Source organism: Balaenoptera physalus (genome assembly GCF_965194825.1).
Source record: "Balaenoptera physalus genome assembly, chromosome: 9".
Classification (NCBI taxonomy): domain Eukaryota; kingdom Metazoa; phylum Chordata; class Mammalia; order Artiodactyla; family Balaenopteridae; genus Balaenoptera; species Balaenoptera physalus.
In genome coordinates, this window is record NC_138888.1 from 49339626 (window position 1) to 49627983 (window position 288358).

Sequence of the window (288358 nt, forward strand, 5' to 3'; positions counted from 1 at the left end):
CATTAAGCAATCCAAAACTCACCATCTCCTCTACTTGAATAAAAATACATCAACTTGGTAGAGCACCCTTTAATGTTAAGTATCTGATATACTTTCTCCTCCAGCCTGGTTTGCTTAAAGAAAGGAAAAGAAGAAGATTCTGTCCTTAAGGGCAAAGAATCAAATATAAAGATGTTAACACTTACGGCTACTATTTGTCAGTCAGTTCTTATGTACTATAAATGTATTAACCCACTTAATCCTCACAATTACCCTATGAGGTAGGTACCATTATTTTCTCCATTTTAGAGACATGGAAATATCAAACAGCTAGCTATTAGATGATATCTGAATTAAAATCTAGACATGCCATAGGTCATGCATGAACCATCTCATTATGCATTACTCTTCTGGATGACTGATAAGTCTTCTGTGGTCTCTGGGGCCTGCACCCCACCTCCTCGGAGACCAGAAGCCAGTGATTTTCTCTGGCCAGGCCACTGATTTTAGGTGATGTATCAAGCATGTATTGTTTTTCAGGTACTTTTTTTTAAACCTCCTAATAAATAACCTAACCAGTTGATCTCTGCCTGACAGGTCACTGAAAAATGTTCCTCGAAGGTTACCAACGGACATCTCTGTTAAATCCAATAGATGTTTCAACAGCTGAAATGTGCTAAACTCTCACAACAGTGATCTAACAAATTTTAAGTGTCTACAAAACGTATGGCACTAAATCACGAATTCAACAAAACTGAACATCCTGTCCCTGAAGGTATAAATTTTTCCATCATTTTAAGATCCACACTGAAGCAGTAAAACAATTTCAGCTGATTAAAGTACAAAATCGGCTCTCAAACATTTAAAGAAAGCAAGTTGCCCATTTATAAGCCTTTCTCCTCCTTGATTCAGGGAACTCTTAACCAAAAATGCCCAAGCTTAAATTCTGGCATTTTTGCCCATGAACTCGGGGAGGAAACACTCCCTTCCCTTTATTAAGAACGTGTGCTTACAAATAAAGCTTCAACCCATTTAAAGAGCCAGAGCAGAAAATTTTGTTATTCATTTATAAGACTGTTCTTACTCATTAGTTCTTCCTGATAACATTTTCTAGATAATCCCATCACAATCGTTCTACCAAAGGCGTATTACCAACACCACGGAACTTTCCCATCTGTGAAATGGAGGAAATACTAAGCTTCCCCATATTTGTAAGTAACTGCTTCCTATAAACATAAAGTGCTTAGAGTAAAGGGCTATATTAAGACATTTTGAGTGTCGCACAAAGCTTGAAAAATGAAACCTGTCACACTTTAGCTAACGCGATGCTCTTCTACAGGAGATTCCTTCAACATAGACCGCCTTAAAGTCCCGGCAGCACGTGTCCGCCTGGATTCCCTTCTCCAGTTGCTTTTTGTCAGAGAAGGCGGCGAGCGCAGCCAACATTCCTGAAACGCCCATTGGCCCACACCCCGGGGCCAGGCTCCCGGTCGGGCCAACGAGCTCATTGGTCGTCGCCTCTCAATGAAGCGGCCGCGCCGGCTCCGCCGCCGCCGCACGGCCACTCTAGCTGCACTTGTGCGCGGAGGAGCCTAGAAAGCCGAGGGGTGCTTAGCGAGCCCAGCCGGGGGGAGCCGGCCCACCCACCTCCGGGGTCGCCTGCGCCCTAGTCTGCGATTGGATCAAGGCCACTACAAGACCTCTCCTTTTCTGCGCGATCGCCCAGCTCTCTCGCGTGACTGCCCGGGGTGGGAGGCTGGGGCCCCAGATTCCTTTGCTGGATTAGGCATTAAAGGTATTATGTCCGAGCTCGGACGGGCCTCTAGCCCGTGAATATAGGCAAGCCTCACTCTACCCCGCACCTCGCCCGGACCCCGCCGACTCGGTAACAGGTTACACAACCCAAGGTCAAGAGAGTCGGGAGCAAACCTCGGTGGGCTCCCCGGGCCGCCCCGAAAAGGCTTTGGTGCAGAGCACGTTAGGGCGGCGGTGGGGCCCAGCCACTGCGACACAGCTGCTCCCGCCCAATCCCCGCCGCCCGGGCGCCACATGCTGCCAGCGCCGACCGCGGGCGGGAGGCCTGCTCGTCAGCCCCTCGGCCCGGCCCCGGGTGGGCCCCCTCCTCCCGCCGCACGCGGAGAGAACGAGTCGGACTCCTGTCCCTCTCCCTCCCTCCTCCGTTCCCGAGGCAGACACGCCCGAATTAGCGCCTGACTAAGCCCGCCGAGCCACACCTGCTGGGAGGGAGCCCGCGCGGCCCCCACCCCCGGGCACCTCACCCGGGGCCCCGAACCGCCAACTCCCGCGGAGGGGGAGGTAAGTTGGGAGGCGAGGGCCGCCAAACCACCCCGAGCGGCGCCGCCCGCTGCCCCGCACGCCGCGCGGGGGACGTTACCTGAGCACGCGGCGGCGCCGGCCTTCTCCCCTCCCCCCGGGCAGCGCCCGGCCCTGCAACGGTGGCGGGAGAAGCCGGCTCGGGCCGCGCGTGGACCTGGCCGCTCCCGCCAGCGCGGGGCCGCCCTCCACGGCCGCCCAAACGACCCCCGCCCGCGAACCTGCCCTCACCTGAAGGCTGCGGGAACCCAGCCCCCGCCCCCCAGCCTGGGGCTGGTCCCTCCCAGGCGGCGACAGCCCCCAGACCCGACTGTGGGCGAGAGCCCCGAGCACCCACCTTGGGATGGTGCGAAGATCCCCAGATCCTTGGTTTGCGTCGGGTTGCTGCCTGGAGAACCAAACCTCCAGCAGCTTCTCGGTCCCTTCGAAAAAATGTGCAGCTTCCATCACCGTGAGACTAGCGAACAACCAACAACCACAGAAAATCAACTAAATTAAATCTCTTCTCCCGCCGCTGCCGCCGCCGCTGCGGATTGTTCCAGCTGTGTTACTAAAGTTCAGGTTCCTTTTTTGCTATAATTTTATATTAACTTTTTTTAAAAAAGGGTTAATAAAATTTTCCCGGCTTTTTTTTTTTTTTTTTTTTTTGTGAGCGAAAGTTGAACGTGAGTCTGTTGGAAATAGAGGCAGATACAGCTCAGTCTCTTGTAGTCCGCTGTTTCCCCGTTAGAGAGAGTAGAGCGAGCGCTAGCTAATGTCGCCGGCCATACTGTGGGAGCGAGGCCGCTGCGTGAGCACCGAAATTATATACCCCGTCTACCCGAAAGGCCAGGAAGTGACGCAGCGTCCCGCCCCTGCGGCTCATTGCTCCAGCCTCCTGTCAATCACCAACCACCCGGTTGCGGCTGGCTGGCCGCCCGCCTGCGAGGAGCGCGGGGAGCTGACTCCCTCGCTGCGGTGCGGGTTCGGGCTGGCAGCTGGGCGGGAGACGGCGGTCTGTTGTTCGGCTGGGGACTACAAACTTGGGGTCGAATGCGGAGTGGGTGGGAGAGCGGGGACGGAGTGAGGAAAGGCTGTGTAGCGCTGCGTAAAACAACTGGTTATCGGGGAACATGGGTGGGTCCTCTGGAGGGTTGGCGGGGTTCGGCGGGGGCGGTGGCCACTGCTGGGCTGGCGTGGGGGTTTTGATCCTGTGCACTTCGTCGCGATTGTCGAGGTACTCGGCCATTCTCTCAAGAAAGCTTTCCCAAGGCGAACGAAGCCAGGCATTAAAACTCAACATTGGTCCGTGACGCACATGTTGCCAAGGGTCGGATTAGAAGGCGCTTTAATTCTGCTCTCGTTTTAGCTGATGTGCGAATGAACGCAGTTCTCGACCGGTTTACACAATAGCCAGAAGCGTTGTCTCCCTATTCAAAAAGGGAGAAGCAACGTGGCGCCCAGCCTCGAAGGGCTCCGGCTCTACCTACCTCCCAGCATGTGGCTCGCCAAGCCTCCGAGTTGGCCCAGCGCTGTAGCTGCCGTGAAGCACTGGCAACTCCGCGCTCAATTAGGTCAACTGGTGGGACTTTATTCTGCAAAACTATTTCTAGAACCTGATTTATTAAGTATAATTTGAAAGTGGGACATAAAGGGGTAGGGGGGAAAGGGGGGGTTATTTTGGGATTGTATGAAATCATCTGTGTGAGACTTTTGAAAATTGTGAAGCACTACAGAATTTAAAGACTCCTTCATTCAATAAAAATGAGCCAAAAATAAATATAATCTGAAATTGTTTGCAGGGAAATGAACGTAACAGGGATTCAGAGCTATCACTAGTCGTGATTTAGTCTTGAATCTGTAATTTCAGTAATCAAGTAAACTGTAAAAGTTGTCGAGTCGTAGTCAAACAGTTTAACCTGAGGTGGCAAAATTGTGGTAACAAAGTTGTGACTTTTACTCAGAAATATGGGAGAAAAAACCCAACCTGACGTAAAAATCAGCACTGTCACAAAACAAAAGACTTTTCCTTATCATCCTTAGAGAAAGACTTACCTCAACTACAAGTGAAATAAGACAATGTTGTAAGCGTCAAAAACTTAATGAAGAAGACGTGCTTCGAGTTTGTACTCTAGATTCCCTGCAGGGTAGTAGTTGTCTTTACAGGAGCATGAATTTGTTCGCAATTCTATGTAAAACCTGTTGAAAGAAGCTATGTTGTGCACTAGGTACATATGCTACTCTTGCCTTGTTTTTAAAAGCATCCAACTCAAACTGGGGATTGGGACAAAAGATAATGAATGTTGCTTATTTTATTATAATAATAATTCAAAGAGAATGCGGTGGTTACACTTGGAATAAAGATAAAAGAAGTATTTATGTGTTTTACAAGCTATTCAATTATTTGATAGTTGCTTATTGAAATGAATAATCAGTGTACTAAACCACCTCAAACACTAATTTTGGTATAAACATAATTTGGCTTGTAATTGCTTATAATTAGTTGCTTTTCAACTACTGTTATGCTCTTTCCCAATGCAATTTAAGTGAATATAAAAGTGCCGAGAATCTTGGCAAGGTAGGTCCTTGTTAATTTGATATAGGATAATTTTTTTTTTTTTTGGCCATGCCTTGCAGCATGTGGGATCTTAGTTCCACTGGACCACCAGGGAAGTTCCTAGGATAATTTAAATGGTGTCTACCATTATATTTATATAATATATAAAAATATATTATTTTTCTTAAGGATCATTACTATCTTGAAGCTCAAAGTCTCTTGTACTAAGTTGGTCAGTTAATCTTATTTAAATATTTCACTGAACTTAATATGTCCAAAACATATCTGTCACTCCTTTATCATCTGCCCTATTTTTATCACTGATGATTTTTCCCACTTTACGAGTTTAAAAAAGAAATTCTTATTGAACATTATTTGCTTTGCACATAAAGTATTGCCTAAAGGACTTAAAGAATTCCCATCCCCTAGACCTTCTTAAGACACCTCTAACTGTACCCCTCATTCTCTTTAGTAATCCTTCCTATTGAAATCTTACCCAAATTTAAAACAATCCTTACTTGACCCCACTACTACCTTTAGCTAGCACCCAATTTTTCTGCTCTCCTTCAACAGCAAAACTCCCTAAAAGACATGTCTATACTTTTGGTCTTCACCTCTTCATCTCTTCTTCACCCTTGAAATGGATATTTCTTAAGGCCCACATCTTGTCAAAGCCAGTGGTTCAAAGAATGATGTCAGTCCTCATTTAACTGTCTTTCAATAACTTGACACAATTAACTACACCTTCCTTCTTGAAACAATTCTCCAGGCTTTTGTGACACCCCTCTTTTTTTTGGTTTTCCTTTGACATCTATATATTCTATCCAACACTGCAGTGCCCTTGGCTTCTCCTCCGCCCTCTTCTCCGTGTGCACTTTCTCCCTGAGTGACCTACTTCATCCAGTCCATGGCTTTACAACACATCCATATACTAGTGACTTTCAAATTGATATCTCTAACCCAGACATCTCCTTTGAATTCCAGACCTTTGGGACACTTGCTTACCTGACATTTCAGATTGAATGTCTAATAAGCATATTGAAGCTAAAGTGGCTAAGAGAGCTATTCCTTTTCACAGCAAAACTTGCCCCCTCCCCACAAAAACAAAAACAAAAAATCCAGCTGTCCTCAATTCAAGCTCCCTGGCTGACCTTTCTGCTCTGCTCTTGCATCCTTATGGTCCATCCTTCACGTAGCAACTATCTCATTAAATAGCAGTTGCTCAAGCTCAAAGTCATCCTTCATTCCACCCTTTCCTGCACTCCTCCTACCAATCCAATCTATCATTAGCCTTCTTGATGATACTTCTAAAACATTTCAAGGATTTATCCTCTATCTTCATTGCTACCTTAGTTCAGAGCACTAAAATTTGTTCCCCTGGACTACTGCAGTAGCTTTCTAAACAATCTCTCTGGAACTTCCCTGGCGGTCCAGTGGTTAAGAATCCGCCTTCCAATGCAGAAGACGAGGGTTCGATCCCTGGTTGGGGAACGAACATCCCTCTCACATGCCGCGGGGCAACTGCGCCTGTGCGCTCTGGAGCCCGCGCACTGCAACTAGAGAGAAGTCTGCGCAACGCAGTGAAAGATCCCGCGTGCCACAGCTAAGACCCAACACAGCCAAATAAATAAATAAAGATTTAAAAAAAAATCTCAGTGCCTTCACTTTGCCCCCTCAGATGACTTACCACGGAGCAGCCAGAGTGATTTTTTTTAAATCCAATTATGACACTTCTCTTATTTTAATATTTTAAAATTCTCGAATGGTTTTGCATAACATTTAAACTAAAAATTCCCTACCTTAGCCTTGAAACCCCTATGTGATCTGGTCCCAGTCTAATTCTCCAAGCTTATCTCTGCCATTCACTCCCTGTGCCCCAGCCATACCGACCTTTCTCCTTTTAGGTCCTTTTCATTTGTCTGAAATGCTCTTTCTCCTCTTCTTTGTATGGTGTGTTCATTCTTGTCACTTAGGTCTTAGCTTAAATGTTGCCTCTTCTGAGAGGTCACCTGTAGTAGCAGGGCATAGGCTCAGCACTATAACAAAGATGTCCCCAAATATAGTAACTCAAAAATATTAAAGTTTATTTCTCTCACATAACAGTCCAGAGGTAGGCAGTTGGTAAAGAGTGAGTGGGCAGCTCTGCTCCATGAAATCATTCAGGGACCCAGGTTACTTCTAGCCTGTTCTAGATTGTTCAGAAGGTTCAACCTTTGTTCACATGATTGAAGCTGGTCCACACCTGTCTACATTTCAGCCTGGAAAAGGGGGAAAAATAGAAAGTGGAGAAAAAACCAATTTCCATATGAAAACAAGATCTGGAAATTGTAACATCAGTCTTGCTCACTTAGTCACATGTTCACACCTAGCTGCAAGGGAGGCTGGGAAATATGGTTGCTACCTGGGTAGCAAGTTCCCTGGTCAAAACTTGGGGGATTCTGTTATTAGAAGGAAAGAGGGAAAAAATGGATGCAGGGGACAATCTACAGGCCTGCCACACCTTTTCTTACCACCTAATCTACAGTAGGCAGCTAGTCACTCCCTAACATGACATTCTGCTTTAATTCTCTGCATAATCCTTATTGTTCTCTTGTATTTACTTGTTTGTTGATTGCCAGCTCCCTCTTACCCGCAATTAGATTTTAAGCTCCATAAATCTTGTTTGTCTTTCCTCAATACTGTATAGCATTGCCCTCCAAAAGTATTTGGCATAAGGTTGGTATTAAATCATTATTAGTTGAATAAATGAATTTTTATTTTATTTTTATTTTAAAAAATTTATTTATATTTTTAATTTTTGTTTTCAGCCATGCCGCACAGCTTGAGGGCTCTTAGTTCCCTGACCAGGGATTGAACCCAGGCCCCAGCAGTGAAAGCACTGAGTCCTAACCACTGGACTGCCAGGGAATTCCCATAAATGAATTTTTAAGTGCCTTCTTAATAGACCCTACTCTTTCAAACTAAGCTTATCTTCCAACATTCCCTCAAAGCCCCCTCCAATCCCTGCACTATCAAAACTCATTAAAATTTAAATTTCTAATTCTACAATCCCACATAACATTCTCTAGGACAATACTCCAGCACACAATGACTATATTAGTTATCTATTGCTGCATAACAAATTACACAAACTTAGTGGCTTAAAACAACACACATTTATTATCTCGTTATTTGTGTGGGTCAGGAGTTTGCACATGGCTTAGCTGGTCTTCTGCTTCATGGTATCTCACAAGGCTGCAATCAAGGTATTGGTCCATGCTGCAGTCTCATCTCAAGTTCTAATAGGAAAGGATCTGCTTCCAAGCTCACATAGTTGTTGGCAGAATTCAGTTCCTTACAAGCTGTTGGACTGAGGACCTCAGTTCCTTGCCATGTGGGCCTCTCCATAGATCAGCTCACAACATAACAGCTTGCTTCATCAAAGCCAGAAACAGATAGAGTCTGCTAGTAAGACAAAACTTACAGTCTAACATAACATAATCACACAAATGGCATCCCATCACCTTGGCCATATTCTGTTGGTTAAGGAGGTTAGAAGAAAGTAACAAGTTCTGCCCACACTGAAGGGAGTGGATTCCACAAGGGCATAAGTACCATGAGTTGGACATCATTGACGGCCAGTTTAGAACCTGTCCATCAACTTGCTACCCTCTGAGAACTCCAAAAGCATTTGTAATTGAGACCACATATATTGATAATTTACCACTTCATTGTTGGTTTAATTCGCCAACTACATTGGCATATTCAATTTTTTTTTTTATTTTGATAATCCTAATCTCAAAACAAGGCACATATGCATGTATATGTTTCATGTACTTTGGATTCAATTTAAAGTGACTGTTGGTGTGCTGGAGCTCACCTCCTCTTGTTTGCAAGAGCCCTTTGTTAACTTTTCAAAACTTTTAGGAGCCAGTTGACATTACATAGGTAGCTTGACATTGGCCATGCTGGGAGCAGTCACTTCAAGGAAACTGGTAAACTCTACAAGCAGGGCTCTCCATATCCTCCAAGAGACAGTTGTTAAACATTTACCAGTATACCACTGGTTGTCACAAATCTGTCACTTTGATGGTGTTGAAAACATGGTTTTCTCTAATGTAAATGTGAGTTCTACCACCCATGGCTGTTGTGGGGCTTCACTGGCATTACAAGTAATAAAAGTGATTTGGAAACTGTAGATAAGGTATGGTATTATTACTACAAAATACAGAAGCAAAAGTACCGAAGAAAGGAACAATATTGCAATGCCTGAGATGTTTTACATTAAATCGTGAAACAAAAGTGCCCAGATGTAATCTGTCCCAAAAGCTATTTGACTTCTTGGGTGTGACTAACATGGATAAGAGGAGATATGCCAAAAGTCGAAAAGCAGTTTTGTTTGGAATGACTCCCCTTCATCTTCTGTATTGTATTCAACTTATCAGACACAGGGGAAAGACAAGTAATAGAAGAAAGTGAAACTACTAAGAGAGAATAAGAAACTCAGAATATAACAAATTTAGTGATGACGGTGTTTCCTAAGCCGAATTAAATATTTAACAGTAGATGTAAAGTTAAAAATAAGAAAAGATATACAATGACCTTAATGGAAAAGGACAAAGTCATTTATAAACAGTGTAGTTGACCAGTGTCCTGGCAAAATATGTTAACATAAGTTTCTTAGTCACTTTCATCAGTAATTAAATATTCAGTAAGCAAAGAATTTGTAATGTGCTGTTTGCAAATTTCATGTGGTTCATGAACACTTTCATTGTTTCAGTTTTTAAATATTCGAGCAGGTAGCCTCTTTGAAGGTTTTTTAATTTATTTTTCCTTTTGAGATTTTTTTTTTTTTTTTTTACTGTTTTTGAGCTCCACTCTTCTATCTTCTTTTTCTGTCATGATCTCAACTTGTACTCATTCTGTCATCCAAAGGATTAAAAAAGTGATTATTCTGAATGTGTATAAAATATAAATTAAAGTAAATGTAAAAAAAATCACAAATTAAAATTATTTTCAGATACCTCAAAAAGCTATTTTCCTACCAAACGTATAATTACCCGTTAAAATTAAAAACAATAAATATATGAATTTTATTTAATATTAACAACTCAAATTCACAATTATAAAGTTTTTAAATTTAATTTTTGAAAATTTAATGAAACCTTATTACATATTTTTATGAAAATCAAACTATCTGCAATTCTAGTATAACACGTCCATTTTCCTAATGTAGAGTTTGTATCACACTTCATGTATGCTATGTCTGCACCTACATACACACAATTTGAAGAATAATATAGAAGTGTTCAGTATTGTAAAATGTTCCTCAGCCACTATGTTCAACTGCTTGAAATTTTACCTTAATTTGTGAGTATCTCTGGTGTCCTGAGAGAAGCAAGAAAATGGATACTTGGCACTAGGGAAGATACTTCATTAGGCCAAAAGCTATTGCATTCACAATGAGAGGAAGAATTTGACAAGTTAATTATTTTGTCTTTTCTCTTATCTGTCTCTGCTACTCAAATCCTCCCCACATTCCAAAGCAAGTTCTTTCTCCTATGTCAACCGCACCATAAACCGTATTCCATGGTATTTGTATTCAGTTGCCTTTTGTATTGTAGACATAGGGCAAAAGATGTGGAGAATTATTTCCTTGGGGACTAAATGGTGTTATTTCCAGAAATGGATGTTTATGAGTCACAACTGTACCAGCAATATGCACTGGATTCCAAGTATCAGAGGTGCCTGTGTGTTATTTAATAAGTTCATTTTAGGTATGTTTGTGACATGTTGGGTCCAGGGCAGGGCTCTTCCACCTGGGTCTCAGGTACTGGTTCCAGAAAGTTCACAGAATTGTTATTTCTAGATTGCGGCTTCTAAAAGCCTTTTATAACTGTGGCTTAAAGCCCCCAACCCCCAGTTCTCTTCTAGTCTTCCAATGCCGCTGGCAAACATAAAGTTTTCTTAGAGTAGAGGTTTTTAATCTTTTGGGTCCCACTGCCCACTCCATCTTAAAAAACCTGTCAGATTGAAATTTAAAAGTCCGCATTTTCTAAGGACAAATATTTAGAGAAATTTAGTTATTGTGTCTATTGCTTATGGTAAATTTTTAAGTCAAGTACTACAGGAAGTAAGTTCTTTTGAGTATTTAATTTATAAATCTTACAGAAAATTAGCCCTATTCTCCCCCTCCCCCCAGTGCTAATGTTTAATATCAGAAACCAGAATCAAGTTTATATCCCAGAGTTTGGAGGCTTCTGCTCTGTAGAAACTGAGTAGCTCCAAATGAAAGAGCTCTATCTACATACTGACATTTGAGGCTCATTTCAATTTTAAAAAATGCAACCTGGTCTTCCTATGGTGAGGTCCAGAATCCAACAGCTTACAATCTGTTCTGTTGTGCTTCATGCTTAAATACTAATAGCCAAGTATCAGATTGAAGGAAGCCTTCAGTGTTTGAAGAGAGATCAAAGTAAATAGGAAAAAAAGGAAGCCAGAAAAAACAAATAATAATAGGAAGTAGAAGTAAACTTCTAAGAAAAAAAGACCATAATTATACTCCATAGGGATAAGAGAAGAGAGTCTATCCATAAAAACTAAACAAAACAAACAAAAATAGAATACTACATAAAATATATAAACAAGAAACGTTCAAAGAACAAGAAAGAGTACTTGGAAATTAAAAATAGGATAGCTGAGAGTGATTAAAAAAAAAAAAAGGTGGCAGATAAATTTAAAGAAATCCCTGAGAAAGCAGGGTAAGCCAGAGATGAAAGATAGAAAAGATAGGAAAATTAGTTGATCAGTCCAAGAGTCCCCATACCCAAATAATAAGAGAAAGAAAGAAGAGAGAGGAGGTGATTATCAAAAAAATATATAATAAAAAATTTCAGAACAGAAGGATATTGATTGAAAGGACTCACCCAGTACCCCACACAATGAAAGAAAGAAAGAAAAAAAAAAAAAGACCCAAAGCAAGGCATATAACTGTGAAATTTCAGAACACATTGGGTAAAGATTTTGAAAGCTTCCAAGTGTGGGGAAAAAAAAAAGGTCAAAATCAAAGGATAAAGAATCAGAGAGCACTGGACTTTTCAGCAGCAACACTGGAAGTTTAAAGACAAGGGAGCAATATCTTCAAAATTTTGAGGAAAAAAGTATTTTTACCTGAGAACTCTACACCTAGGCTTGCTCTCTTTCTTTCTTTCTTTCTTTCTTTCTTTCTTTCTTTCTTTCTTTGTCAATTATTTATTTTTTTGTTGAGGTATAATTGACATATAACATTATATTAGTTTCAGGTGTACAGTATAATGATTCGATATTTGTATACATTGCAAAATGATCACCACAATAAGTCCAGTTACCATTTGCTACCACAAATAGTTACAAAAATTTTTTTCTTTTTCTTTTTCTTGTGATCAGGACTTTTAAGATCTACTCTCTTAGCAACTTTCAAATATGGAACACAGTGTTATTAACTACAGTCACCATGCTGTACATTAGTACCTTGGTTTCTGGATAGGCACTGTGCTAAACTGAATGTATCATGTTCTATGCAAAGCACTAGTAAAAGCAAATTGTCACTACAACTTATTATAACCTATTAACAATTAATTAATAAAAGGAAGTGATCCCTCAAACTATTAAAAATCAGAAGTAAAATGTGATTTTTCTGTTTTCATCATACATACAATAGTATTAAAATTAGGGCAATGGAACCAAAATATTAAAGAATTAAGTTCTGTTCGTGGCTTATTCTCTTGTAATCTTCTTGTTTGAGAAAGTTAATTAAAGGAATAATTGGAACAATAAACTATCAGTATCAATATGTTATCTCTCTTAGGATGTCTTTTTAAAAAATTAATTAATTTATTTATTTATTCTTGGCCGTGTCGGGTCTTAATTGCGGCACATGGGATCTTTCCTTGCAGAGTGTGGGCTTCTCCCTAGTTGTGGCGCACAGGTTCCAGAGTGCATGGGCTCTGTAGTTTGTGGCATGTGGGCTCGCTAATTGAGGCAAACAGGCTCTCTAGTTGTGGCGTGTAGGCTCAGTAGTTGCGGCGCCCGGGCTTAGTTGCCCCGCGGTATGTGGGATCTTAGTTCCCCCACCAGGGATCAAACCGTCGTCCTCTGCATTGCAAGACGGATTGTTAACCGCTGGACCACGAGGGAGATGCCAGTCTCTTAGGATATCTTTATTTGGAGCTTTAGAACAAAAACTATTCTGGCATCTGGAAACAGGTTTTAGTTGGTTACTCAAAGCTTCCTCTCGACCTGGACACTAGAAAATTACTTGGGAAACCAGTAGCCTTAGTATACCCCTCTCCCTTTTTTTTGGCCACGTAGTGCTGGCATGTGGGATCTTATTTCCCCAGCCAGGGGTCAAACCCGTGCCCCCTGAAGTGGAAGCGCGGAATCTTAACCACTGGACCACCGGAGAAGTCCGTCCTCTCCCATTTTTAATAGACTAAGGTATACCTGCCACATACCAAAACCCTGCCTTTTTTTGAAATAAGGAGAATATGCTGATATTCTCTAAGGAGAATATGCTTCTGTCTTCCATAGCCTGAACTTCCAACAAAAAAGAAAGCAAGAAAAGAAAGAAAAAGGAAGGAAGGAAGGAAGAGGGAGGGAAGGAGGGAGGAAGAGGGGGAAGAAGGGGGGGAGGGAGGGAGGGAGGGAGAAACCAACTGAGAAAGTCCAACTTCAACATATCCTGTATCTGGGAACTTGAGATAGTAATTGTTTCATTCCCACCCACATGCCCTTCTCAGAGAATCTGCCCCACCCACAGTTCCTGGTAGCGGCAGCCCTACTGGCATTAGACTTTGCCTCCAGACCCACAGCTGATTGGACCAGGGGAGAAACCTAGCCCAATCAGATTCTTCTGTTTGATTATTTAACCAGAGACCTAGATACTGAGTCAGTAACTCCATAGAGGCTGTAGAGCTGTAAGGTCAGGTAGACTCAGGACAGGCGCCGTTTTTTGCTGTATGCATACAAATAAACTGAGAAAACCGTTCTTCAGAAATAAGCCATAACCTAGATGTGCTAAAGGAAGCAGGAATCATACAGCCCTAGTGAAAGATTGAGAGAACAGTGGTCTGATAGCTTTGACGATTCCTATACTTGTATTTGGGATCCATGAGATTTCCCTATGGATTTCTAACCTCATGCTTTTTACTTGAGTTAATTTGGATAGCTTCATTTTGCTTGTAACCAAAGAATCCTTGACTCAACAGTTTTTTAAAGTGCATTTTTGGGGGACTTCCCTGGTGGTACAGTGGATAAGACTCTGCACTCCCAATACAGGGGGTCCGGGTTCGGTCCCTAGTCAGGGAACTAGATCCCACATGCATGCCACAACTAAGAGTTCGAATGCCACAACTAAGGAGTCCTGGAGCCACAACTAAGGAGCTCACCTGCCACAACTAAGACCCTGTGCAACCAAATAAATAAATAAATGAAAAAGAAAGTGCATTTTTGGAACCCCACACTTCTACATTTTCATACCTCTCTTGTAATATATTTTATGTTGGTTGGGGGCAGGGAAATATCGGAGAGGAGAAGACATTTCCTTTGCAATGTCCTACAGAAGAGATGCCTGGATCCTTCTAGTCACAGGGATTCATAGGTGCTTAAAGGATCACCTTCTTCAAGACTCAGCCTGCTCTTCAGTAGTTCTGGTAGATGCTAGAAGAAACCAGATGATCAGCCACGGGATTAATAATCCATATAATTTGATGCCATTTATTAATTTATAATTATGTCAAACTGTAATTTATAAGTAAATGTTGTAATAAAGTTATTAAATTTATTATGGTTTGTAAAATAAAGCTATTAAATCTTAGTTGCAGGTTGCTACCACCAGTTTTTCTATAGATTTAATACATGTAGTTACAGTATTTTAAGTATACATGAACATTTTTAGAAATTTTTCGTTTATTTCCTTGATCTCAGGATTCTTAAAAATCTGAAAAAAAAAGGAATTTTGCAAAAACCGAAATGAATTTGATTAAACTATCAACCAAGATAGATTTTAACTGCTAGAGAGAGCGGATTCTAAAAAAATGGAGAAAGTTATTGTTTAAAATTATAACCTTAAGACATTCAGTAAATTAACGTCTAAAAACTCTCCTTTATACATTGACATAATTAATGGAACTGACAATGCTTTGCTGGACAAAAATACTCCCAGCTCCTCACCTCCAGACATTGAAAACACTGCTCCACATCAGTCAAGATAGTTACTTTTTAAAAAAATATTTATTTATTTATTTGGCTGTGCTGGGTCTTAGTTGTGGCATGTGGGATCTTTTAGTTGTGGCATGCCAACTCTTAGTTGCAGCATGTGGGATCTAGTTCCCTGACCAGGGATCAAACCTGGGCCCCCTGCATTGGGAGTGCAGAGTCTTAGCCACTGGACCACCAGGGAAGTCCCTTTTTTGTTGTTTTAAAAAAAGTAAAATTACATTTTGTGGGGGGGAATTCCCTGGCAGTGCAGTGGTTAGGACTCGGCTCTTTCACTGCCGAGGGCATGGGTTTGACTCCTGGTCAGGGAACTAAGATCCTGCAAGCCGCATGGTGTGGCCAAAAAATTAAAAAAATAAAATCACATTTTTTTTTTTTTTGGTGGGGATGCAGTTTCCTTCTTGGTTCCTTGTTGAAACTTTATTTTAACAAACTATGTGGTATTGATATCTCTATTTGAGAAAGCCTCTGCTGAGAAATTATCAATTTTCAGCCATGTATTCAGAGAATGTGGAGAGAACATTCTCTGATATTCGTGAACAAACCTAACCTTCATAATTTTTACAGAACCAGTTTGGTATTACACATTCAAAATCCACAACTGTAGTTTTCAACTTAGCAAAACTTTGTTTCGTCTCCTGTGTGCTTCGTACTATGTGAAAGCATAAGATCAGGACCCTTCAAAGGACTATACATAAAATGCATGAAACTAGGAATTTATACATTTCAGTATAAACTCAACTAATGAATTTTATTCCACACAGTGTAAGAATTACAAAAATTTGAAGTAGGGGAGATGCCACTGTTATGAGTAGTAAAGTGTGTAAAATATGTATGGGTAAACATCAGATAATTATGTATACTTTTGTATGGGGTCATATCACAAAGTATGAACTTTTAAAGCAGCTTCCTCTTTAAATGACTTTCAAATTCTGAGATAATAAAAACCATATGTTTATTTATAAATTGGTCACACTATTTACAGTCATTAAATTCTTATGACAGTAGGGAAGACCAAAAATGAAAATCATCATAATTTTGGATGAAAGGAAATAAGTTAATTTTATCCTTAGTTAATTAAAAATTAGAATATTTTACATGCTTAACTATATATGACAATTCTTATCTACTCTGAATAGTGAAGTCACGATACTGTTTATTTAGTTTCATACCTAAAGGAAACGTGAAACTTTCCCATTCACCTTGATATTTCTACAACCTACTTTATATCGAGCATTATTTTCACTTAACCTTAAAAAGGGTATAAGTGGGACTTCCCTAGTGGTGCAGTGGTTAAGAATCCACCTGCCAATGCAGGGGACATGGGTTCGAGCCCTGGTCCGGGAAGATCCCACATGCCATGGAGCACCTAAGCCCATGCGCCACAACTACTGAGCCTGTGCTCTTGAGCCTGTGAGCCACAACTACTGAAGCCCACGCACCTAGAGCCCGTGCTCCACAATGAGAGAAGCCACAACAATGAGAAGCCCGCACACTGCAACAAAGAGTAGCCCCCACTCACCACAACTAGAGAAAGCCCGTGCACAGCAAAGAAGACCCAACACAGCCAAAAATAAATAAATAAATAAATAAAGGATATAAGCTTTTCCTAAGAAAAACAATATTTAAGGAGGTCATCACTTCAATTCATCTAATTTTTTATTTTTTATTTTTATTTTATTTTTTAATTTTTTGGCCATGCCATGTGGCATGTGGGATCTTATTTCCCCGACCGGGGATGGAACCCACACCCCTTGCATTAGAAGGGCAGTCTTAACCACTGGACTGCCAGGGGAGTCCCGAATTTATCTAATTTTAAAAATTTAAGTATAGTTGATTCACAATATTATATTATTTTCAGGTGTACAACATAGTGATTCAATATTCAATTTACCTAATTATCACTTTAATTTTCCATTGGATATTTTAAAGCTTAATTTTTTTTAAAGAAAGCAATTATGTGAACAAAGTGTTGCAGTTATTCTATTCTTTCTATTCTATTCTATTCTATTTTTCGGAGCAGAGGAAGTTTTATTGCAGGGCCAAGCAAGGAGAATGGGTGGTTCATGCTCAAAGCCCCCAAACTCTCTTGCAGTAAATTTAGCCTAGCTTTGTCCAAATAGGTGGGTGTTGATGTACGGTTGACCCTTGAGCACTTGGCCCTCCATATCTGCAGTTCTGCATCCACAGATTCAGTCAACTGCAGATCACATAGTACTGAAGTGTGTACTTAGTGAAAACAGTCTGTGTATAAGTGGACCCATGCAGTTCAAACCTGTGTTGTTCAAGGGTCAACTGTATATAGTTTATCCACTCAGAATTCTAATTACACTCAAGGAATATTTACTTTATCCACTCAGATTTATACTTCTGTCTAAGGAGTTACATAAAAAGGAGTGATTCCTTTCTCCTTTGTACTCATTTATTTTCCTACATAAAAGTTAGTTGTCACTCAGCTACATGTAAAAGGATGAAATTAGAACACTCCTTAACACCATACACAAAAATAAACTCAAAATGGATTAAAGACCTAAATGTAAGACCAGACACTATAAAACTCTTAGAGGAAAACATAGGAAGAACACTCTTTGACATAAATCACAGCAAAATCTTTTTTGACCTACCTCCTACAGAAATGGAAATAAAAACAAAAATAAACAAATGGGACCTAATGAAACTTAAAAGCTTTTGCACAGCAAAGGAAACCATAAACAAGATGAAAAGACAACCCTCAGAATGGGAGAAAATATTTGCAAACGAATCAACGGACAAAGGATTAATCTCCAAAATATATAAACAGCTCATGCAGCTCAATATTAAAGAAACAAACAACCCAATCCAAAAATGGGCAGAAGACCTAAATAGATATTTCTCCAAAGAAGACATACAGATGGCCAAGAAGCACATGAAAAGCTGCTCAACATCACTAATTATTAGAGAAATGCAAATCAAAACTACAATGAGGTATCACCTCACACCAGTCAGAATGGGCATCATCAGAAGATCTACAAACAACAAATGCTGGAGAGGGTGTGGAGAAAAGGGAACCCTCTTGCACTGTTGGTGGGAATGTAAATTGATACAGCCACCATGGAGAACAGTATGGAGGTTCCTTAAAAAACTAAAAATAGACTTACCATATGATCCAGCAATCCCACTACTGGGCATATACCCAGAGAAAACCATAATTCAAAAAGACACATGCACCCCAATGTTCATTGCAGCACTATTTACAATAGCCAGGTCATGGAAGCAACCTAAATGCCCATCAACAGACGAATGGATAAAGAAGATGTGGTACATATATACAATGGAATATTACTCAGCCATAAAAAGGAACGAAATTGGGTCATTTGTTGAGACGTGTATGGATCTAGAAACTGTTATACAGAGTGAAGTAAGTCAGAAAGAGAAAAACAAATATCGTATATTAATGCATGTATGTGGAACCTAGAAAAATGGTACAGATGAACCGGTTTGCAGGGCAGAAGTTGAGACACAGATGTAGAGAACAAACGTATAGACACCAAGGGGGGAAAGCCGCGGGGGGTTGGGGATGGTGGTGTGCTGAATTGGGCGATTGGGATTGACATGTATACACTGATGTATATAAAATTGATGACTAATAAGAACCTGCTGTATAAAAAAATAAATAAAATAAAAATTAAAACAAACAAACAACAAAAAAGTTAGTTGTTACTTATTTCAATGCAAGTCTCCAATGTGAAGCAGGGTATTGCTTAACTCAACAGAGCTGTAACCCGAAGTGTGAGTAGGGGAGTGTCAGCGTTTCCCAACAGCAACGTCTTTAGCAATTAAGGCGTGGCACCACCGGTACTAAATAACCCAATTCCAGTCAAACATGTTCCTGCTCCTCATCTTCCACTGTGCAGTAAACTCTCTAATATATATGTTCTAATCCTTAAATAAAGGGAAAAAGCTAGAAAGAAAAAAGAAAAAACACCATCCAAAAACCAAAAGTCATCTATATCAGTTACTGGATTTTCCTGCATCCCTGCCAAGTTCCACAGCCTCCGAGCAGGTTTCCCAACAAGAGATGAGAGAGGAGGGGCAGGGAAATGTTGCTAAGTAACACATGGGGTACAGTTGTGTAGTGGGCCTATCAGATGACACAACCTTGAGCCTTCTGCTGGTTCACGATCTTTCCACAATATAATAAAAGAGCTGCAATATTATATAGATACAGAGAGGCAAAATAGAGAATTCCTAACCTCAGTTGTTAGTTCTAAAAGATCAGGTAGTTTAAGAATGATATGGTTACTTATACCTTTGAATTTTTCTTGTTAGTCTTATTTTTCCCTGGACACTTTCAGGGTTAGGTATCATCTTTTTGTATTCATGAACTCATGAATTAGTTCAATCTTTTATTCATTCAACAACGATCCATCCAGAACCTATTACGGCATTGTTACATCTTAAGTACTAAAACTGAGACTCATATTGATATCATGAGGTTTCCATCAGAAGTTTGTTATCAAAATGAAAAAGCATAAAGATCAAAATCAGCAATTCCTTGAAATATTTATTATCGTTGCAATAATATTTATTATTTATTTTTAAGATAAGGCTAGAATATATGCTTTTATTTGATATGACTATGGGTTACAAAACAGATATTTCCCAATTATTATGGAAGGTAGAGAGGAAATCCAAACACCAATAGCTACATAATACACATTGGAAAATATATTGTTACAGAAGAATTTACCAGAGTTCCCTTTTGAACAAGAAACTCTTGGTTTGACTTTAATTCAGTTTACACACATTTTTAAATAAAAGCATATTATTGTCTAAAGTGACCTGTGCTTGTTATTTACTTTTGCATATTCATCCCCTATTCTATGTCTAGGATAACTTTCCTTTTTTTTCTGGCACTGCTAATATTGAGCACCTAATTTATACAAGTTGGAGAGATGTTAATTTTGCATGCTTCATCTCCTTTACATTCTAAGAAGTAGATACTGTCATTATCGCCACTTTACAGATAGTAAAACTAAGGTTCAGTAAGCTATCCAAAGTCATACAGCTTCAACTACAGAATCAAATCTGAGCAGTCTGTCTCCAGGACCCTCCCCATTAATCATTATGCTATACAACTCCCCATGAGCTTCATTGCATTTCCTGATCAAAATTTCATATGGTAGGGACTTCCCTGGTGGCGCAGTGGTTAAGAATCCACCTGCCAATGCAGGGGACATGGGTTTGAGCCTTGGTCCGGGAAGTACCCACATGCCACGGAGCAACTAAGCCTGTGCTCCACAACTGCTGAGCCTGCGCTCTAGAGCCTGCGAACCACAGCTACTGAAGCCCAAGTGCACCCTAGAGCCCACGCACCACAACTACTGAAGCCCGCACTCTCTAGGGCCCATGCTCTGCAACAAGAGAAGCCACCGCAGTGAGAAGCCCCGCACCGTAACAAAGAGGGGGCTCGCTGCAACTAGAGAAAGCCCTCGTGCAGCAACGAAGACCCAATGCAGCTAAAAAAGAAAAAAATATATTTCATATGGTACATCAAGATGTTTCTAACACTTAAAAGTGGTGAACTAGAGACCTATAGTTTAGTAAATGTGGTTTGACTTCTCATTTATTGAGAATAAAATCCACCTGTATCCACAATGTGTTAATAACAGAGAAGTGCTTAAAAATAGTAGCCTAAAACCTTTTCTCTTATAGCATTTAGAAACAAAGCACCAAAATTTATAAAAATAAACTACATTACTTTTTAAGGGCAAAATTCATGAATTCATATATCAGGACATAAAAGAAAGTTTGTTTGTGTTTATTTGCCCTTGAAGCTATAACATGAAGTTTAATTTCAGCCTACATTTTATACACATTTTGTCTTTTTAAAAACATTTTAAAAATTTTATTTTATTTATTTATTTTTGGCTGCATTGGGTCTTTTTTGCTGCACGTGGACTTTCTCTGGTTGCGGTGAGCGGGCGGGGGCTACTCTTCACTGCGGTGCGCGGGCTTGTCATTGTCGTGGCTTCTCGTTGCGGAGCATGGGCTCTAGGCATGCGGGCTTTAGTAGTTGTGGCTCGTGGGCTCTAGAGTGCAGGCTCAGTAGTTGTGGCGCACGGGCTTAGTTGCTCCGTGGCATGTGGGATCTTCCCCCACCAGGGATCGAACCTGTGTCCCCTGTATTGGCAGACGGATTCTTAATCACTGCACCACCGGGGAAGCCCAAGCATTTTGTCTTAAAAACAAGAACACCCGAAAGATTTTTAAAAATCAACAAACTATGCTCTTTTTTTAACACGATGAATTTAAAGTAAATTAAACAGCATATTTCTCTTGTGAAATGGGAAATGTTTCCTTTTCTGTGAAGAGGGATTCGGTAGCCTAACAATCCAAGCTACTTTCCCCTATGCCTCTTAGCTAAGGTAAGTAATTTGATTAATGAATTTGGGGGAAGAAACCAGGTTTGTGTATCCCACTCAGTTCCATTCTCCTGAGAGCTGGCAGCCTCTAGGTGTATCCTGACTAATGTCATATGGGGAAAGGGGCTGGTCTCTTCAAGTGTAGCCTGTGGTTTTTCAGCATTACCTGTGACAAGACAGGCAAATATGCCTACATTGGAGTTCAGAATTAGGAAGCCCTCATGCCCACAGATGTAAGCCATATTCTCTAATATCCGCTTTTATTATTAATAAAGAGGATAACTTGGTTCTTCACATACCTACTCTGTCTTATCTCTCAATTCAGATCGCAGGTGGGGAAGAGGGGTAATGCTTACTGGGTTCCCTCAGACACAAACATGTGTGTGATCGATATTATTAAACAATATTAAAATGAACTGACATTATTTTTAATAATAGTTCTAAAGTATTTTATATTTAAAATCAGCTCTTCATCACGGACCATAATAAAATCGTGAAATAATTTTTTAAATTTCTAAGGAGTGATAAGATTACATATTTCTATGAAAGGGATAGTCAAAAAAATCATAAGCAAAGCTAAGGGCGATTAGGATTCAGGAGCCCATTTCCTCTATACTTTAGTTTCCCAAACATCCCTAGAATCTGGGCCACTTGTCAAATTTGCAGATTATCAGGTCTCTACCCTGGACATCCTGATTCATTGAGTCTTGACTGGGGCCCAGGAATCTGTTGCTAACAATGTCTTTGATATGCCTCACCATTTGGGGAACTTGGAAAAACATTGTCTTTCACCAGAAATAATGAAGAAAACATGTTTTATTATAGCTGTGCATGAAAATTTAGGATGAAATTTAGCTTTGTATTATGACATCCAATAAATAAATTTGGGCTTGGGGAATTCCCTGGCGGTCCAGTGGTTAGGACTCTGCACTCTCATTACCAGGCCCTGGGTTTGATCCCTGGTCAGGGAACTAAAATCCCCTCATGGCATGGCCAAAAAAAAAAGAAAAAGAAATTTGGGCTTGTTTTCCTAATACTTCCAAATAGATTACTTAAGAGAAATATTACAAAATTAAGCACAATATAAAATAAAGAAAAAAACTATCAAGACTTCTGGCTCACATAATTTGCTCACAAAATGATAGGTACTGTAGCATTTGAATTCAAATCCTAGCACTGCCACTTTCCAGGTAAGTGACCTCATGCGAGTTACTTAAGCTCTGTATTCCTCAGCTTTCTCATCTGTAAAATGGAGATTGTGTTAGTAGTAACTTCCTACAGAGTCGTTTTGAAGATTAAATGAAATAATTAAAGCCTTCACAGTATATAAAATGAATAATTATTTGTTGTACATCTTATTAAACCTTGTTTTAATTAATTGATACAGTTAATACATGTAAAGCCCTTAGAAGGGTGCCTGCACATAGTAAGTTATTATTACATAAAGTAATATTGAGATAATAATGACCTTTATTTCTATGATGATTTATGTTTTAAATCCATCTTCATATAAATATCCTTTCATTTGCTCCTTCCATTAATCCTGTGAGGTAGGTGTTATTAGCCCTTTTTTATTAAGGAGGAAATTGAGGCTTAGAGAGGTGAAAAATTTACTCAAAACTTCACAATGGGGACGTTTACCCTGGTGGTCCAGTGGTTAAGACTCTGCTCTGCCAATGCAGGGGGCATGGGTTTGATCCCTGGTCGGGGAAATAAGATACTGTGGCCAAAAAAAAAAAAAAAAAAGAAACTTCACAATGTATTAGTTGAGCCCTAATTAGAAGGCTGAATTTGCAGGATTTCATGAGGTGGATCTGTTTGTCATATGAAGGCCAGGACACAGGGAATATTTCATAACTGTTTGCAGGATACATCCTTTGTCAGATCTGTAACAGTTCCAAATCCAAATCAAAAATAAATCAAGTACAAACTCCTTTGAGCCTGTAATTTCATTGCCTTGCTTTGTCTTTTCTTACCTAATCTTATTCATCTGATACACCTTTATCTACTCCCTCTGCATAGTCAGATCATTATGTATCTAGTTTCTGAGGCCTAATTATGATAACCATATTCTCCAAATCTAAGCTTGAGACATTTGATTTGATTGATAGTCCAATAAGGGGGTAGAATATTGAAATCAGTTTCAGCTTAGAAAATTTAGGATGTAGAGTCCTTGTAGTGACGACACTGAAACAGGAGGGAAGGGGGCAGGGCACAACCTTTAAAAGAATGACATAGCCATAGGACATGACAAAAACTGGTTAGAACTAAGTCCAAGATGGCAGAATATTCGACTTCCAGTGCACCCTGAGCCTCATCATATGCTCATTATAATACATTAGCATGCTCAACGACACACCCGCCAGCGCCATGACAGTTCCGAGGCTAACCATAAAAGGCCAAAAAGTGGGTGGTGGCCCATTCCTGGAAATCTCTGCCCCTTCCCCCCAATAGTTGGAATAATCCTCCCACTCATCAGCCTATGAAATTACCCAGCCCATAAAAACTAACCACGCCATATTTCGGGACCTCTCTCCTTCTGAGATGGCCCAAACTCTGTGAAGTGTGTTTCTCTCTAAATAAATCCAACTTCTTACCTATCACTTTGTCCCTCACTGAATTCTCTCTGCGACAAGACATCAAGAACCTGAGCTTCATTAAGTCCTGAGACCAGGTGTGTGATCTCAATTAAAAGACCAGGTTCAAGTCCCTATCTGAGTTGCAGGGTTTCAACACTCCTTGCATTCTTTCCTGCATTCCTGGTAGTAATGTGATTTATTCCTACTCTCAGTCCTTAAAAAGTATGTCTTTATATTCACATACAGTATAAAAAAAGAATAAACATATTTACATACACATTAAAAAAAAAGATTTGGAAGATTCACACCAAACAGTTAACAGTGGTTACTTCTGGGGAATGAAATCTCCAGTCTGGGTACTAATTTTTTATATTAGATACCTTTTTACTAGATAAATGGTTTTACAATGATCATATGTTTCCTCTGCATTTCAAAAACTACTTTGAATATTTAAAAAATCAATCACAAATAGAACTTAAACCAGGATGTCTTCTTTTCAAATCACTGCTCAGTCTAGGTTTCAGTCAACTAATCAAGCAAGCTGTTAGTTGCTAATCAAGCAAACTAATCTCAGCTGCTCCGGTTTGAATGTTGAATTCAGACTCACAAGTCAGAACCTTTATATTGATAAATTTTGCCCAACTTGGTGTTATGTTCCATCTTCCTTGCTCTAAAACTCTTAGAATCCATTCCCACAAGTTTCCTAGTTTCCTATTAATACACATTTGCATATCTCTTCGGAACACTGTGCGCTTTCCCCCTTAAGGCATCCTGGGAGCTAACTGGCTTCTGGAGGCAGAAAGGAAGGTGGGGGTGGGTCTTCAGGAGATTAGGCATCCCCTAGAGCAGGGGTCCCCAACCCGCGGGCCACGGACCCATAGCAGTCCGTGGCCTGTTAGGAAATGGGCTGCACAGCAGGAGGTGAGTGGTGGACAAGCGATCGAAGCTTCATCTGTATTTACAGCTGCTCCCCATCGCTCTCATTACCTTCTGAGCTCTGCCTCCTGTCAGCATTATGGTGAGTTGTATAATTATTTCATTATATATTACAATGTAATAATAATAGAAATAAAGTGCGCAATAAATGTAATGCACCTGAATCATCCTGAAACCACCCCCCCCACCCCGTCCATGGAAAAACTGTCTTCCACGAAACCAGTCCCTGGTGCCAAAAAGGTTGGGGACTGCTGCCCTAGAGCAAGATTACTGCCTTAGGCAAGGTTTGATAGATCCTTAAACTCAGGCAGGGAAGGAGGTTCTGTCTTCACCTGCAAGGCAGGTGCAGGGAAATTTGAAGGTACAAGATTCCCAGTTTTGTCTGAGTCCATCCAAATATCCCCAACTCAAGTCTCAAGAATTTCCCTCCTTCCCAACTAATATCCTAATCTTAACATAAAAGACTTGGTGAGGTCGTGTATTCTGTTGTAATTCTATCTGCAAAATTAAATTTGGGGCCTTGTCTGCCAGGCAGTTGCGAGATCAATTCTTTTAAGGTTATCATAGAATTTCTCTGGTTCTCTACCTATTCCTTGAGCTCAGAGCTCAACACCCTGACATTTTCTTATTCTTACTGAATATTCTTTTTTATTTTTGGCTGTGTTGGGTCTTCGTTGCTGCACGCGGGCTTTCTTTAGTTGCGGCGAGCAGGGTCTACTCTTCGTTGCGGTGCTCGGGCTTCTTATTGCGGTGGCCTCTCTGGTTGCAAAACACAGGCTCGAGGCACATCGGCTTCAGTAGTTGCAGCACGCGGGCTCAGTAGTTGTGGCTCACGGGCTCTAGAGCGCAGGCTCAGTAGCTGTGGCACAGGGCTTAGTTGCCCTGCAGCATGTGGGATCTTCCTGGACCAGGGATCGAACCCATGTCCCCTGCATTCTTAACCACTGCGCCACCAGGGAAGTCCTGAATATTCTTTTATTCTCCAGTACAACTAAAACAAATCTCACCTTGTGGTCATCTTTATTACTATACTAGGCTAGCCCATACTTGAATTCTCAAAGCCTTGCTTTTTTTGGACCCTTCATCCTAAACAGATTACATTTTAAGGAATCATGTCATTGTCCCATCCTGTAATGCTTAGTTTTATGTGTTAGTTTGGCTAGGTTATAGCACCTAGTTATTCAATCAAACACTAACCCAGATGTTGCTATTAGGAATTTTGTAGGTGGGATGGGATTAATTTCTGTTGTCTTTGACTTTAAGGAGATTATCCTCTATTATTGTTATTAATTAGATGATTATTCTCATCCAGTCAGTTCAATGGCCTTAAGAAAACACCTAAGGAAGACATTCCATCTAATGGGCAGTAGCTTCAGTTTCTGCGTGAGTTCCTAGCTTGAGGGCCTGCCCTACAGACTTCAGTCTTGCCTAGCCAGCCCCCAAGATTGCTTAAGGTAACAATTCTTTGCAATATACATATATATATATATATATATATATATATATATATGTATGAGAGAAACAGTACATATATGTATATGTTATATATATGATGGGTTCTGTTTGTCTGGTAGAACCCTGACTGATACACATGCCATGGATTCAGGGCCAGCTACATAATTTGCTTGGCCCAGTACAAAATGAAAACATGAGAACCCTTGTTCAAAAAGCAGGAAACAAGTGCTATTAAAGGTACTAAAAGGGCTTCCCTGGTGGCGCAGTGGTTGAGAATCTGCCTGCCAATGCAGGGGACACGGATTCGAGCCCTGGTCTGGGAAGATCCCACATGCCACGGAGCAACTAGGCCCGTGAGCCACAACTACTGAGCCTGCGCGTCTGGAGCCTGTGCTCCGCAACAAGAGAGGCCACGATAGTGAGAGGCCCGCGCACCGCGATGAAGAGTGGCCCCCACTTGCCGCAACTGGAGAAAGCCCTCGCACAGAAACGAAGACCCAACACAGTCATAAATGAATAAATAAATAAATAAAAGAACGTGAATTTCTTAAAAAAAAAAAAAAAAGGTACTAAAATATAAAACTTTTTCCTTTAAAAATTTTTTATTATTTATAAAACATACAGAGGTGAGTCACAACATAAACTTACTAAAAACTGATTTTTGTGTCCTAATGTTTAATAAATAATACTTTATTAATGTGATATCTTGATTGATCATAAGATTTTTCTGGCTTGCTTGTCTGCAAATTCATTATGGTAGGCCATCATGATACTTTTAGCAACTTCATTTTCAATGTAATTGAAAGCTACACCAGGTGGTCTTGGTAAATGCCAGATGGCAAATAATTTTTGATAATTTTAAAATTTGAAAAGGACTTTTCTGCTGATGCAACTGTTACTGGAGCTATTAAGAGTATTTTATAGAAAAAAAGGCATTATACAGACTATGAAAACATTGGGCTAAGTTTCTGATAAATTATTTTGAAATATATCTTTTAATTTGTATAGAGCTAATAATTCAGATGGAATAATTTTTCTAAAAAGACAACTCTGCATATACATCAGTTTCATTTAAGCCTGAATTTCATTGTAAATGAAAATTTATGCAATGGAATTTTAATGTTTCCTCTGACATTTCCTGTAATTGTAACAGTCATAAGAAATTGAAAGTGGTTTTCTGATTTGTATAAATTCAAGATGGCTGTCTATGCATTCTATAATTGTCTTCAATTAAAAGGAAAAATTAATTTAAAATTGTCTTCTTTCTTAATAATTTGTTCACCTGAAGCTTTGTATGAAAACAGTATTCTTTTCTGTTAAATGTGACAATGTTTAAATTCAGTTTTTATTTGTAAACTCTTAGAATTGTTAAAAAAACAAAATTCAACTAAGTAAATTTAAAGATCTAACTGACTTTATTCAATAATTCATGAATTGGGCTGCATTCCATCTAGCAAATAGAAAGGAGCTCCCTCTGAAGAGCTGTACAAAATGAAAGGCTTTTATAGGCAGAAGGGGGTGGGAAAAGGAAGTTTCTAGCAAAGAGTGGATGTTTCATGCCAAGTCACCTTCCTATAGGGGATGGATGGGGTCTCTAGGGCAAATTACCTTACTAGTGCTGACCAGGTAATTTGAAAGGTTACATACCTGGGAGAGGCTGAAACTGCAGTTAGGTTAGGCATTAAATCTTGGTTTGCTCACATAGGACTTAGCACAAGTGACTCCATTTTGGGCCTGTGTTCTCTTTTTTAACAGAATCTAAACTCACTGAAGTGAGTTTAATAACTCTCATATATGTTTTATTACAATATCCATGTGTACACTTTCATTTTATAATAATTTGTAATAATTTGTTGACAGTGTTTATTGCCAGATCACTGGCAGTTTCTGTCTGGGTACTCAGGCCAGAGAGTTAGTATTTATGTAGATGCTGCCACCTCTGCTTTCTGTGCTGCTGCTACCACCATCACCAATACCAGTCTGGACCCAGACCCTGGCCCAGGCATAGGCAAGTGTGCTGGGCTGTCAGACCAATTGCTCAACACCCAGGCTGTCTGCTATGCCCACAGGTCTGAACCTGTGTCTGCATGTGCTGCCTCCTTTCTCCCCAAGTGTATCTCCCTTACCCAAAGGACTACTTTATTGTCCTGTTGAACTTCACTTACAAAACACAAGTTCAAAGATAAAATTAAGTATAAGGCCTTTCTGAGAGTGAGGCCCAGAGGCCCATGAAGCAGCCCTGCATGTTTTACTAGTGTTCTAATTTCACTTAATTTATGCTATGCTATTGCTAGGTAAGCAATCCAATCCCCAAATTCTCTTCTTGAGAGTCTGTTTACTGAAAAAGGAATATATGACCAGTGTTTGTGAAGACTGGGTCTTGTAGGAAATAGATGTCAAGAAGGAATTAGGAGCACAATAGATTTATTTAGGGCAATGTCTGTGAAAGATAAAAGGAGGGGGAACAGGAGTAGACAAGGAAAACCTTCAGACCCAGTGATTCCTTTAGAAATCAAGTAGCCTTAATCTAGATATTATAAAAATATTAAACTAAATTTTTTAAAAAAGCCCTTAATTAAAGAAAATTAAAATAAGGTTTTCTAATTTTTTTTTTTAATTTCAAAAGAACTTTCAGGCATAAATAGTCATGTTTCAATGTAAATTTATAAAATTCATTTCAGAACTTCTCATAAAACTTTAAAAAACATTTTAGGGGCTTCCCTGGTGGCGCAGTGGTTGAGAATCTGCCTGCCAATGCAGGGGACACGGGTTCGAGCCCTGGTCTGGGAAGATCCCACATGCCGCGGAGCAACTAGGCCCATGGGCCACAACTGCTGAGCCTGCACATATGGAGCCTGTGCCCTGCAACGAGAGGCCGTGACAGAGAGAGGCCCACGCACCGCGATGAAGAGTGGCCCCCGCTTGCCACAACTAGAGAAAGCCCTCGCATAGAAACGAAGACCCAACACAGTCAAAATAAATAAATTAATTAAAAAAAAAACATTTTAAGTTCAAATATAAAAGCAGATAGATAACTTATGAATTAAAAAAATACCTCTGCAAGAATATACAATGGAGAAAAGACAGTCTCTTCAGCAAGTAGTATTGGGAAAGCTGGACAGCCGATGTAAATCAAAGAAGTTAGAACACACCCTCACACCATACACAAAAATAAACTCAAAATGGCTTAAAAACTTAAGTATAAGACATGACACCATAAATCTTCTAGAAGAGAACATAGGCAAAACATTCTCTGATATGAATTGTACCAATGTTTTCTTAGGTCAGTCTCCCAAGGCAACAGAAATGAAAGCAAAAATAAACAAAATGGGACCTAATCAAACTTACAGGCTTTTGCACAGCAAAGGAAACCATAAACAAAAATGAAAAGATAACCTTCGGACTGGGAGAAAATATTTGCAAATGATGCAACTGACAAGGGTTTAATTTCCAAAATATATAAACAGATCATACAACTCAATAACAAAAAAAACACAACCCAATCAAAAAATGGGCAGAAGAAATAAAAAGATATTTGTCCAAAGAAGACATACAGATGGCCACAAGGCACATGAAAAGATGCTCAATATCACTAATAATTAGAGAAATGCAAATCAGAACTACAATGAGGTACCACTTCACACTGGTCAGAATGGCCATCATTAAAAAGTCTACAAATAAAATATGCTGGACAGGGTGTGGAGAAAAGGGAACCCTCCTACACTGTTGGTGGGGATGTAAATTGGTGCAGCCACTATGGAAAATATTATGGAAGTTCCTTAAAAATCTAAAAACAGAGTTGCCATATGATCCTGCAGTCCCACCCTTGGGCATGTATCTGGAGAAAACTCTAATTCGAAAAGATACATGCACCCCAATGTTCATAGTAGCACTATTTGCAATAGCCAAGACATGGAAGCAACCTAAATGTCCATCGACAGATGAATGGATAAAGAAGATGTGGTATAGCTTCTTCGCTCTAAAAATACCAAATGGTGGATGACGGCAGTGCTGCGGGAGGGCCCAGAGGCCCCGGGGCCCTGGAGTCGGAGGCCCCAGTGTCTTCCGCAGAGGCTTTGGTAGCAGCGTCTGGGCCCGGGGTTGTGGCCTGGGTCTCGGTGGGGGCAGAGACTGCAGAGCTCATGGAGGCAAGGCTGAGGACAAGGAGCCACAAGGAGTGGCTCACCGTCACCAAGCTGGGCTGCCTGGTCAAGGACATGAAGATCAAGTCCCTGAAGATCTATCTCTTCTCTCTGTCCATCAAGGAATCTGAGATCATTGACTTTTTCTTGGGGGCATCCCTCAAGGATGAGGTTTTGAAGATTATGCGTGTGCAAAATCACACCCGTGCTGGCTAGCGGACCAGGTTCAAGGTATTTGTCGCCATTGGGAATTACAATGGACATGTTGGTTTGGGTGTCAAGTGCTGTAAGGAGGTAGCCACTGCCACCCATGAGGCCATCATTCTGGCCAAGCTCTCCATCGTCCATGTGTGGCGATGCTACTGAGGGAACAAGATCAGCCAAGCCCCATACCGTCCCTTGCAGGGTCACTGGCCACTGTGGCTCTGTGCTGGTGCGCCTCATCCCTGCTCCCAGGGGCAGTGGCATCATCTCAGCCCCTGTGCGCAAGGAGCTACTGATGATGGCCAGAATTAATGACTGCTACACCTCTGCCAGGAGCTGCACCACCACACTAGGCAACTTCACCAAGGCCACTTTTTTTTTTTAATTTTTAAAAAATTTATTTATTTATTTATTTTTGGCCGCATTGGGTCTTTGCTGCTGTGTGCGGGCCTTCTCTATTTGCGGCTAGTGGGGGCCACCCTTCATTGCAGTGCACGGGCCTCTCATTGTGGTGGCTTCTCCTGCTGCAGAGCACAGGCCCCAGGCGCGAGGGCTCCAGCAGTTGTAGCATGTGGGCTCAGTAGTTGTGGCTCATGGGCCTAGTTGCTCCGCGGCATGTGGGATCTTCCCGGACCAGGGCTCGAACCCATGTCCCCTGCATTGGCAGGCAGACTCTCAACCACTGTGCCACGAGGGAAGCCCACCTTTTTTTTTTTTTTTAAACACTTACTTATTTGGCTGTGCTGGGTCTTTTAGTTGTGGCACGCGGGATCTTTTTTGCTGCAGTGCGTGGGATCTAGTTCCCTGACTAGGGATCGAACCCAGGCCCCCTGCATTGGGAGCGCAGAGTCTTAGCCACTGGAACACCAGGGAAGTGCCTCTCTCTTTCCTTTAAAGTGCTGAAATATATTATTGGACATGTACTAAGTACTAACACTTGCTGGGCTCTTTGGCAATTATGAACGCAATTCATAACTGTAAAATACTTACAATTCATAATGGCAATTATGGTTGATTTATGCATCTCTTTAGCAAAAACTTCTTGAATTCCCACTTGGTATTAGGCAAAGTACAAGCTACCAGGAATTCCATAGTAAATAAAGTATGCTCCTCGCCATTCCCCAAAGTACTTGCAATCTAGTGGGAGATACACACACTGGTCAGCAATAGTTACTTCCCCTTCAGCCCTTGCACCCAGAATGAGACAAGAAGAGCAAGCCTGAGCCCAATCTGCAGCCTGAAGCTTGATGCAGAGCTGAGGCAACCTAGATCAGCTAAACCATAGTGGGCCTGCAGACCAGTAAGCATGAGAATAAATGCTTATTGTTGGTAAATTTATGGTGTGGTTTATTATGCAGCATATTGTAGTAAAAGTCTGGCTAATGCATATTCTGCAGTTTCTTTTTTCATCATTCTTTCTTGCATCTCAGATCCATGTGTGCTTAATTTCAGCCTAGTGTGCCCTTTAGAAGATCTTGAGTGTCTTTGAGTGGAAAATTCTCTGAGTTTACACTTGGTTAGAGAATTGTTTATCACGTGTTCTTTTTTTTTTTTTTAGATTTATTTAAGAGTTCCTTCTCTTTCCCCCATAAAACACACACAAAACACTTCTGAAAATCAGCAAACAATCAAAGTCACCCGAAGGGTTTTTGTTTTTTGAATTTTATTTATTTATTTTTTATACAGCAGGTTCTTATTACTTATCTATTTTATACATATTAGTGTATATATGTCAATCCCAATCTCCCAATTCATCCCCCCCCATCACTTGTTCTTAAAATACAATTTTTGGGTAAATAAGTGTAAGTTGACTATTATTTGTTCTTAAAAGAATAAAGATATTCTTTTGTCTTTGACTTTAGTTGTTGCGTTAAGTCAACTATTAGTATAATTATTGTCCGCTTGTAGGAAATCTCTCTTCTCCCTAGCTATTTTCATATATTCTCTTTGTCTTTGGCATTCTGAAGTTTCATTATGACATGAATAAGTATGGATTTTGACTAGGCATAGATTCTTTTTATTCTACCTAAAATTTATTGGGATTCTTGGACATGTAGATTAATGTCTATGGTAGGCAGATTAATAAACCCTCAAAGATGTCCATGTCCTAATCTTCAGAACCTATGAATATGTTAGGTTACCTGACAAAGATGGATTAAGGTTGCAGATGAAAATAAGATTGCTAATTAGATGACTTTAAAATAGAGAGATGATCTTGGATTATCCAGGTGGGCCCAATATAATCACAAAGGTCCTTCATTATGGAAAAGGGAGGCAGAAAAGGAAGGGTCAGAAATGATGTGATATGAGAAAAACTTGACCTGCTGTTGCTGGTTTTGAAGATGGAGGAAGAGGGCCAGGAACCAAGGAATATAGGCAGCTTCTAGAAACTGCAAAGGTCAAGGAAACAGGTGTTCTACTAGAGACTCCAAAAAGGAACACAGACCTGCCAACATCTTGATTTTAGCCCAGTGAGACTTGAATTGGACTTCTCACCTACAGAATTGTAAGATAATAAATTTGTGTTGTCTTAAGCCATTAAGTTATGGTAACTTGTTACATTGTGGTAGGAAACTAACAGTTTCTTTCACCAATTCTGGAAAAATTTCAGCCATTATCACTTTAATATTGCCTCTTCATTCTTTTCTTCTGGAACTCTGATTCAACATATATCAACCCTTTTACTCAATCTTTCATGGCTTGTAATCTTGCTTTCATATTTGCTCTCTATTACATTCTGGGTAATTTCTTTAGATCTATTTCCCAGTGTACTAATTCTCTTTTCAGCTACATTTCTAATGATGTTCAACCCGTTCATTAAAATTTTCACTTCAACAATTATATATTTCATTTCTAGAGGTCTTATTTGGTTCCTTTGCAAATTGACTGGTCATTTTTTAACAACCTCTTGTTTCTTACTCAAATTTTCAACCTTATCTTTTATTTCTTTAAAGATGTTAAACATATTTATTTTATATTCTGTAACAATTCTAATATCTGAAGCTTTTCTGAAATTGCTTCTAATTCATCATACCTTTTTTTCTTGTGTTTTATAAATTGACTAAAAGCTCATGGTTCCTTTACATTATCTGTGGGAAATGTTTGAGGCCTGAGTTGAAGGGTGTTCTCTAGAGAGGATTTTCTTTTGCTTATACTAGCTGTCTATGGGTACTACCAACCTAGGACCAATTTAAAATAAAATTTCAGCATAAAGTGTTTGGGGCCACCTAGACATTAAGAACTGTGAAAGGTCTGAGATTTTACCTGCCACAGTTAGCCTGCCACAGTTGCATGGATTTTAGCAGAAGACATGCTACTCTTGTGACAGAGACTAAGGACAGATTATTACTCAAACCAATAACAGTAGCTAGAGTGTCAGCATTTGTGTTGGTTCCCCAAGTCCCAATTCCCACAGGGCACACAAAGCCGGCTAGGTGACATCTATATGTGCAGTAGATCTCACTACAGGAAAGGAACACAGAACTTACAGAACATGGATATTTTATAATGGGCAGTAAGCATGCCTGCCTTTTTTCCCAGAGATACATTATGGCTATCTTCCAAGGTTGTAAGCAAATCTGTCTCCAGAGGGAGGTGCCATCATTATCCTCCAAGACTGCTCACTATATAAACTGTTGAAAAGACAGTCAGTACCTCTGCTCACAAGATGTGCTGAAACTTGACAGAGTCATGAAGAATTATCTCCTAACAAGAGGTAGTTGAATTGGGCCACAAATCTTTGCTTGTATTTGCAAATTATTTGGGTAGCTTTTCCCTCCCTTCTATCTAGAGCCAAGGTCAAGACAGGTAAGGTGTCCTAGTTTGTTTGTGAGGATCTCCTATTAGACTCCCTACCTTGGCTGGGGTCTTGGCCTTGTTTCCTGTTCCCATATCCTTCATGGCCATTAGAACTCTAGTTCAAGGTCACCAGAATTTAGAAGATACCCTCCACCCCCCAGAAAATCTTCCTTTTGTGCTTGTTTTCCTCTCCAAATTCCTGCTTTCACTTGGCTTTTGGCCTCTGAATGTTCCTTAACTTTTTGCTAGCTCAGTAATGTATTTGAACAGATGTTTCTCATGTTCTATGCAGGTTTGTGTATGTGTGTGTGTGTGTGTGTGTGTGTGTGTGTGTGTGTGAGGGTTATTCTGTGTCTCTAATCTCCCATACTGCCAGGGTGGCTGAAATGGAGGGAAGATAATAATGATTGGAGCTTTGGGTATCATGAGTCATCTGTATGAATGCTGGAGTCATCTGTATGAATGCTGGAGTCATCCAGAAATCTGGCAGGCTTAGAAAAGAATATACTTAACCAACATGATTAGGAAATGAGGCTTTTTAGTTGACTAGATTTTTCCTCTAGTTATCTGAAGAATCGTCTGCTTTGGGAGTAATACCACCCCACTTAAGGCTGTTATACACAGGAAGCAAAGCCTCAGGATTCTCTAAGTTGTATATAGTCACTGCACACAGTTGTGAAACAGGAGGGAAGGGGGCAGGGCACTACCTTTAAAAGAATGACACAGCCATTGAGGATAAGACATAAACTGGTTAGAACTGATTTGGCCCAAGATGGCGGAAGATTTGACCTTCAGTAGACCTTGAGCCTCATTATATGCTCATTGTAATACATTAGCATGCTAAATGACACACCCACAGGTGCCATGACAGTTACAAGGCCGACCATAAAAGGCCAAAAAGTGGGCGGTGGCCCAATACCCACGGGGAAATCTCCGTGCCTTCTCCAAAATAGTTGGAATAATTCTCCCACTTGTTAGCCTATGAAATTACCCAGCCCATAAAAATGGCCCACACTCTTGTCTATGGAGTGTGTATCTCCCTGAATAAACCTGCTTTCCCACTTAGTTCTCAGGGAAGAGTCCCCTTGCCTGCCTGCTTGTATCCCTCACAAGTGTCCTATATTAATAAATCTACTTGCCTATCATTTTGCCTCTCACTGAATTCCTTCTGTGCTGAGACATAAAGAACCTGAGCTTCAGGACTTCCCTGGTGGCGCAGTGGTTAAGAATTCGCCCGCCAATGCAGGGGACATGGGTTCGAGCCCTGGTCTGGGAAGATCGCACATGCCATGGAACAACTAAGCCCGTGTGCCACACTACTGAGACTGCGCTCTAGAGCCTGCAAGCCACAACTACTGAGCCTATGTGCCACAACTACTGAAGCCCACGCGCCTACAGCCCAGGCTCCGCAACAAGAGAAGCCACCGCAATAAGAAGCATGTGCACCCCAACAAAGAGTAGCCCCCGCTCGCCACAACTAGAGAAAGCCTGTGCGCAGCAACGAAGACCCAACACAGCCAAAAAAAAAATATATATATATATATAAATTAAAAAAAAAAAAAAAAAAAAGAACCTGAGCTTCAGTAAGTCCGGACACCACGTGAAAAAAAAAAAAAAGACGTGGGCTTGAGTCCCAGCCCGTGGGCTCAAGTCCCAGTCTGACTTTTGGCTACGTTCGAATCCCATGTGAGAGGTGTGATTGGGTTTGAGTCCCATTGTGAGACTAAGTGTGAGGTTTCAGCTGCATTCGTTGATTATATTGTTGGCAATTTTAGAAATGCTGTGTCTGTTCAATTTCATACCTTTGCCATAGTAACTACTTAGATGGCTGTGGTGTTAACACACTCTGAGAATCTGCTACTCAGTGTGGCCCAGGATCAGCAGCAGCAGCATCAGCACCAACTGCGTGCAGTTAGAAATGCAGACGCTCAGGCCCTTCCCCAGCCCTACTGAATCCGAATCTGCATTTTAACCAGATCCTCAGGTGGTTCATCTGCACGTTAATGTTTGAGAAGTACTGCCCTAGAAAAATGCTTTCAAGGTGCAGTTGCTGATGACTCTAGCAGTAATAAAATTCAGAGCTGGTTATAATACAATGGAGAAAGCATGATTTAAAGAATCAGAATTGGAGGTCCACTCCTAAATAACAGTGTGACAGCAAATCACTTAACATATCTAAATGTAGGATCTTATTTCACAAGATTGTTAAAGGGATAAAAAGATAATGTATGTTAAAAAGTGCCTATGACAGTGCCTATCACATGGTAGGTATGCAGTAATGCTAGTTTATTTACTTTCCTTTTTCATGTCTTGCCTGGAGAGAATAAAATAACTTTTCCCTGTATCACTCAAGTGTGTAGGAGACACCATTTTTATAAATCCATGAGAAATGATAGGTATTAAAATAATGACCAGTTGTTCATGAATAGGTAAGATATAAATTATAAAAGTTTCCATAAAGAATGAAATAGTTAATGAGACACATACAGAAAAGTTTAAATTAAAACAAATTAGAATCAGTGAAAGAATAGGAAAACACCTACCACATAGCCTAATGCAGTTACTATAGGCGAGTTTGAAATATTAACACTGAGCTTCCTAATCACCAAATCAAAAAGGAAAACTCAGTAAATTACATAAGGAAATTATTCCAGAGACAATTTCTTTGGTATTAAGGTCCAAAAGGAATGTATCACATAGGTCCTTTTCCAAGGAGCATCAAACAATTTAATGGGATATATTTCAAGGGTGCAATTAGAAAGTAGTTGTTAGGATAATGAAAATGTGACTTTTAAGGGGTCTATGGTTCTTTATACTTGCAGACTAAATACAGATGGAATATAGACTGAGTTTTTTCTTCTTCCTTAATTACTAAAACCCAGCAGAGGCTGAAAAAAATTCTTAATAAGCTCTTTAGAAATGGATTATCTCTAATTCTTGGAAGACTTAATTTACACAATCAGAGGAATATTTTATGTATCAGTTACAGATAGGGATGTTAAAACTTCAGCCAGAATTCTTCTAATCTCTATAGAAGGCATGTAGACAACTGGAAGAAAATATTCTTTTGTACCTACCAATAGGGACCAACCCTTCATCAGCTTATAAATATTATTAACTTACTCTTCCCATGAGCTTCACTCTCAGTAAAATACATGAAGATGTATATAGATATTTAAAACCTCCGAACTTAAGCCAGTTGATATCTTATGTTTTATTATGATTTTAAAATGAAAATATTAGCATAGAATTCCTATGAATTCCCTAACAGTTTAAAACAAAAATGTATGATCAGAAATGTTTGGGAGATACCCTATATGAAAAATATTATGGCAAATTATCCATAGTCCATAAACTATTGTGAGGTTTTTTGTTTTTTTGTTGTTGTTTACTCCACACTATAAATGGATATCCCTTTTTATTAATACAAATTAGATCTATACCATTCTTTTAAATGGCTGCAGTGTAATCCACTGAAGGGATATGCTATTATTTATTTAACCATTATTTAAACGGTTTCTAACTTTTATCATAAAAACCATAGTCACGTTCATCTTTGTACATATAACTTTGCACACCTGCCTGATTCTTTTCTTTTTTTTCCAGTTAAGTTAGTGCTTTATTTCTTCATTCTCCGCAGAATACTGATTCTGTAACACTGAATACAGTCTGATATGTATCATTACAACAAAACTTTCTCTTTATGAAAGATTAGCAAAAATACATCAGCAAGGATATAACTAGTGCATTTACTAAAACATATCATAATCATAAAACCAAATGATCACACACAATAATCTTCACATATGACATACCATTGATATTGTTCCTGTTCAACAAATTTTGGATTTCATCCTTATTATGTTTCAGTACTCTTTTTGATTTATTTTAGGTTCAACTAATAAAGAAGTAACATTTCAGAAGCGTTAAGACTGATTAGTATCATTGCTTACGTATATTAATCACCTGCCAAAGACACTAGCTTGCCTGATTTTTTTTTAAATTGAAGTATAGTTGATTTAAATATTGTCTTAGTTTCAGGTGTACAGCACAGTGATTCAGTTTGCAGCCAAAGGGTGCAAAAAGGGGTAGTGACGTGACAGCATTGGAGAAGAGGAAGGAAAATACCAGAGGAAATGACAGAGCAAAATGAATGAAAAATACCCACACCCAGTCACATCCCTATGAAAGGTTATATCTTCAAGATTACAGAACAGATGCTAAACATTTCTATGGAAAAAATCGGACACTTAAAAAGGGGTAAAACAGTCTTATAACACATCTGAACCACTGAATGTTAGAAAGTAGTGGGGGTAATGCCTTCATGGTTCTGAGAAAAATTCATTTTTAACTTGGAATTGTATACGCAGACAAAAAAAATAATCAAATATAAGAATGTGGAAAGCAACCAATCTAATCCTTGCTCATTGAGGAGCTCATAGACTACCTGGGAAGAAAGACAGATAAACATGATATGCATAAGATAAGCAAAGTGCAGAGAGGTCACACAGGATGTTACCAGTATGGATGAGGGGCACCCAACCTAGTCTGGGGGAGGGAAGAAAAGACTTCCTGAAAGAGATGATCCTGAGTTGAGCCTTAAACCATGAGGAAACAACTTAGTAAATCTCTTCAATAAATTTCCTTGACTTAGATACGGCTGTTAAGAGAAATTTTATCCATATTCAAACTTGACTTCCACATAGCTTATAAACTGGTCATGACTAAGGGCATAAGCATTAAAAAAGTCATTACTTTGCCTACTAATCCCATCACATATGCAGTGTGATATGCAAGATTTGCAGCTCAGTGCTCCTCACGACTAACCCATTGGAAGCTGGGCGAACCGACCTTTCCTTTTTTTAAAAATAAATTTATTTATTTATTTATTTTTGGCTGCATTGGGTCTTCGTTGTTGCGTGTGGGTTTTCTCTGGTTGCGTCGAGCGGGGGCTACTCTTTGTTGTGGTGCGGGGGCTTCTTATTGCGGTGGCTTCTCTCGTTGCGGAGCACGGGCTCTAGGTGTGCGGGCTTCAGTAGTTGCAGCACGCGGGCTCAGTAGTTGTGGCTCGTGGGCTCTAGAGCACAGGCTCAGTCGTTGTGGCGCGCGGGTTTAGTTGCTCTGCAGCACATGGGATCTTCCCGGACCAGGGCTTGAACCCGTGTCCCCTACATTGGCAGGCGGATTCTTAACCACTGCACCACCAGGGAAATCCGACCTTTCCTTTTGACTTGAACAAACTGTTGAAACCATCACTTTATTCGTTCATTCTCTACCTATGTCAAATAAACTCATTTTTTAAATGTTTAGATCAAACTTTTCAAATTCCTTACTGGCATGTGATTAGGCCTTATTAATTTGTGGGTGGTTATCATTTATTTGTTTTTTTGTTTAACACCTAGGGCAGGCTGCATTCTGGTGTCAGGGAACAATTCATGCTATAGTGGGGCTAAGAAGTTTAAAGAATGAAAGGATAGGGACTTCCCTGGTGGCACAGTGGTTAAGAATCCGCCTGCCAATGCAGGGGACACGGGTTCAAGCCCTGGTCCGGGAAGATTCCCACGTGCCGCGGAGCAACTAAACCCGTGCGCCACAACTACTAAGCCTGTACTCTAGAGCCCACGAGCCACAACTATTGAAACCCGCGCACCTAGAGCCTGTGCTCTGCAGAGAAGCCACCGCAGTGAGAAGTCTGTGCACCGCAACGACGAGCAGCCCACGCTCGCTGCAATTAGAGAAAGCCCGCGTGCGGCAACAAAGACCCAACGCAGCCAAAATAAATAAATAAATTTTAAAAATCAAATTATTTAAAAGAAAATACACGTACCATAAAATTTATTAAAAAAAAACAAAAACAAAAAAGAAAGCCCAGTCTGGGGATCCCAAAGATTCTCTCTCATTCCCACTGAATGTGGTGTGGGTTAAGTGAAGGACCATTTTCTTCCCTTTTTCAGGATGGCCCCTCATTCAGAGACAGAGTCAAAGCTCAGGCACTATCCTGGGTTGAATAGCGTCCCCCCCAAATTCATGTCCACCTGGAATCTGAGTGTGATCTTATTTGGAAATAAGGTCTTTGTAGATGCATACAAGTTACAACAAGGACATACTGGATTAGGTTGGGGCCTAAATCCAATATGACTGATGTCCTTTTAGGAAGAGGGGGATTTGGACACGGACACAGATGAAAGAAGGCCATGTGAAGATAGAGCCAGATATTGGAGTTGTGCTGCCACAAGCCAAGGAATGTCAAGGCTTACGAGCAACCACCAGAATCTAATGGAGAGGCATGGAACAGATTTTCCCTTTGGGCCCCTAGAAGGAACCAACCCTCTGTATATCTTTTTTTTTTTTTTAATTAATTAATTAATTTTTAAAAATTTATTTATTTATTTATTTATTTATTTATTTTTGGCTGAGTCGGGTCTTTGTTGCTGGGCACGGGCTTTCTCTAGTTGTGGCGAGCGGGGGCTACTCTTTGTTGCGGTGGGCGGGCTTCTCACTGCTGTGGCTTCTCTTGTTGTGGAGCACGGGCTCTAGGCACACAGGCTTCAATAGTTGTGGCACACGGGCTCAGTAGTTGTGGCTCACGGGCTCTAGGCACACAGGCTTCAATAGTTGTGGCACACGGGCTCAGTAGTTGTGGCTCACGGGCTCTAGAGCGCAGGCTCAGTAGTTGTGGTGCCCGGGCTTAGTTCCTCTGTGGCATGTGGGACCTCCTCGAACCCGTGTCCCCTGCATTGGCAGGCGGATTCTTAACCACTGCGCCACCAGGGAAGCCCCTTCTGTACATCTTGATTTCAGACTTCTGGCCTCCAGAACTGTGAGAGAATAAATTTCTTCTGTTTTAAGACACTCAGTTTATGGTAATTTGTTACAACAGCGCTAGGAAACTGACACAGGCATCAACCTCTTCCTACACCCTATCAGCAGCAGGTGGGCATCCCTCCCTTAGTCTGGCCTGCATCCTCATCCAGTAGGGAGAGAGGTCTGATTCTTAATCCCATTGCCTCCCATTCCTCTTCTTCAGCTTCCCTGACATGACTCTGTACTGAAGAGACCAGAATCTGTTTCCCCAACAGCCTTTAAGCTTAGACCATCCTTATTAAAAGGAGCTTTATTCTCAGACTTTAAATCAATGTTTAAGTAAAATGAATATGCCTCCCAGAAGAATAGCAGGTATTTACATGTAAAATCAGATTGGCCAGAGAACTGTTGCTGGTTGAGTGGAAAGAGCAAAGGCAAGGAAGGCCTCTTATACATACTGAGACAATGAACATCTCAGTGGCAGTGGCAACTATAAATTTTCTGTATTTCAAAAGTCCTATGACTCTTCCATGAACTGAGAAGGGGGAACTAGTGACTGATATCAACCAAATATGAAGGGGAAAAAAGCAGAGGCGGTAATTTTAACATATAAAATAGAGTGTGACAAAGAGGATAAATGTCTCATTGGGATAATTTGATCTTGATAAATGACACTGATACTTGGCAGTGCAGTCTTTGTTCTCTATTGTCTTAGAGACTGGGGATTAAATCCTATCACTGACTGACTACACAAACTATCCTCCTGGAGCCTCAGTATTTTTATCTGTAAAATGGAGATAATGCATACCTTCCTCACATGGTGTTTATAAGGATTATATATTAGCTAGCTTATATAAAATGCCTAGGATTCAGTAAATGTTAGCTCTCATTCTCACTCCACTTACTTGCCAAAATCATCATTCCTTCTTCAAGCCCCCTGCCCTTACTCCCACCACTTTTTTTCCTCTGCATTTCATCGTGCTTCCCACGTCATATAGAAATGAAAAGTTATTACAGATCTTCCTTGATTTACGATGGGGTTATGTCCCATTAAGCCCATCGTTAAATGGAAAATATTGTTAAGTTGAAAATGCGTTTAATACACCTATCCTACTGAACATAATAGCTTAGCCTGGCCTACCTTAAATATGCTCAGAACACTTACATTTGCCTAGAGTTGGGCAAAATCATCTAATGCAAAGCCTATTTTAACAAAGTGTTCAATATCTCACGTAATTTATTGAACACTGTACTGAAGAGTATTGGTTTCATCTTTTCTTTTTCCACCAGCTCTTTTCCTTCAATATATGAAAAGTTCCTATAATGAGTATCACCTCACACTGGTCAGAATGGCCATCATCAAAAAATCTACAAACAATAAATGCTGGAAGGGTGTGGAGAAAAGGGAACCCTCTTGCACTGTTGGTGGGAATGTAAATTGATACAGCCACTATGGAGAACAGTATGGAGGTTCCTTAAAAAACTAAAAATAGAATTACCATATGATCCAGCAATCCCACTCCTGGGAATATACCTGGAGAAAACCATAATTCAAAAAGATACATGCACCACAATGTTCATTGCAGCTATTTACAATAGCCAGGACATGGAAGCAACCTTAATGTCCATCAACGGAGGAATGGATAAAGAAGTTGTGGTACATATATACAATGGAATACTACTCAGCCATAAAAAGGAATGAAATTTTGCCATTTGCAGAGATGTGGATGGACCTAGAGACTGTCATACAGAGTGAAGTAAGTCAGAAAGAGAAAAACAAATATTGTATATTAATGCTTATATGTGGAATCTAGAAAAATGGTATAGATGAACTTATTTGCAAAGTGGAAATAGAGACACAGATTTAGAGAACAAATGTATGGATACCAAGGGAGGAAGAGGGGGTGGTATGGATTGGGAGATTGGGATTGACATATATACACTACTATGTATAAAATAGATAACTCATGAGAACTGACTGTATAGCACAAGGAACTCTCCTCAATGCTCTGTTGTGACCTAAATGGGAAGGAAATCCAAAAAAGAGGGGATATATGTATACATATAGCTGATTCACTTTGCTGTATAGCAGAAACTAACACAACACTGTAAAGCAAATATATTCCAATAAAAAATATATATGAAAAGTTCCTTCCCCTTATTAAACACAAACTAATAACAAAACTCTGAACCTCCCTTGACCATGGTAGCTACAATCCTATCTATCTTTCTCCTTCCTTTTTAGCCAAGTTTCTACCCTTTTTTCATTTAAATTTTATTTACTTACCTTTTGAAAAGGCAGTATTTCATGGATCAAAATTCAGAAAGGTATACAGTACAAATTCTCCCTCCTACCTCCAATTCTCAAGCACAGTTTTCCTTCCCTGAGCAAACGGTTTCTTGTGGTCGTTCTACAGATAAGTCATGCATACACAAGAAAGTATGTATTTTTTCTTTTGTATAAAAATGTTAGCATATTATGGACACTCTTCTGATTCTTGCTTTTTTTTCCACTTAAAATTATATTGATATCTTGGAGGTCTTTCCATGTCAATACCTAAACAATTTCCTCATTGATCAGGTCTTCTGAAAAGTAGATGCCAAGATGGGATTAGACCTGTAAGACACTTACTGGAGGAAATGCCTGTGAGGAAGAGAAAGGAGGGAGCTGAAGGAGCTGTCAGATCATGATGCTAATCTGCCCCCGTGAAGGAGAGAGGGAAGGAAGGAGGGTTGGGTAGGCAGTGACTCAGACTGCAACAGAGTTCGAAGAAAGTGCCAGATAGGCTTATGCCTGGGGAGTCCTTAAGCTCAACTCACCTGTCAGAGGAACTCTGCATCTTGCAGGAATGGACCTGCCTATGCAGCACTCCCAGCATCCTGCTATGGTCAGTCATAGGCTAGGAGCAACCGTTGGGGACTGTGGCCTCATTGCAAATGCAGTAGTAGATCCAGAGCTTAGCAACTGGGGCTTTCTTGCAAGAAGGAGATCTGAGAGGCACATTTCTTAGCTTTTGCATTATTTTTAGGGCTGCATAATAATCCATTGGTGCATGTGCCATAATTTATTTATCCAGTCCTTTTCTAATGAACACTTTTGTTGTTTCCCAGTCCTTTCCTAGTAGAAACAATGCTCAATGAATAACCTTAAGTTATATCATCTTGCACACATGGGGAACTCCACAAACTGGGCTCCTGGGGAAGCAGACCTTGACATGGAGATTAACATGTAATCAGTTTATTACAGAATGTTGATGGGATCAATACTTGTGGAAGGAAAAGGAAGAAAGCAGGATGGGGGAGATTGAGAACATTCTCAGTGACGGCCTGAGTCAGCCCAACAGGGAGCTCTGAAGATAGGATCAGAGTTGTCCTGAAGTGGGGTGAGAGGTCTGGGCCTTTATATCCCTGCATTAATCAGTCATTGGATGTAAGGTGCTCCAGGAAAATGGTGAGGTGAGGTGAGATGAGGCGGCTCTTTAGACAAGGCAATTCCTGAAGAGGGCTGACAGCTGAAGGCTGTTTGCGGCAGCACTCCCAGCAGCTTGGGGGAATAGTACATCCCTTAGTCCTGAAGCGGGGTGTGTCTAGGAAGGCTTATCAGAGCATCCGCCACAAGGAGTATAATTGTAGGATACTATTATGTAATTTTGATAGATATTGCCAAACCAAAATCTAATGTATGTGTTGGTACATATTTTGTGAATATATACTTCCACTGGCAATGCAGGAGAATGTCTGTTTCCCCCATCCTTGGTAACAACGGTGTGGTCAAACTTTTTTTTTTTTTTAAAGATTTATTTCTATTTACTTTTGGCTGCCTCGGTCTTCGTTGGGGTGCGCGGGCTTTCTCTAGTTGTGGTGAGCGGAGACTACTCTTCCTTGCCGTGCGCAGGTTTCTCATTGCGGTGGCTTCTCTTGTTGCAGAGCACGGGCTCTAGGTGCGCAGGCTTCATAGTTGTGGCACGCATGCTCAGTAGTTGTGGCTCGTGGGCTCTAGACTGCAGGCTCAGTAGTTGTGGCACACATGCTTAGTTGCTCCGCGGCATGTGGGATCTTCCTGGACCAGGGATTGAACCCGTGTCCCCTGCATTGACGGGCGGATTCTTAACCACTGCGCCAGCAGGGAAGTCCAGAAGTATTTTTTTTTGAATATACAATATCGATTACTTCTTGGCTCAAAAGTCTTCAATGGCTTTTTATTGCCTATAGACTGAGGAAATCTAAAGCTTCTGCTTGATATATATAGGTCTTCATATTCTGACCTCTGCTTATCTCTCCAGTCTCTTCTTAGCCATCATCTATTTCCTGCCTTAATCTGTAATGTTCAAGCTATTTGCATTTGTCAGAATATATCAGGTTCTGTCAATGATATATACACATGCCATTCTGCCAGAAATAATTCTTTGCTACTTCCCCACGTGTCCTTCAAATAAGATTATTTAAATTTTGGCTGAAAACTACCCCCTTAATGACGCCTACCCTGACTCTTCTGGAAGTCCTCCTATTCTATTATTGCTCTTTGTACCCACATAGTTTTTAATTTGTTCGCATGTTTATTTTTTCAATACATTTTAGTCCCTGATGGAAAAGACCAATTTTCATCTGGTATCTCCAGCACTTATCATAGTGCCTGGAAATAACAGAAACTCGGATACTTCATGATTTACTTCAAGATCTGAGGAAGTTTCCCAGGAAACATTGTTGTAGTAAGTAAACAATTCCCCCCACCCCACCCCCACGCTTCTCTCTAGTTTTCCAGGTTTCTTCCAAAACCTAGCAGGCGGGTCACTACTATTAACTTTCCTTACCACTTCAGGTAGAATTGACTATTTCCTGCTCTATGCTCCCACTGAATGTGGTATGTAAGTCCCATCCCAGCACCAACCATGTTTAAGATTGCATCCCAAGCATTTGCTATGTTTTATGCACGCAATAATGAATCAACGTTCACCTTGATAAAGGAGACTTTCTTAAACATTCTAGGACAACGTCACCATTATGCATAAACCGTAAAAATTCCTTTACAATCCAACCCAAATGATTGTTTTCAAAACGCTGCGTTCCGCAGGCACCTTAATTGTCTTTAGACAGATGGCCAAAAGCTTGGCTGTGGGAATCACATATGGTAAGAGGAGACCATGACTAGAGCGCCAAGAAAAGGATGATTGGCTGACTAGGGCGCAGAAGTTACATGTTCTCTGGCCGATGCTAGAAGTAGGAAACCGCTGAATGTTCAGCTTTTGAAATACGGTTTTTGCATCGTAAAGAAAAAAGATTATCCTATCAGGAAGAACCTAGCACATGCAATTACCAATCAAGAGTCGGAAAGAAGCCAAAGCCTGGGGATACCCACGCACCAACGAGGACGTCATTCTCTCTTCTCCGCCAATGAGCGGCTGGATGGGGGCGGGGTAAGAGGCGGGACAATTGCTACAAAAAAACAAACAACAATCTTCAGTACAACTGCCCTAACCACAGTCCTTCCCTCGTAAACCGCTGGAGCAAACTGCTGGGCAAGGCGCTTGTTAAACACTTTCCACTCTCCTTCTCGCACGGGGGCAATTATAATAGAGTACCTTCCTTGCACCAGAAGAAGCGCCGTCTTTCCACCAGCTCCCACAGACTCGCAGAAAGCACACCGCAACTTTGAGCTTTCTACCTTCACAAGAACTGGTGGTAGTCCAACGCTACCTGAGGGGGGCGGTCTCAGTGCGCAGGCGTGCACGCCTTGTGAAGGTGGGGCTGTAGTGGCCCACGGCAGCCTGGGAGTTGTATTTCCTTCAGCCGCAAAACTCAAACCTTTCCTGAGGCCTGAGGAACTACATTTCCCAGGAGTCTCCGCGATCTCGGGGCGGGCGGGCTGGTTCGTTAATGAGCTCGAGGAAGCCGCGGCGCGGCCCACCAGGTTCCAAAACAAGGAAATGAAGGGGGGAGGCGGGACTGGGGGTTCCTGCGGGAGCCGCCGCCGCCGCTGCCGCGGAGGAGGAGGAGGTGGAGGAGGTGGTTGCCGCGGCCGCCGAGGAGTCCCTTGCTGAAGGCGGATCGCGGGGCGGCGGGCGACGCGCGCGCGCGCCCGAGAGGTGGCCCGAGAAGTGGAGCGGCGGTCGCGGGGGGAGGAGGAGGAGGGACTGAGCGGCGGCGGCCCCCGCGTTCCGGTGCCTCTATGGGGAAAGCAGACAATGGATTATGATTTCAAGACGAAGCTGGCGGCGGAGCGGGAGCGGGTGGAGGATTTGTTTGAGTACGAAGGGTGCAAAGTGGGACGCGGCACCTACGGGCACGTCTACAAGGCGAGGCGAAAAGATGGGTAAGAGCAGGGGCGGGGGGAGTAGGCTTGCTCGGGTCCTAGCTCTGCCCGAGACCGCGCGGGATGGGTGGGTCGGAGCCGGGTCGGGCCGTGCCCGGGGGGCGAAGCGGAGGTGGTCGCGGGGCCGCGTCCCGGGGCAGACTCTGAGGGACGTGGGTTCTGCTCGCCCCCCGCGCGGCCCCGTCGCACCCCTCGAACTCCCGCGGCGCAGCCCGGTCGGGGGGCGTAGGTCCGGTCCTGCGGGGCGCCCTCCGCGTGCATGGAGCTGGCGGCGGGACTCGAGTTGGGACCTCGGTGGGAGGTGGAGTTTGTGGGTGTCTGGTCTCCAGGGGAGACGCGGAGGGCTGGGAGAGCTCCGCCGAGGAGTTGCCGCTCCGGCCTTGGGCTGGTGACGGTCGTGGTGGAACTTCCAATCGGCTGAGCGCCTCCCGGGGGCGGCGGTTTGAAACCTAGCCGAGGAGTCCGTCGGACTGCCGTGCGTCTGGGTCGTCGCCAGCCTCACGGGTCTGAGCTGTTGGGCACCTTCGCCCTTGGGGCCAGCCAACCCGATGGCCCCTCCGCGCAGTCCCTCAATCCCAGTCGTATACCCGGCCACTTCTCCACGCCGCTTCGCCTGCCTCCGATTTCGATTTCTCATGTTCTCAATTCCGCACCTTTCCTCGAATGTAGGACCTTCTGAGAGATTAACCGCGTTTTGCTCGCAGAACTTCAGAGTTCGCTCTGGTAACTCATTTCCCCGCACCTTGGGTATTCTTAGGTCCTCCATTCCATCCTCTGCCAAATGACTGCGTGCTGAGGTTTATGGGGCACCTAGATTATCCAGAAAGGAATTCGAGTAACACAGAGCTGGGCCTGAACCTTTGTTTTCCTGGGAGTTGAGGGAGAATCGTAGGAACCCCTTAGGAAGCCCTTACTGATTGTTCTCGTAGGAGGAGAGCTGGACGTTGTATTGAGAATGCCTATCCTTCGTACTGGAGGGCACACGGCTCGTACTCCAGGACAGGTGGAACCAGTTCTCTGCCTGCGAAGGGTGGGTTAAAACCATTCGTCACCTCAGGGCCCATCCTGGCAGGAGTTCCCCTTCCCCGGAGTTGGGGAGCCCGGGAACATCTGCCTATCCCGCTTAAACTTTAAAGACGATCAAACTATGTGGATGAGAGTTTTTAGGATCGTAGCGAAACATTTCTGAATGAACTGAATATCAGCCACAGTGACATTAGTAAGACCTGAAGTGCTTCTTATCGTTCTGCACACTCTCTGGGTTGATTGATGAACTCTAGGATCAAAGCAGGTAGGGGGGTTTGTGTATGTGTGCGCGCGCGCGTGCGCGCGCTTGCTAATTTTATACAGGGAAGGAGCAAGCACAACTTTATAAACCTTTATCATAAAGTATGGTGAAAACTACAAGGTACTTTACAAGTGTAAAGGATTATTATTATTGCAAATAATTTTTTCTCTTGTAAGTGGACGGGCCCCATAGTACTCAGTTGTTTGTAAACTTTTCTCATAATTCCTTAGTTAATTGCCAGGTGTCCTTGGATGAGTGTCTTGGAATGTGAAGTACTGTAATTAACTTGTGTTTTGTTTTTGGAATATCCACTCTACTTGTTATACTGGTGTTCCTGTGAGAATCTTATCAGATATATTTGGGGAAAGCACATCTAGCTTTCCTATTTCGGCACTAGCATTACAAAACAAATCAGAGGTGCTGTTTTTCATACTCCTCATGCTAACTTTATAATATATTTGGACTGGAATTTTAAAAATGTATTTTAATTTTGTTTTTAAAAAAAGCTTTTTTTTTTTAGCAAGCAGCTTTTAAGAAAAGTTAAATTCTGCTTCTGAATTATATTTGAATAGCATGGGCTACAACAAAGAACAGATAATTTAATTCCCGCTTATATTTGTTCTTTTTGAATATTTTCCCCTCTAATAAAATTCTTGATTTGAATACACTTCCTTCTTGAGTGAAATTTGTTTAATTAGAATTAATAAAGCTTCTTTAGTAGAGTAAGATCAGTTTGTATATCTTCAAAATACATGCTTTTAAAAAAAACTTTCAGGATCTGAAAGCATTACTTTAAATCACTAAATTACATGTAAGAAAAATCGGTATAAAGGTTCTTTTTCTTGGACCAAGAGTCTAGTTGAGATTTAAGGCTTTATAGTAAACACCCACATTTCTTGTGGGTTGGTAGCAGGATTAGTTTTATGTTCATTGATACCGGCGATTTGAAAGAACAGAAAGTTTTTAGTGATGGTTCTAAGCTGATACAGATTCGCATAGTAAAGGATTTTACACTCTGATCATGGTAAATTACAGTATAGCTCTTTCCAGAATTTATTTTGGTTAACTCAGAAAGATGTATAATGCTATTTTAGGGAGCAAGAGAGAAATCACGTGAGTACCTTAAAGAGGAACTATTCTGGTGTATGTAATGTGGCATATAACCCCAAAATTGTTCAGGTCTCTAGAAGAAACACTGGAAGAAGTAATGTAACATAAAACATCATTAGAAAAGCCTCTGCTTATAGTTTAATACTATAGTTTACAGAACCTTAGAATGTTGTTTCCCTTGAAATATGACTTTAACTTAGGCTGTATTAATTATGCTACATAAATTTATAATGGACTGGAAATGCAAGATTTACATCTGGGTTTTTCACCTTTAATAAAAATGTTATTTGTTTTATCTTTTTGTTTTGAAGGAAGGGGGTCTTTTGACCCAACTATCCTTTTTTTTTTTTTAAAAAAAATCAGGCTTAGAAGTTATTTTTGAAGAGAAACCAGTTTAGAATATTTCTAGACTTTTTATGAGCAAGAATTTGTAATACAGTTTTCAGCATTAGGAAAAAGTCACATAACAGTATGGTTACAAACCTCAAGACCATATTTATCAAGTTTGAAACACTTCTTGTTTTGATTGATAAAGGAATATTGTTAAAAAGTTCTTTTGTGAATAAGAGGTTCAGGCAAACATGATTCCATAGACTAGTATTATGTCTGAAAACTGTTGTACCCAACAATACTACCATTGAACTTTGCAACATTCGTTTAGTCTTTTGAACCACTCCAATAAAAGAATGCTGCTTTTTGGAGTTATTTTGAAATATAGTAATTGAAAGTGAAATGGCTGACAGAGTTATCTTACTGAGTTTCAGTTTTGCCTTAGGGTTTCAGATGAGAAGTAGTTGGTAACTACGTCTTAATGTCTGTCATGAATCCTTCACAATAAATGTAGTATGTTTTTAACGGGTTTTTCACATTTTGTTCGTAGTTAAAATAGGTAATTGTATTTGCATCTTTTTGGAGATCTCCCAAAGATTAAAGATGTATCGCTATGATCATAGTATTTTAGAGCTTTCAAGAGTTTCAGATCATCTAGTCTAATTTCTTCTTTTTACAAATTAGAAAACCAGAGCTTTTAGAAGTCGTCATGCCCATAGTCTTGGCAAAGACAAGCCTGTAATCCAGATCTCTTGACTCTTGAGCTCTTGTATTTCCTAATGTGTTTTCCCTTCTAATACCTTGGGAGAAAAAACAAAAAAGACCACATTGCTTCCACTTTTGGCAATCTTATTGTATAAACTTCTTCCATGCAAAGGATACTACATCTGTACCGAAAAATATGGAAAAGGGAAAGTATCACATATGAGGGGCATTTTAAAAACGTAGGAGTTCAGGCCTGGAGATTCTACCACATGCAGTTGCTTCTCTTCATCTGGTTTCTCTTCATCTTCAGTCTCATTACTTTTGGCCATCATCTCTGATTTGCATAATAGCCGAATTGGTCTCTGCCATTAGTCTTGCCTCACTGTAGTCCAAGATCCAAGTTGCTGCCAGTGTTACAAAATAAAATCAATCATGTCATATCTCTTCTTGTAAAGCTGTAGATTCTCTGTGGCTCATACGGTTACATCAGATCTTAATTCCCTAGTTTGGCATGTAAAGCCATTTGCATTTGGATCTTAAAGTCTTTAGTCTTTACAGCCTTTACGCCTGCCACCACCTCCCTCCTTTTTTCCCAGTGTGTTCAAGCCATATGCTTCTGTAGCATTCAACTGCTCATTTTTTTCCTAAGATTTGCTAAGTCCTTTTCATGTCTCATTTTCTTTTTCTGCACTCAAACCAGAATGGTGTTGGTCTGCCATTCCTCTCTCTTCCTTCCCCCTCCCACAAACCTGGGAAACTCCTGCTCCCACTTCAATACCCAGTTCAGATAGCTTTTCTTCTAGAAGTCTTCCCTTAGTTACCCAGTGTACTCATTATCTGTGCTTCTGCCCTTCTTGGTCTTATGTGTATAATATCGCTGTGACACTAGTCTGCGCCATAAACTATTAACTACAAACGGATCATCATCATCCTGTTTCCAGCAACTTGTACAGGGTTGGGTATGTAAGCACACTCAAAAATTGTATTAAATTTTTAAAAAAATGCCCTAAATTGGAAAACATATATATATTTTTTCTGTTCTGGTAAACATACTTAACTGGTGTTTTCAGTAATTGTTTTGAAAGCCTGAAATATGGGGATGCTACATGAGATAAGCAGTTCAATGTAAATATGTAACATTAACTAGGTCTAGTGTAATTTTTTCTGTAAGAAATAATGTGCTGCTTTCCAAGACAGTTGATACATTTCTTTTAATAGTTTGATAAGTAACATGGGTAATTTTTTGAATTATTAAGCACTTTTTTTTCCTCTTAGGCCAGTTCTTCTAAAATTGCTAGACTGTAGTAATCTGTCTCTGTGCTCTTACTAGCGATGTTATAGAGATGCTTAGAAAACGTCAGCATTCAAACATATTTTAGGAAATTTTTTGGTATTATGGATTCATGTTAAAAAAACTAAATACTTTTATCACTTAGTAAATCAAGTGGACATCAGCTTGTTTAATTGGTTCTTTATGCACTGCAAGCCTTCAAAACTTTGTTTTTGGGGCCCAGGGGAATGTTCTTTTCAATGAAATCTGATTGTCTAGAGCACTGGCTGACAAACTTTTTCTGGAAAGAGGCAGAAACGAAATATTTAAGGTTTTGTGGGCCATACCTACCATCTATGTCACAATTACTTGAATCTGTCATAGTAGTGCCAAAGTATCCACAGACAATGTATAAATGAATACAAATTAGAATGTGTTCCAGGAGGAAAAAAAAAAAAAAAGGTGGTGGGCTGTATTTGGCTCACAGGCTTTAGTTTGCCAGCCCTTAGTCTAGAGCAGTGATGTCCAGTAGGACTTTCTGCAATGATGAAAATGCATCTGTGCTGTCCAGTATGGCAGCCACTAGCCACATGTGGCTCAAGAAATGCAGTTAGTGTGACCGAGAAACTGGCTAGTAGCTATGATATTGGACTTCTCAGGTTTAGAGTTTTTTGGAACAAGTGGCTTAGCAACACAATTCATAAATCCATGAAGTGACCTTTTAATAAAAATGTATAAATGATGGTGTGGACAAATGAAATAGGAAAGTTTGTATTTTTTCTTTCAAGTAATAGAAAATTTGAGGCTGAAATAGTTTGATAAAGCAAACTAATACTTGAACTGAAAAGCTATCAATTTGTGAATGGAATCAGTCAAGGATATTTGATTACTTTTGAAAAAAAAGTATTTCATTTTACAAAAAGAGCATATGTGTTTAGTAAGTAGTAAATGTGTGTGCATAAAAAAGCTTATATAATCTGGTTGCCACCCTCCATGTTTTGCGAAATCTGTAATTTGTGATACATTCAATGTGTTTGTTCCGAGTATTCTGATGCTTCAATAAATACTTCAATGGCAAAAAAAAAAAAAAAAGATTATACAATGTACTGTAAGCCTTCCCTTTCCCAGTCACCCTTTTCCCTTTCTAGAGGCAACCATTCTTGGTTTTCCTTTTTAGAGAGATTTTCTCAGGGGTGTGTGTGTTTAATGATAAATGGTAGTGTGCTGTACTGTTCCTGCTGTATATTTTTTAACCTTGTATATAACCTTGAAGATCATTACATATCTTATGTACAGAGATGCCTAGTTCCTTATAATAGTTTCATTATATTACATTGTATTGACTTACATAATTTATTTAACTATCCCTCTTGATGGACATTTAGGCTGTCTCCAGTCTTTTGCTAGTACACTGTGGTGAATATCCTTAGTAGGTACAGTATTTTGTGCATATTAGTATCGCTGTAAGTTAAGTTTCTAAAAGCTGCTTACTTTTGGAAGTAATGCCTTGAAATGATCTGCAAATATGGTGATGTACCCGATATAAATCTCTAAAGACTGGAGACAGGAGGGCTGAGAATAAGGAAGAGAAATGTAAGGCTTTAAAAATAATAATTATTAATACATACAAAATGAGTTCTAAATTATTAGTTTGCATAGGAAATGCAAGTTACTGTTTTAGCAGCATGGGAAAGACCATGTCAGTTTTAGATAGGAAAAAAGTAGATCAATGGAAAGCGTTTTTTTTTTTAGTACAATGGATGTCAATATTGATGAATTAAGAATTTTTACTTTTGTGTACTGTATTTTTGAACTGGATATACTGGATAAAAAGTTAATATGTGATGTTAAATTGTGTGTTTTGCAAAATTCTGAAGTAGTATAGGGTGGGTTAGACATCAATATAGAAGGCTTGAAGGCAATATATTGCAATTTGGAATTTTCTTGGTGGTAAATGATTAGACTAAGAGTATTCGACTAATGTGTTTTTAAAGATCACCTTGTTTGTTATCTTGTGATATTGTGACTATATAATTTAGTGCAGCTTTGGATTCCAAAATTAAAGGACACTTTGAACATTTTGAATTACCAGCATGACTATTTCCTTGAAAACAGGTCGTTTTTAAGGTCTAGAACCATAAAGAGGTAGCTAACAGAGCTATTTAAAGATTTTTGTCCATTTATAAATAGCTGATAGTCCAACACTTCCTGTAATAGCCATTTTGAGCATGCATTGTGCAGGATAAAAGAGAATCTCGAGAGAGAGGACAGGATGTAATTCAAGATACAAGCGTGCAGCAGTAGTTTTTTATTGAGGGTGTGAGTTCTTATACAGAAGTGGGTGATGGATCAAAGAGAAATAACCTGTAAAGTCCTCAAATAATTTATGTCCTTATAAAATATCTTTAATTTCTAATAGAGTCAGCCTTTCTAAAGGAAAAATATACCCTCCTTACAGAGGCTTTGAACTTGTATATTTTCTATTTAAAAATATTATTTCAGTGAGACTTTGTGGTTGATCTCAGTTACTAAGATGAATGTGGTCAGCATATGGATTTAATTACCAGGTAGGCCAGCTAACTTTGTTTTGTTCTGTGATCACAGACCAAAGCCCTGTCATGGCAAACTTTTGCAGATATCTATAGATATTTACATTTGGACAGAAAGGTAAGTCTATGGCTGCTGGAAAAATAAGGTAAAACTTTGGCTTCATAGGTGGGTTAGTTGCATCTTTCTGTAGAAAGGTTATTTCAGTTATGATTGTTAAATAAGCTCATTGGTGAGAGACCTAAGCAGTTTGAGGCACAAACTATTGTTGCTTTTTACAGAAGTTAGTTTCCTTTTCCCCTTTCCCTTTTACAATTATATTTGCATTTTTAAAAAATTAATTAAGTAACTTATTTTTGGCTGCATTGGGTCTTTGTTGCTGTGTGCGGGCTTTCTCTAGTTGCAGCGAGCGGGGGCTACTCTTCCTTGCGGTGCGTGGGCTTCTCACTGCGGTGGCTTCTCTTGTTGCAGAGCATGATTTCTAGGCATGCAGGCTTCAGTAGTTGTGACATGCGGGCTTAGTAGTTGTAGCTCGCGGGTTCTAGAGCGCAGGCTCAGTAGTTGTGGCACATGGGCTTAGTTGCTCCGCGGCATGTGGGATCTTCCCGGACCAGGGATTGAACCCGTGTCCCCTGTATTGGCAGGCGGATTCTTAACCACTGCGGCACCAGGGAAGTCCCTAATTATATTTGCATTTTAAGAGTGACTTGAACCTGAGTGAATCCTATTGTTTTGGATTTTGGTGCAAATTAAAAAACTGTTTGTGACCTTCCTTTCTTCTGGAAATTTATATGTAATTTGAGCTTGTGTAATTTAAAAAACCAAAGTTCTATTAACTAAGTTCTCAGCAATCTTTTCATCTTTATAGTATATTTGTATCAAAGTGGAACTATTTTTATTTTTATGCTATTAATATTTATCAAATTGGACTTCCCTGGTGGCACAGTGGTTAAGAATCCGCCTGCCAAGGCAGGGGACATAGGTTCGATCCCTGGTCTGGGAAGAGACCACATGCCGCAGAGCAACTAAGTCCGTGCGCTACAACTAATGAGCCTGCACTCTAGAGCCCGCGAGCCACAACTACTGAGCCATCGTGCCACAACTACTGAAGCCTGTGCTCCCAGAGCCCGTGCTCCGCCACAAGAGAAGCCACCGCAATGAAGAGTAGCCCCTGCTCGCCAAAACTAGAGAAAGCCTGCGTGCAGCAATGAAGACCCAATGCAGCCATAAATAAATAAATAGATAGATAGATAAATAAATAAATTAATAGTTGCACATGATTAAAAAACTCCCAACAGTATTTCCTTCTCACTGTCCACTCCCAAGCCGCCTTCACTTCTCAGAGATAACCAGTGTTAACTGTTTCCGTTTTAAGTTTTGCTGCTGCTTATCATTATAACTTTAAGTAGCATATGTATAATTCTGTCATGATTTATCAACTTTAGGCAGTTTCTGTTGTCTTTCCATCAGAAAAGCTGAGCAATTTTGTGAGATTTCACTATCCCCTGTTTTCCTTTTTCCCATCTCAACCTTCAAATTTATTACCTTTGTTATTTAAATTTTTTTGTGGTGAATACTTTTATGACTTTAAACTATAAACTTAAATTTCTTTTTCTTGGTTTGTCGATTCAGATATTATCTGTGGTCTTCCTCATGTGAATGTTAAGGGAAGTAACAAATTTTTTTCCTGTTCTTTTTCTCCATCTCCTGATTTTTAGAGTATAATTTTTATAGCTTTCTAGTTTATCCATAGCTTTTTGTCTATGGATTGATTTAAAAAAGTGAACAGTGGAAACCATTCAGCAGCTTTAAAATATTATGAGTATGAAATTACTTATTGCTGAATGAATTAGTATATTGAGACCCGTAGAGAAGGAAATGTAGGCTTGTGTACCAAATAAGTGCTGCTTGAAACAGTCCTCCAGGTATTAATGTCCAATGGATCTTCTTTATTTTGCCCTTTTTTCAAGTCTTCTGGGTCATACTCAGCTAGCAGTTTTTCTTTATATCCCATGGTTGGTTTTTCTTGGATTCTTTTTTGTTGCTGTTGGTTAGTTGAGGATATGTTGTTAAGTAGCTTTTTCATATGGGGTGTATAGATTTTCTGAGTTCTTGCATGTCTGATAGTGTTTTTTGTCCTCATACTTGATTGATAGTTGGGCTGAATATAGAATTCTATATTAAGAATATTTTTTTCTCAGAACCCAAAGCTGTTGCTTCATGGCTTCTGGCATTTCTTGTTGCTCATGGGAAGTTTCTTTCTGGAAACGTGTTTTTTTCCCTCTCTGGAACTCTTAGGAGTTTTCACTTGATCCATGCATTCTAAAGTTTCACCAAAGTCTGCCTTGAAAGTGTAAGTCTTTTTTTTTTTTTTTTCCCTTCATTTATCTAGCTTTGTTTCTTGTGTCTTTTACACACTATTTATTTTTTGAATAGATGATCTATGAACATAACTTCAACTTCAAAAGTTAAAAGGTGGTATTCAATAGCTTTAGTAGCATTCCTCCTACCTTCATGCCGTCACTTCCCTTTTCCAATCCTGCCAGTTTCTTATGGATCTTTTAAGTGGGCCCTTTCTTTTGTCTTTGGTTTAGGGCAATTTTTATCTCCTGTTATTTAGTTCTTCTTCTGTTGCCTCTTTTGTTCTCTTCTTCAGGTATGCTTATTAAGAAATGTTGACCTTTTATGCACTATATTCCCTGTCTCTTAAATTCATTCTCAGAATTTTCAACTCCTTCCCATCTACATTCTGGACGATTTCTTTTATTTAATTTTCTAGATTACCAATTTGGTCTTCAGTGGGGGTTGCTATTCTTTTATTCAGCACGAACTGGATTCAGGGGTCTGCCTGAATTCAACAAGGCATTGTTTTAATAAAATAAATAAATTCCCTGTTTATATTTAGGTTGTTTCTAACGTTTCACCATAATAAGCAGTTCTTCAGTGATTTTTTGGTTCTTTTTGCTATTTTTAGCTTTTCCTTCTTATTTTTCTTATAATCTGAGTGCTAGACCAAGACAATGGGAACATTTTCTGTTTTCACTCAGAGAAATTATATTTTACTTATCAATGTATAGGGAATTATAATCAATATAATAACTTATTGAATTCTACTTTGTGTCTGATGCTGTGCTAGCTGCAAATTTGAGGCCCCTGTGTTTATAATATAGTTGGAAGGATTGAAACAAAATCTCTGGTTCACATTTTCCTAAATTTGTAAAAGCTGGTTATAATTCTTTAAAAATTTTCTTACCCAAACAGCTATCAAGAAGGGCACAACAGAGGTCAGTCAGGATAGGCAGATGCACTAGTATAAGGGATTGCTGAAAGGGGAAAGGGACCATTAGAAATGTCAGTTAGCAAAGACTAACACTTTTTTTTCCCTTGGCCGTGCCTTGCGGCTTGTGGGATCTTAGTTCCCTGACCAGGGATTGAACCCAGGCCCTCAGCAGTGAAAGTGTGGAGTCCTAACCACTGGACCACCAGGGAATTCCCTCTTTGTTCCTTTTCTGACATTCTAGTCTTAGCTGAGGAGATCATTTACTTGCTGGTAGTGGCTGCAAACATGTATTTAAAACTTTTGAGAGAATACAGTGCTCCACAGAGACTACTATAGTTATTTATATAAGCAGGATAATTCCCAATGTCTGGAGTGTACTTCAGACCCATGGTCCCCAAGACCCAAACCAATCAGAATCAAGTAAGTCAAAGAAAGACTCTATTAAATAAGTAACTTTCTTAAGACAACTGGCTTGTTTAGTGATCTAATGTAGCTGGGTCTCAATTTTCCCGGAAGTGTCAATCCAAGTCCAGTAAGTGGTGTTTGGCCATGTCATAGATAGCTCCTTGCTCAGTTAAAAGATAATCAAGGGTTATTCTGTTATCAAGAACAACCTGGCCAGAGAGTCTAGAGATTTTTGTTGGGCAGCTGTTGCTTTAGCAGTAGTTTCTGCAGTATCTTTAACAGTTAAGGAGAGGTTCTTGATCGTAGCCTCATTTGCACTTACTCCTAGCCAAGGGAGAAGGGATCTGCCAAAGGAAGTGAATTTGAATCATGTATGCCTCCTGATAATTTAAAATTTAAGGTTTCTGTAGACCACACAGGCAGTTTTATTCTGGTTACCTTCCCTTGTGTCCCCTTCTTTGTAAAGAGCCTAAATACAGGTTTCCCTGTATTTAGGCTCTTTATAAAGGGGGGGTTAACCAGAGACAGGGAAATAGACCCCCAGATTTAGGGAGTATGACATGATAGAGGGGGACTGAGTATGTTCCAAGAAAGTGAGGCATTGGACGTCAGGGAGAATTTTGTGACAGGCAGAACTATAGGATCACCAGAATCATGGCAAATTCAACAGTCATTTGGAAGTTGGATTGCAGTGGCCTGGGGTATGTAGACAATGGCATTTTATTTCCAGTCCAGAGCATGGTGAAAAGTGTACAAAAGAATCATAAATACCTTCATAGTGTAAGAATTAGGAAAAGGATGGTCAGAGAGGGAAGGAGGAATGGAAAGAAACTTTCCTGATCTGACATTTTAGGAGGAAGCAGTCTACATAGATGTTGGCTACTTCATTCCCTAGTCATTTTGATTTCGAAGCCTCCAGCATTTGCACAGGACAAGGTGTCAGGTGGAACCTTCTTCAGTTGTAAAATATGTACCCAAGGTTTGACACCTTATAATTTACAGCGGTGTCAGTGGTAAAGAGTTCTTGGTAGGGTCTTTTCCATGAGTCTCACTTTTGCAAAAGCATCAGAGTAAAACAATAACTGTCTGTAAATGACAAAAGACTTTAAAATGTCCATTGCTGAAGATCTGATGAGAGTTCATTATTGACAAGGAAATTTGGTTATTTCTGTGACACAAAACATTTTAAGATTATAATTAGAACTATAATCTTACGACTAATACTATTCTACCAGGGCATATCAGGTTTCTAGGAATTTCATACAATTTCTAGAACACTTATATTGATACAAAGTTTAGCATTACTTCTTACTTGACAGTGCTTCCCATGTAATTTAACATATCAAGTAAGCCTAACTAGTTTAATATCTCTCTTTTTATGAGGAGAGAGAACAAATTTTTTTGAGATGATCCAGGGGCCCTCTGGAAAATCCCAAAGTCAGTTGGAGGTCAGAAAGACTTCATTTAGAATTCAATATTGGGAAGTTTGTCAAAATATCAAAAGGTTTTGAACACTTGACTAAAAAAGATCACAGATCATTATGAAACAATAATTAATTATCCATTTAATCAAAGTGACAATTAAGGATTTTAGGCAAATACAGAAGACTACATAGTTCTGAGAAAAACTTTAATATTGAGAAAACTGGGTTTTTTCAAGTAATCAAAGACCTGGTGATAAAGATAACACGAAGCACAGGAAATTATTTTGATAAAACACAAAATTGTTACTTTCTAGGCAGATTACTTAAAAACGGAAACCTTTCACAGTAGCTTATCAAGAGCAGAACATTAGTCCAATGAAGCTTTCTCTTTTTAGCAGATGAAAGAAAATTAAGTTTTAGTTTTAAATATAAGTACAGTATAGGTATTAAAGCTTATTTTTAAACTGTTATAATTCAATTTTTAGCCAGTTTGACCACACAAGATCCCTGTTCTCTCTCCCTCTTTGTCTGTCTCCCTCTCTCCTCAACTTTTTGTGTCCATTATTTGTCCCTTTTTCTTTTCTTTCCCATTCTGAAATAACCATCTATACTTTAGGACAACATTACCTTCTTTTAACCAAAATATATCTCCTTTTCTCATACATTTTCTTTTTGAAAGCACACATCCTACTTTCCTTGCATACAGAGATGTTTCCCTTATTATTTCTAGTCATTTTAATTACTTATATTAGAATTTTTAATCCTTAAAAACCTGATTTCCAGTGAAAATTAAGAAGTAAACAATTGTGAACTGTTACTGGCAAATTTATGAATACATTTCGTAATTTCTTAATTAAGCATATTCCTCCTCATATTAAATTTTACAGTGTGACACAAAACATTTTTAATAAAAGACCCAAATATTTTTAGTTCCTCTGTGAAAGGAAGCCCAAAGTTGGTAAACCTGTGTTCAGTAGCTAATGTTTTAGTATTTTATCTTATTTGGAAATAGTCTAGATATTCAATGAATATCCATCATTTAACTTATCTCAGTATATCTTTAAGGTTTCAAGTAACCAAAGAGATTTTTATTTATTTATTTATTTTTATTAATTTTTATTGAAGTATAGTTGCTTTACAATGTGTTAGTTACCGAAAAGATTTTGGAAACTATTTTTAAGTACATATACCATAAAGCACAATTATTGTTGAAGTTTATTTACAAACTTACATCTATTTATGTCACTTGTTCTTAACAATTAAGTTTAGATTACTCATGAGAATTTCATGAGACATTAACAGCTAACTATCATCTTAAGTTACCTTTCTTGCTGACAAATTCTGTAACAGATAACATGAGCTTGACTTTTGGTACCTTTGTAGAGTAAGTTTTATATTTAATGTTGATAACTCTAAGGACTTGCCTGTTTTAATTAAACCAACAAACTTACACTGGCTTTTATTTACTAAAGATTTATTCTAGATCACATGAACTTGAAAAAAGTGGGTTTTTAAATTTCTGAACGCATACTTGATTTACATAGCACTTGTTTGTTTTTAAGCCAATTAAATAGAGCTTTTTACAAATTAATTTTAGCAATATCATCTGAAGGTAGGAAAATATCACCCATCTATAACATACACGCATGGACATTCATAAACATTCAGACTGCAAGCAGATCTTGTAGCTTCCGTTCCAACATTTTAGCTATGAGATAGGTATGATAATGCAAAAATCAGTAGATTATAAAAGAACAGTTGGGTCCAAATTGTGTTTCTGGCAGATGGAATAAGTTAAGGTTACCTGCTCAGATGCTTAAATTTTTCACTAATATTTGTGGAGAAGACACTTAACGATTTTTCATTCGCCTAGTTTCCAGATAACATTTCACCCCCTTTTTTTCTTTCCTTCTGATAAGAACTACCTCCCTGAAGTTCGCATTTCAAAGACAGGGCCTTCAGTTTCTAGAGAAGACCAGGCAGAACATTTATATCTTGAAGGCACAGAGAAAGAATGAACGTTCCTCCTAGAAGGACTTTTGTTTCCTAAGGCCAGAATGTTAATAATACCTATAAACCTTTTGAGATGAATAGGGGAGGTTTTGGGATTGGTTAAAAAGGATAGGTAGGTTTTGAATTTCTTCTAGAGCTGCATTTATAAGATGAGGACAGTTATTTTTAATTTCTTGAAGAATTGAGTTGCAACCAAAATGACTTCAAAGGGCTGACCCTCCCATCTGACTGCATTATTTTCAGTTTGCTTCTTTATGTCAGGGAGAAGATCTTCAACTAAGATAGAAATCAAAAGATTCCTGTGTTCTAGATCTAGACCTATTTGTCTTTGGAGTAGTTTTCCCCACTCTGTGGACATAGTTTCCTTTCGTTTCAGCTTAGGGGAGAAGGCCTAAAAGAAAGTTCCTGTCAGGCTTTGAATATCAGCTTACAATTTGGCCAACTTCTGACCACAGAGCTACTTTAAAAAAATCCTTTCAAATATCTTATCAGGTTTCAATTGGGACTAACAGTAAATATTCCTGGCAGTGTTGGACAACCCCTTGGACTCAAGAGGCATCTCCAAAGAGGATGCAAAATATACTACCTTTTCAAGAGCCTGAGTCACTCTCAAAGATACCCAGAAGAAAGAAAGAAAGACTTAGACAATTCTCAGGACAAAAAAGAGACACACAAGAAGGCAATAGGTGTCTCTAGGAGAGAACGGATTAATAACCAGTGGGTGTGGATTTGGAAAGGAAGGGACAACATGAAATTTTACCTTTCTCTCTCTGGCACTACAAGCATATATTCAGGAGAGCTGACTCTGGTAAGATTCTCATCCTTTGCCAGGTTCTGACGATTTCCCCAGGATCCCATCTGCAGACTTCAGAGTGGGGGTTAAAGTAGAGAGTGTACCTTTGGTATCTACCAGAATTTGGCAAGGTTTTCCATTAATTTTAATTTTAGTTTCCCATTGGATGTTTAAAGGAATAACCAGAAAATCCCCCAGGATCTTGTCAACCCTGAGAGAGGCCCACATGGGGGCCCACCTTTGAGGGTAAATATGGGGGTGTCTGTAAGGCCACTAATGGGGAGACTTTTGTTTATGGTCTTGTAGTCTCTTCAGAGTGGAAAGATGATTCAGACAGAGGATTAGTAGAATGAGTGCTCAAGTAAAGTAGGATAGAGGGGAGTAGTAGGAGTCATGTAAGTCTTGTAGTCTTGTTTTAGGTACCTCTTGTGTCTTTAATTTTTCATTAGCATTTTACTGTAAGTCTTTCAATGAAGCTGTTTTACTTATTTATTTTAAAATATTTATTCATTTATGTATTTGTTTATTTGGCTGTGTCGGGTCTTAGTTGTGGCCTGCAGGATCTTTAGTTGCGGCACGTGGGATCTTTTAGTTGTGGCCTGCAAGCTCCTTAGTTGCGGCATGTGGGATCTAGTTCCCTGACCAGGGATTGAACCCGGGGCTTCCTGCATTGGGAGCATGGAGTCTTAGCCACTGGACCACCAGGGAAGTCCCCTCAATGAAGCTATTTTAGAATCTTGAAGCCCTTTGGAAGCTTCTGCATGTTAATTAAAATAGGTATCCCATTCTGTTCGTTTGCTTTGGAGTCCTTGCTTTCAACTGCACTTTTTAAATGATTGATCTTGTTTAGTTGGAATGTTCCCCTTAATGACCATTATAATTCTAGGTTGTCTTAGTAAGATTTTGCCATTTTTGTAGATATCAACAGCTTGCAGGACCATAGTTCTTAGAATTAAAATAAGCAGTTGTATCAGAAGGTGATGTGCTCAGTCCTTTGAAACTTGAGGATCCTATTTCTTTACCTATACTTTGGGTCTCTCGGAGCAAATTAATACCTAAGAGGGATGTGCTGCTTGGTTGGGGATTTTGTGATGTTTTACAGTGTATCTTGTTGCACAGAAATTTTCTTGAGGTTGGTGGGTGACCTAGTGTTAATCTAACCTGTTCCATGACCAACTTATTCTAGCATGGGTGTCTTAGAGCAGTGAGTACTCTTAACAACTTTTTTTTTTTTTTTTAATTTTTATTTATTTTTTTTATTTTTTTAAATGGAGAGGTATCTTTATTTATTTATTTTTGGATGTGTTGGGTCTTCGTTTCTGTGTGAGGGCTTTCTCTATTTGTGGCAAGCGGGGGCCACTCTTCATCGCGGTGCGTGGGCCTCTCACTATCGTGGCCTCTCTTGTTGCGGAGCGCAGGCTCAGTAGTTGTGGCTCACGGGCCTAGTTGCTCCACGGCATGTGGGATCCTTCCAGACCAGGGCTCGAACCCGTGTCCCCTGCATTAGCAGGCAGATTCTCAACCACTGCGCCACCAGGGAAGCCCTCTTAACAACTTTTAAGTACCTGACCTGTACCCATCAGTGTTGTCACTTTGGCTTCTGAGATTCCCATTCACAGTAGATCTATTATTCCTTTACCTCATGTGCATAGTAACAGAAACCAACAGTAACCAAGGAAATGGAACTGTGGACACCAGCAGTAACCAAATAGATGGTATTGTGGACTTGCCAAGAGAAGGCCTTAGATGTTCCTAAGTGCAACTGTCGGTAGTTCCTAAAGTAGAATTTTGGACTGAACCAGTAGATCCCAACAAATGGGCACTGTGGACTAACCAAGGGCTAGGGACTCGGGTTCCAGGTGGAACTGTCTGGCAGCTCAAGCTGACCCTCCAAGCCTTGGACTGGGAAGCCAATTAGATTGGGAGCTCAACACAAAGAGAAAAGAGCTCAGAACCAAGAGGAGCTTACCGATGGCTCTTGGAAAGACACAGAACTCAAAGGGTTCACAGTACCAATGCCTGTGTTTCTCATCCATGAAGTTATCAGAAGTCTCCTTTGGATCCCATCACTGCCACCAAACTTGTTTAAAAACAAAATTCAATTGTGTATATTTTAAAAATCTTATTGGATTTATTCAATGATTCATGAATTGGGCAGCATTCAATCTTAACAGAAAGGAGCTCTAAGGAGCTGTACAAAATGAAAGACTTCTATAAGCAGAAGGGAGCAGGAACAAGGACGTTATACTAGGCAAGTAAGCAGATTGGTTATGGCAGGGTCGCTTTCCTTTAGGGGATGGCAGGGGTCTCTCAGGCAGATTACCTAACTAGTGCTGATCAAGTGATTCCTGATTGACTAGTTTAAGATTCCATTTCTGGGTTGGGGGGGCAAAATTGTAATTAAGTCTCGGTTTGTTAGTGTGGGGCTTAGCATAAGTGCCTCTGTTTTGGGCCTTTTGTCTTATTTTTTACAAAACTTAGTTATTACCAAAGTGCTTAATGATAAATACAGTTAATGAAGTATCACTGTCTCTCACACTATGTAAAGACTTTACATAATTAACCAATACAAATTTTGTAGACCTTTAAATCCGTATAAATATAAAGGTTTAAAATTTAGATGGGTAAAGATGGGCTTTTAAATAAAGCCATATTGCATTATGGGGGTCCTTATCTTTTTTGTACAAATGAAAGGAAAACACAACAGAGAAATTTGGTGCTTGTAAGAGAACAGGAGTTAGACATATTAAATTTTACATATGACCCTTGCTCCACACCAACTGACTAAGCTTTTGGGTCCAGTTTATTGAGGTTGTAAATTCAGTGCCTTTATCAGAAAGACATTTTCCAGTCACAAAGGCCTTTAAATAAACAAAGTACTTTTGGGTTCAAATGATTTAAATAAAGTTTATTCCTTCTTAAAGAACCACTTGAATTTTCCTTTCTCAGAGAGGGATTTTTACTTCTGATTCTCAATTAAAGATAAAGATATAAAGATATAAAGATACAACTGTGGTATAAGGAAACCTTGGAATTGGAAACTCTTATTTCAAATCTGGGCTGATACTCTCTAGCTGTGGTATTTTGGTAAAATATATCTGAATCTCAGTTTCTCCACCTGTAAAATTTATATGATGATAAATTACCATCTCATGTGGTCGCTATGAGGAATATAAAAGTCCCCACCAAAGTATTGGTTTATTTTTTCTCCAAAAATATAAGGGGTTTTCCACAGTAAATTTCCCTGAGGCTTAAATTAGCAAATAAAAAGGGTAGGTATTGAGTAAAAATTATAGTCACCTTGTAGTTTTGAAAATGAGGATTAACCATATTAGGTTCAGCAGGAAGATAGAATTTTTTTCCCCCATCTACAATTAATTGTTATAAGAAACTTTATTACATTAGGAAAGAAAAATGGATTCCATGATGGGCTGTTTTACTTTTAAGCCTTCAAAATAAAGAAAATAAATGAAAGAGGAGAGTCTTATTTTTTTTTAATTAAAATTTTCTTCTTATAAATAGAACATGTTTAAGAAAAATTAAACAAAGATAAGTACACACACACAAATTGTTAACTCTGAGATGATGGATGTGTTAACTACCCTATTGTGATAATCAGTATATACACATAAATCATCACATTGTACACCTTAAATTTATATAAATTTATATAATTCTCAAAGCTGGAAAAAAATAAAGATAAGCAAAAGGATTCAAATAATTCATAGATGAACACTGAATGGTGTAGTATAAAAATACATGTTTTTCTGAGCAAATATATGCTTTTCTCAAGAATGTGATCATATTCTGCATGATTTTTGGTAACTTGTGTTTTCTGTTTAACGATATATAATGGATATTGTCTCAATTCATTAAATGTTCTTTTTCAGCAGTGGTTTTCTTTTCAAGAAAATCTATACCATTCCCATATACAAACCTTCCATCAATAATAGCATCAATTATATGCAGTTATTCTTGAGGGTTTGGGTTAAAAGTCTGTTTTCTGACCTTCTTTCCTCAGAAAGTCACTGTTCTACGTTTTAAATGACTTTCTCCATATAGATGTGCCATTATTTGTTTAACTAGTTTACTTTGTTGATTGATGCTTAGGTTGTAACTTCTTATTATTACAGGTAGCACTGTGATCAACAGATATTTAGTTAAAACTTTGTTTTTCTGAGAGAGGGAATTTCTTTTTTAAATTAATTAATCAATTTATTTTTGGCTGCATTGGGTCTTTGTTGCTATGCATGGGCTTTCTCTAGTTGTGAGAGCAGGGGCTACTCTTCATTGCAGTGTCCGGGCTTCTCATTGCGGTGGCTTCTGTTTGTTGCGGAGCACAGGCTCTAGGTGTGCAGGCTTCGGTAGTTGTGGCTCATAGGCTCAGTAGTTGTGGCACACGGGCTTAGTTGCTCTGTGGCATGTGGGATCTTCCCAGACCAGGGCTTGAACCCGTGTTCCCTGCATTGGCAGGAGGATTCTTAACCACTGCACCACCAGGGAAGTCCCTGAGAGAGGGAATTTCTAAAGTGAAAAATATAAAGTGAAAAGAGGAGAGAGTACATAAATCAAACTGTGCTCAACAACATTTGACTTTAAAGTGGTGATTATGATTAGGAACTTCAAAGTGAACTGGTGTTTCTTAGTGTTGCCTAGTATTACTATATTGATCTGCATAAAGTTGGTGTTTTAAGAACATAATTTAATTAAAAACTTAAAAAATCTCAAAAAAAAAAAATCTCTTTCCAGATGTACTTAAAGGTAGTGATTGCAGTTAAGACTCTGTGCTTCCAGTGCAGGGGGCGCAGGTTCAATCCCTGGTCGGGGAACTAAGATCCCACATGTTGCAGGGTCAAAAAAAAAAAAAAAATCATGGAATCTTATATCTTGTTAAATTGCTTGCCTTAAAAGAAGTCCAGAAACACTAAATACCTCCCTTAAGATCACATAGTATGTTTCAGTTTCTAATATATTGGTGTCCTTTTCTAATTCCTACCCCAACATTCTTACCTGTAACAAGATGTCTAATATAAATGTAATGAGAACTATTTGCCTGTGGAGCATCCATGATGATTACTGAAGAGATTGATGAAGGCAAATTACTTATTGTCAGTTGTCAGGGTGCACTTTTCCATAAACTTTCTAAGATACTGATTGATTGATTGATAAGTTACTGTATTTTTCATCAGTAAAATATTTATTTAGGTCCATCATAGCAGAGGCTTTTAATTTATTTTTTGACAACCTAGTGGTTTTAGTATATTCACAGAGTTGTGTAATCATTATCAGTATCTAATTTTAGAACATTTCATCACCCCCAAAAGAAGCCCTTTACCCATTAGCGATATTCCCTATTTCCCCATTCTCCTAGCTCCTGGCAGCCACTAATCTTCTTCTATCTCTACGGATTTGTCTAATCTGGACATTTCATATAATTGAAATCATACTATATGTGATTTATTTCTGACTTCTTTCACTTAGCATAATGTTTTCAAAGTTCATTCATGTTGTAGAATGTATGAGTACCTCACTCTTGTAAGTGGCCGAAGATTATCCCATTGTATGGATATACCATATTTTGTTTATGCATTCATCAGTTGATGGTTATTTGGGTTACTTCCACTTTTTGGCCATTGTAAATAATGCTGCTATGAACATTTATGTAGAAGTTTTTGTTTGACCATATGTTTTAAATTGTTGGGTCTATACCTAAGAGTGGAATTGCTAAGAGTGGAACCTAAGGTTGTATGTTAACTCTATATTTAACCTTTTGAGGAACTACCAGACTTTTGTAAAGCCGCTGCACCATCTTACATTCCCAAATGCAATGTGTGAGGGTTCCAGTTCCTTTGTTAACATTTGGTATTGTCTGTCTTTTCTATTTTAGCCATCCTAGTGAGTATGAAATGGTATCTCATTGTGGTTTTGATTTTTATTTCCCTAATAACTAATGATATTGAGCATCTTTTCATGTGCTTTTTGGCCATTTGTGTATAGTCTTTGGAGAAATGTCTGTTCAAATCCCTTTCCCATTTTTTTAATTGGGCTGTCTTTTTATTCTTTGTTGTTGTTGAGTTATAAGAGTTCTTTATATATTCTGGATGCTAGGCCCTTATCTGATTTATGATTAGCAAATATTTTCTCTCATTTTGTGGATTGCCTTTTCACTTTCTTGATCGTGTCCTTTGAAGCACAAAAGGTTTTAATTTTGATGATGTCCAATTTATGTCTTTTTTTCTTTTGTTGCTTGTACTAGGAAACTGCCGCTTGATCTAAGGTTGCAAAGATTTACTTTTTTGTTTTCTCCTAAGAGTTTTGTAGTTTTAGGTCTTATATTTAGGTCTGATAGTGTTTTTTTTTTTTCCAATTAAAAAAATTTTTTTAAAGCAAAGGGACATGTGACAAAGTTCCGTCCTTTAAGGATTTATAGTATATTGGGCTAAATTAAAAATATACAGTGAAAAAAGATAACATGCAATATCATTCACTCATTTATTTGACTCTTACTGAATAACCCTATGCAGGAATTAGGAGTGTAAGGATAGAAGACATAGTTCCTTTTCTTACAATCTAGCGAGAGAATGAAATAAATTACAATACAGGGCTATAAATTCTGTTTTACAGGTGTGCACAGGATGCTGTGGGGTTAACCAGGAGGGACACTGAACTGAACTGACCTAGGACTGTGCAGGTGATTTGGAAAGCTTCCAAGAGCAGGGAAAGCCTATGAGAGCTGAGTTTTGAAGGATGAAGAGTGAGCCAGACAGAGAAGTGATTTTTAGTTTAGTAGGATGAGTGGTAAATACATAGTGTAGAGGTGAAAGAAATAATAAACTCAGAGATCTGGAGGTGTTTGGGCAAGATAAATTCTAAACGTGTATAAAAAGTTTTTTTAATAGCTTGGGAAGAACTGGAAAGGATTAGGGTCTGAAAAGAGAAGTATGTAAAAATGGGGAATGAGTTGTGAGGAATAAAGGAGATGATGCTTTTATACTATCAAAAATGTATGTGTTAATCCTATTACCATTAATTTTTTAACATGAAATTTTGGTGATCATTGGCTATTTAGTATTTCTTTATTTCTGGAGTGTCATTAAGTCCTTAACAAATTGTTCTGAACTCCTTAATTAAATACACACTGCATGTTATAAATAAGGAAATAGTAATTATTGTTGAGCTGTAAACAAATATTTAAAATTGACTGTTTTTTAAAAATAATTATAAAAGTTATACAATCTGCAGAAGTAATTAGATAATAAGGAAAGAAATAAGGGAGGACGTAAGAAACACTCAAAATCCCACCATCTAGAGATAATTACTTAATATTTTGGTGCATTTCCTTCCTGACATCTTTTCATCCATTTGTGGTCTGTATACAAACAAACATACTCACCTTTAAAAAAAAAATTACAGAAGTAGGATCATCCTCCATATGTGGTTTTAATCTCTTCTTTTTAAATATCTAAATGCTATATGTTGGTATCTTTCTGTTAGTAACAGATTTATATAATCATTTTGAACTGCGTTATGGTATTCCATTGTCTGTATTTTTCTATTATTAATAAACATTTATGTTGTTTCTAGGTTTTTATTTTTGTTTTACTGTAGCAAATAATGTTTATTATGTTTGCCCACTTGTCTGATTATCCCTTTAGAATAAATTCTTAGAAGCAGAATTGTTGGATCACAGGGTATGCCCGTTTAGAATTTAGGAACATATTGCCACACTCTTTCTCCAAGTAGGTTGACTTTACTTACACGTCTATCAAAAGGGCACGGTGCTGCTTCTTTCTCCTTACTCTTGCCCACATTAGCTTTTTTCTGCTTATCTAAGCTGACAGGCAGATGATATTTTGCTTTCATTTATATTATTATTATTTTATTACCAGGGAGGTTGAATGTCTTCACTGTGTATTGGTTCTTTGTATTCATCTTTTGGTTATTTTGCATTTACTTCCTTTGTCCTTTTTTTCAACAGGCAGTGTTGTACGGTGATTACGATTGAGCTTTGAAGTTTTATCTGAATTCATAATCCCAGTGATACCATTAGCTGTGTGACTTGGGCAAATTAACTCTATGTCTTAGTTTCCTCATATGTAAAATGGGGAGAATAGTGGTCCTTACTTACCTCATAGGGTTGTTGTGAGGATTGCATGACATGTGAAGGGCCTGACAGATAACAAGCACTGCTACTAATCTTTTCACACTTGTGTATTTTTGTAGGATAGGTATAGGGTAGGAGTGTTTAAAATTAGATATCACCAAATTGCTGTCCTAAAAAGTTGCTCCTTTTGCACTAAAAACTGCATAACTCTTTTTAGTATCATATCAGTATTATGATTGTGTCCAAGCTCTCTTTTTCAATGATCTGTTTCTGTATTTGTCTGTATTCTGAAGAAATCAAAAGATTTGTGTATAAAAGTGTATGTATTTCCAACTTTCTATTGTAAAAAAATTCAAACATACAGAAAATGATCACCTGTATATCCACTGTCTACATAGGAGTTAGCAAAATATCTTCCGTAAAGGGCCAGATATTTTCTGTACTTATGTAAAGGCCAGTAAATATTTTAGGCTTTGGAGGCCATATGGTCTCTGTTACAACTATTAATTCTGGAGTTGTAGAGAGAAAGCAGCTGTAGACAACAGGTTAATGAAAGGGCATGGCAGTGTTCTAGTAAAAGTTTATTTACAAAAACAGGCTCAGCTGGATTTGGCTTGGGGTGTAGTTTGCCATTCTCAGGTCCAGCTTAAATAGTTAACAGATTGCTATATTTGCTTTGTCTGTAAATATGTTTGCACATACATATATATATTTTCTGAGACACTTGAAACTAAGTTGCAATCATCATGGCACTATAGCCTTTAATATTTCAGCATGCCTCTCCTAAAAATAAACACATTCTCCTGCATAACCATAATACCATTATTACAGGTAAGAACATTGTAATTTTGTTCTTTTAATAGAATGAAGATTATATAATGTAGCACAAAAAGTATGAAAATCCTTAGATTTGCTCCTCAGCCATTGTAACCTATTAAACTGTCCTTGTCCCCATCCCTTTTTCCCTATCTTTTTCTTTTTTCTTTTTTTATGAATTTATTTATTTATTTATGTTTGGCTGCATTGGGTTTTCGTTGCTGCGCGTGGGCTTTCTCTAGTTGCGGCGAGCAGGGGCTACTCTTTGTTGCGGTGTGCGGCCTTCTCATTGCAGTGGCTTCTCTTGTTGCAGAGCACGGGCTGTAGGTGCGTGGGCTTCAGTAGTTGTGGCTCGCGGGCTCTAGAGCATAGGCTTAGTAGTTGTGGCACACGGGCTTAGTTGCTCCGTGGCATGTGGGATCTTCCCAGACCAGGGCTCGAACCTGTGTCCCCTGCATTGGCAGGCGGATTCTTAACCACTGCGTCACCAGGGAAGCCCTATCTTTTTCTTGATGTATTTCTTTAGGTAGAAATCTGTATTGGGCAATGCAGTTTGCTGGTTTATTTTACCCAGTTACACAATCAAATGAAAGGAATGTTTTGACTTGTTTTCATGTGTTTGGTTTGTAGTTTCAAAGATCTTGGTTTTGTTTCTGTATTTAATGTGGTTTGAAAGAGAGAACTGTGTGTAATTTATAATCAGAAGAAGAGATTTCATTGTTACACATAGTCTCTGTAATTTCCATATGGTTGTTTGTACTTGTTTACGTAGTAGAAGAAACTGAAGGAAGGTGAAACCAATGATGTGCTTTGAAAAAGTGGCCAACTTTTGAGTTTTCATGCTAAAAGAAGGAGGGAAAGTAATATAAATATTCGTACTATTTTCCAATTTAACTTTATTATGCTTTTACTTGATGAAAATTTATAACACTTCAGATAAAGCTGTTCCACTCTGTGAAAAGTTGTGCTGCAAATTTATCCAGGGTACTTGCCCTATTTTTCTCTACTCTTCAATCCCCTACCCAAATTGAGCACTCTGCATTGTGCCTCTTCCCATATCATCTCTTTGGCTATGGATGCAGAGTGCCTTCTTAATTTATCCTTTTAAAAACACCAGTTTCTCCCTGGTTAGAAGGAAAGAATTTAGTATGTTGGTACAACTGTGGTACTGTGGGCTACAATTAGAAATAATGTGCTGCAAGATGAGATAAGTCTATTTTTCTTAGATTAATGACATCGCTATTAGTGGGAGGCAGGTTGCTTATTAGGAACAGACTCAAGATTATTGTTACATTTCTGTGTTCTACACAGAGGAAGCAAAATGTATAAAATTAGGATATCGATAGAAAGCCCAGAGATAAACCCACGCACATATAGTCACCTTATCTTTGATAAAGGAGGCAAGAATATACAACGGAGAAAAGACAGCTTCTTCAGTAAGGGGTGCTGGGAAAACTGGACAGCTACATGTAAAAAGAATGAAATTAGAACACTCCCTAACACCATACACAAAAATAAACTCAAAATGGATTAAAGACCTAAATGTAAGGCCAGACACTATAAAACTCTTAGAAGGGGGCTTCCCTGGTGGCGCAGTGGTTGAGAATCTGCCTGCCAATGCAGGGGACACGGGTTCGAGCCCTGGTCTGGGAAGATCCCACATGCTGCGGAGCAACTGGGCCCGTGAGCCACAACTACTGAGCCTGCGCGTCTGGAGCCTGTGCTCCGCAACAAGAGAGGCCACGACAGTGAGAGGCCCACGCACCGCGATGAAGAGTGGCCCCCACTCGCCGCAACTAGAGAAAGCCCTCGCACAGAAACGAAGACCCAACACAGCCATAAATAAATAAATTTATATTAAAAAAAGACCAAACTCTTAGAAGAAAACATGGGCAGAACACTCTATGACATAAATCACAGCAAGATCCTTTTTGACCCACCTCCTAGAGAAATGGAAATAAAAACAAAAATAAACAAATAGGACCTAATGAAACTTAAAAGCTTTTGCACAGCAAAGGAAACCATAAACAAGACAAAAAGACCACCCTCAGGATGGGAGAAAATATTTGCAAACGAAGCAACTGACAAAGGATTAATCTCTAAAATATACAAGCAGCTCATGCCGCTTAACATCTAAAAAACAAACAACTCTATCCAAAAAATGGACAGAAGACCTAAATAGACATTTCTCCAAAGAAGATACACAGATTGCCAACAAACACATGAAAGGATGCTCAACATCACTAATCATTAGAGAAATGCAAATCAAAACTACAATGAGGTATCACCTCATACAGGTCAGAATGGCCATCATCAGAAAATCTACAGACAATAAATGCTGGAGAGGGTGTGGAGAAAAGGGAACCATCTTGCACTGTTGGTGGGAATGTAAATTGATAGAGCCACTATGGAGAACAGTATGGAGGTTCCTTAAGAAGCTAAAAATAGAATTACTATATGATCCAGCAATCCCACTACTGGGCATATACTCAGCGAAAACCATGATTCAAAAAGATGCATGCACCCCAATGTTCATTGCAGCACTATTTACAATAGCCAGGACATGGAAACAACCTAAGTGTCCATCGACAGATGAATGGATGAAGAAGATGTGGCACATATATACAATGGAATATTACTCCGCCATAAAAAGAAACGAAATTGAGTTATTTGTAGTGAGGTGGATGAACCTAGAGTCTGTCATACAGAGTGAAGTAAGTCAGAAAGAGAAAAACAAATACTGTATGTAACATATATATAGAATCTAAAAAAAAAAATGGTTCTGAAGAACCTAGAGACAGGACAGGAATAAAGATGCAGATGTAGAGAATGGACTTGAGGACGTGGGGAGGGGGAAGGGTAAGCTGGGACGAAGTGAGAGAGTGGCATGGACATATATATACTACCAAATGTAAAATAGCTAGCTAGTGGGAAGCAGCCACATAGCACAGGGAGATCAGCTGGGTGCTTTGTGACCACCTAGAGGGGTGGGATAGGGAGGGTGGGAGGGAGGGAGATGCAAGAGGGAAGAGAGATGGGAACATATGTATATGTATAACTGATTTCACTTTGTTATAAAGCAGAAACTAACACACCATTGTAAAGCAATTATACTCCAATAAAGATGTTAAAAAAAAAAAAAAAAAAAAGGGATTTATAGGGCTTCCCTGGTGGCGCAGTGGTTAAGAATCCGCCTGCCAATGCAGGGGACACAGGTTTGAGCCCTGGTCTGGGAAGATTCCACATGCCGCGGAGCAACTAAGCCCGAGCGCCACAACTACTGAGCCTGCGCTTTAGAGCCCATGAGCCCAGAGCTCGTGTTCTGCAGCAAGAGAAGCCACTGCAATGAGAAGCCTGCGCACTGCAATGAAGAGTAGCCCCTACTCACCACAACTAGAGAAAGCCCGTGCACAGCAACAAAGACCCAACACAGCCAAAAATAAATAAATAAAATAAATAAATTTTAAAAAAAGGATTTACAGTAGTTTTTCTGGAAAATGAAATAACAATTTTCTTTATCTTTTTATACATACCTTTTTGTATGTTATACACTTAACACCTATTACTTTTTTAAAGAATTGTGACAACATATGTACACATAAAATTTACCATTTTAATCATTTTTAAGTGAACTGTTCAGCAACATCGAATACATTAATGTTTTTGTGCCACCATCACCACCATCTATTCACAAAATCCTTTTCATTTTGTAAACCTGAAACCCTGTACCTATTAAAGAATAACTTCCCATTTTTCCCCTTCTCCTAGCCCCTGGCAACCACCATCCTACTTTTTATCTCTATGAATTTGATGACTCTGGTACCTCATATAAGAAGAATCATCAGTATTTGTCCCTTTGGGACTTCTTTATTTTATCTAGCATAATGTCCTCAAGGTTAAGCCATGCTTTAGTATGTGCAGGCATTTTCTTCTTTGTCAAGGTTGAATACTATTCCGTTGTATGTATATAGCACATTTTGTTTATCCATTCATCCATCGGTGGAGACTTGGGTGGCTTCCACCTTTTGGCTGTTATGAATAAGGCTGCTGTGAACATGGGTGTACAGATATTTCTTTGAGAATCCCTGCTTTTAACTCTTGGCTATATACCCAGAAGTGGAATTGCTGAATAATGTAGTAATTCTATTATTAATCTTTTGAAGAACTGCCATAGTATTTTCTATAGCAACTGCACCATTTTACATTCTCACCAACAGTACATAGGGGTCCCAATTTTTCCACAGCCTTGCCAATGCTTGTTATTTTTTTCCTTAAAAAAATTTTTTTTGATAGTAGCCATCCTAATTGGTATGTGGTAGTATCCATTGTGTTGAATTTTTTTGAAGGTTTAAAAATGTTTTAGTTGTGTAATCATATGACAGCAAGTTTTAATAAATGGAAATGGAATCACTCAATTTTGCTACTCTAACACCAATATTATTTGAATGTTATTTGGATATATGTTCTTTAGTCTTTTTAGGGCCTTTTTTTGTTTTTAAATTTAAAATTTTTTTCTTTTGGTTTTGTATTGTAAGCATTTCTCATTTTTAAACATGTTTTGTACAACAATCATTTGAATTTGAATTTTCCAAGGAAATGTTGCAAATGCTGAAGAATATATATAACATGATTGAATACTTAAGAACAGTTTTTAATTGTTTACTTTTTACCTATAGATAAGTGCTTGGTTTGTGTGATTTTTTTTTTTTAAAGTATCCGCAACATTTTTTTTTAAGTACATATTTTTTTTTAAATTAATTAATTAATTAATTAATTTTTGGCTGTGTTGGGTCTCCGCTTCTGTGTGAGGGCTTTCTCTAGTTGTGGCAAGTGGGGGCCACTCTTCATCGCGGTGCGCAGGCCTCTCACTATCGTGGCCTCTCTTGTTGCGGAGCACAGGCTCCAGACGCGCAGGCTCAGTAGTTGTGGCTCACGGGCCCAGTTGCTCCGCGGCATGTGGGATCTTCCCAGACCAGGGCTCGAACCCGTGTCCCCTGCAGGCGGATTCTCAACCACTGCGCCACCAGGGAAGCCCTGGTTTGTGTGATTTTAATTCCATAGTCTGGATGATATAGTGACTAAGTATGGTCTAGAAGTAGACAGTCTGGGTTTGAATCACAGGTCTGCCACTTTTGTGCGTTTAGGCAAGATTTTTTTTTTTTTTTCCCCTTTTAAATTAATTAATTAATTATTTAGGTTGCACCGGGTCTTAGTTGCAGCATGCGGGATCTTTGTTGCAGCATGCGGGATCTTTTAGTTGTGGCATGTGAACTTCTTAGTTGCGGTGTGCAACTAGTTCCCTGACCAGGGATCGAACCCGGGCCCCCTGCTTTGGGAACGTGGAGTCTTACCCACTGGACCACTAGGGGAGTCCCTAGGCAAGTTTCTTAAGCTCCCTGTGTCTCAATTTTTCATCTGTAAAGTGAGGATAATAACAGAACTTATCTCAGAGTTGTAAAGACCAAGTGAGCTAGTACTTGTAGAGCTTTAGAACTGTGCCTGGCACATCATCCATACAAGATAAGCCTTTGCTCCATTGTTGTTTTATTAGGTGGGATCTTATCTCTGGTTTTTAAAAATATATGCAATATGCAAGTAGTTACTGTGTCTCAGGTCCTTAGCTTAAAATGTCACAAGCACTACGTTAGAGGAGGGTGTAGTCTATAAGGTTGTTTTGGGGATTAAGATACACCCAAGGCAGAGAGTACTGGGCAAACTGCTAAATTAGTAACATGATAACAACCATCTCTTGGAGACTGTGACTTGCTCGCTGCCATTTAGTCCTGTCAGCTACTCTAGGCTCTTTTGACCAGCTCAGCCTTTTGCTTTGCTTCTTTGGGTTTCCTCCCCAGATTTCTTGGCTTGGCACTCTATATTCCCTGTGTTTCTTAGTTAACAAATTTATTAAATTGTTAATTTATGTCAAATGCACTGATTTAAATTTTTGCAAAATATAACATTCTGTGATTATTATTATTTTAAAAATAAGTTTATTTATTTTTGGCTGTGTTGGGTCTTCATAGCTGAGCACAGGCTTTCTCTAGTTGTGGTGAGCGGGGGCTACTCTTCGTTGTGGTGCGTGGGTTTCTCATTGCGGTGGCTTCTCTTTGTTGCGGAGCACGGGCTCTAGGTGTGAGGGCTTCAGTAGTTGTGGTGCGTGGGCTCAGTAGTTGTGGCTCACAGGCTCTAGAGTGCAGGCTCCGTAGTTGTGGCGCACGGGCATGTGGGATCTTCCCAGACCAGGGCTCCAACCTGAGTCCCCTGCATTGACAGGCGGATTCTTAACCACTGTGCCACCAGGAAAGTCCACATTCTGTGATTATTAATACCATATTTCATTTGATAGTCAGTATAAATCTGAGAGATGGTAAAGTCCTCATTGAACAACTCTCGTTATACCAGAGATTAAGTGACCTGCCTGATGTCACAGAGCAATTGAGAACTTTAGCTGGAACTTGAATTCATGCCACCTGACTTCAAGGCAATGTTTCTTTCTTGACATATCATCACGTTTTAAGACAGTGCTTCGTTCTTTCTTTCCTAATTGTTTGATGGTATTTTTAATGATTTCTCGATATTACATAAAGATAGCATGCCTCCCTCTTTTAAATTTAATAGCTAGTAAAATTTATCTGACTCCTTTTCTCATATACTAGCTGCATTTTGTAGTCTTTAAGCCCAACATCAGCAAAGAATGAAATGAAATCTGAGATCTAAATGTTTTACCTGATTAAATTCTTTTTTTTTTTTTTGCTATATAGTGTAATTTATTTGTATCTCATTCCTTTTTTTTTGACATCTTTATTGGAGTATAATTGCTTTACAATGGTGTGTTAGTTTCTGCTTTATAACAGAGTGAATCAGCTATACACCTGATTAAATTCTTAATTTTTTTTTTTTTTTTTTTTGCCGCACTGTGGGGCATGCGGTTTCTTAGTTCCCTGACCAGGGATTGAACCCTTGCCCCCCTACATTGGGAGCGCAGAGTTTTAACCACTGGACTGCCAGGGAAGTCCCTAAATTCTTAATTTTTTTACATGAATGTTTTCTGAAAAGCATTTCATGTTTCATGCTTATATTTATTTTATATGATTCGAACAAGGTAGATTTCCCTTATACTGCTTAGCATATGTAATATCTGGCTCATTTCAACATTGCTGTCAGACTTAAATTAAGTCTTGGCATTAGAATATCTTTACAGTTCTACTTTTCCCTTTCCCCTCTGCATGTCTGTTTCTAATTGTTTTTCTCCTATATTCCCAGCAGTCTCCCGTCCTAAGAAAGAATGTACCTTGAGCTGTAGAGTCTATCACACTTCATTAAGTGAAGTATATTTTTCTACTTAATTTCTTATGTATTCCTTATATATGTATTGGCTCTCTCACATGATTTTAAAAATTTAATTGTCATTAGCATTTTTGATAGTGTAAATCACCTATATTGGTGAGAATATAAATTAGTTAAGGCTCAACTTTTGTTTTTTTCATGTAATTAGCTGCATAATGTATAATGAACTCTGAATGATATCAGTATATTGTTGATTTACTCATTGTCAAATCCAAAATCTGATATCCTTGGTAGATATGTAGACTTGTGATAGGCGTTTGGCATTTTATGTTTTGGGCAGTGTAACTTTAAATCTACATAAACTTCTCTGCCTTTTGCCTCTGCTGTGTTCATAGATTCCGGGAGGGCTTCGTGTATGGACCTCAAGCGTTGGAGGTAGCAGACTTTTCAGCAGAAGGTAAAGCAGAGTGTTGCCTTCTGGTGTCATTGTGTGTGTGTGCTGGAGTGGGTATGTGACAGGCGAGAGGTTTTCACAAATGTCATCACAAAATAATTTATAACGGTGCATTTCACAAAACGTAAAGCCAAGCTAATACTTGAATAATTTTATTCAGTATTACTAAAATCCATAAAAAATAGAAAACTTTTAATAGAACTAAGGACTAAATTTCAGTTTCTCTGCTGTTAACTACACAGTAAGAGTAAAAGGAAAAGAGCATTAGCATTATGTATAGTATATGCTATCTAACGTTCTCAGACCTAATGTCACTATGACTTCTTCCTCGGAAGTTATCCAAGTCATTATTCATGCTGTATTCTTCCTTGCTGCTCCTTTTACTGAAAGATTGCTTCACAATAAATAGGCAGCCTAGTCCATGACTCATGACTGGAGGACAGACCCATGTGCCAAAAATCTTAGTTTCCAATATGCTAATTACCTCTCTCTGCAGAACTTGTTAATATGCTCTTCTCTCAATTTAGTTCTTGTTTCAGTAGAGAAACAGATCCCACACATTTGTCAAATATGTTTTTATAGAGACTTTCTTAATGAGTTATTTTTCAGAAAATAATATGACATAACTTTCCTGGGTAATACTTCGATTTTTAAAAAAAATACAAATATTTTGCCATTTAGGTGCCAGATATTACAGATATTACTTTCTTTGAATTTATGAAACCATTTATGAACTTTCTTCAGATGATACTTGAGTAGGGTTTTTTTTTTTTTTTAAGACCTATAGCAGCTAACAGTGTTGTATTCTTAAAATTAATAACGTGGCTAGTTTTCAGATAGATTCTGAATGGGAATTAGAGGAATGGTTTTCTTATGTCTTCTGGAAATTATATTTGTATTGATATCAAGTGGCTGTATATTATACTGTATATTAAGGATATACACCTTATGTGACGTTAGGGGAGTATATATTTATTAAGTTTCTACTCTGTGCCCTACAAAGGATCACTCCATTTTACAATCAACCCAGTTTCACTATTTCTTTCACTTTCCTTCTATTCAGAGAAGCTGCTTTTCTTAACTAGAAGAGTTTCAGGCTTTTTATTGAGTTAGCTGCAATTTTACCTCCTATGCCCTTTCTTCTTTCTCCCTTTTTTTTTTTTTTTTTTAAATTTTTTGGCCACGCTACGTGGCATGTGGGATCTTAGTTCCCCAAGCAGGGATCGAACCTGCGCCCCCCTGCATTGGAAGCACGGCGTCTTAACCACCGGACCGCCAGGGAAGTCCCTCTTTTGGTCTTTTCACTGGCCAGTTGGAGGATATTTTCTGTTTACCAACAATAGATTGGAAGTAATTTCTTTCTTTCTTTCTTTCTTTAATTAATTAATTTATTTATTTTGGCTGCGTTGGGTCTTTGTTGCTGCGCGCGGGCTTTCTCTAGTTGTGGCGACTCTTTCTCTAGTTGGGCCTACTCTTCGTTGAGGTGTGCAGGCTTCTCATTGTGGTGGCTTCTCTTGTTGCAGAGCACAGGCTCTAGGCGCGCGGGCTTCAGTAGTTGTGGCTCGCGGGCTTAGTTGCACCGCGGCATGTGGGATCTTCCCGGACCAGGGCTTGAACCCATGTCCCCTGCATTGGCAGGCGGATTCTTAACCACTGCACCACCAGGGAAGTCCCTAGAGCAGCTTTAGGTTTACAGAAAAATTGAGTGGAAAGTACAGAGAGTTCCTATATACGCTTTTACTGCCTCAACCCCATCCTCCCCACCCCCATCTCCCTATGATTAACATCTTGCTTTAGTGGTATGTTTGCTACAGTTGATGAGCCATTATTATTGATTGTTATTAACTAAATCCATAGTTTACCTTAAGGGTCACTCTTTGTGTTGTATATTCTGTGGGTTTGACAAATGCATAATCACATGTATCCACCATTACAGTATCATACAGAATAATTTTACTGCTCTAAACATACCCCCTGTTGCAGGAGAATGGGTCACAAGAGGTTGGTCATGTCACAGGTCTTGGGCGAGTTCCTGGGACGGGCAGCCAAGTGAGGGTTCTTGGCTTCGCGCAGGGCAAAATTCAAGAGCAAGCCATAGTAAAGTGAAAGCAAGTTTATTTAGAGAGATACACATTCCATAGGCACAATGCAGATGTCTCCAAAGGCAAGAGTGGCCCCGTGCTGTGGGGTGGTTAGTTTTTATGGGCTGGGTAATTTCATAGGCTAACAAGTGGGAAGAATATTCTAACTATCTTGGAGAAGGGGTGGGGATTTCTAGGAATTGGGCCACTGCCCACTTTTTTGCTTTTTAGGGTCAGCCTTGGAACTGTCATGGCACCTGTGGGTGTATTACAATGAGCGTATAATGAGGCTCAAGATCTACTGGAAGTAGAATCTTCCTCCATCTTGGGCCTAGTTGGTTCTAACCAGTATTTGTCATATCCTCAACAGCTGTGTCATTCTTTTAATGGTTCTGCCCTGCTCCCTTCCCTCCTGTCTCACCTGTGCTCCATCCATTTATCCTTGCCTCCTTTCCTTTGAGCCCCTGGCAAGCACGGATCTTTTTTTGTCTATATAGTTTTCCCTTTCCAGAATGTCATAGTTGTAATCATACAGTATGTAACCTTTTCAGTTTAGCTTTTTTCACTTAGTAATAAGCATTAAGCTTCCTCCATGCCTTTTCATGGCTTGATAGCTCATTTCTTTTTAGTGTTGAATTACATCGCACCATCTGGATATGCCACAGTTAATCTATTCATTCACCTACTGAAAGATATCTTGGCTGCCTCTAAGTTTTGGCAGTTATGAATAAAGTTGCTATAAACATTTGTGTGCAGATTTTTGTGGGGACTGAAGTTTTCAGTTCATTTTGGTAAATATCAAGGAGTGCAATTGCTGGATCGTATGATAAGAGTATGTTTAGTTTTGTAAGAAACTGCCAAACTGTTTTCCAATGTGATTATACCGTATCAACTTGAGTGTCAGTTTGTCAGTGTCCACAAAATAACTGGCTTGGATTTTGATTGGGATTATGTTGAATCTATACATCAAATTGAGAAGAATTTACATCTTGACAATATTAGGTTTTCTTAGTCACGTACATGGAATATCTCTCCCTTTATTTAGATATTTTTTGATTTTTCAGTTTTATAGTTTTCCTTGTATAGATCTTATACACGTTTTGTTAGGTTTATACCTAAGTAATTCATTTTTTTGGGTTCTGTTGTTAATGTTATTGTGTATTTAATTTTCAATTCCAACTTTTCATTGCTGGTATATAAGAAAGCAGTTGCTTTTGTATATTAACCTTGTATCCTGCAACCTTGCTATCATTGTTTATTTGTTCCAGGAGTTCTCTTGTTGTTCTTTGGGATTTTCTCCAGACAGTTATACAAATACAATTTTATTTCTTCCTTAATCTGTGTACTTTTTATTTCCTTTCCACATTTTATTGTATTGGCTAGGACTTCCAGTATGATTTTGAACAGGAGTAGAGAGAGCAGATATTCTTGCCTTGTTCCTGATCTTATCGGGGAAACCATCTAGTTTCTTTTCATGACCTATGATAATCTCAATAGATTATCCTAATTAGTGATATAAAAGATGTGAAGTATTGCTCATATCAGGTCATAAGAGGACTCTTCTCCCACCCTGCAGTCCTTTTCCCTCACCTAAACTTCTTTGAGAAAGATAAGATTAAATTGATGGTTATAAAAATATTTTAAATGATGGGATTCAGGCACTTTTTCACATAATACCTTATATTTAGTAACTGTGCACATTACTTAGTTCCTCTACTCTCTGGTGAACTTCTGTAGGGCAAAGACTATATCTCAACTATAACACTGTGCTAGGTATTTTACATATGTGATCTCATTTATCTTGAAAATTGTGCAATGTTAGTATTATTATTCCTAATTAACAGGTGCAAAAACTGGTACTCTGAGGGTATAAGTAATTTCTTAGCTGTGTGACTTAGTATCAATATAATAGGTGTATAATTCCATCATCTAAGCTCTTTAAATCACATACTATGGAAAAGTTACCTTACGAAGTGGTATATGATGAATGTCACGTGTATAGTACAGAAATGTACTTGGTAAATGCAGAGCAGAGAGCTTTGACCTCAGGCTAGAGTAGAATGTTCACAAAATTTCTGGAAAGGTCAACCTTGTCTGATGTAGAGAAGAAAAAGGGAAAGAGAGATCAGGAAGGTCAGTCAGTGTGGAAAAGACCGAGGGCCAAACACAACAAGTATTTTGTGATTTGACAGTATAATATAAAAATATAAAAATTTCTGCTGTTGTAGTAAAATGCAATAGAACAAACTGTGTCTATTATATTAAATAAGAACGCCTCCATTTTTCTCTTAATTTCATCTGGATTTGCTTATAGGTGTTGAGTACGAGAGAGTCCACCACAGAACCATTGTGTAAGTCCCACATCATCAATTACCAACAACTTCTTTGCCGAGTTAGAGCAATCAGTGCAGCAAGTGTGGAGGGGAGCAAAAGCCTGGGGCATATTGGAAGATCAGAGGAACCCTAAAAAAAGGAGCTTCCTAAAGTCAAGTATATTTTATGTATCCCTTTCCCATATCTCAGTTGGTTAAGTACCCCACAACTAGCCATTAATATGCTAAAAGCTGTGGAGTTGCAAAGCCCTAATAGAAGGCGTCCTTGCTTTCAGTGACATTCGTGTCAGTTGGGAAGACCAGAGTAAAGCAACATAATTAGAAACCACTGAGCAGTGTTTAGCATCATGTAGTGTAGTATCCACTGTTAATACTGTGGAGGTTCATCTCCTTAAATGATGTTCTTCAGGGTTCTGTCCTCTCTGCTATTATCATGAGTTTCATTTCTAAATTTTTTCACACTCTGTCTCTAGCCCACATCTTCCTTCTAAGCTCTAGGTTTATCCAAATGCCTTTTCGACATCTCCATTTAAACAAGACCACAGTCCTCTCAACTTCAGTTTACAAAAACTTCCCCAGTCTGTTCTTTTTAGCTCAGTGAATGACACCACTGTCACCCAGTTGTCCAAGTCAAAAAATAAGAATCATTCTTCCTTTACTTTTCTCTTGTTTCTTAACCACATGTTCTGTTGATACTGTTTCCTTATTATCTTTCAGTTCCATCTACTTTTTATTTCTTCTGCCACCATTCTAATTTAGACTGTAGTCATCTCTTAAATTACTGCAAAGGCCTTTTAATGTTAGTCTCCTTGTTCCCTCTTCATCTCCAAACTATTCACAAAAACACAGATTGATTAAAATCCTTTTCTGCTTGGAATGAAGTCCAGTTTCCTTAATGTGGCTTACCTGTTCTGTTTGAACTGGCCCTGCCTTCTTTTCATTTAGCTTTAACTTGCTTTCCCCTATTCTAAACCAGCTTTACCAAACTTCAAATTCATCGTTCTCTTTTGCCTCTGAGCCTTGACCCGTGCTATTCCCTTTTGCAGAAGGGGAATAAGAAGAAGTGAAGCTGTAGTGACCAAAAGCACAGACTCTGGAGCCAGGCTTCCTAGATCCTGGTGAATCTTGGATCTGCCCCTTAACTAGCTGTGTGATCTAGAGTGATCTAACCTCTCTGCTTTTAGTGTCCTCATCTGTACAATGGAGAGAGTATAGTACTTGCTTCCTAGCAGCACGTTGTGAGGATTAAAAGAGTTAATGTGGTTGAGGCTCAAAGAACGATACCTGCCTCATACTAAGTACTATATAAATGTAGCTATTTTTATAACTCTTATTATAAATGTGTTGTGGTACTGGATAGCATAAATTTTTATGTTTTAAAGGTGATTTAATGATTAAAGAAAAATGCTTTTTTTTCTCATAAATTATGACTTGATTGACTCATTATTATTGTTTTTTTAATATATTTATTTTATTTATTTTTGGCTTCATTGGGTCTTCATTGTTGCACGCGGGCTTTCTCTAGTTGCGGCGAGCAGGGGCTACTCTTTGTTGCGGTGTGCGAGCTTCTCATTGCAGTGGCTTCTCTTGTTGCGGAGTACGGGCTCAGTTGCTCCGCAGCATGTGGGATCTTCCCGGACCAGGGCTCAAACCTGTGTGCCCTGCATTGGCAGGTGGATTCTTAACCACTGTGCCACCAGGGAAGTCCCTGTTATTGGTATTTAACTTTGTTCTTGTCTGGACAACAGCTTTATTTTCCTAACTTCTTGTTTTTCAGCTTTTTAGTGACTAGAATTTGATCTTAGGTTGATATTCCTATGAAATGGATCATCTGACAACATTAGGTTTACCTGAATTTTTACACAGACTAATCCAGGTTAACCTATATGGAAACTTCTAAAAAAAAATTAATTCTTTATAGCTAATAGCTGACTTTTTACTTTATGATATATGTCATGTTGATTAAAGTTTCAAGTAAAGTCCTTTAAAGGAATTCGCTTTTTCAAGTGTATTTCAGAGATTGTGGATTGTAATGGTTCAAATGGTTCGGATTCTAGCAAGGATACTTACTATATTAGGAAATAGACTATCTGAAAGGAAAAACTCTGTTTATTCTCTCTATTCACAACTCTCCTTACACCCAACACTACCCAAATTACTTCTGACACCAGAGATGTGCAGGTTTTTTCCCATACTGGCCATTTCTCTGACACCAGCTGGGTATCCTACAATTTAACTCAATATAGACCCCACAGGTTAAAGGCTCAGTCCCACAAGACTACCCCCTCACTTCAGATGCCAGTGGCAAGTGTTGGGTCCCCCAAGTTGCCCACAACCTCTGACTCAGCTACAAATTGAAGGTTCCCACGACCCCTTCCTCAGGTTCAGTCATTTACTAGAATGGCTCATAGAACTCAGGAAAACAGTTTACTTACTAGATTACTGGTTTATTACAAAGGATATATTAAAGGATACAAATGAATAGTCAGATGAAGAATATATAGGGCTACGTCTATGTCCAGAAGGGTCCCAAGCACAAGAGCTTCTATCCCTGTGGAGTTTTGGGGTGTATGTACCACCATCCCAGCAAGTGGATGTGTTCTTTTTTTTTTTTTTTTTTTGTAAAAAATTTTTATTTATTATGTTTATTTTTGGCTGTGTTGGGTCTTCGTTTCTGTGTGAGGGCTTTCTCCAGTTGCGGCGAGTGGGGGCCACTCTTCATCGCAGTGCGCGGGCCTCTCACTATCGCGGCCTCTCTTGTTGCGGAGCAGAGGCTCCAGACGCTCAGGCTCAGTAGTTGTGGCTCACGGGCCCAGTTGCTCCGCGGCATGTGGGATCTTCCCAGACCAGGGCTCGAACCCGTGTCCCCTGCACTGGCAGGCAGATTCTCAACCACTGCGCCACCAGGGAAGCCCGTGGATGTGTTCTTGTTCACCAACCCAGAAGCTCTCTGAATTCTGTACTTTAGGGATTTTTATGGAGGCTTCATTATGTAGGCATGATTGATTAAATCCTTGACCATTGGTGAATAATTAAATCCCCAGGCCCCCATTTGGGGCTGGGGTGGTGGTGGGCATGCTGAAAGTTCTGATTACTTGGTTTGTTCCCCTGGCAACCAGTCCCCATGCAGTGGCTCTCTAGGAACTTTCCAAAAATCACTTCAGTAACATAAACTCAGGTGTGGTTGAAAGGGGCTTGTTATGAATAACAAAAGAGCTTCTTTTATTTTTATCCTTCTGAAGCTATTCCAAGAATAAAAACCAAATATTATAAGAAAAGATGCTCATATGCTCTAATCACTTAGGAAATTACAAGGATTTTAGGAGTTGTGAGCCAGGAACCCCCGAGGAAGACCCCACAATATGTTTTCTTATTATATCACAGTATCACATTCTCTGTTATCATAGTACTTAAGATCAGCCAGGAAAAACATGTAATAGCTTAAACTTTATCAAAAGAAGATTCCTCAGTGGTCTAGGTTTGGCTGAACTTTCAGGAGTATGGTGAAAAACTAGTATATATTTAAATTTTAAGTGTTGATTTTGATATCTTGACTTGTGGATTTCTTTTTTGAGTATTTGTTTTTTCATTGATACTTATGATTTGAGATGATTTCATGAAGACTGAAATCTGAAAGTGTACCTAAAGGAACAGGTTGATGATCTAGTTCTATCTGATCTGATAGTGCTAGACAAGAGAATGACAAAATATTTATATTTTTCTCCTTCCCTCCTAGAAGGAGATCGCTGCTTTCTGGTGAACTTTTAAATATGAATACTTTTCCAATAAAAATATTGGTGTTTGATTATTACTGTCATTTGAATTTTATTCCGCAGAATATTTTATTTTTATCTTTAGAATATGTATCTTTAAAAGAAGGTTTTCCAGGGGCTTCCCTGGTAGCTCAGTGGTTAAGAATACACCTGCCAATGCAGGGGACACGGGTTCGAGCCCTGGTCCGGGAAGATCCCGCATGCCACGGAGCAACTAAGCCCGTGTGCCACAACTCCTGAGCCCGCATGCCACAACTACTGATGCCCACGTACCTAGAGCCCACGCTCTGCAACAAGAGAAGCCACCGCAATAAGAAGCCTGTGCACCACAACGAAGAGTAGCCCTCGCTCTCTGCAACTAGAGAAAGCCTGCGTGCAGCAACGAACACTCAACATAGCCACAAAAAAAAAAAAAATTACAAAAATGAGTAAGATAGTCTCCTTCTTCTTTTGGGGATGGGGAAAAAAAGCCTGAGTCAATTATAAGTAATTGTAATAGCAAAATAGAGTATGGTACAGTTCTTGACAGAATTTTGAACAAAGTGTTTGCTTTACTAATCATGTTCTTGCAAAGCATCAACAAATGTCAGATATGACAAGCTCTTTTCCATTCTTTCCAGTTTGACTTCGCTTCTGCATTTGATGCTTTTGCCCACTTACCTTTAATACTGTTTTTTATTATTTTTCTTTTAACTCTCTAACTACTGTTTATTAGTTACTTCCCTCAATTTTTTTTTATTAGAAATGTTTTGTAAAAGCAGAAAAGTTCAAACTCTAGAACAATACCCACGTAACCTCCAGCTAGATTTAACTATTGTTATCGTTTTTGCATTTTTTTCCTCTCTCACTCTGTATGTATATAAATGCAGTTTTTGTTCTTATGGAACCATTTGAAATTAAGTTGCCACTGTCATGACATGCCAGCCCAAAATACTTCTACATTTCCTAAGAATAAGGGTATTCTCCTGCATAACCATAATGCCACTATCCTACATTTAAGACAATAAAATAAAAATTAAAAAATAAAATTAACTATGGTAAAATAATATTGTATAATATCTAGTGTATTGTCACAATTTCCCAAGTGTCTGACAAATAAACTTTTGTAGCTGTTTTTATATAAACTACAATCTATAAGGTTTTCATGCATAATATTTAGTTGTTACATGTCTTGAGTAGACTATCCCCCAACCCTACCTTTTTTATGAGTCTTTTTTTTTTTTTTAAGAAGTCAGACCAATTTTCTTGTAGTGTCTCACATCTAGATTTGCCTATTATCAAGGACGTTTAAATATTTCTCCTGCAGCCTGTTGAAGGTAGTGGCATTCAGCAGAGAAGGGCTTCCCAACCCCTGTGGCATGGCTACTGTGAATAGGTTATGGGTCCTATTATTAATCCTCTAAGTTCTTCGGCCACTGGTGGAGTTTGGGGCAGTGGAAGCCCATGAGCACTGTCAGTTGACTCTGGTAAGCAATATAATTGTTAACATAGGTAGGTGCCATGATGTGAAAGAGCCTAGGCTACCATCTTCAGCTCTTTTCTTCTGTGCTCTCTTTGTGATCACGTTTACTTCTGTGATTTTAACAGTTGCCTGTGTAGTGATGTTTTCTTTTCTAAATTGCACTTTATTTCCTTTTGTTCATCTTCTCCTGGCTATTCAGTAGTCACTTCAAAATCTACACATCCAAAATGAATTTATTCTTTACTTGCTAGCTGGCTCATTGTCAGTATTATTCTTTTCTTGGGCAGGGGTAGTAGAAGGTGTGGTATAAGTAGCCTTGCTTTCACTGACTGGAAACCTCAGTCATCAGCTGTTTCTCTGGCTGTCTGCTTAGCACTCTCTTATTTACATGTACACATATGTGCATACACATTTATTCATCAAATACTTCTTTAATGCCTACAGTGTTTCTATATATATTTGACCACAGTAGATAAGTCTATATCTGGATGGCCTCTTGAATGCATTCCCTCCATTCTTACCCTATTTACTCTAATTTTGGCCTTCAGCAGTCCTTCCCAGAACTTTTACAATTGTCTCCCTACCTCTGGCTTTAAACCTTCTGATTCATTCTGCATACTATCTGCTTACTGAGAATACTTGTTTGATCATATATTTCTCTTGCTTGAAAACCTCTGATGGCTTCCCATTATACAGGAAAAATGCCAGCTTTTTTAGCATACCATACAAGACTATGGTAATTCCATCTTCTTTGCTCTTTTTACGTATTACTTCATCTCTTGTGTTCTAGCTATACTTGTCTTCTGCTAATTTCTTGAATATAGCATGGATTTTAATCTTCAAACTTTGTTCACACATTTCTGGTGTCCATAAGGCTCTGACCCTTCTTTGCTTAATGAAATCCTGCTTATCTTTCAAGGTACACTTGGCACGTTCCCTTTGAAAATTATTTACCTAATAGCCCTCTTTATCTACTGCCTGCACCAGAACCAAACCCTTCTTAATATTCTTTATCTGATGTACTTTGCACATTTGTCTGTTATAGTGCTTGTGTTTCTTGTTTTTGGCCGTGCTACATGGCATGCAGGACCTTAGTTCCCCAACCAGGGATCGAACCTGTGCCCCCTGCAGTGGAAGCTCGGAGTCTTAACCACTGGACCGCCAGGGAAGTCCCTTATAGTGCTTATCAGATTGTATCTCTTGCTTGTGTGTCTCTCATTGTAAAGGTTCACAAGGGAAAGGATCACCTTTTTCTTCTTATTTTTCTTAGAGCACAAGGCCTGGCACGTAGCACATGCTTAGTAAAATATTTCTGAAAGGAATGTCTGGCGTTACTTGTTACATTACCTTCTGTAGCAAGTAAGTCTAACTTGAGATCATGAATTCTCAAAGGAAGATAATAGTTTATATAAAATAATTGTTTTACACTAAATATTTGCTAATGATTACTTTCTGTGTAATACAGTCCTTAATTATATGTTTTAAACTTAACACTTTTGATACCTGAATTCTTAAAGCATTACTGCAGATATGTTTGTTTTAATTAAAATCACTTCTGAGCAATAAGAATTTGCCATAATAGGAGTTTCTGGAATTTTATTATTTTATAGCTTTTAAAACAGTAAATGTTTATCTGAATTAGAATTCTGAATAAAAGAAATAGTATAAAATGAAGAACGTTTTTTAGAGAAAGAGATATATTAATTAATAAATCAGTTTTTAAGAAAAGAGACTAAATAAAAGCAGTCTTTCTAAAGAATGAAGGCAAAAAGATAAACTGTCAGATTTCCATGTTGCAAGGGAATACTGAACTTGAATAAGGGAGACTATTACTGTACATCGGTGATAGAGAACGAGTAGATGAAATATATGGTAGATGAAAGCATAAAGAAGGTGCTAGTGTTATTTGACATTATTTGTTAATAAGGGGAGTGCAAAATAATAACAGTACCCTCTGGTACAAGATTTTTAATATTTCAGAATTATTTTTAAAGGACTATTGTCATTTAAATGAAAAAATCCTGATAATTAAAAATGCTGTGGTGTTGAATTGTTACGGCAAATGAAATGATATGATGTCTGCATTTTGTTTCAAAATAATCAAGAAAAGTGGAGGCAGTAGAAATAAGATTGGCCGCATACTGATAATTGTTGAAGCTGTGTGAGAGTTACATAGAGTATCACTGTCATTTATTTTGATTTTTTGTTTGTTCATTTTTGGAAAATTTCATGATAAATTAAAAAACATTATGGTATTGTATAATAAAGGAAAGAGTCCCCAAATAAGGAATCATTGCTGCTAGGCTGAGTGAATATAGAGTTCATGATATTGAATAATTCAGAATTACCAATGTAAAACTAAATGATATTTTTTGGTTTCTGTTTTTCAAAATTTTTATTCCATATTGTTTTATTCTTTTTTTTGAATTTGGAATTTTTAAATTTAATTTATTTTTTTATACAGCAGGTTCTTATTAGTTACCCATTTTATACATATTAGTGTATATATGTCAATCCCAATCTCCCAATTCATCACACCCACCACCGCTTTCCCCCCTTGGTGTCCATACGTTTGTTCTTTACATCTGTGTCTCAATTTCTGCCCTGCAGACTGGTTCATCTGTACCATTTTTCTAGGTTTCACATATATGCGTTAATATACGATATTTGTTTTTCTCTTTGACTTACTTCACTCTGTATTACAGTCTCTAGATTCATCCATGTCTCTACAGATAACCCAATTTCATTCCTTTTTATGGCTGAGTAATATTCCATTGTATATATGTACCACATCTTCTTTATCCATTTGTCTGTCGATGGGCATTTAGGTTGCTTCCATGACCTGGCTGTTGTAAATAGTGCTGCAATGAACATTGGGGTGCATGTGTCCTTTTGAATTATGGTTTTCTCTGGGTATATGCCCAGTAGTGGGATTGCTGGGTCATATGGTAATTCTATTTTTAGTTTTTTAAGAAACCTCCATACTGTTCTCCATAGTGGCTGTATCAATTTACATTCCCACCAACAGTGCAAGAGGGTTCCCTTTTCTCCACACCCTCTCCAGCATTTGTTGTTTGTAGATTTTCTGATGATGCCCATTCTAACTGGTGTGAGGTGATACCTCACTGTAGTTTTAATTTGCATTTCTCTAATAATTAGTGATGCTGAGCAGCTTTTCATGTGCTTCTTGGCCAATCTGTATGTCTTCTTTGGAGAAATGTCTATTTAGGTCTTCTGCCCATTTTTGGATTGGGTTGTTTGTTTTTTAATATTGAACTGCATGAGCTGTTTATATATTTTGGAGATTAATCCTTTGTCAGTTGCTTCATTTGCAAATATTTTCTCCCATTCTGAGGGTTGTCTTTTCGTCTTGTTTGTAGCTTCCTTTGCTTTGCAAAAGCTTTTACGTTTCATTAGGTCCCATTTGTTTAATTTTGTTTTTATTTCCATTACTCTAGGAGGTGGATCAAAAAAGATCTTGCTGTGATTTATGTCAAAGAGTGTTCTTCCTGTGTTTTCCTCTAAGAGCTTTATAGTGTCCGGTCTTACATTTAGGTCTCGAATCCATTTTGAGTTTATTTTTGTGTATGGTGTTAGGGAGTGTTCTAATTTCATTCTTTTACATGTAGCTGTCCAGTTTTCCCAGCACCACTTATTGAAGAGACTGTCTTTTCTCCATGGTATATCTTTGCCTCCTTTGTCATAGATTAGTTGACCATAGGTGCGTGGGTTTATCTCTGGGCTTTCTATCCTGTTCCATTGATCTATGTTTCTGTTTTTGTGCCAGTACCATATTGTCTTTATTACTGTAACTTTGTAGTATAGTCTGAAGTCAGGGAGTCTGATTCCTCCAGCTCCGTTTTTTTCCCTCAAAACTGCTTTGGCTATTCGGGGTCTTTTGTGTCTCCATGCAAAGTTTAAGATTTTTGTTCTAGTTCTGTAAGAAATGCCATTGGTAGTGTGATAGGGATTGCATTGAATCTGTAGATTGCTTTGGGTAGTATAGTCATTTTCACAATATTGATTCTTCCAATCCAAGAACATGGTATATCTCTCCATCTGTTGGTATCATCTTTAATTTCTTTCATCAGTGTCTTATAGTTTTCTGCATACAGGTCTTTTGTCTCCCTAGGTAGGTTTATTCCTAGGTATTTTATTCTTTTTGTTGCAATGGTAAAAGGGAGTGTTTCCTTAATTTCTCTTTCAGATTTTTCATCATTAGTGTATAGGAATGCAAGAGATTTCTGTGCATTAATTGTGTATCCTGCAACTTTACCAAATTCATTGATTAGCTCTAGTCGTTTTCTGGTGGCATCTTTAGGATTCTCTATGTATAGTATCATGTCATCTGCAAACAGTGACAGTTTTACTTCTTCTTTTCCAGTTTGTATTCCTTTTATTTCTTTTTCTTCTCTGATTGCTGTGGCTAGGACTTCCAAAACTATGTTGAATAATAGTGGTGAGAGTGGACATGCTTGTCTTGTTCCTGATATTAGAGGAAATGCTTTCAGTTTTTCACCATTGAGAATGATGTTTGCTGTGGGTTTGTCGTATATGGCCTTTATTATGTTGAGGTAGGTTCCCTCTATGCCCATTTTCTGGAGAGCTTTTATCAAAAATGGGTGTTGAATTTTGTCAGAAGCTTTTTCTGCATCTATTGAGATGATCATATGGTTTTCTTCAATTTGTTAATATGGTGTCTCACGTTGATTGATTTTCGTATATTGAAGAATCCTTGCATCCCTGGGATAAATCCCACTTGATCATGGTGTATGATCCTTTTAATGTGCTGTTGGATTCTGTTTGCTAGCATTTTATTGAGGATTTTTGCATCTATATTCATCAGTGATATTGGTCTGTAATTTTCTTTTTTTGTAGTATCTTTGTCTTTTGGTATCAGGGTGATGGTGGCCTCCTAGAATGTGTTTGGGAGTGTTCCTTCCTCTGCAATTTTTTGGAAGAGTTTGAGAAGGATGGGTGTTAGCTCTTCTCTAAATGTTTGATAGAATTCACCTGTGAAGCCATCTGGTCCTGGACTTTTGTTTGTTGGAAGGTTTTTAATCACAGTTTCAATTTCATTACTTGTGATTGGTCCCTTCATATTTTCTATTTCTTCCTGGTTCAGTCTTGGAAGGTTATACCTTTCTAAGAATTTGTCCATGTCTTCCAGGTTGTCCATTTTATTGGCATAGAGTTGCTTATAGTAGTCTCTTAGGATGCTTTGCATTTCTGGGGTGTCTGTTGTAACTTCTCCTTTTTCATTTCTAATTTTATTGATTTGAGTCCTCTCCTTTTTCTTGATGAGTCTGGCTAATGGTTTATCAATTTTGTTTATCTCCTCAAAGAACCAGCTTTTAGTTTTATTGATCTTTGCTATTGTTTTCTTTGTTGCTATTTCATTTATTTCTGCTCTGATCTTTATGATTTCTTTCCTTCTGCTAACTTTGGGTTTTGTTTGTTCTTCTTTCTCTAGTTCCTTTAGGTGTAGGGTTAGTTCATTTATTTGAGCTGTTTCTTGTTTCTTGAGATAGGCTTGTATAGCTATAAACTTCCCTCTTAGAACTGCTTTTGCTGCATCCCATAGGTTTTGGATCGTTGTGTTTTCATTGTCATTTGTCTCTAGGTATTTTTTGATTTCCTCTTTGATGTCTTCAGTGATCTCTTGGTTATTTAGTAACATATTGTTTAGCCTCCATGTGTTTGTGTTTTTTACGTTTTTTTCCTTGTAATTCATTTCTAACCTCATAGCGTTGTGGTCAGAAAAGATGCTTGATTTCAGTTTTCTTAAATTTACTGAGGCTTGATTTGTGACCCAAGATGTGATCTGTCCTGGAGAGTGTTCCGTGCGCACTTGAGAAGAAAGTGAAATCTGCTGTTTTTGGATAGAATGTCCTATAAAGATCAATTAAATCTATCTGGTCTGTTGTGTCATTTAAAACTTGTGTTTCCTTATTTATTTTCATTTTGGATGATCTGTCCATTGGTGTAAGTGAGGTGTTGAAGCCCCCCACTATTATTGTGTAACTGTCGATTTCCTCTTTTATAGCTGTTAGCCGTTGCCTTATGTATTGAGGTGCTCCTATGTTGGGTGCATATATATTTAAAATTGTTATATCTTCTTCTTGGATTGATCCCTTGATCATTATGTAGTGTCTTTCCTTGTCTCTTGTAACATTCTTTATTTTAAAGTCTATTTTATCTGATATGAGTATAGCTACTCCAGCTTTCTTTTGATTTCCATTTGCATGGAATATCTTTTTCCATCCGCTCACTTTCAGTCTGTATGTGTCCCTAGGTCTGAAGTGGGTCTCTTGTAGACAGCATGTATATGGGTCTTGTTTTTGTATCCATTCAGCAAGCCTGTGTCTTTTGGTTGGAGCATTTAATCCATTCATGTTTAAGGTAATTATCGATATGTATGTTCCTATGACCATTTTCTTAATTGTTTTGGGTTTGTTTTTGTAGGTCCTTTTCTTCTCTTGTGTTTCCCACTTAGAGAAGTTCCTTTAGCATTTGTTGTAGAGCTGGTTTGGTGGTGCTGAATTCTCTTAGCTTGTGCTTGTCTGTAAAGCTTTTGATTTCTCTGTCGAATCTGAATGAGATCCTTGCCGGGTAGAGTAATCTTGGTTGTAGGTTCTTCCCTTTCATCACTTTAAATATGTCATGCCACTCCCTTCTGGCTTATAGAGTTTCTGCTGAGAAATCAGCTGTTAACCTTATGGGAGTTCCCTTGTATGTTATTTGTCGTTTTTCCCTTGCTGCTTTCAATAATTTTTCTTTGTCTTTAATTTTTGCCACTTTGATTACTATGTGTCTCGGCATGTTTCTCCTTGGGTTTATCCTGTATGGGACTCTGTGTGCTTCCTGGACTTGGGTGGCTATTTCCTTTCCCATGTTAGGGAAGTTTTCGACTATAACCTCTTCAAATATTTTCTTGGGTCCTTTCTGTCTTCTCCTTCTGGGACCCCTATAGTATGAATGTTGTTGTGTTTAATGTTGTCCCAGAGGTCTCTTAGGCTGTCTTCATTTCTTTTCATTGTTTTTTCTTTATTCTGCTTCCGCAGCAATGAATCCCACCATTCTGTCTTCCAGTTCACTTATCCGTTCTTCTGCCTCAGTTATTCTGCTATTGATTCCTTCTAGTGTAGTTTTCATTTCAGTTATTGTATTGTTTATCTCTGTTTGTTTGTTCTTTAATTCTTCTAGGTCTTTGTTAATCATTTCTTGCATCTTCTCGATCTTTGCCTCCATTCTTATTCCAAGGTCCTGGATCATCTTCACTATCATTATTCTGAATTGTTTTTCTGGAAGGTTGCCTATCTCCACTTCATTTAGTTGTTTTTCTGGGGTTTTATCTTGTTCCTTCATCTGGTACATAGCCCTCTGCCTTTTCCTCTTGTCTCTCTTTCTGTGAATGTGGTTTTTTTTCCACAGGCTGCAGGATTGGGTGGTTCTTGCTTCTGCTGTCTGCTGTCTTGTCGGAAAATTTCTTTTCTTTTGTTATGAAGAACATTTGTGGAAGAATTGTTGAAATTTTAAAAAGATCTTCTGATCCAGGCTATTTTTATCTTTTCACCTCTATCAGAATACCTGTTATGATTTAAAGAGTACTCTTATTATAACATCTGATTTCAGTTCCTCTATTCACTGGAGAAGCTGAAGATATCTGTGCTTCATTTTCAAATATGAGCTTTTTCTCCCCTGAAAAACTGCTATTATTGGAGGGTCTCCTGCAAAGGCGGGGAGGAGGGGGGTGGCTGTGGCTCACCATGAGGACAAGAACACTGGCAGCAGAAGTTCTGGGAAGTACTCCTTGGCGTGAGTTTTCCCAGAGTCTGCCATTAGCCCCACCCCCATACTCTTTTATTCTTATATTCTATGTGATATGGAAGCCTCTTAATCTGCTAAGCCAAATCATCACATATTAAGTGAAAGCAATATAACATTGATTTATGGCAGCATTCTTCTTGAAGAAAACAATTATTGACAAACCCACAGCTAACATCATACTCAATGGTGAAAAGCTGAAAGCATTCCCTCTAAGATCAGGAATAAGACAAGTATGCCCACTCTCGCCATGTTTATTCAACATAGTTTTGGAAATCCTAGCCACAGCAATCTGAAAAGAAAAAGAAATAAAAGAAATCCAAGTTGGAAAGGAAGAAGTAAAACTGTCACTGTTTGCAGATGACATGATACTAGACATAGAAAGTCCTAAAGATGCCACCAGAAAACTACTTGAGCTCATCAATGAATTCAGTTCCATTGCTGGATACAAAATTAATACACAGAAATCTGTTGCATTTCTATACACTAACAACAACATATCAGAAAGAGAAATTAAGGAAACAATCCCATTTACCATCACATCAAAAAGAATAAAATACCTAGGAATAAACCTGCCTAAGGAGGTGAAAGACCTGTACTCCGAAAACTGTAAGACACTGATGAAAGAAATTGAAGATGACACAAACAGATGGAGAAATATACCATGTTCTTAGATTGGAAGAATCAATATTGTGAAAATGACTATACTACCCAACGCAATGTACAGATTCAGTGCAATCCCTTTCAAATTACCAGTGACATTTTTCACAGAACTGGAACAAAAATTTTTTTAATTTGTGTGGAAACATAAAAGACCCCGAATTGCAAAAACAATCTTAAGAAGAAAGAACAGAGCTGGAGGAAACACATTCCCTGACTTCGGACTGTACTACAAAGCTGCAGTAATCAAAACAGGATGGTACTGGCACAAAAGCAGACACGTAGATCAATGGAACGGGATAGAAAGAACAGAAATAAACCTACGCACTTGTGGTCAATTAATCTATGACAAAGGAGGCAAGAACATACATCGGAGAAAAGACAGTCTCTTCAGTAAGTGGTGCTGGGAAAACTGGACAGCTACATGCAAAAGAATAAAATTAGAACATTATCTAATACCATATACAAAAATAAACTCAAAATGGATTAAAGACTTAAATGTAAGACTGGACAGTATAAAACTCCTAGAGGAAAACAAAGGCAGAAAACTCTGATGTAAATCACAGCAATATTTTTTTAGATCCATCTCTTAGAGTAATGGAAAACAAACCCAAAAGTAAACAAATGGGACCTAGTTAAACTGAAAAGCATTTACAAAGCAAAAGAAACCATAAACAAAATGAAAAGACAGCCTTCAGACTGAGAGAAAATATTTGCAAACAGTGATACTGACAAGGGATTAATTTCCAAAATATACAAATAGCTCATGCAACTTAATATAGAAAAAATACAAACAACCCAGTAAAAAAATGGGCTGAAAACCTAAATAGACATTTCTCCAAAGAAGACATACAGATGGCCAACAGGCACATGAAAAGATGCTCAGTATCGCTGATTATTAGAGAAATGCAAGTCGAAACAATAATGAGGTATCATCTCACCCCAGGCAGAATGGGCATCATTAAAAAGTCTACAGGAATTCCCTGACAGTCCAGTGGTTAGGACTCCGTGCTTCCACTCACTGCATGGGGCATGGGTTCGATCCCCGATCGGGGAGCTAAGATCCTACATGCTGTGCGGCATGACCAAAAAAAAAGAAGAAGTCTACAAATAATAAATGCTGGAGAGGGTGTGGAGAAAAAGGAACCCTCGTACAGTGTTGGTGTGGGAATGTAAATTGGTGCAGCCACTATGGAGAACAGTATGGAGGTTCCTTGAAAAACTAAAAATTGAGTTGGCACATGATCCTGCAGTCCCACCCTTGGGCATATATCTGGAGAAAACTCTAATTTGAAAAGATATATGTACCCCAATATTCATAGCACTATTTACAGTAGCCAAGACATGGAAGCAACCTAAATGTCTGTCAACAGGTGAATGGATAAAGAAGAGGTGGTATATATAAACAGTGGAATATTACTCAGCCATAAAGAAGAATGAAATAATGCCATTTGCAACAAAATGGATGTACCTAGAGATTATCATACTAAGTGAAGTATGTCAGAGAAAGACAAATACCATATGATTTCACGTATAGGTAGATTCTAAAAGAATGATACAAAGGAACTTAATTACAAAACAGAGATAGACTCACAGACATAAAGGGGGGACAGATAAATGAGGGATTTGGGATTAACAGATACACACTACTATATATAAAATAGATAAAGAACAAGGACCTACTGTTATAGCACAGGGAACTATAGTCAGTATCTTCTAATAACCTGTAAGGGAAAGGAATCTGAAAAAGATTATATATGTGCATAACTGAATCACTTTGCTGTACACCTGACACATTGTAAATCAGCTGTACTTCAATTTTTAAAAACTGCAAAAAAAAAAGTTGGCAAGACTCAGGTGTCATATTGTTTGAGTAAAGTCTTATTGGTAACACCTGGTTATAAAATCTGCATATGGTCATACTGTGCCATCTTGAGTACTATATTTCTGATGATTCCATTAATTTGAATTCTAGTCTTAAGGTTTGGAAAAGAAAACTTAAAGGACAAATTCATAGAATTGTTTGTCTTCTTAAGGGATGTGAGAGAGAAGTGTTCAGAAATTGTTCTGTCTTTCTTCTTTTCTTCCCTCTCTCTTGTTCTCCTTTCCTCCTTCCCATGTTGCCTCAACTTCTTTCCTGGGCACCAAAAAAGTTATTTATCTACGTGCTACTTCTTCCAATCCAATATCATGTCTGTAAGCTCAAGTCCTTTAAATCTGAAACTCCTATGGCAGGCCCTCAGTAAACTTTTTTTTTTTTTTAAATCAAGGTGTAATTGACATATAACATTATATTAGTTTCAGGTGTAAAAAATTGTAATGATTCAATATTTGTATGTATTGTGAAATGATCCACCACAATAGGCCTGGTAACATCTTTAGGGCATCTTCTTTTTGAACTTCTCAGATATTTTTGGTTAGAGTTTCTTTCTATCTGAAGGAGTCATTTACAAGCTGAAGAACCTTCTGAGATGTGACCTGAGTTTTGTTCTCAATAGTATCATCCACCCCATCAACCAAGCCAAAACCCCAGACTTATCTTTGATTCAGCCTTCTTGATTTTCATTATTTGTTCATTTGGTCCTGCCAATTCCTATTTAAAAATGACTGTCACAAGTATTTCTTCTCTCCAGTCTTATTGTTAGTTACCATTCTGTTATGGGGAATGTTGCACTTGGAAGATTTCATCTGAGCTCTGCTTCTGGCTGGTGGTCTACCTTCTTCATCTTCATGAGGAGGTTGTAACAGGATTGTCGCAAGCTCCTTTTGGAAGCTAACATTGTATTATACTAATCCAGGGTCTTTCCTTCTCACCCTTTCATTGCAGTAACTCCTAATTGTTTTTCACACCTCTAATCTCAGTCCTTCCTAATAAGATTAGTCTTTATATGTAACTTTCATTGCCTTTAGGATAAAATCTTATATTTCCTGGTCTCCATTTATTCATGTCATCATTTCTCTGCTTAATCGTTATCATTGGCACGATTAGGCAAAGTGGAAGCTTCACCCATCTTCACAGCCTTCCTTTGCTTCACCTACAGAATCAAATTGGTTACTAAATTATATCACTTCTGACGCAGGAATGTCTTTTGAGTCCATATTTGTTCTCCTCTGCTTATTCTAATCTGGTCCTCATCTTCTCTTCTTTGGACGTTTGAGCAACCTCCCAGATGTTTGCTCTGCCACCAGTTTATAGTTACCAGATTTATCTCTCTGAGCAAAGATCTGTTATGTACCTTCTCTGTTCTCAAAACCATTTGCTCCACACTGTTTACATATGAAGTACAAGTTTCTTTGCTGAACTCACTTGGTCCCTTCCCTTTACTTTTCTAACCTAACCTCATCTCTTGCACCTTGTCATCATGCCCCCAGCTTCCAGCCATACTGAATACCAGCGGTTTCCTGGTTATTTTTCTCATGCCCTACTTCTACCTGGAATTCTCTGACCCTCTCGTCCCTTTTCTGCCTGGGAAACTCCTCCCTCAAAGGCATCACTATGTAGTTATCTTCCTTAAAGCTCTGAGAAGAAATACTAGTCTCATTCTCTCTGTGCCTGTTATGCATACGTCTTCGGTGCAGAGGGAGTCATATCAGAGTTATCTGTTTATATTTCCCACTCACAATCTCTTTCCAGGTGGATTGTGAACTCTGATATCTAGGGTAGCTAGTCTTTAAATTTGTTCATCCTCAGAGTTTGGCACAGTATTGGAACATAAAATATTGACTCTGTTTGTTTGTTGCTTGATGTAAAATAAAATAGTAAGGACCCTCTGTTTTCCTTAGAAACAGAAAAGGATTTTAACCCTATTAGTTTGAAGACTAAAATTTTCCCCTCTGTTTTGCTTGAGCCTGAATTCCTTCATCTTTTCTTAAAAGATTCTTCTAAATTTTTTGTCTGTCGTAGGTCCTTGGGACCAAAGATGGCCCAGGGCTGATCTGGACACCTGGTAGTAGTATTAATAGGAGCCAAAAAGCCTTGAACCTGTCTAATTATGATTGTAATGAGTGGGGTTTGGCCAAACCTTAACTACACTTGTGCATACGAGCTGCTGAATGGTGCTTCACCTTGCTAAACGTGACTGGAGGCTGGTCATCAAGCTTGGACATTTTTTAAAGGTATAAGACTATTTTTTTCATTAGACCAGTTCCTAATAGTTCATTCAAAAGATGTTCCTACTGAAACTGCGTCTTTAGGCTTGAGAAATTCTTCCCTGAATTACATTTAAATTCTACCACTGAGCCTAGTTTTCTGCCTGAGATAATGCTTTCATTTTAAGGCAGTGATTTCTACAATTTGCACAAATATGTGCTTCTTATTTTTTGTGCTATCTATAGAATTGCTTGCATCAAGAGTTTTCCAGAACATAGTGTCTCAGATGGAAAATGTAATAGAATCCCAGTCTCTGCCAAATTAATTTTTCTATTTTGTAGTTATATAATGTTCCCATTGAACACTTGGTTTTCTTTGTGATGAATGCTGAGAGGGAAGCTGGCATGGTTTTGATACATATTACAGATGTATAGGAGAAATGTCTTTAAATTCAAAACAGTCTATATTAAATAAATCCACGTTTATACTATAAATTTATTTTTAATTCACCTGGATTTATTTAGTAAACTCCTTTAATTATTTTCAATGTGCAGTTGCTCTAACAGTAGTATCTAATATGCACTAAAATTTAGAAAGCAGTTTCCCTGAAGGCTTTGGAATTGCTCTGTCTTTATTGTAGTAAATAATAAACTTCTTTTATTTAGATAAAAGTAATTTAGAAATAAAATAGTTTTAGGGAAGAACTGGGCTGCCTCTAAAAGCCAGGTTATCATAGCCATGGAGGCCAGGTTCACCTCCTTTTCAGCCTTGTCAGGTAAAAGAACAAATTATACCTTTATGATACTTAATATTATGTGTGCCTGAAACATATAAGCCATGGGGTATGAATTTTCACACGAGCTCCTGGAGAAGGGCTCTCACATGGGATGAGAGCAATAAGGCTTCTCTGCCTCATGTGCCAGTCATTGAAATATTTGTGGGCATTGTGGGAAAGGACAAATCTTTAGTTTTCATAACTAAGGTATTGGCATCTGACCACAGCTTGGCATTGACATAGCACAGTGATGAAAGTGAGTCCATATGCCCGCTGGGATTCTGCCACTTCTTCATATGGTGAACCTCAGAGGTGCCACATCATCGCTTATCATCCAACAGTTAATATACAAGAGAACTGGTAATGATATATGCACTTTATTTCATTCTCAATGCAAAAGCTGCAGATAAATCTTAAGTTTGCAGATCTTTGAGTATTTTATTAATTTAGCAGATGGAAGTTATATTTAAACTTATTAAGTGAAATAATTACTGGGTTTGTTCCTAGATCCTATCCATATAATTCAGAGTAAGAGGCCTATGCTTCAGTCTATTCTGCTCAAGCTTTCAAATTCTTTTGACAGCCTGGATGTGAAATTCAAAAGTCATTAATGTGATGTGTTAATTTTGCACTTTTTGACTTACTGCAAAAATCTTATAGTTTCCATAGCAACAATAACCTATCCAGATTGTGTAATATTCTTTACAGTATTAAAAATAAAACTATGCAATTACATGAGCTTCTGGAGCACTTCATTTAGGGGAACTGGGGATTGAAATATTTCTGTTTAAAAGAAAATTATAATTTCATATGAAAGTTTTGTCAGAAAGCATGTATAACTTTAAGAATTTATTCAATTAAATATTTAGTAGTAGATACCTGGTAGTTAATTTAATTATTAATTGTATGAAATTTACATTGTAAGCATTGTGTTAAGCATCTCAGGCACAAATGCTTTCACACACATACCCACACATACTTTCAAGGTAGGGGGGATATTTGGCTTTAATTACATTCAGTCACCTTCACCTGCTGCTTGTACTTAGTGGCCTCTGGGTGGTCTGAAAAACGTGTAGTTTTATGTTTGGAGGAAACAGGATGGAGAAAAAGGAAGACTTTGCTCTTTAAAACATGCCTAAGATATCACTTTGAAAATACTAAAGATTGTTTTAATGGGCGACTGTTTTCAGAGTATCAAATTATTTTGTTTTTTTTCTTTTTCCCTCTAATTCTAATGTAAAAGACAATATAATATTGGCATTAAGGTAGTTAACATAACTTTCTACATCTTAACACAACTGTTTTTCTTTTTTTATATCACCTTCAACATATGTCTAAATGTATATATTTTTATACGGTATGATTTATGTATTTTCTTAGCAACATATGGTAAACATTTTCCATGTTTCTAATGATCTTCATGATTATTTTAATAATTGCATAACAGTCTATCCTGTTGACATATGTGGTACAATTTCTGTTTATCAAAATGCTGCTTAATTGTTTCCTGAATGTCATATATTGGAAGAAAAATAGATATAATTTTCAGACTGTGGGAAAAAGTAACCATAACTCAGTTATTTGCTCAAAACATAGATGATTGTGAAAATCCTCAAAATGCACGTAAAATGATGTTTTAAAATGCATATTATGAGTAACCTCTTAAACTGCTTTATCCGCTAGTAAACACAGAATGGGGAAAATGAGGAATAGGTAAGTAGGACAGATGTGGCACTACTTAGGTACTATCACTGGACAAAACCTTCATGACATGGTGATACCCTCTTGAGGCTCTAATATAATCAAAAGGCAAAACTCAGAGGGCATGGATTACACTCCTCTTGTCAGAATAACCAGTGATAGGAATCACATTTGTGACATTCAGCTGGGGCCTTGCTATGGCTGTTTCTGGTGTTAGTACCCTGAGGATACCGTGTTGCACTAGACACTCATCTGATACTATTACTATTTCTATGGACCGTATCACCATTATTGAGCTGTTGTCTTCCCTTGGTTAAGCACCCTGGTAACTACCGGGGTTTCCCAGAATTCCTAATTCTACCTCCATTAATTGGAAAATTCACTGTAACTACTGAGTTTTTCCTAGAGATCTTGAGAATGAGGTGTTGGTGGCCAATTTTGAAGTGTTTCCAAGGCTTTTGGTTGAGGTCTTAGGGATTTTGAATGTCCCCTGTCCTAGGTGAAAACTAGCGTGTCTTAGTGGGTAAACATTCTTCTATAACTCCCCCATTTATTAAGTGGGTCTTATACTGTGAAATTACTTTAAACAAATATAGAAGTTTACATCTGTCATTTATTTTTGTAATTAATGTTTATAACAGAATGCTTTCATGGACTCCAGATAATTAAAACAGTAGAATTATCTTGCAATATGCTTGAGTTTATATTTATGCTTGTTTACTTTTTGAAACTAGTGCTGTGTTTAGTATCCTGTTCTGTTTCAATTTTGTATTTTGTGTTTTGGCTCTGTCTGGTGTTTTCATTGTGACATGAATTGTTTTGGTATTTCACATTATTGTAATGGAAATATTATCAGAAATAATAAGCAATGCATGCATAGTGAGGGTGTTTACATATCACTGAGAGTTGTGCATTTCATTGTTTTGTAGTTATAGTTTTGAATCTGAAAATAATGTGTAGAAAAAAATAATTTTTTTTGTTCATATGCAGAAAAGATGAAAAGGAATATGCATTGAAGCAAATTGAAGGCACAGGAATATCCATGTCGGCTTGTAGAGAGATTGCAGTAAGTGGACATAAATACATTATTTATTTTGTTATGATATTGGATGATGATTGATATTAATATAAAAGCTTCACTAATATATAGAATGCATGTTATTTCAAAGGTGTTAATTAGTTTAAGGATATTTTATATACGATGAGAAAAGTTGCATAAACTTTTTGTTTACTTGAAAGTCATCATTGAACATTCTCTTAATGATATTTAGGATTTATAATCTTAGGAATACGGAGCTAAATGATTATTTAATTAATTTGAATTATGATTGAGTATAATTATTAATTTAAATTAGTAATTTAATTAATATCTGTCTTTCCTGTAGTTTTAGGACTGATATATGTCTTTATAGAGAAGAGGGTGATACTGTTAGATACTATGCATATAAAGTATTTTTTCTGAAATAAGTGTTTTGGTGTTACATTTTACTAGTTGCTAGAAAAATAAGACTATCATAATAATAGGAGAATTCCTTAAAGAAAGATCATTTCTTTTTTTTTTTTGTCTTTATATGGCATACTTGTACATTTAAGAAATGATTGTCCATAAGAATACCTAACATTTCCTGAGTATTTACCAGGTACCAGGCTTACTAAGTGCTTTTACGTATTAATGAATTTAATTTTCACAACAATCATGAAATAAGTACTTTTAATATCCCCATTTTACAGATCAGTAAACAGAGGCAAAATCATAATTATGGCTTAGAAGTCTTAATATTATGTTCCCTTATTTTAGTTCTTCAGTTTCTTATTTTAGTGTTTTAGTTTCTTATTGGGGCTTTATCATGTTATCACATCTATAAGGGATTTCTGTCTCTAAATTATTAAATATATTGTCCATATCCATTAGATATTTCTATCTCTCATTTGGTAATTGTTACATATATTGCCCACGGTTCCATATTTCTGCTTCACTCACATGGAAGCACTCCATCATCACTCTTAATCATAAGAAAAAGAATGGTGCAAAGAACACATGAGGCAGGATTTCTTTACACCTGAGTGTCTGCCTTAGTGGCTAAGCTAGCCATGAGTCTCAGTTTCCTTATTTGTGAAATAAGGGAATTATAAGGTCCCTTCTAGTCATAAATTCTTTGATTTCAGAATGGGAGCTTCTCACTAGACTGTGCACAGTTTGAAGGGCAGGGACCTTGTCTTTTTATCCCTAGTTCCTAGCATAACTACCTGGAATGTAGCAGGTGCCCCATAAATGTTTTTTGAATAAATCAATAAATAAACAGAACAAAGAAGTTCTATATGATCCTAAGTTTGCTTTAGAATATAAGTTTATTATTTAAAATTTTCATTTTGGCAGTTTTCCATTAACTGTAAATTGGTGTTTATAATGCTCTACCAGAATAAGCATTTGATACGTGATTTTTAACTCCCTGAAAGTCATAAACATTATTATTTCAACCAATATGAATATCACTGGTGTGGAATTTTGCTATTTTACAGTACCATAATTTAGTATAGCATTAATTCAACTTCTGTGAGTTAATTGGGTTAATAGCTGAAATTTAAGGTATTGATTATTAGGAAATGAAAACCCAAATCTAGATGTTCTTTTTGAAACAGAAACATATCTTCTGAGGAATACATGGGTTCTGTTTTCTCAGCATCCTCACTAGCATTTGTTATGTCTTGTCTTTATGATAATAGCCATTTTAACAGGTGTGAGGTGATATCTTACTGTGGATTTGATTTGCATTTCCTTGATGATTAGTCATATTGAGCACCTTTTCATGGACCTGCTGGCCATCTGTATATCTTCTTCTTTGGAAAAATATCTGTTCAGTCCCTCTGCCCATTTTTTAATTGGATGATGATGTTGATGATGATTTTTGCTATTGAGTTGTATGCATTCCTGACATATTTTGGATATTAACCACTTATCAGATAAATAGTTTGCAAATATCTTCCACTCTGTAGGTTGCCTTTTCATTTTGTTGATTGCTTCTTTTGCTGTGCAGAAGCTGGAAAAACTTAACTCTTAAACTCATTCACAGTCTCTGTATTTTTATTGAGGGTTTGCCTAATAGAACTTCAGGAAGTATGCAGAATTTCTGGATTGAATAATTTGTTTTATCATTTCCTGAATGACTTAGCTCCAACATGATAGGGATTTTGACAGCAGGTTAGCATGTATGTTATTGCGTAGTGGCTAAGTGCATACTTCTTTGTAAATTATAAGTTCACGAACACAGTTTTATAATTATTGCTTTATGCAGCTGTCTTTTAAGTCACATAGAAGAAAAAAGAGTTAAGAACAAAAATACATTTATGCTGTCTTTTCTATTTACCCATGTTGTTACCTTGACCAGTGCTCTTTATTTTTTGTGTAGATATGGGTTACTGTCATATAGTTCTTTTTTTTTTTTTAAAGGAACTCCTTTATTTATTTATTTATTTATTTATTTATTTATTTTTGGCTGTGTTGGGTCTTCATTTCTGTGCGAGGGCTTCCTCTAGTTGTGGCAAGTGGGGGCCACTCTTCATCGCGGTGCGCGGGCCTCTCACTATCCCGGCCTCTCTTGTTGCGGAGCACAGCCTCCAGACGCGCAGGCTCAGGAGTTGTGGCTCACGGGCTTAATTGCTCTGCAGCATGTGGGATCTTCCCAGACCAGGGCTCGAACCCGTGTCCCCTGCATTGGCAGGCAGATTCTCAACCACTGCGCCACCAGGGATGCCCTGTCATATAGTTCTTTGATTTTAACTGAAGGTCTCCCTTTAGTATTTTTTTGTCGAGCAGATCTTCTAGGAATGAATTTTCTCAGTTTTTGTATTTGGGACTCGTTTCTGGGGTTTTGTATAAAGGTGACAAATGTGAGAAGGAACAGTCTGAGAAGAGATAATACTGGTTTTGTTCACCAGTTTCTCGTGTGTGTGTGTCAATGGTTATTTTATTATTATTATTGATAGTAACCTTTTCCTATTTAAACTCTAACTAAAAAAAGATAATTTTTAGTTAAAATTGTTTTCTGTGGTCAAAGTAAATTATTTTTAAGCAACTATACATTTAATTTTTAAAGTTTATTATTATAGAAGATACTGAATTATAAAATTTAACAAACTTGGTAATTCTAGATTCAAAATAAGAGACTGAAGTGGGAAAACAAAGTGTTTGAAAAAAAATATGCCTTAGGTTTCAGATTGTAAAGTGGGAGAGAATATGGACTTTGGTATCAGATAGACTTGAGGTTGTATCTGGACTTCACCATTACTTCTCCATACCTTGAGCAAGGACCCATTTTCTAGGTGGCTATAGAAATGAAGGTGTTTTCAGGGGGAATCAGGTTGTACCTGATTTGCTTCGAGCGCTGGAAATGCCAAGGAAGCAGGCCATGCAGCACAGGTTGCCCGGATTCTCAGAATCCCTGAGCCGCTTAACTTGCTGATGTTCCAGGTCATTCTCAGCTTCACCTTATAACCAAACTATCAACTAAATCTCATAAATATTTTGACAAAGCACTTCTTTTCAAATATGTTCAAGAATCATATAAGTTCTTAGGAGGGAGGAGTTGCATGTGAGAAGAGAGTCTGACCCTAGCATATATGTTAGTGGTATATACTACATCTAAGTTCCTGGGTTAAAATATGGCTAATTTCCACTCTTATTTCTAGTTCATCTTTCAGACTACTTACTCTGATTTATCTGGATTTGGAATTAAACATTTTTCTCAGTCTGTGCAGTCTCTTTTTTTATTTTTTTTGCCTAATAAGAATTATTAATCCTGTAAACCAACTATCAACATATCTGATTTCTGTTAACCTTAGTTTCTTCATGTCTAAAATTAGATTAATAGTACCTAATATCACAGAATTGTACTAAGGATAAATTAAAGTATGTAAGCCTTTTGGCTCATAACCTTCAGTTCCCAGTGGAGGTTAGCTTTCCTCCTTTCTTTTAAGTTGAATTTGTTAGTGTGATGGAAAAGTAAATTTTGGGTGGCCTTAGCTTAGATCAGTAATAATAAATAGGGGGCCGGTAAATGTCTTTTAAAAATTCAGTCACTTTGTTGTGGTCTCTGAATGCTAAGTTATATTTATTTATTTTTTTAGAAATTTCATGTAATGTCTGAAACATTTATATTAACGTATTTCCATACAAATAACCCAATGAAAGTTTAATATTAGTTGTTTTGTTTGTTTGTTTGTTTTTATACTGCAGGTTCTTGTTAGTCATCAATTTTATACACATCAGTGTATACATGTCAATCCCAATCGCCCAATTCAGCACACCACCATCCCCACCCCACCACAGTTTTCCCCCCTTGGTGTCCATATGTCTGTTCTCTACACCTGTGTCTCAACTTCTGCCCTGCAAACTGGCTCATCTGTACCATTTTTCTAGGTTCCACATATATGCGTTAATATACGATATTTGTTTTTCTCTTTCTGACTTACTTCACTCTGTATGACAGTCTCTAGATCTAGCCACGTCTCAACAAATGACTCAGTTTCGTTCCTTTTTATGGTTGAGTAATATTCCATTGTATATATGTACCACAACTTCTTTAACCATTCGTCTGTCGATGGGCATTTAGGTTGCTTCCATGACCTGGCTATTGTAAATAGTGATGCAATGAACATTGGGGTGCATGTGTCTTTTTGAATGATGGTTTTCTCTGGGTATATGCCCAGTAGTGGGATTGCTGGATCATATGGTAAATCTATTTTTAGTTTTTTAAGGAACCTCCATATTGTTCTCCATAGTGGCTGTATCAATTTACATTCCCACCAACAGTGCAAGAGGGTTCCCTTTTCTCCACACCCTCTCCAGCATTTGTTGTTTGTAGATTTTCTGATGATGCCCATTCTAACTGGTGTGAGGTAATACCTCATTGTAGTTTTGATTTGCATTTCTCTAATAATTAGTGATGTTGAGCATCTTTTCATGTGCTTCTTGGCCATCTGTATGTCTTCTTTGGAGAAATGTCTATTTAGGTCTTCTGCCCATTTTTGGATTCGGTTGTTTGTTTCTTTAATATTGAACTGCATGAGCTGTTTATATATTTTGGAGATTAATCCTTTGTCCGTTGATTCATTTGCAAATATTTTCTCCCATTCTGAGGGTTGTCTTTTCGTCTTGTTTATGGTTTCCTTTGCTGTGCAAAAGCTTTGAGGTTTCATTAGGTCCCATTTGTTTATTTTTGTTTTTATTTCCATTACTCTAGGAGGTGGATCAAAAAAGATCTTGCTGTGATTGATGTCAAAGAGTGTTCTTCCTATGTTTTCCTCTAAGAGTTTTATAGTGTCCGGTCTTACATTTAGGTCTTGAATCCATTTTGAGTTTATTTTTGTGTATGGTGTTAGGGAGTGTTCTAATTTCATTCTTTTACATGTAGCTGTCCAGTTTTCCCAGCACCACTTATTGAAGAGACTGTCTTTTCTCCATTGTATATCTTTGCCTCCTTTGTCATAGATTAGTTGACCATAGGTGCGTGGGTTTATCTCTGGGCTTTCTATCCTGTTCCATTGATCTATGTTTCTGTTTTTGTGCCAGTACCATATTGTCTTGATTACTGTAGCTTTGTAGTATAGTCTGAAGTCAGGGAGTCTGATTCCTCCAGCTCCGTTTTTTTCCCTCAAAACTGCTTTGGCTATTCGGGGTCTTTTGTGTCTCCATACAAATTTTAAGATGATTTGTTCTAGTTCTGTAAAAAATGCCATTGGTAATTTGGTAGGGATTGCATTGAATCTGTAGATTGCTTTGGGTAGTATAGTCATTTTCACAGTATTGATTCTTCCAATCCAAGAACATGGTATATCTCTCCATCTGTTGGTATCATCTTTAATTTCTTTCATCAGTGTCCTATAGTTTTCTGCATACAGGTCTTTTGTCTCCCTAGGTAGGTTTATTCCTAGGTATTTTATTCTTTTTGTTGCAATGGTAAAAGGGAGTGTTTCCTTAATTTCTCTTTCAGATTTTTCATCATTAGTGTATAGGAATGCAAGAGATTTCTCTGCATTAATTGTGTATCCTGCAACTCTACCAAATTCATTGATTAGCTCTAGTAGTTTTCTGGTGGCATCTTTAGGATTCTCTATGTATAGTATCATGTCATCTGCAAACAGTGACAGTTTTACTTCTTCTTTTCCAGTTTGTATTCCTTTTATTTCTTTTTCTTCTCTGATTGCCGTGGCTAGGACTTCCAAAACTATGTTGAATAATAGTGGTGAGAGTGGACATCCTTGTCTTGTTCCTGATCTTAGAGGAAATGCTTTCAGTTTTTCACCATTGAGAATGATGTTTGCTGTGGGTTTGTCATATATGGCCTTTATTATGTTGAGGTAGGTTCCCTCTATGCCCATTTTCTGGAGAGCTTTTATCAAAAATGGGTGTTGAATTTTGTGAAAAGTTTTTTCTGCATCTATTGAGATGATCATATGGTTTTTATTCTTCAATTTGTTAATATGGTGTATCACATTGATTGATTTGCATATATTGAAGAATCCTGGCATTCCTGGGATAAATCCCACTTGATCGTGGTGTATGATCCTTTTAATGTGTTGTTGGATTCTGTTTGCCAGTATTTTGTTGAGGATTTTTGCATCTATATTCATCAGTGATATTGGTCTGTAATTTTCTTTTTTTGTAGTATCTTTGTTTGGTTTTGGTGTCAGGGTGATGGTGGCCTCATAGAATGAGTTTGGGAGTGATCCTTCCTCTGCAAATTTTTGGAAGAGTTTGAGAAGGATGGGTGTTAGCTCTTCTCTAAATGTTTGATAGAATTCACCTGTGAAGCCATCTGGTCCTGGACTTTTGTTTGTTGGAAGATTTTTAATCACAGTTTCAATTTCATTACTTGTGATTGGTCTGTTCATATTTTCTGTTTCTTCCTGGTTCAGTCTTGGAAGGTTATACCTTTCTAAGAATTTGTCCATTTCTTCCAGGTTGTCCATTTTATTGGCATAGAGTTGCTTGTAGTAGTCTCTTAGGATGTTTTGTATTTCTTCAGTGTCTGTTGTAACTTCTCCCTTTTCATTTCTAATTTTATTGATTTGAGTCCTCTCCCTCTTTTTCTTGATGAGTCTGGCTAATGGCTTATCAATTTTGTTTATCTTCTCAAAGAACCAGCTTTTAGTTTTATTGATCTTTGCTATTGTTTTCTTTGTTTCTATTTCATTTATTTCTGCTCTGGTCTTTATGATTTTTTTCCTTCTGCTAACTTTGGGTTTTGTTTGTTCTTCTTTCTCTAGTTCCTTTAGGTGTAAGGTTACATCGTTTATTTGAGATGTTTCTTGTTTCTTGAGGTAGGCTTGTATAGCTATAAACTTCCCTCTTAGAACTGCTTTTGCTGCATCCCATAGATTTTGGATCATTGTGTTTTCATTGTCATTTGTCTCTAGGTATTTTTTGATTTCCTCTTTGATGTCTTCAGTGATCTCTTGGTTATTTAGTAACGTATTGTTTAGCCTCCATGTGTTTGTGTTTTTTACGTTTTTTTCCCTGTAATTCATTTCTAATCTCATAGCGTTGTGGTCAGAAAAGATGCTTGATATGATTTTGATTTTGTTAAATTTACTGAGGCTTGATTTGTGACCCAAGATGTGATCTATCCTGGAGAATGTTGCATGCGCACTTTAGAAGGAAGTGTAATCTGCTGTTATTGGATGGAATGTCCTATAAATATCAATTAAAACTATCTGGTGTATTGTGTCATTTAAAGCTTGTGTTTCCTTATTTATTTTCATTTTGGATGATCTGTCCATTGGTGTAAGTGAGGTGTTAAAGTCCCCCACTATTATTGTGTTACTGTCGATTTCCTCTTTTATAGCTGTTAGCAGTTGCCTTATGTATTGAGGTGCTCCTATGTTGGGTGCATATATATTTATAATTGTTATATCTTCTTCTTGGATTGATCCCTTGATCATTATGTAGTGTCCTTCCTTGTCTCTTGTAACATTCTTAATTTTAAAGTCTATTTTATCTGATATGAGTATAGCTACTCCAGCTTTCTTTTGATTTCCATTTGCATGGAATATCTTTTTCCATCCCCTCACTTTCAGTCTGTATGTGTCCCTAAGTCTGAAGTGGGTCTCTTGTAGACCACATATATATGGGTCTTGTCTTTGTATCCATTCAGCAAGCCTGTGTGTCTTGGTTGGAGCATTTAATCCATTCACGTTTAACGTAATTATCAATATGTATGTTCCTATGACCATTTTCTTAATTGTTTTGGGTTTGTTTTTGTAGGTCCTTTTCTTCTCTTGTGTTTCCCACTTAGAGAAGTTCCTTTAACATTTGTTGTAGAGCTGGTTTGGTGGTGCTGAATTCTCTTAGCTTGTGCTTGTCTGTAAAGCTTTTGATTTCTCCATCGAATCTGAATGAGATCCTTGCTGGGTGGAGTAATCTTGGTTGTAGGTTCTTCTCTTTCATCACTTTAAATATATAATGCCCCTCCCTTCTGGCTTGTAGAGTTTCTGCTGAAAAATCAGCTGTTAACCTTATGGGAGTTCCCTTGTATGTTATTTGTCGTTTTTCCCTTGCTGCTTTCAATAATTTTTCTTTGTCTTTAATTTTTGCCAATTTGATTACTATGTGTCTCGGCGTGTTTCTCCTTGGGTTTATCCTGTATGGGACTCTGTGTGCTTCCTGGACTTGGGTGGCTATTTGCTTTCCCATGTTAGGGAAGTTTTCGAGTATAATCTCTTCAAATATTTTCTCGGGTCCTTTCTCTCTCTCTTCTCCTTCTGGGACCCCTATAATGCGAATGTTGTTGCGTTTAATGTTGTCCCAGAGGTCTCTTAGGCTGTCTTCATTTCTTTTCATTGTTTTTTCTTTAGTCTGTTCCGCAGCAGTGAATTCCACCATTGTGTCTTCCAGGTCACTTATCCGTTCTTCTGCCTCAGTTATTCTGCTATTGATTCCTTCTAGTGTAGTTTTCATTTCAGTTATTGTATTGTTCATCTCTGTTTGTTTGTTCTTTAATTCTTCTAGGTCTTTGTTAAACATTTCTTGCATCTTCTCGATCTTTGCCTCCATTCTTATTCCGAGATCCTGGATCATCTTCACTATCATTATTCTGAATTCTTTTTCTGGAAGGTTGCCTATCTCCACTTCATTTAGTTGTTTTTCTGGGGTTTTATCTTGTTCCTTCATCTGGTATGTAGCCCTCTGCATTTTCATCTTGTCTGTCTTTCTGTGAATGTGGTTTTTGTTCCACAGGCTGCAGGATTATAGTTTTTCTTGCTTCTGCTGTCTGCCCTCTGGTGGTTGAGTCTATCTAAGAGGCTTGATGGGAGGCTCTGGTGGTGGGTAGAGCTCGCTAAGTTATATTTAAAATGTACTTTAGCGGCAGATACAGTTGTGCCCCTTCCTCAAATATATCAGTCAGTTAACAGATATTGATCACTACTCTTTGGATAGTGTTGCTTGCTGAGAGAATACAGAGCAGTATTTTCAGGAAGGTGGCAGTCTTTTTAAATCAGTTGTTTGGAATGTGAAATGTCTTTTCCCTCAGGAAACATTGATATAAATGATGCCCAGGTTACTGGTCTCCGCCACCAAAACCTATTTGGCCTATGGGTAACTGAGTTATGGTACTCTAATACTGTAGTACTTGAGGACTACTTATAACATTGTTTCTATGGAGAACACATTCAGAATTAAAATCTTACATGCTAGGATACATCTTGCCTTGTCATAGTTTTTTAAATGGGAACAGGCTCTTCAGTTTCAGGTCACCAGCCAGGGGTTCAGGGCATTAGAAATTAGAGTAGGGATTGGGGGAGATAAGCCATAGTGTCAGAGGATAGGTGGTTTTATGGCACCCAGAAGTATGGAATGGAAATTGTATTATCCAAGCAGTGGGTTTGGGGGATAGGTCTTTACCTGGGAGAAAAAGAGTAGGGAGTAGATAATGAGGGAGTTAAGGCAGGCTGGGGGACCTGGTAGGCGGCTGGTAGGGTTTCAGGTAGTAACCAGGAAAACGAGGAATGGAGGCACTTGGCCAATCAGTAGCCATCTTGAGTCAGTGGAGAGAGCTAGTGGACAGGGAAGTCTAAAGTGATAGGGATCACAAACAGGGAAAGCCTGTAATTAGGATTTTGGTACAATAACACATTATAACAGAGAATTTAGATTATTTGGGAAAAGGAGTTTAGTTACTTTAGGTACCAGTAGATTATCATAATGACATAGTCTCACATATTATTCTTCTCTTACTTTGGCCTTATATGACTTCTGGTGATACAAGCTGTTCACATTTTTAATATGGATGTTTGACTTAAATAATGAACAAACGGGTGGTGCAGTGGTTAAGAATCTGCCTGCCAGTGCAGGGGACACGGGTTCGATCCCTGGTCCAGGAAGATCCCACATGCTATGGAGCAACTAAGCCCATGTGCCACAACATCTGAGCCTGTGCTCTAGAGCCTGCAAGCCACAACTACTGAGCCTGCGTGCCACAACTACTGAAGCCCACGCACCTAGAGCCCGTGATGTGAAACGAGAGAAGCCACCGCGATGAGAAGCCCATGCAACACAACGAAGAGTAGCCTCCGCTCGCCGTAACTAGAGAAAGCCCGCATGCAGCAACGAAGACCCAATGGAGCCAAACATAAATAATAAATAAATAAATAAAATAGCGAACAAACAAACAATAACCAATCAGAACAGTGCAAAGTCAAGATGAAGTAGAACTTTAACAGATACAAACTAGAGTTAATAGACTGCATTTGGAAAGGATGAAGATTATAGTTCAAAACCAGATAATTGTATTTTATTATAATGGACAGTTATATATTATTATAATGGGAATGAGATAAACTGAGAAAACATAGATACAGTAAGTCCTCTTCATACGAACCTTCAAGTTGCAGACTTTCAAAGATGTGAACCTGTGTTCGCATGTCCAATCACATTAAGTTAGTTCACGGGTCTGGCATGCGTGCATCCTCTACAAGTGTTGTGCTTTTGTGTACTTTACTGTACAGTACTGTATAGAGTATAGTAGTACAGTATCTTTATTTCAAGCCCAGGATGTCCGGAAGCAAGTGTAAAAGCAGCGGTGATGTAGCTGGTGCTGCTGTACTTTTCAAGGTACTGTACTGTAAGATTAAAAATGTTTTCTTTACTTTTTATATTTGTTTGTTTTTTATGTATTATTTGTGTGAAAAGTATTATAAACCTATTACAGTTCAGTACTATATAGCCGATTGTATTAGTTGGGTACCTAGGCTAACTTTGTTGAACTTACTAACAAATTGGACTTACAAACACGCTCTCAGAATGTAACTTGTTTGTATGTAGAAGGACGTACTGTATTGGTTTACAGGCTTCTTAGTATACTCAGCAGCTCAGTAATTTCAAAGCTTGAATGGGCTATTTTTCTTAGAAGAATGTTCTAATTAATTGGAAATTTTACAGTTTTTAGATTTTAGTGATGTTATTGGGTAATATAGCATTCAAATAGTTGAAGAAAATTAGCATTTAAAACAAAATGACTGCCAGCGGATTACAGTTTGCTTAAGATAATGCTAGGTATTCTTGACAGTAAAATAATATCAGAAAAGAAAACGATATTTGAAAATCTTATTTGCAGAATAGTAAGTAACTAAGGTTTAGGTACAAGCTGTTTTTTTTTTTTTTCACACACACACACTGTATTTTATTTTTACAGGAGATAGACTGACACCAAACATTGTAAATGGATGACCACAACAAAAGCAACAATGATTGCAATTACCAAACACGAAACACACTCATACTATGTCAGAATATTGACATTCAGTCCAGTAATCCTCCACTGTAACAGCTCCTTTACTTTGCAGTGAAAATTGATTTGTATATTTGTTTTTTTAAAAATTTATTTTATTGAAGTATAGTTGATTTATGGGTACAAGCTGTTTTGTCACCTTTTTTCTCTGTAAGTAAATTCTAATTTTAAGAAGAAGTTTTTTTTTTAATCTGGATTGCCAGCCTTTCTGATAATTTTGCAACCTTATGTTAAATTAATCTGATTAATAAGCTTAACTTTATTTGTGGCTTTGGTCTTTGGATGTTGCTGGCATGGTATTTATACTTTATTCCTCCTCAGAAAGAATTCTTAAAGTTAGGTTGTTTTAATCCAGTAGAAAAACAAGCTAAAGAGTTAAACAGGAACTTTTAAAAAATTGAAACATTAATAGCCAATAAATAAAAAAGATGCTCAATTATATTAATGGTCAGAGAAATATAAAACCATAGTAAGATATACTTTTCTGCCCTCCAGATTGGTAAACAGTATCAAGTGTTTGCAATGATGTAGAATACTGGAACTGGCATGTAGTATTAGTGGAATTGTAAATTATTATATTGCAACACTGAGGAAAACAGTTTGTTTATCTAGCAAAGTTAAGATACACATACCTTTTTACCCAACAACTTCACTCCTAGATATCTATGCTGTAGCAGTGCTTCTCAGCCCCAGTGGACCCAATCTCCCATTTTATAAGAATTAATCTCGAAAGAGGGGAAGATGGCGGAAGAGTAAGACGCGGAGATCACCTTCCTTCCCACAGATACAGTAGAAATACATCTACACGTGGAACTGCTCCTACAGAACACCCACTGAACGCTGGCAGAAAACGTCCGACCTCCAAAAAGGCAAGAAACTCCCCCCGTACTTGGGTAGGGCAAAAGAAAAAAGAAATAACAGAGACAAAAGAATAGGGACGGCACCTGCACCAGTGGGAGGGAGCCGTGAAGGAGGAAAGATTTCCACACACTAGGAAGCCCCTTCGCGGGCGGAGACTGCGGGTGGCAGAGGGGGGAAGCTTCGGAGCCACGGAGGAGAGCGCAGCCACAGGGGTGCGGAGGGCAAAGCGGAGAGGTTCCCGCACGGAGGCTCGGCGCCGAGCAGCACTCTCCAGCCCGAGAAGCTTGTCTGCTCACCCGCCGCGGCGGGCGGGGCTGGGAGCTGAGGCTCGGGCTTCGGTCGGATCGCAGGGAGAGGACTGGGGTTGGCGGCGTGAACACAGCCTGAAGGGGTTAGTGCACCACAGCTAGCCGGGAGGGAGTCCGGGAAAAAGTCTGCAGCTGCCGAAGAGGCAAGAGACTTTTTCTTCCCTCTTTGTTTCCTGGTGCGCGAGGAGAGGGGATTCAGAGCGCTGCCTAAACGAACTTCAGAGACGGGCGCGAGCCGCAGCTACCAACGCGGATCCCACAGCAACAGGGGCGCAGAGGGAAAAACGGAGAGATTCCCGCACAGAGGCTCGGCGCCGAGCAGCACTCTCCAGCCCGAGAGGCTTGTCTGCTCCCCCGCCGGGGCGGGCGGGGCTGGGAGCTGAGGCTCGGCTTCGGTCGGATCGCAGGGAGAGGACTGAGGCTGGCAGCGTGAACACAGCCTGAAGGGATTAGCGCACAACAGCGGGCTGGGAGGGAGACCCGGAAAAAGTCTGCAGCTGCCGAAGAGGCAAGGGACTTTTTCTTGCCTCTTTGTTTCGCGGCGCGCAAGGAGAGGGGATTCAGAGCGCCGCCTAAACGAACTCCAGAGAAGGGCGCGAGCCGCGGCGATCACCGCAGACCCCACAGCAACAGGGGCGCAGAGGAAAAAAACGGAGAGACTCCCGCACAGAGGCTCGGCGCGGAGCAGCACTCACCAGCCCGAGAGGCTTGTCTGCTCGGCGGGCGGGGCTGGGAGCTGAGGCTCGGGTTTCGGTTTCGGTTGGATCGCAGGGAGAGGACTGGGGCTGGCGGCGTGAACACAGCCTGAAGGGGTTAGCGCACCACAGCTGGCTGGTAGGGAGTCCGGGAAAAAGTCTGCAGCTGCCGAAGAGGCAAGAGACTTTTTCTTGCCTCTTTGTTTCGCGGCGCGCAAGGAGAGGGGATTCAGAGTGCCGCCTAAACGAACTCCAGAGAAAGGCGTGAGCCGCGGCGATCAGCACGGACCCCAGAGACGGGCGTGAGACGCTGGGGCTGCTGCTGCCGCCTCCAAAAAGCCTGTGTGTGAGCACAAGTCACTCTCCACATCGCCCCTCCCGGGAGCCTGTGCAGCCCGCCACTGCCAGGGTCCCGTGATCCGGGGACAAGTTCCCCGGGAGAACGCACTGCCCGCCTCAGGCTGGTGCAACGTCACGCCGGCCTCGGCCGCCGCAGGCTCACCCCGCCTCCTCTGTACACCTCCCTCCCCGCGGCCTGAGGGAGCCAGAGTCCCCGAAGCAGCTGCTCCTTTAACCCCGTCCTGTCTGTGCGGGGAATAGACGCCCTCAGGCGACCTACACGCAGAGGCGGGTCCAAATCCAAAGCTGAACCCCAGGAACTGTGCGAACAGGGAAGATAAGGGGAAATCTCTCCCAGCAACCTTAGAAGCAGCGGATTAAAACTCCACAAACAACTTGATGTGCCTGCATCTGGTGAATACCTGAATAGACAACGAATCATCCCAAATTCAGGAGGTGGACTTTGGGAGCAGGATATATTAATTTTTCCCCTTTTCCTTTATTTGTGAGTGTATATGTATATGCTTCTGGGTGCGATTTTGTCTGTATAGCTTTGCTTTACAATAGCTTTATTTTACTTCACTATATTATAGCCTCTTTCTTTCTTTCTTTCTTTCTTTCTATTTTTTCTCCCTTTTACTCTGAGCCGTGTAGACGAAAGGCTCTTGGTGCTCCAGCCAGGCATCAGGGCCGTGCCTCTGAGGTGGGAGAGCCAACTTCAGGACACTGGTCCACAAGAGACCTCCCAGCTTCACGTAATACCAAACGGCAAAAATCTCTCAGAGATCTCCATCTCAACATCAAGACCCAGCTTCACTCAACGACCAACAAGCTACAGTGCTGGACACCATATGCCAGACAACTAGCAAGACAGGAACACAGCCCCATCCATTAGCAGAGAGGCTGCCTAAAATCATAATAAGGCCACAGACACCCCAAAATACACCACCAGACGTGGACGTGCCCACCAGAAAGACAAGAGCCAACCTCATCCACCAGAGCTCAGGCACTAGTTCCCTCCACCAGGAAGCCTACACAACCCACTGAACCAACCTTAGCCACTGGGGACAGATACCAAAAACAACAGGAACTACGAACCTGCAGCCTGTGAAAAGGAGACCCCAAACACAGTAAGATAAGCAAAATGAGACGACAGAAAAACACACAGCAGATGAAGGAGCAGGGTCAGAACATACCAGACTTAACAAATGAAGAGGAAATAGGTAGTCTACCTGAAAAAGAATTCAGAATAATGATAGTAAGGATGATCCAAAATCTTGGAAATAGAATAGACAAAATGCAAGAAACATTTAACAAGGACGTAGAAGAACTAAAGAGGAACCAAGCAATGATGAAAACCACAATAAATGAAATTAAAAATACTCTAGATGGGATCAATAGCAGAATAACTGAGGCAGAAGAAAGGATAAGTGACCTGGAAGATAAAATGGTGGAAATAACTACTGCAGAGCAGGATAAAGAAAAAAGAATGAAAAGAACTGAGGACAGTCTCAGAGACCTCTGGGACAACATTAAACGCGCCAACATTCGAATTATAGGGGTCCCAGAAGAAGAAGAGAAAAAGAAAGGGACTGAGAAGATATTTGAAGAGATTATAGTTGAAAACTTCCCTAATATGGGAAAGGAAATAGTTAATCAAGTCCTGGAAGCACAGAGAGTCCCATACAGGATAAACCCAAGGAGAAACACACCAAGACACATATTAATCAAACTGTCAAAAATTAAATATAAGGAAAACATATTAAAGGCAGCAAGGGAAAAACAACACATAACACACAAGGGAATCCCCATAAGGTTAACATCTGATCTTTCAGCAGAAACTCTGCAAGCCAGAAGGGAGTGGCAGGATATACTTAAAGTCATGAAGGAGAAAAACCTACAACCAAGATTACTCTACCCAGCAAGGATCTCATTCAGATTCGATGGAGAAATTAAAACCTTTACAGACAAGCAAAAGCTGAGAGAGTTCAGCACTACCAAACCAGCTTTACAACAAATGCTAAAGGAACTTCTCTAGGCAAGAAACACAAGAGAAGGAAAACACCTACAATAACAAACCCAAAACATTTAAGAAAATGGGAATAGGAACATACATATCGATAATTACCTTGAATGTAAATGGATTAAATGCTCCCACCAAAAGACACAGGCTGGCTGAATGGATACAAAAACAAGACCCATATATATGCTGTCTACAAGAGACCCACTTCAGACCTAGAGACACATACAGACTGAAAGTGAGGGGATGGAAAAAGATATTCCATGCAAATGGAAATCAAAAGAAAGCTGGAGTAGCAATTCTCATATCAGACAAAATAGACTTTAAAATAAAGACTATTACAAGAGACAAAGAAGGACACTATATAATGATCAAGGGATCGATCCAAGAGGAAGGTATAACAATTGTAAATATTTATGCACCCAACATAGGAGCACCTCAATACATAAGGCAAATACTAACAGCCATAAAAGGGGAAATCGACAGCAACACAATCATAGTAGGGGACTTTAACACCCCACTTTCACCAATGGACAGATCATCCAAAATGAAAATAAATAAGGAAACACAAGCTTTAAATGATACATTAAACAAGATGGACTTAATTGATATTTATAGGACATTCCACCCAAAAACAACAGAATACACATTTTTCTCAAGTGCTCATGGAACATTCTCCAGGATAGATCATATCTTGGGTCACAAATCAAGCCTTGGTAAATTTAAGAAAATTGAAATCGTATCAAGTATCTTTTCCGACCACAACACTATGAGACTAGATATCAATTACAGGAAAAGATCTGTAAAAAATACAAACACATGGAGGCTACACAATACATTACTTAATAACGAAGTGATTACTGAAGAAATCAAAGGGAAAATCAAAAAATACCTAGAAACAAATGACAATGGAGATACGATGACCCAAAACCTATGGGACGCAGCAAAAGCAGTGCTAAGAGGGAAGTTTATAGCAATACAAGCCTACCTCAAGAAACAGGAAACATCTCGAATAAACAATCTAACCTTGCACCTAAAGCAATTAGAGAAAGAAGAACAAAAAAACCCCAAAGCCAGCAGAAGGAAAGAAATTATAAAGATCAGGTCAGAAATAAATGAAAAAGAAATGAAGGAAACAATAGCAAAAATCAATGAAACTAAAAGCTGGTTCTTTGAGAAGATAAACAAAATTGATAAACCATTAGCCAGACTCATCAAGAGAAAAAGGGAGAAGACTCAGATCAATAGAATTAGAAATGAAAAAGGAGAAGTAACCACTGACACTGCAGAAATACAAAAGATCATGAGAGATTACTACAAGCAACTCTATGCCAATAAAATGGACAACCTGGAAGAAATGGACAGATTCTTAGAAATGCACAAACTGCCGAGACTGAACCAGGAAGAAATAGAAAATATGAACAGACCAATCACAAGCACTGAAATTGAAACTGTGATTAAAAACCTTCCAACAAACAAAAGCCCAGGACCAGATGGCTTCACAGGTGAATTCTATCAAACATTTAGAGAAGAGCTAACACCTATCCTTCTCAAACTCTTCCAAAATATTGCAGAGGGAGGAACACTCCCAAACTCATTCTACGAGGCCACCATCACCCTGATACCAAAACCAGACAAAGATGTCACAAAGAAAGAAAACTACAGGCCAATATCACTGATGAACATAGATGCAAAAATCCTCAACAAAATACTAGCAAACAGAATCCAACAGCACGTGAAAAGGATCATACACCATGATCAAGTGGGGTTTATCCCAGGAATGCAAGGATTCTTCAATATACGCAAATCAATCAACGTGATACACCATATTAACAAATTGCAGGGGAAAAACCATATGATCATCTCAATAGATGCAGAGAAAGCTTTCGACAAAATTCAACACCCATTTATGATAAAAGCCCTGCAGAAAGTAGGCATAGAGGGAACTTTCCTCAACATAATAAAGGCCATATATGACAAACCCACAGCCAACATTGTCCTCAATGGTGAAAAACTGAAACCATTTCCACTAAGATCAGGAACAAGACAAGGTTGCCCACTCTCACCACTATTATTCAACATAGTTTTGGAAGTGTTAGCCACAGCAATCAGAGAAGACAAAGAAATAAAAGGAATCCAAATCGGAAAAGAAGAAGTAAAGCTGTCACTATTTGCAGATGACATGATACTATACATAGAGAATCCTAAAGATGCTACCAGAAAACTCCTAGAGCTAATCAATGAATTTGGTAAAGTAGCAGGATACAAAATTAATGCACAGAAATCTCTTGCATTTCTATACACTAATGACGAAAAATCTGAAAGTGAAATTAAGAAAACACTCCCATTTACCATTGCAACAAAAAGAATAAAATATCTAGGAATAAACCTACCTAAGGAGACAAAAGACCTGTATGCAGAAAATTATAAGACACTGATGAAAGAAATTAAAGATGATACAAATAGATGGAGAGATATACCATGTTCCTGGATTGGAAGAATCAACATTGTGAAAATGACTCTACTACCCAAAGCAATCTACAGATTCAATGCAATCCCTATCAAACTACCACTGGCATTTTTCACAGAAGTAGAACAAAAAATTTCACAATTTGTATGGAAACACAAAAGACCCCGAATAGCCAAAGCAATCTTGAGAACGAAAAATGGAGCTGGGGGAATCAGGCTCCCTGACTTCAGACTATATTACAAAGCTTCAGTAATCAAGACAGTTTGGTACTGGCACAAAAACAGAAATATAGATCAATGGAACAGGATAGAAAGCCCAGAGATAAGCCCACACACATATGGGCACCTTATTTTTGATAAAGGAGGCAAGCATATACAGTGGAGAAAAGACAGCCTCTTCAATAAGTGGTGCTGGGAAAATTGGACAGGTACATGTAAAAGTATGAAAATAGAACACTCCCTGACACCATGCACAAAAATAAACTCAAAATGGATTAAAGACCTAAGTGTAAGGGCAGACACTATCAAACTCTTAGAGGAAAACATAGGCAGAACACTCTATGACATACATCACAGCAAGATTCTTTTTGACCCAGCTCCCAGAGAAATGGAAATAAGAACACAAATAAACAAATGGGACCTAATGAAACTTAAAAGCTTTTGCACAGCAAAGGAAACCATAAACAAGACCAAAAGACAACCATCAGAATGGGAGAAAATATTTGCAAATGAGGCAACTGACAAAGGATTAATCTCCAAGATTTACAAGCAGCTCATGCAGCTCAATAACAAAAAAACGAACAACCCAATCCAAAAATGGGCCGAAGACCTAAATAGACATTTCTCCAAAGAAGATATACAGATGGCCTACAGACACATGAAAGAATGCTCAACATCATTAATCATTAGAGCAATGCAAATCAAAACTACAATGAGATATCATCTCACACCGGTCAGAATGGCCATCATCAAAAAATCTAGAAACAATAAATGCTGGAGAGGGTGTGGAGGAAAGGGAACACTCTTGCACTGTTGGTGGGAATGTAAATTGATACAGCCACTATGGAGAACAGTATGGAGGTTCCTTAAAAAACTACAAATAGAACTACCATACGACCCAGCAATCCCACTACTGGGCATATACCCTGAGAAAACCATAGGTCAAAAAGAGTCATGTACCAAAATGTTCATTGCAGCTCTATTTACAATAGCCAGGACATGGAAGCAATCTAAATGTCCATCGACAGATGAATGGATAAAGAAGATGTGGCACATATATACAATGGAATATTACTCAGCCATAAAAAGAAATGAAATGGAGGTATTTGTAATGAGGTGGATGGAGTTAGAGTCTGTCATACAGAGTGAAGTAAGTCAGAAAGAGAAAAACAAATACAGTATGCTAACACATATATACGGAATCTAAGGGGAAAAAAAAAAAAAAAAAAAAAAAAAGGCCATGAAGAACCTAGTGGCAAGACGGGAATAAAGACACAGACCTACTAGAGAATGGACTTGAGGATATGGGGAGGGGGTGGGGTGAGATGTGACAGGGTAAGAGAGTGTCATGGACATATATACACTACCAAATGTAAAATAGATAACTAGTGGGAAGCAGCCGCATAGCACAGGGAGATCAGCTCGGTGCTTTGTGACCATCTAGAGGGATGGGATGGGGAGGGTGGGAGGGAGGGAGATGCAAGAGGGAAGAGAAATGGGAACATATTGTATATGTATAACTGATTCACTTTGTTATAAAGCAGAAGCTAACACACCATTGTAAGGCAATTATAGTTCAATAAAGATGTTAAAAAAAAAAAAAAAAAAAAGAATTAATCTCTAGTCCCCTTTATTATCCTGAACTGAAATTCATAGATGATATGCATAATTTAAAAAATCACCATAATCCCTTAATATATTATAAAAAATAAAAAGGTAATAATTTATAATGAAATAACATATTTAAATATGTAAGAATCAGACATTTTAATTATAATATCTAAATGCTAATCAGGTCATAGATGCATACCTAATTGTGGAACATGTAATCGAGTTGACACTCAGTGTGTGGTTTGGGTAGTGTTGCATTATCATTTTTTGTGTGTGTGTTGTGCTAAATCTATACTGTGATATACATGAATTGATGATCTTGTGGGCTTCACAAGTCAGTAGGAGATTCAGAAAAGAAATTCTAATTGTTCCCCAAATTCTTACCTTGAATTCAAGACAGTGTGAAGCTTATTACTATGCTAAGTAATATCTTTATCTTGTCGTTTGATTTTGCATTTCACTTCTTTTTCTCCAATTGCTTATCCTGTTTGTTGTTTCTCTTGTTGTTTCTTCCTTATGTCTTATGTATTTTCTGTCTTTTTTTTCTACCATTTGCCAAAAGTAGGTCTGTTCCATCACTGTAGCTGTTTGTAATTCCACAAAGAATGTCTGTACTTGTGTTATCTGTTTTTCTTCTTATCTGGGACTGTCTTCCTGTCTATTCAGTTATGCATGGTATGTAGGTTCATACTCAGATGGTAGGTAGCTTTATATGCAGAATTTCCCCAGAAGCATAAGGAAATTTTTTTTTTACATAAAAAATTGCTCAACTAAGTTATTAATTCACAATTTGAAATGCTTTCATTTTTCTCTAAAACAAAAATTAACAGTCCAGTGGGCTTTATGGAATTGAGATTTCCATTGTTGTAGGTTTTTTGTTTTTGTTCATACATTAGCATTTAAAAAATACTTTTAGTGTAGATTCACTCTGCCTTCATAAAATTTAGGTCAGGGATTGTGTCTGATATATTCGCTCTTGAATCCTTGGAATCTGTCTAATACTGTGCTTGGAACAAAGTGGGCTCTTAATTAATTATTGAATAAATGCAACAGTTTATTTGAATTTGTTATTTTAACAATATTAACAAGAATTAAAGGCTGAAGTTCTTTCAATACTAGAAGATTTTAAACTTTCTGTTTGGGCAAATTATTATTTGAAATATAATATTAAACTTTGTGAACTGTTTTCATTATCTAAAATTTTAGATCCATTCTGATTCCCATAACCATGTATGATTTAAAGAATAACTGGTGGAAATAATATTTATATGAATAATTATTCAAAGAAGTTGATTTTTTCATGAAATATTTGAGTATCTATTATAATCCAGGCATTATGTTAAATGCTAAGGATACAGTAGTGAATAAAATTTTTCCCTCAAGAAGTTTATAGTTTTGGAGGAGACAGATAAGAAAACACCAATTTCAACACTATAATCAAGGCCAAGACAAGAGATAAGCACAGAGTGCTAGAGGAGCAGCTAGCCCATTCTTGGGAGTCTGGGAGGACTCCTTGGGCATTTTGAGGTACTACAAGTCTGAAAGACAAATAGGAGTTGGCTGGGTGAAGGAGAAGGAAGTAAGTGGGGGAGAGCATGTGGCCCGAGGAAACACATGTAGGAAGGCCCAGAAGTGAGAGAAGGCATGGGTACTCTTAGTTTTATGAACAACTATGGAGGAGTGTGCTGTTTTAAGTACTTTCAAGCTTACCAAATTATTTAGTTATTACAGCAACAATATGTAAATTTCTGTTGTGTTAAGCAACTGAAATTTGGGTATTTATTTACTGCAGCAGCTAGGATTACCTTCACTAATGTGTGAATAATAGAGGCATTGTCCAAAGTTGAAACAAAAAATTGGTGTTAAGAATAATTTTTTTTTAAACATCTTTATTGAAGTATAATTGCTTTACAATGGTGTGTTAGTTTCTGCTTTATAACAAAGTGAATCAGTTATACATATACGTATGTTCCCATATCCCCTCCCTCTTGCATCTCCCTCCCACCCTCCTTATCCCACCCCTCTAAGTGGTTGCAAAGCACCAAGCTGATCTCCCTGTGCTGTTCACCTGCTTCCCACTAGCTAGCTATTTTACATTTGGTAGTGTATATATGTCCATGCTACTCTCTCACTTCGTCCCAGCTTACCCTTTCCCCTCCATGTGTCCTCAAGTCCATTCTCTACGTATGCGTCTTTATTCCTGTCCTGCCCCTAGGTTCGTCAGAACCTTTTTTTTTTTTTTTAGATTCCATATATATGTGTTAGCATACGGTATTTGTTTTTCTCTTTCTGACTTACTTCACTCTGTATGACAGACTCTAACTCCATCCACCTCATTACAAATACCTCCATTTCATTTCTTCTTATGGCTGAGTAATATTCCATTGTATATATGTGCCACATCTTCTTTATCCATTCATCTGTCGATGGACACTTAGGTTGCCCTCATGTTCTGGCTATTGTAAATAGTGCTGCAATGAACATTGTGGTACATGACTCTTTTTGAATTATGGTTTTTTCAGGTTCTATGCCCAGTAGTAGGATTGTTGGGTCATATGGTAGTTCTACTTTTAGTTTTTTAAGGAACCTCCATATTGTTCTCCATAGTGGCTGTATCAATTTACATTCCCACCAACAGTGCAAGAAGGTTCCCTTTTCTCCACACCCTCTCCAGCATTTATTGTTTGTAGATTTTTTGATGATGGCCATTCTGACCGGTGTGAGATGATATCTCATTGTAGTTTTGATTTGCATTTCTTTAATGATTAGTGATGTTGAGCTTCCTTTCATGTGTTTGTTGGCAATCTGTATATCTTCTTTGGAGAATGTCTATTTAGGTCTTCTGCCCATTTTTGGATTGGGTTGTTCGTTTTTTTGTTATTGAGCTGCATGAGCTGCTTGTATATTTTGGAGATTAATCCTTTGTCAGTTGCTTCGTTTGCAAATATTTTCTCCCATTCTGAGGGTTGTCTTTTGGTCTTGTTTATGGTTTCCTTTGCTGTGCAAAAGCTTTTAAGTTTCGTTAGGTCCCACTTGTTTATTTTTGTTTTTATTTCCATTTCTCTAGGAGGTGGGTCAAAAAGGATCTTGCTGTGATTTATGTCACTGAGTGTTTTGCCTATGTTTTCCTCTAAGAGTTTGATAGTATCTGGCCTTACACTTAGGTCTTTAATCCATTTTGAGTTTATTTTTGTATACAGTGTTAGGGAGTGTTCTAATTTCATTCTTTTACATGTATCTGTCCAATTTTCCCAGCACCACTTATTGAAGAGGCTGTCTTTTCTCCACTGTATATGCTTGCCTCCTTTATCAAAGTTAAGGTGACCATATGTGAGTGGGTTTATCTCTGGGCTTTCTATCCTGTTCCATTGATCTATATTTCTGTTTTTGTGCCAGTACCAAACTGTCTTGATCACTGTAGCTTTGTAATATAGTCTGAAGTCAGGGAGCCTGATTCCTCCAGCTCCATTTTTCATTCTCAAGATTGCTTTGGCTATTCGGGGTCTTTTGTGTTTCCATACAAATTGTGAAATTTTTTGTTCTAGTTCTGTGAAAAATGCCAGTGGTAGTTTGATAGGGATTGCATTGAATCTGTAGATTGCTTTGGGTAGTAGAGTCATTTTCACAATGTTGATTCTTCCAATCCAGGAACATGGTATATCTCTCCATCTATTTGTATCATCTTTAATTTCTTTCATCAGTGTCTTATAATTTTCTGCATACAGGTCTTTTGTCTCCTTAGGTAGGTTTATTCCTAGATATTTTATTCTTTTTGTTGCAATGGTAAACGGGAGTGTTTTCTTAATTTCACTTTCAGATTTTTCATCATTAGTGTATAGAAATGCAAGAGATTTCTGTGCATTAATTTTGTATCCTGCTACTTTACCAAATTCATTGATTAGCTCTAGGAGTTTTCTGGTAGCATCTTTAGGATTCTCTATGTATAGTATCATGTCATCTGCAAACAGTGACAGCTTTACTTCTTCTTTTCCGATTTGGATTCCTTTTATTTCTTTGTCTTCTCTGATTGCTGTGGCTAACACTTCCAAAACTATGTTGAATAATAGTGGTGAGAGTGGGCAACCTTGTCTTGTTCCTGATCTTAGTGGAAATGGTTTCAGTTTTTCACCATTGAGGACAATGTTGGCTGTGGGTTTGTCATATATGGCCTTTATTATGTTGAGGAAAGTTCCCTCTATGCCTACTTTCTGCAGGGCTTTTATCATAAATGGTTGTTGAATTTTGTCGAAAGCTTTCTCTGCATCTATTGAGATGATCATATGGTTTTTCTCCTTCAATTTGTTAATATGGTGTATCACGTTGATTGATTTGCATATATTGAAGGATCCTTGCATTCCTGGGATAAACCCCACTTGATCATGGTGTATGATCCTTTTAATGTGCTGTTGGATTCTGTTTGCTAGTATTTTGTTGAGGATTTTTGCATCTATGTTCATCAGTGATATTGGCCTGTAGTTTTCTTTCTTTGTGACATCTTTGTCTGGTTTTGGTATCAGGGTGATGGTGGCCTCGTAGAATGAGTTTGGGAGTGTTCCTCCCTCTGCAATATTTTGGAAGAGTTTGAGAAGGATAGGTGTTAGCTCTTCTCTAAATGTTTGATAGAATTCGCCTGTGAAGCCATCTGGTCCTGGGCTTTTGTTTGTTGGAAGATTTTTAATCACAGTTTCAATTTCATTACTTGTGATTGGTCTGTTCATATTTTCTATTTCTTCCTGGTTCAGTCTCGGCAGGTTGTGCATTTCTAAGGATCTGTCCATTTCTTCCAGGTTGTCCATTTTATTGGCATAGAGTTGCTTGTAGTAGTCTCTTAGGATGCTTTGTATTCCTGCAGTGTCTGTTGTAACTTCTCCTTTTTCATTTCTAGTTTTATGGATTTGAGTCCTCTCCCTCTTTTTCTTGATAAGTCTGGCTAATGGTTTATCAATTTTGTTTATCTTCTCAAAGAACCAGCTTTTAGTTTCATTGATTTTTGCTATTGTTTCCTTCATTTCTTTTTCATTTATTTCTGATCTGATCTGTATGATTTCTTTCCTTCTGCTAGCTTTGGGGTTTTTTTGTTCTTCTTTCTCTAATTGCTTCAGGTGCAAGTTTAGGTTGTTTATTTGAGATGTTTCCTGTTTCTTGAGGTAGGCTTGTATTGCTATAAACTTCCCTCTTAGCACTGCTTTTTCTACGTCCCATAGGTTTTGGGTTGTCGTGTCTCCATTGTCATTTGTTTCTAGGTATTTTTTGATTTCCCCTTTGATTTCTTCAGTAATCACTTCGTTATTAAGTAGTGTATTGTGTAGCCTCCATGTGTTTGTATTTTTTATAGATCTTTTCCTGTAATTGATATCTAGTCTCATAGCGTTGTGGTCGGAAAAGATACTTGATACGATTTCAATTTTCTTAAATTTACCAAGGCTTGATTTGTGACCCAAGATGTGATCTATCCTGGAGCATGTTCCATGAGCACTTGAGAAAAATGTGTATTCTATTGTTTTTGGGTGGAATGTCCTATAAATATCAATTAAGTCCATCTTGTTTAATGTATCATTTAAAGCTTGTGTTTCCTTATTTATTTTCATTTTGGATGATCTGTCCATTGGTGAAAGTGGGGTGTTAAAGTCCCCTGCTATTATTGTATTACTGTCAATTTCCCCTTTTATGGCTGTTAGCATTTGCCTTATGTATTGAGGTGCTCCTATGTTGGATGCATAAATATTTACAATTGTTATATCTTCTTGGATTGATCTCTTGATCATTGTGTAGTGTCCTTCTTTGTCTCTCGTAATAGTCTTTTATTTTAAAGTCTATTTTGTCTGATATGAGTATAGCTACTCCAGCTTTCTTTTGATTTCTATTTGCATGGAATATCTTTTTCCATCCCCGCACTTTCAGTCTGTATGTGTCCCTAGGTCTGGAGTGGGTCTGTTGTAGACGGCGTATATAAGGGTCTTGTTTTTGTAACCATTCAGCCAGTCTGTGTGTTTTGGTTGGAGCATTTAATCCATTTACATTTAAGGTAATTATCAATATGTATGTTGCAATTACCATTTTCTTAATTGTTTTGGGTTTGGTTTTGTAGGTCTTTTCCTTCTCTAGTGTTTCCTGCCTAGAGAAGTTCTTTTAGCATTTGTTGTAAAGCTGGTTTGGTGGTGCTGAATTCTCTTAAGTTCTGCATGTCTGTAAAGGTTTTAATTTCTCCGTCGAATCTGACTGAGATCCTTGCTGGGTAGAGTAGTCTTGGTTGTAGGTTTTTCCCTTTCATCACTTTAAATATGTCCTGCCACTCCCTTCTGGCTTGTAGAGTTTCTGCTGAAAGATCAGCTGTTAACCTTATGGGGATTCCCTTGTATGTTATTTGTTGCTTTTCCCTTGCTGCTTTTAGTACTTTTACTTTGTATTTTATTTTTGATAGTTTGATTAATATGTGTCTTGGTGTATTTCTCCCTGGATTTATTCTGTGTGGGACTCTCCGTGCTTCTTGGACTTGATTGACTATTTCCCTTCCCATGTTAGGGAAGTTGGCAAGATAATCTCTTATAATCTCTTCAAATATTTTCTCAGACCCTTTCTTTTTCTCTTTTTCTTCTGGGACCCCTATAATTCGAATGTTGGTGCGTTTAATGTTGTCCCAGAGGCCTCTGAGACTGTGCTCAATTCTTTTCATTCTTTTTTCTTTATTCTGCTCTGCGGTAGTTATTTCCACTATTTTATCTTCCAGATCACTTATCTGTTCTTCTGCCTCAGTTATTCTGCTATTGATTCCTTCTAGAGAATTTTTAATTACATTTATTGTGTTGTTCATCATTGTTTGTTTGCTCTTTAGTTCTTCTAGGTCCTTGTTAAACGTTTCTTGTATTTTCTTCATTCTGTTTCCAAGATTTTGGATCATCTTTACTATCATGACTCTGAATTCTTTTTCAGGTAGACTGCCTCTTTCCTCTTCATATGTTTCGTTTTGTGAGTTTTTACCTTGCTCCTTCATCTGCTGCATATTTCTCTGTCTTCTCATTTTGTTAAACTTACTGTGTTTGGGGGGCCCCCTTTCGCAGGCTGCAGGTTCGTAGTTCCCATTGTTTTTGGTGTCTGCCCCCAGTGGGTGAGGTTGTTTCAATGGCTTATGTAGGCTTCCTGGTGGAGGGGACTGGTGCCTGTGTTCTCTTGGGTGGGGCTGGATCTTGTCTTTCTGCTGGGCAGGGCTGTGTCCGGTGGTGTGTTTTGGGGTGTCTGTGAACTTAGTATGATTTTAGGCAGTCTCTCTGCTAATGGGTGGGGTTGTGTTCCTGTGTTGCTAGTTGTTTGGCATAGTGCCTCCAGCACTGGAGCTTGCTGGCTGTTGGGTGGAGCTGGGTCTCAGTGTTCAGAAGGAGATCTCTGGGAGAGCTCTCGCCGATTGATATTATGTGGGGCCAGGAGGTCTCTGGTGGACCAATGTCCTGAACTGAGCTCTCCCACCTCAGAGGCTCAGGCCTGACACCAGGCCGGAGCACGAAGACCCTGTCAGCCACACGGCTCAGAAGAAAAGGGAGAAAAAAAGAAAGAAAAAAAATATTAAAAAATGAAATAAAAAAATAAGAGCACAACCAAACCAATAAACAAATCCACCAATGATAACAAATGCTGAGAACTATACTAAGATAAACATAAAAATCAGAAACAAATCAGTCTTAGACAGCAAACCCCAAGTCTACAGTTGCTCCCAAAGTCCACTGCCTCAATTTTGGGATGATTCATTATCTATTCAGGTATTCCACAGATGCAGGGTACATCAAATTGATTGTGGAGATTTAATCCACTGCTCCTGAGGCTGCTGGGAGAGATTTCTCTTTCTCTTCTTTGTTCACACAACTCCTGGGGTTCAGGTTTGGATTTGGCCCCGCCTCTGCGTGTAGGTCGCCTGAGGGTGTCTGTTCCACGCCCAGACTGGATGGGGTTAAAGCTGCACCTGATTAGGGGGCTCTTGCTTATTCAGGCTGGGGGCAGGGAGGAGTACGGTAGTTATAATTGGAATGCAGGGTGGGCCTGCGGTGGCAGAGGACGGCGTGATGTTGCAGCAGCCTGAGGCGCGCCGTGTGTTCTCCCAGGGAAGTTGTCCCTGGATCACGGGACCCTGGCAGTGGCTGGCTGCACAGGTTCCTGGGAGGGAAGGTGTGGAGAGTGACCTGTGCTTGCACACAGGCTTTTGGTGGCTGCAGCAGCAGCCTTAGCGTTTCATGCCTGTCTCTGGTGTCCGCGCTGATAGCCGCGGCTCGTGCCCGTCTCTGGAACTCGTTTAGGCTGTGCTCTGAATCCAGTCTCCTCGCGCACCCCGAAACAATGGTCTCTTGCCTCTTAGGCAGGTCCAGACTTTTTCCTGGACTCCCTCCCGGCTAGCTGTGGCGCACTAGCCCCCTTCAGGCTGTGTTCACGCCGCCAACCCCAGTCCTCTCCCTGGGATCCAACCGAAGCCCGAGCCTCAGCTCCCAGCCCCTGCCCACCCCGGCGGGTGAGCAGACAAGCCTCTCGGGCTGGTGAGTGCTGGTCGGCACCGATCCTCCGTGCGGGAATCTCTCCGCTTTGCCCTCTGCACCCCTTTTGCCGTGCTCTCCTCCGTGGCTCCGAAGCTTCCCCCCACCCACCCTCCGTCTCCGCCAGTGAAGGGGCTTCCTAGTGTGTGGAAACCTTTCCTCCTTCACTGCTCCCTGCCAGAGGTGCAGGTCCGTCGTATTATTTTGTCTCTGTTTTTTCTTTTTTCTTTTGCCCTACCCAAGTACGTGGGGATTTTCTAGCCTTTTGGGAAGTCTGAGGTCTTCTGCCAGCATTCAGTAGGTGTTCTGTAGGAGTTGTTCCACATGTAGATGTATTTCTGATGTATTTGTGGAGAGGAAGGTGATCTCCACGTCTTACTCCTCCACCATCTTGAAGATCCCCCCTCTATATTTAATTTTAATAGCCAACCATTAGTATTGAAACCAGCCAACCATAAAGTATTGAAATAACCAGTTAGACTCCTTCATGGGGGAGACTGCAAAGGGCCCAGTGCTATTATAGTCTTCTTTTCTAAAAATTGAGATATAATTCATGTACCATAAAATTCATCCTTTTATAGTATACAGTTCATTGGTTCACACAGTTGTGCAATGGTCACTACTGTCTAATTCTAGAACATTTTCATCACCCCAGAAAGAAACTTTGTACCGAGCAGTGACACGTTTCCCTTTCCCCCTTCCCCCTTCCCCTCAGACCCTGGCTACCAGTAATCTACCTTCTGTCTTTATGGATTTCCCATATTCTTTTTTTTTTTTTGATTTTTATTGGCGTTTAGTTGATTTACAATGTTGTGTTAGTTTCAAATGTACGGCAAAGTGAATCGGTTATCCTATATTCTTTTTATATTAGCTGTCTACAACATTATCACAGCTGGTCATTCTGTAATCTAGAGATTCTCAAACTTTATGAGCCTACATATCACCTGGGGATCTTGTTAAAATGCAGATTCTCATTCAGTAAGTCTAGGGTGGAACCGGATGTTCTGAATTTCTAACAAGCTCTCAACGAATGCTTATACTGCTGGTCCAAAGATGTCACTTTGAGTAGTAAGGCTCAAAGATGTCTCAGAATCAGAAGAAATTGAACTCTAAATGTAAGTGAATTTTTAAATAGCAGCTGGCTTGAATCTAGGGGAAATATTCTAATATATTGAGTTTACTTAGTAGTGTTTCTTTGTCAGTTATCTTTGAAAGTGATTTCTCTGTACATCCTGACTGTTTGCATGTATGAGACAGCTTTATTATGGCCTTATTTGTACCCATAATTAGGTTAATGAAATCAAATAGTTAAGAAAGCTGAATTATAGCTTGTTCTGTAAGTATGACTCTGTTCTTGTTTAAACATCTTCTGATACTCAGCTCTGACTTCTTTCTGAAAGAAGCTTTCTTACAAATTTCATATTAGTAGATTATTGACAAACTCAAATCAAGTTCTCTGTCCGTCCAGTTCTGGGTAGACCTGGGTTTCCTTGTACTGTCTTTGGGTTGACTAGGTTTGCCAGGAAGGAAAACAACTGTAATTGCTACCTCCTTTGGTAAGTTAGCCCGGTTAAGCTGAACACAGAAAAATATTTTGAGAATTCATTAAGATTCTTCCCTAATCCCCAGTTAATTGGGGTATAATAAATCCCGTGAAGGGTCCTTGGATTTGGTTGTTGACTCCTAGTGAAGTCAGAAGTAGGGGCTTAGTTGCCCATAGCAAGGCTCATGTTACACTAGCACAGAGCCTTGCTCCACATCAGCAGAGGCCTGTCTCCCCAGCTATTTAGTTCCAGGACAACTACCTCTTTATTTCTGGGACCCAGTTAGTAACCCTGCTATGTGGGTTAACTCAGTGGATTAATATCTCCAAATTAAAAGAAATTCTGGTTAAATATTTGTTGCCATTACTCTTTATCTTAGTGTAAAAGTATCTTAATATCTATCTGCTTAGTTTGAGTAGACATTTAAAATAATCAACAAGTATTTATTGAGTCCTATAGGCAGTGGTTTGAGGGAGGCAAATTCAATTAATGGTAAAAAGGATGAGTTTTTGTATTTGAGAGATTGAGGTTCCTGTCTTAGCTCTTAATACTTAATGGCCCTGTGATCGTGGATAAATTACTAATCTCTCTTCGTCTTTAAAAAATAGGGATAATAATATTATTTATCTAATAAGTATTTGGAAGATGAAATGAGCTAATTTATGGAAAGATTTAGCATAGTGTCTGGTATATAGGGTTCATTAAATATTTGATTCTATTATTATTATTCATTTAGTAAGTATATTTTGGCTATTCTATGTGCTAGGCCCTGTAAGCCTGTTGGGGAAAATAGTTAATAAACAAATGTTTACACAAACAAGTATTTGTACAGTTTGACAAGAGCTAAGGAAAAGTACATGGCAGAATAACAAGAGAATATCAGCTGAAGTTAGGGCATCAAGGAGGATTTCCCCAAGGAAGTAATGCTTGTGCAGGGATTTGAAGGATGAATAAGCACTGAGTAGGCAGAGTAGAGGGAACATTGTGTAGAAGTATGAGGTAGCATGGCACATTTGAGGGTACAGAGGATGCCAGTGTGTCTGGAATGACAAGTGAGGATGAAAATGACCTAAGAGAAAAATTCCTTAACAGGGCCAGCACTTGGAACTGTGTAGGCTATGTGAAAGATTTGGGGCATGATCAGATTTTTTTTTTTCTTAATATTTATTTATTTATTTGGCTGTGCCGGGTCTTAGTTACGGCATGCGGGATCTAGTTCCCTGACCAGGGATTGAACCCAGGCCCCGTGCAGTGGGAGCATCAAATCTTACCCACTGGACCACCAGGGATTCCCAGATTGTTTTTTTAAATTACTACTCTCATCTAGTGTCAATAGATGAGAGTGGAGATGAGGAAGAAGATATAGGGAGGGTAGTTAGAAAATTATTGCAGAAATTCAGCCTAGGGGAGATAGAAAGATGTGGAAAAAATTGAGAGATATTTCTGAGGTCAAACTGATAGAAATTGATGAATTGCATACGGGTAGTGAGAAAGAGGTAGGTGGCAAGAATTTCTAGATTTCTCTGGCTCTGGCAGCTAGTTTAATAGACGGTGATGGCTGTTTTTGAGAGGGGAATCCTAGCAGAGAGCTAGTTTGGAGCAGAGGGATGGATTTTTCTTTTTTAACATGTTGAATTTGAGATGCCTAGAGACATCTAAGAGGAGAAGGAGGGAGAGGAGACGATGATCTGGATGGTGAAGATGATTGTACAACAGGTTGTGCAAATAATATAGTTCTTTCCCTCACACAGCTTTTTTTTAAAAATTTTATTTATTTTATTTATTTTATTTTTGGCTACGTTGGGTCTTTGTTTCTGCGCGCACGGGCTTTCTCTAGTTGTGGCGAGCAGGGGCCACCCCTTGTTGCAGTGCACGGGCCTTTCATCGCAGTAGCTTCTCTTGTTGCAGAGCAGGGGCTCTAGGTACGCGGGCTTCAGTAGTTGTGGTGCATGGTCTCAGTGGTTGTGGCTTGCGGGCTCTAGAGCACAGGCTCAGTAGTTGTGGTGCACGGGCTTAGTTGCTCCGTGGCATGTGGGATCTTCCTGGACCAGGGCTCAAACCCGTGTTCCCTGCATTGGCAGGTGGATTCTCAACCACTGTGCCACCAGGGAAGCCCCCTTACAGAGCTTATATGTTGGTCAGAGAGCTAAGACACATTTTCAAGTGTAATTAGTACTATAGTGATGTGAATGAATACATTCTGAAAGAGTAGTACAGTAAGTGGAGTGAGGCCACTTTGGACAGGTGTTCTCAAAGTTTCATAGGTAAGAAAATAGTTAAGGTGGGCTTTAAAGGATAAGTAGTGAGGAGGGGAGAGGAAACCATTATAACAATAAGTGGGAAACATTTTCGGGCCTTACCTCTTTTAATCAATTCCCCCTTCCCCATTTTCTCCAGGCTTGAGTTGAAAGAACACTTACATTTTGATTCTGTGGGCTTTCCAGGATTATCAGTGGGGATAGTCCTTCAGTAGTTCTACCTTACATCAGAATCCTTTCCTTTCTTTAACTCTTGAGAGAAGGACCTCATTACATCTGTTTATTCTTTATTCTATCTCAAAACAGCTGGTGTTAATTTGCCTTTGCTAATACTCTCCTGTTAGCTCCTAAAGTATCTCCTAACACTTTCTCTCTAAAGTACAGAATGAAAAAAGTATGTGAAGCTCTGTTGCAGCATGATTATAATGGTTGTATTGTGAAATACTAGGAATACAATAATATTGTGAAATACTTCTCCCCCTGTCTTTTCTTTACCTCATTGTTCTCTGAAGCTACTGGTGTTTTAAAATGATATTAAAATATTGTTCCCATAGCAACACCCTACCGATTTCTTATGGCAAAAACTACATCTTTTACAAGTTGCGTTGAAAAAGAGAAATGCTTCCTGAAAGAGTTTATTTATAAAATCAAGCCAACGGAACATAACTGTTTATTTTTTAAAAAGCATTTTTAAGCAGACTGTAACCAGGGATTTTACACATTGATGTAAAGTGAGCTTCCCAGTGACTTTCTTGCTTATGTAAAAGTTCATTTTTGAATTTGTATTAAATCAATATTTTCCCCCTTATAATTAGACTTGAACAGTTTAAATAGAAAATTTAAATCCTGTCAAATTTCAGTTAAGTAATTCTTAAGTTCTATTTAAATGTAATGCCTGTATCCCGAAGTTTATAGGCTGCTTATGAGCAAGCCCATAATACCTTTATAATGATGTTCTAACCTCTTAGGCTGCATGATGGATTTTGTTCAGGATCTGTTCCTCTGATTTATTTATTTATTATTTATTTATTTGATCTACCAATTTTGTAAAGTCAATGTCAAGATATTTTAAATCTTTTTACATTTAAATTGTATAAATTATATTATCCATTTTAAGCTCTTCTTACTATCACTATTACAATACTATTGATCTTTAGTAATATTCTGTTTCATCTCAGCATTTAAGTCATTATTTTTTCAAGAGGGTTTGGGAAAGACATTATATTTATAATTAAGCTTATTAATCCTATGTTTTCCTCTTCTATTTACTTTAGTTTTCTCCCTCTAAATTTGGTTTAATTTCTGTTAACTCAGACTTGTTGGCTTTTTCAAGGTTCTAAAAGCATGAACTAATTCCATATGTTCTAGTTTGGCCACCATTCTCTTTTGTTTCCATTCTCTTGCTGGAATTTTTGAAAGCTACGGATCCATAAGAAATCCTTTGAAGCTATCATAGGTTATATTTTATGGAGGTTGTATTTAATGTACTTTAATTACTGGCTCATTCAATAAATTCCAGATGCTGGAGATACACTAGTGAAAAAAACACAGACAATAATAATTCTGTCCTAACGTAGCTTACTTAGTGGATGAATATCAGCTGGAGATTTAACTGTTATGGATGCTTTTGTCAAGACCCTTTGCATTTGCTTACTTGGCTCTATTCATCTCTATATTCACAGTGCCATTTTCAAAGACTCCGCTGGCTGATACCATCCTCATTCTGTATAATTTAGAAGTCTAGGTGATTGTGTATATTTTATTTTCCAGCTAGGAAAGGGCCTGTATATTAATATTTCCTGATGTTGCACTATAGTTTCATATTTAATTCAGGCACAGAAACTAAAAATTAATCTTATCTACCTATGTATCTTCTCTCATCTATTGAAAGGAGTCTTTTATGTAATAGTTCAAGATTTACCCAACTTGATTTCCAAATCTTGTTAATTTTTTGTTCAAGAAGTATTTCATCCTTAGTTTTTCCAATTTTACTTTTACTGCCTTTATCTAAGCCCTTATCATCTCTTTGTGCCTAAACTTTAGCAGTAGTAGTCTGTTCTTGCCTTTCTACCACCCTATCCTAAATATTGCCACTGAATTAATCTTCTTAAACTATAAATATGATTGTATCACTCCTCTGCTCCAGAATGTTTCCAGCTAGAATGAGAACCATTACACTAAGCTTTGGTAAGGAAGGGGTGCTAGGCTACCCAACCTTGTTGTCCCTTGGAGGATCAGTGGGCAGTCATACATTTTCACCTCTCACAAGGTTATGTACTTGTTTTGTTGATATGTGTTTTTTCTTCTCTTTTTCCAGATACTGGAATAGGCAAAAGGGATCTTCTGAATAATAGTGCTAGAGAGGGTATTTCAGAACCAGTTTCTATTGCCTTGAGTCAATGATTGCACTTTAGTAAGATTTCATGTACTTTGTTGCATTTATAATGGCTAGTTTTTTATTATTTCTTTTTAAAATTGGTTTGTTCAGAATGTTTGTATATTTTCTATTCTCTTCTTAGCTTTTGCAGTGAATGATTACCATCAAATGTTGACTACGTAAAAAAGACATATTAGGAGTTATTGGACTTTGTTAATCATTATTTCTAAATAATGAGGAGATTAATATTTTTCTAACACTCAGCAGGAGGAAGTATCACAATTTATATGAGCAATTTAGCTAGCATGAGCCAGTGGCCATGACTTTGTTCATATAATTTCTGTGGGACTTATTTAAGAGTTGAAGTATAGGAATTCCCTGGCGGTCCAGTGGTTAGGACTCGGCGCTTTCACTGCTGAGGGCCTGGGTTCAATCCCTGGTTGGGGAACTAAGATCCCACAAGCCGTGCAGCGCAGCCAAAAAAAAAAAAAAGAAAAAGTGTATAAAAAAAGACTATAAAAGGCCTTTCATGTCAGTTGTGAAAATCAGGAGTCGCTAGTATAAGTTTGATTTAGTTATTTAAAAATTTTGGGTGGTTAGACCCAAGAGAAAGCCCATATATAATTTTATCAATCTTTTGTTGGAAGACAGGGAGACTAACTTTGTTTAGGCTAAAAAAACATGCAATTTTAGAAATGGGATTAACTTTTCCCCGCTGAGATAGCTATTCCAGTTAGTATTGGTACTTAACACTCATTCCAAAACTTAGTGGCATAAAAACCGTTTTTATTATGTACATGGATTGTGTGAGTTGGGGACTCCAAAAGGGCACAGTAGGGATGGTTTTCTCAGTTGTATGATGGCTGGGGTTTCGGTTGGGAAGACTTGAAGGTTGGGATCAACTGCTGGGGCCGGAATAATTTGTTTTTTGTTTTTTTTTTGGCTGCGAGGCATGCAGGATCTTAGTTCCCCGACCAGGGATCAAACCCGAGGCCCCTGCAGTGGAAGCACAGAGTCTTAACCATTGGACCGCCAGGGAAGTCCTGGGTTGGAATAATTTGAATAATTATTTGATAATTTGAAGGTTTGTGCCACCATGTCTGGCACTTGGTCTGGGAGAACTTGAAGAGGCTAGGACTGTTGACCACAGTGCCTACATGTGGCCTTGCTTCTGCACAACATGGTAGCCTCAAAAGCTATGCATTGTCACTTTCACTCACTGCATTGGTGGTTACAAGTGACCATATGCACACCCAGATAGATGTCATCTCTTGCTGGGAGAGTGGCAAGTTCTAGAAGAGCATGTAGTACCAGAGATAACTGTCGTGGCCATCTTTGGAAAATACATTCTGCCTATTGTAGTCAAGTCCAATATTTGCCAGTATTTTTTTTGGTTTCAAATCCATATTTTATGACTTTAAAGGTAAGAGATCAGGAATTCTTTATCCATGAATGGATTTTAGGACTTTAGGAGTTTGTGAACTGAAGGTTGAAAACAAACAAAAAAAAAAGGGTTTTAAAAATACATTTTTCTGCTACTTTGAAAATTGCCTTCTAAAGCTTTTTTTCCCCTTAAGTCAAAATTGTATAGGTATTTTTTCCCCTTCCCTTACTTTACACAAGTACAGGGTTCTTGGATCATTAGTGTTTCCATTTAGATTATGTGCAGTTTTCATTGTTGCTTCATGTACAGGCGACTATATTGAACAGTTTCCCATTGATAAGAATCAGTGAAACTTTACTATGTCATCTGTATTTATGCAGAGTCTAGTTTAAATGGAAAAAAAAATACTACAATAAAAAAAGGGAAAAAAAAGTAGAGAAAAGAAAAAGAAAGTAGGGCAAAACTTGCATGTCTTTTGGTCTTACTCTAAAAGATTGAGGGTGCAGGGCTACAGAGCTGAGCTTTCTCTCATCTGGCAAGGTTCTTGCTAATGGAAGCCGGAAGCCTGCAAAGCTGAAGAGGCCCCTATGTCTGCCCAGATAGAAAACTTACTGGACAGTGTGAAATTGTTTTGACAAGAAGGTGGCTTAATTTGAAAAGGTTGGAACCTTACCTAAATTTGGATTTGCTCCAACACAAAAGCCTTATCTTAAAAATCTTGTAAGCTAAAGTAGCAGTAAGATTGGAGAGGCCTGGGTGAAGCCCCCTGAACTCTGGATGGTTTGTGAGCAAGAGCAGAACAACGAGGGCCTCTTCTAGAATCATGGACATTTTTTTCCTCGTAGTCCCTCAAACAAGGTTTTAAAAGAGTCAGCAGCTATGCTATTTTCTTCCAGCGTGTAACCGAATGGATTCTGATGATACTTAGTGAAGCTAGTTTCTCTTTTTTGTCCTTTAAGAGCATGCTGATGCCATCAAGAATTCTTGTTTTGTGAACTCATTTTGGGAACTGGAAAGACCATTGAGAGATAAAACAGTGAAAAGTGGCTTGCCATCAAAGCTGACGGGGTACCTGGTAACACATCTGGTTTTGCTGTTTTGGTGAAGGAAGACGCTCCATAGGTCTCTATGAATCATTGCTTTTACATTAGCATCAGAGACTCTGCCAAAGATCCTGAAAGAAGTCTTGTCCAGTGTCTTGAAAGTCACACTTTATCCCAGTCAGGGCCTTGAATCACTGCCTTGTCAAAAGCTTCTTTTGAAATGGGAGTGCAGTATAAGGTTGTTTTCTATTGCAGAGAAGTTCACTGATTCTCCAAAGAACGAGTCTCAAAGCACTGGGGGATTCTGATTCCATTTGCTGCTACATAGCTTCATGAATCAGATTTTCAGAACACTTGTAATCTATCAGATTGTTAAACCACTGGCATGTTAAAAAACCATTCTGCTTACTATTCTAGCTCTTTATTCCCGAGAAACAGTAACACCCTTCTAATTGAAATTGATTTTTGTGGAACTATAATTTTTAAAAATTGTTTATTTTTTTATTGAGGTATAGTTGATATACAATATTATATACATTTCAGGTGTATAATATAGTGATTCACAAATTTTAAAGTGGAATTATTTTTAATTCTCTTTTAAATTTAATATCCTTTCTAATCTAGGCATCCTTTTTGAGTTGGGAGAATTTAATCTGTTTACATTAATGTGCTTATTTGTATATTTAGATTTATTTATTTATTTATTTATTTATGGCTGTGTTGGGTCTTCATTTCTGTGCGAGGGCTTTCTCTAGTTGCGGCAAGTGGGGGCCACTCTTCATCGTGGTGTGCGGGCCTCCCACTATCGCGGCCTCTCTTGTTGCAGAGTACAGGCTCCAGACGCGCAGGCTCAGCAATTGTGGCTCACGGGCCTAGTTGCTCCACGGCATGTGGGATTTTCCCAGACCAGGGCTCGAACCCGTGTCCCCTGCATCGGCAGGCAGATTCTCAACCACTGCGCCACCAGGGAAGCCCCTGTATATTTAGATTTATTTCTGTCTTATTCTCATGTTTTCTATGTTCCATGCTTTGATTTTTTTCCCCCTTCTTTTCTGACTTCTGAAGTATGGATCGAGTTTTCCTTGTTTCCTTTTTTTCTAGACTTCTGATTTGTAAATAACATATTCTTTCTAATTTAGTAATTATAATTACTCTTGCATTTTTACATACATATTTGACTTAAATTCTCAAGTTTTTCCAGCTTCCTCCAAGTAGTACAAGAACTTTAGAACTCTTTAACTCAGCTCTCTCCCTCCTGTTATTTCTCTCTATTATTTTAGTTCTACCTTTTTTTTATTTAACCACAGCCCCCCCCCCCCCAACTTTGTATATTTTTAGTTTCTTTACAGTCAGGGCTTATTTAAATTTACTTACATAATTCTTTTTTGTGCACACTCCTTATTGAGGTATATTTTTAGTGTTTTTTTCATCAAGGGCTTGTTTAACGACAATTTTTTTTTGGGTCTTTGACCGAAAATGTCTATTTTGCCCTCATTTTTGAAATAGAATTTAGCTGGATGTAGAATTAGAAGTTAGTTTTTTCAGCACTTTGAAGATTCATGGTCCTCTGGCCTTGTTTACTGGTGATGTGATGTCTGCTGTCAGTGTAATAGTCTTGCCTTTCTAGGTAATCTGTTTTCCCTCTGATTTTAAGGTTTCTCTTTGCCTTTCATGTGTTCTACATACTGCATAACACAAGGCCCAGGACATACAGCACACTTCTTACTGCTTCACGAGGCCAGTGGATAGAGTTTTTCTAGTCCTCTTTTCACCAGCTTCTCACTGTTGTTCTTTATAGGCTCTGGGCTCTGTGGAGGAGGCTCGTTCCAGTGCCTCAGACTTACACAACTAAGACATCATCTTCTGTTTTTGAATGTGAATTTAGAACCCCAGCTTCTAGGGCCTGTTTCCACGTCTCAAATCCCCATGGGCTTTTCATATCAGCTCATTCTTTTGGCTCTGATTCAGTTTCTCTCTTTGTTCCTGGCACCTGGGAATCTTCCTTTTTTGTCTCTTCATATTCAATGTTTAAAATGTGTTCAACAGGAAGAATCAAAAAATGAGAGTCTTGAAAACAAGAGTTATTTTCTAATGGAATCAAAGACTTGAAACAAGATTTATTTCTCCATCTCAGATTTCCAGAGTGCTGTTGTAAATGTTAGTTGAAGTGTATAATATGTACAGAGCTCTAAGTTCTTATTGATTGATTGTCTGCTTTATTCCACCAAAGGATTTAAAGTGTTGTTTTGAGAAATATGTAGCCTTTGTGGAGTGATACACTTGAGCCCCTGTTTCCTGTTTAACTTGAGGAGTCTGTCAAAGCCTGCGACTATCCTAGGCATGTCTGACTAAATATTCTAGAAAGATTATTTTATACTTCTCTAAATGGATCTTTCTGTAGGAAGACTCTTTGCAGTGATCTAAGGTAGTGGTTCTCACAGTGTGCTTACTGAATCCTCAGCACCAGCATTACCTGGGATCACACAGTGCACACTCTTCCCACGTCATTCATTAGATATTCTTCTTTGTCATGATTTTCAAATTAAAGTTTAATAAAATGCTTGAGCTCACAGATGGTCCAGTGATGGATACTTTTTATAAATAGATGAAGTATGAGCTTTATGGCTTGGCTTATTTTTTCATACAGAGAGAGTGCTTATTAATTCTATGGTGTAATATCATGTTAAATACTCTGATAAAAATGGTAAATATGTTGGTAAGTTTGTAATCACAAATTTACTTTAGTATTGTTTAAATTTTTAAAAAATTCTTAAAAGTTAAGTGTTAGATGTGGAATTAAGGAAACATTTTACATCTGTAAATTAATTACCTTATATATATTTTTCATTATCTGCCTATCCCAAGCTCAGAAGAGAAGTTACAATATTATTTATGTAACTCAACTTAATGGTCCCCATGGATTAAAAACACAATTAGTATTGTTACACTTCCTTCCATAGAGAAAATGTATGCTTTCTTAATAAATGTAATATGCTTTTGTTCATGAAGAATGTCACTGAGTAGTGCCAACTGTTTTAGGATGCTAAAATAAAAATATTTACAATCCAAAAATACTTAAAAATTATTCTTGTGAAAGAAAGATGTTCCATTGTTTTTGGTCTATTACTTAATCATATAAAAATGCTGTGAAAAGCAAATTGCATGACATTTCAGGGTTCAGAGATTTGATGATCATTTAAATAAAGTTTTTGCCAAGGAGCTGAACACACAAAATGAATGATAGCACCATTGTAAAGACATTAAAGATTCATTAGACTTTTAATTAATTAAGTACTTAAAGCTTACACTGTCTTGTATATAAGAATGTTCAAAAAATATTGGCTGAGTTTAAATGACCAAGTTAATTTTGACCCTGTTAACCTACTAACACAATGTTGAGTCTCACTTAGTAAGCTGCTATTAGGTAAGTTAGATATTGTGAAATCAAAGCCGCAGTGAGATACCATTTCATATCCACTAGAATGATAACAACAACAACAACAATAATAATAAAAGGAAAATAATAACTGTTGGTGAAGATGTGGAGGTTGGAACCCTCATACACTGCTGGTGGGAATGTAAAATAGTGTAGATGCTGTGGAAAATATTTTGTTGGTTCTTCAAAAAGTTAAACATAGAATTACCATACAACCCAGCAATTCCACTTCTATGTATATACCCAAGAGGACTGAAAACAGGTGTTCAAACAAAAACTTGTACACAAATGTTTATAGTAGCATTATTCATAATAGCCAAAATGTGGAAACAGCTCACATGTCTACCAGCTGATTAATGGATAAACAAAATGTGGTGTATCTATATATTGAATATTATTCACCTATGAGAAAGAGTAAAGTACTGATACTTGCTGCAGTATGGATGAACCTTAATAACATTAAGTGAAAGAAGCCAGACACAAAAAGCCACATATTAGATGATTCCATTTTATGACAAGTCCAGAGTAGGCAAATCCACAGAGACAGAAAGCAGGTTAATGGTTGCCAGGGGCTGGGATGAGGGAGGAGTGAGGAGTAACTGCTTAATGGGTATGGGATTTCTTTTGGGATGATGAAAATATTCTGGAATTAGATAGTGGTGATGGTTGCACAACATTATGAATGTACTTGAAGTCACCGAATTATATTCTTTAAAATGGTAAAGTTTGTGTTATATAAATTTTAGCCCAGTAAAAAAAAAGAATATGCAGTATGATTATAATCCTTTTCTTAGTAAAATATTACCAAAGCAAAAATTTTAAAATCAAAGGAAACTTTATTTCAACATTGTTATTTTGTACTTATAAAAATTACAAAACATTATGTTTGGTGGAAATACATATGAAGTCAAATTAACGTTCCTTAGAGGTTTCGATTAAAGATATGTCTGTTTTAGGCCTCATTCAAAGGAATTTCGTTAGGTACAAAGAACCTTAGAATAAAGCACTACAAGGCAGTCTCATGCAGCATATTGTGCCTAGTACGTTGCTTTTTAACTAGCCGGCTCTCTTTTCAGTCATGAACAGTGTCTCGCGACCTTTTACACTTTCCCTTGCTATCTTACTCTTGATCTGCTTGACTTCCTGCTGTTGTGAGCTTCATGCATGCCTTTCTGACGTGAAACTATGTTCTCCTTGATTAGCACTAATCTAGCTCCCTTTCTTTAACTAACCTACTCCTCTAGTGACAGTTTCCAGCCACTGTGGATAAACATCTTGTTTTTCCTGCTTCCCCGTGGTCCTGTTCACTTACATAGATCCTTTTATGTTTCATCATCCTTGCTTCCTGTGCCTTACCAGGGAAACCTGGATAGCAAGGACCCTAAAGACAGGGATAAGGAGGAGGAGAGAATGAGAGCTAATAAAGCAAAGGCCCTGTCTTCTTTGTGAAATCTTTTAGAAGAGAAATTGTCCGTAGACGTTATTAGCACTATGGTTCCATATAAGCCTGCTATTTCAAAAGATCCAATGTTGTTTAATGTTTTTTGTATAGCTTATCTAGTAAATGTATGTGTCTGTTCAACATAGAACATGTAGGCTGTCTTTTTTTTTTTTTTTTTTTAGGCTGTCTTGATAGTAGTATTTCTTTCCCAAATTATGTTCCACAGAATGCTGGTACCTGCAACTATTACTGGAAGCTCTACTTTGGAAGGGGGAAGATTCCATGGTCAAATATATTTAGGAAAGGTTGCTGGAGGGCCATAGCATACCTTAGCATGTTAAGGGCTCTGAGATGTAATCAAGAAACCTGTTCAACTCAGGATTTCCAAACTTATTTGAGCCCAGAACTTTTTTGGCAGGGGAGAGAGGGGAGAGCACAGCTATTAAAGTCTTAAATAACGTCAGTCGAGGAGACACTATCTCAGAGCATAGCAAATTTGTACAACTGCAGTAAAAAAAAAAAAAAGAAGAAAAAGGTAGCTACTCTTACCAGCTAATACCAAAAAATACCTGCGGTTCATATGAACTATTTAATAAACTTATTGGATTGGATTGGCCAAAAAGTTCATTCGGGTTTTCCTGTTAAGACGTTACAGAAAAACACAAACTTTTTGGCCAATCCAATATATGTATTTAGTTAGCCTATAAATTCTCCATTAAGATAAATCTCACTTTCTTTCCTTTTACTTACAAGTGTCAGATTGTCTTTCAGTGATTTTCTTGCTCCTTCTTACTTAATCATACCAAAATCTTTTTTTGAGGGATGAATAAAGCACTAGGACTTTCCCAGTTTTAATTGATGATGAAATTTGCTTACCTCTGTTAAAGCTGTAGTACATAAAAAGTCTGTTTGTTGAGCCCGGTATAAAATGTAAGACTTGTATAATTCAAACACCCTTTTGAAATCCAAATCATGTTTTCACTTACTAAACATTTTTGTCAAGACAAGCCCTTCCTTAAAAAAGTAATTAGCCTTGGATATAGAAGGTATAATTAATAAATAGGCACAATTCATTACTTTGTTAATACTTCCCTACAGCAAATAGCTGGCATTCAGTGTTTATCTATTATTAACATATAAATATGTAGACACTAATATTATGTATCACAGTATATCCCTAAGAAACCTATAGTAGGTGTCATTTTTTCTCTTTTCATCAGGTTTAATTGGTGTAGGATTTTAGGTTTAAAAAGCTTTAGCTTTTTCATGTACTTGAATTTCTTTTCTCTATAAAATGACTCATTTCTTACATTGCCTTTCTTGCTGTTGAGAACTTTATAAGGGACACCCCTAATAGCTGTAAATTATTTTGAAGCTCTTACTATAGACAGGATTAGATTAGATCAGTTGTGGCTTGCCCCTTTTTTGTTTTTTGGATGTAGTACTTGAATCTAATGGGAAGTGAAGTCTGTAGCATTGTGGATTAGATTCCTCTTGTGTGTTTTAGGGGTGTGTTATATTTCTATTCAGACCTGCTCTATCTTTTGACTGTTGCCCCAGGGTACTGTTCAGAGTTGTTTCTTTGTGGTCGGCTCCTGATCCCATGTACAAGTCAGCCAGGTCTGGCAGTCATAGAACATGTGGTTTCAGAGCTTCTCCCAGATGAGATAAAATGACTCCCAGGTGAGTTGCTGAAGAGACAGAACAGATCTTCCCTCACAAGACAGTCTTGGCACTTAGACAAAGCATGAAGTGAAAGCGTATATAACAAAACTGTTTTTGTTTGAGTTGGCTTGAAGACTAGTTTTGTTTTTTTGTTTAGAAATTAATTTCTTTCTATCGTTTTTTGCTTTTCCTGGTCACAAGTATCCTTTCTTCTTAAATGGTGTCTAGTATGTACTTTGCATTGTTATATGTGATCTACTTTGTATGTCATAGTATCTTCAACTCTGTACGTATTTTGATGACTGAATTAGAGTGAGTTTGAGCATGAAATAAGAATTGATACTGTAATTTTTTTTGTGATGATGAATTCCTTAAGTCAAAATCCTATTTGTCTGCTTCGTAAAACAGTAATATCATGCAGTACAGATGTATATCGCTAACAAATAACATGATTGTGCATAAGAGGTTTTATCTTTAATATTAATTTTGGTCAGATTGTACTCATATATATATTTTTGATGGTGTATAAAATTTTCAAGAATAATACAGCTTCTTAAAATGGGCTTCCTGGTATGATTGTGAATTAGAATTTGAATTAGAATTTCTGTTTTTTTTTTTTTTAATTTTATTGGAGTATGGTTGCTTTACAATGTTGTGTTAGCCCCCACTGCACAACAAAATGAATCAGCCACACGTATACAGATATCCCCTCCCTCCTAGGTTACCACAGTGTATTAGGTAGAGTTCCCTGTGCTATACAGTATGTTCCCATCAGTTGTCTATTTTATACATAGTATCAATAATGTATATGTGTCAATACCAGCCTCCCAATTCCTCCCACCCCACTCCTTTCCCCCTTGGTAGCCATACATTTGCTCTCTATGTCTGTGTCTCTATTTCTGCTTTGCAAATAAGATCATCTATACCATTTTCCTAGATTCCATGTATATGTGTTATTATACGATATTTGCTTTTGTCTTTCTGACTTACTTCACTTTGTATGACACGCTCTAGGTCCATCCACGTCTCTACAAATGACCCAATTTCATTCCTTTTTATGGCTGAGTAATATTACACTGTATATATGTACCACATCTTCTTTATCCATTCCTCTGTTGATGGACATTTAGGTTGCTTCCATGTCCTGGGTACTGTGAATAGTGCTGCAGTGAACATTGGGGTGCATGTGTTTTTTTGAATTATGGTCTCCTCTGGGTATATGCCCAGTAGTGGGATTGTTGGGTCATATGGTAGTTCTATTTTTAGTTTTTTAAGGAACCTCCATATTCTTTTCCATAGTGGCTGTATCAATTTACATTCCCAGAATTTCTATTTTTTTGTCTTTGCTCTTTCATTCTGTAATTACATGGGAGCTGATATTTATTTTCTTAGGTAGAAAATTGGACAATACCTCTTTCCTTTCTACCTCAAGGAAATTGCATTTCCATGAGTAAAGATACTATGTAAAGTCCAGTTGCTGTTTACAAAATAAATTTGTGACAATTTGCTGTTTCTTGCTTATTATATTCTGACACTTTACTAAGGGAAACCTTTTCCAGGTACTGATTTCTTAAGTAGATTTTAAATGGAAGAGTAAAGAGAGCCAGTTTAGATATCAAGTTGTTATTGAAAACTGTTTTAATATCTATGTATTTTAAAAGCTTTAATTTCTGAGTTCAAGGTAGTGATTCACCTTTCACCCTCTTACGAGTTTTCTGTTGAAACAACCCAAATGGTAGAATTCAGAAGAATTTATTTCACTCTTGGAAAATTAAAAAAGGGTCTCATTCCCAGTGTCATCATATTGAAGAGCTTTGGTAGGAAACAGTGAAGGTAAGAGCAGAGTGGGGGCACACATCAGCTTGCCAGTTGCCAGCCAGCATGTTCAAGGGAAACTTACTAAGGTTGGTCAGAAAGCCTGCTCCTCCGTGTAAATCTAGTAACATGTTCAGGCTGGGAGCAAGGGCTGGAGACAAGAATAGGAACAGTGATGTCAGTAGGTAAAATCTCAATCTCCTAGCCTGGGTGGAGCTGCAGGAGGAGGGAGCTGACACTGTAGAGCAGGGGCCCCCAGCCCCTGGGCCACGGACTGGTACCAGTCTGTGGCCTGTTAGGAACCAGGCTGCACAGCAGGAGGTGCGCAGCAGTCGAGGGAGCAAAGCTTCATCTGTATTTACAGCTGCTCCCTGTTGCTCACATTACCGCCTGAGCTCCGCCTCCTGTCAGATCAGCGGTGGCATTAGAGTCTCATAGGAGCACGAACCCTACTGTGAACTACGCATACGAGGGATCTAGGTTGTGCGCTGCTTATGAGACTCTAATGCCTGATGATCTGAGGTGGAGCTGAGGGGGTGATGCTAGCGCTGGGGAGTGGCTGCAAATACACATTATCATTAGCAGAGAGGTTTGACTGCACAGAGACCATAATAAATCAATTGCTTGCAGACATATCAAAACCCTATCAGTGAGTGGCAAGTGAAAACAAGTTCAGGGCTCCCACTGATTCTGCACTGTGGTGAGTTGTATAATTATTTCATTATATATTACAATGTAATAATAATAGAAATAAAGTGCACAATAAATGTAACGTCCTTGAATCATCCCCCACCCTCCCACCCCCCCCACCCCTGGTCCATGGAAAAATTGTCTTCCACGAAACCGGTCCTTGGTGCCAAAAAGGTTGGGGACCACTGCTCTAGAGCACATCCTTTGTGCTGCAGCTGTAGGGTCAGAGCGGAGGGTGGTCTTCAGGAGTATGTGTATATAGAGGGGCTTCCTACCCCAGACAGCTTCACGTCGAGAGGGGAAGCTGTGCACTATTTAAGAATTGAACAATGATCTGCATGATCTAGAACAATCTAGACCAGCGCTGTCATGTGGAACTCTGTGCAATGAGGGAAATAGCTGTGCTGTTCAATACTGTAGCCACTAGTTGTAGGACTTTCGAGCACTTGAAATGTAGCTAGGAACTGAATAAGTACCAAAAGCCTTAAAAAAGAGCTTTTCTCTTTTGGTTATTTTTATCTTAAGGAGTTAATTAGACAAATGTACAAAGCTATTTATCACAGCATTGATAAATGCTTATTTATATTTATAATTTTTATAAATTATAATTTTAACAATTATAATTATTATAATTTTATAATATTAATATTTATACTATTAAAAGCATATATAATATTGGAGTAACACAAATGTACTATTTAGAGCAGTCTGTTTCATAACCAGACAGTGGAATGCTATGCAGCCGTCAAAACTGCTGATATAGGTAGACATTTATTGACAGAAAAGTTGTTTCCAATACGTTAAGTGAAAAAAGGCTGGTTACAGAACTGTGGTTAGTGTGTTCCTATATTTTGGTGTACGTATTTGAAAATATTATCTGTGTGTATGTGAGTGTACATACACATGTACATAGATAGACAGATAGGATCTGGAACCTAGGCATCAAAGGATTTATCTTAATTCTTATTCTGCCATTTATTAGCTTTGTGACTTTGTGCAAGTTGTTTAGCCTCTAAGCCTCCTTAGTTTTTCTGCTGTGAAAGAGAGCTGGAAACAGAACCTATCTCATTGGGTTTTTTTGAAGATTAAATGAAATAATGTGGCTGAATTTCTTAGTATGGTTCCTGTATTATGCTGTGATCATAAAAAATGGCAGCCTTTTCATGGTCATGGTGATTGTTATTATTATCATATGTATATGTGCATAGGAGAAAGTTTAGGAGATACATATCAAAATATTAACAAGTTGTCTTTGGTTGGTAGGGTTACCAGTGATCTATATTTTCTTCTTTGTGCTTTTCTTTGTCTTCTGATTCGGATTTTGCAATTGAGCATGTGTTACTTTTACAACGTAAAAATGTTTAAAACTCTCTGTGTCCCTAAGTCATTAACATAAGATATACCAATTAAGCAAAAATGACTCATGGTAGGCGAATGAAAGATTTATGACTTCTAATATAGATTTCATCACTCTTTTCAGAACTGCAACAACCATTTTTGTGGCTGTAGAAAATATGTAAAATTAAGGCCAATGGAAACATAGCAATATAATTGAAACACATTTCTGCATGTAGAATTATAGTTTTAATCACATTTACATCTGGGAGGAAATATAGTATGCACTGAGTTATGTTTTAACTTGCATCCTTCATAATCAGGGCAAAAATAGTACATTTATTTCTATTTGGAAATGATTCTGTTTTGTTATTGCTTATTTCTAGGGCTCAAATTCAGTAGGTCTAATGGTGATGTGGATTGTTGGCAAAGCTATAGATATCTAGTTAGGGTGTTGCTTTGGTGGATAGTCTTGAATTTTGTATTTCCAAAATTTTGGGCAGTAATCTTTTATATTTCACTTTGCTTAGCCATGTTATATGTCAAGTTCTGTCATAGGCTCTGGGGAATAACATGAATGAAACAGGAGGGTTCCAGCCTGGAAAAATGGCAGGTGACTGTCTGGTCAGATGCTATAAAACAATCAGATGTTATAAGTGGTATGATAGAGGTAAGTGAGAATAATGGGGTATGTCAAAAGCCAAACTCTTCATACTCAATAAAACAAAGCAGAAAGATAAGTTTATAGCGAGGCTTCAGCTTGTAAGCTGGGAAACTGAAGGCTACAGGAGCAATGAGTTCTGAGTTGCTCACAGACTAAGGAATTTTTATGGGCTAGATGTGGTAGTTGTTTGGCTTTTTCAGCTGATTGATTGCCTAGTGGTCTTCTTTCTTGACTTTGGATGGTTGGCTGAGTCATGTGAACAAGGAAGTCCAGAGGTGGCATGAAAGACTTGGCATTTGGGGATTGGCTGGTGTCCTCTGTTGATTTCTGATAGGAGCTCTAAATTCCTGTAAGATTAGGTTAAGTTTCCTTTATGCACCTGGGTTGACCATCTCCAATTTATCCCTGACATAAGTGACTCCGTTTCATTTTGGTACCAGTGAAGCTTGTCCAGTTGTATTTTGAGAGAGGATGGGTGGTGGGCAGAGAAAGATAAAAAGGGGCCATCAGGAAAAGGCTTCAAAAGGACAGGATGAGACAGCCTCATCCACCAGAGGGCAGACAGCAGAAGCAAGAAAAACTATAATCCTGCAGCCTGTGGAACAAAAACCACATTCACAGAAAGATAGACAAGGTGAAAAGGCAGAGGGCTATGTACCAGATGAAGGAACGAGATAAAACCCCAGAAAAAAACTAAATGAAGTGGAGATAGGCAACCTTCCAGAAAAAGAATTCAGAATAATGATAGTGAAGATGATCCAGGACCTCGGAAAAAGAATGGAGGCAAAGATCAAGAAGATGCAAGAAATGTTTAACAAAGACCTAGAAGAATTAAAGAACAAACAGAGATGAACAATACAATAACTGAAATGAAAACTACACTAGAAGGAATCAATAGCAGAATAACTCAGGCAGAAGAACGGATAAGTGACCTGGAAGACAGAATGGTGGGATTCACTGCTGCGGAACAGAATAAAGAAAAAAGAATGAAAAGAAATGAAGACAGCCTAAGAGACCTCTGGGACAACATTAAACGCAGCAACATTCGCATTATAGGGATCCCAGAAAGAGAAGAGAGAAAGGACCCGAGAAAATATTTGAAGAGATTATAGTCAAAAACTTCCCTAACATGGGAAAGGGAATAGCCACCCAAGTCCAGGAAGTGCAGAGAGTCCCATACAGGATAAACCCAAGGAGAAACACGCCGAGACACATAGTAATCAAACTGGCAAAAATTAACAACAAAAATTATTGAAAGCAGCAAGAGAAAAATGACAAATAACATACAAGGGAACTCCCATAAGGTTAACAGCTGATTTCTCAGCAGAAACTCTACAAGCCAGAAGGGAGTGGCATGACATATTTAAAGTGATGAAAGGGAAAAACCTACAACCAAGATTACTCTACCCAGTAAGGATCTCATTCAGATTCGATGGAGAAGTCAAAAGCTTTACAGACAAGCACAAGCTAAGAGAATTCAGCACCACCAAACCAGCTCTACAACAAATGCTAAAGGAACTTCTCTAAATGGGAAACATCAGAGAAGAAAAGAACCTATAAACACAAACCCAAAACAATTAAGAAACTGGTCATAGGAACATACATATCGATAATTACCTTAAATGTGAATGGATTAAATGCTCCAACCAAAAGACACAGGCTTGCTGAATGGATACAAAGACAAGATGCATATATATGCCATCTACAAGAGACCCACTTCAGACCTAGGGACACATACAGACTGAAAGTGAGGGGATGGAAAAAGATATTCCATGCAAATGGAAATCAAAAGAAAGCTGGAGTAGCTATACTCATATCAGATAAAATAGACTTTAAAATTAAGAATGTTACAAGAGACAAGGAAGGACACTACATAATGATCAAGGGATCAATCCAAGAAGAAGATATAACAATTATAAATATATATGCACCCAACATAGGAGCACCTCAATACATAAGGCAACTGCTAACAGCTATAAAAGAGGAAATTGATAGTAACACAATAATACTGGGGGACTTTAACACCTCACTTACACCAATGGACAGATCATCCAAAATGGAAATAAATAAGGAAACACAAGCTTTAAATGACACAATAGACCAGATAGATTTAATTGATCTTTATAGGACATTCCATCCAAAAACAGAAGATTACACTTTCTTCTCAAGTGCGCACGGAACATTCTCCAGGATAGATCACATCTTGGGTCACAAATCAAGCCTCAGTAAATTTAAGAAAATTGAAATCATATCAAGCATCTTTTCTGACCACAACGCTATGAGATTAGAAATGAATTACAGGGAAAAAAACGTAAAAAACACAAACACATGGAGGCTAAACAATACGTTACTAAATAACCAAGAGATCACTGAAGACATCAAAGAGGAAATCAAAAAATACCTAGAGACAAATGACAATGAAAACACAATGATCCAAAACCTATGGGATGCAGCAAAAGCAGTTCTAAGAGGTAAGTTTATAGCTATACAAGCCTACCTCAAGAAACAAGAAACATCTCAGATAAACGATGTAACCTTACACCTAAAGGAACTAGAGAAAGAAGAACAAACAAAACCCAAAGTTAGCAGAAGGAAAGAAATCATAAAGATCAGAGCAGAAATAAATGAAATAGAAACAAAGAAAACAATAGCAAAGATCAATAAAACCAAAAGCTGGTTCTTTGAGGAGATAAACAAAATTGATAAACCATTAGCCAGACTCATCAAGAAAAAGAGGGAGAGGACTCAAATCAATAAAATTAGAAATGAAAAAGGAGAAGTTACAACAGACACCGCAGAAATACAAAGCATCCTAAGAGACTACTACCAGCAACTCTATGCCAATAAAACGGACAACCTGGAAGAAATGGACAAATTCTTAGAAACCTTCCAAAACTGAACCAGGAAGAAATAGAAAATATCAACAGACCAGTCACAAGTAATGAAATTGAAACTGTGATTAAGAATCTTCCAGCAAACAAAAGTGCAGGACCAGATGGCTTCACAGGTGCATTCTATCAAACATTTAGAGAAGAGCTGACACCCATCCTTCTCAAACTCTTCCAAAAAATTGCAGAGGAAGGAACACTCCCAAACTCATTCTATGAGGCCAGCATCACCCTGATACCAAAACCAGACAAAGATACTACAAAAAAAGAAAATTACAGACCAATGTCACTGATGAATATAGATGCAAAAATTCTCAACAAAATACTAGAAAACAGAATCCAACAACACATTAAAAGGATCAAACACCATGATCAAGTGGAATTTATCCCAGGGATGCAAGGATTCTTCAATATATGCAAATCAATCAATGTGATACACCATATTAACAAATTGAAGAATAAAAACCATATGATCATCTCAATAGATGCAGAAAAAGCTTCTGACAAAATTCAACACCCATTTATGATAAAAACTCTCCAGAAAGTGGCCATAGAGGGAACCTACCTCAACATAATAAAGGCCATATATGACAAACCCACAGCAAATATCATTCTCAATGGTGAAAAACTGAAAGCATTTTCTCTAAGATCAGGAAGAAGACAAGGATGTCCACTCTCACCACTATTATTCAACATAGTTTTGGAAGTCTTAGCCACGGCAATCAGAGAAGAAAAAGAAATAAAAGGAATACAAATTGGAAAAGAAGAAGTAAAACTGTCACTGTTTGCAGATGACATGATACTATACATAGAGAATCCTAAAGATGCCACCAGAAAACCACTAGAGCTAATCAATGAATTTGGTAACGTTGCAGGATACAAAATTAATGCACAGAAATCTCTTGCATTCCTATACATTAATGATGAAAAATCTGAAAGAGAAATTAAGGAAACACTCCCTTTTACCATTGCAACAAAAAGAATAAAATACCTAGGAATAAACCTACCTAGGGAGACAAAATACCTGTATGCAGAAAACTATAGGACACTGATGAAAGAAATTAAAGATGATACCAACAGATGGAGAGATATACCATGTTCTTGCATTGGAAGAATCAGTATTGTGAAAATGACTATACTACCCAAAGCAAGCTACAGATTCAATGCAATCCCTATCAAATTACCAATGGCATTTTTTATGGAACTAGAACAAAAAATCTTAAAATTTGTATGGAGACACAAAAGACCCCGAATAGCCAAAGCAGTCTTGAGGGAGAAAAACGGAGCTGGAGGAATCAGACTCCCTGACTTCAGAATATACTACAAAGCTACAGTAAGCAAGACAATATGGTACTGGCACAAAAACAGAAACATAGATCAATGGAACAAGATAGAAAGCCCAGAGATAAACCCATGCACCTATGGTCCACTAATCTATGACACAGGAGGCAAGGATATACAATGGAGAAAAGACAGTCTCTTCAATAAGTGGTGCTGGGAAAACTGGACAGCTACATGTAAAAGAATGAAATTAGAATGCTCCCTAACACCATACACAAAAATAAACTCAAAATGGATTCGAGACCTAAATGTAAGACCGGACACTATAAAACTCTTAGAGGAAAACATAGGAAGAACACTCTTTGACATAAATTACAGCAAGATCTTTTTTGATCCACCTCCTAGAGTAATGGAAATAAAAACAAAAATAAACAAATGGGACCTAGTGAAACTTAAAAGCTTTTGCACAGCAAAGGAAACCATAAACAAGACGAAAAGACAACCCTCCGAATGGGAGAAAATATTTGCAAATGAAGCAACTGACAAAGGATTAATCTCCAAAATATATAAACAGCTCATGCAGCTGAATATTAAACAAACAAACAATGCAATCCAAAAATGGGCAGAAGACCTAAATAGACATTTCTCCAAAGAAGACATACGGATGACCAAGATGCACATGAAAAGCTGCTCAACATCACTAATTATTAGAGAAATGCAAATCAAAACTATAATGAGGTATCACCTCACACCAGTTAGAATGGGCATCATCAGAAAATCTACAAACAACAAATGCTGGAGAGGGTGTGGAGAAAAGGGAACCCTCTTGCACTGTTGCTGGGAATGTAAATTGATAGAGCCACTATGGAGAACAGTATGGAGGTTCCTTAAGAAGCTAAAAATAGAATTACTATATGATCCTGCAATCCCACTACTGGGCATATACTCAGCGAAAACCATAATTCAAAAAGACGCATGCACCCCATTGTTCATTGGAGCACTATTTACAATAGCCAGGTCATGGAAGCAACCTAAATTCCCATCGACAGATGAATGGATAAAGAAGTTGTGGTACATATATACAATGGAATATTACTCAGCCATAGAAAGGAATGAAATTGGGTCATTTGTTGAGACATGGATGGATGTAGAGACTGTCATACAAAGTGAAATAAGTCAGAAAGAGAAAAACAAATATTGTATATTAACACATATATGTGGTACCTAGAAAAATGGTACAGATGAGCCGGTGTGCAGGGCAGAAATTGAGACACAGATGTAGAGAACAAACGTATGGACACCAATGGGGGAAAGCTGCAGGGGGTGGGAGTGGTGGTGTGATGAATTTGGCGATTGGGATTGACATGTGTACACTGATGTGTATAAAACTGATGACTAGTAAGAACCTGCTGTATAAAAAAAAAATAAAATTCAAAAAAAAAAAAAAGGACAGGATGCTTGAGCTGACTCTTGAAAGTGAGTGTCTGAGTATTTGCAGGTTGGGGTAAATTGCTTTCTGGCAAGGAAGGAGCTGTGGTATGAGGCCGCATGGTGCATCGGGTAGCCTAGAGGCGGTTTGGTGTGGCCAAGGTAGGATGCGAGCAAGAGGCCAGCCAGTGAGAAAGCTGGAGAATCAGGATTGTCAAGGAGCTTCAGTATTGATATTTTCAGGAATATTTTTAGGGTAAGAGAAACTGCTGACAAAGTAGCATTATTTTGTTTGATCAGATTTTTCAAGAAAGTGCTCACATTTAATAGATAGCATAGATTTAAAATTGAGGTGTTCTGAACCATGGGATTTTATGTGAGATTTTTTTTTTTGTTTTTTGGTTTTTTAAAAATTAATTAATTAATTTATTTATTTTTGTCTGTGTTGAGTCTTCGTTTCTGTGCGAGGGCTTTCTCCAGTTGCGGCGAGTGGGGGCCACTCTTCATCGCGGTGCGCGGGCCTCTCACTGTCACGGCCTCTCCCGTTGCGGAGCACAGGCTCCAGACGCGCAGGCTCAGCAGTTGTGGCTCACGGGCTTAGTTGCTCCGCGGCATGTGGGATCTTCCCAGACCAGGGCGCGAACCCATGTCCCCTGCATTGGCAGGCAGATTCCTAACCACTGCGCCACCAGGGGAGCCCTGTTTTTTGTTTTTTATATGGTGTGGATCTTACCGTATCACTATATTGACAACTGAGACTATGTTATTAGTAGTACCTGACTTAAGAATACCCTTCCTGAAGGATTTTTCAGCTCCTTCTTCTTCCTTCCCTATTCCCTTAGTTCTGCCCCCTCCTCACCACCTCAGCCTTACCAACCAATGACTTTCACAAGATCTTGTTGCCACTGTTACAGGGACATCTTTAAAGAATTTGTGAGTTTACAAGTAAAGGAAGGGAGGAAGCTGGGAAAAGGTATAGTGGTTTAATAGTTGATTTCACCATACTCGCTCATAAGGAGGCTATTCTGTTCTGTATAATAATCCTATGTTGCTTGATTTTTAAAAAAAAATTATTTTATGTATTTATTTTTGTCTACATTGGGTCTTCGTTGCTGTGCGCGGGCTTTCTCTAGTTGCGGTGAGCGGGGCTACTCTTCGTTGCGTTGCGCAGCCTTCTCATTGCAGTGGCTTCTCTTGTTGCGGAGCACGGGCTCTAGGCGTGCGGGCTTCAGTAGTTGCAGCACGCGGGCTCAGTAGTTGTGGCTCGCGGGCTCTAGAGCATAAGCTCAGTAGCTGTGGTGCACGGGCCTAGTTGCTCCACGGCATATGAGATCTTCCCGGACCAGGGCTCGAACCTGTGTCTCCTACATTGGCTGGCGGATTCTTAACCACTGTGCCACCAGGGGAGCCCTTGATTTGTTTTTCTTCTACTCTTTTTTTGTTAAAAAAATTCAAATCTTCAGCCAGTTAGATATTCATTTGCGCTAACATTAGCAAATAATTCTGGAAATGATCATATGCGAACATCTGAGCAGATGTTTACTTTTTCTTACTGCTCTATGGATTTTTCTGTCTCTATATTTAAAAAATGCTGAAGTCTCTCCTATAGTAACAGAGCAAAACAGTATAAAACCACCTCTCTGAGCCCTTAGTGCCCCTCCATTCGTAACCAAGTGGTTTCTCCTCACCATTAACTATCAAGGGCAGCCTAGCTGTTGTTGTAATCTGGATTTGTTTCCACCTTCCACCTTGTTTCAAAAAGTATTTATTGAGTGCCCACCACATGACTGGCCTTGTTCTCCTTGCAGTAAATAACGGTGAATAAGACAAGCATGATATCTATCCTCATGGAATTTATAGTTTCAGTGGAGAAAACTATTCTTTTTAAGCTTCCTCCATACCTCTGACAGAGGTTGACAAATCCAATAGACACTGCTCTCAACATTTGAAATCATTATCTGTTCTCCCTTCTGAGAGGAAGGAAATTCTTCTTGGATTTTATAACAGTACCTTTTCTCTCCTCAGAGAAGGAGACTTCTACTTCTTGAGCACATATTCTGAGTCTTTGTGTGATCCTCTTTCTCTTAAATGCCTCTTTTTCAGTCCCTTAAATGTGTGTGTGTGTTTTTCCCTCAAAAGAGCTCTCTGCTAATTGACCTTCTCATCTTCTCATGAAAACACTTCCTGGGCAACTTCATCTCTGTGCTAATGACTCCCCAGTTTTTTTGCCTCCAATTGAGTGCTGTCTGCTGAGTTCCAGATCCGTATCCAAGACCACCATCGGTATGCCCCATGGACATCTCAAACTCATTAGGTCTGGTTCTAAAGTCAACATTTCTCTCCACCTCAAAGCTGTAATGCTTTTTCTGAAATTTGTAACATTATCTATTCACTTGCTTATAGCATCCTAGATCATTTGCCATCAGCCTATCAGTTACTAAATCCTACTGATTCTGTCCTGCCCTCTTTTTATCCATCTTTCTATCCTTATTGCTGTTACCCATGTCAGGTACTATCCTCCCTCCCTCTCTCGTTTAGACCTATTGGCCTCATCGCTTCCAGCGTTAGCCTTGGCCTATGCTCCCACACTCCTGGGGCGTATATAAATTATCTAAATTTATTTAGTCATGGAACCTATGTCTTGAACAACTTTTGACTTCTAGGTTATATGAGAACTTAAAAATATAACTAAAAGGATTTACTGATACTGACTATACTCATATATGGAATGACCATACAGTTTACCAAGTAGTTAATATAGATATATATATAGAAAAACATTAGGATATGTATAAAAATATAAATAATACAAGAGGTCATTTGTTAAATTCCAAATGAGTGGTACTTATAATTGCCATAGGGTTTTTTGTTTTTTTTTTTTTAAACTGGCCAGAGGGGAGGATTTTTTTTTTTTTTTTTTTGGCTGTGTTGGGTCTTCGTTTCTGTGCGAGGGCTTTCTCCAGTTGCGGCGAGCGGGGGCCACTCTTCATCGCGGTGCCCGGGCCTCTCACTGTCGCGGCCTCTCCCGTTGCGGAGCACAGGCTCCAGACGCGCAGGCTCAGTAGCTGTGGCTCACAGGCCTAGCCGCTCTGCGGCATGTGGGTTCTTCCCGGACCGGGGCACGAACCCGTGTCCCCTGCAGTGGCAGGCGGATTCTTAACCACTGCGCCACCAGGGAAGCCCGCCATAGGGGTTTTGAAATGCATGAGATCATTAATAGTAAAGTCCTTAATGAATGGAAAGGAACAAAGGAAGTAGACAGCTGGCAAGGCTAGTGAAGGATGGGGGTGGATAAAAGGGAGAAAAAGATAATGTAAGGTAAGTAGTAAAGATACATGAAACTGAAGGTAGTAAAATTAAAAAACAAGCTTTCTGTGGATGCTCTGGCTGCATAAAATACATGGTGTGGTTGCCATGTTAGTGAAAACAAAGTCTTTTTTGTTTAATTTAATTTTTATTTTGTATTGGAGTATACTTGATTTCCAATGTTGTGTTAGTTTCAGGTGTACAGCAGAGTGATTCAGTTATACATATACATTATATCCATTCTTTTTCAGGTTCTTTTCCCATATAGGTTATTACAGAGTATTGAATAGTGTTCCCTATGCTATACAGTAGGTCCCTATTGATCATCTATTTTTTACGTAGTAGTGTTTATATGTTAATCCCAAACTCCTAATTTATCCTCCCCCCCACCTTTCCCCTTTGGTAACCGTAAGTGAAAACAAAGTCTTTTGACTTCATTGCCCTGTAGTCCTTTAATTTAGGGACTGGACTATGTTCCTAATCCTGGCTAGTCATTTTGTAGTTCTCTGCTCTTATCAAACAGGCAATTAGGCAATAGATTGTGTTTGTAACCAGGACAAACACATCCTTTGACACCAAAAAAACAACTTAAAATACATGCCCTCATGGTCTGTTGTACGTGTATTTGAGCTATGTGGTCTTTTGTCAATATTCTAAAATTCTGAGATAGCCTAGCATTTTCAAAAATCTGTTATTTTGGTGATCTCTTTATAAACAATCTTAACTAAACTTTTAATTTCAATCTTGTCAATTCCAGAGATTATTAATGTGTATAAGTTACAGTGGGGGGGCCATTCCAAATATATGTATATAGATTGATTTTTTAGAATTCATTCAAGTCTTAGCGTATGTCATCTGTGTCTTATTAATACATCTTTTTCCTCTTTTTAGAGTTTTCTCTGTGACTTTTGGAAATTATATTTTTTCTTCATTACCATTTCAACTAGTACTGTTTTTCAAGTTGGTCGTACGAAGTAAGAATTGACACATAAAAACTCAGTTTAGTATAAAACGATTCTTGGTTTTGAAATGGAAATTATAAGGTTGTTAAGATTTTTCCTGAACGCTCTATTCAAAATACTTTTTAACGTAATATCCTAGAGCAGTGGTTTTCAGACTTTTTGACTGTGATCCACTCTTGCTCTGGCGCTCTCTCTTGCTCATAACCTATGATGTGCACTGGTGTTTTCAATTATTTTCTACTCCAGTCCAGTTCAGTGATTTCACTTGGGGAGTGGGGGTGGGGAATGCTATTTGCAACTCACTAAACTGATTTCATAATCCACTAATGGGTTATAAGTTGCAGTTTGACAATATCTTAGAGTAGATTTTTATAAAAATCAATTTTTAAAAATTGTAGAACATTATAGGGTAGCAAATCAAAATTATTCATAATTTGTTCCTGTAGGTAACTCCTGTTGACATTTCAGAAATATTAAAGAAAAATATGAGTGATAAGAATATATAAACATTAAAAAAAAGAATATATAGACATAATAAGAATTCAAAAGATATAGAAAGATTTAAAATGAAAAATTTTACACTTCTACTTTCCTCAACCTAGTCCTCCTGCACAAAAGTAACTACTATAGATGACTTCTGGCCTTACCAATGCTTTTTATGCATATGCTAGCACATGTATATCTTTTAAAAACACCAAGGGATGCTATACATTCTGTCCCATCTTTATCACTTAATATCACCAAAAATACAGATCTATCTTATTCTTACTGCATTCTTTTTAATGGCTGTTTAATATTCTACTGTAGGGATAGACCTTAATTTATTCAATCAGTTTCCTGTTGATACCACTTAGATACTGTTAAGCTTTTAAAAAATTCCCCAGTCTGATAGATGAAAAATAGGTCTCCATTGCTTCAATTTGTATTCTTAAATTAAGTGAGGTAGCCATATTTTCATATAATTTTTGACTATTTAAATTTATATTTATTTTTGTGAAATATCTATTCATATTCCCTACCCACTGTTGAAGTGTTTTTCTTAATGATTTTTTATAAGCTCTATAAATCAAGCAAATTCCCTCTAATGTCTTACAATTTGGTGAAATTCTCCAAGTTTGTTGTTAGCCTTTGTTTAGAATATATTTTCTGAGCAAGATAGTTTTGTAGTCAAATTAATCCGCCTTTTCCCTGTGGATTTTATTTAAAAGGAGCTTTCCCCAGAGTGGATGTTTGTTTGTTTTAAGTTTATCAAAGAGTGTGATCAGAACTTATATTGGAGAAGAGCATTTCAAAGAGGACAGTCTAGTGAGATTTGACATTTTATATGTACATTGCAAACAGCCTTGAGTAGGCATTAAGTTTCAAACTCCAAAATCATTCACAGAAAGCTTGCTTTAATGTTGTCCTTTTTGCATATGTGCTCTGCTAAACACAAAATTATGGAAAGTTATAGTATTGTGAACTATTTTAATTATTATAGTGATTTCTAGTTTTTTCCTAATCAATGTTTAACATATTTTCATAAAAACCACATATGTCACATTGTAGTTCTTTAAAATAAATTAAAGTTAACACTCAGTAGAAATAGAATTTATTGATTAAATCTAGTAGATATTTAAAAGAAAATAATAAAAGAAATAATTTTAAAAGAAAGAAAAGAAATAATTCATTTCATTGTGGAAATTCATCCCCCCTCTGTGTTTTCTCATAATACGTATAAAGATTTCTTAGCAGAGTAGGAAGGAAGTAGATTTTCTATTTAATGGAAACAATACAGTAGACATTTCCTGGATTATATTTTGGTTAGATCATTTAGTAGCTTTCCTTATTACTACTGTTAAAATTCCTGTGAGGTCTTCAGGAACTATAAATGATTAATTTATTTGAGCCTTGACTTCACTGCATTTATCTTCTCTAGAAGCACAGTGATATTAAATACATTGGATTATTGGTACTGATAATTTAGCCATTAATACTTAATTAAAACCCTTAGCTATAAATTGTAAATGTTAGTACATTTCCTTGTAGCATCTGGGGTGGGTTGTCAGACCATTGATAATGCCAGTCATTCCGAAAAGTGGAACATCTAACACGTATTAGACAAGTTCCTTCAGAAAGCAAAAGCGTTTCTCTCTCCCTATACATCCTCAGCCAGCACTGTCTAGGAATTGGGGGGTGGGGGGTGGGGGGGGAAGAGATGAATTCCAGGGCTACTTGGCTGCCTGTTTTTACTAAAGAAAATGTAAACTGTGCATTTTAGAAGTGTATTGGGTTGGCCAGAAAGTCCATTCAGGTTTTTCCATAACATCTTAACGGAAAACCCAAACGAACTTTTTGGCCAATCCAAGTTATAAAGATATGGGTTAGATGTAAAACCAGATAGTTTGAGAGTGCACTGAGATAAAAATAAGGTTTATTATGGGCATCTAAGATAAAACTACTACTACATTATTTTGCTGAATTAATTAATTACCAATTTCAAGTTATTTTTCAGACATTAACTTTTTTGAACATTCTTATTTAATTTTGTTTGTCAGTTTCTTGTTGATAATGGCAGTTTTGAAAACAATATTCTCTCAATGTGGGATAAATGTCATCTAACCAACGTGTTTGAAAACCAATTCATGTACCATTGCTTTCATTTTCTTATTCAAGAAAACTTGTTGAATGCCTACTACTTTGTGCCAGGTCCTGTGCTATAAGTGGTTTTATAAATATTCATCTGGAAAGAAGAGAGCTATGCTCTATTACATATGATAGAAGTCTGCCATAGCAAATTTAGAATAAAGTAGGGATTTCATTTAATATTTACTCCTAGAAGATGAGTAATGAAGGAGTTCTTAGATTCGGTATATTCATGACATGATGAGAATATTGGCTAGTACACTTTTCTTGCTGGTTGAGTCTCTGTAATTCTCAGTTCACTCTTTCCAACAAACATACTTCATTAGGAGTACCTTCTCTGACTTTCCAGCCTAGGTTATGTCTGCTGTATATGCGTATTCTGTATTTTTCTTAATAGCCTCATCATAATTATAGTTTTAAAATTACTTGCTTTATCTGCTTTCTCTTTGGTCTCTATTAGGCCATAAACTCCCTGAAGCTCCCTGTGCCTGAAATTTGCTGGGCACTTAAATGTTTATTAATGAATTTTGACTTTTTAAAGTCATTGCTACCTGCTGGGTACTTTCCATCATGTTTCTGCCTCATCCCCATGTCCCAGGGCAAGGCTTTACAAGAGACAATAGGTAATGGGTAGAATTCTGTGCAGTGGAGACCTTGGGAGCCCATTCATGATGATTGTAAAGGGAGTATTCCGAAGGTGAAGGCCACAACTTATGCCAGTTATGACACTCCCTTTATCAGGGCAAAGCTCACTGGTCCTTAAGTTGGATCTTACCTACCTGCCTCATTTCTGGTTAAAATCTTTACAGTGCAGTTTTATCTTGAATCTCAGTCTCCCCCCCCTAATAAATTGTTTGTAGGAAAAATAGATTTAGCCTTTGGAGTGGATGGTTTTGAATGTTTTATTTGGGAGTTTTACCTTTGAAGCCATTTAAGATTTTAGGATGGGAGAATTAACATTATTAGACGTTTCATTTTAGGAAGATATCTTGATGTCAATGCATGAGATGTAGGCGATATGCATGTCAATGCATGAAAAGATAGGCGATAGATCATCACTCATTAATTCAGCCACCATTTGTTAAATACCCTGTGTCAGGCTTGTAGACAATGGAAATGTAGAGATGGAAGACATAGTTCCTGCATTCTAGAACCTTACAATCTATTAGGGGAGATAGATAATTAAACTACATTATAATTTTATTTAATTAGTGGCATGTTAAGAGAAATACAGGATCGAAGGAAACGCAGGAGAGAGGCACCCACTTGGACTAGGAGTTTCAGGGAAGGCTTTTTAGAGGCAGTGATAAATTAGTCCTTTCTAAAAAGCAAGTAGGCGTTAATCAGGTGAAGAGGATAGGGAAGATGTTTCCAGGCAGAGACAAGAGCACATGTATAAATACCAGTTAAAGGTTTATTTTAATTGTCAAGGTGAGAATTCATGAGTGATATTTAAAAGGTGGAGTATATAGCACTTGTTCAGTAACTGAACACTGATTGGTTTTAAGGTTTTGAATTTGCCTTGGTGATTGGGACATATTGGTGTGATTGCAAGAACAGTGGACCCACTATTCTTGGGTGGAGGTGGGCAAGTGATGTTCAGTTTTGGATCTGTGGGTTTTGAGGTACAGTGGGATTTCCATACGGATGTATAGAATGCACAGTTGGAAACTGATGTCAGAGTTTAGGGGTGAGATTAGGGGTAAAGATTGAGGTTTGAGATTCTCAATAGAAGTAGTAGCTAAACCTCAGACACATGGGTAAGATATCAAAAGAGACTGCAGAATAGAGGAGAAGGAAAAGAGGACTAGAGACAGAGGGGAATAAGAAAATACTTTTTTTCTTTTTAAGGCAGGACCTAAATAAGGAGTTTTAAGTTAGTTTTTTATTTCTCTTCATTTTACTTCAAGGAGAAAAAAGGATAAATGAGGAGGAAATAAACATTTGTTAGGAGTTCGTATTTACTGAAACCCCAAAACACTAAAAATATGCCTAAAGTCAAAGATAAATTTAGTTTTGATAATTGTGAAGGTAGGGAAGGTTTTCAGCAAGGATCATTGAAGCAAGAAAAGATTTTCTGATTACCCCTCAATGAATCAGAATGCCCCTGAGAATTCCAGGTAATTTAGGTTTTACTTTGTAAACTCTTTATTTTGATTTGTATCTGTTTTATTTTTTATATTTAAAGTTTATATACTCAGAGTGCCATTGAAAAGTAACTACTGTAGCTGACTTATGGCCCTACCAATGCTTTTTAAGCATATACCAGCATGTATGTATATCTTTTAAAAATTCCAAGGGATGCTATATATTCTGTTCCATCTTTATCACTTAGTACCATATCTTACTAATCATTCCAAACCAAAAATACAGAACTATCTTATTCTTACTGCATTCTTTTTAATGGCTATATAATATTCTACTGTAGGGATGGACCTTAATTTATTCAACCAGTTTCCTGTAGCCAAGAAGTGTATCCAATTTTCTCATATGGAATATGTTACATAAAAGATTAAATACTCATATTTTAGAAGAACATATATGCTCTCGTAGTCAAGGGGATGTAAACTTCTTATTTCTTACAGACTGCACTTGGTTTCAAATATCTTTCTCAGACCAAGTACATGTAGTACTTGAAGTCAGAGAAGAGGAAACTAGATTGTTTGTTGCAAATGGAAAGCGAAATAACTTTCCTATAGCTATACTATTATTATAGAATCTACTAGAGGAGTGTTTTAGGCGCTTTGGGAAGGAGATGAGATGGCATTTCCCATGGCAGCATCTCTCAAACACGTATCTCTGACTGCCTGGAGTGCTTAACCTTTTTCACTTATGTACAGCATAAGTAACAGCTATTGTTTGTCAAGAACTCGTAGCATGCCAGGCATTCTACATCTGTTATCTCATTTAGTCCTCATAACATTCTTGCCAATAGTGGTAGGTATAAGAGTAATAACTATAATTTGTCAAGTATTTAATATTTTCTAAGCATTGTGTTATGTAGTTAATGTACATTTTTTTAATCCTTACAGAAACTGTATGTTTGTCAGTAGATATTTTTATTCCTCCATAACGCTTAGAGGGGGTAAGCAACTTGCTTTATGTCATACAGCTGTGGTCAGGGCTTAAACTCAGGTCTCTGAATTCTAAACTCTGTACTTCTTGCATTATACCTGCTACCTCACTATTACTTCTATTGGGTGGCGATGGGGAACATTGACCTCCTTGAAGCTTCTGACTGGTACCTAAGCAGTGTCACTAGAGTAAAATAAAGCAGAAAATTTAGGGCCACCTTGAACCGGGGCTGGTTTAGTGTGTTATAGACCCCTGTTCAGCGTATGAGTGCCACCTGCTGGAAGGTTATAATGTATCTACGTGCTTGTAAAGTCGTTCCAAAAAGGTTGTCACAGGTGTGAAAGTGTCAGGTTTCAAAATGTAAGTTTTTAAATTTCAGTTTAGGAATGCTGGGGCATTTTGAAGTTAGGTGAATCTCCTATTTGCCATAAACTACGTTTCTTCATTTATCGTCATTTTTTTTTTTGCAGAGAGGGGAGGGTTACACATTAAAAAAGAAACAAAAAGATACACTCCATGAGTGCTTTCTAAAATAAAGTTTTCTTTTTTTAAAATAATTAATTTATTTATTTATTTTTGGCTGTGTTGGGTCTTTGTTGCCGCGTGCGGGCTTTTCTCTAGTTGCGGCGAGCGGGGGCCACTCTTTGTTGTGGTGCGCGGGCTTCTCATTGAGGTGGCTTCTCTTGTTGCGGAGCACGGGCTCCAGGCGTGCGGGCTTCAGTAGTCGCAGCATGCGGGCTCAGTAGTTGTGGCACACGGGCTTCAGTAGTTGTGGCGCACGGGCTCTAGAGCGCAGGCTCAGTCATTGTGGCACATGGGCTTAGTTGCTCCGCGGCATGTGGGATCTTCCTGGACAAGGGTCCATCCTGTGTCCCCTGCACTGGCAGGACCTGTGTCCCCTTCATTGGCAGGCGGATTCTTAACCAGTGCGCCCCCAGGGAAGTCTCTAAAATAAAGTTTTCTAAAAATAAAGATCAATGGTCAAATGAATCATACCATTACTTATAACAGATCAAATAAGAATAAAAAATTGGATTTACTTTGAGATAAGTGAGTTATTGAAGTATAAGAGGACCCTTTCCAATTAGATACCCTGAAAAAGAAAAATCTGGAAGCCCTGGGGGCATCAGAGACTTGGAGAACAGAAAGTACAGATGAAAGAGAAAGAAAGATGTGTGGATAAAAATACAAATGGATTCTGTAAATGTTAGTCTAGCACAAGGCTCAATGGAGTCAGGATCCTAAATAGTGCTTTAGAGAAAAAAGTTTAGGATTATAGCTTTAGATTGTTTTATGTTTAGGATAGTGAAAAGTAGACGCTTCTTATAGTCACTTAGATGCCTTGGAAGGGGGATCAGATAAAAGTCTTGGCATGCCCACTGCACATTCTTCATTAGGCTTCTTTTGGATCACGTTAGTACTCTGTAAGTGTCTGGCACAGGGGATGTTATCACTTAGTGTGGGATTTTCACAGGAAAATCATGCTGTACTTTAACTGCTCTTTATGTGATTAAAGCATATTTGTAGTTGCATGATGTCATGTTGAACAAGTATTTGTGTGACAAGAGATTAAACTCCATTGGTAAAATCTGATTTTGCCAAGAATTCAGAAAAGTACAAGCATGATCATCTCCTTTCTTTTTTTTTTTTTTTTTTCATCTCCTTTCATTTATCCCTTCTCAGGTCAACTGTGTAAGAAGCTTAGCTAGCATGATAGTATTGATTTCTTAGCAGGTAGATTTCTGGAGGGAAAGAGCTATCTTTTCTGTGTGTGTGTGTGTGTGCGTGCGTGTGTGCGTGCTCACGTGTATGTGTACATTATAAGAGTAACGCTCATTTAGAAAACTTGTAAAGTAGAAAAATAGGAAGAAAGAAAAATCACACATAATCCCACCACCCAGAGATAACTACATTGACGTTTTGGTATATTTCCTGGTTTATAAACATATTTTATATTTTGCAGCCTTTATTTATTTTAATTATTTATTTTTTAACAAGAGAAAAGCATACAAATTTTATTTAATGTTAAGTTTTGTGTGACACAGGGGCTTTCCTAGAAAAGAAATGAAGATGCCAAGAAATGGGTAGGCCTGAGACCTGATGTCATTTTTAACAAAGAGCAATAAATTTCAGAGACATTACAAGACAAAGGAAAGGGTTTTTAGACTTCTAGGGGCTGCAAACTGTGGGAAGGTAAATGTATAGGGGAAACCAATGGAAGGTAAGGGCTATCTTAGCATGGTGTGTTTGTGCTGGTCCAATGCAATGCTGACTTTCTGTCTTCTTCGTGGTCATACAACTTCCCTGGGAGAGGGGATTTATGGCAGTCCTCAATTCTTAGAGTTTCTACTTTTAGTCAGATAAGGGAAGCTGCAGGAAGGCTCCTTTCTGCATCTGTTGAATCTCAAATGCCTTCAGCTCAAAATCATTCGTATGCCAAAGTGTCATATTTTGGAGTGGCATATTCTGATCCCCTTCACCCTCCTCCAAAATAAAAGATGACATTTAAATCTGATGAAGGCAAATAAATGGGAAATTCTGTACCAGTGTGCCTGGCTAGGGAAAAAAACACATTTTTTCCCTTTCTCTGATTTTTAAAAATTGAAGTATAATTGACCTACAATACTATCTTTGTTCCAGGTGCACAACATAGTAATTCGATATTTCTGTACATTACAAAACGATCACCACACGGCCTTTTATTATATAGCATTAGAGCAAAAGTCTTTTCTCATGTATTTAAAAACTCTTGGCATATATATTTGAGACTGTGATATGTCGATATACCATAATTATCAGTTTTCTGACTATTGGCTGGCCATTTGTGTTGTTTACTGTTTTTGTTCATTTGTTTCTTCAGTAAATAGCTGTAGAGAAATTTACTTTTTATTTGTTTGTTTCAGTAAATAGAGACAGAGACTACACTTTCATGTGGCATTTGTCTAGGGCCTAGCATATTTATTTTTGCTAGCCTTGAAAGTAAACAGTGATTTGATTAATCTGTGCTTTAGTTCCTCAGTGTGCCTCCCTTTGTTCTCTGTTCCTATGTATCATTTTCTTCAGAATTTTGTAGCATTTATTGCATTCACAGCCCTTTCAAGGAACGCCTTCATAGTACCCCTTGGCTCTTCTGGTTCTTACCAGGTTAACTATCTCACCCTGAGCTATTAAGAGCTATGTTTCTGCTCTTCACATCAAGCCAGCACTCATACTTTTGCTAGAGTGGGTGCTAGTTGAGAGAAAAATTCCTTTTTAAGCCTAAAGTAAATGGAGCTTGTGGAAAGTTAGAGCCCCTAGAAGAACTATTTTAGACACAGTCTATTCAATTTATTAAAAACAAAATCTCTCAAAACGCCTTTTGAAAGGATAGAAACGTTTTGTAATACTCCAAGCTATTTACTGGTTGATTTCGTAAGAACCAGGTAAGTTCAGTAGATTTAATTCTTTTGACAAATATTTATTGAGTACTTACTGTGTGCTAGGTACCATTTTAAGCAGTGGGGATATAAAACCAGTGGAAACTTTGCCTTCATGGAGTTTATATGTTAATAGAGAGAAACAGACAATAAACAACATAAATTATTGTTAGAAAGATAATGTGGTATATATATTATGTATTACCTAACGCCCAGGGGGAATTCTGATGCAGTAACCAAACCTATTAATATTTCTTTTGTAATAAAAGTATGAGCATTCACACTCAATGGACTAAATAAAGACTATAGCCGCTTCATGTTAGTGCAAATGAGATACTTCTATAAAATGAGTATTAAAGGGTAGTTTTCAAAATAGGTAAAATTATGACTGTGATCCAGATGTAAAATGAACACATTTTAAAGATTTTATTTAACTTATTAAATGAAGGAACTAAATAGATGTTATAACCCATTCAAAGAAGAATCCATAGGACAGACACATTTATAGATCAGGAATATTAAAATGATGTGCAAATTAAGGCAAAACTAGCATCTTCCACAATGGGAGAGGGAAGTCAACGAACATCTTCTGGACAGGACAGAATTTGCATGTAGATAGACATGACTTATTCTGCATCATTGTCAGTTATCTATAATGTACAGAGTTGTAAAATAGCTTCCATAGAATCAGAATCAGATAACCTGAAATGATGTGCCTTCGACAATGCATGTTTTCCACTGAAGTGTAAATTTTTTTTCCTACCTGAGTTACTAGAAAGCTTTTGGTTTTCTGAGCTCTCTAGAATTATAGATAAGGGATATAGAGCTATAGTATATTTGATAGTGATAGTACTTTGCAGAAAAATAAAGATGCAGAGGGGTGGTTATCATTTTAAATAGAAGGACTGTAGAAGACTTGAGGAGGTGATATTGAGGATTGAACTAAAGGAGATGAGATTTTTTTGCCTAAGTAACTGGAATGATGGAGTTGCTTCTAACTGAGATTGGGGAAGAGCAGTTGGGGAAGAGGGCAGGGGAGGTGGAGATCACCTCAGTATCGGCATTTAGCCATTCAAGTAGAGATGTTGAGGCAGTTATATATACATGCGTAGCTGCACTTCAGGGAATATGTGTGGGCTAGAAATAAACATTTGGGAGTTGATACGTACAGGTGACATTTAAAGCCTCCAAACTGGATGAGATCGCTTAAAAAAGCTCCTTCTACATGCCACACATTGTGCTAGTCCCTGTAGAGATAAATTTAAAATTGTCTTTGTCCTCAAAGAGCCTATGGTCTACTAGGGGAGGTGGATGTAAACAGTTAAAACTGTATAAAAGTATACTAATACAAATACATATCAAGTATACTAAGATAAATACATATCAAGTATACTAATATAAATACATATCAAGTACAGATGATTCAGGGAAGTCAAATCTGAGTCATTCTAAACTCCATCACCCCGAAAGTCACTCGTTCAGTGGCCCAACCATGGGACGTGCACGGAAGAAAGTCACAGCATGGTACCTTTTATATCAGCTGACTTCTCCACTAACCCACTGTACCCAGCATGTTTCTAGTGATATTGGAGAACCTCGCTGGTGACACTTCTGCATGGCTTACAAGCCTCCTTTTTATTTGCCCTTTGCATTATCTCTTGCTTTACTTCCTCAGTTCTGTCCCTAGTGACAGAGATGATCGATTTTTTTTCTTTGATTGAAGTATAGCTTATGTACAATATTATATATTACAGGCATATAATATTAGTCTTTCACAATTTTAAAGGTTATTCTCTATTTATAGTTATTATAAAATATTGGCTGTATTCCCTGTGTTGTACAATATGTCCTTGTAGCTTATGTTATGCATAATAGTTTGTACCTCTTAATCCCCTATCCCTATATTGCCCCTCCCCCATTCCTTCTCTGCACTGGTGACCATTAGTTTGTTCTGTATATCTGTGAGTCTGCTTCTTTTTTTTTTTTTTTAATAAATCATTTTTATTTTTGTTGTTGTTGAATATATGTTTTTTTTTTAAAGATTGATTGATTGATTGATTGATTTATGTTGGCTCTTCGTTTCTGTGCTAGGGCTTTCTGTAGTTGCGGCGAGCGGGGGCCACTCTTCATCGCGGTGCGCGGGCCTCTCACTATTATGGCCTCTCTTGTTGCGGAGCACAGGCTCCAGACACGCAGGCTCAGTAGTTGTGGCTCACGGGCCTAGTTGCTCCGCGGCATGTGGGATCTTCCCAGACCAGGGCGCGAACCCGTGTCCCCTGCATTAGCAGGCAGATTCTCAACCACTGCGCCACCAGGGAAGGCCCAGTCTGCTTCTTTTTTGTTGTGGTCACTAATTTGTTGTATATTTTAGATTCCACATGTAAGTGATATCATACAGTATTTGTCTTTCTGTGTCTGACCTATTTCACTTAGCATAATACCCTCCAAGTCCATCCATGTTGCTGCAAATGGCAAAATTTCCTTCTTTTTTTATGGCTGCAACTCTGTATTTTTGAAACACCACTCTGGCTATAGAGTGAAAAATGAATTAGGAGAGGGAACGAAACAGACATAGTTTGCTATTTCTTAGCCTCAGCCTACCTTCCCATTGATATTTAGTGACTTATAAAGACTTGAAGGGTTGGAATTCCCTGGTGGTCCAGTGGTCAGTACTCTGCACTTCCACTGCAGGGGGCACGGGTTTGATTCCTGGTTGGGGAACTAAGATCCCACATGCCGTGTGGTGTGGCCGAAAAAAAAAAAAGACCTGTAGGGTAGAAAAGGCATAATAGGTATGCAGAAATGGAAAATGTATGTTGCTATATAATGCAATTTTGGGGGTAAGGGGAAATTTCCTAGTAAATGCATGCAGTTGCAAACTTTACTCTCTTCCCTCCTGTATGTCATATTAAAAGGTAACCTGAATGAATGGCAATTCCTCAAAAAAATCAAACATAGAATTACTGTAGGGTCCAGCAATTCTACTTCTGAGTATATAAAAGAATTGAAAGCAAGGACTCAAACAGATATTTGTACATCAGTCTTCAAGGCAGCATTATTCATAATAGCCAAAAGGTGGAATCAACCCAAATGTCCATGGGATGGTAGGAGGGATGAATGAATAAGCAAATGTGGTGTGTACATATGATGAAATATTACTTAGCCTTAAAAAGGAAAGAAATTCTGATACATGCTACAACATGGATGAATCTTGAAGACATGTTAAGTGAAAAAAGCCAGACGCAAAAGAACATATATTGAACAGATCCATTTATATGAGGTACCTGGAATAGTCAAATTCATAGAGACAGAAAATAGAATAGCAGATACCAGGGGCTGGGAATGGGAGATGCATACTGGCACAGAGTTTCAGTTTGTGAAAACATTCTGGAGAAAGGATACAGTGGTGGTTCTTGCACAACAATATGAATGTACTTAATGCCACTGAACTGCATACTTAAAAATAGTTAAAATGGTAAATTTTATGTTATATATATTTTACCACAAAAAAAGTGACCTGGAAATACCATGGAGCTGTAAGAAAGAACAGAAGGATTTCTATAAACTAATATTGTACTGGTAATGAGAGATTTACAGGATAAAGTAAAAAATAAGTGCTATCTTTTGTGTAAATATTCATATTTGCTTTTATTTGCATGAACAAACACTGGAAAGATTAACAAGTAACTAATAAAAGTTGTTATTTCTAGGAGGCAAGAGGGCCTGTGGTCACTGGGGGCAGGAGTGGTAATGGGACATCTCAGTATATCTCCTTTTATGTACTTTTGATTTTTGAACTATGTAGATGTATAACCTATTCAAAATAATGTTCAAACATAGGACTTAAGGTAGATTCATTGTAGAGGGATCAGTAATTTGTAGTCACAAAAACCCTAATTTTTTAGAGGTATTGGTTAAATATTGCTACATGTGACGTGCCCTCTCCCAGACAAGTGGGGTCCAGGGTTCAGGGGTCTGTGCCAGTGTTTGGTGTTTCAAGAGCCTGGTTTAGGTGCACAAGTGAGTTTCACCTTTCCTTCCCCTGCAAGCAGGAAAGAGAACATATATTCTGGGTAGACACTTAATAAAATCAAACTCTCTAAGTTCATCAATAGCAAGGTTGACCATGGCAAGTGGGGTCATCATTAAACACATTATTTGACTGAGTCTAGGAGCCTAAAGCGTTCAATAAGCAGGAAACTGTCTGAATATAGCTCTGCATTCCTCCAAAATGCCGCTTTCTCTGATTCCATCATTAATTAGGAACATATGATGTGTAACATTTGCATCTGAAGCCAGAAGCAGGACTGCTTAAGATTTCTTAGGCCATGGGAGCAGAGACAGTAGCTGATAGCTGAGCATCCACCTAATTCTGCACCCCCCAACCCTACCCCTCAGCAAGGGAGTAGGACCGTTGTATCTTCCCTGGTCATTTTTCTTCCAGCTCCTCCTTTCCCACCTACATCCAACAGGAAATACAGGTAGAATCCTGAGGCAGGCTGTGAGAAGTAAAGGCCTGCTAGGGTCAGCTCAGCCCATCCTACCTTAATTTCTTAGCTGTGTTCCAGGGCATAGGGTTTGGAGGGAGAACCCTGGGAGTCCCATCTGGGAATCATGCCCAAGTTATAGCTGGTAGATCACTTTCCAGCAAGGTTGTCAAGGTGTATGTGAAGAGAAAGAGCTGAGTGACAGAGGCAAAATGAGAGAACTGAGAAATCTGTCATTGAGAGTAGTGAAGAAATACACAACTGGGAAGTGGCCTATAAAAGTTCCAGAGGTGGAGTTCAGATGACTTTGACATGATTCAGAGTACAAGCATTCAAGGTATGCGCTACTCATTTAAAGTTATTAGGATAGCTAAGTGATTTATTTCTCTCTGCCTCATTGATCTATTTGTATGTCTGTCTTCCCTACCACATTGTAGGAATCAAAGACAAGGACTTTAGCTGGATTGGAAAAAACATGGACTTTGGAATCAGGCAGATCTATTTAAATCCAAACCTCTTCTCTTTCTAATGTTGAACTTTGCTCAAGTTATTTTTATTACACTGAACCTCAGCTTCTGTGTGCATCATAGTGTTGTTAGGAGGATTAAGTGTGAGAAAAACAATTTATATACTTTCCCTTTTTGTATCTTCCACAGAGCTTTACATTTTAAAGGCATTTGAAATGTTTGTCAAACTGAGTATGTTTCTACCTATTAAGTCTGAACCCTGGTTAAGGACAGCGTGAGGCAGGCATGTTTATAAGGCTTTCACCTTGAGCAGCTAACGTTATCATTGCTAAGTATTTTATCAGGCAACTGCCTGTTATGTGCCAAGTACTAAGTTTTCACATGCTGATCTGGTCTGTCTTTCCTTCTTAGTATCAGAGTCCAGCTTGAAGCTTTCTGCTTTGTGTAGGCCTATTCTTTTCCCTATTTACAGGACCTCTTCTCCACACCAACTTTTATCAGTGGGTTTGAGAGTCATTCCCTTATGCTCATTACTCTTCTAAAAAACCTCAGTCTCATGCTCTAGGCATGGATAAGTTAGGGATTGTTAAATATCTTTCCTTCTTTTGTCAAATATTTGTTGAGCACATACTGTGCTGGAGTGGATACAAACAGTATTTCTGCTTCCCAAGAAGTTTTTCCTCTAGTTAAAAAAAAAAAATACGTGCATGTCAAAATATATTTAATTATTTAGCAATATGATATTACTTTTGCTTTTACTATTTTACGTTTTACCATGTAAAAGGATCCCATTTTTAAAACACACACATACACATAGAAAAAGGATTGGAAAGAAATGCATCAAGATGTTAACAAAGCTTATCTCTGAGTAGCGGTATTTGGGTGTGCACGTGTGTGTGTGTGTGTTTAATGTTGCTTATCTGGATTGTCTAAATTTTCAAAAATTTCATTTTGAAGTTATGGGAAGTGCATCATCCCCCCCTCCCCTTGCTAACAGGATAGTGACCCCTCTCTTCCTCTTGCATTCAGCTTTTGCGAGAATTGAAGCACCCTAATGTGATCGCCCTGCAGAAGGTGTTCCTTTCTCACAGTGACAGGAAGGTGTGGCTGCTGTTTGATTATGCCGAGCATGATTTATGGGTAAGTCTAAACTCACTTTATTTTTAGGGTAATTTTATATAGGTATGAAGAAACAAATGTATGTGCTGCATACTGCTAATGCACAGAAAGGAAAACTTGCTCTGTTGACCATAGTTCAAAATAAATATACTAAATGTAAATTTTGATTTAAAAGAATTAGAGCAATAAACATTAACATCCTATTTTACTGAGAAGATAGTATTTGTAACATTCAGAAATTTCACTTCAAAAAATCTTACTGAGTGGGATATTGTAATTTTATGCAAGTAATTAATGGCAGTTTACTAATATGTGTAGTGAAAATTGCTTTCTTTTGTGGTCCACACAGTAGTTCAAATTTAACCAGTTATGTACTTGTGAATAGTTCCTCTGTCTAAATTAAGGTCAATCTCTTGCAGCATTTTGCCATTTAAAATGGACTCCACCAAATAGAAGAATACCTACGGTTTTGCAAATATTAGGGTTGTTTTTATCAATATATAAAAGAAGCCAAAATTTTTAATTCCAAGTGTTTAAAGTTAGGAATCAAGGCATTTAAACATTTTATCCCAGGAATTGCCAAAAATAAAAAAATTCCAATTTGGCAGTAAGTTCAAATTTTGGATAATTAAATTTTGATTCAATATAGTGTGGTTTGTCATCTATAAAAATTGTAAATCTTTTTAGGAATAACTTTAGCAAACTCATAGGTCTTGAAGGAAATTTCAGTTTATGCTCTTATAGCAGATATTGGCAAGAATCTCCTCTGCCGCGGATATTTAGTACCCATTTTGGCATGTTTTGGACAAGGGTGGAGTGGAGATGGAGGTGGATGTGAGGGGTGGGCGCAGGTAGAATTTCTTCCCCTTCATTACAAAGTTTTTATAACCCACAATGTAACATGTGTACATAAAAATTTGAATATGATGATCTGGTTGTATTTATTTCAATGGGATTGAATTCTCCTTTTTTTTCTCCCTGCTCCTTTCTAGTAGTGATTTGCTATTTAATATTGACTACTAAGAATATATCCTAATTTCATTATGTGCCAAAGAAGGTGAACTTTCCAATAATTCTAATAATACATATAGCCAGTGATGTTACACAAATGCACTAACTTTTTATAGAATAGGAAAGATTTACAGGGTTTTTTTTTCTTTTGTTTACTCTTTCTGTCAGTAGAGAATACAACCAATACTATTTTTTAGGCAGGTTTTTAAATACCAACCCTTTTTACTTCTTGGTTTTATTTAATGAAAATCTTAATGGTTTCAGTAAATCTAGTCATTATAACCACATTAATACTGTCATATTTACCCTCAATATAGATTCTGTTTTGGTTTGATCTTATTATTCAAATTATTTTTCTTTGTGTCATTGGCCTTTAATAAGTAATCTTAAAATGTAGAGAATTTATTGCAGCCTTGATTGTGTTTTATTGACACAGGCAAAGACTATGTTATTATAATATATATATTTTAATTTTTAGCATATTATTAAGTTTCATCGTGCATCAAAAGCAAATAAAAAGCCCATGCAGTTGCCAAGATCTATGGTTAAATCATTACTTTACCAGATTCTTGACGGTATCCATTACCTCCATGCAAATTGGGTGCTTCACAGAGATCTGGTAAGTATGTTTCTTTTAAATCGCTCAATATGTGTCTTTCTCTTTTCAAAAATATCTTTTCTTCTTGGTACAGTTATGATGAACATGAATTATAGAAAAGTTTGAAAATACACATAAGCAAAAAAGAAGGAAATAAAAATCGCCATAAGCCTATGATCAAAAGATTACCATTATTAACTTTTGGTGTATGTTCTTCCCATACATTTACGCACAACTATAAAATGTCATTGTGATTTTCAACAAATGATTGGCATAATCTTTTTTTTTTTTTAATTTTTACTGGAGTATAGTTGATTTACGATGAGCATAATCTCAATGGGATGGCCATATGTGAAACAAGTACCTTTTGATCCATTTTGTTTTTCGTAATTTTGCTCACCATTAATAAAACTTAAATAATTAAAGACTGAGTTCACATTGTTTTCAAAGCGAAACTGAAATAATGACACTGCATCCAGTAAATAGAATGTTATTAGTATTAACAATAGGTAAATAAATAAATCTAACAGGGGATATATATCAATACTTATTAGGCATATTATCCATAATTCAAATGTTTTATGTTTGATTTTACGTTTTTACTCAGTACACATATAACAAACATTTATTAATGTCAAATTATTTTATTCCTCTTTTCACTGTTATCATTTTAGTTTACGTTGATGAGATTTTTTGTTCTTAAGAAATATGGGTACTTAATATCTGTAATACCACTGAGTTTATAGTTGCAAGTTTTATTTTGCTTAGGCTTTTGCAGATTCTAGGGATATAGTAGGGATAGATCTAGGTCGACTCAATTTTTTTAATTGAGGAGAAGTATTTATTATAGAAAGGAATGAATACATAAGGGGATCTAGATAGTACCCCTTGCTACCTTGTCAGTCAGGCCTAGTCTTCTGGCTTGAGCATCTCTTGATGTGGCATTGAAGTTACATTGGGGCCAAATGGCAGGGACCACAAAGATGCATTTACCATTTCAATAGAAGCATTTCACCTGATAATTTTAAACTAAGTTTCTCAAAGCCTTCCACTTATCCATGTTACTATTACCCATGAATCAGCATGTTTTAAAATGATTCTTGGGTACATGAAGTTGTTCTAGGTCAAACCTTCCTTCATAAATGGTTTTAGATTTTAATTTGCTGTATATAACATAGCCTATGTGAGTTATATTTTTGAGGTCATATTCATGTTTGAATCATTGATCAGAATCCTTTACTGAAGATTAACTGATCTCAACTCTTCTCTTTTTGTCACAAAATTGTATATTTTGTTCTAAATAGCATAGAATAACACATTTTATTTGTGATGTCACTGCCTGAATATCCAGTGGTACTAAAACCTAATATAACCAGGACTCAGTTTTCTCCCATCCAGACTTGCTGCTGCTTTAGTGTCCTCTGTTTTGGTTATGGCAGCACCCGCCTCCTAGCCTAGAAACTTCTTTTACCACTTGCAGACCCTTGTACTCCACATCCAGAACTTGCCTAGTCCTGTCAGTTTCACCTCTAAAATATCTCTTCCATTCATCTGTTTCCATTCCTAGTGCCTCATTCCTAGTTCAGGCCTTTATTATCTTTTTCTTGTAGTATGGTGCTAGCCTCTTAACTTGTCTCCTTATCAACAATCTCTTTCCTTTTCAGTCCACTTTAGATCTTCTGAATAATTACTTAGCCCCTGCTTAAGAACTTTGAAACAGTTCCTCATTGCTTGCAGACTAAAGCTATAGTTCCTTTTTTTGGCTTTTGAGGTCTTCTCAGGTATAGCTCCAACTGCCTTTAAACATTTTCTTCTATATCCCTGTAATCTTTTACTTACACTGTACTGTTCAACTATTGATTGTTCCCTGGATCCTCCTGAGAGTTCCTGCCTCAGTGGCCTTTATTTCTCCTGTTAAAACTCCTTACCCCGTCTCTACATATTCAAATATTACCTGTCTTTCAGGACCTGCACAAATGTTAAAACTTATCCTCATATCCGTCATTACCTAGAAATAATCTCTCTCCTCCTTGTTGGTTGCTGTTGTACTTCATCTTTACTTCTCTTCTGGCATTTGCCTATTAGTACTATAGTAATTTATATAGATGTCTAGAAGATGTTCTAGACCATCAACTTATTGAGAGAGTGGGGTCTATGACTCATTTTGGTACACTACTGCTCCGGTACACAATAGGTACTGAGTAAATATTTCCTTAGTGAATGAATATCAGTAAGAATATTAATTACTACGGAATGTTTTTGGATCAGGTAACATATGTATCCAGCACACTTCCCAAATAAATTTTTATTATTTCCTTGTATGTGCAAAGCATGAAAGGATGAGGACAGTACAAACATGACTGTATCAAGACCTTCTCAGGAGTTTAGTCTGAGAGAAGAAATAATGACATGTACACAAACAATTTTACTATACGATAGACGAGAGAGAATGTGAACATGGCAATGTGAGAAGTACAGACTAAATGCTATTCAGGGTTAGAAGAGGTTCTGAGTGGGGGAATAAGGACAAGCTTCAGGGAGGTGCCATTTGAGCTGGACTTTGAAGGGTGAGTAGAATTTAAATAGAGATTTGAGAGATGAGGGTAACCTAATGGAGTGTTGGATGTAACATTTCTGAGGTGAGAAAGCACTTGAATTATCCCAGAAAGAGTGTGTAGTTCTGTCTGGCTCAAAAATGGATAAGCTGAATTAGGGTAGTATGAAGTAAGACTAGGAAGATATGGGTTGGAGCCTGATCGAGGAAGGCCCTAAATATCAGGCTAGGGAGTTTGTTTGTTTTTAAGTGCTAAAAGTTTGTGAGCAACAGAATGAAGTTTTTTTTTCCCCAAATGAAATTATTTTTCCCCATTAAAGAAGCCACCATTGGGCTTCCCTGGTGGCGCAGTGGTTGAGAATCTGCCTGCTAATGCAGGGGACACGGGTTCGAGCCCTGGTCTGGGAAGATCCCACATGCCGCGGAGCAACTAGGCCCGTGAGCCACAACTACTGAGCCTGCGCGTCTGGAGCCTGTGCTCCGCAACAAGAGAGGCCGCGATAGTGAGAGGCCCGTGCACCGCGATGAAGAGTGGCCCCCGCTTGCCACAACTAGAGAAAGCCCTCGCACAGAAACGAAGACCCAACACAGCCAAAAATAAATACATAATAAAAATAAGTAAATTAAAAAAAAAAAAAAAGAAGCCACCATTGATTATTATTACCTCATCCATAGCATGGACACAATATGTATGTTTTTAATTGAAGTATAGTTGATTTACAACGTTGTGTTAATTTCTGCTGTACAGCAAAGTGATTCAGTTATATTTATATTTACTTATACACACACACACACACACACACACACACACATTCTTTTTAAAAATATTCTTTTCCGTTATGGTTTCTCATAAGATATTGAATATAGTTCCCTGTGTTATACAGTAGGACCTTGTTGTTTATCCATTCTATATATAATAGCTTACATCTGCTAACCTCAACCTCCCACTCCATCCCTCCCCCAACCCCTTCCCCCTTGGCAACCACCAGTCTGTGCCCTATGTCTGTGATTCTGTTTCTGTTTCATAGATAGGTTCATTTGTGTCATTCATTAGATTCCACATATAAGTGATATCATGTGGTATTTGTCTTTCTCTTTCTGACTTGCTTCACTTGGTATGATAATCTCTAGTTGCATCTATGTTGCTGCAAATGGCATTATTTCATTCTTTTTTATGGCTGAGTAGTATTCTATTGTATATATGTACCACATCTTTATCCATTCATCTGTTGATGGACATTTAGGTTGTTTCCAGGTCTTAGCTGTTGTGAATAGTGCTGCTATGAATGTAAGGGTGAATGTATCTTTTTGAATTATGGTTTTGTCTGGATATATTCCCAGGAGTGGGATTGCTGGATCATATGGTAAAAAATTAATAAAATTAATTTTTTAAGGAACCTCCATACTGTTTTCCATAGTAGCTGCACCAACTTACATTCCCACCAACAGTATAAGAGGGTTCCCTTTCCTCCACACCCTCTCCAGCATTTGTTAGTTGTAGACTTTTTTCTTTTTTTTTAAGGTTTAATTCATTTACTTATGGCTGTGTTGGGTCTTCGTTTCTGTGCGAGGGCTTTCTCTAGTTGTGGCAAGTGGGGGCCACTCTTCATCACAGTGTGCGGGCCTCTCACTATTGCGGCCTCTCTTGTTGCGGAGCACAGGCTCCAGACGCGCAGGCTCAGTAATTGTGGCTCACGGGCCCAGTTGCTCCGCGGCATGTGAGATCTTCCCAGACCAGGGCTCGAACCCGTGTCCCCTGCATTAGCAGGCAGACTCTCAACCACTGCGCCACCAGGGAAGCCCAGTTGTAGACTTTTTAATGATGGCCATTCTGACTGGTGTGAGGTGGTACCGCATTGTAGTTTTGATTTGCATTTCTCTAATAATTAGTCATGTGGAGCCTCTTTTTTTTAAATTAATTAATTAATTAATTAATTTTTGGCTGTGTTGGGTCTTCGTTGCTGCGTGTGGGCTTTCACTAGTTGTGGCGAGCGGGGGCTACTTTTTGTTGCAGTACGTGGGCTTCTCATTGTGGTGGCTTCTCTTGTTGCGGAGCATGGGCTCTAGGAGCGCGGGCTTCAATAGTTGTGGCATGCGGGCTTCAGTAGTTGTGGTGTGCGGGCTCTAGAGTGCAGGCTCAGTAGTTGTGGCGCACGGGTTTAGTTGCTCCGCAGCACGTGGGATCTTCCCGGACCAGGGCTTGAACCCGTGTCCCCTGCATTGGTAAATTCTTAACCACTGTGCCACCAGGGAAGGTGGAGCCTCTTTTCATGTGCCTATTGGCCATCTGTATTAGCATGGACACAATATTGAAGATGTGTTCTGAAGGTGGTTCTGACCTAGTATAACACTTGTTTGTATTTTACCTATACATTCCCCTAGTGCCTCTACTGCTTAAGTAAGTAACTCTAATAGGATTTGAAACTTTAAACCAGTAGGAATATAGTCTGTGATAGCCTACTCAATTCTTTCGCTGATCATGAGGCCTGCTATCTGGACCATATTGTCATATTGTCATGGTTTTGCCAAAATATTTTCAGGAGTAGAAGATTTAAACTGTATATTTACTTTATAGATACATTCTGTGGTAGATACAGAAAGATAGAGTATATCAAGTATGAATATGGTTAAAAGGGATATGTTGGAGACATTTGAATAATTATTATTTTGTATGTGAGCTGAAGAGTAGAGTTGCAGTTTTAGTCAATGAGTAGGATTTTTAAATGCTTCATTTCTTATTACGATAGGGAATCTGGCTTTACACTATTTGTTAGTCACAACTGTTTCAGAGTGCATACCATCTCTAAATTTTCATTTGGTGTGAGAAACCTAGAAAATCCATACAATTAAAGGTGTTAGAGTAAATATAAATTTGCAGTAATAGTATAACCTAACAAATTTAAAAAGTAAATAAAAATCAGTGTTTTGGATTTCACACAAAGAAGCATTACATCATCAGTGAGGTTGGTGTTTTTCATTGTGATTGATTTCATATCTAGAACAGTATTTTAATTATGTCGTTTGGATCCTAGAATTTAATACGGAAATAGAGAATTTAAATAAAGTTACCAAAAAGATGACTTATATTGAGGAATTACTTTAAAAGGAAAGGAGAAAAGGAGCTAAATATATTCATCTTAGCAGAGAGACAGTAGAGACATAAGTTTATAAATATTTGGAGCTTGTAAACACCAAGGGAGGAAAGATGTATTTTAATTTTACAGCAGGATATAGCTAAGAGTAAGAAGATGAAATACAAGATGACTCATTTTTATGGGATTACTATTCTGGTAGGTTGGAAGAATGCCAAGATATAGTTTATCTCTTTTTCAAAATTATGAGCTTCTTGGGCTTCTCTGGTGGTGCAGTGGTTAAGAATCCCCCTGCCAATGCTGGGGACACAGGTTAGAGCCCTGGTCCGGGAAGAGCCCACATGCCATGGAGCAACTAAGCCCGTGCGCCACAACTACTGAGCCTGCGCTCTAGAGCCCGCAAGCCACAACTACTGAGCCCACGTTCCACAACTACTGAAGCCCGCACGCCTAGAGCCCGTGCTCTGCAACAAGAGAATCTACCACAATGAGAAGCCCTCCCACTGCAACAAAGAGTAGCCCCCGCTCGCCTCAACTAGAGAAAGCCCGTGCACAGCAACAAAGACCCAACGCAGCCAAAAATAAACAATTAATTAATTAAAAAAATAAAGATACTACATGTGGGGGCAATTTGTTATTAATGGACACGTAAAATATACATAGCCAACATGTCATAAACAACCTACAGCGCTGTTGAAAATCCAGTAAAAATTCTGCCTGAACAAACAGTGTGTCATAAGGAAGAAAAAAAAATATCACCAAACCAAAACTATGTAGTTTTGCCAGTTAATATGCCAAAATCACCCAGAGTCATTTATTATACATTTCTCTGTAGCTAGAATGTCTGTCGCTTCATTTTCTTTAATCAGCAAGTCCCAAGTATCTTTAAACAACATTTATCATCTCACAGATTCTGTGGGTCAGGAATCTAGGTGTGGCTTACCTGGATTCTCTGTTTCAGCGTCTCTAAAAGGTTGCAGTCAACTCAAGTCTTGATTGGGAAGAGTCCCCTTCTAGTTCACTCATGTGGTTATTTGCAGGACTCATTTCCTCACAGGCTGATGGGTGGAGGTCTCCTTGGTTCCTTGTTACATTGACCTCTCCATAGAGCATCTCAAAACATGGCAGTTTTCTTTACCAGAGTGGCAAACATGAAGTTAATCATGGAAGTGATGCCTTATTACTTTTGCTGTATTCTGTTCATTAGAAGTCACTAGGTATAGCCTACACTCAAGAGGAGTAGTTACGTAAGAGTGTGTACACTGTGGGTGGGGATGATTGGAAACCGTGTCTGAAGCTGCCTACCATAGAGTCTGAGAGGCTTTTAAATGATGTTTGGGTCCTGTTATTGTCCTTTTTATTTAGTTATAATATAGTAAAGAAAATGCAGGAAGTCCCCTCCTTTCATATATAATTTTTTCCATGTGTAAAAGTTGCTTGTGTAGTAAGAGTTTGGGGATAGTTCTAGAGAGTGAAAAAACATTATAATGTACCAATTATTCCTTCCCTTTTACGTTCTTCAGTGATTTATTCCCAGAATTTGGTATATGTTCCTTACTTTTCCCTTCCTCTTCTCTTCCCTCCCTCCTTTCCCACCCTGCATTGAACCACAAGTTTAATCCACTTAAATCTGGAGGGTGTATTCAATTGAGATCCAGGATTTTTCACTTTGAACATACCTAGAGATTCTTTCTTTCTTATGCAGTCTGAGGTATATGCTTATCACTAATATTATTACTTTTTTATTTCTATTTTTCTTTTTCACACATTTGTGTAAAGCAAAAGTAAAAATGCAAAGGAAAATTTAAATGATAGCAAAACCTTTGTTTTCCAAGGTTGGTAATGCTGCTGAGTTGTAACAGCTAGCTGACAAGCAGTGAAAGGACAGCATGAAATATAGTCCTTTAGCCAAAAAGAGCATTTGGAGACGTTTTAGGAACAGCACTGTATGAAAATCCAATATATGAAATCAAAGATGGCCCTCTGGTTTCTACTCAGCTGAAAAAAAAGTGCTGTGCTGTTCTTCTTTGTGAAAGTTTGATTAAAATAAATGCTTGGTTGTTGGAGAATTGTCTAGAAATCTCTCTTTGCCTCACAGCTTCTCTTCATAACTTGTGTGACAAGGAGATGCATCAAGTCTTTAATTTTGTCTATGCTAAACAGGGCCTGATAAGACAAATGTTTATACTTCAAAGAAACCCTTAAAATCTTACTGTAGCCATCATGGCAGCATTTTGCAAGCATTTTAATAATGTTTTAGAGTTTTAGCCTTGCTTAGTTCTTATGATATGGGAGCTTTGAGATCCTAGATTTAAAAAAAAATTATTTCTGGACTTCTCTGGTGGTGCAGTGGTTAAGAATCTGCCTGCCAATGCAGGGGACACGGGTTCGAGCCCTGGTCCGGGAAGATCCCACATGCCACGGAGCAACTAAGCCCGTGCGCCACAACTACTGAGCCTGCACTCTAGAGCCTGTGAGCTACAACTACTGAGCCCACGGGCCACAGCTACTGAAGCCCACGCACCTAGAGCCTGTGCTCCGCAACAAGAGAAGCCACTGCAATGAGAAGCCCACGTACCGCAATGAAGAGTAGCCCCCGCTCGCCGCAACGAGAGAAAGCCCACGTGCAGCAACAAAAACCCAACACAGCCAAAAATAATAAATTAAAAAAAAAATTATTTCCAAGATAGTTAATCTTGCTACTTAAGCCTCAGTTTACTCATTTGTAAAATGGCAATAATGATAGGTGCTTTATATTGTTGTTGATTCCATTGCCTTAGCTCCAGAGTTCCTGAATTCCTCCTGATTTCCTTTCTGTAGAAGCTTCTGTCCATTCTTCTGAATATCATCAGCAGTGCAGCGATGCCCTTTCTTTTAACCACTTGCTTCCCCAGAATTCCTTTAGCCTGATACTCCTCCTAGCCACTTCTGCTTTACAGAGTAGAGCCCTACTATAAATATGTGAAACATGCTTCTTGGTGTTTTAAAAAAAAAAGTAGGCCATGTTTCATCTGGTTTATATTTAAATATTGCTAAATATTTTATATTTTAAAAAGTTTTTAAAAACTGGCTTAAATGAGATCAAAGTTAGTGTTTCACTTAACTTTTCATTCTAACAACTCCATGCTAATCAAATGACTATTATTTTTCATTTGATTTATTAACGTTTTACTTGACGAATTGTGACAGAAAGCAGCATTCATTTTAATATGATTTAGTCACCCTAATTTCTTTCAGAATGCAGAGCTAACAATGAAAAAAGTTAAGTATGGCCTGGTTATCTTCTAACCTTCAATTTTAGGTGATTTTGGACAATTACAGATCTTGTCATGCTGAAGAATCACACTAGGGCTTTTGCTGGTGACCTTTGGTTCCTAACTAGTTCCTTAGAGCTGGTCCTCCACAGTCTGTGGCTCAGCTGCTCATGATGGCAGCGTGAAGGCCTTTGATGGTAGTCATGTCATCTGTGTACAGATGCTTCTACTGCTTCTATACAAGGCCTTGTAAAGATAGGTATGGTAACGTTTCTTACAATGCTCTGGATACTGTGACACACATCTTACAAACGTGAGAAGGTATTAGTGAGGTGCTTTCTGCATACGGGGCTGTGATTCTTTCTGGCACGTCAGTTTTTCCATCATCCGTACCCATGGCCCAGTAACCGGAGCTTGCAGCAGAGTCCTGCACGTCTGTCGGTTTGAGTTAGAGCACAGTGCTCTGCCATCTGTTTGACAGGCAGGTGATACACACTAAGACTCACACTTCTAAGAGGGCCAGCTTCAAAGGGGACGTGGTTTGACTCACAGTGGCTTACGAGGCCTCTGAAGGTTCAGCTCAGCGACAGGGCTCTTTTGATGATCCTGACTTCAGTATAGTTTTATTAGCCTGTACTGACAAACACATTTCTAGAAGGCTATTTGCCGAGTTAACTTCATAGTCCCTAAAAGGGTATAGAGTCAAGATATATTCCACAGTGACAGCAATGGCAGGAACTGGTTAGGAGCCAAGGCCTACAGAAGGAGCCCCAGTACTTTGAGGCCTGTGTTTAAAACTGAAGAATCAATTCAGGCATACTGTGTTATTAAATTAATTTTATTGAAGTAGAATTTATATACAATAAAATGTACCCATTTTAATTACAAATTGATGAATTAGGACAAATGTGTATGCTACCACAGGCATTCTATTTGACCAGCACTATAGGATAATTCAAGATCCCTTACTGAGAATGATGGTATCTTCATCAAGAGGGGATCTTGCATTTAAGGACTGATGATTCATTTCACTGGGAGATTATTTATGATGGTTATTTTGTGTGATCATATTTTCAACTAAGCACACATCTGGGTAGAAGTCTTCTGTTGGTGAGGACTATAAGTCAATTAAGTATTGTTTATTTGCCAAGTGTGCTTTTGTTCTCATAACCCTCGCCTGGAGTGCATCTCTGAGAGACTTAGGTTCTAAGCCTGGGTCTGCCACTGTGGACAGTGGACTTAGTTGAGGTTATAGGTTTTTTGTGTTTCTTCATGAGTAAAATGAGAGGGCTCAGTTTGATAACTTCTACCCCTGACATTCTTTTTTTTTTTTTTTTTAATTTTAAGTACTTGTTTATTTATTTATTTATGGCTGTGTTGGGTCTTCGTTTCTGTGCGAGGGCTTTCTCTAGTTGCGGCAAGTGGGGGCCACTCTTCATCGCGGTGCGCGGGCCTCTCACTATCACGGCCTCTCTTGTTGCGGAGCACAGGCTCCAGACGCGCAGGCTCAGTAGTTGTGGCTCACGGGCCTAGTTGCTCTGCGGCATGTGGGATCTTCCCAGACCAGGACTCGAACCCGTGTCCCCTACATTGGCAGGCAGATTCTCAACCACTGCGCCACCAGGGAAGCCCTACCCCTGACATTCTTAATTTCTCATGATAATAAGAATGAATTATTTTATTTGAATGTGACTGTCACAAATGTAAATGGAAAACTACTTTCTACCAGCGTTGCTTCTCTGCAGATGGATTGTACTAGTTAATGAACAGGATAGCATCCGAATGTCTTTGTAGCCTTGTTTCCTGGCCTTGCTGTCAATGTGGAATATATCTTGATTATACTGTTGGTGACCTTGAAGTTTGTTAGGTAAATTGCCTTCTAGATACATGTGTTTGTCTTGCATAAAGCTTTTTATAAAGGCTGCTTTTTATTGGTTCTTCTTAGAGAAAAGAAAACCTTATCTCTGCTGTTCAGGCCTGTAACCACTCCTCAAAGGCAAAGACAAAGAAGTGCATTGTTAACTGTTGTGCAGTGCTGGGTTGGCAGCTGTTTACCATGAATACCGAGGTTTAATTAACATAGGTACCCGTTACAGATACCTCTAGACCATTTTAAGGTAAAATGAAATTAATCACAGCATTTAATATTATAGACTGCTCATTTTAAGACAGCCTACATCTAGTTATTGATACATAATTTCTAACTGGGAAGGAATCTTCGCTGAGAAAGAGCACTTTAAATAGTGGTTAGGTTCTCTGAATACAAAGGCCTATTTAACCCACAGTACACCTAAAGTATGACACTAATAGAACTGTGGAACCTAATGTCCATTTTTCTGGATTTCTGTGGGGGAAGTACTGGTTTTTGGACTTAGAATGTTTGCTTTATAAACATATTTCGTCCTTCTAAGGTGTTCCAGACAGTATACTGGGCACTGGAAATACAGGGATAGATAAAATACAGTCCCTTTCCTCATGAATGCGTGGTGGGGGAAGACACACATAAATTGATAATCATAAAATAGTAAGGTTTAAAAGAGAAATTGTAAAGTATATTCAGGGATTAGCTATGCATAAGGTACTGAGAGCACAGAAGCATACCTACCCAGTTGGGATGGGGCTCTCTTAGAGGACTCACACTGAGCTGAATCTGAAAGGATGAGGAGAAATTTATAAGAATGACTTGGGGGACGTGGGTGGGGAGAGCATTCCAGGCAGAGGGGACAGCATGAATAAGGGAATGCGGTAAGAAACTGTGAGCACTTTGATATTACTGGGACAAAGCAAAAAAGTAGTGAAAGAAGAGGAAGAAGAAAGAAGTAGGGACCAGATTACAGTGGATCTTAATTGTCACAGTTAGAAGCATGGGTTTTTCCTGTGGTCAGTCAGAGCTGAGCTGGTCAGGTTTTTGCTTAAGAAACACTACTGAAGTTAAGAATCCGCCTGCCAATGCAGGGGACACGGGTTCGAGCCCTGGTCCGGGAAGATCCCACGTGCCACGAAGCAACTAAGCCCGTGCGCCACAACTGCTGAGCCTGCGCTCTAGAGCCCACAAGCCACAACTACTGAAGCCCGCTGCCTAGAGCCTGTGCTCTGCAACAAGAGAAGCCATCGCAGTGAGAAGCCTGCACACCGCAATGAAGAGTAGCCCCCGCTCGCCGCAACTAGAGAAAGCCGGCGCACAGCAATGAAGACCCAATGCAGCCACAAAAGGAAAAAAAATAAATAAATAAAAAATAAAAAAGAAACACTACTGAGACAGGGATGTGGAGAATTGGTTTGAGGGTGCAGGGATAGCAGCTTTCTCAGGCTGTTGTAATGAGCTGGTTGAGAAATGATGAAGGCCTGAATCAGGTCAGAGGTAATCAAGATAGAGAGGAGGGGAGATAGATAAATCTTTAGGAGGTAAGATAATCAGGCCTGAGGATTGGTTAGATTTTAGGAATAAAGGACAGGTGTTCAGACTTCTGCTTTTGTTGATTGAGTGACTGAGAAGGGAATACTATCAGAAAGAGAGGCAGTGAAGATTCAGTTTGAACAAGTTGAATTTGAGATGATTGTGGAGATAGCCAGCATACAGTTGACATATCTCTAGATATATAGAAGTTTAGAGACCTAGAGGTATAGATTTTGGAGTCATTGGCATATGAGTGATTGTTGAAACCCTGGACTGAATTAAAATTAGGACTTTAAAAAAATCTATATTCAGAAGTGAGCTTGGCATATTTCATGGTAAGTGCTTACTCTGGTTTCTTACAATTTCAAAATTGAGAACTTGCCTACCAAAGGACGATGAATACTGACCAGTGGCAATTTTCATTCATTCATTTAATTGTTCATTCATTCAACAAATATTTTTTTTTAATTGACATCTGCTGATTGTTTTATTTAATTTTTCACTTTGAAGACAAGACCAAAATCAAAACCTCTGAACTTACACTTTTCAACCTGAAAGAATCAAAGAATATAGTTATAATTCTAAAGTAGCATCAATAAAGCAAGTGTTATTCTTATGAGTATTAATGGACTATACTGAAAGAAGGTAAAATATAATACTCTTATTTTGTACTTACTTTGAAATGCTGCCACTGAACAGATGTTTATTCTGAAAGATGCTACTATGAAGTTTGCAGAATCAAATACTGATTATGGTTATTCAAAAGTAAATTTATGGAATAACTAGAAAATAGGCTGAATTGGAACCTGTGGCTAGTTTTACGATATTAATTAGCAACATTTTTTTTAAAGACATAGAAAGCTATTGTTTTAATATAAATTAGAAGTTTTAAAACCATCTCCCTTTAGTGCTTTCAGTTATCACATAAACCAAAGACCCAAATAATTTCAAATGATCACAGATACTATTCAGGCAAAAATTCTCATGTGTCAGTACTTTTAATGTTGTGCACATCGAATTATAGTAAAAAACGACTATAAGGATGCAGCCCCTCTATTTCCATGAACAGCACACTGCATTACAGTAAACCGAGCTTATATTCAACCATCAAATATGGTTCTCCCATTAGTTCACTTTGTGACGGGTCATTAAGAATATCTTCAAATCCAGTAGTCTCATCGTTACCCCTCAAGATATCCAATGAAAGGTTTGAGCTTGGAAGAAATGGAAGACGCTGAACCTGCTGCACTGCCTTGAATTCCATTTGTAGTTTTAGTGGAGCAAATAGACCCTGGATGTTTCTCAGTGTGGAAAAGCTCATTTTATCTTGGTTGAGCTGGAAATTTTTTTCTGATAATTCAAGAGGATGGCTGGGCAAAAGTTCATTTTTCACACAAGAAAAACCTTTTCGAAGAAGATCATGACTTTCAGAAGGTCCACTTGCTGAAAGTTCAGTAACTGGAATGCTGTCCTTTAGCTGAGATCCAAGTCCTCTGGCATTCACCTTCAACTCGCTCTGCGAACCCATTCAACAAATATTTATTAAACGCTATATGCCTGGATTTCAGCAGATACATAAAGTGGTGATAGAAATATCTTCCCTGCCCTTTAGGAAGTTGCAATCACAATAATCAGATTCTCTATATTTTTCAATCCTTTACTATCAATGAAGTTATTTTAAGGGGTAAAATTATGATAGACTGATGCTACTTGCAAATGACTATTGTGCTTAAGAAAAAAAGCATGTCTCTCTTAGTTCTTTGTCCTGTTTGTTACAATACAGAATCTTATTTGTTCAAGGTGAACAATGCAGAACAGTGTAAAGAAAGGAACATAAACTAAAAATTTTCTCCTGGGAATGTACTTCTGTATCAAATGTGAGGAGAGTCATGCCACTTCTGTATTTAAAGAAAAGAATAGTTTGTAGCCATTAATATTAGGCTAGCACTGTTCATTGTTCAGAAACTAGTCCAGTTGATATCTGATTGGTTTTTTCCTGTTATTCAGGATTGTAGACAGTTGTGTTTGTTTTTCTGTCTTCTTTACTGGTGCTGATGAGAGTCGTCTTGTGGGTTTCATATTTTTGTTCCAAATGTCCTGGTGTAGGAAGTGTAAAGCAAATGTAGTAGGATAATTGTATATCTTTAGGCTGTTCTATTTATGATGTGCCAATTAACTGAAATAAATTTAACCCTGTGAAAAAAATTGATTCTATAAAAGGAAAAAGCAAATCTAGAATACATGCAAAACATCATGAATGTACATTCAAGAATTAACTAAATTCTGCTAAAATACAGATATTTCAAGAATAATTTCTGAGTAACCATACTGTTTATCACATTAATTCCCTGACTTTTGCCTTTAAAATACAATTTAACTAAAACGAATCCTGCAACCTTGATTTGTCTGTCCCATTTTATTGCTGATAACTTGAATATGAGACATCCAACTCCTGCCATTTCTACTGTTTCTATGGTAACTAAAGTGTGCAAACCCAGCAGTATCACTTTCTTTCACAGCTGGCATTTTGTGTTCACAGTAAGAAGAGGGGTTTTAGTAAAGCATAGTCTGTTAACTGGGATGTAACTAGGTCAGAACAATTTTGGTATCCTTTTTTCATTCTTTTAGGTTTGTATGTGTGGGTGTGGGTGTGTGTGCATGAGCTGCAGTTTCCTTTGTTTTTTTAATAGCATATACCTTCACTTAATTAATCACTGTCAAAGTTAGTCTTTTGAAAATTCAGCATAATATCTGTAAACACAACTCAGTGTGGAATCTTGAGGGTTATATGGAGTTGTTCTGAGACTTGCCCCTAGCCCTGTAGGTCCTTGAGTATTTCCCTTAAGAAGAAAATCGATGTGAAAATGCTTTGAAAAGTTAAATGCATTTTATTTTTATTTATTTATTTTATTTTCCATTATGATTTATTACAGGATATTGAATATAGTTCTCTAAGTTAAATGCATTTTCATGGTGATCATGTTATTTATTTTGTTATTATTGTTATTTTGAAACATCAAGTATCTTATGACCATAACACATTCACTTGTCCTGAAGGGGACAGATAATCCCAGTTAAGAGGTGTACATTAAAAAATGATTCCCTCTGTGATTCTAGATTTTTACTTGACTACAGGAACCCTTCCCTATGGATACTGCCCAAGCTCTGGGTTCCTTTCTCAGACTGTACAAAAGAGCTCACAGTCGCTGCTCCCCTAAACCATGTCACCACTGCTGCTCTCATCTCAGGCCCTACACTTAGAGCTTCCATGGGCTTCAAGTAGATCACGTCAAAGGTATTCTCTACTGACTTCAGAACTAGCTAGGTCCTCTTTTCTCTCTCTCTCTCTCTCTCTCTCTATCCTCATTCCATTGTGGTGCTCATATTCATATTCTCTGTTTCCACATAGTGTGACTGCAGGAACTTCTAATAAGAGCTAACAGTGATCCAAGATGAACTTCCTGCTTTTCTCCCATTCAGCAGCTCATAACCTATTTTCATTTGTTATATGAAGCAATTTTTGTTCCCTTATATCATACTTTGTGCTTTTATCTTATATCTTTATTTTAAAAGGATTTAATTCCTAAATCCAAAATTTAGGAATTGTGAACAGTGTAACAAATGGTACATAAAATGGTTTATTTGATGATTTTACAATTTAAAAAATTGTTATATCCCAGAGATTCCCATTCTCAATAAGGCCTTGAAAAATGTACTCTAAATCTGCCTTTACCTTTTTTCCACTTATTTGGGTCTCATTTACTGTGTCTAGCTTCTGTAGATGCACAGAAATTATTTTTTCTGAGTCACCAATGACCTTCTAATTGTCCCAAAGTTGCCTCTTCTCAGCTTTCATTCTGTTGCACCTGAAGGCTACCTCTTCCTTTTTAAACTCTTAGCTTCTAGAACCCTATGCTGACTGTTTTCTTACCTTGGATGCTGTTTCACCAGTTCTTTCATTGGCTCTTGTTCTTCTACCCTTTATTCCTCTCAGCATTATTTTTTTCTTATATTTTTAAAATACCATTTATCTAATTGTAAACAATACCAAAATATACAAAATCAAACATTATGGAAATATATAATGTAGTAGAAAATGATAATCTCTCCAAACCCTGCTATCAGAGATTGGGCAGGCTATATATAAAATAAATTATGCAATTTGTAAAAATTATGGGTAAGATAGATAATATAACAAAACGATGCTAATTCTAGTCATGAAAAACCTAGTCTTTCCGAGTCCCCACGTCATTCTGTATGACCGGCACCCCTCCCTAACCTTTGCCCCACCCCTCCTCTGCTGCCCCTGGGCTAACTCCCCTCCTCTCACGTTGACTGCAGCCGCATTGACCTCCTTGCTCTTTCTCCAGTGAGCCAGCCTGCCAGCTCACCAAGGTTTTTCCTCACTGCTCCGAACACCATGATCTTGCTCTGCTGCAAATCTCGTGGCAGCCCTCATCAGCTCTCAGAGCACAGGCTTGACAGTGCTCAAGAACCCATCCAGTTCTGCTACCCAAATGACTTGTGCCAAAAGCAGAACCACTGGAAACAGCAAGCAGGCCCTACCTAGGGTTTCCTTCTCTTTAGAATCATCAGTGCCTTATCACTCTGTTCTCCCCGATGCCCACTGTTCTCCTTAGCGTGTCTCTGCTTTACCTGCCTCAAGCCTTTCAAGTTGCTCTTCCCTTATTACTGCACTTTCTTCAGGTCTTATCCCAGATGTTACCTTCTCAAAGAGGCATTATGTAAGTAATTTAAAATTATGCTTAAATAATGTTGAAAATAACACCCTGCCAACCCACTCCCAGCAGTACCTATCCCCATTCCTTGCTTTATATATTATCTTACAAAGCATAACAGTCAAGAGCCTATCACTTAACTCAATAACTGGAATATTACCAATAGCTTGCTTCTATATATGTTTTTTCCCTCATCCTGTCCTCTTAACTCCTCCCAAGAGGTAACAAATATCCTGAATTTTGAACCTATTATTAACTCCTTTTAAAAAATAGGTTTATCACATTTGTACATATGCCTAAACAGAACATTTTTTAGCTTTGCTCGGTTTTAAGTTTTATGAAAATGGCATCCTGCTGTATATAGTCTTCTAAAACCTGCTTTTTTTCTCTCAACATAATGCTTCCAAGATCTGAACATTTTTTACTTTTATTTGTAATTCAGTGATTTTCACTGCTGTTTTAAAATTCATTGTGTGACTCCACCACAATTAATTTCTCCATTTTCCTATTGGCTAGAAATTTGGGTTGCGTCCAGATTTTCTTTTTTTTATTACAAACTGTGCTGCTATGAACATTCTTTGGTGTTTCTAAAAACGGAATTACTGAGTCAAAGGGTATGCAATTGTTCAGTTTTACAAGATGATGCCAAATTGTTTTCCAAAGAAGTTGTACCAATTTATTCTCCCACCAGCAGTGTATTGGAGTTCCCCTGACCTACTTCCTACTCAGCTGTTCTTAATTTTTAACCAATCTACTAGGTGTAAAATGGTATCTCACTGTGATTTTAATTTGCATTTTCCCCATTATTGATGAGGTATAGCATCTTTTCATATGCTTAGTGGTTAAACATTTTCTTCTTTTTGTTAAATCCCTGTTCGGACATTTTGTCCATTTTTCTGTTAGTTTGTTTTTCATGTTGATTTGTAGGAGTTCTTTATTCTGGATACTAAACCTTTGTTACTGATAAGTGTTGCAAATACTTCTGCCTGTTTGTGCTTTGTCTTTTTATTTTCCTTATCTTTGATAATTGGAAGTTATTTTAATAGAAAAATTTATCAGTCTTTTCTCTTATGGTTATTCTTTGTATCTTGTTTAAGAAATTCTTCCTCACCTCAGAAAGATATTCTTGAATTTTTTTTTTCCTCCAAAGTTTTAAAGTTTTGCTTTTCACATTTAATTCCTTAATCCTCCTGAAATTGTTGTTTATATGATATGAGGTGAGGATTCATTTTACTTATTTTTTTCCCGTTTGGATAACCTGTTGTGCCAGCACCATTTATTGATTAGTTCTTCCCTTCTCCACTGACCTGAAGTTCTCTCTCAGTATCGTGGTTCCATCTGGGTTCTCCATTCTCTCCCATTGATCAGTTTGTCTATCCCTGTACTAGAACTACACTGTTTAATCACTATAGCTTTAAAATAAATCTTGATATAATGTTTTGAGCCAGATTCCTCTCCTCATCCCCTACCCCTAACACTTTGTGAATATCTTGGCTATTCTTAGCTCTTTGCTCTTTCACATACATTTTAAAATCAGCTTTTCAAGTTCCACAAGGAAACTCTGATGGAATTTTGATTGAAATTGCATTGAATATACAGATAAGTATTGGGAGAATTGATGTCTTTACTATATTGAGTCTTCTTATCTATTAACATGAGCTCTTAATTTATTTAGAGCTTCTTAATATCATTTAAAACAAGGTTTCAAGGTGTTCTGTATAAAAATCTTGTAAATCTTTTGATATATTTATTCCCAGGCACCTTATAGTTTTTTGTTGTTGTTGCTATAGAAATGCTGCCTTTGAAAAATTATATTTCCTAGCTTTTTTTTTCCGATATACAGAAATACAGTTGGCTTGTTCATATTGTTCAAGTAGCCAGATGTTCTAAACTCTCTTACTTTTGCTAATAATTTGCCTGTAAATACTTTTTTCTATGTAGATAATTATATTATCTGAAAATAACAGTAGTTTTATTTCTACCTTTCTAATGCATATGTCTTTAATTATTGTTTTATATACTAGACTTATAGTACAGTGTTGATTTTAGAAGCGTTAATAGTGGGTATTCTTACATTATTCCTGATTTTAAAGGGAATGATTTCAATGTTTCTTTCTTAGTTTTTGATACATACCCATTATCAGGTTAAGGAAGTTTTTTCTAGTCTAACTTGCTTAGAGTTTTTATCATGACTGGGTGTTAAATTTTATGAGCTGCTTTTTCAGCCTCTATCAAGATAATTAAATTATTTTTCTTCTTTAATCTGTCACTGTGGTGATGGACTTATATAGATTTTCTTATATTAAGCCATCCTGGCATTCCTTTTTCTGGACTTGGCTTATTACTATTTTGTTTAATATTTTTGAGTGGAGTTGGCCTGAAGTTTTTCTTATACTTTGTTTGGTTTTGCTATCCAGGTTATACTGGCTGTCTAGAATGTGTTGGGAGTATTCCCTCTTCTATTCTCTGAAAATGTTTGAATCGAATTGAAACAATCTTCACTGAAAATTTGGAGAACTTGCCTCTGTGATCATCTGTTTTCTTGGTAGCAAGATTTTTTTTTTAACATCTTTATTGGAATATAACTGCTTTACAATGGTATGTTAGTTTCTGCTTTATAACAGAGTGAATCAGCTATACATATACATAGATCCCCATATGTCCTCTCTCTTGCGTCTCCCTCCCCCCTCCCTATCCCACCCCTCTAGGTGGTCACAAAGCACTGAGCTGACCTCCCTGTGCTATGCGGCTGCTTCCCACTAGCTATCTGTTTTACATTTGGTAGTATATGTAAGTCCATACCACTCTCTTACTTCGTCCCAGCTTACCCTTTGGTAGCAAGATTTTTAAGTACAGTTTTAATTTATTTACTACTTCTTGGTTTCTTCAGGTTTTCTAATTCATTTTGAGTCAATTTGTAGGTTACAGTTTCTTGAATTTGCCTATTTTGTATATATTTTTAAATTAATATATATAGTTTTTTAATAGGGTTCTTTTATCTTTCTAACCTCCACTGAATCTATAGTTATGTTCCTTTTTTTAATTTGTAATATCATCTATTTGCACCTTCTCTCCTTTTGATGTAGTTGTCCTAAAGGCTTCATAAATCCTTTCTTGTTCATAAATTCCTGCCCTTACCTTTATCTTTATACTTCTACTTTCTTTTGTTTTAGTCTGTTGAATTTTGTTTTGTTTTAACTTCTTAACTTAGGCACATAATTATTTTCACCCTTTCTTCCTAACATAAATATTTAAGGCTATACATTTCCCTTGTAAGTTCCACAGGTTTTGATAGGTCGTACTTTCATTATTCCACTTCTGAGTATTTTAAATTTCTTCATACTTTCTCCTTTTACCTTTGAATAATTTAGAGGTATTTTTACATTTCCAAATATATGGAGTTTTAGATTTATACTTTTGTAATTGACTTTTTTTTTTTTTTTGGCTGCATTGGGTCTTCATTGCTGTGCGTGGGCTTTCTCTAGTTGTGACGAGTGTGGGCTTTTCATTGAGGTGGCTTCTCTTGTTGCGGAGCATGGGCTCTAGGCATGCGAGCTTCAGTAGTTGCAGCACGTGGGCTTAGTAGTTGCGGCACATGGGCTTCAGTAGTTGCAGAGCGTGGGCTCAGTAGTTGTGGCGTGCAGGCTCTAGGGCACACGGGCTTCAGTAGTTGCAGAGCACAGGCTCAGCAGTTGTGGCGCACAGGCTTAGTTGCTCCACGGCAAGTGGGATCTTCCTGGACCAGGGATCCAACCTGTGTCCCCTGCATTGGCAGGCTGATTCTTAACCACTGCACCACCAGGGAAGTCCCTGTAATTGACTTTTAACTTAATTTCATTGTGGTCAGAGAACATAGTCTGTTTGATAACAATTCCTTGAAACTTCTTGAGACCTGCTAGTACACTAACAACATTTGTAAATGTTCCATGTACGCTTGAAAAAAAAATGTGTATTCTCTAATTATTGGGTAAAAAGTTGTGTATATGCCTGTTAGATCAACTTTGTTAATTGTGTCCTTTGGATGGTCTATATCTTACTAATCTTTTGTCTGCTTGACATATCAATTATTGAGAAAAGTTTGTTATCCTTGGTCTTTTCCCTCCCTGAAATAATATCAAATACATATATATTTCAAGTACATAATGAGTTTTAGGAGTGTTCTCTCTTCCTGGTGAATTGAATCTTGTATCATTACATGGTGACCATCTCTACTCCTAATAATGCTTTTGTCTTAAAAGCTATTTTGTCTGACATTACTATAGTTGATTCTTTTAGCAGTTTGCCTGCTCTATCTTTTTTTTTTTTTTTTTTTTAAATTACACTATACTAGGTGTGCTTTATTTATTTATTTATGGCTGTGTTGGATCTTCGTTTCTGTGTGAGGGCTTTCTCTAGTTGTGGCAAGCGGGGGCCACTCTTCATCACGGTGCGCGGGCCTCTCACTATCGCGGCCTCTCTTGTTGCGGAGCACAGGCTCCAGACGCACAGGCTCAGTAATTGTGGCTCATGGGCCCATTTGCTCCGTGGCATGTGGGATCTTCCCAGACCAGGGCTCGAACCCGTGTCCCCTGCATTGGCAGGCAGACTCTCAACCACTGCGCCACCAGGGAAGCCCTGCTCTATCTTTTAATAGCCTTTTACTTTCAGCTTTTATGGTCCTTCCACTTAGATGGATCTCTTGTAAATAGTATGTGAATGGATTAAAGTATGCTTTTAGCAGGAAAATGTATTGTTTTAGTCCTTAGGCCTAAGTTAGGAAGTTTTTCCTACAGAGAGGGTTTCCTTTTGCTTCTTCTGGTTTACTTTAGTCCCCATGGGAGTCTTGACTGATTGTCAGGTAACAGGCTCAGTTTCTTCACCTTGCTGGTGGTCCAGGGTTCAGTGTCCCCAGTGAAGTGTGTTACTGGCATCTGCTCCCAGGTCCATCCTGCCTTTCCTTCCTTCTCCAGCCCTTATTTGGGGGTGTGGCCGGGGTTGTTGTAGATATCCCTTATCTCAGTGGTTCCCTAGACTTTTTGGCACCAGGGACCAGTTTCTTGGAAGACAGTTTTTCCACAGATTGGGGTGGGGAGGATGGTTCAGGCGGTAATGCGAGCGATGGGGATCGATGGGGAGCAATGGGGAGTGGCAGATAAAGCTTTGCTCACTTGCCTGCCGCTCACCTCCTGCTGTGCAGCCGGACTGGTACTGGTCTGCGGCCCGGGGGTTGGGGACCCCTGCCTTATCTCTTGTGAGACCAAGGATCCTTCAAGGAATGTTTCTTAGGCAGCATATATATTGTTGTTCTGTAATGGCAGGGTCTTCTAGAGCACCTACTCAACCATAATACCAGATGCGGAAATCTCTTTGTGTTCTCCTTATTTAATTGTTTTCTACAGTACTTACCAATACTGATGTACTATACATTTGTTATTTATTGCCCTTCTCTTCCCACTAGAATGTAAGCTCCATGAGGTCAAGGATCTTGCCTGGTTTTGTTTACTACTGTATCTCTAGCATCTAAATCACTGCTAGATACTCAATCAATATTTGTTGAATGAGTGACTATGGAGGATAGTGAAGGCAGTGCAAAAAAAGCAATGCCAAATCTTGAACTTTTACCTTGAAATGCTCTTATGTGTTGCTTCATGACCATTGTCACAAGTTAGGGACCCCTTACTTTTCCCTTGACTATTGTAGCCCACTTCCAACTGGTCTCTGTCTCTACTTTGTGGTCCATCTTTCCTTCTCAGTTCATCCTTCACAGTGCTACCAGAGTTTTTTCCTAAATATAGATCTGATTATCTCACTGTCTTGTCTCTGCTTAGCCTATAGCGTAAATTGTAGTTTCTTTAATGTGACGTTTAATTTCCAGCATAGTTCCTAGCCTTATTTCTACACTGAGCATTCTATGCTCTAGTCATAATCAAAATACTTGTAGGCTCTCCCAGTATGTCATGTCCGTGGGTTTTCTTTGTGACCAGGCTCTTACTTTTAGGATTCTCTAAGCCTGAAGAGTCATTCTTCTGTTTATGCTTATCAAAATCTTAGTCATTCTTAAATTCATCTAAAGTCATCTCCTTCCTAAAGACTATCCTGATACTCACTGGGAAGAATCATCTATTCCTGGCAATTTATTTTGCTGTTTTGGTACTTTCTGTAATCTGCCTTGTACTCTAAAAAGTATTCTGTCTGTCTTTCCCTACTAGATATTAAGCTCCTTGAAGTCAAGGGCTTCATGTTTTATTTCTCTTTGTTTCCTGAAAGTCTGCAGGACAGTGTTTTATACATAATGGATCTTTGATAAATAGTTGTTAAACTTGAATTTTGAAGGTTTGTTTTTTTGTCTGATTCTATTTTTCTCTTTCTGATACAGTAAACTAATCTTGTCTCATGTCTTCAATTATCACACTCCAGTGACAATAACTTTCAAATCTAAATCTTTGTGTTTCCCTGGTGGCACAGTGGTTAAGAATCCGCCTGCCGGGCTTCCCTGGTGGCGCAGTGGTTGAGAGTCTGCCTGCCAATGTAGGGGACACGGGTTCGAGTCCTGGTCTGGGAGGATCCCACATGCCACGGAGCAACTGGGCCCGTGAGCCACAATTACTGAGCCTGCGCGTCTGGAGCCTGTGCTCCACAACGGGAGAGGCCACGATGGTGAGAGGCCCACGCACCGCGACGAAGAGTGGCCCCCGCTTGCCGCAACTAGGGAAGGCCCTCACACAGAAACGAAGACCCAACGCAGCCATAAATAAATAAATAAATAAATAAAATAAAAAAAAAAAAGAATCCACCTGCCAATGCAGGAGACACAGGTTTGAGCCCTGGTCCAGGAAGATCCCACATGCTGTGGAGCAACTAAGCCCATGTGCCACAACTACTGATCCTGCGCTCTAGAGCCCACGAGCCACAACTACTGAGCCCGCGTCCTGCAACTACTGAAGCCCATGCACCTAGAGCCTGTGCTCCGCAACAAGAGAAGCCACCACCATGAGAAGCCCGCGCACCGCAACGAAGAGTAGCCCCCACACCGCAACTAGAGAATGCCCGCGTGCAGCAGTGAAGATCCAACGCAGCCAAAAATAAATAAATAAAATATAAATTTATTTTTTAAAAAATCTAAATCTTCCTATTTCCACTCCCCTGGCTAGTACAACTAGGCCTCTCACATCACTCAAACTCAATGTGCCATCTCTTTCTCTTTGTTATTCCCCCTCCCAAATCAGTACCTCTCATAAATTTTCTATCACAAGGGCATCATTCTTCCAGTCCCATAAACTCAAAACGTTAATGAAATCTTTATCACCCTTTGTCTTAATCTTCTGCCTTCAACTATTCACAAAGTCCTGTTAATTCCTCCTTTAAAATGTTCCTCAGCTCCATAACTCCCTCTTCATTTCAGCTGAGAAGTCCTTGGATGAAGTACTTATCACCTCACACCCAGTTCTGATACCTCCGTCTTTCCTGTAACCTCACTGCCTGTAATATGTATAAAGGTCCGATTACTTCACCTGGCGATTAAGACTCTGCAGGGTCTAGGTTCATTCTACCACCTCCAACATGAGTCCTCTGCCTTCTGTCAAGTCAGACTTATTACTCTCTCCTAAGCTTACTTCATTCATAGCCCTTACCTTTCTTCTGCTCTGCCATTCTAGCTTCTGTTCATTTTTCAGGATCTGGATAATGGACATTGCTGCTGCCCCACCTCCAGTGAACATTTCCCTTAACGATGGAAACTCTTGTTAATCAGTTCCTTCTTTGAACTTTTTTTTCTTTAATGCTTACTGTTTTCATTGAAACTTTAAAAAGAGCTGGAAAATTGGAAGAGATCTTAAAAGTAATCTAGTTTAACCTCTAACCCAAGATCTCAGTCCTCTCCATAACTCATAATTAGCATTAGCTTCTAGAATTATACAAAACTTCTGATATTTCTTTCTACTTATGTAGTGAGCATCTGGAGGTTAGGAACTTGGTTTACTGTGCTTTTATTTTTCCTCTTAATTCTTAGTATGGTTAGTATGGTTCTTTCTCCCTAGAAGACACTAAAAATATATTCATTGATTAAATAAATGAATCATAAATTTTTCTCTCCAAAGAGTTTACAGAGGAGACTTACTTGCCCAAAAGCGTGTATCTTCACAGTTTTTCTGTTTCCAAATGTCTACAAAAAAGGATGACTTAAAAGACGCTGGATACATTTGCAGCCTACTCTTTTCTTTATATAGCTCTGTATTAGCCTTGGTTTTTATTTTCCTACATCTTGAGATTATATTTGGAATTTCTCACTTTTGCATGAACTATGGCTGAAAATGTGTATGAATTTTAATGGAGTCTGCTGAATGTTCACCATGTTTTCCTATAGTAGCTTAGAAATATTTAGCAAGGAATATTCCACTTGATTCATTTAAATGAAGGTAGTTATATTGTGGCTGGAAATTTTATGTAAAAATTTTCAACCACAAAAGCCCTTTATTGTGGGCAGCAATAGGACAGCTTATAATTTGTGCAGGTTTAAGAATTATTATTACTCATTACTTTTGTGGGGTAAATAGAAATGACAGCTTTAATTCCTTTGTGATTTTTTGTATGATATGATTTTGAAAATAAGATGTTTCTATAGCAAGGATGTTTTTGGAAAGTTAGTGCTAACTTCAAGTATGTCAAATGCTTTAACTATATAGAGGGTACTTGATATTCAATTATAGTTTTGATGAAAATCCAAAAGTGATATTTTCATATTATAAGAACTTTTTTCCATTTTAGAGCATGTCAAAAGAATAAATATAGTAATTTGAATGCTCTATTTTTATTTCTAGAAACCAGCAAATATCCTAGTAATGGGAGAAGGTCCTGAGAGGGGGAGAGTCAAAATAGGTAGGTAATTATTTCTAAAATAATTTACTAAGAAACTGAAGTGACTGCAAAGATGTTTTCCCTTTTTAATACTCTTATTTAAGTAGTTAATTTAAAAATTAATTCCTCATAATATTTGTAGAAAAGATGTTGGGAAATGTAGATAGATAGTTTGTAAAATCCCTCAGATTTATTCCCAAAATAAGGCTCTATAATTCTAAGCTGAAGCAAGCAAAAACTTCATTCCCATACAATACCCCGAGCATGTGTTTATGCTACTATTACTGTCCTGCACAGTCACCCTAAACATAATCTCTGAATCTTACTTTTGTCTCAGCTTTACCAAATGTTGTTTCCCGGAATACATCCCTCCCACCCTGACCTAGTACATACAGATCTTCACAGATACCTCCCCCCGCCCTCCCCTCCCTCCACCACATGTCCTGTGCCAGGTACTAACATACCTTTTCCAAATGAATGTATATGTTTATAGACTGTCTTGCTTGCCAGTCTTAGATTAAGGCACTGGCAGAAGTCTTGTCTCTGTATTAAAAATTTCTTTGCAACTTGAAAGTTCTGAAAGAAATTGGCATCATTTATACCTATGACATATTTGGGGAGAAAATGAGCTAAGAAATGCTTTGTTCTAATTTCTTATAATAGAACTTAACATTTATTGAATGTCCAATGCTTTTTAGAAAGATCTTAAAGTAAATTTTGTTTCCTCAACCTGCTTTCTTTGCTGTTAGAATATATCATGCTTGAAGTGATGCGGAATTGTGCTAACTTGACGTACTACAAATTCATTCTGTCCTGCTTCAACCAAGCGTGCCCTGCTGCTTGGTTTTCTAGTTCTTCAATTAATTCACTAGCCCAGTTCCTGAAGAAGCTGTTCTAAACCAACTTTTCTTTCTTTAAACCTCTACTCTGAGTTTACTGAGATTGAGTCATAAAAAAATTCTGTTGATGTTAGTTAAGAACCAGGTGGCTGCTTTCCTTCCCTTTCCACTTTCCTTCCTCCTCCCTCCTCCCTCCCGTCCCCTTTCTACCACTCCTCACTTTTCTGTTTCACTCTCACACTTTTATTTGGAGGCATTTATTGAGTACCTAGTTTTTGCTAGACCCTCATGAAAGGGAAATAAAGGATGGTCCTTCTATGGGGGATACTAAGATAGATACTTTCAAACGTTATCTCATTTGCTTTACGCAACCACCCTCTATGGTAGATACTGCAGATAAGGAAAGCTGGATTTAGAGAGACTGTAGCTTACTCAGCCTTTCAAAGGAAGAACTTGAATTCCAAGTCTGGGGTCTCTTTCACTTCAAACACTGCTGCCTAGTGATATCGGAGTTATCTGGTATGACCTCACTGACCACTTTTTGTCAGCACAGCTCTGCCTTTCAAACAGTCTCAGAGAAAGAGTGACTCTTTCTCCTAAGTCCTATCTGATGTCCTTCCTAGCTTCTAAGTATCTTCCTGCTGTACTTGAGCCCTTCCTATTACAGTATCTCCATTCTCCCCTACTCAAGTTTCTCCTCTTCACCTTTGAACATTCATAATCCTCACCCCAATTTTTTTTTAACGTCTTTATTGGAGTATAATTGCTTTACATTGTTGTGTTAGTTTCTGCTGTATAACAAAGTGAATCAGCTATATGTATACATATATCCCCATATCCCCTCCCTCTTGCATCTCCCTCCCACCCTCCCTATCCCACCCCTCTAGGTGGTCACAAAGCACCGAGCTGATCTCCCTGTGCTATGCAGCTGCTTCCCACTAGCTACCTATTTTATATTTGGTAGTGTGTGTGTGTCAGTGCTACTCTCTCACTTCGTCCCAGCTTACCCTTCCCCCTCCCCGTGTCCTCAAGTCCATTCTCTACGTCTGTGTCTTTATTCCTGTCCTGCCCCTAGGTTCTTCAGAACCTTTTTTTTTTTTTTAGATTCTATATATATATGTTAGCATACAGTATTTGTTTTTCTCTTTCTGACTTACTTCACTCTGTATGACGGTCTCTAGGTCCATCCACTTCACTACAAATAACTCAATCTCGTTTCTTTTTATGGCTGAGTGATATTCCGTCGTATATATGTGCCATATCTTCTTTATCCATTCATCTGTCGATGGACACTTAGGTTGCTTCCATGTCCTGGCTATTGTAAATAGAGCTGCAGTGAACATTGTGGTACATGACTCTTTGAATTATGGTTTTCTCAGGGTATATGCCCAGTAGTGGGATTGCTGGGTCGTATGGTAGTTCTATTTTTAGTTTTTTAAGGAACCTCCATACTGTTCTCCATAGTCCTCACCCCAGTTTAACATAAATTTTCTCATATCCATTTTGTTTTCTTTACCATTTGTTCAGTTTTTCCCCTTGTTCCTCCACTTCTAAAATACACGATGTTTACGCATTGGTTTCAGTTACCCTAATTTGTTATTATCTGACGTCTTAATTCTGCCCCTCTATTGAAACTGCTCTCTAAAAGGCCATCTATGATCTCTGTCTTACCAAATCTAGTGGCCTGTGTTTAGTTGTTGTTTTCCTTTACTGTCTTGTTATTTGTTCTTCTGGCTAGTCTGGCCTTGTGACCGTCTTTTCCTTTGGTCTATATGACATCATGTAATTCTATCTACTACTTTTGCTGTTACTTCTGTATTTTATTCATTTTTGCCTCTTATTCCTATTATCCTTTTGTTTCAAGACAGCCTAGGCACTGGCTTGGGACATGGCCTCCCTCTACAATTACTTTTTTAGGGAATTGATAAGTTGTGGCCTCAAAAGCTTGGGTTCTATGAAAATGATTCTAAGATCTGGATCTCAAATTCTATTCTCTCACCCTAGATGAAATGTTTATCTCTATTTGGATGTTCTGCTGGTAACCTATATTGTATTAATTCCAAACCAAATTCATCATCATCATCTTATACTCTCCCATGCTGTACCAGTCATCACATTTATCCCAGTCACCAAACTTAATGTCTTCTCCTTACTCTCCCAAATAGTCCTACTACTCCTCAACATAAACTCTGTATTCTAGCCAGGCCAGTTAATTGCCTTATTGTTAAGAGTTTTAGGATTATAATTCTATCCAAGATTAGAGATAAAATCAGGGTTAAAAGTAAGCAATAATTGGTATTAAAGGTCTAGTGAACAATTGATCTAGTTGATTAAATCGTTTTTAAATTTTGTTTTAATAGCACATTATTTTTTTAAAAAATCAGTAATGCTCTGATGTCTATGCTTCACACTTTATAACAGTTCTCTTTTGACTGAAAGGGAAAGTATAGTCAAGTGGAAAACATACTGTACCCTTCCCTGTATCTGAGGCTTCCCCTCCCCAGCAACCTGAAGACTTCCAGGCCTTACCTAAAATGCTCATCGCTGCCTTTACTGTTCACAATGATCCATCCTTCAGAATCCAGCTCAAGTTCCACTTTCGATTTAGTCCACTCCTACAAATGTTTATCAAACATTGTTCCAGGTAAAACTGTGAAGGAGACATAACCTCTTCCCTCAAGGGACTTCAAGTCTAGTAGAAACCAGAAGCAACTCTCCTTTAGTCTTACAGTACTTAATCCTTTTTATTTTTATCTACTCCATGTATTTTGTCATCTCACCTTCATGTAAGCTCCTTGGCAGTAGACATTGCCTTCTGCTGCTTTTCTATCATTTGATACTGTCTAATTAGCACCCACACCAGAATTTTACTACCCCTGTCTGTTGAATTGAACAATTTCACTCATATCTAACTGTAGGAAAATAGGTGTTAGGAATGTTTAGGCTAATTACCTTTTGTCTAAATTAGTAATTATTTGAAAAATGGTTTGAAACTCCTTTAAAGTTCATACAACAGATGGGAATTGTTTTTAAGAATATCTATTGTTTCGTCTGGCCTTGATTTCATTTTTCAGTGAATAGATGTGGCTTATATAAAACTAGGAAGGTGGAGAATAAGGGGAGAAATACTGGCTTTAGCCTTTACTTAAAAATAGCATGCTTTTCAATATATGAAAGAGTATTCCATCATATTACTTTGCCATCAGCAACAATCAGCATCTACTAAATATATAGAGCAGTGCTTTGAGGTAGGTGTAATATTGGTAGAATGGTTTTGAATATTTGCATTTGCTATAGTGAAATTAGCTTAAGAAAGTGTAGGTATCAGCATAGGCATCCTTGAGTAGCTTTATTTTTTAAGACCTGGGTCCTCCAAAGCATTCTCAGAAAGTCTTGTAAATTATTCAAACTCTAAAGAAACAAAATCACTGTAAATTAAAAATTTAATGTATATCATAGTATATTGGTTTTAGATTAAATGATACTCTGTAGTTGAAACTTTAGTGTACTATTTGTGCATTGTATAGTATACTAGCGACCCTTAACAATCAAAATATACTGTGTATATTATATATTTCATATTGTAGAGGTTTATCATTTTTGTGATTTTTGCCTTTGTGACATGCAGTTATCATATGTATAATCTGTTGGATATCAGTTCCATGGTTAAGAATGTAGCTGCTAAATTGTAACATGCTTTTTGTTTGTACTGGCATTTTCACTTCCTATCCCTGTGACTCTGGGCAAGTCATTGAACTGCTTTGGGCCTTAGATTCTTCATCACAGAAGTGTGGCAGGGGCAGTATTTATTAAACCAGCATTCTTATGAGGATTAGACGAAGTGATGTATGATGTATGTGAAAATCATTTGTAAACTCTGAAGTGCTTTATAGGTATTAGGTATTCTTTAGGAAATCTTAAGAAAATTAGTCACCAACACCTTATTATAGTAATAGTCTTTTTACTACTTTTGTGTACCTCTAATATTTTAGTTAGCTTTGGTACAGACCTTTGTTAAATGCTGAATTATAACATTCTGTCTTATGTGTTCTATATATGTTCTTGGAAACATGTATGTGATGTGCTGGTAACTATACAACAACTGGCTCTCTGGGGGAAAAACCCCCAATTTGTAGCATTTGCTGTTTTCCATGATGTAAATACTCCCACCATAGCCAATTTCAAGCCACAAACATGACGTTACTGAACACTTGAGTTCAAAAGATGTGTATAAATTGGCTCTGCTGGGTCCATAAGAGCCAGCCAACTCTAGCACACACTGAACTAAGATATTGTCAGGTTTTTTCGATATATAGGCATACAGAAGTCATAATTAATCATGGAAACTTTTAGACTATTTTCTATTTTAAAAATATTTAAGAATATTATTCTGTCTCTGAAAGCCAGGAATCTGAAGTAGGACCTGGATTCTAATTCTGACTCTGTAGTTACTAATTCTATGACCTTGGACAAGTCAGAATATCTCTAAGCCTCAGTTTCTTCATCAGTAAAACAGGCACAATAATAGTATCTACCTCAGAAGGGGAGATCTGGTGCCTGGTACAGACCACTGGTTGAAAAGAGAGGAAAAAGGATTGCTTTATAAGGTTAGTGGCTATTGTCATCAACCTTGCATGGTTATAATAGCTTGCCGACCTGATTTCTTATTTTATTTTTTAGCTGACATGGGTTTTGCCAGATTATTCAATTCTCCTCTAAAGCCACTAGCAGATTTGGATCCAGTAGTTGTGACTTTTTGGTATCGGGCTCCAGAACTTTTGCTTGGTGCAAGGCATTATACAAAGGCCATTGGTAAGTTAGTCTAAAATGATTTACTTATAATTGGTAAGTATTGCATTATCATATCATTATCATATGATATTGCATTATCATAAATACTAAATGGTATAATAATAAAGCTGCTTTGTTAAAACCACTTTAAATTTCTTTGTAAACGTCCTGTTGTTGTTTATATTCCCAGATTTTATATTCTGGTAGATTTGGATTTTTAACTATATAGAATATGATTCCTTTAAAAAAAGAAATCATTTTCTTTCAGAGGATAGAAGTATCTGATCTTGTTGAGTTGCTATAGAAACGATAACATGCAAACGTTATTTTTTACTTACTATCGATCAGAAGAACTGGAGAGAGGTTTAGACTTGTTTTCTTCACAAAAAGAAAAACAGAAAAACGGGAGTAGTGTAGTTATTGGAGAGAGCCCCTTCTATTTGGGGAAAAGTTAGTCAGTCAGTCCTTTCCTAAGCAAGAAACAATATGACTAATCTTTCTCTCTTGCCATTACAGTTTTCAGAATGGCAGTTTCTCCATTAAGGTAGGAAATAGAGCCTGGGTAGATTAGCTGTGCTCAGCATCTTGCCATCTCACCAAGCGAAAGAACTGAGTAAGAAAACCTGTTACAAACGTACTCCGTAAAATTTTAAGTCTCCTTCAGAACAGAGGCATCAGAGATTTTGCTACCTGTCATTACAGTGTCCTCAGAGGTCCCAGCTGCTAATTGAGGGAGTCAGGAAGAGAGAGCTGTCCTCAGACCTAGATATTGCTTTAAAGGAGGTAAAAAGAGAGGGTAGGGAGGGAGTAAATAGTACCGTTAATGTGAAGGGCTAGTTCTGTAAGGTACTTAAATTTGCTAAGTGTGTTTCTTTAAATTTTCCTTTTCTTGAATTTTCTGTTTACTTGTATTAGACTAATGTCTGTTTTGACTACATTTAGCTGCTTTTGTTGAGTTCTATTTGGTAAAGGCACTTAAGCTATAAAATTATTAAAAATAGACAAGTAAGCTCAATCCTTTTTCTATTAAGCTTAGGAAAAACCTCCTGGCAGCCAAAGAACTATAAATGAAGTTCTCACGTTTGAAAAGATTAGACTCATAATTAACCAATTCATGGGTAAAAAGGGAAACAAAAATTAAAATACAGTAATGTCCTCGTTCGTCAGGAGGTCTGATTTCTGCAAAACTCGGATACCCAGAACACATTTATACTTTCTTTGTCTAGGGATTGAGACACTAGCACAGTGTGGAATATTATAATTCTTCATAAACACTGCTAAAGGATTTTGTTAAATTAGTGAAAAAGGCTATGAGTAGCCACAGCACTGTGAGGAAAACCAGTTTGTGTTTGATAGTAGAGGAGCGTGAGACTGAACTTAGACCTGTCCCCTGGCAGTTGAGCTTACAGTAATAAGGCCCCTTACCAGAGGCTGCCACTCTGTCTGCCAAGGACAGTGGCAGCTGTCTTTGAATGAAGGAGAACTACAAAAAGCAAATGGAAGGGATGGAGCGGTCCTTAGAATGAGGAGTGAAAATCAGACCCTGACTCTATTTACATTCCAGTGAATGACTTTTACTGAGGGGCTATATTTTTGAGACATTTAGAATTATGTTTGCTTTTTCTGTTATTAGGTCTCTCTATTGAGAACAGTAAAATCTAGACAATCTCAGAAGGCACCAGAGGATAGGAAGAAACCAAATGTAAGCCAGAGAGAAGGGGAGTGTCAGTTGGAAGCAACAGGTGGTCCCTTAGAACAGGATTGATGGTGAGATAACCCAGGGCATAGGGTGGGAGTACAGGGTGTGATAACAGCAGGCACCCATGTGCATTGGGCTCTTACCAGGCACTATGCAGTCTATGTCTAGAAGGGAGATTTCCAGTAAGAAAAGGCAGGTTCAGCCAAAAACCTTGTTAAACTAAATAATGCCCCACCAAAATCTGTCTCTCTCTCAGAGATTCTTAGCAAACCCATGGTAGTGAGGCCTGTGTTTAACATGTGCCACTGGTGATTCTGTTGTATGTGGTCCCCGCACTTTGAGAAGCATAGTTTTATGAATATTTTCTGATTAATTGTTCTACTGTTGGCATAAAAAATAGATGTGTTTTTTTGGAAATAAAGGTAATTGGGTATGAATTGGAAACCAACTATATTTCTTATTTCCTCAGGGTAAAGAGAACTGAAATTGAATTTTAACCAGCTTGCGACTTACTTACTCAGTAAAAACAAGATTTACGAATTAAAGATAAAAACATAATTGCTAATTTCTAATTTTAGTCAAGTCTCAATTACTTATTCTGGATAGAAGTTAAGAAAAAAGCTAAGACAGAAAAAGAGTAATCCCTACATTAGTTATCTTTAGGCTTGAAATGTATTCATAGCAGATGTAATAAATACACACATTCACTCATTCTTCTTTTTTATAAATAAGTTTATTTATTTATTTATTTTTGGCTGTGTTGGGTCTTTGTTGTTGCGCGAGGGCTTTCTCTAGTTGTGGCAAGGGGGGGGCTACTCTTCGTTGCGGTGCGCGGGCTTCTCATTGCGGTGGCTTGTTGTGGAGCACGGGCTCTAGGTGCATGAGCTTCAGTATTTATGGCACGTGGGCTCCGTAGTTGTGGCTCACGGGCTCCAGAGCGCAGGCTCAGTAGTTGTGGTGCAGGGGCTTAGTTGCTCTGCGGCATGTGGGATCTTCCTGGACCAGGGATCGAACCCGTGTCCCCTGCAGTGGCAGGTGGATTCTTAACCACCGTGCCACCAGGGAAGTCCTGTGTGTTCTTTTTAAAAAAATACTTATTAAACAGCATTTATTTAAGTGGGCGAGTATGAACATACATCTCACAAAAATTAATTCACATGTACATTTGGCAAAACATTGTGAATATAACATTATACTCAGAATCTAAATTAAAACTATATTATAGTCTTTCAATGTATAAAATCCAAATAGAATAATCCATAACTGGTTATTTGAAATAGTTAATAAAACTTTGAAAGATGCCTAATTTTATCTTGGCACGTTGGAGAGTTGGGGCACCATCTAAGTGAATATGTTCGGATCACATCTTTCTCTACTGGTGTCGTGCAATGTCTATATATACTTGTATTTATCAGCTTCTAGAGCTTACTGTTTGTTGACAAAACTGAAGTTGGTGTATTTCAGACAAAAGTTGAGTTTTTCCAAATCATCTTGTGTGATCTGTACTGTCTGTCTAGACTGACAACTCAGAAATTCTGCTCTGTCATTACGCATCTGATTGCTTTAAAGAAATGTATCACCATACCTGACGATGATATTATTTCAGTCTATCAGATCTTGAGTATTATGCCTTGTAGTAGGTTATCAGTTGACTCCTTTGGCGATTGAATTATTAATAGTGGTTTGAAAGGCTTTTGCCTAAATGTAAAGTAAATTCATTGCTTGCTAAATTGAGTTTCCCAAGCTTATCTTGATCAGGAAATTTACAAGAAAATGTATTTTATTTGGCTTTCAATATGTTATGTGATGATACAGCTATTTCATGTGATATATATGTTTTCTTAATATACTTATTGTATTTTGTGTATTGCTTCACTGAAAAGTTTTTAAAAATTTTTTTATTTTGGGGATTCTTTACTTTATAAAAGTTATACTTGATATACAATGTTATATTAGTTTAAGATGTACAACATAGTGATTTGATATTTTTATACATTATAAAATTATCACAATAAGTCCAGTTACCATCTGTCACCATACAAACTTGTTACAGTATATTGACTGTATTCCCTATGTGTACATTACATCCCCCTGACTTTTTTATAGCTGGAAGTTTGTACCTCTTAATCCCTTTTACCTATTTCGTCCATACCCCTACCCCAAAAAGTATTTTTATATGTAGGCTGTGATTATACCCAGAAATTATAACCAAAGAAATATAATAAATGTGTGCAAAAACTTGTTTTTCTTCCTTTATAGACATATGGGCAATAGGTTGCATATTTGCTGAATTGTTGACTTCAGAACCTATTTTTCACTGTCGTCAGGAAGATATAAAAACAAGCAATCCCTTTCATCATGATCAACTAGATCGGATATTTAGTGTCATGGGGTTTCCTGCAGGTAATTTATTTATTTATTTCAAAATAATGAGTCATATTTCAAAAACATTCTTTTTGAAAAGCATATTTTAAGTATTTTTAATGTATATTTTTAAGCTAAAATAACTAGATTTTTGATAAGTAACACATTATTTCCTATAACAACATTCAATATTTTTTTGTAAGATAAAGACTGGGAAGATATTAGAAAGATGCCAGAATACCCCACACTTCAAAAAGACTTTAGAAGAACAACGTAAGTAATTCCATATTACATATAAGTAATATTCAATGGGAATATTTAAATTAATCCTTTTCTAAAAAGATAGAGATTATTTAAACCAGAAACTTAGATTTTAGTGTATTAATTATGTTTATGATTTAATGAAGATATTCCAGATGTTAACATATATGCCAGGCTTAGGCTGTAGTATTTAAAAACTTTTAAGAATTTAAGGGTCAGTGGATAGTTTAAATGTCTCTTCTGTTTTAGCTTTATAAAGGCTCAGTTCAAGGCCACAACTATGATTGTGTCTTTATCTAAGTAATGACTGGTGACTGAAACGCTGGGCTAGGCAACCAGGAAGGGTGGCAGGAGGAAGAACACATGGCCTGGGATTTGTGTAAAACAAACTGGTGGGGACATGTATGCTGAGTAGAAGTGAGAGGAGTTTGTTATAAATGTGCACACCTAGAGGAAAAGATGGAAGAGGTTCTCGGGCAACTTAACAGAAAAATTTCAGGACAGGATGGTTTGTAGGAACAAAAGCAGACATCATAAAGAGGAGCAGAGAATGGCACTAATCATTTTGGGCCTCTCTTTTACACAGTCCTTGGTAGGGTCCTTGCCTCTTTTCATCCCTTAAAGAGAGCACTGACATTGCTCAAGGGTCTGAATTGGGCTCTCTTCTCACTCTAGACATTTCCCCAGGCAGTCTCTGTGATTTTGATGGCCACAATGTACCATCAGTCATGCTGATAGCTCCCAATTTATACATCCTACTCAGATCTCTTTCCCAAGTTTCAGACCCATTTATCTAATTGCCTTATGGAATCCCAACTTGAATGTCCCATAAATACTTCAAAATACATGTCCAAAACTGAACTTATCATCTGTCCTCCTAAACCTCTCCTCCCACTATATTTCTTATCATAGGAAATGGCTCCATGATTCATCTGATTGTTCAAGCCAAAGACCTGAGAGATATCCCTGATCCTTCTTCTATCTCACTGTCTTCCATTTTACCCCCCCGTGTCTAAACAATTAGCAAATCTAGTAAATTCTTTGTTCTAAATATCCTTTGGATCTTTGTATTTCTCTCCGTCTACCCTGCCACTGTTGTAGGCCAGACCACCACTGTCTCTCGCCTGGAATCCTGCAGCGGCCTCCTAAGTGATTTCTGCCTTCAGTCTTCATTCCACCTCACTGTGTGTACTGCAGTCATTGCCAGAAGCACATTTGAGCATGTCAGTCTTCAAGTTGCTCTTAATTCACCATTGCTCTCAATTTCTTAATATGGCTTACGGAGCCTTGGCTTCTACATCACCAAGTTCATCTCCTAAACCTCTGTCCACTTTGTACTCTATAGCCTAGACATCATGAATTTCTTTAAGAGCCTCAAAACCCCTAAGTTTTCTTTGACCTCTGGATTTTTACACATGCTGTTCCTTCAGCCTGGGATGTACCTTCCTCCCACCCATTTCATCAGATTAACTCCTTTATTTTTCCCTTCTGTCCTGACGAGATTTCCCCTTGACCTTCTAGTCTGAGTTAGGTGCTTCCCCTCTGTACTCCCATAGCACATCCTGTGCTGCTTCTCTTGGCACTGATCACTTTGCTCTGCAGTTGGCTTTTGAACAAGTTACCGTCTTTCCCTCTAGAATATGGATGGTGCCTATTTTATACACCATTATAGGTATCCCCAGGGCCTGGTACATTAGGGCAGTCTCATTAGTTACTTGTCAAATGGATATTAAATGAAAGTGGTTCAAGTAATTGACGATACACTAGTAATATAAAAGATAGAGAAAATTAATGAAGGCACTTAACATTTTATCTTAGTATTTAAAGGCGAGAGGAAGAATTTTACATAAAATCATAGTATTTACAATAACCAGAGATAAAAGGAGAGAAATTTAAAAAGATAAATGAAATTCAGTTAGAAAGGTAATAGGAAAAGTTCAGAGATAAGAGCCCATACTTCCTAAGCAGACAATTTTATCCACGTAAAATCAGGCTACTAATGCATAAGACAAGAAGGAATTTATTAAAAATTAGCTAAATCTAATACAATACATACATGTCACTAAAGTATAATAAAGAAAAAAATTCCAGAAAATGTTATTTCAAATGACATAAAAAGTAAACGAATAATAACTTGTTTTCATTATATTAGATAAAAAGAACCAAAAAAATTACTCTTAAAGTGAACTGTGAAGGATAACAACAGAAGATGCTGTAATCTTTCCAATGTGTCAGCTCTTATTAGCTCATTAGAAGGCAAGGTGAAAATAGAATTAAAAGGAAATAAGTAAGTCGACTTTAAAAATTGAATGTTCGAATAAACATGGTCTGATAAAATGCTTTATAATGTATATAAAAAGTTTGAATTACTTTGAAAACTGTTCAGCTCTTAAACTGTAGCAAATCTGGAAGAGGATAATTCAGAAAATGACAAAGAATTTATCTTAGCTTTAATACTAGGAAAAATAAGAAACCACAATGGGAATTGAGCAATCTCAATTGCTCAATTGAGCAATCTCAACTTCAAGACCTTTATATTATGATAGAAACAAATAACCTAGAATCTGGAGTTAACCCAAGAAATCAGTTGATTCAACATAAAGACTAAAGCCATGTTGACAGACTCCATTTCTACATAAACTTTCAAGTTTCTTTCCATTACCAAACTTAATGGCTACCTTGCCAATAAAAATGTTCCTGGTATTGGAGGAAAATAATTGTTAAATTAATATACATGGCAAAGATTTTTTAAAATAAAAATACCTAGTGTTGGCAAGGGTATATAGTAAAATGGGCACGCTTACTTATATGCTACTGGTGAGAATGAATGCTTCTCAAACTTTAATGTACCTACAAATCACATGGAGACCCTGTTAAAAATGCAGATTGTGATTCAGAATCTGGGATAGGGCCTGAGTATATGCATTCCTACTGCAGGCTCTCTGGTGCCCATGCTTCTGGTCTGAGGGCCAGGTTTGTGTAGCAAGAAGGCTTTGAAATGTACATACCCTTTGACCTAATAATTCTAAGAATTTATCCTGAGAAGGCAATCAAAGCAGCCACACATAGCTAAGATGAGGCACCTAAGGCTTTCCTACAGGTTAACTAACTGCCCAAGATCACACAATTGGTAAATGATTGTGCCAGGGTCTGGTAGGGGTCTCTGATTCTCACCTGCCATGCAGTATTGTCTCCCTACAATGTGTACTAGGATTGACCTTCAAGAACCTGCGTTTTACAACTGCTGTGAAACAAACATCATTAGTAACAGTAGAAAATATACATTCAGTACAAATAATAAGTTTAAAGAGCATTTGGCAAGGAAAAATGTTTATGAAACACAATATTAAGTGAAGAAAGTACAATTTATATAGTATGATTCTAATTTTATAAAAACAAAACAAAAATGCCTCTGTGTTTGTACCATATATATGCATGAAAAAATGCCAAAAGAAAATTATCAAAATCTTGATGACTGTTTTTTTATTGCTGCTAGGTTGATTATGAGTGTTTCAATTTTTTTCTTTATGCTTTTCTATATTCTCTAAATTTTCTACCATGAACATATATTACCTATTTTTTGACCTTTTTAATTTGAAATATTTCATATATAGGAAAGAATATATGTGATGAAAATATGTAGTCTATTTAGAATAATAAAATGAATACCCATTTACTCACCCTTCAGCCTGAGGGGTTGATATTCCTGATACAGAGTATGTACCTAGGAAAGGAATTGCTGGGTCACCGGATACTCACATTTTCAACTCTTATAGTTCATGAGTCATTATCTTCCAAAGTAATTGTAACAATATAAACTCCTACATGCTGTGTGTAACAATTCTTATTTCTTCACACATTTACCAACATTTGGTTATGTGTTCCTTTTTAATCAGAAAAAACAATGGCTTAAATTAACACATACCATGTAGGAAAACCAATCTTGGAACTTCCCATTAAAAATTGTAAATTGTGTGAGTGTTCTTAATAGTGTGTGATTCTCATGTCTTTGCAGGTACGCCAACAGTAGCCTCTTAAAGTACATGGAGAAACACAAGGTCAAGCCTGACAGCAAAGTGTTCCTCTTGGTAGGTGCATCTCTCCCAGACTGGGAACTTGGATCCTTTAGCACAGCCCTCACCTGACCCTGCTTACCACAGAATTGTCCCAGCTCTTCCTCCTCTTTAGAAAGAAAAGAAATTGGTGGATGCTGGGGCAAAATTAAATCTTTCTCTTTTGAGCTGTCACCCTTGACTTTTAGCCTTGTCCAGTGGTTTATCAGCAGAAAAAAATTTAAATTCTAAAAGGGCTTTAATGCTAATGATTTCTGCTAGTCTCACATAAATGTGTCTAGTGTATTAATACCGTGGTGAGCTATACAAAATGGCATTTGATATTAATTCTATTAGACATTAACACAAAAGTCAAAACATTGACTTGGAAACAAACTTTTCATGTGCTGTCAATTTCTTATGTGTTATTCTAGCTTCAGAAACTCCTTACTATGGATCCAACCAAGAGAATTACCTCAGAGCAGGCTCTGCAGGATCCCTATTTTCAGGAGGACCCCTTGCCGACATTAGAGTATGTATCCTTCCTTTTCTGTGTGCTTTGCTCCAGGCTGAGGATGTTGGATGGTGGCTGAAAGCAAGAGAAGCACTTGTTACTGAAGTATTTTACTTTCTTTGTTAATACCGCCTCCGAGAAAAACTAGTCAAGAGAGAGGTCCTGTATTTTGAAACAGGCAAAGCTGTAGAGAGGTGTGAATGAAAACAAGAATTTTAGGAATGACCATTAATCCGTTTTACAGATAAAAACTAAAGCTGAGAACAGATGGGACTTTTATAGATTGGTCAGCCAGAACAGTTCACGCCAAATCAGTAGGGAACTGAGATTTTAAAATTCTGTGTGTCTGCTGTACAACCAGACTCCTCCATTTCCCCATCCTTGTTACACCCACATATATAAATTGTGCTTGGATTTATTAGAGGTGCAGCTTTTCTTGAGAAAATTATTTTCATTGTTGAAGCAAATACACATTCAGTTATTAGTGCTGATGAAGTTTGTGTGGAGAAATTTCTATGTCATATATGTCAACTAGCTAACCACCGTTAAGATTTGTTATGGAAAGTGGCAATTAGTGTAAAACTTAGATGACAAATTGTTCTTTTCTTATTGCTTAAATTGTGTTGAGAGGCACAACCAGCCACAGATGAAGAGTAGGGGAAAAAAAGTGGAATTTTAAGAAAAAAATTTTCTTAACTTTTTTTAAGAAAAAAAGTAGAATTTTAAATGAACAAGGTCAGTGATATTGTAGATTTTACATCATGACATGAATTCTTTTTTTTTTCTTTTAATGGTTTTTAGTGTGTTTGCTGGCTGCCAGATTCCATACCCCAAACGAGAATTCCTTAATGAAGATGAACCTGAAGAGAAAGGTGACAAGGTATATACTGCACTTAGGAATGGATAATTTAATAATTCCTATATATTTAACTGCCTTTTATCTAATTATTTACTTTACTGTAGATGTACTTTGCGATTTGAAATATGCATTCACAGATAAATGAACTTCCTGATTTGTTTTATTGCCTGTCTTATTCCCTGATTCTTAATTCTTGCTTTTTGTTTGTTCAGTGTCATTGCCATCACTTTATGCAGGCTGCTTTTAAAGCATCACTCTATTCTTTGATTGCAGTTGACTCCTCCCCACACAGCCCTACTTTTCCAAATTGATTGAAAAGACTATTATAGCTGTTTTAATGAGTTGCTATTTCCTGTGCGCCTGTGCTCTTCAGTGGGATGTCTGTGACTGATTTGGAGGGTTACTGTGCAATCTAAATGAACGTCAGAGAACGGGTCCTGTTCAGGGCTCAGTACTTTGACTTCTGGAGCTACTGTATTCCCTGGCTGCTCCATTCTCCGGTCATTCCAGTCACTTTGGTGTCCCACAGAGGCCCCTCCCCAGGTCGGTCAGCAGTCTCATGTGCATATCGTGTCATGGAAGATGTAATTTAGTTCCACAGCAAGCTTGCTTTTTTTTTCCTCTCTACAAGAATCAGCAACAGCAGCAGAACCAACATCCGCAGCCCGCAGCCCCGCCGCAGCAGGCAGCAGCCCCTCCACAGGCAGCCCCGCAGCAGCAGAACAGCACCCAGGCCAACGGGACTGCAGGAGGGGCCGGGGCGGGGCCCGGGGCCGCTGGAGCAGGGCTGCAGCACAGTCAGGACTCCGGCCTTAATCAGGTGCCTCCAAACAAGAAACCGCGGCTAGGGCCTTCAGGCACAAACTCAGGCGGGCCTGTAATGCCGTCAGATTATCAGGTACTCCCCTGAATTTTGTACTTCTTAATGTTCATATACTGTTAAAAAACTAAATGCAACTGAGTAAATTTTAAAGGTCTTGTTGCCTATATTCAGTGATTCATGTGTCAGGTAGCATCTCCCGTAGCAAATACAAAAAAGCTCTGAAGGGCTGTACAACATGGAAGACGTTTATAGGCAGAAGGAGGTGGGACAAGGACACTGCTCTAACAGAGAGCTGATTGTTTCAGGCCCGGGCACCTTTCTTTGGGGACTACAGGAGTCTACCAAGTAGGTTACTTCTCTACTGCTGACGAGATTCCAGACTGACTGGGGAGGAGTACATTCCTGGGAGGAGCTGAAACTGCAGTTAGGTTAGGCACTAAGTCTCAGTTTGGTGATGTGGGCTTAGCACAAGTGACTCCATTTTGAGCCTGTTGTCTCTTTTTTAACAATACATTTTATAAAATGGGAGGTAGACTTTTATAGTAGATCCTTTTAGAATTAAGTGGTACTTAACTCTAAAGTTTGACTATACAAACTGTACAATCCTGTTTCTAGGGCATTATATGAAAATGAAGATTGTTGTCATTTCATGTAATTGCAAGATATTTTGTTTCTTGACTTGATTATCCTAAAACCCTGAGGAGGGAAGGTGAGGCAGGCAGCTCCTCCTCAAAGAAAATGTCTCATTTTACCCTTACAGCTGCCTATCAGGTTTGGGTCAGAAAAAGATACCTAGATAGATAAGCCGCCATTCCTCTCCCTTTTCAATTGCTTATTTTGAAAAAAGTAAGCAGCATACTTCAGAAGGATCTGCCATCACTGGGAGGAAATAATCAGTAAGTAGCCACATAAACATAGAAGAGAAAGGGACTAAGATTGAGACTTCTCAGGAATAACTGTTAAATCTCACTAGAAATAATCTTGAGACTAGAAAATACATTTTGTTATTAAGATTTAAAAGAAAACTACAATTGTATTACCAATTCAGGAAATTAAAGGGAAAAAGTCTAAGGATTGGTATTTGGAGAGAGAGGTAAAAATACTGGTGAAAACTGTAGGGATTCTTGGGGGAAAAAATAGTTTTCAAGGTAGTAACAAGGTAAGAAAAGATCTAAGAAGGGAAAGAAACTTAAAGGTTTAAAAAAAAAAAGGTTTAGAACCACAGTCCCTCAGGGAACTGGTGGAGAAGGAGTACATAGGAGAGAGAGAACAGAAAACAAAACCACGGGCAAGGAAGATACAAACTCACTGATTAGGAACTGGAAACAAGAGAAACATTAACAAGAAAGACATAATAAATAGCTGTCTAACTGGCTTTACATTTTGAATATCTCAGCACAACTACTTTGAAAACTTATCTTGGAAGATTCCCTGCAAGCAGAGGAGTATATAATAGCACTTCCATTGGTTCCAATTAAAGTAATCAAGGCATCAGTTTGATCTGCTAAAAACAGCTTGCTATTTGGGTAGTAGTCATGAACATATTTGAATTTTACTATAAAGTCAGTTTTCCCCCTAACATTAGTTTATTCTTATTATATGAGCAACAAACCTCTACTATATACTGGCTCATCTTTGTGTCTCTGATTGTGTTATATTAACCTGATTATAGTCGATCATGGACAGATTACTTAGCTATTGTATTTATTCCTTTCAAATCCAGGAGTTCTTCAAATGCTTTTCTTTGTCCATACTGAGCTGTCTACTTAAAAATAAAATAGCATATCTGTGAAATGGGTGGCTTTCTCAGCTAGTTAGTCGGAAAGACTAGCATGAGGGGTGAGGGAGTCCCATTGCACCTGTCTGCAACTCTCATATTATCGACACATTTGTTCTTTATCCAGTACGGAGGAGCTATTATGCTGAGTCTAATCAGCTAAAGTAAAAGCAGTCGTAGCCAGCCCAGCAATTGTAGGCTTTGTGAATGGAAAGAACATTTTTTTTTTCCATAATAAACTTACAATAAAACATAGTTAGAATCTGGAAAGGCCTCTTACAACAACACAACTAGTCAGAGTTGTGTAACACAGGAAGGAGTTAAGCGGGCTTATTTTTAACCAAGGCTACCTTACTGCTCTGTTGTCTTGGACCCGATGCTGCAAGTCCAGCTTGGCTGCCTCTTGTGCGCTGAGTGGGGCACGCTTGCTGATTTGTCCTTCCGTAAACCGCCAGTGCCACCTCAAGGTCATTTACATTTTTAACTCCAAGTAATAGCTTTATTACATTTGACCTTTCCCACTTTGCTCACAGGAAGAACCAGCCTTCTGGGCATAGCCAAAGACGCTGGTTCCAGCTATGCTTATATGTAACCAGGCACCATGTTCTTATTTCTGTAGGTGAATTTTTCTTTTACATATTTTTTTCATATTTGCCCTTGGTACTATGAAGATGAATGTTTCATTTAAGGTAATAAAAATACATTGAACTGAAATACATTTGTCTCAGCCTTCTCTTGAGAGAATTTTCACATACGAAATTTTTTAAAATTCTAAATGTTACCTGAAGGACTTCCCTGGTGGTCCAGTGGCTAAGACTCTGCGCTCCCAATGCAGGGGGCCTGGGTTCGATCCCTGGTCAGGGAACTAGATCCCACATGCCACAACTAAAGATCCCGGGTGCCGCAACTAAGATCCTGTGCAGCCAAATAAATAAATAAATAATTTTAAAAAATAAATAAATGTTACCTGAAGTTTATCAAAAGCACTTATTGCTGCCACCCCTACCCAACCTTGCCTGGCTCTGTCATGTAGGTGATGCTGCTGATGCCACTCTAGCCTCTCCCTCTGAAAACTCTTTTCTCTAAAAGATGATTTCTTAATCACAACAACTTTGTTATTTATAATGAGAAAACTAACAGCACGTCAGTGTACATTATGAACACCACCGATTCAGTATGCCAAACTGATTATTCCTGTTTGCAAATCTCAGTCATGCAAAGAAAAACTAACCAGAATTAGCCTAAGTTTCCCCTCTACCTTTCGTTGCCAGTGTAGCTTATCTCCCAAAGAAATCCAGCCAACTTTCGTGCATGCCAGAACAGTGGTGGCAGGCTGTGATGTCAAGTCAGCAAAATGTATTAACAAACTAAATTAACTGTCGCTACGATGGGTCAGAACCCGGAGCCTCTGATGAGAATGGCTCATCTCTCCGTCCTGTTGTGATTAGCATCTTGAGCTGTTCCCTTCCTCCATCAGTCACTCCCTCTTCCTGTTTCCTTCTCCTAGCACTCCAGTTCGCGCCTGAATTACCAAAGCAGTGTTCAGGGATCCTCTCAGTCCCAGAGCTCACTAGGCTATTCCTCCTCATCTCAGCAGAGCGCACAGTACCACCCATCTCACCAGGCCCACCGCTACTGACCCGCTACAGCCAGAGCACAGACTCCAGCAATATGATGTCTGCATTGAAGAGAAGCAAAAGTGCAAACTCTGATGCTGTTTAAAACTCATCCACTTAGGAGGAAAACTATTTACTGAGCATTTTGCAGGACTGACTGATGTCTTTATTGACTTAAAGAAGATTTTTGTGAAGTTTCCCCAGCACCCTTTCCCTGCATGTGTTCCATGGTGACTTCTCTGATAAAGCGTCTGATCTAATCCCAGCACTTAACTTCTGTAACCTTCAGCATTTTGGGGAAGGATTTCCTGGTGCACCTTTCTCATGCTGTAGCAATCTCTATGATTTATCTTTTCAAAGCTCTTTTACTAGGATTTTAATGTTTTAGAAACAGGATTCCAGTGGTGTATAGTTTTGTACTTCATGAACTGATCTAGCAACACAGGTAAATATGCACCTTTTAAAGCACTATGTTGTTTTCACAGAATATAACTCTTTTGCTCATGGAAGTCTTAAATGGGAACTGTTACTGTCCCACAGTACTTTACTATTACGTTTTTATTTCTCTAGTTTCAGGGAAGGTCTAATAAAAAGACAAGTGGTGGTACAGAGGGAACCTGCAACCAAAAACAGCCTAGATCTTTGCAGTTACTATGCTTTATGCTATGAAGAACTAAAGTATGTGGTAATTTTTATATAACCATTCATATGGAACTTAGTTCCCAGAATCACCTTATTCTGAATAGTATCCAGTAATTAAGAATTATAATTTTAACCTTCATGTAGCTTACGTCTACTTTAAAAAGGGTTTCAAGAGCTTTGATGAAATACAGTCCTCTGGTGACCCACACCAGAAAACTGAAGAGAATATTAACTGCACTAGGATTTCTTTAAGGAGTAATGTTTATCAAAGGGAAGGAAAAGCTTTTAGTGTGTATTGTACATAAAGTTGGCTTCTCTAAAGAACTGTTGGTTTCTTCACATCTGGGTCAGTTTGAGTAACTTTCTTACATAATCAAGGGTACTCAAATAGAAGCCTGCAAATTAATCTGCTTTTAAAATAAACAGCAGTGTTCTCCATTCGTATTTGCATTAGACATAGAGTGACTATTTTTAAAGCATGTTAAAAATTTAGGTTTTGTTCATGTTTAAAGTATGTATTATGTATGCATAATTTTGCTGTTATTACTGAAACTTAATGCTATCAAGAATCTTTTCATTGCACTGAATGCTTTCTTTTGCCCCTAGGAGAAAACTTAATAATTGTGCCTAAACTATGGGCAGATAGTATATGACATATTAGATAAGTGCTATTTGCATTTCTATGATCTATGAATTAGAGGCTGAGTTCTTTCTTAGCCAGCGTAAGGAAGCTCCCCAGAGTCACAAGGAAATGTAAAGACTTAGAGCTCCCATTGTAATGTAAGGGGCAAGAAATTTGTGTTCTTCTAAATGCTACTAGCAGCACCAGCCTCGTTTTAATGTTTTCTTGAGCTAGAAGAAATAGCTGATTGTTGTATATGCAAGTTGTATGCATTTTTAAACTCTTCTTTGTGAACTTATCTACCTGGTTATGATACTCTGGGTCCATATACAAGTAAAATAAGTTTTAGACAGAAGCCAGTATACATTTTGCACTATTGATGTGATCCTGTAGCCAGCAAGGACCTTACTGATCTCAGCATTATAATGCTTATTATTAATAACAAAGACTATACAGTGACACTCATCAACACTGAAGATGAAACTGTTGACATGCTCCACTGGAAGGAATTTCTGATTGTCTCCATAGTAATTTACCCCTTCCATTTTTGCAAATGAGAAATTAGTAGCCCTCTGCATAATGTAGCTACCGAAGTAAAGTTCTGTCCTGTGACCTGAAGCCTCACTGTCATCAGATGCTCACTGCACCCTCACCTCGTGCCCAGCATTATGCTGGGGGGTGAGACACAAAGGGCAAGACATACTTCCTGTCCTTGAAGAGCTCATGATTGATTCCATGACAGGAAGCTTTCCTGGGATGACAGGCTTATAAATGAAACCATCTTAGAACATGAAGGTCTATTCGTTTACTTCTAAACCCACTTGGAGAGAGCTATTATTCCAAATTTTGCTCTGTAATAAACAAGTGTCATGGAGAGGTTTCTATGTTTATCTACCTTCAAGAAAGCCAGCAATTAATATCACCACAGGCATTAATATGTATTAGAAATGTTCACAGCAGCCTTTCAACAACAATTGGGTGGCCCTTGTAGGCAGAACACAACTAAGTGTTTGTAGGAAATGACAATGAAGATAGAAGCTCTGTTCCTGCCCTCAAGGAGAGCTTACATTTAGTAAAAGACGAACCCAAATATGTGCATGAACCAAAATATCATGCCCCTTAATACTTTATAAGCAACTTTGATATAAATCCTTGTGATATGCGCTTATATGATCATGGGACTACCCTGCTTTCCTTGTATGTAGTGAATTTTAGTGGCAGAACTGATATAGAAACTGTGAGGGGATTTTTTCAGTTGCTCCCAGTGTTCTCCACAGAGGATCTAGCCAGATATGCCAATTACACATGTGACTGGGTTTCTGGTCACTGCACTGGTACTGGCCCTTTCCCTCCTGTGCTCTTGCCTGAGAGTTGGTGATGCCCACTGGTGCTCATTACCCTTTGAAATAATTTTGGTTCATAATTTCCTTTTCCCTGTAAAGGGGAACAAAGCCTTTAACATACTTGTGGGCCCTAAAACTGTGGGACCTCGAAGGAGACCTGTGAAGCTTTTTGAGGTTAAAATTTACCTTTTTGGTCCCCAAATGACCCCATTCCTCTTTAAAAATTTATTACCATCAATGTCCCCTGAGAATGCAGGGTGGACTTCCAAAGCAGGGGAGGTTATGGGAAGGAAGGAAGGAATCAAAGTGAAGGTCTTCTGTGCTCCATAGTACAAATCAGTTTTCGGGTTAGCTTTCTGGTAAGTTGTGTGTTTGGGAAAAAGGATTCTAGGGTTTCAGGACAGCTGAGTCAAGGGTAAAGTAGCCTGGTGGCAGGACTGATACTATGAGGCTGAAACAATCCTTATGATGAAGTAGATCATGCAGTAACATACAAAAACCAAGGACATGTATATTTTTATATCTGTGTGGTTTTAAAACTTTAGTACTTAGAACTTTGGCCTTCTGCACTACTCTTTTGCTCTTGTAAACGCAATTTACATTTAAGAATGGAAAGGGATGGCATTTGCTTACGTGTTCACTGCCTCATTCCTGGTGAAGCAACTGCTAGTTGTATGCCTCTAAAATGATGCTGTTTTCTCTGCTAAAGATAAAAGAAAAGAAAAAATAGTTGGACAATAAGACTTGCAGCTTAATCTGCTTTGAATAATTGTATGTAACAGAAACTATACAATGAAGGAATATTCTATGAAAATTATGAATCCTAACTTCTATGGTGTTATCTTTCTGGGGAATGGAGAAAGGCAGTGAAATGGCAGTTAGACTAAAGGAGGCTTGAAGGATTCAAGTATAAATAATATTTTATATAAAACATAGCTGTTTAGGTTTCCTTAATCTTCAAGAATAGTCACAAATATCATAAAGCAAAGTTCATTGTTTTAGGATTTTTTAAAAATGTGTTGTACCTAAGGCCATACTTACTCTTCTGTGCTGTCACTGCAAAGGAGTGATATGTATGTATTATATGAAAAAAAAAATCCTTAATGCACTGTTATCTCCTAAATATTTAGTAAATTAATACTATTTAATTTTTTTAAAGATTTGTCTGTGTAGACACTAAAAGTATTACACAAAATCTGGACTGAAGATGTCCTTTTTAACAATTTAAAGTACTTTTTATATATGTTATGTAGTATATCCTCTCTAAACTGCCTAGTTTGTATTTCCCATAATTCCTATTTGTGAAGTGTACCTGTCGTCGTCTCTTTTTTCAGTCATTTTCTGCACGCGTCCCTCTTTATACGATTATAGACATGACTATGTGTGCTTTCCACACACTGCTGCGAGGTGTGCACTCAGAGCCAGCCACCCCCCGCCCCCCACCCCCGCCTTCCAGCGAGGCTCGCTCCGCGGGCTGCAGGATGAGCTGCTGCTTTGGAGCCGAGTGTTTCCCGCTTTTGAGTTGTCCTGACATCCTTCCTGAAATGACTGTTAAGACAAAAATAAATTACATTGCATTTATTTTATATTCTTGGTTGTAATAAAATTTAATTGACTTTGTTTCAGTGTGGATTTTTTAAATATAGGAAAAACTCTTGTTACAACAACTTTTAATGTTAAAATTTTATGTGTGTGCCTCGAAGCTTTTCAGATTACACTTGTCCTGCAGAGATGCAAAGTCTCCCTGTGAGCTGCAGTATGTTATTTTATTCAGGATGCTTATGACGTCAAAAAACCAAAGAGGCAAGGCTTGCAAATACCTCAGAAGCAAAATTAGTTTTTTAAACATCTCTAGGGGAGATATCCTTTTTTTAAAAACAAAAAAAAATGGGGCTTCCCTGGTGGCGCAGTGGTTAAGAATCCGCCTGCCAATGCAGGGGACACGGGTTCGAGCCCTGGTCCGGGAAGATCCCACATGCCGCGGAGCGACTAGGCCCGTGTGCCACAACCACTGAAGCCCGTGCGCCTAGAGCCCGTGCTCCGCGACAAGAGAAGCCACCGCAACGAGAAGCCCACACACCGCAATGAAGAGTAGCCCCTGTTCGCCGCAACTAGAGAAAGCCCACATGCAGCAATGAAGACCCAACACAGCCAAAAATAAATAATTAATTTAAAAAAAAAAGAAAATTAGAATGTTTTAGAAAAAACAAATAGGCAGCATTTTGTGGGTAGAGTGGCATTCGGAGTTTCTCCTTTTATAAGGACATTCTGTTGTACCTGGCTGCCCCTTCCTACAACTTACTTGATGAATCTTCTATGGTTATTCCAATGGTTAAAGGCATCATGGAGTGAACTGAAGAATGTTTAAGTGACATACACACAAAACTTCATTTCTATTTAAAATAAATATTGCACATGTCCAGATGCTTCACTGCTTGACACAGATTGTGTATTTAATACTGTGATACTTATAGGATAGAGCTTCTCTTGGAAAACTTCTTTGACCACAGCTGCCTTTCTAAGCAGCCACCTGGGTAAGAGAAAGCAGACGACTGCACAAACCCCTTACCACTCCTGGGAAAATAGCTTGAAAGTATGGGTCTATCTTCCTAGCCAACTGTAAGTTCTTTGTGAAGGGTCTGGGTTTTATTCCTCCTGCACTCCTAGCACCTGGCATGATGCCCAACACAGAGCAGACAATTAATATGGCGAGTCATTAGCATCAGTTTTGTTCATTGGCACAGAATTCCTTGATATGCTGTATTCGTACATGGACAGGGATGAACCAATATATTTTTGTTCCATGAATAATGAAAATGCTAGAAATAGGCATTACTTTATTTTTTTCTTTTTAAAAATTTATTTATTTATTGTTGAGGTATAGTTGATGTATAATATTATATAAGTTTCAGGTGTACCACATAGTGATTCATAATTTTTAAAGGTTATACTCTATTTATAGTTATTATAAAATATTGGCTATATTCCCTGTGTTGTACAATATATCCTTGTAGCTTATTTTATACAGAGTAGTTTGTACCTCTTAATCTCCTACCTCTATCTTGCCCCTCCCCACTCCCCTCTCCTCTCCCCATTGGTAACCACTAGTTCTCTATATCTGTGAGTCAGTTTCTTCCTTTTTTGTTATATTCACTAGTTTGTTGTATTTTTTTGAGTCCACATATAAGTGATAACATATAGTATTTGTCTTTCTCTGTCTGACTCATCTCACTAAGCATAATACCCTCCAAGTCTATCCATGTTGCTGCAAATGGCAAAATTTCATTTTTTTCTATGGCTGAGTAGTATCCCATTATATATATATAATGGGATATATACGTGTGTGTATATATATCACATCTTCTTTATCCATTCATCTGTTGATGGACACTTAGGTTCCATATCTTGACTATTGTAAATAATGCTGCTATGAACATTGGGGTACATGTACCTTTTGGAATTAGCATTTTCATTTTCTTTGGATATATACACAGGAGTGGGATTGCTGGATCATAAGGTAGTTCTATTTTTTAGCTTTTTGAGGAACCTCCATACTGTTTTCCACAGTGGCTGCACCAATTTACAGTGTACAGGGTTCCCTTGGGGCATTACTTTCTTAAAATAGGTTCATTTCTTATATTTTTTGGCTGCAAAGTCATAATAAAATAGCACCCCAGAGGAACAAACAATTCAAACTGCATTTGAATAAAAGATTAAACCAAGTTAGTCATACTTGCGATCTTCTTTAGATGCCATCTTTCCTTTGGTCCTCCTAGAGGAGGGCATCTTAAAGCCTCACATAGCATTTATCTAGCAGGCAGTAGAAAGCCAGCTTGGACAAGCAACACACAAACATAACAGGAAAATTTGTTCATTTGATCTAAATGAGAGAATATAATATAGGGGAAAGAAATGAAAATACTGACTTAAAACATTAATATATATTTAGCACATTCCTCCTGATTTTCCACACTTTCTGCTCTTCAGACTTGTGGAAAGTACTGCTGAATATTTTTCACACAAAGATGCTATTAAGGACTGGATGTTTGTGTCCTCCCCCCAGTTCTTATGTTGAAGCCCTTATCCCCAGTGTGGCTATTTTGGAGATGGGATGTTTATGGACATAATTAAGGTTAAATGAGGTCACAAGGGTAGGGCCCTGATCCAATAACATTAGTGTCCCAGTAAGAGGAGACACAAGAGAACGCGCTCATGCTCTCCCTTCGTTCTCCCCACTCCCTTCTCCCTACTCTTTCTCTCTCCCCCCGACCCCCCCTCCCCACCATGTGAGGACACAGCAAGAAGGTGGCATCTGCAAGCCAGGAAGACAGTCTTCACCAGAAACTGAACCCTGCCAGACTGATCTTGGACTTCACAGCCTCCAGAACTGTGAGAAAACAAATTTCTGTTATTTAAGCCACCCAGTCTATGGTATTTTGTTATAGGAACCTGAGCAGACTAATACATATTTTGGACCAAGAAGTAGGGTGCTGCAGTAACACCTAAAAATGTAGAAGGGGCCTTGGAACTGGGTAGTGGGTAGAAGCTGGAAGGTGTGCACGCTAGAAATATAAAAGCGTTAAAGGCAATTCTGGTGAGGGCTCAGAAAGAAAAGAGAGCTGGAGAGGAAGCTTCCATCTTCTTAGGATAAAGAACATAAATAATCATGAACAGAATGTTGGTAGAAATACGGACATTAAATGACATTCTGGTGAGCTCTCAGATGAAAATAAGAAACAGGTCATTGGAAACTGGAGAAGAGGCAATCCTTGTTACAAAGTGGCAAAGAACTTAGCTGAACTGTGCTCTAGTGTTTTGTAGAAGGTAGAATTTTTGAGCAACGAAATTGCTCTTAAAAGATCTCTCTTGCGGTGGTGGGGAAGATGGACTGGGTAGGTCCAACACACAGAAAGCATGTTGGAAGGCATACTGAGGAGGAAGAAGACGCACCTTAAACATTTCGGGGACTACCCTGGTGGTCCAGTGGTTAAGAATCCGCCTTCCAATGCAGGGGACACAGGTTCAATCCCTGGTTGGGGAACTAAGATCCCACATGCTGCACGGCAACTGAGCCCGTGTGCCGCAACTACACAGCCCATGCATTCTGGAGCCCACGCGCTGCCACGAAAGATCCCGTGTGCCGCAAGACCCAACGCAACCAACAATATAAATAAATAAACAGAAGGGCACGTAACTCAGACCAAGGAGGTAGAGAATACTCTCTGAAAGTCATGCTTGTTTCAGAACCAATTTATGCCTGTGTACTTGTTACTGTATTTCTATAACTTAATTACATATTATAAATTAAAATCTGAGTAAGATAAATAAATATTTAAAAAAAAACCATTTCAGACTTTTGTCTTCCTCTGGTCTTGTCCTCTGCATTCATTTTCTTACATGCATTGGTTGGTCCTGGGCACCCACCTTTGAAAGATCTGGTCCTCCAAGAAAATGCTGTCATGTACCAAGCTTTTTCTTTTGGTTGCAAGATTAACCTAAATTAATTGAAGCCTATAGACCTTAAATTATAAACAAGATGTTCAAAATTTGACTGAATTCAGCTGCAGGTGCCATATCTGAGTTGAAAATGCATGATTAAATCTCTACTGGCATAATTCCTAAGCAGTAAAATGCAGAGATCTTAAGTGTATAGTTCACAGAACTTTGAGAACTGTATGTATCTATGTAACAAAACCCAAATCAAGAAACAGAACATTTCCATCACTGCAGAAAATTCCCTCATTCTCCTTTCCAGTCAATACCCCACACTCACAGAGGCAACCACTGTTCTGCCTTCTATCAACAAGTATTAGTTTTGTCTTTTTAGAATTTCATTTAAGTGGAATCATACAGTTTGTACTCTTTTGTGTCTGGGTTCTTTCACTACATAATGTTTTTAAGAATCACCCATATTTGATATATCACTAATTTGTTTCTTTTTATTGCTGAATAATATTCCACTGTATAAATATACCACAATTTATTTAGTCATTTGTCTGTTGATGGACATTTGGGTTGTTTTCTGTTTGTGGTTATTATGAGTAAAGCTACTCATATTTTTGTATAAGTTTTGTTGTGGACATACATTTTCATTTCTTATGGGTATACTTAGAAATGGAATTGTTAGGTCATAGGATAGGTTTTCTCTTTAAAAGAAATTGCCAAAGAGTTTTCTAATTTTGTATCATTTTCTACTCTGTGAGTAGTGCATGAGAATTCCAGTTGCTTTACATTTTCAATAACATTTAATATTGTCAATCTTTTCATAAATCATACCAATGTTCTCTTAGGTCAGTCTCCCAAGTCAATAAAATTAGAACAAAAATAAACAAATGGGACCTAATCAAACTTACAAGCTTTTACACAGCAAAGGAAACCATAAACAAAATGAAAAGACAACCTATAGAACGGGAGAAAATATTTGCAAATGATGAGACCAACAGGGATTAATTTCCAAAATATGCAAACAGTTCATACAACTCAACAACAAAAAGACAAACAACCCTATCAAAAAATGGACAGAAGTCCTAAATAGACATTTCTCCAAAGAAGACTTACAGATGTCCAATAGGTATGTGAAAAGATGCTCAACAGTGCTAATTATCAGAGAAATGCAAATTAAAACTACAATGAGATATGATCTCACACTGGTCAAAATGGCCATCAACAAAAAATCTACAACAGTAAATGCTGGAGAGGGTGTAGAGGAAAGGGAACCCTCCTACACTGTTGGTGGGAATGTAAATCGGTATAGCCACTATGGAGAACAGTATGGAGGTTCCTTAAAAAACTAAAAATAGAGCTACCATATGATCCAGCAATCCCACTCCTGGACATATATCTGGAGAAAACCATAATTCGAAAAGATACATGCACCCCAATGTTCATTGCAGCACTATTTACCATAGCCAGGACACGGAAGTAACCTAAATGTCCACCATCAGATGAATAGATAAAGAAGTTATAGTACATATACACAATGGAATATTACTCAGTCATAAAAAAGAATGAAATAATGCCATTTGCAGCAACATGGATGGACCTAGAGAGTGTCATACTGAGTGAATAAGTCAGACAGAGAAAGACAAATATCATATGATACCACTTATATGTGGAATCTAAAAAAAGTGTACAAACGAACTCATTTACAAAACAAATAGAGTTACAGATGTAGAAAACAAACTTATGGTTAGCAGGGGGTAAGGGGAGGAGGGATAAATTGGGAGATCGGGATTGACATATACACACTACTATAAATAAAACAGATAACTAATAAGGACCTACTGTATAGCACAGGGAACTCTACTCAATATTCTGTAATAGCCTATATGGGAAAATAATCTAAAAAAGTGGATATATGTATATGTATAACTGATTCACTTTGCTGTGCACCTGAAGCTAACACAACATTATAAATCAGCTATACTCCAATAAAAATTTTTAAAAACAAAAACAAAAACCATGCCTTCTTCCCAAGGTATGATTAAGTAAATTTGATTTGTTTTACTCATGAAATGCTTAAATAAATCTTAACTAGCTTAAAAAAAAATGGGCAGAAGACCTAAACAGACATTTCTCCAAAGAAGACATACAGATGGCCGATAGGCACATGAAAAGATGCCCAATATCACTAATAATTAGAGAAATGCAAATCAGAACTACAATGAGGTACCACCTCACACCAGTCAGAATGGCCATCATTAAAAAGTCTGCAAATAACAAATGCTGGAGAGGATGTGGAGAAAAGGGAATCCTCCTACTCTGTTGGTGGGAATGTAAGTTGGTGCAGCTACTATGGAAAACAGTATGGAGGTTTCTCAGAAAACTAAAAATAGAATTACCATATGATCCAGCAATCCCACTCCTGGGAATATATCCAGACAAAACTATAATTCAAAAAGATACATGCACTCCTATGTTCATAACAGTACTATTCACATAGTCAAGACATGGAAACAACATTAAAATGTCCATTGACAGATGAATGGATAAAGAAGATGTGGTACCTATATGCAGTGGAATACTACTCAGTCATTAAAAAAAGAAATAACACCATTTGCAGCAACATGGATGGACCTAGAGATTATCATACTAAGTGAAGTAAGTCAGAAAGAGAAAGACAAATACTATATGATATCACTTATATGTGGAATCTAAAATATGCCACAAATGAACCTATCTATGAAACAGAAACACGGACATAGAGAACAGACTGGTGGTTGCCAAGGGGGATGGGGGATGGGGGTTGGGGGAGGAGGGGAGTGGGATATTGGTGTTAGCAGATATAAGCTTTTATATACAGAATGGATAAACAACAAGGTCCTACTCTATAGCACAGAGAACTATATTCAATATCCTATGATAAACCATAATGGAAAAGAATATAGAAAAAAGAATGCATATATATTATATATGTATAACTGAATCACTTTGCTGTACAGCAATAATTGACACAACATTGTAAATAAACTATACTTCAATTAAAATATATTTAAAATATTGTCAATCTTTTAAAAAATTTTAGCAATTCTAATATATATGCAATGGTATCTCACTATGGCTTTCATTTGCATTTCCAAGCTGACCAATGATGTTGAACATTTTTTCATGTGCTTATTAGTACATGAAAGATCATTAGTATCTTCTTTTTGTGTAGTGTCTAAGACTTCTTTCCACTTTTAAGTTGTTTTATGCTTTCTTTATATAGTCTGCATATATATTCTTTGTCAGATATATGCATCACAAATACTTTTTGTTTTAATTTTTAATTTTGATGAGGTCCAATTTTTCTATTTTTAGTGTGTGTATATGTATATCCTAAGAAACCCTTGATTGCCCCAAGGTGTGAAGATAGTCACCTTTATTTTCTTCTAATAGATTTTACTTTTAGCTTCTATTTTTAGGTCTGTGATCCATCTCAAAATAATTTTTGTGTAAGATGTGAGGTAGAGGTCAAGGATCTTTTTTTTTTTTTATAAAATATCTGGTTATTCAGGCACCATCTGATAAAAAGAAATTTCTTTCCCTCACTGAATTGCATTTGTGTCTTAGTCAAAAAAATCAACTGACTGTGCATATATGGATCTATTTCTGGACTCCTCATTCTGTTCCATTTAACTATTGTCTGTCCTAGCCAATACCACGCTATCTTAATTCCTAGAGTTTTATAATAAATCTTGAAATGAGATAGCAGAAACCTTATAACTTTGTTCTTATTTGCAAGATTGTTTTGGCTACTCTAGATTCTGCACATTTCCATATGCATTTTAGAATTAGCTTGTCAATTTCTATAAAACCTGCTGGGTTTAATTGGAATTGCACTGAATCTATAAATCAATTTGGGATGAGTCAGTATCTTGAGTCTTCTGGCCCATGAACATGATATACCTTTACACTTATTTAGGTCTTTTTTTCTTTTTAACATTTCTTAGCAATGTTTTGCAAATTTCAGTGTAGAATCTGCACACCTCTGTTAAATTTTTTTTTTTGCTAGTATAGATAGCACCTTAAATTTTTCATTTTCTAATTATTCATTGCCAGTATATAGAAATACAATTGGTTTTTGCATATTGCCTTTATATTCTGCAACCTTGCCAAATTCACTGTTCTAGTAGTTTTTGTTTGGGGGAGGGGGTGGGAAAGATTCCTTTAGATTTTCTACATATACAATCATGTCATCTGTGATTAAGAGAGTTGTACATCTTCCTTTCTAATCTGATTAACTCTCATTTCTTTTTCTTGCCTAAATGCATGGATTAGCACTTCCAATACAATGTTGAATAAAACTGGTGTGAGTGAATACCTTGCAACGTTCTCAATCTTGGAGAGTAAGTATTAGATAAAGGTGTTAGATAAAAGCTTTTCATAGTTGCCCTTTATCAAATGGAGGAAGGTTTCTTCTGTTCCTATTTTGACAAGTTTAATCATGAACAGGTGCTGAATTTTGTTAAATGACTTTTCTGTATATGAGATGATTATATGATTTATTCCCTTTGTGTTGTTAATGTAATGAGTAACATTGTTTTTTGTTGTTGTTGTTGTTGTTTGGCTTTAAGCAACACAAATTCATTCTCTCACAGTGTCTGTGGGTCAAGAGTGTGGTCATGTGGGTTGACTGGATCCTCTGTTCAGGGTCTCACCAGATCTCAAGGCAGTAATTGGAACTTCAGTCTTGTCTAAGGCTTGGGGTCCTCTTCCAAGATCATTAATTGTTGGTATAATTCAGCTCCTGTTGTTGTAGAATTGCTTGCAGTAAGTGGAGGGCTGTTAGAGGCTGCCCACTGTACCTTGCCATCTTGCCCTCTCAACAACATGGTAGTTGGCTTATTCAAGGCCATCAGGAAAATTTCTCTCTAGTCTGCTACAATGGAGTTTTATATAATGTAATCACAGATGTGATTATTCCATCATATTCACAAGTCCTGCTCAAGTGAGGGAATTACACAGGGTGTGTACATTGGGGCCTATGTTGATTGATTTTTGAATGTTAAAACCACCTTGCACTTCTGGGATACACACAGAAGAGAAGGCAATGTGAAGATGGGGGCAGAGATTGGAGTGATGCAGCCACAAGCTAAGGAATGCTGTCAGCCACCAGAAACAAGAAGAGGAAAGGAATAAATTTTCCTCTAGAGCATCTGGAGGGGATGTGACCTTGCTGACATCTTAATTCAGACTTCTGGCCTCCAGAACTGAGAGAGAATAAATTCTTGTTGTTTTAAGCCACTGAGTTTGTGATAATTTGTTATGGCAGTCATAGGAAACTATTATAGATTTTGTTCATGATGTATTATCACTTTTATAATTTGCTGGGTTTGATTTGCTAATATTTTGTTAAGAATTTTGGTATCTATATTTATGAAAGACAGTGGTCTGTAATTTTCTTGTGATGTCTTTGTCAGGTTTGGTATCAGGGTTATGCAGGACTCATAAAATTATTTAGGAAATGTTCTCTCTTCCTCTGTTATCTGAAGGACTTTGTACAATATTTGTATTATTTCTTCCTTAAATATTTGGTAGAAGAAATCAGTGAGGCCTTCTGGGCCTGGAATTTTCTTTATGAGAAGAATTTTAAGTATAAATTTGATTACTTTTTTTTAAAAGATTTTTTTTTATGTGGACCATTTTTTTAAAGTCTTTATTGAATTTGTTACAATATTGCTTCTGTTTTACGTTTTGGTTTTTTGGCCGTGAGGTATGTGGGATCTTTACCTCCCTGACCAGAGATCAAACAACGCACCCCCTGCATTGGAAGGCAAAGTCTTAACCATTGGACCACCAGCGAAGTCCCAAGTTTGATTACTTTAAAGGATATAGAGCTGTGCAGATTTTCTATCTCTTCTTGAGTCAGTTTTAAGTTGTATTTTTCAATGGATTTATTTCATCTAAGTTGTAACTATTTCTCTTAAGATGTATACTTACACATGGAACTGTCAAGTCAAAAGGAATGAGTATTTTAAATTATGACAACATTTATTGAGCTAACATTTAGTGAGCACTGCTATATACACTTTTCACATATTAACTCATTTAATTCTCACAACAACTGTACGAGGTGGGTATTATTATTGTCCCCATTTCTAATTAATGAAAAACAAGTGAGACAGAGAGGTTAAGTAACTTGTATAAGTCACACAGCTGATAAGCATCAGAGCTAAGCTCCTAACCACTTACACCAGTGCTTCTCAAAATGTACTCCCTGGACCAGCAGCATCAGCATCTTCTGGGAACTTGTTAGAAATGCAAATTCTCAGATTCCACCCCATAGCAGAATTTCAGAAACTCTGGGGGTGGTGCTCAGCAATTTGTGTTTTAATGAGCCTCCATGTGATTCTGATGCATGCAAAAGTTTGAGAACCACTGACTTATACCATACTCTTCTCACACACATTCCCAAATTACCTTCCGAAAAGGCTATTAATTTACTTCTACCAGTAGTGAATGAGAGTGCCCATATCCCTCGGCCTTACCAAACTCACTGTGAGCAATCTTTACACACCAGTCTCATAGACAAAGAGTAGTATCTTGTCTCTTTAAAAAAGTATTTCAATCCTCCTTCCAGTGAGACAGTCAGGTTCTGTCCCTTCTCCTGTTCTGCTTGGGCTTCCTTTCTTCAGCATGGCTTCTGGCTCTACTGACCTTCCACTTTGGGGGGTTATCAATCCTAACAGTTCTGACCTTGCCAGGCAACCATGTGGTGCTTAGCTTGAGTCCTAAATCAATCTCATTCTTTGGGAGTAGGGAGAAGCAAATAGGAAGTAAATTAATACTTTGCATCATGGTGCCAGTGTGCTAAGCAGCAGTGGGGATGATAGATACGGGAGCAGCAAAGATCTGCAGTCACCCCAAGTGATAGCTTCAAAAGTGTTCGGGGGACCTAATCCCCAATCTCAAGATTTTTTGGAGAGAGGATACCTTTTTAATGTCCAAGAGCAGAAAAACCTTGGTTAACGAGGGTTCCCATGAATTGATTTCATGGTGTTTCCCATTATATTTTCACCACATTGCAGAAAAGCACATAGACGTTGAGCTGGTTAAATCTCACAGGGCTAATCCCACTTATGGTCCCTAATAATTATTGAGTTGTAATATTCACCTCCGCATCAGCCATATCAACACAGCATAACAGAAAAAACACGGATTTTGGAGACAGACTTAGGCTTGAAACCCAGCCCTTCTGCCTCTGAGATGTGTGGCCTTGGATAAGTTACTGAAGCTCTTTGATCCTGTTTTATTATCTATAAAGTGCCAAAAACAGCCCCTATCTCACAGTTTAAGGATTAAATAAGATAATATGTGTTGTGCCCAGCAGAATGCCTGGCCCATAGGAGACACTCAATAAATGGATGCCGTTGGTTTTCTCTTTCCTCTGCAATTTCTGTGTGCTTGAATGTGTGTTTCTAGTGTAAATAATACGTTTAATACCCTTTGATGATCTCTCTTTTGACAGATGACATCTACATCTGTGCAGACTACTAGGTCGGCCACTTGCAGGTCAAGAGGGACACCACCCTTCATGCCAAGGAGCGTTCTTACAAGCAGAGGGTTATGTAACAGGCACCAGGGTTTAGCTTCTTTAATGAAACTCTTATCAAAAAATGAGGGACTCCTTCCTTGTGTTTTGGTAGCTTCGCCCATCACCTCTTTTTGTAATACCTCAACAAGAAGTTCATTAAATTGTGTTTCCATACCATTTATAGCTGTAGTTATACCAATGAGAGCAACTCTCATTTCTGGACAAGCAATTGCAACATGAAGCAGAAGCCACCCACCCAGTCTGGATCCAAAGAGTACATAATTCCTCCATTTCTCCACTGTGGTTCTCATAAATTATCACCTGTACTTCCAACTCCCGAGTGATCAGATCTCATAAAGACATGGCCCAGAAATGGGCAAAACTCCTCAACTACCAATACTTTCATACCATTCACATGTGAAAGATCGCCAGGAACAAAAGTAACTCCTAAGTTTTGCCTTTTAGCCCCTATAGGCTAGGTTTGGAAGGTCTGGCCCACTAAGGGGAGAGGAGGGAAGAGATAAAGAGATCCTCTCTCTGTGACCACACAAGGAGTCCCTCTGAGAAGAGCAGCCCGTAGTGGGTGAGTCTGGCAATTCCAGAACTCCAGCCTGCCGGTGAGTGCCATGGCGAAAAGGGCTGATGGAGTTGGAGCAGTCTGGGCCCAAACTCCAAACCAATAAAACAAAGTTCCCTTCCAAAAAGTCCTGCACTTAGGAGAAACTGCTGGAAGCATCACCCAAATTGAACAAGGCATGGGCAGCAAGGCCAAAGGAAAGAGCAGGTCCAAATGAAAGCAGGGGAGGGAGCAGAAGAGGTGGGTCCAGAAAATCCAAAGTAATTTTTTTCCCCTAACCTATTTGTAGAAACTTAAGCTTTTTAAACGACGAGCATTTCAATTCTACTCATGTATCTAAAAATCTTTTTAAAATACCCACCTTCTTGATGTACCATTGGTTTTAAAAGTGCCATACATTTTTCTGTATAAATAAGGAATAGATTTATATTTGCTTCTCCACTCACACTATGTATATAAAAGCTCTTTTGTCATGAACAAGGAGCTTAGCTTTGATTGTAATACGTGTGTGTATAATTACTTATTTGTAATTCATAGGAACTTTCATTGAAGAAGATAATCCAAAAGAGAACCACCAGTTAAGTAGGGGCTCCTGCCAACTAAATTATGTGAACAGTTCTTGTATGATTGTTTGTAACATGTTTTTTTTCTAGTGAGGGTTGGACAAAGGAAAATAAGTTTTTAAAAGCAGAAATTCAGGGTGTGTCTCATGTAGCCTTAACACTATCTGGTGACTTTCTTCTAAAATTTCCCTACATCATTTTGCTATCCTATTATCATTTTAACATTTGGACTTTTATCTTGACACCAACTAGATAGTGCACTTGTTAAAGCAAGGACCACATTTCTGATTTTGTTCATTTTTGAATCTCCCAGGGCCTTGTCAATATAAGGAATGTCCAATTACATTGTTAAGTGAGCTATGGAAGATGCAGGTTGGGCACATGGAATAACTTCCTAAGTGGAAACTTTTAAAATTGGTTAGTGACCTAAGTGAGGCCACATACCCTTATTGTTGGACATTATTAACCATTACGTTGCCCTTAGGGTGGTTTAATCCGTATGACTTGGATAGTCTCTTTGGATTGTTCCTGTCCCTATGTCCTGTGGGAAAACAAAATAATAGAAAGGCTGGACATCTTATCTGGAACGCACCCTGGCCAACAGAATTAATTTTTGTTTGCTCCAAAGGCTAAGGAATGAAAACAACGGACCTAGAATCTAGATCTTTTCACCAGATCTGGTTTCAGCAAACAAGTCAGTCTCCAGCCTACCCCGGTCACCACACCCTTTCTAATTCAGAGAAGGGAACAAATGAATTCTGCAACGTTTTTATGCTCTTAAAAAAAGTAGCAAAACGCTCCAAATTAAAACTGTCTAAAATTCTTCTTCTAAATGTACCTGCACATAAAACTTACTAACACCTAACTTAAAATATTGTTACGAAAGCCGAATGAACGTCCAGCATTAAACTCAGTGTCTCACAAACAGCGTTTCATGGAACACTACTTCGTAGATTTTCACAAACAAAACATGTCTGTACATGGTCAAATACATCTGAAAAATTCTGGGTTAAACACAAAGTACAGCTGGCGCTGCCCTCCGCAAGCAGCTTCTGCGCTAGGCCGGCCGGGCCGTGTCTGGGACACCGGCCCTGGGCCTCCGGGCGGGAGGCGTGGCCTGCATTGAACAACAGCCCCTAGACAGCCGCCACATACTCAGCCAAGACGGGGATACGAGCGCCGCCCCACATTACGATTTTATACATTGGCTGAGTGCACGATCTGATGGCCAGATGCTTGGAAAACACTCGGGTGCTTCTCACTGAACACCAGCACCCTTCCCTGCCTCCCCTAAGCACCCGGTTCTCCGCCTGGCGCTGCGCGGGAGCCCCTAACCCCATCCTCCCCGGCTGAGGCTGCACTTGGGTGGGGGTGTCTAAATAACCCCCGGGGGCAGGCATGGCCGCTCGGAGCTACCCTACCCGGGGGCGCGTCTCCGTGCTGCACCAGCGGGAGGAGGGGAGGAACCCCGGGCGCAGGGCGCTAGAGAGCCATCGAACGGGTTACCTAGATGCTGCCGAGGCTTTGCTCCGCGCCCACCCCAGCCCGCTAGCCTTTCATCTGGCAGATGCATTCCTAGGAGTGACTGCAAACGCGATTCTAGAAAATTCGCTGGTTGATGTGATTCTTTCATAAACTGGATTGTTATCCTTATTTTCTACCGTTCTCCCATCATAAAGGGAAACAATCATTGGAAAAACCCAAAGTAAAGACTTAAAAACAAAAGCAGCAGACCTGGTTAAGTCCTTGATTAACGAAGCCATTAAAAGCCAATGCAAAGTTAAATTTGTACCTGCTAGATTTGCTGAACATGGGCGCACGCCTGGAGTTCAATTTCAGGGCTTTAGTCACTGGTGCCCCACCTTTAGCCACCAAAGGAAAGGCTCTCAGCCATCCTGCAGCCTCCTGGTTCTAGATACACAGGGAAAACTTTGGGTAAGTGGGGAAAGGAGGGAGAATGGTGGAGTGGTGGGTGATACTCACACCCTGGCTCCTCCCATCACCAGCTGAGATCAAGGCCCTTTACCCACCTGAGGCCAGGTGTTGCTTCTTTGTGAAAGGGGCTCTTGATGCTTACTCACGTTGTTGGGATGCACGCCACAGGCCTACAAGGCCTGCACTTGTCCAGCTTTAAGACTGAAGAAAGAGCCCAGAGTCAGCAGCAGAGACATCAATGGTTTGATGGACAGAGGAATCTTACATGTCTGAAGCAAGGTCCTGGAGGGACACCCCACTGTGTGCAGCTGACTGTGGGCAGGACATGGTGGCAGTCTTCGCTTGGTGGGGGGAGGGGAGATTACCAGTTATAGGGGAATTGATGTCAGGTGGGCTCATTAGTTACCAGGGAAACCAGGGGAATGGCACGCCCCTCACCGCCCCTTTGATAAGAACAGTCACTAGCTGGGGCCTGGGACAAGAACAAAGGAAGATCAGTCGTGTGTAAGGTTTAGGTGAAACAGGCACTGGTCAGGCAGGGGATGTACAGAGAGCAAGAGAACAGCCATCTTGAGAGGCCTGACCATACACACAGGCTACTTAATTCGTTGCCCAAATATTGCGGAAAGAGCAGAAAAGAAAAAAAAAAACAACACAAAGTACAGGCTTTCTCAGAGCCTTTAATATGCTGAAGACATTGTGAATTTTCAGGAACTGATATAGTGCACCCTTTTCCATGCTTATTTGACCAAAGAACTCCTTTTTCCTGTACCTCCGAAGAATGCTCTATAGAAAACAATTTGGAAATCCCTAGTAGTGCCAGACACTAAGGGCCTCCTCCACAACCTTCCCCTGCTTTCTCCTTGCTGTCAGAAGCCTGTTTGGTTCATTCTAGCCTTCCATAGAGGCTGGGTCCCTCCTCAGCTCCAGAGGATGGATAGTGATTAGACCAAAACCAACACATATGATCTCATTCCTTTTGGTTCAAGCATGAGCATGTCATGCAATTCCGGCTGATAAAATTTGAGGGAAAACCTTTTGGGGAGTTTTCTAGGAGGATTTGTTTGAAGCTAAAAAAAAAAAAAACCAAGACACTAACATTCCATTTTCTATGCCTGGACTTCTGTATATGAGTTGGCAACTGTGACCGCCAGTGGGACCATGGAGAGAGCCAGCTTCAGAGGCACGCTGAAACACCCAAGATCACTGAGAAGAAAGATGGAAAGAGCCAGGATCCTTGAGTGTATTGAATCACTGATTTTACCAGCCCTGCAACTGTCCTATCTTTGGAATTCTCTTCTGGGACATTATAAATGTCCTTATTTTAAAAGTCACTTTGTTTGTTTGTTTTAAATACTTGCAGTTAAAATCATCCAGGTATGGGCGTCTAACTAGTCAGAACCTTAATACCATTGGCACAAGTACAGAACATTCAAAGTATGTGTTTGGAAATGTTAATTGTTGAAAAGCAGTAGCTTATTTCAAATTAAGTATCTCCTACCATTATTACTGGGATTTGCAATCTTTATATTTAAATGAATGACTCTAATATCAACATTTTTAGTGCCACTAAGTTAGAAAATTAAACATTTATTCCTTAGCAACGACGGCGGGCTATGATGATAATCATCGAAGTGCCACAACAATGAAATCCATAACCAACCGCTGAAATCCCTCAGAGCCGCTTAGGGAGCAGAACGTGCACGACAGCCCCGTGTCTCCCTGTGGTTGCCTGGTGTGTGTGCTGCACCACGTGAGGGCTGAGACTGTTCTCCCCTTTGCGTCCAACACATTTGCATAGAGTCCTCCCTGTGTGCAAAGCCCTGGGTGAGGCTCCCCTCCCCTGTCCTCCAAGCCCTACTGCCCCATGAAAGTCCTATTTGAGTCTCATTTCCGTGAAACCTCCCTAATTCCTGCAGCCTCCACTAAGCAACCTTTTCAAAGAATTCTTCCTAGATGCCCAGTCTGAACCATTTATTTTGGCATTTAATTGTACTCACCCCATAGTTTCTCTTATTAGTTAATATTTTATCTGGGCCCCCCTGTTGAATGAAAGTAATAGAGAGAAGGTGGAAGTGATAAGAATATTGTCTAAGTTGATGGTTCTCAACTCTGTCAGACCCAACACCCCCTTTTTATATGAAATACTTTTGTAATGCCATTTATTATGAAATTCATAGATAAGGTAACTGACCTACACACATAATTTCAAAATATATCAATACAATGCCCTAGCCGTAGTTTAAAAGAGAAGAATAGAAAGTAACTTATGATAAAGTAATATCTATTTCAATATGTAAATGACTGACATGATTGCATTGCATTAGAAGCCACAATGAATTACGGAGAAAATGCAGACTGATACAGGATGTTGTCTTACAACTCAAATACCACACACCATGGTGCTTTAGTGATGTGACTTTCTGAAAGGATGAACAATATTTGCTGAAGTTAAAAAAAAAGCCAAAATACAACCTACCTTGATTTATGTGGTAGGCTCAATCCTAGCAATTCGGCATATATTAAAACTATGGAAAAAATACTTTCTGTCTATATGTAAAGTAAGTCTAGTTCTAGGTTCAAATAATTATAAACAGGTTTTTCACCTAATGAATGACTGAAAGGATATTCAAAAGTTGCAAGGGATGCAGGACAATTCTTCATTGCGGGGCACAGTCCTGCACACTTTAGCAGGCCCAACAACTCTGGCTCTTATCCACTGCAGGCCAGCAGTAAGCCCCAAATCATTAGATAACCCCTAAAATCCCCACAAGTTTCTAGAAAGCCCTCTGGGAGGTATTGGTTCTAGTGAGATCCGCTGAGCTAAACTGAGGCCAGCTGAAGATGGAATTATTATTAGATAATCCAGAATCTTACCCTCAGCTTTAAAGGCCCTGAGAGCCTGAGTTAACCCCATGATGCCAGTTTACTGGTTCACCGCCATGGTTCTCAAGGGGGCGCTGCAGACCAATCAAAGAAGGCAGCAAGTCGGGGCCCCGGGGCGCAGTCGAGGGTGGTCGGTCTGCTTCTTTCTCAGGTGTTTTCCATTTGTTCCATTTACCAGGTGAGTTCCATGTATTCTTCTGTTTGAACAAAGGGTTCCTTAGTTTTAAGAAGTTAATGTTATAGATGTTTTGACAGTTTTTTCCCAGCTTTATAATTTCTGAGAGAAGATGTGTTGACCTCCTCACCCCATGCCGTAAGTGAATGTCCCATTTGGTTCTTGTTTATGATTTCTACTGCTTTATTGAGACTCATTATATACTGAATCGCTATCATCATAGTTTCCTTTAATTCTTTGAACATATTCGCAATAGGTGCTTTGAAGTCTTTGCTAACTTCTGGGCCCACTCAGGGTCAATGAGCTCTGGCAACTACTCAAACCTGAATCTCACATCTCAATGTTCAATCAGGATATTTGCTCCCTGTGGTCAAAACTTCAAGGGAAACCATGTCACTGTAAGTAGCTACCCTTAAAATTCACCATGAGAAATCCCTGTCCAAGGATAGAAACCTCTCAGGCTAAGGCCTTACTTATCAATTCCCATTCTCTTCTGGGGTTGGAAAGGCTAAGGAGAGAGAGCTCTAGAGGGAGAAGGACGTGTGAACCATGGCTGAGTAGCCTGGGTCAGCGGTCAGGGTCTTCCGGAAGAACTACAATGACAGCATCCCCAAGGAGGAAAGAAAGTGTCCTCTCGTTGGCACTTCCTCCTCTTGCAGGTGACCCATGAGAGAGGGTACAGTGAACCTGGACACAGAAGATTCCCCGACTTCAAGCTCAAGAGGCTGGAAGCTATGATCCATTTCTACTCGAAATACTTCTGACACCAAATGGGAGGTTTTTGACACCAAGCCATTCTTCAGTTTTCTGCAGACACAAACTGGGTGTTCTACAATTTAATTCAATTCTGACGGTAACTACCTAGAGTTAGTGAAGTCCCCACAGTTTGAGGGCTCAGTCCCACAAGACTGTCCCCACTTCAGAGCCAGTTGAATGTCAGGTTTGATAATATGATAGAACAGCTCACAGAACTGTTATTTACTATTACCAGTTTCTTATAAAGGATACAACACGGGAACAGCCAAACAGAAAAGAAGCACTGAGCAAGGTATGTTGGCGGGGAGGAGCAGTGGTGGCTGTGGAGCTTCTAGGCCCTCTCTGAGCACCTTGTCTTCCCAGCACCTTGGTGCGTTCCCCAACCCAGAAGCTCTCCAAACCCTGCTCAGTTTTTATGAAGGTTCCATTATGTGGGCACGATTGATTAAATCTTTGACATTTGGTGATTAACTCAATTTCCAGGCTCTTTCCCCTCCCCAGAAGTTGGAGAGTGGGGCAGAAATCATGCCTCCGTCTTTCTGGTGACCAGCCCCTAACCTGAAACTATCTAAGGGCCCCCAGCCATCTGTCACCTCATAGCATACGAAAAGATATGCATCACTCTCGAGATTCCAAGGTTCTTAGAAGCTCTTGTTTCAGGAACCAGGGATTAAGACCAAGTATGATAACAAAAGATGCTACTATTGCCCCTATCACTCAGAAAACTACAAGGGTTTTAGGAGCTCTGTGCCAGGAACTGAGAATGAAGACCAAATATATATTTATTACATCACAATATCACACTGATGTATTCATCTCACAGTTGGATGCCCTGGGAGCCTGTGTCTGGGATAGAAATACTCAACTCCTCGGCCAAGTTCTGGTCCCTGACCATGCCTGGATCTGTCTTGTTTTTTAATCTATCTTGGCCTCTCCTTTTCTGTTCTTTCATGGCTGACCCACCCCTAGCCCCACCTGACAACTTTATTTATTGGACCTTGAATATATTCCACAGAAGCTTCTGGGCCTGGGAGCTATTTTGTAAATATCTCCTCTTTGATCCATTGACAGTTTAACCCCCATAGAGTAATATTATTTCTCACATTTCCAGTTCCCAAGAGAGCTCACTTGACCCTCCAGGCACAGACAACCTCCCCACCTGGAGGATGAGCTCTGGAGGGGCATAACGCAGGTTTGGGTCAGGCCGACGTGGGTCCCAGCTCCTCCTGACCAGTTGTGTGTGTGCCCTTGGGTGAATAATTTCTGTGAAATTTCTGTGAAATTTCTGTGAAAAAAGCTGTGAAATGAGGATCATAACACTTACTTCATAGGACTAACATGATGACCAAATGAGACAAGGTATGGTCAGCATCTGGCTGAGATGTTATTGATAAACATTGTTGTCTTTTTGGTTTCTTCATGGCAGGGGTCATATTTCCTGGGTAACTCCTACAACCTCTAGACCAGTGTCTGGTGCCAGTTGCTGCCCAGTAAATATTTGTTAGGGAAATTACCTGCTGCTGCTCTATTCTCCTGCATTTTTTGTTGGTGATTTTCACACCATGCTCAGTGCAGTCTTGGGGGTTCTGAGGAGGTGCGCAAGGGCCCAGGTGGGTCAGGACAGGTGAGAATTGATAAGGGTAGAAAGTAGAGGAGGGAGCAGTTGGGTTCCAGGCCCACCCCCATGTTAGCTCTGCTACTTTACATTTTGAATTGGTCTGGGAACTATATATATATATATATATATATATATATATATATATATATATATATATATATATATATATATATATATATATATATACACTTTTTCTTTTTAAGAAGGGATTCTGTGATTTAAAGTTTGAAAATAACTGCTTTATACTTGGAATAGCTTAGAAGAGGAATTTAGTTTTACGAATGACACAAATGTCTATATCTTTATTCTCCAAAACATTAGCCACTATAATTAAATTAAATTTAAAAATTCAATTCTGTTCCTCAATTTCACTAGTCATATTTCAAGTACTCAATAGCCACATGTGACTAGTGGCTACTATTTTGGATAGTACAATATGAACATTTCCATCACTGCAGAAAGTTCTGTTAGACAGCACTGGTCTATGGTTTATATTATTTAAATCATAGGACTTAACTGACAATGGCGGGGTACTGTGTGCCGTAATATGTTTGTAGGCTTAAAGGGTAAGTTGAGTTGCCCATAGATGTAGGTTCGGGTCCTGCCATCAACTTGCCTACTGGACTGGCTTCAGGTTCCCTCATCTGTACCAGGGCGGTCTGGGCCACATCACAGGTTTCCACCTATTTTATCTCCAAGGATCCCTTTGATTGTTACTTTGTTCCCTTGGACCCACACCCAAGTTTAAAATAAACTGCTTTATTAGGTAATAATTGGCTTACCCTCACACTTTTGTTAACCAGTGCTATTTATAACTACCAACAAAAACCTCTGATCAGCGTAAGATTACCAGAATTCTTATTTTGAGTTGAAGTAATTTCAGCCCAAAACTTAGAAATGGGACATTGTGGTTAGCTTAGCCTTATCTCTGATAACTGTATAATTTCCTTGGGGAGTTTTTTAAACATTGAAAATAATGTATTGATTGCTCCTCCCTGTCTCTGTTACTACTTTCTCCCACCCTTAAGGTTTAAGGTGCCCAAGTTAGGAATCTCCTGACTACATGATCATTTAAGATTTCTTTGAATTTTTAAAGGGATTCTGGGTCAAAGGAGGGAATGATCCCAAAAGTTCAATTTGGAAATTTAGAAAATCAATAAAAAGAAGCCAAATTATCAAATGCACAAATCAAACTAAAAATCTAGAATAGTTAGACTTTTCAGCGTAGAAAACAGGATGTGCAGTGTGATTGCATTTTAAAAGTATATATTGGGTAAGACTTCTGGCTGTGGGAGAATGAAGAGGTTGTCAAATTCTAACCCCAATAAATAAAACATAAACCTGGGCAAAATTATAAGAAACAATTTCAAGGCTTTGGAAATCAACCAAAGGGAAATAACAAACTGAGAAACATTTTGTCATGAAAAGCTGCTAAAATTTTATGAAAGAACGATGAGAGTCTGTGGCTTTCATGCCTGCAGCTGCTCTCTCCCCTGTGCCCCTAGCACATTTAGCCTCGTGATTTTACCGGGGCAATACTGGCTGTGAAAACCAGCAGCCTCACTATCAGAGGTGGGGTGGATTTGATTTGGAATGGAAGGTGAAGACCCACACCCAGCAGTGTTGTCAGTAAAAGCAGCAAACTCAGTAGGAATTGAAAAGGAAAACTCACAGCTCTCCTAGCCTGAAATTGCACTCCTGGTTGAAGTGAGCCTCTGACCAGCCAGAAATGTAAAGGGGAAATCCTAGAAATGAGAGAGCCATAGAAAAGCTATATAATCTCTCCATGCATCCCTGGCTGACCAGGAAACTATGCATATGTCTATGCAAGGGAGAGTCAAGAGAGCCTGGAAGAAAGTACAAGTCAGGCAGCCTTGAAAACTGTCTGAACTTTGAATGAATTCCTCAACCCACATACACATCCATCAGCAGAGGATGGATCTTATAAACTTATGGTGTTTGAGTACAATCTCTGCCTAATCATTGGCTGACCACTAAACTATGCAGACACAGGGACAACCCTTAGGCAGCCAGGCTAAAAATTAAATATAAGAACTTAAAACAAACAAACAAAACAACTGAGCAGAGACATTAGTGGCCATACACTTGAAACCGAGCAGGACCCTGTGGGGCTCCTGGGCATGAAAGCCTTTCTGTGTCCCCCTTTCTAGACCTTCCCTGAGTTCCAAAGGGCAGGTTCAAATGGTTGTTAATCAGGGAAGGGAGGGGATGCAGAGACAAGGGAGGAGCAGTCAAGAAACAATAGTGCAGCCTTGGGGCAGGATCCTGGTTCCCCCTCAAGGGACACACATAACAATATCTTTGAGCTCTTCTGCAGAACTAAAACCCCCAAGAAATGGAAGATGTTAACTACTTGATGAAGCTTTCTTCATTCCAGAGAGAAGGTCACGGTTTGATAATCTTGAGAACCACAGCTTATCAGGAGACCACCTGAGTCCTAATTAAAGGGATGCAGGCCCTGCACAAACCCTGATTCTTATCAACAACCCCACTCTTGAACCATTGCTATAAAACTCCTCACCAAATCCCCCTAGGTTAGGACACACAGTTTTTGAGGGCACGAGCCTGCTGTGTCCCCCTTTGCCTGTCAAAGCAATAAAGCTGTTCTTTTCTACTTCACCCAAAACTCTGTCTCCAAGATTCAGTTTGGCACCAGTTCACAGAGGCCGAGTTTTCAGCATCACACTGCAGAGACACAGATTCTGCTGATTAAGTACAAGCAAGTTAATAAAAACAATAATAACCACCTCAGGAAAATAAATCAGAGTCCAGAGTTGCTACAGTATATTATCTAAAATATCAAGATTTCAACAAAAATTATGAGACGTGAAGAAACAGAAAATCTGATTCATACTCCAAAATAAATATGACCCATGCTCAGGGAAAAAAAAGCAAACAATAGAAACTAAGTCTGGGTGGGCCCAGAACTTAGATTTAGCAAGTAAAGATTTTAAAGCAGCTATTATAAATATGTTCAAAGAACTAAAGGAAACCATGCTTAAGAATTAAAGGACAGTGTAATGGCAATGACTCAACAAATAGAGAATCTCAATAAAGAAACAGACATTATAAAGGAAGAACCTAATGGAAATTGAGTTGAAATATATACAGCCGAAATTTAATAATCTATGAGAGGAGGTCATAGAAGAAAGAGTCAGTGAACTTGAACATACTGGGTTGGCCAAAAAGTTCGTTCGGGCTTTTCCATAACATTTAATGGAAAACCCCGAACGAACTTTTTGGCCAACCCAGTAGCTCATTAGAAATCATTCAATCTGAAGAACAGAGAGGCAAAAGATTAAGGAAAAATAAACTGAGCCTCAGAGACTGGTGGGACAACAATGAGCATATCAACATACATGTCATTGGAGTCCCTGAAGGCTAAAAGAGAAAGTGGCAGAAAAATATTTAATGATATATGGCTGAAAATTTCTCAAAGTTGATGAAAACAACAATCTACAGACCACAGAAACTCAACAAACCCCAAGGAAAATAAATAAAAAGATCCACACCTAGACACATCATAGTCAAATTATTAGAAGGCAAAGACAAGAGAAAATCTTGAAACCAGTGAGAGAAGATGACTCATCATGTACAAGAGAACAATATGATTAATGATCAACTTCTTGTCAGAAACCACGAAGGCCAAAAGAGAGTAGAATCACATATTCAAATTGCTGAAAGAAAAAAAAAAAACCTGCCAACCAAGAGTTCTATATTTAGTAAAACTATTCTTTAATAATTAAAATGAAATAAAGCTATTTCCAGATAAAGACTAAGAGAATTTGTTGCTAGCTGACCAGCTTTACAAGAAATACTAAAGGAAGTTCTTCAGGCTGAAAGGAACTGACACCAGATTGTAACTTGAATCCAAAGAAGAAATGAAGAACACAGGAAATGGTAAATACGTCGGTAAATATAAAGTTCTTATAAATATATTTCTTTTCTTCTCTTAATTTCTTTAAAAACCATAATGGTTTGTAAAGCTGTAATTATAACACTATTTTTAAGCTTATTATACATATATGTATAATATATAAACAATAGTAGCATAAAGGAAGGGTTGAAATGGACTTATATTGGAGCAAAGTTGCTATATTTTACTGGAATTAAGATTGAACTAACTGCCAGGGTCCCGTGATCCGGGGACAACTTGCCCGGGAGAACGCACGGTGTGCCTCAGGCTGGTGCACCGTCACGCCGGCCTCGGCCGCCGCAGGCTCGCCCCGCCTCCTCTGTACCCCTCCCTCCCCGCGGCCTGGGTGAGCCAGAGCCCCCGAAGCAGCTGCTCCTTTAACCTCGTCCTGTCTGGGCGGGGAATAGACACCCTCAGGCGACCTACACGCAGAGGCGGGTCCAAATCCAAAGCTGAACCCCAGGAGCTGTGCGAACAGGGAAGAGAAGGGGAAATCTCTCCCAGCAGCCTCAGAAGCAGCGGATTAAAACTCCACAAACAACTTGATGTGCCTGCATCTGTTGAATACCTGAATAGACAACGAATCATCCCAAATTCAGGAGGTGGACTTTGGGAGCAGGATATATTAATTTTTCCCCTTTTCCTTTTTTTTGTGAGTGTATATGTATATGCTTCTGGGTGAGATTTTGTCTGTATAGCTTTGCTTTACAATAGCTTTATTTTACTTCACTATATTATAGCCTCTTTCTTTCTTTCTTTCTATTTTTTCTCCCTTTTACTCTGAGCCGTGTGGACGAAAGGCTCTTGGTGCCCCAGCCAGGCATCAGGGCCGTGCCTCTGAGGTGGGAGAGCCAACTTCAGGACACTGGTCCACAAGAGACCTCCCAGCTCCACGTAATACCAAACGGCAAAAATCTCTCAGAGATCTCCATCTCAACATCAAGACCCAGCTTCACTCAACGACCAGCAAGCTACAGTGCTGGACACCCTATGCCAAACAACTGCAAGACAGGAACACAGCCCCATCCGTTAGCAGAGAGGCTGCCTAAAATCATAATAAGGCCACAGACACCCCAAAATACACCACCAGACGTGGACGTGCCCACCAGAAAGACAAGATCCAGCCTCATCCACCAGAGCTCAGGCACTAGTTCCCTCCACCAGGAAGCCTACACAACCCACTGAACCAACCTTAGCCACTGGGGACAGATACCAAAAACAACGGGAACTACAAACCTGCAGCCTGTGAAAAGGAGACCCCAAACACAGTAAGATAAGCAAAATGAGACGACAGAAAAACACACAGCAGATGAAGGAGCAGGGTCAAAACACACCAGACTTAACAAATGAAGAGGAAATAGGGTCTTCCCTGGTGGCGCAGTGGTTGGGAGTCTGCCTGTCAATGCAGGGGACAGGGGTTCGAGCCCTGGTCTGGGAAGATCCCACATGCCATGGAGCAACTGGGCCCGTGAGCCACAATTACTGAGCCTGCGCGTCTGGAGCCTGTGCTCCGCAACAAGAGAGGCCGCGATGGTGAGAGGCCCGCGCACCGCGATGAAGAGTGGTCCCCACTTGCCGCGACTAGAGAAAGCCCTCGCACAGAAACGAAGACTCAACACAGTCATAAATAAATAAATAAATAAATAAAAGAACGTGAATTTAAAAAAAAAAAAAAAAAAAGAGGAAATAGGTAGTCTACCTGAAAAAGAATTCAGAATAATGATAGTAAGGATGATCCAAAATCTTGGAAATAGAATAGACAAAATGCAAGAAACATTTAACAAGGATGTAGAAGAACTAAAGAGGAACCAAGCAATGATGAAAAACACAATAAATGAAATTAAAAATACTCTAGATGGGATCAATAGCAGAATAACTGAGGCAGAAGAAAGGATAAGTGACCTGGAAGATAAAATGGTGGAAATAACTACTACAGAGCAGGATAAAGAAAAAAGAATGAAAAGAACTGAGGACAGTCTCAGAGACCTCTGGGACAACATTAAACGCACCAACATTCGAATTATAGGGGTCCCAGAAGAAGAAGAGAAAAAGAAAGGGACTGAGAAAATATTTGAAGAGATTATAGTTGAAAACTTCCCTAATATGGGAAAGGAAATAGTTAATCAAGTCCTGGAAGCACAGAGAGTCCCATACAGGATAAACCCAAGGAGAAACACGTCAAGACACATATTAATCAAACTGTCAAAAATTAAATATAAGGAAAACATATTAAAGGCAGCAAGGGAAAAACAACACATAACACACAAGGGAATCCCCATAAGGTTAACATCTGATCTTTCAGCAGAAACTCTGCAAGCCAGAAGGGAGTGGCAGGATATACTTAAAGTCATGAAGGAGAAAAACCTACAACCAAGATTACTCTACCCAGCAAGGATCTCATTCAGATTCGATGGAGAAATTAAAACCTTTACAGACAAGCAAAAGCTGAGAGAGTTCAGCACTACCAAACCAGCTTTACAACAAATGCTAAAGGAACTTCTCTAGGCAAGAAACACAAGAGAAGGAAAACACCTACAATAACAAACCCAAAACATTTAAGAAAATGGGAATAGGAACATACATATCGATAATTACCTTGAATGTAAATGGATTAAATGCTCCCACCAAAAGACACAGGCTGGCTGAATGGATACAAAAACAAGACCCATATATATGCTGTCTACAAGAGACCCACTTCAGACCTAGAGACACATACAGACTGAAAGTGAGGGGATGGAAAAAGATATTCCATGCAAATGGAAATCAAAAGAAAGCTGGAGTAGCAATTCTCATATCAGACAAAATAGACTTTAAAATAAAGACTATTACAAGAGACAAAGAAGGACACTATATAATGATCAAGGGATCGATCCAAGAGGAAGGTATAACAATTGTAAATATTTATGCACCCAACATAGGAGCACCTCAATACATAAGGCAAATACTAACAGCCATAAAAGGGGAAATCGACAGCAACACAATCATAGTAGGGGACTTTAACACCCCACTTTCACCAATGGACAGATCATCCAAAATGAAAATAAATAAGGAAACACAAGCTTTAAATGATACATTAAACAAGATGGACTTAATTGATATTTATAGGACATTCCACCCAAAAACAACAGAATACACATTTTTCTCAAGTGCTCATGGAACATTCTCCAGGATAGATCATATCTTGGGTCACAAATCAAGCCTTGGTAAATTTAAGAAAATTGAAATCGTATCAAGTATCTTTTCCGACCACAACACTATGAGACTAGATATCAATTACAGGAAAAGATCTGTAAAAAATACAAACACATGGAGGCTACACAATACATTACTTAATAACGAAGTGATTACTGAAGAAATCAAAGGGAAAATCAAAAAATACCTAGAAACAAATGACAATGGAGATACGATGACCCAAAACCTATGGGACGCAGCAAAAGCAGTGCTAAGAGGGAAGTTTATAGCAATACAAGCCTACCTCAAGAAACAGGAAACATCTCGAATAAACAACCTAACCTTGCACCTAAAGCAATTAGAGAAAGAAGAACAAAAAAACCCCAAAGCCAGCAGAAGGAAAGAAATTATAAAGATCAGGTCAGAAATAAATGAAAAAGAAATGAAGGAAACAATAGCAAAAATCAATGAAACTAAAAGCTGGTTCTTTGAGAAGATAAACAAAATTGATAAACCATTAGCCAGACTCATCAAGAGAAAAAGGGAGAAGACTCAGATCAATAGAATTAGAAATGAAAAAGGAGAAGTAACCACTGACACTGCAGAAATACAAAAGATCATGAGAGATTACTACAAGCAACTCTATGCCAATAAAATGGACAACCTGGAAGAAATGGACAGATTCTTAGAAATGCACAAACTGCCGAGACTGAACCAGGAAGAAATAGAAAATATGAACAGACCAATCACAAGCACTGAAATTGAAACTGTGATTAAAAACCTTCCAACAAACAAAAGCCCAGGACCAGATGGCTTCACAGGTGAATTCTATCAAACATTTAGAGAAGAGCTAACACCTATCCTTCTCAAACTCTTCCAAAATATTGCAGAGGGAGGAACACTCCCAAACTCATTCTACGAGGCCACCATCACCCTGATACCAAAACCAGACAAAGATGTCACAAAGAAAGAAAACTACAGGCCAATATCACTGATGAACATAGATGCAAAAATCCTCAACAAAATACTAGCAAACAGAATCCAACAGCACATTAAAAGGATCATACACCATGATCAAGTGGGGTTTATCCCAGGAATGCAAGGATTCTTCAATATACGCAAATCAATCAACGTGATACACCATATTAACAAATTGCAGGGGAAAAACCATATGATCATCTCAATAGATGCAGAGAAAGCTTTCGACAAAATTCAACAACCATTTATGATAAAAGCCCTGCAGAAAGTAGGCATAGAGGGAACTTTCCTCAACATAATAAAGGCCATATATGACAAACCCACAGCCAACATTGTCCTCAATGGTGAAAAACTGAAACCATTTCCACTAAGATCAGGAACAAGACAAGGTTGCCCACTCTCACCACTATTATTCAACATAGTTTTGGAAGTGTTAGCCACAGCAATCAGAGAAGACAAAGAAATAAAAGGAATCCAAATCGGAAAAGAAGAAGTAAAGCTGTCACTATTTGCAGATGACATGATACTATACATAGAGAATCCTAAAGATGCTACCAGAAAACTCCTAGAGCTAATCAATGAATTTGGTAAAGTAGCAGGATACAAAATTAATGCACAGAAATCTCTTGCATTTCTATACACTAATGACGAAAAATCTGAAAGTGAAATTAAGAAAACACTCCCATTTACCATTGCAACAAAAAGAATAAAATATCTAGGAATAAACCTACCTAAGGAGACAAAAGACCTGTATGCAGAAAATTATAAGACACTGATGAAAGAAATTAAAGATGATACAAATAGATGGAGAGATATACCATGTTCCTGGATTGGAAGAATCAACATTGTGAAAATGACTCTACTACCCAAAGCAATCTACAGATTCAATGCAATCCCTATCAAACTACCACTGGCATTTTTCACAGAACTAGAACAAAAAATTTCACAATTTGTATGGAAACACAAAAGACCCCGAATAGCCAAAGCAATCTTGAGAACAAAAAATGGAGCTGGGGGAATCAGGCTCCCTGACTTCAGACTATATTACAAAGCTTCAGTAATCAAGACAGTTTGGTACTGGCACAAAAACAGAAATATAGATCAATGGAACAGGATAGAAAGCCCAGAGATAAACCCACACACATATGGTCACCTTATCTTTGATAAAGGAGGCAAGCATATACAGTGGAGAAAAGACAGCCTCTTCAATAAGTGGTGCTGGGAAAATTGGACAGGTACATGTAAAAGTATGAAATTAGAACACTCCCTGACACCATGCACAAAAATAAACTCAAAATGGATTAAAGACCTAAGTGTAAGGGCAGACACTATCAAACTCTTAGAGGAAAACATAGGCAGAACACTCTATGACATACATCACAGCAAGATTCTTTTTGACCCAGCTCCCAGAGAAATGGAAATAAGAACACAAACAAACAAATGGGACTTAATGAAACTTAAAAGCTTTTGCACAGCAAAGGAAACCATAAACAAGACCAAAAGACAACCATCAGAATGGGAGAAAATATTTGCAAATGAAGCAACTGACAAAGGATTAATCTCCAAGATTTACAAGCAGCTCATGCAGCTCAATAACAAAAAAACGAACAACCCAATCCAAAAATGGGCCGAAGACCTAAATAGACATTTCTCCAAAGACGATATACAGATGGCCTACAGACACATGAAAGAATGCTCAACATCATTAATCATTAGAGAAATGCAAATCAAAACTACAATGAGATATCATCTCACACCTGTCAGAATGGCCATCATCAAAAAATCTAGAAACAATAAATGCTGGAGAGGGTGTGGAGGAAAGGGAACACTCTTGCACTGTTGGTGGGAATGTAAATTGATACAGCCACTATGGAGAACAGTATGGAGGTTCCTTAAAAAACTACAAGTAGAACTACCATGCGACCCAGCAATCCCACTACTGGGCATATACCCTGAGAAATCCATAGGTCAAAAAGAGTCATGTACCAAAATGTTCATTGCAGCTCTATTTACAATAGCCAGGACATGGAAACAACCTAAATGTCCATCGACAGATGAATGGATAAAGAAGATGTGGCACATATATACAATGGAATATTACTCAGCCATAAAAAGAAATGAAATGGAGGTATTTGTAATGAGGTGGATGGAGTTAGAGTCTGTCATACAGAGTGAAGTAAGTCAGAAAGAGAAAAACAAATACAGTATGCTAACACATATATACGGAATCTAAGGGAAAAAAAAAAGGCCATGAAGAACCTAGTGGCAAGACGGGAATAAAGACACAGACCTACTAGAGAATGGACTTGAGGATATGGGGAGGGGGTGGGGTGAGATGTGACAGGGTAAGAGAGTGTCATGGACATATATACACTACCAAATGTAAAACAGATAACTAGTGGGAAGCAGCCGCATAGCACAGGGAGATCAGCTCGGTGCTTTGTGACCACCTAGAGGGGTGGGATGGGGAGGGTGGGAGGGAGGGAGATGCAAGAGGGAAGAGAAATGGGAACATATTGTATATGTATAACTGATTCACTTTGTTATAAAGCAGAAGCTAACACACCATTGTAAGGCAATTATACTTCAATAAAGATGTTTAAAAAAAAAAAAAAGATTGAACTAGATTGTGACAAGGTTAAGAGGTATATTTTAATCCCTAGAGCAATCATTAATGAAATACATTTCAAAAATAGTTTAAAAATCAGCAATAAAGATGTTACACTTAAAATATTTGTTTAACACAAAAGAAGAGAGTAAAAGGGCAACAGGAACAAAACAAATCTGCAATATATAGGAATTAAAGAGCAAAATGATAGACATAATCCAATCCTATCAATAATTTCATTAAATTACATTATTAATCATTCAATGAAAAGGCAGAAATTCTCACACTGGCTATAAAACACAACTCAAAGATAAAAATAGATGGACAGTAAAAGAATGGAAAAATATTTGCTATGTAAGCAATAACCATAAGAGAGCTGAAATGTCTATATTAATATCAGGATATATAGACTTTAAAATAAGAAATACACTGGAGACAAAGAGGTATTTCATAAGGATAAAAATGTCAATACATCCAAAAAATATAATAATTATAAGTGTATACCCATCTAACAACAGAGGCCCCAAATATATGAAGCAAAAGTTGACAGAATTAAAAAAAAAATTGACAATTCTGTAACTATAGAGATTCCAATACCCACCTTTTGATAACTGACAGAATAACTGGACACAAAATGAATAATGGTAGAGAAGACTTCAACTGAGGAGAATACACATTCTTTTAAAGTGCACATGAAATATTTTCCAGGACTGATCATATGCTAGGCCAAAACCCAAATCTAAATAAATTTTAAATGATTGAAACTATTTAAAAGATGTTCTTTAACCACAACAGAGTTAAATTAGAGATCATCAACATAAAGAAACTTGGGAAATCTCCAAATATTTGGAAGTTAAACAATGCACTTCTAAATAACCCATGGACAAAAAAAGAAATCAAAAACGAAATTTAAAAGCATGAATTTAAAATCAACAGAACACAATATATCAAAATTTATGAGATGCAGCTAAAGCAGTGGTTGGGGTAATTCATAACACTGAATAGCTATATTAAAAAAGAAATATTACAAGTCAATTACATATGTTCACATTAAGAATTAGAAAAAGAAGAATAAATTAAACCTTAATTAAGCAGAAGAAAGGAAACAACAAAGATCAGTGTAGAAATCAATAAAACAAAAAAAACCAAAACTAAAACAGAAAATCAATTCAATTAAACCAAAAGTATGTATTTTGAAAAGATTAAAAAAAAAAAAGAAAAACCTTTAGCTAGACTGAATAAGAGAGAAGACACAAATTATCAAAATCAACAATGAAAAGAGGGGACATCACTACCAATCTGATAAAAATTAAAAGGATTTTATGGGAATAACATAAAAAACACGAATTACCAAAACTTACTCAAGAAGAAATAGAAATTCTGTATAAATCTATAACAAGTAAAGTAACTATTGATGTTTAAAACTTTCAGTAAAGTAAACTACAATAAACTATTTCACTGGTATAACTCTAAATGGATTATAACCTTTAAAAATTGTGAATCACTGTATTGTATACCTGTAACTTATATAATATTGTAGATCAACTATAGTTCAACTAAAAAATAAAAACAAAACCTAGTCTAGGTACTGCTGTGAGGGGGCTTTCCAGATGTAATTAAGATCCCAAATCAGTTGACTTTAAGATAGGGAGATATTCTCAGTGGGTCTGATCTAATCATATGGGCCCTTAAAAGATGATAGACTTTCCCTGGTGAGAGAGTTTTGAAGCATGAGAGGAATTTGACATGAGGAAGTATTACAGACTGAACTGTGTCTCCCCAAAACGCCTTTGTTGAAACACTAACCTCGATGTGACTGTATTTGGAGACAGGACCCATAAGAAAGTAATAAAGGATAAATGAGGTCATAAGTCTGGGGCCTTAATGTGCTATAATTAGTGTCTTTATAAGAAGAAGAGACACCAGAGACCACCCCCTCTCTGCACACTCACAGAGAAAAGGCCATGTGAGGCCACAGCAAGAAAGCAGACATCTACAATCCACAAAGAGAGGCTCTCACCAGAAACCAACTCAGAAAGCACCTTGATCTTGGACTTGTGGACTTCAGAACTGTGAGAAAATAAATTTCCTTTGTTTAGGCAACCCAGTTTGTGGTGTTTTGTAGTGGCAGCCCTAGCAGACTACTACAGAAAGATTCTCCACTTCATGGTTTGAAGACTGAGAGGGTCATGTGACAAGGAGTATGGAAAGTGGCCTCCAGCTGACAGCCATCAAGGAGACGAGCTCCATCCTATAGCTGCAAGGAACTGAATTCTGACTCAGTGAATTGAGCTCAGAAGAGAAGCTCAGGATCCAGATGAGGACACCTAGACTTCAGCCTTATTAGAACCTGAGCAGGGAACCCAGCCACGCCATGCCCAGATGTTTGCCCTACAGAACTGGGAGTTAACAAAGGAGTTTTGTTTTAAGTTGCATAAACAAACAAACAAATAATTTCACTGGTGAATTCTACTGACATTTAAGGAAGAAATAATACCAATTCTACACAATCTTTTCCAGAATAAAGAAGAGGAGGAAACACATCCCAACTCAATTTATTAGGGCAGCATTACCCTGATACCAAAACTCTCACCAGCAAAGCCAAGTAACAATTCCTGGGAAATAAAAATAGAAGCTGGGTAATAAAGTCTAACCTGTCTCTTTCTTTTCCTTGTGCTTCTCTAGTTTCACTTGCTCACAGGGTGCCGCGTGCAGAGGCCTTGCACCCAGCACATCAGAAATGCCTGCAGCCAACACCTCAGCTCCATGGGCCCTGGGCAGAGACGCTGCGCCAGCCCAGCACTGTGATCTGGGGCGTGAGCAGCTGCGCAGGCTCCGTGAGAACTCTGCCCCCTCCCCAATTAAGGAGAGCCCTATTAAGGAGCCCCACCCACAGCCTGTGAGGAGCACGTGTGCTCTAGAGCGCAAGCTCGCACCTCTCCATTCTTTGACCAAAGAATAAAGCTTTGCTTCTGAACCAAACTCAGTCTCATTCTATTGGCACGAAGGACACCGGGCAGAAGGACCCTTGTTGGAGACCAACTTGAGAGGGTTGGTAACAAAACTAGAAAAAGATATTACAAAAAATAAAACTACAGACCCAAATTCCTCATGAATATATGTGCAAAAATCCTTAACAAAACCTTAGCAAATCAAATCCAACAGTATATATAAAAGGATAATACATCACAACCTAGCTGGTTTTATGTTGGTAATCTAAATTATAAATAATAATTGTCTCTGGATCCTGGGATTATGGGTAGTTTGTTTTCCTCTAAATTTTCAATAATGAACATGGCTTAGTTCTTCAACAAGAATTTAAATATTATTATTTTAAAGAAATACAAAGAATTTTCCTCGGGTGTTTCCTGGAGTAGATAGGAAGTGGAAGAAACACTGATTTGGGTGAAAGAGTCACAAAGTAAAAACATTTCTCACTTTCTGCAAAGTAAAAGATGAAATGAAAGCATGAAACAAAAAATAGTAAATAGTAAATGTTTACATATGTGATGCCCCCTCCTCTTTCCCACAAACAAGCAGGAGTCAAGCAGCATTCTTAGTGAAAACCAGGGGCCTCAGCCCCCAAGCCCTTCCCTGCACAACGGGGGCTTTTGCATGTGAACATGAATCAGGTTTTGTAATTTGCATGGCACTTAGCTCCTCTTTGAAGGCAATGTGATGACGAAGGCACCAAAGTGGCAATTTTTAAAAATGGCATGGCATGTGCAGAAAAGAGAAATTCCTAAGTATTAATTCATTCCCTGTTCTTAGCTGGGACCTTGAACATTACTGTAAGTAAACAGTTGCTCTAGCACCAGGTACTGAATGAGGTTACTGTGCATTTGAGAAGGGTGGTCTCTGCCAATGGGAGACCAGAACTGGCCTACCTCTGAAAGCACCGGTAGAGATTTAAAATGTAATTTCATTTTATATTTCATTTTGCAGTTTGCAGAAGGAAACAGTGGTTGATAAACAGAGCAACTTCTCTCCTTATCAATCTCCCACTTTCCCCGAAGCTCTGGTTCACAGCTCTGGTGACACAACTTCTTCTCCCTCGGTTTGGACCAGAGTGGCACGTTTGGTGACTAAATCTTGAGACAGTTGAGGCAGACCCACTGAGCTGGTACCAGTGCTGCGAAGGAGCAGGATTCCACCCTTGGGCCTGCCTGGGCCTGAGATGTGTGGGATCCCTCTCTACTTGGGCCCCCAAAACCTCCCCACGTATTTGACAATGCCCCAAATTCCTTTAAAAAAAGCATTTACACCAGAGACAGAAGGTCCAAAATGCTAATAACTGTGGGAAAGGACAACCATGGACTGGTATTCAAACTAAAATGCAAATGACTGATTTCAGAGAGCTGACTGCTGAGAGTTCAAGGTCCCTGAAAGGAGGAATGGAGGATTCTTCCCACAGGATTTTGCCCATGTTTGGAAGCCATCTCTCCACCAGACCTAAAAACTGCCTCTATATTCTTGTCAAAGAGCAGCTTTGGATCCTTGGGATCTCTGAGCTAAATAACATAGACAAGAATTCTATGATGCAACACGGCTGACTTCATACGAATAATTACCAAATTGCAGCTCTCATTCAGCGCACACAACAAACAAAGTGCCAGAAGCACCACATACACAGTATATCTCTAATCAAAAGGACAAGGTGCCAGGCCTGATTTATCAGGAGGAATAATTATATGAAGGATGCTGCTACTGGGCTAGGAGCTTCCGACAAGTACAGCAGGAGCCTGGAGTTTGGCTGACTGGGAAGAGGACATGTGACAGAAACTGAGGGTGAGAGCAGTCCATTTACAGGACAAGAATCAGAGGTGTGAGAGGCCCTGGGCTAGAGGAGAGTGTGCAGGGCGGCTGAGGGGAGCCTGGGACAGGTAGATGAGGATTGGCCTTCGAGGAGGCTGCAGAAGCCCACTGAGGGCAGGGCCTGGGGTCACCAGTGTGCCTGAGTGTCAGCAGTTTCCCCTGAGGCTGATTGTGTCAGTGAGGCCCTGACTCCCTTGAGGCTGCCTCAGTGCTCTCTCTGCAAACCCGAAATACCACCCCCGCCCATCTCACCTCAGAATCTGCTCTGCTTGGGTTTGGCCATGGCCAGGACATACGTGAGGAACCTGAGAGGAAACCCCCTTAAGGCTTGAAGGTCAAGTCTTACTATTCCCACTTATGATGCACAGCTCCAGGGTCACTGTTCACAGACCCACGCCTTGTCTGCCGCTTTCTTCCACTTCCCATGTCCCTGGTCTTGCACATGCTTCTGTTTGCTGGGCTCCGCAGGCTCTTGTTGCTTTACTTGGCATCTGAGCCTCACTCTCCAGGTGCCCACCTAAAATTTCATCAAAATGCAATGTGATGTAATGTGGTGGTTAAGCAGGTGGACTCTGGTGCCAGACTGCCATTCACTGTGCAATCATGGGCACTTAAGCACTTTCTGTCTTGGTTTCCCTATATGTAAAGGGGGATAATAACACAACCTGTTTACCTAAGGTTGTTATAAGAATTGAAAGAGCATTTGCTAATGCCTGGCATAGGTCACAAGAATTGGCTTTAGCTTATTTATTTAGTCATTCAACACATTTGTATCGAGCACCCGCCAGCCACATGCTGTCTTAGGTGATGGAGATACAAGGTGAGTAAAAGGAAGCACCGTCCTTGCCCTCAGGAGGCTTCCAGTCTAAATGAGGGATGTCTAGACTCTAATCAAATATTACAATGTAATTATTGCAAATGCATTTTGCATGCAATATAAAATATGAAAATGTATTATAAATGTGAGTAACAGGAAACAGTGCTGCCGAGAGGAGGTGTGTAGTACTAAGAGAGTATGATGAGGAGTCTCGCTCGGGGAGGGGTGAGATGCGTGAGGAAGGATGAAGGGCACTTTATTTCCTTGATCCCACCTTCTCACCTGGCATCTTGAAATAACCACTGGCCACCTCTTGGACTGTGGTTGATGAAAAGGAGCCAGGTACCTTCTTGAACTAAATCAGTGCCCAGTGATTAAAGCAGGATATTGTATAAACACCAACCACCATAGTGTGTCAGCAAGACACTCCCATTCATTCATCCCAAAGCTCCCATTCAGCTGGGCCTCAGTTAATCAGCTGTGGAGTTAACTGCCATAAGCCCCACTCCCAGAGGTCTGTGGGGGCCCTGGCGCCTGAGGAGACCTTGACCTCTGCAGCAGGTGGGGTGAGCCTTGTTGGATGGGTCCTGAGCACTTACGGGGAATATTTCAGACTCTTCCAGTGCCTTGAAGCCCAGAGTGATGAATCATGACAGAGGTGCTGAGGGGAGTGTAAAAATCCAATGACTGCATTACACATACTTAAAACTGTTCAGACTCTCAACTCTCAAAGAAATGCTCTATATCTTTGGGAGTATGCACAAGAAAGCGGTAACTGTGGTTACCTCTGGGTGGCTGGGATGAAAATAGAAGTTATTTTTCATCGTCTTCTTTCATACTTTTTGAACTTGTGTCATTGAATCTGTACCATGTATCTGTACACAAATATAATAATTTAAAATGAAAATAAAACAAATGGTGAGATTTTAAAATAGAACATTGTTAAAAGCCAAATAATCAGATGTAAATTATAAGATACAATGGTGATTTTTTTTTTGGCCTTTAAAAAAGCTGTAGTTTTTGTCCTTTCGTAACCTTACTAGAGCAAGTGATTAAACCAGAAGTTAGGAATTAGTTTTCATTTTTTTCATTCAACAAATACCTACCATGTGCCAGGCACTGTTCTAGATACCGGGGATACAATGGTGAACAAAACAGACGCTGCCTCAAATTTCCTTTCCTCATGGAGTTTAAATTTTAGAAGACCTAAGTTTTAGTCCTATATATATTACAAATCAGCTGTTTGACCTTGGAATCTATGGACTTACATGTTCCCATCTTTAAAATTCGTACCATACAAGCTCTTAGACAGTTTTAACCATCAATTCTGACTCTAAAAGGTCAGTAGTATATAGCAGGGTAGGCTAGGTGCTGTACTAGTTTTCTATGCCTGTCAACAAATGACTACAAATGTAGTGGCTTAGAACAACACAAATTTATTTTCTTACAGTCTGGAGGTCAGAAGTCTGGCCCAGGTCTCACTGGGCTAAAATCAATGTGTTGGCAGGGCTATGTTCCTTTCTAGATGTTTTACGGGAGAATCTGTTTTCTTGCCTCTTCCAGCTTCTAAGGGCCATCCACATTCCTTGGCTGGTGGCCCCCTTCCTCTGTCTTCAAAGCCAGCAAGAGCAGGTCAAGTTCTTCTCACATTGCATCGTTCTGTCCTCTTCTTCTGCCTCTCTCTTCCACATTTATGGACGCTTGTGATTACACTGGCTACACCCAGATAATCCAAGAAAATCTCCCTATTTCAAGGTCATCTGATTGGCAATCTTAATTCTATCTGTAATTTTTTAAAAAATATTTTTCTTAACCATATTTGCTTATTTATTTATTTTTATTTTATGGCTGTGTTGGGTCTTCGTTTCTGTGCGAGGGCTTTCTCTAGTTGGCGGCAAGTGGGGGCCACTCTTCGTCAAGGTGTGCGGGCCTCTCACTATCGTGGCCTCTCTTGTTGCGGAGCACAGGCTCCAGACGCGCAGGCTCAGTAATTGTGGCTCACGGGCCTAGTTGCTCCGCGGCATGTGGGATCTTCCCAGACCAGGGCTCGAACCCGTGTCCCCTGCATTGGCAGGCAGATTCTCAACCACTGTGCCACCAGGGAAGCCCCTATCTGTAATCTTAATTCCCTTTTGCCATGTAACATAACATATTCACAGATTCTGGAGATCAGGACTTGGATATCTTTGGAGGGCGTGCATTATTTTGCCTAATACAGATGTTAAATAAACAATGCGAGTCAGCATTTCTCTGACTTTTGAATTTCACAAACCATTTAAACAAACAAGCTGTCTGGTTATCTATTTCTGTGTAACAAAATCATCCTCAAACTTAGTGGCTTAAAACAACAGAAATCATTTATTTCCCTCACAAACCTGTAACTTGGGCAGGGCTTAGTGGGGAGTCATCTTTGCTCCATGTCGTATCAGCTGTGGCAGTTCAACTGGGGCTGTAGGATCCACTTCCAGAAGGGTTCACTCAGTGACTGGCAAGTTGGTGCTGGCTATCAGCTACGAGCTCACCCAGTGCTATTGGCCTGGGCCTTGCTTCCTCTCTCTATCGGCTTCTTCTCATGGCTGCTTGGGCTTCCTAACAGCGTGTCATTTGGGTTCCAAGAGGCCGGGAGGAAGCTGCAAAGCTTCCTGTGACCTCGTTTCAGAAGTTCTAGAATGTCACGTTGACCACATTTTTAATAAAGTAAGTTTATTACTTTATATATATATTTTTAGCCAAGTAAGTCACTAAGACCCTCCCAGATTCAAGGGGAAGAAAATTAGATGCACCTCTCTGGGGGAGAAGTGCCAAAGAATTTGTGACCATCTTTAATCTACTACACACACACACAAAAACAAACACACAAACAAAATGGAGGAATAACACAGTACTGTCATATTTTATCTTGATAAACAGGAATATGAAAAAGCAAAACCAAAAATGTTATCATCTAGTATATTATCCAATCTGTTTCTTAAAAATACTTTTCTTCTACCAAAAAAATAGAAAGGACACAGTACCAGAGCAAATGGCAGTTCTTTAAAATTCAGCAAATCTGCTTAGTGAAAAACTTACTATGCTATGCTTGTTTTTCTCATTTCAGCTTAGGTTAGAAAACTAGGTCATGGATAGGGCATCCAGATGGGTCTCGGGAAACCACCAGGCATAAGGCACGAGTGCTTCTGTGGTTCAGAGCAACAGTCCACTGCCGCCCCCTTGGCCTGGCGTGCAGCCAGACATCCACGACCCTGTGTCCTGCTGGCTCTGGGGCCTTACCGCCCTATTCCATTTCCAGTCCCCCGGGAGCTGCCAACGGGCAAGCGGGCAGAAGGCTCTGCCTGTTGTCTGAGGTTTGCCTTGGGGCCTCCATGACAGGGCTTTTTTCTGGCAGTGTCAGGCTCTCGGGCCCCATCTTGGGCTTCTTCCAATGTGGCTTTCGCTCTGTGAGCTGGGCTCTTCTGACGCCACAGGCCTGGACAAGGCAGTGATACAAGCAGCCTGAGATGTGGGAAGCCTGACTGAGGCCTCTGCCAGCACCCGGTCTGAGCTTATCAGAATCCCTGGGGGAGACCTTCAGCACCGGCCCCCACCCTCCATGAAATCCTAACACCCCCTGGGTACTATGGTGTCTCCAGGTTCCACAGTGCAAATGGTTTTTTTAGATCAACAAGGGACCTTTACTTGATCTTCTGAGACCAAGGATGTGGAGACCTCTGAGCCAAGTCAACACTGTTTTTCTGCCTCTCCCACCACAGCCAGACCCAGGAAGGGCAGAGGGCCTGGCAACAATGAGGCAGTTCTTAAAAGGATGACTGAGGCTGACCTGCGGAAGGAAGTCACCTGCTCACAACCAGCTCCTCAGGCGGCTGAGGACTGATTTCTCTAGTGTCTCTGACCTGCACAGACAAGCATGTCAGAAGTGGGGAGTAGGAGAGTGCCAGCCAGGGAGACCCACACCCTCTGCGTCACCCCCCGCTCCAAGGCCTTAGCGTTTCGGAGAGCGGAGGCCTAGCCCACTTTCACGCCACAAACGGTGAAGAGGGACGTTTCCAAAGGACTCAAATGCAGGGGGAGGAGCCAGGGTTTATTGTTGACCTTATTCCTTTTAGGTAAATCGTTCCCTCTTAGAGAAATGACCTCAGATTGGACTTTTGTTAATTAAAAGTGTTTGTCGTAGGGCCCAGCAGTGAGGCCAGGTGAGAAGCCCAGAACTGGAGATACCAAGAAATGTAGCCAACATTCAATTCACAAGTCAGTCGGTTTCTTGTACACCATTAGCACACAACGCAGGCTTGTCAAAGTAGGGGAAACAGAGAAGAGGAGAATGAGCACTCCAAGGAGAAGTCCGGGGAGCAGGCGTCTCAGCAGCAGCAGTAGCCCCAGCCTGGCAGCGGGTCCGTGATAAGTGTGAGTGGGAAGAAGTCGCCCTCGGCTCCAGCAGAGCCTCGGCTAGTGTCCCCTCCCACGGCTCTCAGCATCACGGAGTTGGGTCCTCCAGTGAAGAGGCTTCCAATCTCTAGGCTCAGTGGTCTCTCTCTTTTTTTTTTTTTGGCCGGGCCACGCGGCATGTGGGATCTTAGTCCCCGGACCAGGGATCGAACCTGCACCCCCTGCATTGGAAGTGCGGAGTCTTAACCACAGGACCGCCAGGGAAGTCCTCAGTGGTCTCTTTTTAAGGAGTCTGCCAGTAGGGTGTAATGGATACACCCCAGGGCCTTATCTCTATCAGTTGCTCCTTCTGTTCCAGTGAAATCTTTCTGCAAATGTTACCAGATAAATTCCTTATCTAAAGTAACACTCTTAGTTTATCAAAGATGCTAGCAGTCCTACAGCAGACGTTTCAAAACAACTAACAGGCAAGTTCACGCTGGCCACTGTGACTCCATTTTGAACTACTTAACGTAGCTTAAATCCTATGTTTTGCACAAGATGAGTAGGAATCACAACGCAAAAGAAATCACATCATACCATAAAGGTCTTATAGGAGTAAAAGGGCAAACTAGAAACCAGTCATTGTCTATTCATGTATCTTGGAAAGATGTCTTGTTTTAATGACAGGTGTGGTGAGGGGATGAGAGCACACCCCCTCGGGTGTTTCTCAATATGGGACATCAGACAGCGGGATCGGAGGTCACTCTCCCCATCTAGAGATGCCTCTAAGAAGCAGGTCAGCCGAGCACAGGCCGGTACAGAGCGCTCTGCAATCAGCACAAAGAGCCAATTCAACAGCACACAAAGCTCATCCTCCATAATCGTCCTAATTAGAAACATTATACATAAGGAGGCGAAACAATTTACACCAACTCCAGCATGAGCTCATGGCAATGGAGTTGTTTGTTTTTCAACCCTGGGGCTATAGTCACAGACGTCTCAAAAAATAATGCATGTGTATTTTAAAGCCTGATATTTTCAGACACTCTAGAAAAATGTGGCAGCAGCAATATGCTGTGGCAAAACAGCCTCAGTCACGACTCTCCTCCGCCTTTACTTCCTCTTCTCTCTGTATTGGTAAGTGTTAGGATTTTGTTAGTAGCTTAATATTTCAAAAACTAATTTACAACCTGTTCTTTCTTCCCTGTTCTTGCATAACCTTGAAATTTAAACATCTTTCTGTCTGCTTTTTGTCTTTTTCCACTGGGCGGCCTCTGATGATGTTTCCCTTGCTTAACAGAGCGGAAATCAGCATGCGTTTCTGTTTAGCAGTGATGCTGCCTGGAGGAACAAAGTCAGCACATTACTCGCGTTAACACTGATGCTACTTCACTGTTGCTAGGGGAGCCAGAGAGAAAAGACAAAGAGCATAAACCACAGCATCTCACTGATATTTCACATCAACACTCTTCTCTCCCATCCTTTGGAGCAGGTTTTTGGTTTTGTTTTTTTAATTTTCTCTGCATTTTCTCAGTCTGTAGAAGTGGACTGGAATTCTCCACCCTGGCTTTGGGAGATTCACGGGGAATGTTATCCAACCCCACCTGCTATGCCTCTCCTCTTTCTGCCTCCTGCTCCTGTTCCCTGACTATATACCTACAACAGCTGGTGGATAAGTGCATGGTCTGTGGGTCCACATCGCCTGGCTTTGAATCCTGGGCCTTCATCCTGTGATCTTGGGCCACTTCATTAACATCGCTGAGCCTGTTTCCTCCTCTGTAAGATAGGGGATGTGCTGGTCCCCTCCTCAGGGTATTGTTTTCAGCATTAAATGAGATACTGCATGTGTGAAGAGCCGAGAACAGAATAAGAATTTGATAAACATGGTTTATCTTATCATTAACATTCTCATGGCTTTCTAGGTTCTTTTGGCGACTGGTCCTCAGTGAAACTGTGATAATGGAGGATAGCAGTGTGTCCAGAGTACACACAGTTCAATAGACTCCACATGATGAGTACCATTTTCACTTAGCCCCCAAAAGTGTGCCGAACATAAGGAATTGTTCATGGCTTGGAAAGCACATCAGGACCTTCCCATACTCTGGGGTTGCTGTTTTAAAACGTCTGGGTAGCATTCTACTGCCCTCATGAAGAGGCGAAGACTAATCAATGGACAGAATGCCACGCCAGCCCAGCTGTACCCTGCTCCCTCCTTCCTGCCAAAAGTGAAGGCTTTTCCTATGGACTGAGACAGGGGTCCGGTCCCGCAGCCTGTTAGGAACCGGGCCACACAGCAGGAGGTGAGCAGCGGGCAAGGGAGCGAAGCTTCATCTAACGCTCCCCATCGCTCCCATCACCTCCCGAACCATCCCCCACCCCCACCCCCCAGTCCGTGGAAAACTTGTCTTCCACGAAACCGGTCCCTCGTGCCAAAAAGACTGGGGACCGCTGGATTGAGATACAAATTCTCTGGAGGCATCACCTCAGGCTGTACGGGCAGTGTGGGGAGTATTAAGTAACACACAGTGAATCTGCCTTAAAGACAATGGTTGAAATCGTTCTTCCTTTAGTTGGATGCAAGGTATATTTTGCTATGAGGTTCTTCCTGAGTAAACGATTTCATTTTCCCATGGTTTTATCTATGTGAAAATGCTCCACTTTCAGACTCTGTTTAATTCAACAATCTCTAAAAATTTACAAGTTCACAAAAGAAGTTAAAACAATTACCAAGGTATGTACAGAGGGGTGTTTTTGGACTGCTATCAAATATCTTTATATGCACATATTGTGTGTTTCCCCAGGTGGGCCTCGCCCTGGCCCCGCCTCCTCCTCTGCCCTGGGAGCCCGGCTTAGCTCTGGCCACTGAGGAACTGCAGGTGTAGGAGGTAAAAAAGTGCAACTGAGCTTTGAACCCAGGAGCAATCGCAAGTAACTCCAAACACCACCACTGAACTCACAGCACAAAGACAAGTTCCGTTCCTTTGTGCTGCCTGGAGCCTTTGCCAGATCTTGGGTCACGTTGCCCGGAACCATGTGGTCCTGCAGTGAAAGGCCCCCATTGTAATGACTAATCAACAAGGCAAAGCCAAGGTTGCCTTGTGCATCAAAACCTGGAACGTCCTGACTTTTTACGTGCTGAGAAGTGTGTGCTTAGTATTGTGTTCAAGTAAATGGGGAGGAGGCATTTCCTTTAAAAGTACTTAAAGCAAAGAAAAATAGCTACTTATCTGCTCAGTGTCCAAATTGGAGGCTTTTTAAATGACCTGAAAAATGGGCTATTGCTTTCATTGTTTCCTTCCTTCTTCCTCCTCCTTCTCTCGGACACTTGTCTGCCTTTCCAAAAACTTCCTCTCATAGTGACCCCAGGTTCCTGTTGGGAATTCTCACCCTGCTGCGTGGATGAACAAGCAAAACAAACTATCATATGTGCTCTGAAAACATGGACGAAAAGACTTGGAAAAGTTTCTGATACAAAATTCCAGCTGGGTTTGGAGTAGTTCTTGTGGGTAAATGATGTAGTGAGCTGAATGTATATTAAAAATTCAACAGCATTAAGAACTGACTGTTTAACACTTAAGCACATCGTCTTTCAGAGGTGGGCATCTGAGTGCAAAACCAAGATCTTAGCCCTGTCTGGGTGCACCAGTGAACCTGTCTTGTCCCAGTCTCCCTGTTTATAAGATGATATGTTGGCCCAGATGCTCTTCAGGCTCCCCTGGGAAGTCTTTGGGGTATGAGCTTAAATTCCAGTTCTGCTATCTGCCTCTTCCTGGTGCTGAGATTTCAGAGTATCTTGCAATTTTTCTAGGAGATTGACCTGATAGAGAAGATCTGGAGGGAATGGAAGCTTCTACATTATCAATTTAGAAATTGAGGTAAGGGGCCAACACTGAAGGCACAAAAAATGGCAAATGTTGAAATGAGGAGGACAGTGAGACACTGAGAGCAACTAACTCTACTTTCTCTTTGACACAAAGGAGTCTTTATTTGAAGTTCCCCAAGTTCCTTCTTTTCTCCCACGAGCTTACTTCTTTGAAAACAACTTCCATCAGAAGTCAGGAGACCTGGCCCAGTTCAGAGTCTGCCACAAACTCAGGCTGCTCCCTTCTCTCATTTAGTTTCTTCCCTGGCAAATGGGAGGTATGGACTTAGATGATTTCTAAAAAGCTCACCTAAGAGCTAACATCCGTGATTCCAGGGATTCCAGGAAATGCACACTAAAACCAGGATTCTGAATCAAGTGAAAAACCAGACCAAGTATTTGAACCAACGATTTTCAGACACTGGACCACAGTAGTGCATGACGGTGATTCCTGAGAGTGGGGAAAAAAAATGAGGTGAGTCTTATGATTGCCCCCAGCTTACTGCCTGGAGAGAATTTCCAGGCCATAGCATTGGGAAAGGGAATATGGGTGGACCCCAGCAGTATTCCTTCATAGAGAAGATGGTGCTGGGATCCCAGAGAGACCAATGAAGCTAGAATTAACAGAACAGAATACTGGAGAAGAGAGAGAACGCTGGAGTTCTACAGAACTCCTTTGAGTTTTCAGATGAATACTTATCAGTGCATGCATATGAGGGAACTGCATGAGGTCAGGGAAAGAACCACCCAAAAGGATTAGAGAAAACAATCCCTGGAGATCACACAGGACAGGGAATAGACCCCATTCCCACCAAACCAGAGTTGAAGATCTTATAATTTATGGGGCATTGAGTAGAGTACTCACAAGGGCATTGTTTCAGTTGTGGGACCTTAGACTAAAAGCTGTTCTGGTCCTTCCTAACAAAGCTTAAAAGCAAGTCTTGAAGGGATCAAAGTATTTCCAAGTAACTTATGATGTCCCAGAACAACACACAAGAATATTTTAAAAATATTGAACAAGGTAAAATTCAAACTAGAGAAATATGAAAAAATAATATTAAGGCACATCATAATCATATTTCTCAAAACCAGTGATAAAGAGAGAATCTAAAAGTAGAGAAAAAAGTTATGACATGAAAAGAGGAACAAAGATAAGGATTATATCAGAGTTCTTGTCAGAAACAAAGTGACAGGACAGAGGAACAATAATCTTTTAAGTACGGAAAGAAAAATATTGTCAATCTAGAATTCTATACCCAGCAAAATATCTTTCAAAAATGAATGCAAAGGAAAGACTTTTGCAGACATACAAAAACTGAAATAACTGAGCCCTGGTAGACCTGTACTATAAGAAATGTTAAAGAAAGTCCTTCAGTTTGACATAAATCATAGCAATATTTTCTTGGATCAGTCTCCTAAGGCAAAAGAGATAAAAGCAAAAATAAACAAATGGGACCTAATCAGACTTAAAAGCTTTTGCACAGCAAAGGAAACCATCAACAAAACAAAAAGACAATCTACAGAATGGAAGGAAATATTTGCAAATGATGTGACTGACAAGGGGTTAATATCCAAAATATACAAACAGCTCATGCAACTCAATATCAAAAAAGAAAAAAAAAAAAGACCAAACAACCCAATCAAAAAATGAGCAGAAGACCTAAACAGACATTTTTCCAAAGACATACAGATGGCTAACAGGCACATGACAAGATGTTCAACATCAACATCACTAATTATTAGAGAAATGTAAATCAAACCCACAATGAGGCATCACCTCACACCTGTCAGAATGGCTATCATCAAAAAATCTACAAATAACAAATGTTGGAGAGAATGTGGAGAAAAGGGAACCCTCATACACTGTTGGTGGGAATGTAAATTGGTGTAGCCACTATGGAAAACAGTATGGAAGTTCCTTAAAAAACTAAACACAGAACTACCATATGATCCACCAATTCCACTCCTGGGATATACCCAGAAAAAACAAAAACACTAATTTGGAAAGATATGTGCATCCCAGTGTTCACAGTGCACTATTTACAATAGCCAGGACATGGAAGCAACCCAAGTGCCCAATCAACAGATTACTGGGTTAAGAAGATGTGGTACATGTGTATGTATAAGTGTGGAATATCACTCAGCCATTAAAAAGAATGAAATACTGCCATTTGCAGCAATGTGGATGGACCTAGAGAATATTATGCTTAGAGAAATAAGTCAGACAGAGAAAGACAAATGCTGTATGATATCACTTATATGTGGAATCTAAAAAAAATAATACAGATGTATATGTAAAACAGAAACAGACTCACAGATACAGAAAACAAACTTATGTTTGCCAAAGGGGAGAAGGAAGGGGGGAGGGACAAATTAGGGGTATAGGATTAACAGATACAAACTACTATGTATAAAATAGATAAGCAACAAGGATATAGCACAGGGAATTATATCTATTATCTCGTAATAAACTGTAATGGAGTATAATCTGCAAAATACTAAATCACTATGCTGTGTACCTGAAACTAACACAATATTGTAAATCAACTATATTTCAATTTTAAAAGAAAGAAAGAAAGAAAGAAAGAAAGTCCTTCAGGCAGAAGAAAAATGATACCAAATAAAATTCTGGATTGACACAAAGGAATGAAGAGCTCCCGAAATGGAATTTTATTTACTTTAAACACATTACAAGCTATTGAGTGGGACTCTTTTTGTTGTGTTGGGCTTGACTACTAGGACTCAAGAGTAAAGACAGAGGGGAATTCCCTGGCGGTCCAGTGGTTAGGACTCATTGCTTTCACTGTCTGGGGCCAGGTTCAATCCCTGGTTGGAGAACTATGATTCCACAAGCCATGCAGCACGGCCACACACACAAAAAAGAGTAAAGACAGAGAAGTTCTCTATACCTGAGCTGACATCCATAGGAACCAGAGAACCAAGCATTCCTACAAGGAGACAGATGTTCCACCAACCACCATCTTCTACCTAACAAGACCAGGAAGGAGAGAAGGAGAGAGAGAAATCAGTCTAAAAGTCTGGAATGTAATGAGTATGAGGAGATGCTATTCCTCCCCTTCCTGTGGGGATGGGAAATGGGAGTAGCCGTACTTTGTCTCTGGTGAGGGGGTTCTAAGAAAATCATTCATAAAGATAGGGTGTAAATTAGTTCCCCATTTGGACATTTAATTAGGAAAAGGGTTTTTTGATTTACCAGTACATCTTTAGGAGCAGAGAAGAATCTTGAAGAAAGAAAAGAAGGGAGAAAGAAGGGTTGCAGGAGGTAGTCTGAATGCACCCAGTTTGTCAAGGCTGGAGAAAGAGTTCCCTGTGGTTCAAATGCGTGCTGCTTAGAAAGTAGTTGGATTTGTGCCATCCCCATCGTAAGACAGTTCTCCCCTCCTCCCCAGGAAGCTTAAGCCGAAAGAATTTGTAGAGTATACATCCACAGGTGACAGGAGCTAAGGGGGCATGGATGGGCTGAACCTGGAGTTGCCATATCTCTGCTCTGTAAGTCCTTCTAAAGAACCTACATGTATCACACAGAGGAAGCCAGCATTTGGATGCTTGCCTTCCAGAGAGCATCTGCAGTCAGTCCAGGCTGGCCAGAGAAGCAGCAGCTACTACCAGGCATAGCAATTATAAGGCCCGCTACCCCTTCCCTGTCCCACCTCGTAGCCCAACTAGAGGAACCAGCACTGGAAGGGTAAAGTAGGGACAGGGGCTCCTGGAAATACACCTCCAATCACTCAGGGTCTAGGTTCAAGCTTACATTGCTTAGGGCGGGAGAGGGAAGGAAGTGAGAATAGAATCAAGTTTGGAATTGATGTTTTAAACTGCACTGAGACTTAGTATCTGAAAACAACTGGAAAGTTATGGATCTGCCTAAGATGCCATTAAGAGAGCTACTAACCATTGGAGAAGGTAGACTGGGTACAGTACATTTGGGAAGAGTGTTTTAAGAAAAATAAAAAGCTTTTATGTCTTAAAAAAAAAAAAAAACCCGAAAAACAAAACTGTCTGTCCCCCACAGGTACAATTACTTCTGTGAAGATGCTTTTCATCTTAGTGCTCTGGTCCCCAGCAGTGAGTGAGATGCTAATGAGGCCAGGGAGGCACTCAGGAGAGCCCTCCACTGTCACCACCCTGTTCCTGGTGAGCTCACTCCCAGCACACCTGGTCCTTGGGCTGTGGTCTGTTTGCCTGGAAGGAAAACAGGAGAGAGTGATGACCTGGCCCAGTGAGTAAAAGCCTCATGAGCTATGTGTCCCTTTTTAGCAGAGGGGTGACTTCTGGGGCCAAGCTCAGCTCTGCAGCTGCAGTCCAGGTTGGTCCCATAGGAAGGCCACAGGTGTTGTCTCTGCCTGAGGATGGGATGGGGGCATCCTACCTGGCTCTCCTGGGAAGAGTTCTTGGCAACAAGTCAGCTGCAGCTGAGCTCTACCCTGGTTGAAACCTTGACACTTGGTTATTTTATTTCTTTTTCACTCCACAAGTAGAATAAATTAGAACATACAGGTAAGTGAATGAACAACTTAAATAAATACCTCCCATAATCTCACCACCAAATAGTTACTAACATTTCTGTGTATCTCCTCTCAGATTGGGTGAGTGTATGAAATATATATATAAATAATATATAGTATATATGTATATTGTGTATATATGTATATATAATATATATACATGCACACAAACACAAAATGGATAAATATTATGCACATATATTGTGGGACATTTATATTCTTCACAACTTTCTGTTTGCTTAAATAACGTCCAATGAACACCCTTGCACACAAATCTTTGTACATATTCTTTATAATTTCCTTTGAATAAATTCCAAGAAGAAAGCTGTACCAAGGAGGTTGTACATTTTTAATAGGTAGTGTAGTGGCTCAGAATATGTCACCCCAAAATATACCACTTTGGCATATTGATTATTTTGAATTAAAGGAACTTGAGAAACAGCCAGGACAAGAAGGACACTCTGACCCTCCTTTGTCCTCCTGAAAGCAGGAGATAAATCTCCCATGTGAAAGGTACCTCCCCTGACCAGGAAGGTAGAAAACATTCTTGTCAACTGAGGTGGGGAATTTAGGACTGAAAAGGCTATATAAACAAACCTTGTTACTTCATCACCAATTTACTATCCCAAGCTCAAATCCCTTTGTCTTGTTAATTGGTCACAAACTTATTGTTTCTTTGTCTAAAAGGTATAAAAGCTTCCTGCTTTGGTCAAGTCTTTGAGTCTCATATCTTTGCGGGGCTCACGTTAGTATATATGTACATAATTAAATTAGTTTTTCTCATTAATCTCTCTTTTATTACAGGGGGTCTCAGCCAAGAACCTAGAAGGGTAGAGGGAAAATTATTTTTCCTCATCTACACAAGTAACTGAACTTCTGTGATAGAGGAGGACCTTGAGAAGAAGGTGGAGGAACAGGAGGAGCTGGACCCCATAGGCTAGAGAAGCTGCTCCTGTCCCTTCCTCCTGTTTCCCTATGGTATCCACCCTTCCCCTCCCCAGGCTCCCCTCTTCTCTCTCTCCTCTTTCACCCTTTAATTCCTTCATCCCTTCTGCCATTTCAGCTCTGGACTTTTTCCTCTCCTGTGCTCAAATCCCATTCTGTTTTTGGGCTTTGAGCTCTCTCCATTGCTCAGCCTGCCTTCCTTTGTGCTGGCTTCCTGGCCAAGTGCCATGTGGTGACAACATGGCTGCAGCAACCTCAGCTTTACACCCTTTTGGGTCTAGACAGACCTGCAGGGAAGAGTGAGTGTCTTTTCCAGTGGCTCCCCTAATTCCTTCGTGACCCTCTTATTGGGTTGACATAGGTCACATGCTCACCTCTGAACCAGTGACTGTGGCTGAAGAATATGATGTTTTTATTGGTTATATCTGGGCCATTTGCTGCAGCCCTGGAGTTGGGGTGAAGCCTCACACAGCCCACAGGAACTACAAGTGGGGGAGGGAGACCCTTAGATGAAAATCAAGCTCTGTTCTGGGAATCTAGCTCTATGCTGGGAACATCTATCTTAGGAAACACTGAAATGCTCCTTGCATTTTATTTTGCTTTTAAATGTAATAAGTGCTAGAGTCATGTCTAAAGAGTGACCAAAAAGAATACTAAATAAATAAGAATATTAAATGGACACAAGTCTGAAGGGTATACAGTAGCTTATCTAATACTACAGGGCTTTTTTGTTTCTTTAAAAAAAAAATCTCTCATGTCGCTTGTAAACACAAAAAGGATTCTACTTGAAGAACAACCTAGTCTTCCTTTTCACCCAAATTTACAGTGTTAAAAATAATTTTACTATTAATGAGAGCTTTTTCGTGCCAGGTCTTGAGCTTTTTATTTTTTTTTTTAAGAATATCTTTTTATTTATTTATTTATTTTAAACATATTTATTTTAAACTCTGATGATTTTGCAAATATGTTCCTATAAAAGGGTTTCATCTTCAAGAAATTCATGGAAAAGACTCTGACAAGTACAGGTTTCTGGTAACTGACTGTACTGCTGAACTGAATGAATAAGCATTTTCAGAACTCTAATGAAAAACTGATGAACTCATAAAAGTGCTAACAAAAGATCAAGATGAAAAAAAAATTAATTACATGGGACTGAGTGAACTGATGAGGATGAGTATAATTTTTGTGACTTTCTGTCTGAATTAAAAAAAAAAAAAATCCCACAACGACTCAGAGGCAAAGAATATACAAATCAATTTTCACTGCAAAGTAAAGGAGCTGTTACAGTGGAGGATTACTGGACTGAATGTCAATATTATGACATAGTATGAGTGTGTTTCATGTTTGGTAATTGCAATCATTGTTGCTTTTGTTGTGGTCATCCATGTACAATGCTTGGTGTCAGTCTATTTATATCTTGTAAAAATAAAATACAGTGTGTGCGTGTGAAAAAAAAAAGAATATCTTTTTATTTATTTATTTTAAACATAGGGGCAAATCTTCTTCTTTTCTTTATATATTTATTTATTTTTGGTTGCGTTGCTGCACGCGGGCTTTCTCTAGCTGTGGCGAGCGGAGGCTACTCTTCATTGCGGTGCACGTGCTTCTCATTGTGGTGGCCTCTCTTGTTGTGGAGCACAGGCCCTAAAGTGTGTGTGCTTTTATTATTATAATAATAAAAATATTATTATTTTTAATCCTTACAACAACTCTGCAAGGTAATCTTAATAATCCCATTTTATAGATGAGGAAACTGAGGCTGAGGGAGGTTAAATAACTTTCCCAGGTGATACAACTAGTAGCTCCCACCAACTGATTCAAACCCAGGTTGTATATACCAGCATATCTTTCTCTGATAAGAAAACATAAAGTTCCCTAAACTTATGCTCAGTTGAATTTCTGAGGGCTTTTAGTGCTCAAAGTACTTTTGTGCCTTCAGAAGCTGCAGCTTCAGTTTGCTTTTGAACATATCAATGGCCACAGGGGCAGAGTAGCACTAAATGGCAGAAGAAATCCAAAAGAAGAGACTAAAGTTTCAGATATTGTATAGATAGAAAGATATACTACTTGGGTCTTTTCAAATGGAGTAAAGGATGCCACACCTAGGTTTTCCAAAAGAGCTATTTCCTTTTGGCATGCTGGGACTGGTGAGGTGCATGTGTGGGCTTCTTAGAAGCATTCTGATGCCATCTCCTGGTATGGTCAAGGGCTTGGGAACTGAAATACATGAGAAACAAGTACCTTACAGTGTATCCTCTCTGTGCCTCCAATGATTTCTACAGGCTGAAGTTTCCTTTTAATTTTTGCATCACATCTTTAGCACAGTTTGACTTCCTGGAACTCTCAGTCACAAGATTTCAGGTTTGAAGTGATAGCTTTTGTTACCATCTTATCTGCTACCAGAGCCCCTTTTCTGTTATAGAAATTCGGAGCAGGAAAGTTGATGCTTTCCCCAACAGGAGAGTTACCAAGAAAATGTTTGAGTTCTCAAAAGGTGATGGTTCAACTCCAAGCTGGTGAATTTCATGAGCAAACAAAGCTCTGTTTGTAACCCTGTCAGATAAGAATAGTCTGCAGTTTGTTTTCTCTTTGGTACAGGAAATGAGAGGTGGGTGATTCCACTTTGTGGAATTTGGCAATCATCTCTTCGGTCAGTATCTCTTATTTTGTTACTCATATTGTAACAGAAAGAAAAGAGGTCTTTTAGAAGACTATGAAACCCATATTTTGAATGGGAAAAGGTAAGAAAGGAAGCGTGGGATGTGTCCAGAGGACAGACAGTTCATATCGTTGGCTGGTATGTGACGGTCAGGAGAGGGTCAGCGCCAGGTCAGGGAGGGCCTTGAAGGCTCGGCTGAGGAGTTTAGGGTTTATTCTCAAAGTAGTGGGAGTTACTGAGGGTTTTTGATAAGAACTGTGTTTTAGGGAGAATAATGTATTAACAATGTGTGAAATGGAGTGGAAGATAGAGAGTGGATACAGGGAAACCCAAGAGACGTCCACTACAGTCTCCCAGGCTGAAGAAGGGAAGCAGGAGAATATCGGATGGAAAAGATGTCATGGGGTGGGATGAGGTGGTAGAGCTACTGTAGAGATAAAAGTTACAGGGTCAGAATGGATATGGAAGGCAAAGATGGTGCCAGAATGGATATGGAAGGCACTGGGTGAGTGGGAGGATGGTGGTGCCATGTAGAGATCTGGGGAGAATATGGGGCAAGGGAAGCACAAGTTTGAAAGAAGAGACCATGAGTCCCCTTTTGGGACATACTGAGTTTGAGGTGTTAATGGGACATGTAGGTGGAGATCAGAAGACAACAAAGCCTTGGAGGCTTAAGCTATTAGCTAAGCTTTTGGTCCAAGCTTCAGCTTAAATGAGTCATCTGAATTGAGGAGTTCGTTGAAGCCATAACATTGGATGAGAACATGGGAGGTTTCCAAGGGAGCAATCAAAACTAAGGGGTACCAGGCAGGTTCTTGAAGAATCCTGACTTAGGGAACAGGGGGAGAAGGGGTTAGAGAAACAGTTGAACAGGAAGACAGCAGGGGTCTGGGAAGCTGAGGAAAGAGTTTTAAGAAGGATGTGGTCAGTAGTATCCACTTTGGTAAAGGGGCTGAGAAGGTGGAGGATGGAAGCTGGTGATCTTTGAGAGAATCATTAAGGACAGTGGTGAGGGTCAAAGCCAAATTATAAAGCACTGAAAAGTATGTGGGCGTACTTAATGTCACTGTAATAGTATAATGTATATTTAAATATAATATTTAAATTAAATTAATTAAATAAATAATTTCTAAGTATTTCCTGTACCAAACAGAAATTAAAATTAAATTTAAATGTAATAGTACGTTTAAATATGGTTAAAATGGCAAATTTTATGTCATATTTTACCACAAAAAAAGTGGGGAAAAATTTAAACATTTCAAAAGTCATATCGTTCTCTACACTTTTCCTATGCTTTAAATACATCATAATAAATTGCTTTACAAAGTAAGTGGCGGGACTTCCCTGGTGGTGCAGTGGTTAAGAATTCGCCTGCTAATGCAGGGGACACGGGTTCGATCCCTGGTCCGGGAAGATCCCATATGCCGCGGAGCAACTAAGCCCGTGCACCACAACTACTGAGCCTGCGTGCTGCAACTACTAAAGCCTGCGTGCCTAGAGCCAGTGCTCCACAACGAAGAGAAACCACTGCAATGAGAAGCCCGTGCACTGCAATGAAGAGTAGCTTTCTCGCCACAACTAGAGAAAGCCTGGGTAAGCCCACGCAGCAACGAAGACCCAGTGCAGCCAAATAAATAAATAAATAAATAAATTTATTTTTTAAAAAAAGTAAGCCGAGAAAAAATTAAGTGGTAAGTCAGAAATGGAGCTGGCAAATACAGATTACTCGTTGGAAGAGTTTGATAGCTGAGTGAAGGAACCAAAGGATGGATGGCAACGCTTGATAAGGTTAATGAGATAGAAAGAATTTATTTTTCTTTTGATGAGGCAACTTGAACATGTTTCTAGATTCAGTGTGAGGATCCAGAGGCAGGGAGAGAATGAAGATGGGTGGGGGTGGGGGGGCACGTAGTGGGTTGAGTGGTGATGTTCCAAAAGATATGTCTACGTCCCAACCCTGGAATGATGAATGTGACCTTATTTGGAAAGAGAGTCTTTGCAGATGTAATTAGGGGGTCTTGAGTTCATCTGGATTATCCAGTGCACCCTCATCCAATGACAAGTGCCTTTATAAGAGACAGAAGAGAAGACACAGGGAGAATAGGAGAAGGTCATGCGAAGACAAAGGCAGAGATGCCAGTGATGCAGCTACAGCCAAGGAATGCCTGGTGTCACCAGAAGCTGGAAGAGGCAAGGAAGGAGTCTTCCCTACAGCTCCTGGAGGCAGCATGGCCCTGCCCGCAGCTTAATCTCAGACTTCCGCCCTCCAGACGTGATAGAATACATATCTATTATATTAAGCCACCGTGTTTGTGATTATTTGTTATGCAGCCTAGAAAACTAATACAGGGGTGGGGAAGGCATTTGGCCACAGTCTGAGGTCCTGAAACAGACCTGGGGCTGTGTCTCAGGCATCTTAGTGTTCTGTGCCGAGCCCAGGGAGAGCACAGCTAGGTGCTCAGTGATTCATTTAGAAATTTGGGGCTCGAATAAACAGAAGAGAATTTCACTCACAGAAATCATTTTCCTTTGTCTTCACTTTTTCTTTTCTCATTCCCTCTCAATTTTAGAAAAATCAACGAAGATCTCACAGTACTGATGTCTTTCTCTTCCACCTTTCATCTTTTCAGCTGTGACAGTGGAGCCAGCATGGTCCCCAGGGGTTTCTAGGGGAAACCTTTCCTGGGATCTTACACCTCATGCTCATCTGCACAGGCCAAGCGACCTGGGGGCCTGCGATCGAGCTGGGCGGCAGGTGGCGAAGGGAGGTGCTCTGCGGAGGTCTGGAGACAGGCCTTCCCCTCATAACTGTTATGCATATTAGTTGCTTAGACATCCCAATCCTTCCAAATTCCAGCGACAGAGAGGACCTCACTGAGGGGTGGGCACTGAACAACCAGGGAGAGATGACTGTCCCTTTAGTCAACTTTCCTCTGTGTTTGAATGAGCCATTTATTCCCTGCCCAGAAAGCTGATGTATATGGTGGAAAAGCCTTTCCCAGGGAAAAGCTGGAAAACAGAAGCTCGTAAAGTACCTGAGGACAGGAGAGACTGTGCCATATATGATAGCCTTGCACTCTGGAGTCCCATGCACACAGTGGATGCCCAGTAACGTCTTTTGTTTTTACGTCTATAGAAGAAACTTAACTCTATTTAACTTAACCCATATCCCACTCCACTTCCCACACGGAGCGTTTCATCATTACAAAACTACCAAAATAATTTAAAAATTTTTTAAAAACCATGCTTTACTGAAGAGCTGCTGGCTAAGACCTTTGAATCTGTGCCCCTGAAGGCTCCAGGGCGGGACTCCAGCTGGGTGGTGTAAGACTTGGTGTCCTGACGTGGGTGGCAGTTGTCAGAACAGGGACTGTTTAATTTCATTAACAGAGTGAAGCATGCTCTCAGCAGGCAGCAATGGCCACAGTACCAGATGCAACCAAACCTGACGCTGATCCATCTTGCAAACTCTTGCAAACGCCACAGGCAAACTCTTCCCCTTTACGGGTTCTCCAGGAGAAAGATGGGAATCACACAAGGAGAGCCCCCTTGAAGAGGAATTATGGTGAAGTCAATCTAAAGCGATCTGAACAATCAGCTGCCTTAAAACTGCTGCAAACGCTGTATGCTACAAAGCAGAATTCACTATCCAGAGGGGCTGCCTTGGACTCCACCCAAGAGGTTTTAGTTTTTGAAGAGCCTAAAAGATTCCCGGCATATCTGTAGGATGAGTTGTGAGAGCCAGATTCCGGAGGATCATATTGCCCATGGATGCGTTAGCACCCTGCTTAACGAGAACTTAACAGAAATAAATGATTGTTCAGCTGAAGTAGATGTATCTGAGAAGCAAACCTTTCTTAAACCCCACTAATGTACAACCTCAATCCACAACTGGATTCAATTACCGCGTGGAAAGAAAGGCATTTTCTCATAAAGCCGCTCTGTTTCCGTGCCTGGCTGCGAGCTGGGTCAGCCATGACAAAGACAAGTCTGTGCGTTGTTTTTGGTTGTTTTTCCTTTTCAAGCTCTTCCACTGGTACTGCCAGGCCCCAAGCTGTTTGGATCAGTTATGTGGGGGCAGGTTTACTTGTTTTGGCTTTCAGCCTTTCTGTCCAGCGTTGATGATAGAAGAGGAAGCTTGTGTCCTACTGACCAGTGGAACTGATGGGCTACCCAGCAGGATTCAGCTGTTGCACCATGCTCACGTGCCCCTTAGGAGCAGCATTTGTGAGGAAGGTCAAAATTCTGAGGAAGGAGCGCGGGAGACATTGTAGGGTACTGAAGAGGGGTCTAGCATAAATGAGTCTAGGTGTTACTGTTTTCAAATATTAATAATAATACCTAATATATACAGTGCTTACTATGTGCTACGTGCTATCCTGTCTTAAGAGCTTTACATGTAGTAACTCACTTAATCCTCCCAACAATCCTCTGAAGTAGGTACTCTCATTATCTGCACTTTACAGATGGGGAAATTGAGGCACAGAGAGGTGACATGATTTGCCCAAGGTTAAACAGTAAATGGCTCAGAGCCCAGGCCCTTGGTCACTACATCATCAAAGAGGAAGTTGCAGAAAATTTTAAACCATGATTGGCATTTATTTAGCTACTATACATATATGCAGTATTCTTAACTCATGATCTACCTTAATATACCTGAATGACATTTTTGTATTGTTAGATGCATATTTTAAATCATAAGACCCAGGAGACCCATGTGGCCCAGCCTGCCTTGGGGCAGACAAGAAATGATTACTATGGAAAGCCAGTGGGCTTTCGTAAAAGATATTGCACCCAAGGAGGTGAAGACCAGCTCACGCAGCTGTCTGATCAGCAGCTCAAGCTTCTTGCATGAGCTTGGCTCTCTGACAGGAAAATCTGGGACTTCTGACCTGGAATGAACATGGGTATAGCTCAAGCTCCACCCATCTGCTTAATTCATTATGACATTTATCATTTTGTTGCCTCTTGGCTCCAAACTGACCCTTCATTACCTGCTTGGCAATAACGGAAAAGCAGTTCTCTTTGACAGCTAGTGTGGGGTTAAGTTTTGTCAGTAGAGGGTCCTGAAGGGACACCGTGAGAAGAAGGGGCTTCTCTTCCTGGTTCCAGTGGCCTTGCTCAGCAGGCTCCTGCGGTGGGCATTGCTCTTCCTGCAGTGCCAGGTAGCCAGCAGCAGTGGTGCCCTCCTGTGGGTAGCTTCCCTGGGCACCTCCCTGTGAATGACTTCTGCTGGAACCCCCACAGGAGGCTTCATAGTAGAGTGCCAAAATGGGTGGATGGCTTCCTTGGCACCCCACTGGGTAGCTTTGCAGTGAATTCTGGGGCCTGGTATCCCGCTCTATGGATGGCTTCCTCAGCACTCCAGAGAGTAGGTTCTGCAACGTTTCACCAGTCTGGTCCCCTATGAACTTTTCTACCATCCAGAGAGCCATGGCCATACCCTCTCCAATAAGGTCTAGATCTCAGCCCTAGGAGGAGATGGCCTCTTCGTGAATGCTCTATCTCAGCCCTAGGGGTGATAGCTGCTCTCTGTGTTTGCTATTCCTGTTTTTCTTTAGTGCTGTCTTTACCACTTACTAGCCAAACTCACGTACTCTAATTCCCTTTCAAAGATTCTGGTTTTTTTTTTTGCCATGCAGCACGGCTTGTGGGATCTTAATTCCCCAACCAGGGACTGAACCCAGGCCCTCGCAGTGAAAG

The 288358-nt window shown here is 38.8% G+C and overlaps 2 protein-coding genes, 1 long non-coding RNA gene and 2 pseudogenes across 13 annotated transcripts in view; 3 read left to right on the forward strand and 2 right to left on the reverse strand.

Annotated features, from left to right (window-relative positions):
- AMD1 (adenosylmethionine decarboxylase 1) overlaps positions 1 to 3104 on the reverse strand; it is a 26459-nt gene extending 23355 nt beyond the window's left edge. For both annotated transcript variants that reach the window (XR_014267527.1, XM_082475423.1), the window contains exon 1: positions 2651 to 3104. Coding sequence is in view for 1 of the 2 variants with exons in the window: in XM_082475423.1 (XP_082331549.1) it covers positions 2651 to 2760 (110 nt within the window). In the remaining variant the exon portion in view is untranslated. The remainder of the gene's footprint in view (positions 1 to 2650) is intronic.
- Positions 1 to 33058, forward strand: part of LOC309667135 (small ribosomal subunit protein uS5 pseudogene) — a 97497-nt pseudogene extending 64439 nt beyond the window's left edge. The window contains exons 3-6 of the transcript XR_014268485.1: positions 577 to 2295; positions 14381 to 22730; positions 22770 to 26693; positions 27023 to 33058. The product of XR_014268485.1 is annotated as a small ribosomal subunit protein uS5 pseudogene (transcript). The remainder of the gene's footprint in view (positions 1 to 576; positions 2296 to 14380; positions 22731 to 22769; positions 26694 to 27022) is intronic.
- Positions 33059 to 47443: 14385 nt separating this feature from the next.
- On the forward strand, positions 47444 to 230067 carry CDK19 (cyclin dependent kinase 19). Of its 8 annotated transcripts, none has more exons than XM_082475293.1 (14): positions 47446 to 47714; positions 105233 to 105308; positions 178679 to 178789; positions 180258 to 180398; positions 206209 to 206266; positions 211765 to 211896; positions 215834 to 215977; positions 216142 to 216211; positions 220215 to 220287; positions 220686 to 220783; positions 221567 to 221645; positions 222256 to 222522; positions 226411 to 226518; positions 229782 to 229895. In XM_082475293.1, exons 1-13 carry the CDS (start codon positions 47587 to 47589, stop codon positions 226507 to 226509), a joined length of 1476 nt encoding a protein of 491 aa, XP_082331419.1. In that variant the 5' UTR covers positions 47446 to 47586; the 3' UTR covers positions 226510 to 226518; positions 229782 to 229895. The 8 variants fall into 8 exon arrangements, 6 of the variants coding, with proteins under 6 accessions (XP_082331416.1, XP_082331419.1, XP_082331418.1 ...); XR_014267520.1 differs by lacking the exon at positions 226411 to 226518 and adding an exon at positions 225732 to 226285 and having other exon boundaries at positions 47451 to 47714; positions 229782 to 229887; XR_014267521.1 differs by lacking the exon at positions 229782 to 229895 and adding an exon at positions 225732 to 226285 and having other exon boundaries at positions 47451 to 47714.
- LOC309667154 (proteasome maturation protein pseudogene) lies at positions 193583 to 194228 on the reverse strand (annotated as a pseudogene). The gene has a single exon. The product of its transcript is annotated as a proteasome maturation protein pseudogene (transcript).
- A 33476-nt stretch (positions 230068 to 263543) lies between the features above and the next one.
- Positions 263544 to 278565, forward strand: LOC309667382. Its single transcript, XR_014267737.1, has 2 exons — positions 263544 to 268413; positions 268961 to 278565. It is a non-coding gene; the product is annotated as an uncharacterized lncRNA (long non-coding RNA).
- Positions 278566 to 288358: the final 9793 nt, after the last annotated feature.

Coding starts and splice junctions, on each gene's coding strand:
- CDK19 (XM_082475290.1), top strand. CDS start 47,587: ATGGATTATGATTTCAAGACGAAGCTGGCGGCGGAGCGGGAGCGGGTG. Junction 180,399..206,208: donor GGGTGCTTCACAGAGATCTG/GTAAGTATGTTT, acceptor TTTTATTTCTAG/AAACCAGCAAATATCCTAGT. Junction 215,978..216,141: donor TGTCATGGGGTTTCCTGCAG/GTAATTTATTTA, acceptor TTTTTTTGTAAG/ATAAAGACTGGGAAGATATT.